This window comes from Mesocricetus auratus, unplaced genomic scaffold, assembly GCF_017639785.1.
Source record: "Mesocricetus auratus isolate SY011 unplaced genomic scaffold, BCM_Maur_2.0 Super-Scaffold_100676, whole genome shotgun sequence".
Lineage (NCBI taxonomy): Eukaryota > Metazoa > Chordata > Mammalia > Rodentia > Cricetidae > Mesocricetus > Mesocricetus auratus.
Window position 1 is genome coordinate 32,269,976 of NW_024429266.1, and position 288,358 is coordinate 32,558,333.

Genomic DNA, 288,358 nt, shown 5'->3' on the forward strand with positions numbered 1-288,358 from the left:
AGTAATTACAAGGATCAAAATATGATTAATTCAAAATTTCACTAATAACACTTACCTTGGGATACTAACCTTTAAACATAATAGACACTTGCTTTTGTTTATCCGTTGATACTAGACCAAGAGAGACCTCCTGTCTCATTCTAAACCTAGTGGCATAGGTCTGTCTGCTGCAGCTTCTGTTCCCCTATTAATTGAATGTGTTTCTCTGCTATAGCATTTTTCTATTCAGACAGTATTTTGTGTGCCAATTTTATAGCTTGATGGTGCAGAGACCCACAGCCAGACATTGTGTGGAGAAGATAGTCTAAACTGGAGGTCTCTATCAGGTCCCTCCCCTCAGAGCTTGGGGAACCCCATGGAAGAGAGGGAGGAAAGGAGGACACCAGTAGAACATAGCCCACTGAATCAACTAAACAGGGTTCATAGAGGCTCACAGAGAGTGGAGCGGTAAGTATGAGCCTGCATGTGTCTGCTCCAGATCCTCTGTATATATGTTGTGGTTGTTAGCTTGGTGTTTTTTTGGGACTCCTAACAGTCACAGTAGGCATACTTCTGACTTCTTTGCCTGCTCTTGAGACATTTTTACTCTATTGGGTTGTCTTGTCCAGACTTAATATGAGGGCGTTTGTCTTGTCTTAATGTATTTTGTTTTGTTGTGTTTGGTTGTTGTCTCTTGGAGGTCTGCTCCATTTATGAAGGAAAATGGACAGGGAGTAGATCTGGGGGAAAGAGAGGTAGGGAGTTCTGGGAGGAGGGGAAACTGTGGTTGGGATGTAGTGTAAAAGAGAAGAATACATTTTCAATAAAATTTACTTAAAGAAATTTATAGCTTGAGTACCTCGACACAAGTTATTTTTACTTTGTTGCCATCAAATGTATTAGTATAAAAGGTCTCATTTGAACTCTGTTGAAATCAGAGTTGGCCTTGCAGGTCCAGATAGAGGCCACATTGCCAGGGCCATTTCTAGCTTTGTGGCTGTGGGAACCACCACAAGGAGAGGGGAAACAGAAAGAAAGAGAAGTGTACCAAACCAGCTTCCCCTCAATATGATCCTTAAGATAACTGGAGTAAGTACTGTTGTGCTAGGATGGATCAGGCAGCCATGAGAACAATGACACACTTCTGTTTCTTTCTAGTTTGGTTTGATGCCAGTTAGTCACTTTGGAAACTTAAGTTTTGAGTCCTTTGTGAGAACCATAGTCTAGTCCTCCTGTGATATTAGCTTGGCATGGAAACCATGACTCCAATTACCTGTCTTTGCCTCTGATAGCCATGAAGGTCTGCAGCCCTTGAAAGGGTCCCTCTCAGCAAGGTGACAGTTCTCTTTTCTCGGTAACACATTCATGTAGGCAAAGTCTCCCTATGGCCAGGCACAGCTGGCTTCCTCTGGCCATCCTTTCAGACCTTTATAAAGTATGGATTTAACACTCAGACCTCCTAATGGAAAAGAGCCTTTCAAGTACTGAAGAAAATAAGAGAAGATTCAGTTATGTCTGACACAAGCTATGGTTGCATCCAAATTCATAGGTCTGCCAAATATAAGTTCCAAAGAAAAGAATCCAGGTGCTTGCAGGGCTCGTCCTAATTCTATTTATTTATTTGTTTGTTTATTTATTTATTTGAGTGCCAAGGATCAAACCCAGGCACGAAGCAAATACTTTAAGCCTTGATACATCCCTAGTCCTCATTCTAATTTTTAATAAGTACACTGGTTAAACACTTGTCCAGTTTATGTTTCTGTTTGTTTATGTTATTCACTTTCTCCATTTTGATTCATTTGTTCTACTTGTCCAAAAGATTGAGTTTGTGTACCAATATTTTCAGAAATTCTAAACAATGGGCAGAGATAAAATAATGTGCCCAGTGGGAACTGTGTACAGGGCAAGAACATTCTCCATTGCTGAGCTCCAGCTCCTGAAAGGGAACATCTTCTGGTTGCACAGATGTCACACACACACAGTCCTCACTTTTCTTCTGCAGACATTCCTTCTTTGAAACCAAATGCCACGGGTCCCTGGCAAGCTATTAGAGAGAGCTTCCTAGCTGACCTTGAAGTAGCCTGCAGAGGATTCTGCTAACAGACTCCATCTGCTGTTATTTTCTTAAATAATCTTATCTTTCTGTAACTATAAGAAGAGTTTAATGTCTTTAAAAGTTCCTTTTTATTTAGGCAATTTTGTCAGTGACACAATACTAATCAAGAAAGTGCATAGGGGTTCTTTTGCCAAATAACTTCCATAGTCTAGTCAAATTTCTTTTAGCTCACTTTATAATTATTCAGCCTCCTTCCTTCCTTCCTTCCCTCCCTCCCTCTCTCCCTCCCTCCCTCCCTCCCTCCCTCTCTCAAGTGCTGGGGTCACAGGTATACACTACTATACTTGCCTTTGTTCTATTGCTTGTACAAGGCATGTTTTTGCAAATGACCAAATGCTTTAATTAAAATACAGCTTTCGAGTTTGGAGACTGCTACATTTTTGTGGCAGCTTTTGTAGCAATGCCAGCGAAATGGATTAGTGGTATCTGACCAGGTAGTTCAAGGACCCTAAAGGACTCTAACTCTATCAATTTAATAGGAGGCTTTAGAATTCTTGTCTACCAGCTCTTTTTCAAATAAAAAAATTGCTCTGTTGTATGACAAACACCAAACACAAATGTGCAATCGATATACATAGTTCAGAATGAGGAACCACATCTCTAGGCGCCAGTGCCTATTTGTGCCAATTTAATTCTGGTTAAAGAACAAGTCTATACAATGTTAAAAGTCATCATATCAGAGGAAGCCTTGAGTTGTCCACTGCTGTCGTGGGTGCGTAACCCATCTGGTGGGAGCCCGGTATCTTCTATTACCATTGTACAACCATGAGCATCTGTTTAATGAGGCTTGGGAGCTTGTACCATAAGTAGGATATTAAGACTGAATAACAACGTGTGTTGATAGTTAGTTCAACACCGGACTGAGAAACAGTGGGTTATGTATTTGTCAGACTGCTGGCATTGCAGATGAAGTATGTCAATAAGTGTCTGAAAATAAGAGTAGGGGCCTTTTTGATAAGATGCCATCTCTGGACCACAGGGATGGACAGTGGCATCCCCAGCACCCAGTACTGTGGTATTTAAAACTGAAAAACCAACCGTTGGTCTGTAATCCAGTGCCAACTTTCAAGTCAACATGCCATTAGCAGCACCTTTGTTTTCATGACAAAAGAAGTGGAAAGGCTTTCAAAATGCCCACAGCTGAAGGAGACACTATTTAATTGTATCAAATCCTAAGGACCAGAGCAGAAGGTCTTCAAAGTTACACAGTAGCTTGTCAGAGATCACTGGAGGTTCTGCACACTGAGCAACAGTTCAGATTCATTGTCAATACCATCTAATCCCCGATTGCCTGGGTTGTAAGGTTAGTTTGTTTGTTTACTTTAGTTGGTCATTTATGTGCAGAATCAGCTGACTCCTGGATTGCAGCATTTTATAGCCTCCAGATAACAGTAGATGCCCTAACATTTTATTTCAGCTTGGCGATACCGCAATTTATCTAATGAGGCATTACAACCGAGCAAAACAAGGAATCATAACAAGGCCAGAACATCAATTTTTGCATTGCTTTTGTGTCTGAGACTCCCAGTAAATTGTCATTCATATTGTATGACCATACATTCCTCTAGTGGAACAAATTTCCTATTAATGACTAGAGAAAGTAGTAGGCACATCTGGAAACTCTCAAGTTCTTTGCTACAAACATTGACCTCTTTCATAAGTAAAAATAAATGAAAATTCAGACTCAGCTACTAGAGGGATAGGACTAAAAAGTAGAAGACTGACTTTCAGAGAAATCTCAGATGGCTGTGTCAGACTGTTGACGGGTTAGTGAATACAGTACTTGATAGGATAATAAAAATGTCTATTTCTCCAATATCTTATGCAAATTTATGTCTTTCTTCTTTACTGAAAGTGGTTTAGTATTACAGAGCAATATTAAACATCCATTTTCTACATTATCCCTTGCCTTACCAAACTTTATTAAGACTATAAACAAGACTGGGGTACATTTTCTTAACTGACAATATGGGAGTGTCTTGCCCAATGTGGGTGGTGTTACCCTGGGCTGATGGTCCTGGGTTCTATAAAGCAATCTGAGCAAGCCATGAGAGCAAGCCAGTAAGTAGTTCTCCTCCATGGTCTCTGCATCAGCTCCTGACTCCAGGTTCCTGCCTTGAGCTCCTGCCCTCACTTCCGTGGATGATGGATTACAAACTGTGAGTTGAAATGAATCCGTTGTTTTCTGTTGCTCTTGGTCATGGTATTTTATCACAGCAATAGAAGTCCTAACACAACGAATAAAGTCATTTCATAGACTGATTCAAACTTCTAGAATAGCTGCTCTAACTTTCGATTCTCCACTTTTAAAAAGTAGCTTTATACTTTATTCTTCATAAGAACCAACTGAAGTGGTTAAAGTTTTTGATACACTGCCCATTGTTCATGGAGTGCTTTTCAATTTTCAAAACTGCTGGTAGCCTTCCCAGAGAAGACACATTAATGACTGCACAGAAAGTGCTAAGGTCCAATAGCACACAAGCAGCACAACCTGTGCTAAGAATAGAAGGCTGCCTTTTTCCTGGGAGCCACAGAGCTCGGAGGCCTCTCCTGGGACTGGCCCATGCAGAATTAGGAAGTGCAAGTGATGATTTTAGAAAAAAAGCATACATGTTCACCAAAGTCTCGACTCCCTATATGAAAAATTTAGGAAAAGTGGGCTAATTTAACAGCGGTTAATTTAGGGGAAAGTAAGTTGTGTTGATTCAAAATTTCACTGGGTAAAATTAGACAGCATTTTAAACGCTGGCATAAATGTGAGTGAATCATTTATAAGGTTCAGTCATAGCAAGAGAACATTAGGTTTCAAGTCTTTAAGTGCTAAGAGCTCAAGAAACATTTTATGCTCAGAAAAGGAATTTCAAGACTAGAGTAAAAGAGAAAAAAGGGGGTGGGGTAGGCAGTCAGCCTTGAAAAATGTCCTGCTTCCACACATTCAACGGGAGCCTCACCTTATGTAGGAACCCTTTAGTGAATATTATCTCAGCCCCTGAACTCTGAGGTCTGCTAGTGGGCATAGCCTTCAAAGAACACCCACCTAACAAAATACCTCACTGCCTACCAAACTTCAGCAGGAAGTTTCCATTGGTTCTCTAGAAGTACACATCAACAATGGATACCAACACTATACATGTGCACTTCTGTGGAAACTAAGCATCAAACTCACTTTTAGCTGGGTGATGTTTCCCATGAAGGCTTTCTGGCTTTCCTATGGTAGAGATGCTCCATTATGGAAAGTGTCGTTTTATGGAAATATTTTTGCGCTCCCCCCAAATAAAGAGATGTCCACTGGAGATTACATTTTCCTGTACTGCTCTGTAGTCAGCATCTAGAACAGGGGTCAGTCAGCAAGCTATAGCATGAAATGCAAATGAAGTTTATAGCTTTTTGTATGGATGAATCATAAGTAAGTTTTTTTTTTTGTTTTTTTGTTTTTGTTTTTCGAGATAGGGTTTCTCTGTGGCTTTGGAGCCTGTCCAGGAACTAGCTCTTGTAGACCAGGCTGGTCTCGAACTCACAGAGACCCACCTGCCTCTGCCTCCCAAGTGCTGGAATTAAATGTGTGTGCCACCACTGCCTGTCTTAGTTTTATATATTTTAATGTTTGATAAGTACAAATTCTGTGATCCATTATAACAAAATGAATTCTAGTCTGATTTTATTGGAGCAAAACCAAATTCGTATGCTTTGACCAGGGATAGTTTTCCATGCTACAACAGCAACACCAAGCAGACTTTGGAGCCCACAAAGTCTAAAGTAGTTGGCCATTTACGGAGCTTGACGACTCCTGGCACAGAACAGACTATATCAAACAGTAGGCACTAAAGTCTTTATTGAATGAAGGAACCCACCAGAACCACCAGCAACATGGCTGTATCTTGTTTTGTAAGCAACTGCCATGCCCATTACAGACTTCTAGTTGAGGTGCCACTCAAAGGAGAATTAAGGATAGGCAGAAAATAAATATGACCCCTATCCTCTGGCAGCCCACTGTCCAGAAGACATAAATTTTACATGCACATCCAGAAACAAACCAACCACCTAGCCTGATGGGACATACTGGGTATGAGTAGACATGAATAAAAGAAGCTGAATTTTACCTCACTCTTATGTTTCTGGAATAAAATGTTCTTTATGTTGTATAAAACCAAGTATTTAATATTTACATTTTGAGTATACAAGACTGTTTTTGCTTAGCTTCTTTTAAGTCTTGGGGCCGAAACAACTGATTAGCAGTTGAGAGCACTGGTTGCTCTACTGGAGGACCCACTTTCGATTCCCAGCATCCACATGGAGGGTCACAACTGTCACTCCAGTTCTAGAGTATTTAATGCCTTCTTCTGGCCTCCACAGATATGTATGCAGACAATCACCCATGCAGATAAAATTTAATAAACTTTAAAAATTGAAGTCCTGTGTTTCTACAAACAAACAAAACTCCTAAGACTGCAGAGTAGACACTGACAGTAGTAGAGCAAAAGTCATTTCATATGGGGAAACATTGAATGTGTATCAGGTCAAATCTGGGAGCCCAAACTTTGATTTCGTGGGCCCTCCTCCTCACCTCCAACTCCAGAGCTTTCAGTTTGAGGGAATACAAAGTTTGATTCTAAAACTAAAATACAAATGACACAGAGAAGTGACAAGCCAAAGACATACACAAATTGAAAGGGTCTCTCGATTCTCTAGTTGAGGAGATAATGACTAAAGGTAAAATACTGTCATTCATATCTGAATTGTTAAAACTTAAGGATGACAGTGGACTTTCTATATTATAATCTTGCTAAGACTGCTTTTTCTTAAAATGCAAGTTTCACTCCCAGGAAGAATATGCAGATATTCTTTGTGCTTCTTTTCAAAGTCACAGATGGACAGCTGCTATGGTTTCATCTGCAGTTCATTTGTGCATGTAGCTGTAACTCCCATTGCTCTGTTGCATTCTGCTTTGTCTATACTTATCTTCATACTTAAAAATAAATGCCTTTAAATTCTGTTTTGTTTTGGATGTGGTGTGTTTGTATGCATGTGGATGTGTACAGAAACACATGTGTATGCATGTGTGTATATCTAGAAAACCTAACTTACCTAACTATAAGTTCTGACTATTATAAGTAATTATCCATAATCTGTATTTAATTATGCATTACATTTTAAAAGATCATTATAAACAAAATACTTAAACAAGAGGAGAAATATACACATCACAAAATTGACCCTGAAGTTGTACCAATAAATGAAAAATCATACCAATACAAAGTATTCATTTCTATACTATAAGGCCCCTTTTACCTTTAAAAAGAGATTGGTTGTGATCATTAACCAATTATAAGCAACCCTATTCAAATGAAAACAACGATTTACAAACATATGGGAATTTGGACATTGCTCATTCCAAACTGCTTCCTGATGATAGGGGATGCTGTCAATACCATGGGGATCATGACAAAACTCAAAAACCTGGCTAAGTCCTTTTGTTGTAGTCTCAGCTGTCTTAGATGTTGGAACACCTGGCCCACTGCTTCCAGGGGTCTTGGTTCATCAAACCACTGAAGCCTGGAAGGAATCCACAGCTTTCCATTTTCTGTGGCAACAGAAATAAAATATCTTTTCCGAAGTAACAGATCCTTATACTTAAATTTTGAAGTCAAGGCATTTTCAAAAGATGTTTAATTAATTCAGTAGCATTTATAATCGTGTACTTTAGCAGTTGTTCCTTTAGCAATCAAAAAACTGAAAAACACAATAGTATAAAGTATCCACTCTATGTGTATTTTCCATCTTTACGTGGCTTATATTACTCTATTTCTTTTACATTTATTTATTTTTCTCTGAAACAGGCTATTTCTTTGGAAGTCTAACTGCCTCTGCCTCTGGAGTGCTGGGATTAAAGGCATGTGTTACTACACCCAGCTACTCTGTTTATGTTTTCCTCCCTAGGGCTGGGATTAAAGGCGTGTGCCACCACACCCAGCTACTTTTTATTTTTTCCAATATCTTGTTTCTTTTACTCTCCCAAGTCTACCTATATTTTTCTTCATCTGAATTTGGCTTTAGTGTAAAACTTTGTTTTTCTGGCCACGTGTCTTATATAGACTAAAGAACATTGCTAAAATTAAAGTGGAAACAGCCGCTGGCTTTCCAACATAGCGGGCTCACTGCCTCAGTTTATGTTGACATCCAGCAGCATGGTGCCGGTTTGGAGATGTGGTCACTGCCACTGCCAGATGCTCGTGCACACCATTCAATTGTTAGCAGAGCCTCTTAAAAGAACCTTGCTGGTTTTTTTTTTTTCTCCTTATGCTGAGTCAGGAAGACTCCCTTAAGTGAGCCGAGTGAGTCTCTGCTTGTTTCTAGCGAAACAGAGCCCATCTGAGAAAATGCTGCTACCAAGAAGCCGTGCTTCTCTGTTCTTTTGTTTCTAAAATCCCTTTTAAGCTTTTGTCATTCTATGTGGAAATTCATATCCCACATGCTGACACCATTATGTATAGGGCCATTCGCCTGGGCCCTGCCACAGTTGCATATGGTATGGAAATGAATACTTTGTATTGGTATGGTTTTTCATTTATTGATACAAATTCAAGGTCAATTTTGTGATATGTGTATTTCTCCTCTTGTTTATACTGATCTTTTAAAACGTAATGTCTGCTCCTGGCATCACCAATTAAAACTGAGAGGAAGATGGGCATCAAAGAAACTTGTTATACAGTTTGATTTCAACATGGCAAGATTAGCCTTTTGGGCAAGAAACTGCTCTTGCCTGACAGCTTCACTGTTTCTGTATAAACTGGATATACAGGACCCACAGGAAAGTGACTGCTGAACTCAACAGTCCTTCAGGGTTCCTGCTTCATGGAAGAATCTATCAGACTTTGTGCAGGACACAGAAAAATGACTGACAGACTGCCAGTGCAGATGGACAGTTTGAAATTTCCTGTTTTGCTGAGAAGCCTTCTGGACACATTATGGCCTATGGGCTGAAGATGCCCCAACATTACAGAGGGCTTTGGGTGACTGTCCAGGCAGCGAGATGTCTCTGTCAATTCTAGTGTTTATATATTATCCTTCTGGGATCTTTGATGGAGTTGAAGACAGATAGATACAATTATAGTTTTCCTTAGTTATGATAAAAGATAAGCTACATATAAGACTTTAGACTCACGGATAGGATAGACGCTATTTTCTTTGAATCTTACTAAATGTTAATGAACAAAATATTGTAACTATAGTTCTTATTTGATAACTGTTCTGTTATATATAATTTGACTATGTTAAAGTTTAAACATTTCTTATTTTAGACAGAAAAGAGGAGACATTGGGAGATGTCATTCTGTAAATATGTGTCTGATTGCTTTGAATAAAGCAGTGTTGGCCTATATGGAAGCAAGATAGGTGGGACTATGAGTTGAGGAGGATTCTGGGAAAGAGAGACATAGCCAGTCACAATAGGCCACCAGAGGAATAAGAGGTCCAGACCCTTTTCTCTGGTAAGAGAAATACTTAGATTAACAATTATGGGTTAAATAAAATCAGAGCTAGTCAGTAAGAAACCAAGCAAACGGCCAACAGCTTATAATTGATATAGTGTCCTGTGTGTTATTTGGGGGCTAAAGCAGCAATGGAACCCAGGCAGGATCCCTTAACACAAGTGTGTATAAGCATGCAGATGGGTGGATGTCAGGGGATGCTGTGCACATTCCTTAATTGTTCCTCACCTTCTTTACTTAGGTAGGGTCTTGCCAAACCCAGAGCTTGCCATAGCTAGTCAGGTATCCCAGGGGAACCTGTGTCTGCCTACTAATTTGGGGTCCCAGCCTGGGTGCTAAACTGACTCAGTTGTTGGTGGATTCTGAGGATTGAAACTTTGGTTTTCATATTTGTGAGGTTAAGTGTTTTTGTTTTTTTTTTAACAAGCCAATTCCCCAATCTAAAACTCTAAACATTGACTTAAAAACAACTTCAGCCAGGCGGTGATAACACATGCCTTTAATCCCAGCACTTGGAAGGCAGAGGCAGGCGGATCTCTGTGAATTTGAGACCAGCCTGATCTATCAGAGCTAGTACCAGGATAGCCTCCAGATAGTAGTAGCCTTTTCTCTCTGAGTTGGGGTTAAACATTTAACAGGTTTTAAAATTTAGAATGTAAGAAGCAATTTTCCTGAAGTCATAAAATCTAATAAATTTCACCTGTTTGAGGAAGTCATTTGAAGATACTCTTGCCTAGACTACTGTAAGATTCTTTTTCCTCCTTACTAACCAATCTTATATAATGTGAACATGCATGCTCTGCTGCAAAACTGTGTGCTGGACCATGGAATACTGCTTTAGTTCTATTGGGGTTGCTATTTGATATAGTTACATGTGTCCTGTGAATTTTCTGATATTCAAAGATTCTAAATTCTAAGAGGCACTTGGATTCAGGAATTTCAGAGAAAAAGTGTAAGCTTACTTAGGTCTCGGTAACCTTTAGCTGAGGGATCTACTGGGATAGTATATTCTTCATGCATATCTGTATCCAACAAGCCTTTCTGTGTTTTATGAAATGTGTGGACAATTTTGCCTGAACCATTTTTACTGAAAAGTTTTCTGACTTTAGGTAGTTCTCCATGTTACTTTTGCTTGACCAAATGCTCTGAGATGTGAAAATGATTTATAAATGATCTAGACAATGTAAGAGGTCCCGTGGTTTAGAAACTGGGAGTGCCAGAGCATACAAGTTTAATTCTAAGTCAGGGGCTTGCAGATAATGAGCTGCAGGCAGAGACTGGAACTTCACCTATTTTCCAGCCATGCTCATTTGTCCACATATCTGTAGCTACTTTCCTGCTGCTCTGGTGGAGCTCAGTAGTTATAACAGAGACCACATGCCCAGCAAAGCTGAAAGTATTTCCTATCTGTCCCGTTACAGAAAAGATCAGCTGACCTTGCTCCAAGTCACTGATCAGACTTGGTCAGTATAATCTGACAGGTCTGGTTAAAACAAAAGCTTACGTGCTTTATCTCATGCTTACTGGTGACAAAGAGAACTGGCAGTTATAAGAACTTCCCTTTTACTAGATCTCAGTAAGTCAAACTCTTAGATCTTTGACCAGATATGGAGGGGCCCAAAGATCTGATGATGATAATCTCAGCAGGGTGTATAGAAAGGAATTCTTAATCTTTTCTTATTGTAAATATAAAGCTCACTGGAAGGAATTCATACATTTTACCTTTTGTTCTTGTTGATATGAGCAATTTCAAAGGGGTTGGGAAAAAAAGCAACTTTAAAACTACTCACCAGTACATTTTTTCCTCTTTTAAAATAAGATTTATTTTCATTTTAATTCAAAGCATTCTGCCTGGATGTGTGCGCACCGCATGCATACCTGGTGCTCCATCCAGGAGGCAAGAAGAGGACGTCAGATCTCCCACTGGAGTTACAGGTAGCTGCGAGGTGTTGGGAACTATCTTTTGTAGGTGCAGCCAGTGCTCTTGTTCACTGAGCCTCTTTCCTACTCCAGCCAGAACATTCTCTACAGCCCTTATGTGCTACTTCTTCAAAAGACTCTCACCACCCCTGACAAAGGCATTCCCAGCTCAGTTGTGGCTCAATAAACTTTTATTATTTTTTATTTATTTTTATTTAAAAGAATTTGTTTCCCTATCACAAAAAATTAGCCACACAGCCAACAGCAAAGTTCATAGTTACACTGATGGCGAAGAATTCTCTGGGTAGTCCCAATGTCCCAATGGCGTAAAAGGAGGAAAAGGTACTCAGAACAAATCCAAAACCCAGGGTGACTTTGGAAAGACATCACGTGCCATTTCTTTTCTTTTGTCATCATCAGCTGTAGGTGGTTTTCAGGAGGAGCAAACACGATTTAAGTTCAGGAAACCCTTTACACCAATTCTAGCACCTAATAGGCGAAACACAAGAAGAGTTTTAAGAGCAGTTTTAAAAACATAAAGAATTTAATGACACTTTACTGTATGCACTACTGGAAAACCAAATAAAAATACCTACTAATTGGTATAATGCCAAAGAACTGAAGGAACCAGATGTTCATTCCTTCTTTCAATTCAAGCACTGTATGAAAAATTTCAAATTAGTTATTGTACCAATAGGGAGCCTTTAAGGTAAGAAACTGATGGATACCAATGGGCTGAGGTGAAGCATGCACAGAATATCTTTGGAGTATCTGTTGGTATCTTAATACATTCTTAAGGAAAAAGTATTGTTAAGGATTTTAAGACTTTCTTTTAATAAGTACTAGGTCGACAATACTAAGGCAACACTAGTGATCAAGATTTTAGAGAATATTAATATTGCATTTCCTGTTTTTCTTTCAGCATCAAAGCTAACCATCTGGTATGAAAACACTTGGCTAGTGTTTTAGTGTTTAGTGTTAAGTTATTATCATGCTATAAAAGTAAGCTGTGATGGCGTTAAAATTAAACATGAGAAAACAAGGAAGGAAATGGCTAAGAAAGGACAGAGACCATGAGGGTGGCTGTGGGACTGTCAAGGACTGTTCCACGGACACTTTAATTTCAGGTGATAAAGACCTGAACCCTTCACTTTCTGCTTGAACTTCACAATACTTTTTGTCCTCTAGACATGACAGGCCAATGCTGAAAAATCTTTGGTTCTGAGAGTCTATGAACTCCACTGTAGCCTTGGAGTTACTATAGGGGTGTTAATATTTCCGTTTGCTCTGTATGTCTGGGCTGCTGATTAAGGTGTTTCATGTTCAATCTATGCCTTGTCAAGAGAATGTGAAACTGAGATACTAGCTACTTCAATCAAATTCCAAGACCTAACTAACTATCTTACTTGAGGCCTCCAGAAAAGAACTAATGTTCATCGGTACAAAGGCCTAGTTTTCATTAAAGTTGTGGTCCCTCTTTAGAAAAGATATTACAAACAGACTACCTGCCTGAAAAGGTGACTGTAATATGAATCAGCCTGACTAGCTACTGATGTAATTCTGCTGTGAGTTTTTGTGTTACATCTCCACAGAATATACTTAGTTTGGATTTGTTCCTTTGATGCTTCGGGCAACGGTGCATTTATGAATTAAAGGAAGTTGTGGCAAAATAAATGTCAATACAGACACATCATAAAAAACACTTTCTGAAATTTTCAGAACATTATATAGAAGGAAGATGTTCTCTTAAGGGTATGTGTTAGCTAAACATAAGTACTTAGAAACCTCCATCTAAACAAAATGTTGTTTAGCAAAAGTTCACTGCTTAGCTCAGCATTTATTTACATAAGAAATACATTATGCCCAAAGGCTAAATGCTAAGTCATAATTAATGGAAGTTGGATTTCCTTGAACCGTTAATTAAAAATGAAAGCACATGAGAAACTGTAAGTCTGTGTCTTAGACTATGCTCTCAGGTTCATATAGATTTTCAGTTACAGAACACTAAAATTTCCTCTCTATCTTGACTACCTACCACCTTAGAAGGGAGGGATAAAAAAACCTTGTTTATCAAAGAGAAGAAAGAGAAAAACGAGGAAGAAAAGTAGAGGTGAAGGCAGCAAATACATAAGCACTCATGTCCTGCCACAGAGGGTCCACTAAATGCCCTGTGTATGGCTGTGCTGGTCCAATCTGACCATGTAGCAACCCATCTAGCCCTTAACTCCAAACAAGCATGATCATCTTCATAAATGCGAGCTATCTATTTCTTTCAATGTCAACTAATTTGAAATGACAGTGAAGGCTCATATTTCCAAGAGCCTGCTGCAGTTTAAAAAATGGATCTGAGTTTAAAATGGGGGATGTGTAAAATGGCTTACCTTAATTGTACCTTGGCTGTTAGCAGCAATCAGTACATTGGACTCCTAGGGAAAAAAACAAAAACAAAAACAAGAGCTTTAGAACAGCAGGAATTTCTGGAGGGCAGGTGAAGAGAATAATTTCTTCTTCACTCTTCTTCCTCTACTTCACCCTAACATACCAAGAGAATTTAAAGTGCTTTTAGCGTATGTAAAGGTAACCTGAGAAAAAGTGAACATCCTGTTTTTCTAAAACAGTCTCTATTATTGAGTCTTTACCACAAAATACACAGAACTGACATGTCAATATCCAGTACAAATATCCATTGGTAGGTATCTACAACCAGGAAAGTAAGGACACAGAAATATTCATCTTACAGAAGGAAAGCTGGTTTCATTTTCTTCCAGTAAGATAGTCCACTAGTCAACCTGTGTGTTAGTAACAGTCTTATAATAACCTCAGTGAAAATTTATTTCACAAAGTACTTTCATGTTTTAAGCTTTAGGGAGGAAAACCCCATTTTGTTTGGGAAGCATGAAAGGGTAGAAAGAAAAATTGCAATTTTAGGACTAGCATTTATAGATGACGTAACTGTTGTTAACCAGAGGTTAATCCTAACACCTCTGTCTGTGGAGACAGATAAATACACAACCTATTAAAAAGTTAATGCATGAACTGAGCAGCTCAAATAGTCTTTCAGGATTGACATACACATAGTACAGTTTCCCAAGAATTCTTATACACAATCAAACTAAGTAGAAAACAATGAAATAAAAAAAAAGCAACCATTCCATCATAGTATACTGTTCCTTTAAAGACCACACAAAGGAGTGATTTACTACTAGTTTTTTTTTTCAATCTATCAGAAAAATAAAACCAGAAACTTTACTTCTGTTATTAGATGTTACTGCTTAAAACCTTTGAATAAGGAAGTCATATTTGCAGTTTGGACGACTGTTATTTGCTCGCTGTAATTGTACTATTGCTAGGTGGAACTTTTTACTTGTTAAAAATGACAGAAATTCTCATCATCTTTTTTTTTATGAGTAGTTTACTGAAAAACGCTCCTCAAAGATAGCTAATACACTGTGTCTACTTTTTTTTCCATCTGAAGATTAAGAAAAGAACATGGAAAACTTAGCAGGACTTTTTATAAAGACAGAAATTATATATACCAAATTCATCATGTTGCCAATGCAGTATTTTCTCTATAATAGTATTTAACAAAACCATTAGGTTAAAATCCTGAGTAATCTGAGAAAGAATATGTATTCACTTAGTTTAAGTTTGAGAATTTATTCCTAAAAAGATATAATTATTTAAAATGTGAATACATTTGATTATGTAATAGGCACACATGGAAGCACACATACACACTATATCCATAAACAATTATTATTTCTGGCCAGGATACAATAAACAAGTAGGATTTGTTCTCCTACTATGAACAACTAGAAGAGTGAACAAAATATATATGATACAATTGGAATATAGACAATATAGCACTCTAATCCCTGAGAAAAGAAACCAATGCAGTGAGTTTCCTAAATATCCTGGGGCTTTCTGCTAAAGAGGAATCTAAATATAGCACAGAGAAATCTAAGGAGAAGATGCGGGCCTCACTGAATTGAGAAGGCAAAGAATGATGTTCAAGGCATTGAGAGGATGAGATGACCCACGGATGGAGAGCAATTTGTATGCAAAATACAGCAAAGGAGGAAACTGTAAAGCAATGCTTCAGGAACTTGCTTCAGTGTTGGTTCCTCTTGATTCTATGACTGAATAATAAACTTTTACTTTTATATGGTGAAACAACACAGTGTCAGGAAAATAACTGTAATTTTTAAAAAAGCAAGACTACTGTTAATCCGTATTATCAAATTCCAGAGTTCACAAAGTTAAGGTTTTGAACAGCATGCAGAAAAAAGACAGTTCACTGAACAATCCCACTTGTCTGTGTTTAAGTTTAACTAGAGCACAGCTATGCTTATTTATTCACATTTGTCTCTGGCTTCCCTTGAATGTAGTGGCAGGGTCCTGGCCTACAAAATCTGAAACATTTGCTCTCCAGTTGTTTATAGCAAGTTGTTAACAGTCTCTTTAGATTTACTCCAATAAAGCTTAAAGAAAAAGAAAAGATCAAGAGAATCAAGTTCACCTGAAAAAAATTTAACTTTGAAATAAAATAACTTTCTAACAGAACAAATTTCAACACTTAAAAGAACTTAACAAAAACATGCATTATATACAACAGAAGAAAAGTATAAAAACAAATAGACCCAGTAATGACTAGGGCAGTGAAAATGGGAACATTAAAAGTTGGGTATTGCTGGGCGATGGTGGTGCACGCCTTTAATCCCAGCAGTATGGAGACAGAGGCAGGAGGATCTCTGTGAGTTCGAGGCCGGCCTGGTCTACAGAGTGAGTTCCAGGACAGCTTCCAAAACCATACAGAGAAACCCTGTCTCGAAAAAACAAAAAGAAAAAGTTGGGTATCATAATTACAATCAAGCAGACAAAGGAAACACTGAAGACTAAGAACCAAAAAGAAACATAAAGTATTGGAAATGGGAAAACTACTGGAAGAATACAACCGTGAAGACAAGATAAGGCAAAGGAGAAGGAGCACTAACCCTGGAAAGACAGAAACAAACAAATATAACCAAGTCAAGGGGAAAGCTGGTGAAAATCCAGAAATCAGCACTTCATTGATTAACAGGGTAATACACAGGAATTGTGCACATGTATAATTGGAATCCCAAGTGCAAAAGAGGAGCATATGAAGATGTGTGACAAGAATTTTGCATTATCTAAAAATAAAGATAAAAGGTAAGCTAATATCAGGAATGAAGGAAGATATATAACTAGATATCCCAGGCATTACAATAAATCTAGTCTTTTAACAAACTTAACAAATATTGTTGATCAAAGGGACTTTAAGTTTCAATTGACTTACTGTGCCTTCAACTCTGTGGATTAGGGGTAGAATGGGGAGTTGGCCAGAGGTTTTATTTAGGCCATTTCTCAGTAAACCTGGAACTTGACATTTCGGTTAGACTGCTTTGCCAGTAAGCCTTTGGGATCTGGGTTGTAGGCACATGATGACATGTTCAACTATGTACCCAACTTGGGTACTCGTGCTTGTGTAGGAAGCACTTTACCCAATGAGTCATCTTTTTAGCTCAAACTGAGACTTTTCTGAATCAGCAATGACTAATATTAAATATGTATGAAAATCAGCATCAAAAACTGGCATGAGTGGTTATCCCTGGGAAAATGATTATTTAACACACAGAGATTAATCTAGGAATAATTTATATTTTTATAGGACTTCTTCTAAGATGTTTTAACACTCTGAAAAAAAATTCTATTTCAAAAACGAATTCAATCAGTTCAAAATAGCCAGAACTTGCATGACTGTTATGTTAGTGCATTTCCCTGCCTCTGTCCTGGGAATTGAACTCCGGGCCTTGTGTGTGCTAGGTAAATTCTATCACTGGGCTCAGTCACATGTTATTTTTAAACATATGAATTCAGTCAGATGAATATAAACATAAATTATCAGAGAAAGAAAAGAAGTATCTATCCAAAAGCAGGAACCTACATTGGAATCAACAGATTCTCTCTCCTTCCCTTTCTGTCCTCCATTTACCCCTGTTTTAACCTTTAGATTTGGGTCCTCAAAGATCCTCATGTTCACAATAAGAGTGTTACTAATAAGCTGTTTTGGTCAGTGGCTCAGGCTTATTGGTTAGCTGTCTTTTAATTATTAACCCGTTTCTATTAAACTATACAGGCTGTGGCTTACCCATAATGCTCCAGCATGTTACTCCTTCAATGGCTACATGGCCTCTGGTGGCTCCTCCCTGCCTTCCACTTCCCAGAATTCTCCTAGTCTGGTAGCCCCACCTGTACTTCCAGTCAGTATTTATTCACCAACCAGTAAGAGAAACAATATTCACAGCATTCAGAAGGACATCCCTGTCAGACTATGGATTCCTAACAGGCCTAGAAAAATCAGCAAATTGTTTCAACAAATGCCTCATGAAAGCTTTGCTCAAAGAAACAAATATGGGAAGTTCAGAACCACAAACAAAGATCTTTCCACAATTAATTACAAATAAGACCAACTGGGGTTGCTCACAGAACACTCTGATGCCACATAATATCTGCTGGGCTTCTTTCCTCCTGCCCTTCTCCCAAACAACCAAGACTTCAAACTTAGTACTAAGAAACAAGAACTATCTTTGGAAATTGTCATTTCCAAACTTTGTTTATAGATTCAAAGAGTATATAACTATATTTTGCTTTTTTATTCAACATAGGGACTCACTCTAGTCCAGGCTGACCTTGGACTAATGGCAATTCTCCTGCTGTGACTTCTCAAATGCTTGGATTACTGATTCATCATGTGTACCAATTTTTAATAAAAAGAACTTCACGAAAGCTACTTTCAATAGCTCCTTTGCATATAAATTGTTGACTAACTGATAACTTTGGATTAATCGATCCAAACCAATCCCTAGAACAATAGCAATTCCACATACATTGTACATCCTACTTGTAGGTTCTTCAAATAAATAGGCCAACTGTAATGTCTATTTTCAAAAACCATAAACTAACCTGTAATTCCTGTGCTTGAATAATAGAGGCAGGAGTTCAAGGCTAGTGTGGGTGACAAGAGACCTTGTTTCAAAGAGAATTTAAAAAGTGGAGGGGGGAAATGGGAGAATGTCCAAACAAACTTCATAATATTCCTCAAAATGGTTAAACTAGTTTTACTTTGTTTTCTTTTTTGTTTGCTTCTATAATCTAGTATACGCAACCAGCTGAAGGGTCCAGGAATAGAACATACAGATGTAGGTTTCAAAAATAGAAATACAAATTTGTAAGCCTAAAGGAAATGGGAGCTGACAGTCACCTGCCCTATCAGCAAAGGGATTAACTTTTGACAATGCATTTCTTTGCTTTATAACTGACAGCTCTGTCTACCACCAGAGGTTACTTTCACACACCCCCACACCATCATCACCACTGCAGTGAACTAAGTTAACTTTTAATACCAGTGCAAACATGAATTTCGGTTTTGTATTATTCTGTAATCTTCTCAGCTACGGGAAACCAGCAGTATTAGGAAAGTGCAGAATTTCTGTAAACACCATTAGAAATGCAAGGAAGCAGCAGCAAACTAATACAAATACTAATTTAGCCAAAAACCTTGTTAGTGGGAATTGTAAAAAGCAATTTATATCTAAGCCTTACCTCTAGATCACAAAAATTCTTTTGTCCATGCCTAACACTCATTTCTTACTATAAAAGAGAAGCTCAGAAACTGCCCCAATTGATTGCCAGTTTTAGAAGCTTGAACTCTGACTGTGGTTCCAAATGGTAAGCTTTTGTGCCCCTTGGTGATTTTCTTTTAATTTTGATTTTGGAATAAAGGTTGCTTCTGGCTTCATAGACTAAGGTGGTCTGTCCCCATTTTTGTACACTCTTGGTCCCAACAAGCAGAGATGTAGAACAAAATAATAAGCAAAACAATATTGAGAGTGGTAGTTTAGAAAGTTGTATGGAGGGGAACGATCAGACTTAGCCAGCTGTCCTAAGTCAGAGAGAGACCTCCATGTTCATGTAGGATTGCTGCCTTCTGCAGACAAAAGATACTTTCTCATTTGCCTACATGGTTGACTCTGCAGCTTCCACTTTTATAACTGCTTTCTCATTTAGATATACCTTTAATATATTGAAACAAGCCAAATTGAAAAAAAAAATCAGATCTCAAAAAGAGCCATTAAAAAGGCATATTTAACAAACAAAGGCAAAGTGGTTTCTAGTCAAGGAGAAAAATCCTTAAAAGTACATACAAGCAAGGAGGATGGAGATACAGATACATATACTCACCCACCTCAGTCACTCCAATGTCAAATAGCCCACATCACTTTGCTACTCAAGGTATCTACTGACACCTTCAAGTTCATTACATGCCAAAAATCTCATACTTGCTTGACAATATCCTGAATAAGCTTGAGAATACTGCATTCACAGTAATACTTATGACAATGAAAATGATTCTGTACTGCTGATGAATTTTAAAAACTTCTGGGAGAACTGCACTTTCATTCTTTAAAAATGATCTATTTATTTATATGCATGTGTATTTTGCCTAAGTGTGTTTATGTGCACCATGTGCCTGCAGAAGCCAGAAGAACATGTTGGTTCCCCTGGAATACGATGTACAGGCAGTTGTAAGCTGCTATGTGGATATTGGAAACTGAACCTGGTCCCCTGCAAGAACTGTGTTTTTACCTGCTGTTCCTGGATAAAAATGTTTTACTTTTGAATTTTGTCGAAGGCTTTTTCAGCATCTAGTGACATGATCATGTGGTTTTTCTTTGTTTATATAGTGGATTACACTGATGGATTTTTGTATGTTGAACCATCCCTGCATCCCTGGGATGAAGCCTACTTGATCGTGGTGCATCATTTTTCTGATGTGTTCTTGGATTCCATTTGCCAGTATTTTATTGAGTATTTTTGCACCAATGGTCATGAGGGAGATTGGTCTGTAGTTCTCTTACTCGTATCTTTGTGTGGTTTGGGTACCAAGGTAATTGTAGCCTCATAAAAGGAGTTTGACAACGAACCTTTGGCTTCTATTGTGTGGAACACTTTGAGGAGTACTGGTATTAGCTCTTCTTTGGATTTCTGGTAGAATTCTGCAATGGAATCATCATCTAGTCCTGGGCGGTTTTTGGTTGGGAGACTTTTGATGATTGCTTCTATTTCATTAGGGGTAATAGGTCTATTTAAATTGCTTCGTCTGTTCTTGATTTAATTTTGGTAAGTGATAATTATGCAGAAAATTGTCCATTTCCATTAAATTTTCAAATTTTGTGGGGTGTATGTTTTCAAAGTATGACCTGATAATTGTCTGGATTTCTCCAGTGTCTGTTGTTATGCCCCTTTTCATTTTTGATTTTGTTAATTTGCATGTTCTCTATCTGCCTTTTGGTTAGGATGGATAAAGGTTTGTCTATCTCACTGATTTTCACAAAGAACCAACTCTGTGTTTCACTGATTCTTTGTATTGTTCTTTCCTTCTACTTTATTGATTTCATCTCTCAATTTGATTTCCTGGTGTCTAAGGTACTCCATTCTCTCCACATCTCTTCAATATTGTACTTGAAGTTCTCACTAGAGCAATAAGACAACAAAAGGAGATCAAGGGGGATACAAATTGGAAAGGAAGAAGTAAAACTTTCACTATTTGCAGAGGATATGATAGTTTACATAAGTGACCCGAAGAATTCTACCAGAGAACTCCTACAGTTGATAAACACCTTCAGCAAACTGGTAGGATATAAGATTAACTCAAAAAAAAAAAAAAAAGGAATCAGTAGCCCTATTATATACAGATAATAAATGGGCTGAGAAAGAAATCAGAGAAACATCATCCTTTACAATAGCCACAAACAACATAAAATATCTTAGGGTAACTCTACCCAAACAGGTGAAAGACCTGTATGACAAGAACTTTGAGTCATTAAAAAAAGAAATTAAAGAAGATACCAGAAAATGGGAAGATCTCCAATGCTCTTGGATAGGTAGAATCAACATAGCAAAAATGGCAATCTTGCCAAAAGCAAACTACAGATTCAATGCAATTCCTATCAAAATCCCAGCACAGCTGGGCGTTGGTGGCACACGCCTGTAATCCCAGCACCAAGGAGGCAGAGGCAGGCGGATCTCTGTGAGTTCGAGACCAGCCTGGTCTACCGAGCGAGTTCCAGGACATGGCCCAAAACAATACAGAGAAACCCTGTCTCAAAAAAAAAAAAAAAAAAAAATCCCAGCACAATTCTTCACAGACCTTGAAAAGGCAATATTCGATTTTATATGGAAAAACACAAGACCCAGGATAGCCACAACAACTCTGTACAACAAAGGAACTTCAGGAGGCATCACCTTCCCTGACTTCAAACTCTACTATAGAGCTACATTCCTGAAAACAGCTTGGTACTGGCACAAAAACAGACAGGTAGACCAATGGAATCAAATTGAAGACCCCATATTAACCCCACACCTATGAACACCTGATTTTTGACACAGAAGCTAAAACTATACAATGGGATAAAGAAAGCAACTTCAACAAATGGTGCTGGCATAACTGGATGAAGACATGCAGAAGATTGAAGATAGATCCATACCTATCGCCATGCACAAAATTAGAGTACAAATGAATCAAAGACCTTAAATTAAATCTAGCCACACTAAACCTCTTAGTAGAGAGAGGGGGAGGTACCCTTAAATGAATAGGCACAAGAGACCACTTCCTGAACATAACACCAGTAACACAGACACTGAGATTGACAATTAATAAATGGGACCTCCTGAAACTGAGACGTTTCTGTAAGGCAAAAGACACAGTCAACAAAATAAAATGGCAACCCACAGAATGAGAAAAAGATCTTCACCAAGCCCACATTAGACAGAGGGCTGATTTCTAAAAGAACTCAAGAAGCTAGTCACCAGAACACCAAACAATTCAACTAAAAAGTGGGGTACAGAACTAAACAGATAATTCACAATATAGGAATCTAAAATAGCTGAAAGAAACTTAAGAAATTGCTCAACATCCTTAGCCATCAGGGAAATGCATATCAAAAACCACTCTGAGATGTCATCTAACACCTGTCAGAATGGCTAAAATTAAAACCACCAATGACAGTTTATGCTGGAGAGGATGTGGAGAAAGGGGAGCACTTCTCCACTGCTGGTCAGAGTTCAAACTTGTACAATCATTTTGAAAATCAGTATGGTGGTTTCTCTGGAAAATGGGAACCAGCCTACATCAAGATTTAGCAATTCCACTCTTAGGCATATACCCAAAGGATGCACATTCATACAACAAGAACATCTGTTCAACTATGTTCATAGCGGCATTATTTGTAATAGCCAGAACCTGGAAGCAACCTAGATGCCCCTCAACCAAAGAATGGATACAGAAAATATGGTATATTTACACAATGGAGTACTATTCAGTGGAAAAAAACAATGGAATCTTGAAATTTGGAGGCAAATGTATAAAACTAGAAGAAACCACCCTATGTGAGGTAACCCAGTCACAGAAAGACAAGCATGGTATATACTCATTCATATATGGATATTAGACATAGAGAAAAGAATTATCAGCCTAGAATGCACACCTCCAGAGAAGCTAGGAAACAAGGTGGACAGTAAGAGATATACAAAGGGTCCCCCAGTGAAGCCGAAAGGGACAAGAGCCCCTGAACAAATGCAGAGCATGGGCGGAAGAGGTGGGGGAGGTAGAAGAAACAGGAGGGGAGAAGAGAAGAGGGGAACATGAGTATCAGGAAAGATTGAGTGGGGAGAGGAATAGGTTTAAAGAGAAATCTGGCGCTAGGGAATTGTACAGTGATCCACAAGGATGACTCCAACTAGGACCCTAAGCAATAGTGGAGGCTATTTTATATGCCCCTCCCCTATAATGAGAATGATGACTACCTTTTAAATGCCATCCTAGAGCCTTCATCCAGTAGCTGATGAAAGGAGAAGCAGAGACCACAGCTAAGCACTGAGTCAAACTCCTAAAATCCAGGTGCAGAGAGGGAGGAGTGATGAACAAAGGAGTCAAGATCACGCTGGGAAAACCCACAGAAACAGCTGACCCGAGGAAGTGGGAACTCTTGGACCCCAGTCTGACAGCTGGGGAACCAACATAGGACCAAAAAAGGCCCCCTAAATGTGGGTGTCAGATAGGAGCACTGGGCAGTCTATGGGGCCTCTGACAGTGGAACCAGGATGTATATCCTTAGTGCACAAATGGACTTTGGGAGCCCATTTCCCACGGAGGGATAATCTCTCAGCCTAGATACACAGGGGAGGGTCTAGGCCCTGACCCAAATGACTTGATAGATTTTGATGATCCTTCAATGGAAGGCCTCACCCTCCCTGGGGAGTGGATGGTGGAGGGTAGGGTGGGTGCTGGGCATGGGAGGATGGGAGGGAGAGGGATCTGGGATTGATATGTAAGATAAGATTGTTTCTCATTTAAATAAAATAAAATCTCAGCCTCTGGCTAAGTTTGTACTAACTAAAACTTTCACTAGAAATTCAATTTCATATAAAACTAAATAGGTTATTACTCCTATGAATTAAGAAGCTGTGGTGAGCAAAAGGGTCAAGAACAGGCTGGTGAAACCCACAGAAACAGCTGACCTGAAAAAGTCTTAGACCCCAGACTGATGGCTAAGAGGCCAGCATGGGACTTATCAGACCCCCTAAATCTGGGTGCCAGTGAGGAGGCCTCAGCAATCTATGGGGCCTTGGATAGATCAGTATTCATCCCTGGCATTCAAATGGACTTTGGGAGCCCATTCTACATGGAGGGATGCTCTCTCAGCCTGAACATATTGGGGAGGGGCCTAGGCCCTGCCCAGTATGATATGACAGATTTTGGATATGCCCCATAGAGAGCCTAACACTCCCTGGGGAGCAGAGTGGGGATTGGTAAGGAGTGAGGGAGGAGAAGAGGGAGAGGGAGCTGGGATTGACATGTGAAGCAAGCTTGTTTCTAATCTAAATAAAAAGAGACAGAAAAAAAAACTTAAGGAGCATAAAAATTATCAATGATCAAGACAAATCAGCTTATCATATTCTTTAAATAAAAGTGCAAGTATTTTGTAATAAAATATTGAAAGTTTAAATTAAGACAGGATCAGTATAAGCAGTTGTCATTACTATTACACAAGCATAAAACAAAAAAAAAAGCTAAATCATTCTTTGTGAATGAAGATATGGAATGAGAAATAGAATACAAATAGCAAAATTAGGAAGTTGCATCAGGAGACAGAGTTTAAGACACAGCAGCATGTTAATAGGCAGAAACATCTAAGAGACACCTTCAATTTTTCTAATATATATTTTAGCATAAATAGTATAAAAAGTGTCTTAAAGCTCTTAATAGTCAATCTGTGATGAATGTTAAAAATCAGAAGGCTGTGCAAAGAGATCAAGACAGCCAGAAAGGTCATGTTTCTATTGTATACCAAAAAAAAAAGTTACAGATAGCTGTAAATTAATGACATTATGTAAGCATTTCTGTAAGCATTTTAGAGAACAGAATTCACAGGCAAACTGGAGAGCTGGGTGCCTGTGAGGACAGATTTGAAGCATTTGCTTACTAGCATGGAAACAGCTAAATATGACAGTATGCTTTAGGAAACATTAATGATAGCATGTGGAAACTTACTTTTGCTTCATGGCATGCATATGTGGCAGTTGACTCAGTACTACATTTTGAAGAAAGTCATCAACAGTTGAGATGTCCAGGAAACTGAAGTCTAAGCACATCAAATCATCTAGCTTTGTGTTTTTACCAGTTAAGAGACACATGTTCCTAGTAGCTCTGCTACAGCAACCACCTTTGAAAATGGGACACTTATATTTCACAGTCGTTTAAAAACAAACAGGCCACTTTTGTCTCTTATGAACTGAGTGAAACTACCCCCCCCCCTTCACTTGGGTCTGGGGAAATGTCTAATGGGAGACCTTCTGACACCAGAACACTGAAAAGTCTGCATTCAGATCATGCTAACAAAGCCATTTTTTGAATGTATGTCTATGGAAAAGGCAGGTCATTTAACTATGTGTACACAGATTATGGATTGCTTCACTTGAAAAATCCAAGCAATCAACCAATTCACATTTTTCCTCAAATCACCTACCTACTTCTTAAATACCCAAGGCCTATCACCCTTAGTGAGGCAGAGTTGAGATCAGAACATCTCCATCTCCTCATGCTTGGTTGCCTCATGAAAACATTTGATGTCTGATACCCTCTGTCAGGAAAATCAGGCCTGGCTCTGTAATATGGATATCCCCTATAGCTAGGCTCACAGAACTTGACTTAGACTAAGAGAGACTTAAAAGACGAATGTTCTTCCTCCTCTTTCAGCTGTGGCATACACCAGCATAGGGAATAAAATACAGAAAGAGGCTGTAGTTCAGGACTCCTTCAAAGAACAAATTCTTTGGGGGAAGCAGTACAAAGAAAGACTGAAGACCAATCAAATGTTTTAATACACTGAGAAAAATCTACCAAGTTAATAGACACTAACTACAAAGGTCAGGACTAGTTTTTGGCACATACTACAGTTGAAGAATTGTAAGTCAAACCACCATACATTTAAGTATTTGGAATTTATATTATGGAGTTAAAAAAAAATCCCAAAGTAATATGTGAAAAGCTAGGTTGAAAAGATGCCACAAACATTGTTTTCTTTTTAATATAAAAATGAAGACTAGGAGAACACCAAAAATTAACTGTTCTGCTCAAGTAATAAAATTACATATATTTTTCTTTATTCTTAATTTTCTGAAAGTTCTCTGTTACTAAAAGAAAACTGAACATTCCAAAACATAAATGATGTAGGAATAAGGAATCATCTCTCGATTAAGTTAGCTGCATTTACAGTGTTCAAATTCTGACTATAAAACTTCTGCTTGGCCAGGCACAGCTTTATAAAATACAGTATGATTAGAATTGTTTGTCATTATTTTATAACATATATCTTAACTGGCATAAAACAGGTAACTCTGTAATTAAAATGTAAATATTAATAAAACCAATCAAAATATCATGTTTATTTAAAAAATACTGTTTAACAATAAGAAACACAGCACTAAAGGGATGAGGAAGCTGATGACCTAGGACTTATTTATATCTGACCCAATAGTTTCACTCATAGCATCCCAGACTGACTTCACATCGATACTGGTGCCAGGAGTACAGGGCTTTACATGAGACTGTACATGGAAATTATTTTCCCCAAACAGAATAAAGGTTAAAACAAGCAGGAAATAATTCTCCTAGAGTTGTTACCCATAATGCAAGCAACTCCTTCTTTTTTTGAGGGGGGGCAGCTCTGCTAGTTCTGCATCAAGTATTTACTAAATGCATTTTTATTCAACTATAAAATATGTTCTTTTCATTATTTACATTTCAGTATCTGTAAGTAGCATTCATTAAACTTCTAAGTAAAAGGAAGTGACATTCATTATCCAATTTTCCTGCTTTCACTAGAAATAAGGAAACTTGGTATGACAGATACACCTTCAGAATCTAAACTCACATCCCTCTGAGTATTTTGGAGACCTTTAAGCATAGTGGAAGTCGTGATAAGATCCACCATCAACATCCAGCACAGGGGTACAGTGGGGTGGGGCATTAGCTGAGGAGCTACTAATAGTTGATGACTTCTGGAGGAGGGAGAGCCAATTTTCTTTACATGTGTAGACCTTGGTAGGTCAACTCTCTAATGGATGATCTCACACCCATGAGCATATGGCTAACACAAACTAGAGCGGAGAAGTATCTTTTTTAACAAGGATATCAAATTTAGAGAGCATGAGATGGGGGGCAGGGGTCTAGGAACAGTCAGGGGGAAGGAGGGGAACTATGATTAAAATATATAAACGTATGATATTCTCAAAGAATAAAAATAGTATTTAGTAAAACTTCATGTTAGGTCAAGGTTATTTATAATGCTTTCTTAAATAATATTTATTTTTCCTTAGAAAAGGCAAAATTCAAAACAACAAAGCAATAGTTAAAGATCCATGTTAATTCTATTAGTTAAAATTGGCATATATAAAACAAGAAAAAATTGAGTTATTTTATTATGTCAAATTCTATTACAGTAAACATAAAATGTCAATAATGAAATACTTTAAATGTCAAGCAATAGACTCCATAAAGTTTATCTGTTGATTTTCTTACCACACTCACTACAAAATCTAAAGCAACAAATATTTTTTGCTCAGTTTGTCCATATAATGCTGGCCAGTAAACTAAGGAAAATCGATACCTCAAACAATTTACTCTGAGAAAAAAACTAAGGCAATGAATGCTGTTAGTTTTTTTCTGTCTGTTTTGAATGCTTCTGCCTTTCTATATTCTGGGTACTGGAGAAGAAGAAACTTAGGAGGAGATGGAAGCACATTCCGGGAAGTCAGGGTCCACACTCACAATCTTCTTCCACTCTCAACACAAAGGCTGTCAGCACAATTTTCTAAAGTGTTACAATCATCCAACTAAAGGAAAGAAAGGAAGACAAAAGGATGAAAAGAAATAGCTGAGAAAGTGGGGAAGAAGCTCCTCTTCTATATATTCACTGAAGAAATCTGAAAAGCAGTGTGTGGGAAGTCTTCTGTCACGTGATTATATACACACATATATAAGATTTATAGGCATATATGGTCTGTGTATCCCAGCCTTGAGGTACCTCCCCCCTAAATTTATGCTGTGAGGTCTCTTAATCCTGCTACTTCAGTGCTAGAGTTAAAGATGTGGGCTACCAAGCCTGGTGAATATATTTCTAAGATGATTTTTTTTTAATTGAAGAAAAAGACAACACACCTGTTCCTGTTTTGCTTCTCTCTAAACTAAGTGAAGGAGTAGCAAAACCTAAGACATTAGACATTCATGATCATAATCATTCCCTCTAACAAGTGCTTAAGAATCACTTAGTTATCTTGGATGACCTGTGTAACATGGTGCTTTCTCAGAGCTAGTATGATTTGTTTCCCAGCTTGACTGTTCATATATTATTTCCCATGAAACCTTGGGGAACTTTGCAGAATGTAGATCTCTACCTTTGCTTTTTGTTCCTGAATTATGTATTAGGAGTCTAAAACTGGAATTATTTTGTTCCTGATTGAGAGATTTACAAATAATTCCAATAATCAGCCAGAATTGAGAAGCATTCATTCATTATATTGTGTCAAATAGTAAAAACCACACCAGTAGCAAGGGTTAGAAGATGAGACAACTGGTTTTAACCTGGCAAAAATTAGTAAAACTGTACAGAACGATATAGCATAGGGAATCAGTCCCCACAAATCTTTAAACTCAGTAGGATGAGCAACCAACCACTCACAGGCAGGGTTCATAGACTTCTCCCTTGACTTTCATAGGTGTATACATAGTTAACCAGAGACAGTTGAGATTCATATGGTTTACCGCAACACAATGACATGGCTTGGTTTCAATCACTCTTACACTGTTCAATATACATAGAGGCAAGGTCAGCATGCCAATTTATGGTTCTCCCTGTCCAATGATCGTGTTTTATAATAAAACATAAGAGCTGATTTGAAACTAGGATACAAAGTTTTATATTTGTCTTAATGTATTCCAATGAAACATGCTATGAGAAGACAACTTAAGATAGGTCCTGGGATATTCACATCTCCACTCTCTGAGCTTCCAAGACTCAACAAATATTTATCTTGATGTCTTTTACCAACTTCCTAAGTTTCTCAAAAATAATTCCTTCTAATTCTTGCTCATGTAAAATTATTTGTTTTCTCACATTTTAAAGTTTATTCTTGAATATAGTAAATAATATTCTTCATCCTTTTCTTCTTTTAATTTTCCCATCATTTTTGTACCCCTGTGCTTTGGGAGAGGAGTATATGGAGAACAAGGGCTAACATCTGGTGTCTTCTTCAGTCATTTCACCTTATTTTTCTGAGACTCAGTAGCCAGAAAACTCCAGGGATCCTACTATTCTGCCTCCATAGTACTGGGATTATGAGGATGGTACATTGTGTTTAGCTTTTCATGTAGGTACTAGAGATCTAACTTAGTTCTTCATGTTTGAACAGCAAGTATTTTACTAATTGAGGCATATCTCATGCTCCTTTATGAATTCCTCTGTTTATTTCTTCCTAACGTATGCACTGGCTAATCGTCATTGTCATCGTCATCATCATCTTTAGCTTTTATTTAACTCATGCAATGAATTCATTGTGTTTTTATTGTAAAACTTGTTTCCAATTCCCAAGATAAATTGTCAATCCTGTCTTTAATTTTGTAAGCATGGATACTCATAAGTCAGGTGAGATAATTACAATCCAGAACTACTGTGATGCTGTTTCTATTGTGTGTTACTATGCTGAACTTTTGTTTCTGTTGTCTTGTATTTTCCTATGCCTTTTTAGTTGCTACTTTGCCCTACTTACTATATTCCCAAAAGCAGAAAAAAATGAGAAAATAAACTATATTAATCTTCTTTTGTAGATAATTTAGGTCTATGTTCTGTGGATACCAGTAATCCAGGACCCCCCTCAATTCAATTTCAGGAATTGATAGGATTTGAAGCTGCTTTTCAATGTCACAGTTTATCTTCCACCATTTCACCCTAGATTATAATTCTTTTGTGTCCTAAAACACTGTGAGTCACTCATAGGATGTAGCTTAGGAACAGTAGATCCCAATTTCCCTTAAGAATCTCCTCTGAGTGTAGTCCATTCCTAGTCTGGTAATTCTTCTGTTGTCTTTCAAGGTAGGCATGAATATGCTAAAAAACATGTTTTTAGATGATTTTGTGGTTATGGGAACATCACAGCATTTACTGACAAAAAGCTAGATGGTTCAGCCCAGCACCTCTCCGTTATATATATACAGTCTATTGCTCTTAAGTTACAACTTGTACTGTATTTACTGTATTAACACTAAATACTATGGGAGATTGGTGATATATATTTGGTGCTGAGCATTTATATATCTAAACACAGACATAAAATGCCATGCTCAAAATCTGTACAGAGGATATACAACATGGTATATTTATATCTGGCAATGGCAATGAAAGAACCTGCAGAACTGAAAGCTGCTTTGAATGAGGCAGTACGCCATATGAATGTGAAGGGCTAGAATAATCCACTGCTGTTAAGCTTATAAATACTGTATACTTAGGTCACACTAACTATACACACCAACTCTGCCTCCCCTAGACATTGTGATGCTTGTCTATGATCTCAGAATTTTGTAGATGAAAGGTGGAGGATTGAAGAGTTCCAGGAAAGCCTATACTACACAGCTAGACCTTATCTACAAACACCAAAAAACAAAACAAAACACCAACTCACTAATCACAAAACAATATTGGTACAGAAGCTGGTACTGGGGACTTGAGGAGGTATTGCTGTGATAGGCCTGAACATAATTTTGTTTGGAGGAATGTGAACTTTGGGTTAGAACAGCAGCTGAATGGGATACCACACACAGTACGAACATTGAAGACAGTGGTGCTGAGGGTGGATTTGAACTGTGGGGGCCTGGCTCAAGGGGTTTCAGAGAAGAATGTTAATATGCGGCCTAGTGACTATTATGACATTTTGGTTGAAGAATATGGCTGCTTTTTGCTATGGGCTAAATTGAAGAGTTTTGGATTAACTGCTCTGGCAGAGGAAATCGAAAAATAGCATAGTATAGACTTTTTCATGTGGTTATTAGTGTTCATTCTTATGCAGATCTATAATGATAAGGAGCAAGCAGAGCAGGTAAAAAATGCAAAATGTACAGACTGAGGACAAAAGGGCCATTAGGAAGGAAAATGGAGCTAAATATTCTATTCAAGGAGATAAACAGATTAAGGAATGGAATAAAGGGAGTGGTGACCTCAGGGAAAGATCCCACCCTGCTAAACTTCCAACCTGTAAAAAGGAATTAGAAAACAACCTGGCTTTCAACCCCAGCACTCACAAGGCAGAGGTGGGTAGATCTCTGAGGAGACCAGGCTGCTCTAGAGAGTTTCAGGACGGCCAAGCTTAGGCAGTAAAGGAAACCATTGAAAACAGAAAGTTGGTGAAGATGTACATTGAAAGAAGGAGCCATGTTCCAGCTCCAGCAAGCAGCATCTTTGGCCACATGGTTCTGGCTTTAGAATCAAGGATAGAAGAAAGGGGTTATAGAATCTCCCTCCTACACCAAGGAAAACCACCAAGAACAGACATGAGTCAGGGATCTCCCTGAATGGAGGCCTACATAGTCCACTGTGTGAAGCTGTGAAGGCAGGCGAGTGTGATCAAGTTGGGGAACAAACAAGCTAGGCAGACAGAGCTTAGTGAGAAGTTTTATTAGAAAATGGAGGGGAGGAGGGAAAGAGAAAAGAGACACAGAGACAGAGAGGGCAGAAGAGAAGGGGAAGACAGGAAAAGTCCTGTCTGCCCCAGGGGAGCAGCACAGCTGGAAAGAGAGGAAAAGAATAGTGAAGAGCCTAAGTGGGGGAGGGGTGTCCTTTGCACCTTCATAGCCACGGAACCCTGGGCTGACCAGATCACTGCCTGACTGCATTCTGCGAGGTGACAGGGGCAAGCCAGCATAATGCCTGAATCCTTACAGCCTATTCACAGCAATAAAATCCTAAGACAACTACCAAAATGTTAAAAAACAAAATTTCTCTAATAATTTACAAGTTTAATTTAAAAAAACTGTGATATAATACTGAGCTTAAACCAATACAGATCATTTTCTCCTCCTATTCTTATTCCACAAATCTGTTTTTTTTTTGTTACTAAATTCACTTCTTTATACTTGGTAAAGTTTCTCGTTCAAAACTTAAGACATATACTTCAGCTTAGGCCTACACATTTACATTAATATTTTTCTGTTCCCTTTCCATGTTTGGCACTCTAGAAAGGCCTTCTAGGGTAACAACATATAGAAAGTTGTTTCCAATAACATGCCCACCATCTAGAATCATTATTAAAGATGTATTTGAGACTCACAAGGACCTTTCAGAAATGTGAACAGGTGGTGTACAAATGATGAATTTGCTTCTTTGTTCATCACATATTTTCTTGCACACAGATGACTCACTTGTGATAATTTTGTGCTATTAAGGAAAACCTTCTGACGTTGGTTTTCAACTTTTTAAGGACCTTATTGCAGACTGCAAAGGGTTCTGCTGTTCACTAAAAACATTCAGGGTTCTTCTTTGTTCTGAAATTTCCTGTTTTTGATGCCTCTTTTCAGTCATGTTTAACAGATGACATCAATTTTTGAAATCTAGGATAAACTAAGATTACTGCAATACGTAGAGCTTGCACCGACAAACACATACTCACGTAATGTGTAATAGTGCATGTACTTTATCCTAATTCTACATAGTAAGAAGACTTCTGGAACACCAATACTTTATGTGTCAGGCTAGAATTTTCTGTGTTGAAAATAAAATTAGGGGCTATAAGTTAGTGAAAGAATTCATTTTTAACATGTATAAAAGCCCACTTTACAGACCCTAAACACAACCTAAAACAACAAAATACTCCTCCTCCCTAATCAAGCACCTAAAAAACTTAAAAAAAAAGACACTAACAACTGCTTAGGCATAAACCCACATAGTAAAAATAATTTTTTCCACATGTAATTCATGGAAAAGCCTTTATTCTAAAATGTATAAGGAAGTGAAAAATTTGAGGGTATGATTTTCTTTATAACCCAACAGTGGAACGTTCTTGTAAATAAATTCTATAGAGTAATTCTACCCTGAAATAGTATTTAATTAGGAATACATCAGTTGAGGCCTTTTTTTGAACAGATACTCAATGTGATCACTAAGAAGAATAAGACAGATGGTACTCTGGAGGAATTTCTAGTCTTTATAAAAGAGATAACTGAAGTCTGTACATGTGACCTAGGTATATGAGAGATTCATCACCAAGAGATTGCTTTACTGGTAATGTTTCAATTAGTATCTAAAACACCCATTTTCTCTGTTGATAATATGCCAGACCAAAAAAAAAAAAAAAAAAAAAAAAAAAGGACAAAACACCTATTTTACCTAACTATACCTTAAAATCTAAAATAAAAACAACAAAACAATCAATGCTATGTATTCATTAACAGTATGAAGTGCCATGGTTAAAAATATACATGAAAACTTACCCCGTCTGATAGTGCTCGCCAACACACAGCACTGACAAATTCATTTGTATCATCTTCTTTCCGGTCTTTGTCCAGAACGCTCTTGACTGTATCAAACTTAAAAGTCAGCAAAGTCTTAGAAAGTCCTTTATAGTACAGGTAGAGGGAGTTGTTCTCACTTCCTGAAAAGAAAAAATAAATGCACTTTTTAGAATGGGAGAACCTGAAATTAGAATACATACATACACACACACATAAACACACACACACACTCAACACTCACTCACTCACTCGGGGGCAGTCCTTAAACTCACAACTGCCTTCCTCTGCCTCTCAAATGCTGGGATCATAAGTATATGATACTTCAGCCAGCTAGATTACCTTTCTTTCTATAAGCCCTACAAATTGAATCTAAGGCCTTTGGCTATCGTGAACTACATTTCTAGCTCTAGTTCTGGAACACAACATTTAGATAGTAACTATTAATCCAAGTTTTAGCAAAGAGACCAATTACCTTTTATATTCAAATCTGAAAGACAAGATGACAAGACCAATTAAGTGGGAACTATGTGAGAAGGGATTCTTGAACAAAAACTATTGCTAAATGATATGTGTTTATATTCCTAAAACCAAAGTGTTTTTTTTTTTTTGTGTGTGTGGTTTTACGAGACAGGGGTTTCTCTGTATTGGAGGCTGTCGGTCCAGCCTGGCCTCGAATTCACAGAGATCCACCTGCCTCTGCCTCCCAAGTCCTGGGATTAAGGGCGTGCACCACCACCACTCGGCCTAAAATGTTTTAAATTAAAAAATACTCGGCAGAGGTCTGTACATTCAAAAAGCTGTTATAAACAAGAGTCTTAAAGTGCGTTTTGAAAAGATATAGAAAGGAAAATAAAAGTTATGGTATTTAAAAAAAGCCAATTTGAACAGCCTAAACAACTCAATTCTCTGAGAAGTCAAACCGACACATTTCAGGAGCAGCTTATCTACTTTGGTGGTATTCAAACTCATACATTAGGAAGAAACACAATTTAAAAGTGTTAACAAAAGTTTGTTAACAGTATTAGAACATTTCAATAATAGTAAATTGAATTTTTCCACTTCTGATTTAAATTTTCATATAATATCATCCAACCCAAACAAATTGCTTAATGAAAAGGATACTAGGCAGGGTGAAATGAATATCAGGCTTCTGAAAAGATGTCTTCTGAAATACTAGTAGGAGAAATTAATAGTTTCTATAGTCTATATTATACCTACGGAAATTATGGTATGTTTACAATTGCTAGAAAGCAGTTAAAAATTACTATGAATACAGGGCTTGTATGCAGAAAAGAAAAACTAATGCTCTCCAGCATGAAGGAAGGAAAGAATTCAGTCCAAAGCATCAAGTGATGCTACCTTCCAAGAGCACAAATCAGTTTTCTACTGAAAACTACCGTGACATGTCTTTGCAAAGTTTTTTTTTAAAGATATAATTTCACTTACCACAAGCTATATAATCTCCATTGGAAGCAAGTCCTACGAAGTTTTTTTCATTAATATGACCTTTGAAGGAACGCAAACAATATGGTTTCCCCACATTCCACAGTTTTAGTTGGCTGTCTGTTGAGCTGAGATAAACACAAAGAGGAGTAAATTTTAGATTTCTTGGTATGAAACTCATCGCCAAAAGTAATTGTGGTTAAGAATGCAGACTTTGGTGCCTGTGTATTCCCACTGGCTTCAGTGTTTCAACAGTTAAATATGATACATGATAATCTACTGTATAGAATTAAATGGAAAACCAAATTCATTTAACACGCTTTCAATAATGCTTGGGGATATAGGAAGTATAAGCATTAATAGCATCAATAGCACTGTCGCATCATCAATAAATAAGACTTTTTGCACTGAGATATATTTTTCATTTTGAGAAGACACTCATTCTTCTTGTTATTGGCATACTAGATACAAACTATTTTCATGCCATCCCTACATGGGACAGTACACAACATAGTTTATTTTGCTGAAAGAATATATGGATCTCATTTCTTACCCAAAACTTTTTTTTTAATAAAACCCACTGGTAATTTTTAATAGACAATTTTAAGACAGATACAATTTTGCAAGCTGCTTTCCTGTACTGAACTGCTTTCTTTATGTTTTTTGTTAAGGAACTGTGTCTATATTTATACTTAATGAGCAGGACACTGTGATACAGATTTTCCATATATTATTTTATTTAAAGATTTAAAAGCTTAGTGTTGCTATTAGCTCCATTTGGTAAAGAGAAAATTACAGGTTACAGGTTACAACTGTATATAGCCAAGATCCAAACTGTTGGATTTGAGCTCTTTCAGAAATGTGCTTTAATCTATTTTATTCCACAGTATTGCAATGACTGTCCTTTTATGTTTCAGTTTAAAATATATGTCATTTAAGTCATTTCTGCCTATTATAGTTATCCTAAATATGGAATACTCTTTAGTTACCACTTAAATTAAGCTTGTGAATTCATTTCCCAAATAACTCCCTTGGAAAGCTCAGTTATGAATATTTTTTGTCCTCTTTTGCAAGTGAACTAAAATCATCTTGCCAAATCACTAAATTCTTATTTAGAACCACCAGTGTGAAGGTGAGATACAAAATTCAAGGCACTGGCATATGCATTCTTCTGAGAGAGACAAACAACTAAGCAAAAAAAGAAAAAAGCAAGAAATCATTAAGTTTGGGAAGACACACATGCATGCATGTGCATAGAAATTAAGAATGGATATTTGTGGCCGGGCGGTGGTGGTGCACGCCTTTAATCCCAGCACACGGGAGGCAGAGGCAGGCGGATCTCTGTGAGTTCGAGGCCGGGCTGGTCCGACAGCCTCCAAAACAATACAGAGAAACCCTGTCTTGTAAAAAAAAAGAATGGACATTTGCTAGATAGTTAAAGAACTATGAGATGAAGAACCAAAATATGGAAGTATGCATGTTATTAGAAGTTCTGTACTTTCACAATGGAGTTTACTTTATTTGACTGAGATTTTATTACCTTCAAAAAAGTAACTAAAAGATTTTACAAAGGACATTTGCTTGTTATAAACAGACACACTTAAATAGTTATCTTTAAAACAGATTTTACTGTGAAACTGATATAGGGTAGTATAAAAAAATCAACCAATTACTTAAAATAAAAAATAATTCTACTACTATGTTGAAAGCTGACCCAACAACATAATGGTTGACTTTAAAAATATCACTTTTAAGAGGGCCTATCAGAAAGTAATACATTTATTCACAAGTAAAATGAACAATGAAGGTAAGATTCATGCATTTTAATGGAAGATATGGAAATCTGCTATTTCAGAAAGAAAATATGAATCAAGGTCATTCTTTGCATATGCCTACAACATCAACGATGAGACTTCTACTAAGCTCACCCTCCAAGGGGAGTAATACTCACGCAGAGACAATTTCATCACCACTAACAAACTTGGCATAAGAGACTGCTTTTCTGTGTCCCTTGAATACCATTATTGGCTGCTTAGTGTTACGGAGATCGTAGTAGTGAACACAGTGATCTAAAATAAAACAAAGAGATAACTGTAGTAAATGAAGAAAAGGGAGGCAAAAAACTGAACTGGATTTGGTGTTTCCATCACAGCAAAGTGGTGGCTGAGTAAGAGCGATCATCTAACATACTAACATTATTCTCAAGGTCTGTTTATGAAAACTACCCTCACAAGAGGTAAAGTATCCAGGAGAGAGATCTCAGCATCTTGTTTAAGCCTAACAGAATTAGACTATAAAATACAAAGGACAACAACAAAAAGAAAAGAGCTGTGCACAAACCTCTCCCTAACTCCAAGTAACATAGCATAAAAGAAGCCACTAGCTAATGGGGGGAAAAAAAAGAAACTAGCTTTAGGCCTTAAATTTAGAGCCTAGTATCAGAACACAAAGATTCAATCCAGTGTGACAGAGCCCTAAGCTTAAGGTTGATTCCCCACTCCAGTGTTCATGCACCAAAACTTTGGGTGAAGCTGGCCTGCTACCAACAAGCTGCCTTTACCACCTCTTCCCTGAGTGTGGATAGTGCAACGCTCCATCCCTTGGGGCTAGGGGAAACCACACAACATTGCTAGGCCACTGAGACAAGCATTTTGCCTTAAAGCAAAACAAAACAAAAACAAAAACAATCAACATCTGAACTCACCTTGGTACTAGGCAGGAAGGGACCTGTGACCACAGAAAAACTAATCTGTATTCTTATTCTGACCAACATCTGTGTTTCACTTAGCTACCTGAGGTTCTAAGTATATCAGAGCAGCAGATAGGCACAACACCAGGGTCCTCTGTCCAGTCTGTGCTGTGCTGGTCTTAGCAGATTGTGGATTTTGAGGATGTCTCTATACCGAGTGTCATCCTGAATCCAGTGCCCAACAGAACATGAACAGAGTCATTATAATTTGGGATTAAAGTAGTTGCCAACTCATTGCCTAAGAACATAAGGTCTAGTTTGTCTATGAAAAGATTGGTTTCTTCACAGAGGCTGTAGGGTGAGAACAAACTGCAACGAACCTTTGCTGTTGTCTTCAATAGCACATATACAGGTGAGGGAAAGAGAAAAATCTCTGTTTTGGGGGACTCTTTCTAGTAGTGAAATAGCAGCACTGAATGTACTTAGAAAAATAATAGCTTATTTAAAATATCTGGGAGGATACCCACAATGCCAGATCATAAATGCTCAATTCTTTTATGTACAGACATTACTGGGTGTGAATATGCACCAACAACATTCATGGAACTGTCAAAGAGAGAAAATAGTTAATAGATATGGATACTCAGATGATCTTGGCTGTATGCAGGTAATTAATGGACAGAACCAACCAAAACAATAATGATATAACTACATTCTACTTACCTGAGGCTTTCTACAACTCAAAAGTTAAGCACAGTTTAAAGCAGAAAAAAAAAATAGCAAGATATCCCATGCAAATGGAATTTTCAAAAAAAAAGTAATAACCACATTTACATAAGAGACTCAAAGCATTAAAAAGGACAGGTGGCTCACTATATAAATGGGCCAAATCAGAGGAAGAGGAAATGACTCTTAGCTTGAATGCACCCACTATCAGAACACACAAACAAATAAGGAAAACAGTAGGCTTGAGGAGAGATTTCAATACAGTAATAGAGGAGTTTAATGCTGACTTTCAGTAATAGACAGAAAATCCATAATTAATAATACTCTGGACTAAATGGAACCCTCCATGGGCTCTTTTCGATAACACATGGAGAATTCTCTAAGATAATATGGTTGAACATGGGAAGAAAAAAGTTTTAGTGTATTTTAAAATATTGAAATATCCATTATGGTTTTCAACTGAGAGTTGAATAAAACAAGAAATCAGTAACAAAAATTTAGACATTATATATAATTACAGCTAGTTAAGAACTTTGAACAACCAATGTAGTAAAGAAATTCAAAGAAAAATTTAAATTTCTCAAAATAATTAAAAATAAAAATACAATATGCCTATACTGACAGAATACAGTAGAAATAGTAGAAAGGGAATTTATGGCAATAAATGCACACTTCAAAAAAGCAGAACCAATGAGTGCTGCTCTTCCAGAGGACCTGAGTTTGTTTCTCAGTACCCACATCACATGGTTCACGGCCACCGGTAACCCCAGCTCCAAGAGATCTGATGCTCTCTTCTGGCCTCAGTGAACTCACATATATACAACATATATTCACAAAGTTACAGAAGTAAAAATAAAATAAAACAAAAAGACAAACAAACAAGCAACAACAACAGAAACCCCCAAAATGGGGACTGGCAAGATAGCTCAGTTTGGGTAAAGTAACTTGCCACCAAACCTGACAACATGGCTTTGGACTCTAAAATTCAGGAGGTGGAGAGAATTGATTGGGGCAAGCAGTCCTCTGACTTCTACTTGTGTATCCCACATTACAGATACACACGTGTATACAAACTAAATAAGTAAACAAAAAAAGGCAGAAAGGTCTCAGAAAACAACTTATCACTACACTTCAAAAAATTAGAAGAACAAATTAAGTCAATTTTTGCAATTAGAAGAAACAATAAGAGATCAGAACACAAACAAATGGGAGAAATAGCAATGTGTGTGTGTGTGTGTAATACATGAAACAAGTAGGTCACTTTTCAAAAAAGCTATAGAAAAATCAATAACTAGTTAAACTAAGAAAAAAAGAGAAGACTCAAAATAGAAAGGAGAAAATGAAATATCAGCAACATCACAAGAGTAGATGCCCACAGACCAATAATTTTAATGACCTAGATGCAATGTACAAATTTCTGGACACATGAATATTACCAAGACTGAATTATGAGTAGAAAACTAACAGATTGTGGTGATATCTTGCTGTACAAATAAAGCTTGTCTGAAGATCAGAGGATAGAGCTTGCCACTAGCTAACCATAGAGGTCAGAAGGTCTGTACAGACAGACAGGGAGTGGCATGGCTAAGCAGGGACAGGATATAAGCAGGAAGAAATAGGATCTTGCTCTCTTTTCCACTGGGAGGCTAATGAAGTAAAGGTGGCTTTGGCTTCCTCCTCATTCTCTCTGATCTCTCAGCATTTTTCTCTATATTTGACTCTGGGTTTTTATTATTCCATTTACAAATAACAAAAAAAAATCAGAAATAAGGTCTCCTATAAAAGTTCAGCTTCACTGCTGAATTCAATTCAACATTTAAAGGATATTAGTTTCAAAATTTTAAAGAAGCAACTCTTCCAAACTAATTCCATAAGATTAGCATTATTCTCACAAAAATCAGACAAGACAACAAAGAACCAAAACCTCAGATCAAGCAAATTTAAAAGCACATTAAGAACGTTATTCACTATCATTAGTCATCATCACCCGGAAACTCTATCAATAAAGTGAAGTACAAAAACCTTGGTTGTAGATAAAATATTGATAAAATTCAACAGGTCTTTAAGATAAAAATAAACACAATTCAACATAATAAATGCCATAAATAAAAAACCAACAGCAGGCACCAGTAGGATCAGTACAAGAGAATACATCTATATACAGAATACTCAGGGAAGCCTTATTCATAGTGTACCCAGATCCCACCAAAATGATGGGCAAGTCACAGAGGCAGGAACTAGAGGGAGCTGCTCAAATTGCATTCATATCCAAGAAGCAAAGAGTCAACAACAAACATGCTAGTGTGCACTTTCTCCAGGTATATTCACACAACCCAGGATCCTGTCTAGGGAGTAGTTTTTCCCATAGTCAAGATGGGTCTTCTCACTTCCATTAATGCAATAGGCAATCTTACACAGGCATGCCCAGAGGTTCAGCTCCTAGATGACCACATCAGTTGGATAAGAAGGGCAAGAAATTATTTGAATTTTCAGCTATACAGCAATACGTCTAGTCTAGAATACTAGGTTCTGTCTAAAAAGAAGAATGGGGGTTATATGTAATCAAAATATGACCCTACAGCAAGTGCAGGTAACTAGTTCTTTATATATATTTTTATTTTTACTTTGTTGTGCATTGGTGTTTTGCCTGGATGTACGTTTGTGTGGAGGTGTCAGGATACCTAGAACTGGAGTTACAAATAGTTGTAAGCCACCAAGTGGGTGCAGGGAATCAATTTCTCTGGTACAGTAAGTATCACTATTCATTAATATAGCATACATTTCCATTACATTATTAGTGTTGCGGTGGTAATGAGCCCTGAACAAAAGCAGAGTTTGGATGTTGTAAATCCAGAGACAAATTTTCACAGGTTATTTTTAGCCCCCTTAATAGCCAATCCATGCTCACTTGTGTCTGACCAAACAAACCTAAACTACCAAATAAAATACCCTGGGATGTATTAACAGACCACTACATCCCACCAATACTAAAGATCAAAATGTCATCAGACAGTATCTGAATCCAATAGCAGCTATTAACCCATTTGATTGTAACTCTCCTGGACTGATGTTTTCACCAATGTAGTTGAAAAAGACCTTAATATATGATTTTTTCTGTTGTTATATGTTTATAAAAATGCCACAAAACTGCAACTATATTGGAACTTGGTATTTGGGGCAAACAAACTCAATATGTGTGCCAGGACCATGGTAACTATTAGTGGGCTTCAGAGATTCACACTGTCTTTTTCCTTTTAATGTTTTTTTTTTTGTTGTTGTTGTTGTTTTTTGGTTATTTCATTTATAAAAAGTATTTTGACTAAGTATCTAATTATGGGATAACATACTTTTCCTAAGTTTTAAGTACTTATTTTTATGGTGATTCTACTGATTTCTTGGTCTCATGTACTTGTTGACACTAAGAACTGTTAAGTTTTACTTGTTCTGGACGTATTTTTGTCAGCATCAAAGTTTTTGCTTTCAATAGTAAGCATTATACCAAACTGTAAATGAATGATACTGACAATATTGTAAATGATAATTTTTTTCTATTTTTCAGTATGAGTCTATTCAACACTATACTGTATCTTCTAGCAAATTAAACAATGCAAAAAAGTAATTCACAATTTGTTTTAGTTTGAATAAAATACAATCCTATACAAAGATTATCCCAAGGAATATATAATAAAACTACAATTGTGGAAATTAGAAGGAACAAACGTAAAATTTATTTATGAAATTTATCTGTATTTCTATATACTAACAGTACAAACACCCAAACATAAAATAGTTATAGTCACAGGAGAACTAAAGAAAAATGACTTACATTTAAAAATATAAAACATTAAGAAGATAGTAAGCATGACTAAATAGTCAAAAGGAGAGGAACAATATTAAAGAAATACAGTTAGAGGATATGACTGCAATACTAGGAATAATTCTTTCATTGGAAAAATTCTATCTATTAAGCTCAAGCCAAGGTTATTGAAGAAAGACAAATAATTCTGAATGAGAAAATGAATAAGCATAACTCGCGATGCTAACAGATCTTAGTGAAATGATTCTGAAAGGCACTGAATAAAATATTGGATGTGTATTAAAAAACAGTAGTAAAATTAAAATATTTGATTTCAATAGACTAGTATATAAAAATAGATGTTCTAAGTACCAAAACAACTACAGTCCACTCAACTAAAAGAAATGGACAGGGCCCATAGTCACTAGTAATCACAGCACTGTCCTTGGTTTTGTACTGAGGTAGAGACTGCAATGAATCACTGCAAAAGAAGTGTACCTAACATTTTTGGCTGATGTAAACTGAAAAACTACAAAAAGAGTTACTATATTTACAAAGAAAAATAATTATCATGTCTATTGGCAAGGCATATATAGCATCAGTTTCTGTCCATATTTCTAAAAAGTAATACAATAGAGAACAGAACTACTATTTTACTTAAAATCACAATATTATACATAGAAAAGAAAGCTGACCAGAAAAATTCCAGACCCTACAGGATACAAACTATAAAATTTCACTTAAAAAAGTCAATCCAAATCAAACATTGCACAGAATTGTATGGGGAAATATACAGTGTCAATAACAATTCTCTCAAAACTATCAAATATTTGTAATTATAATTATTGTTAATTATTTTTATAATAATTTTGCTGGAAAAATATGAACATTAAAGCTTACATGGAAAAGTAAACAAAAAAATTAGGCAAGAAAAACAATGAGAATTTATACCAGAGAAAAAATCTTGGAAGATGTGTATATCTATCATGTACACATTAAGCATCAATAAGAGAATCTATTGATAAGTAACAGCCAATGGCTAAAGATATCTTGGGAGACAAGTTAGTCAACTTGCTCAAGATAACATTTCTGGCTAGTGGAAAAAAGAGTAAATAAGCAGGGAAGTGAGAGATTTATAGAAACAAATATCACTAGTAATGACAAGTTTTAAAACATGTTATCTTTTCTTAAATGTTATTGTTCTCATTACATTGTTCCAGCTTATCTTTTTAAAAAATTAGGAAAAATATGAAGGAATTTTCACATGTTAAATTATAGGTATTTAGTTTTTAAGTAAGCAATCAAGAGAGAAAAAAGGTAGGATGAGCATATGACTTATTCTGCAATTCATGGTCCTCTCAAATTGAAAACAGCTACTACTAGTAATGTGACAGTACAAGGTAAAATAGGACTACAAAATACTTCAAATGATTTGTTGCTATGACCAGAGTATCTACCTTAAAAAAGGAAGGAAGGAAGGAAGGAAGGAAGGAAGGAAGGAAGGAAGGAAGGAAGGAAGGAAGGAAAGAAGGAAGGAAGGAAGACTACATCTCATGTACTTCATGATAAGTGATTGGCATGTTCATTCCCCTTAGGTGAATGCTTTATGCAAGAATTTAATAAAGTCAGAGGAATTAATAGGCTTCTTAAAAACTTCCTGATACTCTACGGTACAGTTGTTTATTAATCACTATTCTGCTACACTCTAAGGAAAATATACATAAACATTTAGCAGTCAACAAAAGTCCACATGCCCATCTCTATTATTAAAGATGGATGACAGAATAACACAATTAGGTATATCAATGAGTAGTTATGATATACTGCTCACAAAACCTAACAGTAAAAAAGAAAATTTAAGATTACAAAGGTAATTACAATTCATTTTCAAATGTACTTCTAGGCACAAGAATAAAAACTGAAAGAAGATGAATTTACTTTTATTTCTTACCTGCACAGCCAAAAGCCAAATGGTATCTGGAGGAGGGGCTGAATTTCACACAGCACACATTAGCCTTCGCTTCGATGCTTGCCACGGAATTGTCTAAATTGGTAGACCACAGCTTCACTAAGGTAATGAGAATGAAAATAAAAAGAAACAATATACTGAGCAAATGTTTCTGTAACTTGACAAGTGTTATAAGCTCTGTTTTAACATGAAACATTTTATTTAAAAAATTTAAGCTGAATAATCATGCAACAGAACAATTCTTAAATCTGAGAGCTTACTTTGAATGTTAAAAATCAATAGATATGAACAGTGATTTCACAAATATAGGTAACAAAACAAGCATTCTGGAGCTAGATGGTGGGTCCATTATATGTGAATTAATTTCAATATTCTATAGTGAAAGTAAGAACACACATTTTGATAAAATTGCACATTTCCATATGAATGAGATATGTTAAGATAAAATCATCTCCTAAAACACTTGAGAACCCCCAATATAAATAGATCTGGGCTGCTGTCAATTTCTGTCAAAGAAGCAACTTCTTTACATTGGAAAGTAGTCAAGGGAGAGGTACATAACTGGTCAGACACTGAGAATAAGAGACTCAGGACTCAGCAGTAAGTGGGACATTTATATTACCCTCACTCCCAACGTAAACACTACAACCAAGGCTTAGGGAACACCCTGGAAGAGGAAAGAACATAAGTCCCAAAAGATGGGGAGGAGTGCTGTGAAATGTTGACACACAAAACAAAAACACATAAACTTTGAAACTAACATCAAATGTCAATAGATGAAATTTTAGGATGAGCTACCACAGTATTTGTAAGAAAGTATATGAAGAAAACAAAGATTAGAAGAGAAGGTCTCAAGTCAGAGACATGAACTAAAATATGATGAAAATAATTACAAAGGAATATAAAAATAGTAACAAACAAACCTCAAAGAAGTCTGAACAGCTTCCCTATGAACACCAATGAAGTGTTTTGAAGAAATAAAATAAAATGTAAACAGACTGTCAATGGACCTCAAACAGTCAAAATGATCTTGAAAAGGATCAAAGATGGAAGATTCATATTTTTTGATTTCAAAATACCACTATGATCACTAAAACAATGTAGTACAGAAATAAAAATATACATAAAAACCAATGGCATACTATAAAAAGACAAAGGCTAAGCGCATGAATGTATAGTGTACTTGTTTTCATTAAGTTTTCCAAGACAGTACAAGGAGGAAAGAATAATCTTTTCAGTAAGAGACATTAGAAATTCAGGATATTTGTGTGTAAAAACAAAGCTGTACTTTTAAACCGTGTGCAAATTAAAATGGATCAAAGACATAATTTTTAAATAGACTAGAAAACTCATGGAAGAAAATAAAGGAAGAAAGTGTCACAGCAATTAATTTGGTAGTGATTTCTCTAATATGCTAAAGGCATATACAAGTAAAGAAAAAATTAAACAAACTAGACTTTGTAACAATAACAAAAACAATGTACCAAATTCTTTTTTTTTTTTTTTCCTAAAACAGGATTTCTTTATATTGTTTTGGAGGCTATCCTAGAACTTGCTCTGTAGACCAGGACTGCCTCCCGAGTGCTGGGGCTACAGGCTACAGGCTTGTGCCACCAATGCCCAGCTCAATGTACCAAATTCTATCAACACTGTAAAAAGGCAACCCAAAGGTGGAGTACAAACCGCACACCTGGTTACCCAGAACATAAAGATAACTCCCATTTCAAGAAAAAACAGAAAGAAAAATGACAATTTTGACTGGGGGGGGTGTGATTTTAGACATATACTTCAACAAATAGCTCAACAGGTAACACACACATATAAAAAAGATGTTTAACATTACTGAACAGTAGAGAAACTAAAACTATAGAAAATTAGTCCCTTATACCCACTTACAGATCTCAATTATCTATACCTTTTAAAACAAAACAAAAACCAAAGGCAAAAAGGCACGAAGGCAGGCAGGTAAGCAAAGAAGGGAGTGAGTGATTGAAAGAAGGGAAAAACAAAGAGTGTGGGAAATAAAAGAATATGGAGAGGGATGTAGTCAGTTGGGCAGGTAGACAGGCAAATCAAGACTAAAAGGCTAAGGAAATACAAGTGTTGACAAGGATGTGGAGAAATCGTAACACTTAACCATTATATATTGAATCTTAAATGGTAAAGATAACATGGTGAGTGTTCACAAAAAAAAGTAACCACAGATTACCATATGATAGAGCAATTTCACTTCTGAGGACAACTAGAAGAAATTAAATGAATATATGTTTGTCATATACTAATATAGACAGTAACATTGTCCACAAGGGGGTCTTTATATATAAAAAGACAGAAGAAAAAGCATAATATATGAAATAAAGATTTCAATGCTAGGGTTACTATTATTTAGCCAATAATCTGGAAGCTACAAAGAAAGAAATGAAAAAAAAGGAAAGAAAATTAAGGCTATAATTCATTTTTTAAAGATTTATATTATTTTCACTTATACGACTGTGTTTGTATGTATACATCATGTGTGTGCAGATGCCTGTGGAGGCTTGAAGAGGAAATCAGGCCTTCTGGAGTTGGGAATAAAGTGTAGACAGACTTGTGTGGACACCATAAGAGGTTACCAATTTTCCAACTGAGAAGTATCACAGACATACAGAGATTTGTTCAATTATAACATAAAAACTATTTAGGATGAAAACTGAATGTCAGAATATATTCCTTTGCTTATTTTGTTACACAAACATTAAAATAATGTAGCGTAAAAAGTGTAATTCAGAAACTGGAATACATTTATTTTCTAACCTTATGTTTCACAAATAATTCTGTTAAAAGAATACATACTATCATCTTTCAATATAGCCACTATCGAATCAGTTAACAATTTTCATGTTTTGGGACATGGACCCCTTTAAATTTGTGTACAAAGCTAAGTTTACTGGCATTTATTATCAGAGGTCACAAAAACACATCCAAAAAGCCTTGGTATACTTGATTTAAAAGTAAGCTAAACTGTTCACATCTCTATAGCAGAAAGGAAAAAATAATAAAGACAGACAAAGAAAAGCAGAAAAGGCCAATCAAGCTAGCAAAAGAGATATATACAAACTTGCTTGGAAATATTACAACACCACATGACTTCAGAATATATTGAACATTTAATATAAATTTGAATGTAGAAATTTCTAAATGCTTCAAGGAATGAAGTTTACTAGATGATATATGTAAAAAACTTAGTTAAAAGATGAGAGTAGGGGTTGGACACATGACTCAGTGGTTAACAGCACTTGCTATGTAATCATGAAAAGTAAAGTTTTGATCCAAGCACCTACAAATACATAAAGAAAATAAGTATATTTAGGAAGTTGCCAGCAATTCACATGTATTTGTGTGGCACAAAACCAAAAACATTATTATGAAGATATACAGCAATCATTTTTCCTTCACTCAGAAGGAAAAACTGATTTCTCACTCAAATTATTTTCAATTCACAAAGAACTGGGCATGAGTTTCAATAAATAATTTGCATAGCTGTGCACAAAAGGAGTTTTGGGGAGTGGGGACTTATGAGGGGAAATAGGAATAGTACCTTTTGCATCATCAGAACCTGAAGCCAAAAGTTTAGGATCCATCAAATTAAAGTCAACACTCCAGCACCTCTTTTCATGTTCCTTGATATAGAAGAGAAAAAAAATAATTTATTGATATGGGGTAGTGGCACAGACTGAAATCAAATGAAAAGCAAAGACATTGGTGGAAAGCCTCACACTTACTAAAATTAATGCTTCAGTAAATGTATTTGATACTTTCTAAAAATAAAGTAGGAGGTATCTCTTATTTGGTATTACCACAGTTATTATGTAATTAGGAAAATACTAAATAATGATTGAAGTTTTTAAATTATAAAGCACATGAATATTTTTGTTATAAAAACAAAAAAATTGTTTTAACATACAGTCAGTTTCCATATTTACCTGATAGACCTTTGACCTTTGTCCTGTGAATCCATCCCATAGTATAACAGTGCCTTCATAATCACTGCTGGCTAGCAGATTCTTATGGTAACTACTCCAACTGATACAGCTGAACGAAAGAAAAAGCTAAAATTTTAAGATGTAAATAAGTAACAATGGAGCATAATGAATTCTTGTGTGTTCAGGAAGATGAATACTCTTTGAAATGGTTTGCATCACTTCACTATCATTCAGAAAGAGATGTTAGTAATACTACATTTTTTAATTGACAGTAAACTATCCAATGCTGAAATTTCCCACTTTTTACTCTAATCATAAAGTGTATGATAGATATGAGCCAAGAGCTGTTACTGATCATCTTTGCTACATGTGACAAGCACAGCAATAAATGACAATGATAAATGCCCAAGTGGCTCTGAGAATGCTACAGCAGAATGACAGGTAAGACAGATTTTTTTTTTTTATTGGTTTTTCGAGACAGGGTTTCTCTGTGGCTTTGTAGGCTGTCCTGGAACTCGCTCTGTAGACCAGGCTGGCCTCGAACTCACAGAGATCCGCCTGCCTCTGCCTCCCGAGTGCTGTGATTAAAGGCGTGTGCCACCAACGCCCGGCTCGTAAGACAGATTTTTGAGCCAAACCATATTAAGCTAATAAATGAGTTTGAATTGAATTTCTGTATTTACATTCAAAAGGTCTTAAGCAATAAAACTTATGATTGAAATTCCAATTAAAATCACCCAATAGATTCAAAGTTTTAACATTAATCATTTTAGCTATTTTCTAAAAGTTTGCATCTAGAGTAGTAAGCTATTGTTGAGACATACACATGTTTAAACTGGACAATAAAATGTGTACATTAGTGAACAAGGTACTAAGAAAAGCAGGTAACATCTAAGAATGTATTTTGTTCTCTATTGTATTTATTGCAAATTTTAGGGGTTGGGAGGAGATCATTTGTATTTTAAAATATACTGTTGCCATTATAGATTCAGACAGAACTTTTCTCCAATTCCAGATCTGCCATTTAATAGCTGCAGTTCTGGTTAACTTAGTGTATTTCATAACTGGTAAAAACAAATTGGACAACTCTGTTATTTGTACTTATGTACTGATCCTTTCAGATCCTTAGGTTTTGGCCTTGAGCAATTTCAGCTATTTACTGTACTATGCCATGACAGAGGAGGTAGTAGCACACTTAAACTCTATGTTTTCCTCAAGGGAACAATGACTATGAATACTTCTCATGAGCCAAGTATTCTGCTGAGTTTATTACTGTGACGTTTTAAAGTACTTTTTTTTTTCCTTTTTCTTTTTCCAGACAGGGTTTCTCTGTATTGTTTTCGAGGCTGTCCTGGAACTCACTCTGTAGACCAGGCTGACCTCGAATTCACAGAGATCCGCCTGTCTCTGCCTCCTGAGTAATGGGACTAAAGGCATGCGCCACCAATGCCCAGCTTAAAGTACAATTTTATACAAGTGATATTACTATAATGGCCACATGTTATAAGTAAATATAAAGGGGTTAAAAGCACAGACTCTAAAATTAATATTCCCTTGATCTTCACTTCACTACATATTCGCTAGATCATTCCAGGAAAGCTATTTACCTTTGGTCTTAGCATCCTTCAGGTATAAATGGGGCAATAATGGTAACCATCTCAGACAACTGTTAAAGCACACAAGGCAATGCCTAGCACACGAGCATTTAATAAATTCATTTTTGCAATATATTCTTTACTTAGAAGACAGAGTATAATAGATTCTCAATTATGGGTGCCACTGATAAATGGGCAGGTTCACAAACTATTGTGGATAATTAGAAAACAAAAAGAACATAATACTAGTTTATTACTAACATCATTAAAATCACATATAAACACATATACATTGGATTCAACATCTTTAACCTAAAATGACCCAGAACCCAAAACATTTAGAGCACCAAATCTACTGCCTAAATATACACACACCCAGTTTCATACCAACGTATATGAAGACACACATCCAGGGTAAGTGAAGTCTGTGTTTAGATACACATCTTATCTCCAAGATGTCTCACAATGTACATGGATGAAAAACTAAATCAGAAACATTCTGGTCCCAACATTTCAGATAAAGGATACTTAAAAACAGTGTGTATGTACTCATCAATGTAAGAAAGGTACATGGATTTCTTTTTGAGTCTACACCATCAATCAGGTGCTCTTAAGAACTGCTAGGGAAATCTATTTCTTCTACGAGAGTAAGAAAGAGAAAGGAAAAAAAAGAAAAAAAAGAAAAAAGGAAAAAGCAAGAAAGGAAAAAGCTGGTTCCAGAATTTCTGACATTTCTAGGAAACATGTCAGTGAAACACTATGAATTACAATCTTTAATAAATTAAAATACTATTCTTTCAAAGAAAAGCAAAATAGTTGTGTGAAAAAACTTAAATTAGAAACAACTATAGTATTTAGAGAGATATGTACATATTATGGGGATTATTTGTGATGTTCAGATACTGTTCATAGGTAAAAGTAAATGATAATTCCCACAAAAAGAAAGCAAACATCAACTGGAAAGATATTATTTTGCTTTAAAAAAAAAAGCATCTCTATATATACAATCACAGAATGCACTGAATGAGTAAGCAGTCTCATGATAAAGGGAAAATATTTCATACTTATCACTAATATGAATAGCAGTTATATACATACTACTTTGTGGTAACAGAAAACATAAATACCTGATTTTGGAATTGCAGGTCATTTCATTCTCAGGGTAATGAATATCCACTGCATCTTGGATGACTGTACCATATTCATAGACTTTAATTTTCTTTGTAACCCCAGCAATTGCAAAATAGTCACAATCCCGGTCAAATTCAATACTAAACGGGAGGAGAAAACACATCTCATCTGTGAGACCATGTAGCCAACCTTGTGATGTTAAATGTAGCAACATTTCAGGATCTTAAGTTTTTTTCTTCTTCTTTTTAAATTCACCCAGTGAAGGAACTTGAACTCCGGGCATAAATGACAGTAGGCAAGGCATATATGCATAGTAGGCAAGCACAATACCACTGAGCTACATCCTCAGCCGGAATCTTCTATTTCTAAGAACTTTTATTTTCATAGGTAAGACAGTTTCTTGAAATATCTTCAAGTTTCACTAGGCCACATGTCCAGAATAAATCATCAGGACATCAAATTAGAAGACTTGGGGAACTATAAAGACATGTAACTGTCAAGATGACTTTCTGTTTCTAGACATCTGGTGTATTTTCCAGTTTACCATTAATAACCATATTACATCTTAGTATGGAAACCTTTAATGATTTGAAATACTACAAATGTCAAAAGAAAATTACCAGTTAGCTTTTTTTCTTAAATTATTATTATTACTCTTTCAGGATATGTGATATTTTAACAAATAAATCTATACAAGCAGAAAGGGACAGAATATTAATAAAAACAGTAACTAAATTATCATTACTTCTCCCCAAGTTCATTCTTTATTTTCAAAACAAATACTATCTCTCTGAGTTACAAAATGTCAATGCACATTCCTTATTGTACAATAGGAAAAACTCTTAATAATAATAATAATAAACCTCTCTGTTTCTTTTAGAGAATTTAGGGAATCTATTCCTCTCTTGTAACTTCTCCTAAATACAAATTCCAAAATAAACTACTTCAATGCAAAATACAAGATCTTATTCACTCCTATCATACAAGCTAGAAATCTAATTTGCCCTGATGCAGATAAAAATTTAAATGAACCACCAAATTCAATACTTCTCAATATGAATTAAGTGTCCTTCCTAGAGGTGTAGCTGTAATTCCAGAGATTACAGAAGAAGTCTCACTGATCTATTACTAATTCTCCTAACAACTATATGAGTAATATATTACTATTATCACCATTTTAGAATACTGAGAATAAGAGTAAAGTACTCTGCTCAAAGTAAGCTGGCTTTTAAGTGGTTTGAGACGATATTCAGTTATCAGGTAATCCAGCTTCAGAGTTGAGGCTACTAATTACTAGGCTAAATCCCAAATCAAACCTCTTATATACAAGTCAAACTATAAAGTAAAGGTTCAAGACACAAATTCTAATAAATTTGCTATGTGTTTTTTATACCTATATATCTCTTACCACCAATAAGTATCATAAATATACTAGGCACTCATTAAATGCATATAAATACAACTGCATGATATACGTGTATAAATACTTATGTAGGGGGTACTTAGGGGTGCTAGCTAGATAACATTTTAATGGATTACTTGTGCAATACTCATGTAGAATTAACTAAGTTACTAGTTAATAAATAATAGGAAGCTTACTGAGCTAATGATTAAGAAAGAACTATACATTAAAAATCTCTTCAAGACACATTGAAACACTTCTAATTATAGTTAAGTCATTCCTTAATTTCTAAATTTGACAAAAATTTTCAGTTAAGTGTCAGCAACTATAGCACAATTTAGTCAATAACTCTCCCAAAAATATACAACGAAACATTTATTGGTAGAATATTATTAACTGAACCTCTGCCTCAGCTATCATTTCCTGAATTATAAATTCTAACACCATACTTATATGGATGACAACTTTCAATCTACACACACACACATACTCTACTTAAGAAACGCTACTTGTGCTGCTTAGTTTTATGTCAACTTAACTCAAGCCTTAGCTATTTTGAAAAAGTATCAATTGATAAAATGACTCTATAATATTGGCCTGTAGGTAAGCCTGTAGTAACTTCCTTAGTGATTGAAGTAGGAGACCTTAACCCATTGTGGATAGTTCCACCCTGGGCTGTTGGTCCTGAGTGCACTAAGAATGCAGGCTGAGGAAATCACAGAGAGCAAGTCATCAAAGAGCATTCATTCTTGTACCCATCTTCCCCAGCTAAGGCCTATATATATTACACGTGACCTGGAGCCAACTACCTTTCCACTAGGCCTACCTACAGTTCCCAGGAATTTTGTTTCAGGAAGCTAACCCACAGGGCCTCCTACTCCCCTTCTTCTTCTGAAGCCCAAGTACTCCACTATAAAACTTCCCTGAACCAGGCACCCAGAGGAGGACAGTTATCTCCATCACATTGTAACTTAGTCCTCTCCTGAACACTGTAAATATGCAAGGAGGCAACTAGAATCAAACAAACTGAACTAACAAATGTGCAAGTCTTAAAAGAGAAACAAAATGAAAAAACCCAGACATATCAAAAAAAATTCAATAATATTGGCACCTACTGAAATTGTCATAGAATTGAAAGAATGAAGACATGAATATAGTTCAAGAGAACAAAAACAAAGAGAAATCAATCTAAGACATGAAAATAGACGGAGAAAGAATTGCTAGACAAACTCCAAAATGAGATAATACTGAGGACGAAAAACCTAATAAACCAAGTGAAAAATCTCACTAATAAAATGTTCATACAACACAGAAACCAGGGCTAGAAAACGAGGTAAAGGAACTGTATCAGTTTGTAAAGGTCAGTGATAAATTTTTAAAAAATGAATGATAGACAGTAATGAGATGACATGAAAAGACCTAACAATAATATAGTAAAGCATAGAGAATATTTTCAGTAAAATCAGAAAATTTCCCTAACTCAGAGAAAGAGATGCCCACCCAGGTTAAAGAGGCTTACAGGACTCCCAAATAGACACACCCGGGGTTGGAGGGGTGGGGGTGGACCACAACTCCCCATAACCCAACATAAACATTAAAAATATAAAATAAAAAAAATGTTCCAAGAAAGATCAAGACACTTACAAAGTCAAGTCATTAGACTAACATTTGAATATTCAACTGAAAAATTAAAAGGCAGTAGACCTGAAAAGATGTATTGTAAGTTCTGAAAGATAATTACTGTCAACCTAGAATATTATACTTAGCAAAACCACATATTAAAAACAAAATAAAGAACTTATGAGCAGTACTCCAACTCTATCAGGTGATTCTGGAAGGGAATACTTCAATCTGAAGAAAGGGACAAACCGAAGAGATCACAAAGAATAAGCAACTCCAGAAAAATTAATGAAAAAAAGAGGTCAGAAAAACCACAAAACAAAACACACATCTTTCAATAAATTTTAACACTAGCCAGAGTTACCTGGGAAGAGGGACTCTCAATCTATATAATGTCTTCTTCAGACTAGTGTGTAGGCAAGCCTGTGAAGCATCTTCTTGTGTGCGGTTGGGTGGGGAGCTCAGGCCATGGTAGAGAATGCCACCCATGGTTGGGTAGTCCTCGGTTGAACAAGAAAGCAGGCTGAGAAGGCCAGTAAGCAGCGTTCCTCTAGGGTCCTGCTGCAGTTCCTATTCTGCTTAAGTTCCTCCTGCCCTGACATCCATCTCTCAATGAAGGACTGTGATGACAATGTATATGCTTTGACTTATATGAAAATCCTTTCACCCCATATTGCTGTTGGTTGTGGCGTTTATCACAGCAACAGAAAGCAAACTAAAACAGCAAGTAAATGGAACTAAGAAACAAGTAGGTGTTAATTAACCTAGTATCTGACAAAACAGTCAGAAGAGATAAGGAAAGCCACTTCATACACAGTAAGAAAACAATCTAGAAATAATCATTGTGAATAAAGTTTGGACTCAAAAAGACAAATGTTACATGCTGTCTCTCTAATGTAGAGCTAGCTTTGAATCTTTATATGCATGTATTTAAATTGGAATACCCACAGAAGTGAAGAAACTAGTAAGGGATCATGGAGGATTCAAATGAAGGAGAATAGAATGCAGGTGGTATAATGCGGGGAAGATTAACGAAACAGAAAATGTTTAATGATATGGGATAGGAGGTCAGGGTAGAGGATGGAGTATGAGAGAGAGAATCGTGGTGGTTTAAAAAGGGAATGCAACCCCTCAGGAGGATTGGGTATTTAAACAGTTGGTCTCCAGTTAGTGGTGCTAGGAGTACATCACTTGGGACAGATTTCGAATTTTCATAACCTTTCTCTACTTCCAGTTTGCTCTCTGTGTCTCCCCTAACCATGACAGATTCTTACCATTCTGGAAGTGTAAGCCAAAAAGAAGTCTTCTTTTTGTAAGTTGTCATGGTCATAGTACTTTACTATAGCAAAAGAAAAGTAACTGAAATATAATGACTAACATTGAAAACAGTTGACAAAACCATGTGGAAACCTACCTGCACACACATATATAAAAATTTAATTGAAATTTCCTTGTAAGAAGAGGTAGGAAAAATGCTGTTTCCAGACACCATAGATTCAAATAAGCCCAGTGTCCTGTATGGATTACCTCTTTTCAAGCTTTTGGTCACATGGGTCCTACAGAACAACCCTTACCCCAAAACATTACAAACTATTTCAAATGCTCTTGGTTACCTTCCAGAACTTGTAAACTTCCACTAGTAAATACTAAAGATACTACATACTGGAGTAAATGGACATGGAGAAAGCAAACCAGATATTGATGCTTCACCCCTATGGCTAGCTATCATAGTAGTGCAAGAAGAACAAGAAATCAACAATCTTACTCAGCTGTGAACTTGGCCAGCTTCAATGATGATTGGCCTGACAAGAATATCCTAACTGGAGCAATAGAGGTCAATGACTTTCTCAGTAGAGTTAAAGCTCCAAACCTGTGATGGGCTAGGTCACAGACCTGAGGGGAAAATCCAATACTAAGTCCTTATCTTTCTATCCATAGAGTAGCATACCTCTCAATGCTCATCAAAGTTTGTTTAGTCACTCCTCTGCTTCCCCAAATAAATGTTAATACAAAATTCACAACTTGTCAACCTGAAGAACATAAGAGACTGGAGTGTTCAATCTATATCAGAATTCCTCCTCTACAGGGCTCAGGGATCAGCATGGATGAGGGTCAGAAACACTGTAAGAGCCAGGGGATATCTACAGCAAAACAGTATTTGCCAGACCCAACAGTGCATTGCACACACATATAGCAGTGGTAACTAAATGCATAACATCTACACAAGATCAAGACAACTCCTGAGGAGAATTTTTTTTCCTTCAGGGATCTATCATTTGAGAGACTACCTATGCTTCAGTGGATAGCTCTGCAAACATGTACATGCACATATATGCAGCACTAAGTGGACTCGGTTTGCTTTGAAAAGTAAAACAACAACAACAAAAACACATAAGGTTTGGAAGGGAAAGTGGTGAGAAGGAACAGGGGAGGGATTTCAGGAGGATGGGATGGGATGGAAGGTGAATCTGATTAAAAACAAATTATATGTGTGAATGAAATTGTCATTAATAAAAAAACTCAATTTCAACAGATTTGTTATTTATTTTCAAACATACTTCTTTCCTTTGAAAAATAGTATTACTGGAGATGTATTTAAAACATGGAATTAAATTGCATTTTCTTTCATATTTTGCAATTTTCAATTGTTTAAAAATGTGATTTATTTCAAGTTGAAAACTATAATTACACTATAAGAAACTGACATATCCTTTGTCAAAAGAGCCGTTAGTCAAGTGATTAAGTAGCAAGGCAATAGAGCATAAAGCACAGTTGATTAATGCATCTTTCCAATACAATGTGGCATAAGCAATGCAAAGTTGTATGTGTCCAAACAGTTAATTCTGTCACTGAGTCTCACAGTCTGTTATATCTTTATGCAATTATAAGACAAGTATTAACAAACAAGATAGATTAATATCCCCAAACACTCAAACCCAATTTATCAGAAGAAAACACAGTAAGAGGTGTGGTAAAAGGTAAAAATCTCATTTACCAGAATAATGTGCCTCAAGAGTCACAAGGAGCTATAATTTCAAACAAATAGATCACAGACTTAGAAAGTGATTATTATAATGAAAAAGACATTGCTAGATCTTTAGAGGACAAGCACAGGCAAGAATCAATTAAAACTGGTGTTGCTCAATGGACTTTCTCCTAAAGCCGTAAGTGAAAGTTCCTATAATACTTATTACACTGAGTGTTAAGCATTAAACACTATAGTTAAACTCCAAATGTCTACTATGTAGATATTAAGTAATTTGGTATAGGTTATATCAAGTAATTAAAATTCTAGAGGCCCAATTTCAGTCTACACTTTCAGTCATCATTCAAAACTACCATTTTAATGAAAATAAATGGGCTATTTTTCAAAAAACATGTCCTTAGGCAAAAACATACTACAAAATAACAACCTATGCTAGTTTACATATAATAATAAAAAATTAAACTTAGAAAATAAATTAGAGGAGGGAAAAGAATGAGATAGCCTTACAGGATTTTCAATTAATAGGAAAGATTACACAATATAAGTGAATGACAAACAGACACAGTGATTCAAAAGTCAATGAAAACTCAGGCTCACCAGAAAAGCAGAATGATTCATGAATATTCTCAGCTATCAAGTATCTAAATGGCTGTTTTCTGCTAGCTGAGAGAAAATCTAGACACAACGTTATAGAAAACTACAGAAATAAGTACTGGATGTGCACTAATGCTAACTCAGGCTACTATAATAGCTCCTTATCAAATGTAATCCTATTTTTACCTTTTCTAATCATATATATATACATATATATAAAGAAATATAATCCTATATGTAAATATATATTTTAATTATGGTATGCATGTGTATGTGTGTGGTGTCTGTGTGTGTGTGCATGTGTATGTTATGTGTGCTGTATGTGTACCACGAGCATTCAGTTGCCAAACAAAGCATTTGCTCTCTGAAACTAGTTACAGGTGGCTATGAGCCACCAGATATAGGTGACAGAAACTGAACCCGGGACCTCTGTTCAAGCAGCAAGTGCTCTTAACAGCTGAACCATGTCTTCAGTTCCTCTATACATTAAAAAAAAAAAAGAAGAATACATTTCTCAAACCAGATTGACATACTCGCTTACTATAATTTTAATACAATAAGACCATTACAATGAAGCTTGAATGTTCTCTTAAAATTTATTTTTTTAAATGATTTTTTTAAAAATACCCCTCAATGTATACAAGAAAGGGGGAAAAAAAAACAAGTTTCCATTAAAGTCTTGCCAAATATGTAATCAACTGCCCTACCCACAAGCAGTGGGTTAGGTTCAATTTGTATGAATACTATCTGAGGTTTCCTAAACATAAATATGTAAGAATGTGTACTCTTTAATATCAAGTACATGAGATGAGATAATGCCAATTTACACCATGGTATCTAGTAGTATTTCTTGGCAATCATTCTGCATGTATATATTTTACAGCCACCTTATTTCATTGTGGTGGTTGTACAAACTTCCACTTTAAGAAGGTATTTCATATCACTAAAAACCATTTAAGTTTGATTCTTTTGTCATAGTTTGAGACGGGGTCTCATGTAGCACTGTCTGGTCTATTAAGTGAAGATGATCTTGAACTCTTGATTTTTCTGCTGTACCTTAATTTTGTTGAACTTTGTCAGAGACTAAAAACTAACCTGATTCTGTGTCTCAAACAGTTAAATGTTTATTATTTATTTTCTCTTACAGCTTTTTACGAATAAAAATACTTACAACTAAAGCCCCATTCTATCAGTTATTTTTCTATTGCTGTGATGAAAAGCCATGAACAAGGTAACTTAGGAAAGCACACATTCACCTTACAGTTCCAGATGTCTAAGAGTCTTCTCCACAGCTTGCTGCTGTAGCTAGATGAGGAGAACTTATATTTTGAACCTCAAGATGAAGAAGGAGAGAATGAGCTGGGGATGACATAACGTTTTGAAACGTCAAAGCCTGCCTCCAGTGACAACTTTCCCCTAGCAAGGCCACACCCCCTCAGCCCTCTCAAACAGTGCCACCAACGGGGGCCAAGCATTCAACTACCTAAGACTTTGGAGGATATCTCATTGAAATCACCACACTCACTATGGACTATACCTTCATGATGTGTGTGGGGTGAGGTTGTAACATAAGTGATTGAAGTATAATGCTTTTCAGATTGAAATAAACTTTTATTTCCAGTTTTTAAAGTTATAAATTTTAAAAAGCCCCAGCCAGAGATTTGTTTGGATATACTATGAAAATATTTTCCTTTAGGTTTCACCTATTTATGATTATCAATCATAGTTTTCTTTTATACCTGTCATTTTATGATATATACTGTTTAAATTACATTTTAAACATATAATATCTTTGGCCACCTCATTTCTTTCATTGTTCTCATAAATGAGCATTACATTTCTTTCTTGTAACCAAAAACATTCTTTTTTTTTTTTTTTGGTTTTTACAAGACAGGGTTTCTCTGTATTGTTTTGGAGGCTGTCAGTCCAGCCTGGCCTCGAACTCACAGAGATCCGCCTGCCTCTGCTTCCCAAGTGCTGGGATTAAAGGCATGCGCCACCACCACCCAGCACCAAAAATATTCTTAATGACTTACTATAGTCTTTAATCTGAGCACGGTATACTTATTTTTATCTACACACTTTCCTCTTTGACCTCTATTGATCACAACTATTGTACTTTATAGTACTTTAATACTTCCATACATTATTTATAGTTCTTTCTATCCTGTGCCAGTGAAAAGATATAAACAAAGATCTGCGCATAGAACAAACTTGACACTTGCAGACAAACTACTCTAGCATTTCCAATATGGAACATTTTGACCTTATTCACTGTAAGTAAATGTAAAGATCTAATTAATCCAGTGGTTTTTTTTCTTTCTTTTTTTTTAAGCCTAACACACGTGTACTTGTTATGAAACTCAGAAAAGATTCCAAATACATACTTGCTGGGTAAATGACCTATTTTTTTTTAATATTTAAGAACTTCAAGTATACTTGATTCCCCCTTTAAAATGTGACAAATAACAAGCCTCATACATAAGAACTTTGAGCTAATGTCCATCCTTCCATCCTTTCAGGAACATGGCATCGCTTCTTATCAGACCCCATATGTGATTTTTAGTAACATCTGTAAAGGGAGGCTTTTTCCTTGAGAGAAGCCTTCCCGCCAGCCTGGTTCTAGAGCTGCATCAGTCCCAAATAAACACACAGGAGGCTATATTAATTATGAAGCTGTTGGCCTTTGCTTGTTTCTTACTGGCTGGCTCTGACTTAAGTAATTACCCCATAATTGTTAATCTAAGTATGTCTCTTACCGGAGAAGTTTCCGGGCTTACTACCCCATGGCGTTACATCTCCACTCTCTTTTGTTTCTCCTTCCCAGAGTCCTCCTGGACTCCTAGTCCCACCTATCTAAATTCCTATTGGCTCAACAGTGCTTTATTGGCATAAGACTTCCCCAACAAACATCAATTATTGGAATTCAAATGCTTACAAACCTAAGAATATGACAGACATAGCAAAAGCATAAGCTATGGCAGGATTTATTTTGCTAGCTGCTTCTCCAAAGAATAACAAACAGCTCAGGCTACTATAGGCTGTGGAGCTTTGAATCCTAATTTACCAAAACAGCCACTGCCTTTGTGCTTAAGAGGACTTTACATGTAGTCATGAACTTTTGTCGTTTTGACCATTCTAAGAAACAGCTCAGTTTGCTTTATTCTTTAAGCAAACTACTTTTCACAGAGGCCTTCACCAGATTTTTACAATTTTGAAAAGCATTCACTAAATGTTCACTTGTTTCATCTCTTTAAAGTGCATTTCCCACAACATTCATTCATAGATTCTACCTTGTCTTTCTTTTTCTTTTCTTTTCTTTTTTTTTAAGATAGGGTTTACCCTCTGTATTGCTTTGGATTCTGTCCTGGAACACACAGACATTCACAGAGATCCACCTGCCTCTGCCTCCCGAGTGCTGGGATTAAAGGCATGCATTACCAACACCGGACCAGATTCTACCTTTTTTTATCATAAACCTGAGAAAAATATTTTTTTTCATGTGATGATGAGTCATGTGATTATAATATATCTAAATCACATCACTATAATTGCTATTAAGTATGTTTGGGGTGCATAATATGAATTCATTTTATTTCAGCAGCATTGGTGTAGTAAGACTTCCCTTATGCAGACCTAGGCAAATAGCTCAGTTAGCACAGTGCCTTCCTAGGCATGCAGGAATTCCTGCCAGGAATGAATAAAAATGGGTAGTAGTACATGCCTGTAATTCTAGCATTCAAAATGGAGGCTTCAGGGTCTGAAGTAAAAAGGTCATCCTTGGCCACACAGCAAGTTTGAGAACCTACCTTATCTCAAAACAATAAAAAGCTCCATGATGAACATTTATGGAAACTGAAATTGAAATTTCATATAAATCTCACACCACAAAATAGTACTCATCTTATTTTCAACATTTTCAAGTGTAAAAACTATTTTTGCTTGTGCACTACCTAAGATCAGGCAATGGGTTGGAACTGTCTAGCAGGTATTTGCTGACCAATACTCTGGCTTTATGAATATACTTACTACACTGGAGAGGTACTACATTGAAACTACATTTTAAAGTCCCCATATATTTTCATCTGATTATTTTATCAGTTGGTTCTTTTTGCCTTTAGTTTCACAAATCCACAAAATCTTTTTTTTTTAAAACAATTACTTTCTACAACATTTACTCTGACATTCCCTCTGGCTATCAGCAAATAGCTGGAACAAATACATGACCTGACAGACTATAATGAAACACTACTATGAATGTCAAGTGCTTAGTGTGGTAAAATGTCTTTCTCCTTGTGGCAATTAAAACTCAAGCTGCACCCTGAAACCCTTAAAGATCAATGCAGTGATAATCAACTCTGATTCAGCAAAGCTTATATGAAGTCATAAATTATATTCATTTAAATCAGTGGTTCTCAAGACCCCTTTGAGGGTTGAACGACCCTTTGAGAGGAATTGCCTGAGATCATTGGAAAAGATAGATATTTACATTAAGAGTCGTAACAGTAGCAAGCTTACATTTATGAAGTAGCAACAAAAATAATTTTGTGGTTGGGGGTGACCTCAACATGAGGATCTATATTAAAGAGTCACAGTATTAGGAAGGTGGAGAACGACTAGTTTAAATCAAGTGAGTGGTAAACTCACCTGTCCTAAACTACCTCTTCTATGCACAGTAAAATGTGTTGTGCTTTGACAGAAATCTTTCATAAAATGACAACAATTTTTGAAATTAAAAAGTTAATAAAATCTACCAAAGCAGAAAAAAGCCAAAATATATTTTGTGTCCCCCAAATATTATGATCTTTTATCCAACTGGAACTGCATGTGTAGTAAGATTGGGATTAAATAGAGAGCAACGATGAAGCAAAAATTTCAATTCTATACTTCAGAAACTGAAATAGAAAATATTTCTCAGTAGTGTCAAATATTAAATACAAATGTCATGCCATAATGCTTCACACAGTACAACTATGATATAAAGAGTCTTTCATACAACTGATGACTAAATCTAAAGCAAATAATTACCTCCTAGAAATATTTCTTCATGAATATAAAAAGTTGTGTCTCCCAAATATTAGTTAATAAGGCAGGTATAACAATATGCTGGGTAGGGGAGATAGCTATGACATTCTTGTGTATATGCATGAGACCCCAACACAAACACACACACACAGAGACAACACACATATGCACAAAGAGAAACAATAAACCCATTTCATATTCCCCATTAGGAGGAGATAATGCACTAAAGAAAAACATAAGAAAAACAAACTTGCCGGCTATATGCCGTTACACAATCAACGGGAGGAAATTTAAATGAAAATAGCTCTTATTCTAAAACTTAAATAGAAATGTAAAGGGAAGTTTTCAATAAAAAACATAAGACAGAGAGTGGGGCTAAAGCTCAGTGTTATAATAACTGACTACCATGCACTATGTTTTAGATTCTATTCATAGCACCAGAATAAAAAATGACTAAAACATTTAAAACTTCTATTACCTGACTTCATACTTCACTTTCTGAATTATAGTAACGAAGACAGAGCAATACTGGCCTATGAACAAAGTCGTGGGCCCCATAAAAATCTCTGGGTCAATAATAGACTATTTTGATTATAAAGACTACAAACATCAGTTGCCTTAAACTCTATGACACTTATCCAAGAATGGAATGTCTTTTGCAGATCATTGAGTATAGTAGACTAGGCTTATATAACAAAACAAACGAGTTAAGAAGATGACTACAGCTGATTGGTTAATTATATACAAGGATCTCAAACAAAAAGATTATTTTGAACAAAAGACACTTGAAACAAGCATCCATACTGAGAGGAAAATATGGACCTCAGCAAGTAAAACTTAACTTGAAACTATTTTAGGCCAACATATAAAAGGTAAAAACTAGCTGAGCAGGGGGGTATACATATACTAGTATATGTATTGGCATATACACGCACTTTTAGTACTCAAGAAGACAGCTTAGTCAGGAAGTTCAAGGCCAGCCTGGTTTACAAAGAAACCATCTCAAACTACCATCACCACCACAACCCTAAACAGACACTGAAAAAGATAAATTAATTGAAATCAGAAAAGAAAATACATAAATAAAAAGTTCATAACTCTAGGGCTGGGCGTTGGTGGCACACGCCTTTAATCCCAGCACTTGGGAGGCAGAGGTAGGCGGATCTTTGTGAGTTTGAAGCCAGCCTGGTCTACATACAGATCGAGCTCCAGGACAGGCTCCAAAGCAATACAGAGAAACACTGTCTCAACCCCCCCCCGCAAAAATTCATAACTCTAACAGGCACTGTTTACATAAGAATTCATCAAAATTACCTGTATTCTTTGAAAGACACTATTAAGACAATAAGAAAGTCTTGAATAATGCTAGTAATACACTGTTTGAAAAAGGGTAATTTCCTTTACAACTGAAGCTCACTGGCTATATAAAGACAGCTAAATCACCTAACTCAACTTTTTGTCCAATGTAAGAGCATGTTTTAGTTTTACTTGTCAAGTGGAAAAGGATACAAAAATAAAAAAAAAACCTCTTTACCTAAAATTTGTTTGTTATGAATATATGATACATAGGTAACATTCAATCAATGATGAGGCACCTAACATACAAAAGGCCACATGATAGATTATTACTTCTATGTAATTAGTAATGTAAGGACATGGAAACCTGAATTTCCTAAGGTTTTAATGCTATTATATAAGCCATATATTAGTATATCATGACAGTATTTCAAATTTTTTCAACCAATTAAATATGAAACCATTCTTAAGCAACAAACTACTCAAAATAAAGTGATGGTCTTAGGGCTTGGTGTGGTGGTGTCAAGTAAAGGACAATGGCACTCTGTAAACTCAAGGTCAACCTGGTCTAGAGACTGAGTTCTAGGCAACTGAGGGCTATACAGTGAGACTCAGCCTCAGAAAATAAAATAATGTGATATATATATATGGGACATAGCTACTGATTCCTGTGTTAGGCAAAATGTCAATACTTTGACCACTCAAACTTATTAATAAAAATTAAAACAATGCATTTTATGAAAACTAACTATACTTGGTGATTAAAGTTATTATAAATAACTATTTTCATATTTCTTTTACTTTAACAGGTATATATTCTAAAAGCTTTTGCCTCCATTTTACAATAGCATTTTCAGGACCTGTGTACTCCTCTAAGAAACAGCAAATGCTCAGAAATATGAGTTAAGTCAATTTAATTTAAAAAATTTTATTTTGGTGGTGCTAAAGATACAATTCAAGGCCTCATCACACAATGTGTCTTCTGATAGAATAAAAGTTTCTCCTAAGGACCCAGACCTAGAGATCAATAATCATCATAAACTCCCTGTGTTTATATATTAAAGAACTCTGTTATTCAATGTGGCCCATGATACCCTAAGCCATCACTCTGAAAATGGGTGTAGGAATGGGTTTTATAAACCCTGTAGCAGATTATCAATCACTGTTCTAAGGACTGTATTTGTTATGAAAAGACAGAATACTATTAACAGTTAATTAGCAATTTAGTATTTATGAGACAAAAGTGCTAGAATAATTCCAAGATCTCATTTCATCTCAATTAAATAAGAGTAACTGAATTTATTTCTGGTTAGGCTAGACAATTAGGAGAAAGCGCCTTACCAAAAACAAACACACACCCTCAATGACAGGAAAACGTTACTCATTCAAAGCGGTCCTCTTTCCCACATCAGATTAGGAGTTACACTCAAACCTTCTCCTATAGAGACCATATGCACAATGGAATATATGTAATTTTTTTTACTTAATTTCTCTTCTATGTTTTTATCTGGAGAAAGCAAAATTAAATTTTACCTTCTTCTAAACTTGTTATGTATAAACATGCTAGCCTTCAACAATAATTTCAACAACACTGCAAATTTTTTAAAGAAATTACTTTTTGATTTAGTGGGAATTTTTTCTTTTGCTGTTGTTGTTTTTAAGTCTCACTCTAGAAAAAACTTAAAAGCCACAGTAGGAAGCAGCCAAGTTATCAATAACCAAAAGAATTCTCCTTGAAACAGTCAGTGATGTTTCTGTAGTCAGACATTCACTCAGCAAATACTTGTCACTAAGTACCTACCATGGGTCAGAGCTAGGAATATAGCAGGAAATCAGATAGGTAAGAGCCCTTTTTTTTTTTTTTTTTTTTTTTTTTTTTTGGTTTTACGAGAGAGGGTTTCTCTATATTGTTTTGGAGGCTGTCGGTCCAGCCTGGCCTCGAACTCACAGAGATCTGCCTGCCTCTGCCTCCCGAGTGCTGGGATTAAAGGCGTGCACCACCACCGCCCGGCGGTAAGAGCCCTTTCTAATAAAGCTTTTGGCATAAAATATAGTTTTAATACACTGCTTTTGAACTTTGGCTCTAGGGAAGATTTTTGAAGGAAATGCTATCCTCTGCATTCCTATTCATCTCATTTCACCCAACCCTACAGAGCTAATGATTGCCTTAATAACAGAAATATACTCGATCAAAACAGAAAAAAACATTGGTAATAACTCCTTAAAATTTATCTCTTCAGAAAGATTTCCTGGAGATCTACTTAATAAAATTAAAACTCACAAAAATTCTATAAACAGACCATTAAAATTACCCTAACTGTGGAACAACACTGGCTGTCATCATAAATTGATGTTTACTAAAAGCGGTATTTGTAAACATCTACTTTAAAACAAAGTTTAATTCTAGTAGTTTCAGTGACCAGTAGAACACCACAGTATAAACCTACACTGTGTCCATTCTGAACAAGTCACATTTTTCCTAAATTCAGCTTCCTCCCTATAATATACCGAAGCTTACTCTAAGGGGGTGTGTTAAAAGTGCAAGTAAAATAGTTACAACTGTCTTAAAAATACTGTACTGTTTAATTATTTGCAGTAATTAAAACCAGTAAATGATTTAAAACCAGTAAATGATTAATTTACAAGTGACTGATTTTATATCAATTATTCATACAAATATAACCATTTACTTCTCAAGAGTTCAAAAGTGCTGAATACAACACATTTTAACTTGAGAAAACATAAGCCAAATGATAAAGCCAATTAAATAATATAAAGCAGTTAATAGTTTCACATATACTCTAGTCCTGGTTCTTAACTTGTATGTCACAATACTTTGGGTTTGGGGGTGGGTGGGTAAAATGACCCTTTCACAGAGGTGGCCTAAGACCATCAGAAAGCACAGATACATATATTAACAATTTATAACAGAGGCAAAATTATAGTTAAAAACAGCAGTGAAAATAATTTTATGAATGGGGTCACCACAACATAAGGAACAGTATTAAAGGAAGTTTAAAAACCTCTGTACTATAAGAATGTGAAATTCAAAACAGAAATCCAGGATGCAACTAGCACTACTACTATATGCTGAATTATTTTAAAAGATACAATTTCAAGCCAATCCTCTCTTGTGGTCATAGAAGACCGAATATAAAATATGATATAACTGCTACATTTAAAGAAAAAGTAGGAAGCATTTTTCCATCACTTGTTGTTATAAATTCAGGGCCATATAATAAACAAGATAATGAACTTGTATAAGCAACCAATTTCTAACTTAGTCAATTATGTAACAGCTGAGACAGTGTAAACAAATGCTGCCACCTTGTGGACTAGTGGAGCTGGTATCAAAACAAACAAGCAAAGGAGGACGAAGAGGATCTATCTGGTTTAGTGCTTTTCTTCTCAGTTAAGTATCAGTGCAAGAAGGTGATCAGTGTGACACAGATCCTACATAATTTTGGTAAGAATAACATTTTGTTCTAGCTAACACTGTTTTTGTGGTTTTTAACCCTCTTTCTGAAATTTATTAACTTTACTAACTAAAAGGAATCAAAGCTTTCAATAAATTTATTACCAAGATAAGTCACCAAAATTATAAAAGTTTCAAAGCACCTTCATTTTGGATTGCGTCATCCTTTCTTGCTTCCTATTATTTTTCATCTGTCCTGTTTGCATAACAAACCTCCAATTTTGGAAATTTTTCATTAAGAAATATTAATTCAATATAATTGAGAAAATAATAAAGGCTAACCATGCCAAATTAACAACCACATCTACTTATATTTGCAAAATTCTAATTTAAAATATGTAAATGTACCTGGCCTCACTTTGAATGTCAGTATGTCTAGCTGAAATTCTGTCTAATTTTAAGCTTCTTCTGTTTAGAATATAAAATGCTTTGATATGAATGTCTTGATATGGTAAAATTATATAACTACCTTTGTTAAATTTGGGAATTTATTAAATTGAACAAAACTAGGTTTTAAAAATGTTAAGGATATATTCCTCTTGAAATGGACTGTTAGTCTTATATCCCTCAATTAAAGAGATTCTGCTTTTGCAATGTGTTGTTTAAAAGAAATTTTTTCACTGAAAAGGAAAATACCATACAGGATAAATTAACAATGGTAAGGGACATTAACTGGAATCACAACAGGGCCCAAATATTTTAGCTTGTCATATCGAGTCAGTATTAGAAAATATTTTTTTAAGACAGACAAGGGGGGGTTGAAACAGAAAGAGAGAGAGAGAGAGAGAGAGAGAGAGAGAGAGGGAGGGAGGGAGGGAGGGAGGGAGGGAGAGAGAGAGGGAGAGAGAGCGTGCACATGTAATTCTAGTGGCTGGGCTGAAATCTCTATAGAAACAAGTTAGCCTCAAGCTCATACAGATCTGCCTGCCTCTGCCTCCAGAATGCTGGGATTTAAGACATGTGCCAGGTCAGCAGGTCCTCCTTTCATAGTTTTCAATTTTGCACTCGAACTACATTTCTGAAGCATTTAGCAGCCTATGTCATATATTTTTGTCCGTAGTTAAGAATTTATGTAATAATGTTAACCTGTTGCTATAGGATATATTGTTTTATAAACTACTTCATTATATCATAAAGACATAAAAGTAAGATTGTGAGGTCTCCTGAATATAATCATCTATATATATAGCCTCTTTGTGAGTATACATTTAGTTAGGTGATAGCAGGTAAACAATGAAATTTTGTTAGATGATTATGCAATTAAATGAAATTCAAATTCCACTGCAGCTTCAAATTCTACTCACCCAAGAAAAAAAAAATTCCCAAATAAATCAATGTATGTTTTTTTTTTTCTTGTTTACAAGCAGCCAGAAAGTTCTGGAAAACTTCTTGCAATTGTGTCTTTAATGGCTCAGAGTTTAAGATTAATCTTCATACATGTAAATAAAAGTTCCAGTCTTCCACATGAAAAGCATGCAAAGTTTTAGTAATATTCACAAGTTAAAATTTGACTAGCTTACGGGCGTTGGTGGCGCACGTCTTTAATCCCAGCACTCAGGAGGCAGAGGCAGGCGGATCTCTGTGAGTTCGAGGCCAGCCTGGTCTACAGAGTGAGTTCCAGGACAGCCTCCAAAACAATACAGAGAAACCCTGTCTCGAAAAACCAAAAAAAAAAAAAAAAAAAAAAAAACAAAAAAAAAAACTCATTAAAAAAAATTTGACTAGCTTAATGGTAGAATCAGCAACAAACAATAAGTCAACAGATGAAATTGTTCATCTGTTTAAAATGTCTTTAAAGTCTATTTATTCTAGTAAGTTTGAACATAGACAGCAATGTGTAGATGCCAAGGGATTACTGAAAATGAGCTAACTGTTATACAAACTGGTGGTTTTTGAATGCCCATTGTTTTAAGAAATGGAAAACTGTATACAGTAGTGAAAGGAGGACATAAGGAGTACCTTCAGTCATTACACCCAGAAAACAACATGAAGAGAAGTTGCCTTCTGTCAAATGGGTACTACTGAGCATTCTAAATTGCTAAATTCTAGTAAAGGGAAGGCAATCTAGCTCACAGATTCAGAGATGTTATAGCTGCTTCTCAAATTATTAAGTTTTCGTATATTTGAACAAAAGAACACAGTAAGAAGTGGGTCAAACACTTACCTAGAAACTATGCTGGAACCATTATAGAGATCACTAGCATATGACAATGTGGCCAACGGTCTTACAGAGTTGTATCGAGTAAACTTGGACAGACATTCCTGAAATTCATCTAACTGGCTTGCAGTTCTACTGTCATCTGTATCAAAAAAAACAAACAAACAAACAAAAACCAAAAACGATATTAAGTAAATGAAAAGAATAAAAGAAGTAAAGAACAACATCCTCATATTAAAGATTACCTTTAAAATAACAAATATTTCTGAAGATTCTAAAGACTACCTGAAAGTTCAAATTAACTAGGTGATCTTACAACTTTAATCAAAGTGGTCTAGGGAGTCACTAAAATGCCTTTCTAATGCCAGTGACAATGTAAAGGTAATCCCTGCTACTTTGGTTTTAGCACTGATTTTAAGACTTTCTAGTGAACAGAAATGAAATCACTCATTAAAATCAAATTCCTATTATCAATGCTGACAGTAAAGGCTGGAGGAAGATCTACATGAGAATGGGTATTTGTTAGTTTAAAAATATTGTTTACAGGGTTGTACATTTATCGCACATTTATGGACAAAGAAAAACTATTAATACATATCAAGAAAAAGATGTGACATTAAAATGTGCTGAGATAACAAGTGTTTTAAGTCCTATTCTCAGAAGTATAGAAGGGCAATGTATAAATTACTGATTCTCAAAGATAACATAATAACATCCAATAGAATATCAGACAAAGCCACCTTTAGGTAATCTATTCAAAGCTAAGCCATTTGAAATTTAAATCTGAACATTACAAAATAGATCACAACTATTCTCTAATAAAAAGGTATGCTTTCAGTAAAACAGATAAAATACTTAGTTTTTCAAGGCTGTTGGAAACCTGTATTTATAAACTTTCAGCCCCAAAACTGAAAACACAAAACAAAACAAACAAAAATTAGAACACACGGTTATTATATTAGCTCCCTAAACACCAAAATTTAAAATGAATTATTTTAATGCTATCTCTCAAAACTTCTCTTTTTCTCAACCACATACATGCACAGAGCATTGTCAACATAAACTTCATGATTACACTTATTACAAACTATCTGAAGTAACAACAGGTATAATGAAATTAAGATTCAAAAAGTACCACACAACAAAAACAATGTTTTAAAAAATTATCTTGAAAACTTAAACAATATGATGAAATGTATCTAATACTTAAAATAAAACCAAAGTTATTTGAAGAAATTAAACTCCATCACCAATGTTTCATAAATGTCAAAGATTTAGGCAGTTAGTAAAAATAATCTAGACTAAAAGGGTCCAAGTTAGTAGTGTTTTTATTCTAAAACCAGTATAAGAATGACCTAATTAGCATGTGATATCACAAATGAGATAAATATGCTATTTCACAAAAATTACAGTGGCAAAATTCAACAGAAAACATGGGTTACGAAGCTGGCAGCCACCAAAATCAGCTACTATAGAATGCTATGGATATGATAACAATATTTTTATTTGTAACCCTGTTATTGTGAGCTAAGTACTTACAAAACAAGTTCTTTATTCATTCAGAAAACTTTTAATGTTAATCTTCCTTCACATTTTGCCTTCAATTCCTGCTAAGTACATAATCAAAGGCATTCAAGAATGTATCCTCTGTTAAAGACCACAATTTGTTTCTAGTGTACATGTACTCCTAGTTATCAGTCAAGCTAATTAATATAAACATACAACATTTTATAAGAAAAGGGGGGGAGGCCCTAGAGAGATGGCTCAGTATTAAAAGCACTTGCTGGACATGACCTGGGTTTGGTTCCTAGCATCCACATGATGGTTTATAACCATTTATAATTCTAGTTAGAGAGGATCTGAAGTCTTCTTTTGACCTCCACAGGCACCAGGCACACAAGTGGTATACAGACATACATTCAATCAAAACATTCACATATGTAAAACAAAACAAATAAATCTACAAAAAGGAAGTTGTTATCTCAGTATCTAAGCATATACCAATTATTTTTCACATATCTGGTTATAAGGTTTGGATTTTGCCTGGTTGGCTGTTTTATGATCAACATTAACAGATATACATATGTCAGCATATCACCTCTCCATCTTATAGTTTAGAGAAGTGTTTTCAAATGTCTCGCTTCCTCTTAATGACTTTTCATTTATATCCGTTTTTAAGTGTAATTAAGAGGTCATGACATTAGTGTTCTAATAATTACCTGCCATTTTCAGAGCTGCAAAAAAGATAGAGGTAGAAAATAGTACGTTCAGTCAACATTTTATGAACTACACTGGGTGCAAGTGAAGGTTTCCTCCTTACTGTCAAATAAACCTCATTTTCAGTAGTATAGTTATGGGTAGTCAATGTGTAAATCCAACATAATTTAAGATTTCTAAAAACCAGAGACAGCATGCTTTAAGTATGACACAGACATTAATAAAATATCTAAGTTTGCCTTCTGGTGTGAACTTAGTTTCCTCTACTATAAATCTACATCTTCTAGAACAAATTACCTAGCTATCACTTTTACTATTTATAGCAAGCATATCTGTGTAAATTCTATATCAAGCTCTTTATCATCTTCACTTCAAAGAAATTATCTCAGTATCCACTCTAGGTCTACCATTCTCGGTATCAAAATGTTTAAAGAATTAACAGGAATTCACTGCCTATCAAGATATAGGTATGAGACTATTAATTCGAACCATTTCTTATTGTAGTATATATTCATATACTATTATAGACACTTGTTTGATATAAGATATACTCCTTTGGCAGTGAACGCAACATTTTCATCCATTAAAAAAGTTCATCATTAATCTCAAATGAAATATGGTTAAGGACAAATTTTAGCATTTCTCTAGATGTGTATCCGTGTACATATAGGGTGTTTATAGCGTGGACTGCCTCTAACTCTCAAACTAGGACTGCAGGCAAGCACACCATGTTTATTTTTACTTTTTAAATACAGTACTGGGGATCTCCTACATGCCAGGCAAGCATTCTACCAACTGAGCCACAAACTCAGCTTACAAGAATTAGTATCTTTTCTCCATCACCAATTATAAGGCAAATTTATCACAAAGACCCAGGGTGCAAACTGTTCATATAAAATATTGTAATAAAAATATTTATATTGTAACATAAATCAAGACTCAGTTTTTAATAACCAATATACTACCCGATAATTTTCCCCTTGATGTTTTCATTTACTAAAGGTATACTACCAATGGAATCAATTAGCTGGGCATTTTCACTTTAGCTTAGAATTTCCCACTCAGTTTTATCAATGGACACTGCACAATAGCACACTGAACACATGGAATTATTAACTACCTGTTGCTTTTGCCTACAGATTTATAACATCCCACTTTATGATAAATGTAATCAATTCTTTCATTTTTTTATCCTCAGTACAAACAATAGTGCTTAAAATGTTGAATAGGAGCTAATTACATATAACTTGTTTTTTCATGGTTATTTTTTTCAAACTTTATATAGCTTGCTCTAGAAAGATTAAACATTCCTGAATGAGAAATAGACATTACCAGTAGAAAACAGCATTCTTCAAGATCTCGAAGATCCCTCACACTACAGATACTGTCAAAACACATAATTTGAATTGGCATTAGAACTTTCCATAAACCTAGCATTTGAACCTGGAAATATATCTGAAGGATGATTTTTCAGACATTTTAAAAGAAATCCTGAACATGTACCTGAGATACGAGACATCCTTGTAGAAAAATAACACTGCTCTAAGTCTTCAAAATGAGCAGTGAGTCGCTTTCGTCTGGATGCTAATGTGCTGTTATACCAAGGTTGTTTCTTTGTCTAAAGTGATAAGAAAAGACACTTACAACTCCATACAACCCATATTCTTACATAGAATAGCCGAATGCTTATTTATGGACTTTCAAATGTGCATTATAATAAAGTGGCCACAAATGGTGAAAAGCTGTAATTCCCAGATCACTCTTACAATTTTTCTTTTCAAGTAAATACAGAGGAAACAATCCACTCACAAGATGATTAGAAAACAAAAGTGAAACATCCTTTATAAAACAGTGATGTGAAGGTGATGCAGGCCGGCTAGACGAGGGCTTGGCTGGCATGCACAAAGCCCTGGTTTCCACTCCCAGTACCATATAAAACTGACAGTGATGACAAAAGGCCTATACATTCAGGACTTAAGAAGGCAAAGGCACCAGTAGTTTCAAATTAACCTTGGCTACAAAGCAAGTTTAAGGATCAGCCTGGGCTACAGGAGACCTTGTCTCCAAAATGCTTAAAAAACAAAAAAACAAAAAACCTATAACGTGTGTGTGTGTGTGTGTGTGTGTACACACGAACGAGATAAAGGAAAAAATAAACGAACAGTAATGACAACAGAAAAAAAAATCTTGAAGTAACCTAAATTTAGTTACAAGGGCTGGAGGATGGAAAGAATGGGAGAGATTCATCTGCTAAATGAGCAACAATTAAAAAAGATTAAATATATTTTCCTACCACTCAACATGCTTCAAAAACATTTAATTCAAATCCCTATAGTGATTTTGTAGGCACCACATCTGCAACATATCCAGAAATAATTATATCTTCTATGAACTACTCTTCTATATAAAAGCTTTCTGGATTCTCCTCTCTGGCTCTCAAGAAGATCATAAAAACTAACCTTTCTTCATTCTGGACCCTTGCATATACTCTATTTTCCTATTCTGTGATGAAGCAGGAAATAAGTATGAAACACTCTTGAGCAGTCAAGGACGAAATCCAGGGTCTCAAAGCAGAAACTCTAACAGTAAACAATATCCCATACTCCACCTCATCCCCCTTCAAGACTTCTTCAAGAGGCTAAATAGGGTGATACTAAAGCTCACAAGCTAAAATGAATTGGAAAATTTCACAAAAGACCTAAGAACAAAGAGTACTGTGGTCTAGAACCAGGAGGAAGCTGAAGGTATAGCCTATGAGACATTAAAACTTAGCTTAAAAAGATACCCTAAGAAATAAATTACACTTTTCAAAAGGCCAGTGTCATGAGGAGCTGTAACAGTTCACAGGAAATGGAACGTCACACAACAAGCACAACTTACACATCCTAACAGTGATTCTAAGCCAGTTTGGAACCATTAGGTAGTTTTTTTGTTTTTTTCGTTTCTTATAAAGGTCATTATTACCAGGAACAGTGGCTCATGCTTGTAATCCCAGCATTTAGGAAGCTGAAGCTGGAGAAGCCCTCTGAATCTGAGGCCAGAATGAGCTATGCCAGTGAGGTTCGGGACAGCCTGAATGACAGTTCTAAGACAGACAGACAGACAGACAGACAGACGCACGCACGCGCGTGTGCACACACACACCCCAGTATTAAGAAAATGGCTACTGAAACTTTTAAAATATTAAGTCCCTCTAATTTTTAATGGTAATTTCATATTGCTCATAATACAAAAACTATACAAAAACTCTAAAGCAAAAACAACAGATAATTATAGAATAAAATACCTCTACTATATAAAGGTCATATATTTCTGGCTTTTGTTAATCATGTTGTCAGCATTTTAAAATGTTATTACATCTATTATATTGTTTTTAAAAGTGTAATTCACTCTATACTTGCAGAACATTTTTAATTAGCATGTTTATGTTCCAGAATTTACTAGACCACAACCCCGTTTTAAGAAGTTTATCTTTTTATGATATATGTGCCTGTGGGAGCATATGCTACATGTGGGCCACTGTCTATGGAGGCCAGAGAAGGGCACTGGAATCCATACAACTGGAGTGACAAGTAGCTGTGAGCCACCTGACATGTGCTGGAAATTGAAATCAGGTCATCTGAAGAGCAGCAAGTGTTCCTAATTGCTGAGCCATCTCTATGCCCCTATTGTATCATCTTTAAGTAGTACTTCAAATCATTTATTAGAAAGGATTTCCATGTGTATAATTATTAAATCAAATGTTTCTAGCAATTGCCACATGTATATAGAAGACTACCAACTCAACTCCATTTTCTTCTCTATTTCTCCTATACACACATGCATGCATGAATAGGAGCACAAATGCAGCTATGCAAAAATAAGAACAGTCATGTGATACTTAATGTTTTGATCCATAATAGACTGGTTCCATAATGCTAGCAGCAGAAGAGCTTCTATTGTCATAATACTGTAACATACAACTCCCGTGTTTGAGCACTGCAGATTATTAACAAACCTCTTGTGCTGCCAGTTGTGTAAGTATATACCAGGTAATTATATATAGTACATAACATTAAATAATGATAGTATAAAATAGCATTTCCAGGAGTAATATTACACTTATTTTAAAGACTAATTAGAATCTTGTGACAGTAAAAAGTTGAAATTTGGTAAATTTGGAGTCAAAATTATCTTGGACTATTTTTATTTATTCCCTTTATTTATTTATACAGCCACCTACTGTATCTTGTTTATTTAGTGCTCACCTACTATATCTTGCTTAGAACACTCTCTATCACCAGGCATACCTTTAGAATGCATAAGCTTAGCAGATGGCTAATTTTCCCCAAGTCCAAAGCTAAGAATGTCACCACACAGCATCTGAAAGCTATTAGCAGAGGTTTTCTAGATATGGTACCATAACTGATCTAATGTCCCTATTTATGTTATTTAGTATGTTTGATTTATGACATTTTTTGTTCTGTGACATAAAAATCTTGTGTAACTGCTTCCTCAGAGGAACATCTTTGTCCACAAGGCATGATCATTCATTCATATATGGCACAGAATAAATTCTCCTATTCCCTCTGCTATAAGAACTGTCTCATAGTCAAGCATGCATGGTGGCTTATGCCTTTAATCCCAGCACTTAGAAGGCAGAGGCAAGTGGGTCTTTGTGAGTTTTGAAGTCTATGTACTGAGTTATGTATAGAGACCCTGTCTCAAAACCAATTGATGATGATGATGATAATAACAATATTGTTTCATGGTGACAGCATTAAACAACTCTGTTCCTAGATCAGGTACTTTGTCTACCATATATTTTTGATAGTTTGGAATGCCGTCTTATTTGTACACACTAAGTTTATTATAAAATTGTTTGCTGGAAAACAGACTCGCCTATCCTGTCTTTATTGGCAATTGGCTGCATTCGTTAAAGTGTAGTGACTGACCTACAACACTGAAGTTTTTATAAGTACATTATATGATTCTCATACAGAAACAATCAATGATGTGATTATCAGAATGTACCCTCATCTTAAATGATTCCTGATTATGTTTCTCATTCTGAGTTCTCTGATGCCAGTAAGAATCACCAGAAGACTTCTTTGGTACCATGTATTAACCTCTTATTAGGAAATTCAGAATCATGTCAGATGACATGAACATGGGCATTTTTATATCTTTAATTATATCTTTTAGCAACATGTTTAACCCTATTTAGAGTTTGCATTAAAAATTTGTCAGCATCACAGTAGTTTCTTTTCATTCTTAACATTTTATAGCAAGTAAGATTTTTTATACATTATTATGAAGATGTTTCCCAGCATGGTTCTAGATTTTTTTTTTGTGGCCCTTAGAAGTATGCTGACTAATTTCATCACTTCTATTTAATCAATTATGTATTTGATCTGGACTCTTTTATCAAGTACATACAAGTAAATACAATATACTTAATCTTTCTTTGCACTACTTCATAAACTCCTTTAGCATAGGTTATTAATGATATTCTCATCAGATTGTTAATTTTTATTTTGCTTTTAGTTACAGTATTCTTTTATGTTGATTGGGTAAGTATTCTCTTCATATTAACCTCCAAATCATTCATTTCATCAGAAATTTTTAAGGCAATTGATCACATTCTCTGTATACTTAAAAATATTACTAGTGGAAATTTGTTAGCACAAACAAATTAAATTAATAATTGAGTCATTAGTCTATCTAAATTGCCTTATGAATGCTTTATTTTATTGTATGTATTTTTAAACTTATACGGTTAAGACTGCTACTCTTATTAATCTGTATTAACTTCACTTATCCTATATTGTGAGGATAACTAACTTCAATTTGTCATGTGTGTGTCCTTCTATGAAAATCTCGTTTTCATATTTAATATTGTAGACTCCTTCAGTAAATGCTTACTTTTTTAACCTATCAGTAAAAACATTGACTGCTTTTTTGGTATTTATATCTGAAACTATTTAATGATTCAGAGTATTCACAGAAATCTAGTTTGTCTTCCAAATTCTAAGATTCTAATCATAGAGTACAGATGGCATGACATACCTTGTTTTAGAATCAATTCAATTTGCTAAGCTTCCAAAAGATAAAATGAAATATCTTTTTAATGAGGAACACTAAGAACTCAAAAGAAAACTCAAAGCCTTCACACTTATAAAACCAGAGGAAGCCATGTCCACAGTACTCTGTGATACACACATTTCTGACTTCATTCTCCACTTTTCTCTCTTTTGTTCACTTTTCTCCAATCATGGTTCTATCAAATGGCTTATTTATCTACTGTTCCTGCAGTTAGAGCTTATACCCAAATAAAATCAGATAACTCACTCTCACTTTTCACTCAGAAGTCATCTTTGTTTATTTTACTAGTGTCTTTCCAACTAGATTACAAGACTGCTTAATATAGAAATGTTTGTGTTTTGATTTTGTTCAATGATGTGTCTTCAGATCCTCTAATAGGGCTCTGTAAATATCAGCTCTCTCTTCTTACTAGCTACACTTTCTTGGTCAGTCTGTTTAGATGCTCTATGTACCAGCTTTCTTCTTAAAAAATGCAAGGTAGTATTTTCAATTACAGTATTAATAGCTGGGAAGTAGCCATGAAAAGTAATTAGAAAGTAAATCTTACCTAATTATTTCCTTTAGTTTCTAACAGCTTTTGCCCCTCACATACATTCTAATTCTTTATAACACTGCACAAGGTATAATTGGCCCTTCACATTAGTAAGTTCTGCACCTAGAGATAAAAACTATCTTGAAAAAAAGAAAATCTGTACTGAACATGTACAGACCATTTTTTAAAAAAAGAATTATTCCCTAAACAACACAGTGAGTAACTAATAACATTTTTACATTGTATTAACTATTACAAGTAATCTAAAGATGGCCCAAAGTACATGGGATTATATATATATATATAGATATAAACACATATTACTCCACTTTAGAAAATGGACTTGGGTATGTATATTTTTGCTACCACAGGAAGAAAGTATGTATATGGAAAGCCTGGGATGACTGACCTTGTATAAAAGTGAAAACAGTATCTATCGCTTAGATTTCTCCCTGAGCTTATGCTCATCTATGATTTTTGATCCTTTTGTATCAACTTATTTTTGTTTTTTCTCATATACTGTTATAACTGAAGAGAAAGGCCAGGAGTGGTTCAAACCTGTAATTCTAAAACTCAGAAGACTGAGAAAATTATTCTGAGTGTGAAAACAGAGGAGATCCATGAAAGATCATGCCTCAAACACCAATAACAATAAAGAGAAAGGTGAAAATTGAGAATTCATTAACTCCAGTCTATGAAACTCTAGTAGGATTTATTATCCAATAGTACCCTGCCTTCTAACAGGATGGATTCTCTGGGAAGTGCAGAATGTTTGAACATTCATTTACTCTACCCACAGAAATTCAGAAATTAGGCATCTTTTTTCAATCCTTTTAAATCATTTGCAGAAACAGACTGATGACAGCAAAGCTGTAGGGGTAGAGCCATCTAAGCCTTTTGAAACCAAAGCGCCAGATACTGACATGAAGTTGTAAGATCTGGTATTAGTCCTGTTGGGTTTCAGTCTTGCTTTATTCCATTCTTTCCTTGGTATGTCTTTATCCTTCCCTAATCCAATGGGAATGTATACTCTGAACCATTGTATGTGCAATGCAAGTAATTTGTGGGTTTTGTTTTAATTTTACAAGGGGTCACAATTGAAGAGATCCTATCAGCTGAAGAGATAAGAAGATACTTCAGTTTTCTGAACAACATTGAAACAAAGACTATGGTGAGAGGAAGACTATGGATGTCTGAAGAAGTATCTCCTACAGCCTCACAGATCTGAACACGTGGGTCCCCAGTTGGTGGTGTTGTTTAGGAAGGTTTGGAACCTTTAGGAGGTGTTGCTCTGTTGGAACAAGGATACCCCTGGTGGTGTGTTTTACAGCTTGGGCCCACTTCTTCGTGACAGATGAAACATAATCTGTTACCTGACTGGTATGTTACCTCCACCATAATGAACTCTATCCCCTAGAACTGAAAGCTAAAATAAATCCTGTTCTCCTCAAATTTGCTTTTAGTCATGTTTTTTTAAAAAAATTTCAAAACAGAAAAAGAAAACAAAAAGCAGTATTATCAACAGGACATTTTGTGGATGAAAACTAGAAAGATACTAATATAATGCCCCAGGGCACTAGAAGTCTTTTGACTCATACAAATAAATGATATATAAAATGAATAAAGTCATAAAAATTCTCAACTTATGAAAGGGTTTATATTCTGATAAATTATAAACTCAAAATATTATTAACAAAAATGCTTTTAGCAGTTCTAGCCTACTAAACAGTCAAGTTTAATAAAACAATTCATTAGAGTAATTGCTGTTTACCCCCCCTGACTGCCTGAAAGGGAACTATGGTCTGCTGTACTGGCCCAGCACCACTGTTGACTACTGTATACTATATATGGCTTGCCAAGAAAGGATCACAGCTCAGGATTCAAAACATGGTTTTACCTGATTGTGCATTCTTTTTATACCATCGTAACAGATTTAAAAATGGCAACCATCAAAATTGGAGAACAGCTACTTTTACTCATTTTCTTTTTCTACTAGATTCTATTTTATCTTTTTCCTAGTTCCTGGAATTTGACAGAAAATCCAAAACAATGTTATACAGACAGGATAATGAAAACCTTTTCTTTGTCCTCCATCTAAACTTTCCACATCCCTCCAGTCACAGACATGTGTAATTACACTGCCAAAACAAAGCAAGAGTTGGCTTAGTAAGAGTATCAAAAACAATCTATAGGATTAAGATTTAAATAAAAAAAAATAGGTGCATCAGAGCAAAACTGTTATGTAGAATAAATTCTCTCATAATAAACCTTATTTATACCCCAGTAAGTGGTAAAGTGCTTGCTTAAGTAGGCATGTAAGATGCACTGGCTTCAAGCTCCAGTACCACAAGCAAGCAAGCAAATGAACAAAAAGCCAGAAGAGTGCAGTGAGGTGTATTGGGTAGAGGCAGCAGTCATTCATATTACATGGGATATGGTGTGCTTGTTATTTCCTGTGGTCTGCAAAGCAACCTTGGCTTCTTACGAGCTTGAAAAATTATGGAACAATGTATATTATTTACCTGACTTTATCAAAGTCATAGGATGACCTTGTCTGACTTAGACTGTGAAATTACATTAAAAAGGAAAGCATGAAGGCCTTGTTGCAAACACTAAACTAGCTAGTTCCCAGATTCAGGAAGTCTTTGAGGCTTTAAAATTTCTATTGACATATCTGATAATATAAGAAACACCTGAATCAGATGTTTCAATAGGTATAGAGATACAAGCCTCTCTATGAACGTTACTATAATAAAAAGTTGTAGCACTACAAATTTTTTTAAAAAGCTAAGGTGGTAGAAGAGTTTAGCAGTACAACACATGCCTAACAGGCACAATGTCCTGGATGCAATCTTGGTAATGTCAAAAACAACAAAAAAGGGTTTAACAAAACAGGTCAACACAAGCATGCTAATTAAGATAACAATGTAACAAGTAGGTTCAAAACTATGAAACAGGTAGTCATCCAAGTACCTTCGAGGAGAATGAACTGGAAAGCTCTAAGTTCCCAGAGCTTTTCATTTACTAAAGATAGCCTTTCTACGTAAATACATGAGCATTAAAATTACTTCATTTGTGTTTTTAAAAAATACTTTCTCTACAGATACTGAGCATAATGCTCACTTCCTGAATTTTACAGTTACGTTGGTGATTACAAAAGACAGCATCTTTGTTTTTAAAGAAACAGACACTTAAGAATCATGGGTAAAGAATATATATCGCCCAGCGTTGATGGCACATGCCTTTAATCCCATCTACTCCGGAGGCAGAGGCAGGCAGGTCTCTGTGAGTTCAAGGCCAGCCTCCAACACCCCCCCAAAAGAATATAACAACCCAGAGGAAAAAACTGTAAAATATAACTAAAATATACTTTAAAAAAGGAAAAGCAGCATATATAGGTAAAAAGGGAAATGTCTGAAAATGTGATAAAATTTTTAGTAGTTGGACAAACTATTTGAATTAAATAAATGAATTTTTTTAGCAGTCTTACTACTTTTCCTTGAATCTGAAATTATTTTAATATAAAGGGTTTTTTGCTGTATTTTTTTAAATACATAGCAGAACTCAAAAAATAAGATTAGCAAATATCATCAATCCCCTAGTCAAAGATTGAAAGAATAAAAGTTAAAAGAATCATACAATTAATTGGGAGAGGCGAGGTTAGTGTTTACTTTATTGAAGCCTCTAATCCATATAAGAACTGCTTAATGCTTTACATAACGATATGCAATGAATCAATAAATACACGTTTCATATCTCTGAGACAAACAATACCTGACACTATTTTCTTCGTCTTAAGGTCTGATATTAACCACTATGCTAAAAACACTTTTTAAAAATTCTTAACAGAGAAAAGCAAATAAACAGTGATTCTGTTATTTTACCATGTAGATAATTTTACTCATAGCAACCACCAAAACATACTGCTATGTGTATAACTTACCTGAGAAGTCCCACTGAAACCTGAAGGTTGGCTGTATTCTGTAGAATCGATAATACTACTGCAAAATGAAGAAAGAAGAATTTAACTTCAGTTATTACATTATTTTAGTAACAGGAAAAGTTGATCTAAAAATATGCCATTTATAAACCCAATATTTATAATTTTACATAAACATGTACTGTCAACCATCTAATTAGACATTAAAGGGCCCATAAACATAACTCCTTCCAGCTCTTAAACATATATATCAAGAAAGGTTATTAAATGGGAAAAATCCTAGGGCCAGCGTGCAAATAGATTTATTTCCATTTCCAAATAGGTTAGTAAGGTTTGGAACTTTAAGGAAAAGAGGATTTAAAATACTGGAGAAAACATTAGGATGCACTTGATAGGCTACAGTTAAGAGACCCTGTTATGGTACTCAGTAGCCATGTGCTCTTGGACAATTACCTTCCAATCACTCAGTTTCCTCATTACCAAATGAGGTGAATGAGGACATTCTATCTCTAGATAAGTTCCTAGTCCCCAGGTGGCATGGCAAAACCTGGCAAAAGAAAACTATCAAAAGGATAGAATAAATGCAAAGTGACAAAAGTCTTCTCTTATAATTCAAACCCATATGATATTAGTTTCCTCTGCCCTGGTGAAATAAAGTTTTCTATGTTGTTTTTCATTTGGTTATATATTCTCCTATTTAAGACAACTTTCAGAAACTCTTTATTTCATTCATCACTATTGTTCTCTACCCTCTTTAAACAAAATAGGTTACAAAAACAATCAACAATTCAAAGGCACTAAAGCACTACAGCTAATAAAGGCCTTTAGTGAAAGTTGAGTATGAAGCCAGGCTGTCTTAAAAAAAGGCCTTTCTTCCAAACAATAGTAATAACAAAAGAAAAAAAGTTAAAAATATACAATCAGAAATACAACTACGCCGGGCATTGGTGGCGCATGCCTTTAATCCCAGCACTCGGGAGGCAGAGGCAGGCAGATCTCTGTGAGTTTGAGGCCAGCCTGGTCTACAGAGTGAGTTCCAGGACAGCCTCCAAAACAATACAGAGAAACCCTGTCTCGAAAAACCAAAAAAAAAAAAAAAAATACAACTACTAGCAACTAAAAACTATAAAATATACTTAACCTGATAATTAGCTATTCACAATCTGTCTCTATTTCTATAATAAGCATGATTATATTATTTTTACCCTAATAAAATCAGCCATTGAGGATATTAATTAAATAATGAAATATGCTGAAGGTACTTTAAAAACTTCAACACTGGGTATTTGACAGCTACTTTAAAAATTTTTTATTTATTTAAATTAGAAACAAGCTTACACCACACATGTCAATCCCAGCTCCCCCCGCAGCTCCCAAGCCATTCCCCATTTGACTCTCCAAGGTGGGTGAGGCCCTTCATAGGAGATCTCCAAAGTCTGTCATATCATCCGGGGCAGGGTCTAGGCCCTCCCCCATGTGTCCAGGCTGAGAATGCACCCCTCCATGTGGAATGGGCACCCAAAGTCCATTTGAATGCATACTGATCTAGAATCCGAGGCCCCAAAGATTGCTGAGGCCTCTTCACTGCCACCCACATTCGGGGGTTCTGGATCAGCATCATGCTGGCCTCTCAGCCATCAGTCTGGGGTCCATGAGCTCCCCCTTGTTCAGGTTAGCTGTTTCTGTGGGTTTCACCCTCTCAGTCATGACCCCTTTACTCATTACTCCTCTCTCTCTGCACAACAAATCTGCAATCCAGACATGTATTGTCATCTAAAATAATGCTTGTTTTATTTTCTAAAGTGCTGTCCCTACCATCCCACTTCCTGTTTTTTAGGCCTGTTTTTTAGTCTTTAGGATCTCTTTCAGATATAATGAATTGTACTAGATAATAGGTGTTTAAAATCTTGTATTTCAAACATGGGTCTTGCCTGTCACTAACAAGGACTAAAATAAGGACTCTTCACATCTCCAGATTTCAGAAATTTAATGGACAGTGACAACGTTCATAAAAAATATTAAAGTGCTTTATAAAGCCAGGAAGCAACTGCTCAATATATATGAGTAAGAGCTCTTGCAGTACAAGTACAAGAATGTGTTTGGATTCCCAGAGTCCACATAAAAAAGTTAGGGGTGGCCATATACACTTACACTCCCAGTGCTGGGAAAGATCAGGGAAATGGTGGCACACTCTAGATACAGTGAAAGATGCTGTCTCAAGAGAATAAGGTTGAATGTGATTGAACGGGCCACCCAATATCCTCATCTGGTTTCCATGCAAGGCACTCGCATCCATGCACATATAAGCATATCACACATAACTTCTGAAATGACTATAAATAAAAAATATTATTATCATTTCAGAGGTAAATGAGTTTTGATGGATTTAAATTCTTGAGGCCAAAAATTCTACTCATTCTGTACTTTAAGCAGAAGGATTAATTTACTGGACAAATTATTTCCCATACCAAGACAGCATAATCATGGGAGTGAGTTTTGAGGGTCTGGCATAGTTATAATTGTATCACAGTGTCTTTTTGTCTGATACAATCCAAATTTGGGATAAATAACTTAAAATCTTCAAGTATTCTAAATGAAGGAAATTAGAGTTTTAAGAATGATTTTAATAACCTATATTTTTATTACCTACCAATGTTATTAATGAGTAATAAAGAGGTAATTGAAAAGTATTCTCTATACTCATTTAAAATTGAATGTCTTCTCATGACTACGACATCAAATTCAACCTCTGTAAGGCATAAGGTAAAGCAAGTCAACTCTAATGCTCTTTATAATATCCCCAGGTATTTCTGAGATGATTTTTTGTTGTTGTTGTTCAAACTCTGCTAGTTCACTCTATTTTGTTGTTTACTTGTTTATTCTGCTGCTGTTATTTTGGGTGTTTTGTTGTTTTTGAGAGAGGTTCTCAGTATGAAGTCCCAGCTAGCATTGAGATCACAGAGATCCACCTGTCTCTGCTCCCTCAGTACCATGAGTAAATTGTTTATCACAATGATTAGCTTATGAAACACCTTTTTCACCTTCACAAATAAAGTCAAAACCCAAGCCCTCACTCATGTTTTAGTTTTCTAGCTTTCCTCCATGTTTCCAATGGTATAAAGTCAGGAATGACATAAGATATCCTCTCTCCCCCATGGAAATTGAAAACATCTAAAATCTAAACAAAATACAGTGATTTTTTCCAGCTTCACTCCATTAGTTGTCATCTCTTTGGAGAAGCCCAACTACCTAAAATGGAATATTCATGCAAACATCTACCCTGCTTAAATGATCTTCTGAAGGCACAATATTTATATTATGTACTCCTAAGATGGTTCTACATTTGCCTGTGTAGTATCTCTCCTAGCCTCCATATACACATCCCAAAAGGTAAGCTCCATAAAGGCATGAACTTTGTCAGAAAAATTCAACATAGACACACACAAAAAAGGCTGACCTATTAGGGGCATTCAGCAAATAAATGTAATTTTCAGATTCATAAAATCTAACAGACTGAATATTAATAGTTAAGAAATGCTTTCTGTCTAATTGAGTGACATGACAATGGAAATGAACTGCCAATTTATTACTGAAATTGCTGTGGTATGGATAATTATTGATTCCCTATATTCAGCCAGTGTCTGTCTGTCTATCTCTCACACACATGCACATACACAATAACACACACACACGAAAAACAGCCTATTATCAAAGACATTATATATTAGAAAGTGAATGATAGGCTTAATGATAACAATATCTCACAGGCCTAATCATTAGGATTGTTGTAAAGAAAACTGGTTGAAAAAAGGTGAATTACAAGGTGGCCATTGCTCTTATTTGAACATTTTAAACATAAAACTCTAAAGTCCAATATTTAGATAGCACATATTTCATGAAATAAATTTTACTTTATACTACAAAGAGTCAAATAAAGCTAAATGTTATTCTAAAATCTAGGGAGTTAAGACAAGAGATATATAATTACATATAATCCCTAGTGTAACAAAGCATATAGATGGTAAGATTCAATAATTTGTAAAATGGAGTTTATTTTGTGTTTTGAAGGATGGTCTCATGTAACTTAGCTTGTCCTTGAATTACCTATGAAACGAGGGGTATTTTTGAACTCCTAATCTTTAAGCTTCCATCTCCCATGCTAACAAGAATAAAAATACAAAGACAGGTATGGTAATAAGTGTCCAAAATCCCAGATACTTTGGAGGCTGAAATGAAAGGACCCTGAGTCTGAAACTAGTCACTAACACACTTACCCACACCACCAAGAAAAAGATAGGCCAAGTATGGAGGTACACAACTTGTAATCCTAGCACTATAAATTTGGGAAGAAAGTTGAGCCATAGTAGAAAGATTCTGAGTTCAAAGCCAGCCCATGATATATGAGAATCAAACAAACAAACAACAACAAAAACAGGAAGACTTAAACTAACACATCTTTCTAATGCCTTCATTTTAAAACTGGGGAGAGTAACTAATGCCCATAAAATTTTATTTCATTATCATTATCATTACAAGACAAGTTCTTACTTTGTATCCTTAGCTAGCCTGGAACTTGCTACATAGACCTGCCTGGTCTCAACCGCACAGAGAATGCCCTACCTTTGCTTTCTGGGTATTGGGTTTAAATGAAAGGTGCCAGGGCCATTTTTTTTGTTTAGTTTCACTTCCTCTAATATTACTATATTATGTTTCCCAATTTTGATTTGCAACATGACATTAATTTATAAGACATCAAAAAATTCAAACTTTGTATCCATCTAGAAACTTTAAATACTGCTAATATCTAATCACTAACTTAATCAAAAGGATCAAGAAAAATGATTAGATATCTGCATTTCATTTCTCAATGGCTCCATAAGTCTGCATTAAAAAGGCTCCTGAGAACTAGAGTACCATAAACACATAATACAAAATCCCAAACAATTACTGATGTGAAGCTTGTACCTGTGTGATGGAGAAGGAGCTTCAAACTGAGGTACTGTGCTATCTTCGCTAACAGGAGAGTACAAGCCACTCATTTCCTGAAATTGTAATTATTTAAGTTATCATACAAACTCCATAGAAAATGTATAAATCAAAAAAGCATACACATTATATTCTGTTCTAGCACCATGCTCTCATCAGTCCATTTCTGTCTTCAAACCCAATCTTCTCCAGGATTTCTTTCCATAGAGTAAAACAGCAAAGTTAATCTGAAATTAAGAAGGAAGCTTTTCCTAGTGTTAAAGGTCTATAAAGCTATTAAATACTGTCTAACTAATGAAAGCAACAAATACAGAAAAGGCTAAAAGGAAGTATACCAAAGAGGAGACACAGCATATTTTGTGCACAGTGAATTGACTATTCATGCACGTGATGCTCTATTAATGTATATTAGGATAAATAAAATGAATGGCATGGTGACTGGATTATAACTTTCAAATCTTCAAAGTAAATGAAAGAAACTGGACTATATCTGTCACTCTCTAAGAGTAATCTACGAATACTAAAAGTAACACTTCTTGAATCAAATACTAAGTTTAACAATGACATAAATTATAATTTTTGTTTATTACGAACCCATAGGAAAGGGGCTGGCCATAGATGATCACATAAATTACATTTCTGTATCTCACTGACTGGCCTCCCTTTTATTTATGTGCAATATTTTGATTCATGGAAAAACAGCAAATTTGAAAATACAACTATAGCACATAATCAGGTAAAATTATTTCTGGCTTAGCTCAAAAATAGCTAAACAGGTAATATAAATAATACAAATTTGAAATATAAGGATACTGAATTCCCATTAAATACTACAATGCTCATTATCCTTTGAAATGTTTTATGTCATCAAAAGGAAATCATATGTATGAATAATTAAAGCACACACTAAATTTAAGTGTAGACAAATATAGTAACTTCAACTCACAATAGCCTATGAATCTCCCAATGAATTACTAAGTAATTTGCATTTTATTATGAATTTCAGCAATACTGCCAATGGATTTACATCACTTTTAATTGGCATCAGTATTCAGTAAGCAACACATGTAGATAATAAGAGAATGAAATACGTAATTTTAAGAAAATAATGAAGGGTTAGTAGGAAATGACTGCAAATAGAAACTTAAGCAAATTTGTTTCATTTAAGAATTACAACAACAAAAAAAGTCAATATAAACTTAGATTACAATTACTTACCTTCAAAAAAGTATTCAGCTGTTGTTCCCCTGCCCCAGCTGAACTGTCAATTAAGATTAAGGTAAAACTATGAAAAATGTGAGAATTTCTTGATTTCTTACCTCCACTCTTTTAATATCCTCTTCCAAAACACTTAGTTCCTTCTGGATCTGTTCCAATTGCTGTAGATTAAAAAAAGGGAGGAAAAAATTCTAATCTAAATCACATTTTCAGCATCATGACAAAAAATGAGCCTTAGATTTCGTTAAAAGAAAAAAGGATACTAAGCTGACCACTAAGAGTAAAAATAAGGGGGACTGAAAGAAATCAGAAGTAAATCTGAACGTTAACATTCAAATAAAGGCACTTGTTTATGTGGCAACAAAAAGTTATGTTTATTTACGATAACACTGACTTACTTTACAATAAAAATATGAAAATGAACAAAAATAATAAAGTAATTAAAAATAGAAGATATTCAAAAAGCGTTCACATTTCCTCATTTAGTTGACTTCTTTTAAGGCACATGTTGTAACCCACTTTATTAGTCTAACAGTGGTTGAACCACTGTAATTTTAGGAAGAACTGTAGTTTGACATTGAAATTTATATTTCATGACTTTAAGTATTGTGCTTTTCATATTGTTGCCATTGCATCATAACCATCTGTATGTCATTAAAATGTAAGCATTACAATCATAGGATAATAGTTAACTATATATTGAAACATTCCTTTCTTACCAGAGATTTAAGACATTTGCAACTATCATAAACCTAGAACACACCAGTGTCGTAAATATTATCATTTTCATTGAATTAAAAGGTTATTTCATATTTTATTAAGAGATAATTAAAATGCAAATTAATCAACAGAAATGGCTATAAAATTTTCATTATGCACCAAGTTGTTTTCCAGAAACTCTGTTTTATCCTGAGTAAGCATAACTGTAACTCAAATATATTGAACCACTTAAAACTATGAAACAGTAACAGATAATTGGATAATACTGATTGCCAGATTTGAAGCAGATACTACATCTATTAGGCAAATGAGCCACAGAAAGGCTAGGTAATTTGTTGAAGACCATTCAGTGAGTGGTGAGTGGAAGAACTGAAATTAGAATCAAAGCAGCTTTCTTGCTCTAGGAAGCAAGCTGTCAACCATGGCAGCACTTTCTCAAGACAACAGTACTTTATAGCTAGCTTACTCCTTAATGCTGGTACAAGAGCATATTTATGGTCTGTATAAGTAACATCTAATGCTGCAAAATAAGCACAGTGAGTACTAAGTGATGAACTTATTGATTCAAGTGTTAGTCACCTTAGCATTCTGCTAAGTGTGAAGAATAATACAATGGAGGCAATGTTCACAAGCAGGATCCAAGTGAAATTAGATCTTAAAGATGGAGCCTTAAAAGACTTAATTATAAAAATTTTACCATAGGTAAACCCAAAATAGAAAACAAATAATAACAAATGCTAAGGCTATGAAGAACAGAAATAATAAAAGGAGCTATGGTAATCAATGTATTTGCCCAATATCAATCTAATCTCACCACTGCTGACGTGTTTTGTTTTACAGACATTTAAAATTCCAGTGATTTTGGCTTCTAAATCATCAAAGCATTCTCTTAAAGTATTCTAATTTAGTTATTTTGAAATGCATCACTCCTAAATATCTTAATTAAAATTATTTTATTCTGAGGGTTCTTATTAAAATGAATGTTAAAACAGTTAAAATAAAAACATAGATAATCTAGAGAGATGGCTCAGTAGCTAAAGCACTTGCTGCTCTTCCGATTACCTGGTTTGGATTACTAGCACCTACATAGCAGTTTACAAACATCTGTTAACTTCAGTTCCAGGGAACCCCTTTGCCTTCTTCTAGCCTCCACAAGAACCAGGCGTAATACATGCATGCATACACACAGTCAAAATATCCATGCACATAAAATGAAAAAAAATTTTAAAAAATCATTGTGCATGGTGGTGCATGCCTTTAATCCCAGCACTTGGGAAGCACAGGCTGAGGCAGCAGATCTCTGTGAGTTCGAAGCCAGCCTGGTCTACAGAAGGAGTTCCAGGACAGCTAGGGCTGTTACACAGAGAAATGTTGTCTTCAAAAAGAAAAACTCAAGCATTTCACATGGATCTACTTCTAAATGGAACAACTAACCAAGTTACAAGGCTATCCTACTGTCTATAAAAATGGTATTAAAAGTTATTTTAGATGTCAGGCAAGAAATTAAAATGGAATAGAAGTTTGAAGGAAAGAAAATGCTTAGAAATTACATATTAGATTCAGGGCATTTCCATCTGAAGATAATAATACAAGATATTTTAGTACTAGTACACAGAAGACAAAGAATAAACATCTGAAAGAAGAATTATGCTAAATTTAGCATAAAGGCATCACAACTCCTAGAATAAGACAGACAAAAGCCCAAATTTGTAAATAAGTCCATGAAAGTGATATTCCTATAAATGAAAATCAGTCACAACTTGAGAATGATAAATTCAATCAAATTTGACTTAATGAAAGCACAGAATTTGGAGCTACTAAAATAGTAAATGACAATGGTAATTCAGAGTATGTTCCTAACACATCAGTAGCAAGTACTTTCTGAACAGTGTGAAAAATCAAAGACAAAATACTTAAAAACTTAAAAAGAAAAAAAAGTGTCTCAAAATCATTATAAAAACAAAGAGTTTGCTGAGCACATCTTTAGACCCAGCAATCGGGAGGCAGAGGCTGGCAGATTTCTGTGAGTTTGAGGCTAACCTGGTGTACAGAATTGAGTTCCAGGGCAGCTAAGACTGTCACACAGAGAAACCCTGTCTCAAAAAACAAAAAACAAAACAAAACAAAAAAAGTTTGAAATTGAAGACTATTACTGACAAAAGTTTTGGAACAGGCAAGAATCTTTTGTATTTACTTGACTGAACTTTTACTACTGGTTTAATAAAGTGAATATATGTGAATACTAAGCTCACTATGTGAATTCAATAATATAACAATATTACTTAGAATACATTACACATAAGTAATCTAAAACAAAAGAATATACGATTAGAGAAAAGGCTGGTAATCAAAAGAAAATAGAAAAGCTCAGTGTATACCTATTCTAAAAGAGAAACTACCAAGAGCAAAACATTTAACCAAAGTATAAAGAAAGCCAAAACCCTATTGCTCCATAATAGTAATAAAAATACATACTTTATATCTAATGGCAAGCTTAACATTAAGACTTCATTCAGACCTCCCACAGGTTTTTTTTTAAAGCAAGAAACAAACAAAACAAAAAATAGACAAATGAGTAAATGAACAAACTAGGGGAAACAAGATGGCTTACTTAAAAGAAAATGTAAATGAAGGTAACACCAGTCCACGACATTAAGATAGAAATTGTTAGGGGCTGGAGAGGTGGCTCAGTAGGTAAAGTTGCTTGCTATGAGATCAGAATTCTAGTACCTACTAAAACGAAGGGACAGACATGGCAGGTTGTCTATAATCCCAGAATGTTGGAGACAAATCCAGGGGGAGCCCTGAGCAAGCCAGCTAGGCAGATGAGCTGAATTAGTGACTTCAGTTTCATATCAAGGACCCTATCTCACAGCGAGCAACCCAGGAAGACACTTGACAATAATATCTAACTTCTAAATTGTATGCATGTATGTGTACACACACACACACAAGCGCCCGCATGTCAATAACCCACAAACTGGTTTGTACATGCATACTCAAAAAGACACAAATTATTATAAATTAGTACAACCATGGGGAGGGGGGAGATTTACAAAAACAGATGTACTAAAAACAGACAAACATTCAAATGGCTAAGTACATTCCTATAATCCCAGCACTAAGAAGATGGAAGCTAGAGAATCAGTTTAAGGTCATCCTTGGCTTGTTGAAGGCCAGCCTAAACCACATACAGTTTAAAACTCACCTCCCCCAAAACAAAACAAACAAAACTGGTACAGATAAATCAAAAGAGGACTCTTGAAAAACTAGTGAAGAAATCATGTGGAGAAAAATATATTAACAGGACAATGAGAGAGTCCAGTGGGGAAAAAATACTTGCTAAAGTAGCTGAGTTCAATCTTTGGAACCCAAAGTGGAAGCAGAGAACACACTCCTAGAAATTGTCCTCTTACCTTCACACCCATGAAAGTAGTCATGTAACATCCTCCTACACACACAACTGTAATAGGAAGAAATTTTTAAATATAATAAAAAAATTTTAAGAGGATAAGCACAAAACAATAAAGTAGCAAGCCTAATTGGTGTTTAAAATAGATCCATACTAGGTCTAAATACAACAGAGAAAGACAAAGTATATTTTTAAAACTGGGGATTAGTTGACAAATGTATACCTTAGCAATAGCACAAGGACCTGTGTTTAAACACTAGAATTTATATTAAAAAGCAGGGTGTGGTGGCCCATGAATATAATCCCAGCACTGGGGAAGCTGAGGCAGCCTGGCCAGTCAGCTTAGTCTACTTGGCAGGTTCTAAGTCAGTGTGGTTGTCATCTGGCTTCCAGACACATGTACAAATGTGCACCTGCATGCCCATGAAAACATACTGCAGCTATATACACCCAAGAGATAAAATCACCTCAAACAGTTCTAGAATCGATGACAGAATGACAACGATTCAGTAAAAAAAAGAAAAAAAAAGTCAACACACTTTAACAAGTTCACAATGCACTATACTTGATATGTTCAGAGCTTACAATCAGATGGCAAGAATTATATGCAAAGAAATGAAATCATTTTCAAGGAATGAACCTAAAAAAGCAAAAAATATCTATAAGAAAAGTTATGAAACAATGAAGAAAGAAACTGAAGGAGACACAAAGAGGGTAGAAGTATGTCTCACATTCAGGGATCAGCAAAATTAATATTGTAAACATGATAGTATCAAGAACAAAATTTACAGATTCAATGTAATCTCCAACAAAATTCCAATGATACTTTTACAGAAATAGAAAAATAAAATCCTAAAATTCAGAAAAAAACCACAAAGACCTCAAATAGCTGATACAACCTGACCTAAAGAAACAAGTCAGAAATACCATAATACATACATAATTTCAAACTATACAACAGTGCAACAATGATGAAAACAAAATGGCTACCACACGAAAGAAGGCAAGACTAGAATAGAGGATCCAAAAATGTCTCAAGTAACTACATCCAGAATTCTTAACAATGGGCACAAAACACACCTTGGGAAAAATAGTCTCCCTGGAAAATGATTGCATAAAAACTGGACACCCACAAGTAAAAGAATGGAAATAGATTTCCACTACTTGCCCAGTATTTCAAAACAAACAAACAAACAAAACCAATGCAAATACATTCTTGTAAGACCTGAAATTGCCAGGTGGTGGTGGTACACACCTTTAATCCCAGCACTTGGGAGTTAGAGATAGGGTGATCTCTGTGAGTTCAAGGTCAACCTGGTCTACTATGAGAGTTCCAGGACAGGCTCCAAAGCCACAGAGAAACCCTTTATCAACACCTGGGTGAGGGGAGGGAAGGGGGATTTGAAAAAATAAAGAAGAGCATAAAGAACTAGTATAGACAAGGGCTTTAGGAATAGTGCTCCAATATGAACCAAATTAAAAAGCTTCAGCACAAATTAAAGGCATGCCTAAGGCTACAGAGTGACTTCAAGGGCAACCTGGCAAAGAAAAGGAGAGGAGAGGAGAGGGGGAGGGGAGGGGAGGAAAAAGGGAAAAAGGATGAAAGTCAGCCAGCTAGCCTGGAAAATTATCTCTCAGTAGTATCAGTATTAGACCTCTTTTCAGCCTAGCATGCATTAAGTTCCTGAGTTTAATCTTCAGTATCAAAAAAAAAAAAATCCCTTAAGACTACTAGGGAGCTATCCCAAACAGAAGGGTAATGGAACATAAACACAAAGTATATAACATGCATACTTGAAGATGTCACAATAAAACTTTGGTAGGGCATGCCTTTAATTCCAGTTCTCGGGAGGCAGAGGCAAGGCAGTCAGGTCTCTGTGAATTTGAGGCCAGTCTGGTGCCAGGATAGGCCTGTGTCGAAAAAACAAAAACAAAAACAAAAACACCTCAAAAGCCTTATTAGTTTGTGGAGTTAACATATACTAATATAGTATAGAGTATAAACCTGATATCCCAGTATTCTAAAGGCTCGGGCAGAAAAATTAAGAATTCAAGGTCAGCCCGAGCTACAGCTGGGCTGTACAGCAAGACCCTCTCTCAAAAAAGAAGGAATTAAAATTAAAACATTAAAAAGTCAGAGTGGTTTTTTGGGTAATATTAAACCATCAGAAAGAACTGAAAATCTTCATATTCAAGTAATGCTTATTATGTCTAAGTATTAAAAACAGTTCATACATAAAGTACAGTTCAAAAACGTTTGATGTAACAAAATAAAAAAAAAATACAACCACAAGCTCCTGTATAACGAAGTCTATATAACACAGAGCAATATATGAAAAACAAACAGGCAAGTAGCAAGGGAGTGATAATAAAGAATAGAAACAAACAAAACAGAACACAGGATAAAGTCGAAAGCTGATTCCTAGAATTAAATTGATATACTCCTGTGAAGAACCAATCAAGGAGAAAAGAAGAACAATAATGCTATGGGTGATATTAGAAATGAAAGTTTTGGTAACAAAAAATTGAGAACAAACTTACATCAAAAGTTCATGGATGAAAACTTCTCAGAAATATAAAAAGCAACCAACAAACATTTGTTTCAGCACGTAACTGTGTAACCAAACCAATAATCTGCAATCTATTAAAAATAAATCCAACCTAGAGGACTTTTCTAGCTAGTAGATTCTAAACACAGGGAAAAAAGACATGCATCATAGACTGCAATAATTCTGCTTCCCTCAAAACAAAAGATAACCAGAAGAATGTATACCTCCCAAGTCATCTGTTAAAGTTAACAATCTTTACAGCAAAGCTGCACAAGACCTGTGTAACAAAAACAGAACGTGACTATCTCACCAATGAACATCGACACAAAAACTTTATAAACAAAACACTAACAATCCAAACCACACATAAGAATACACAAATCATACAGTTTGCTTTACACAGAGCTGAATTAAAGTAAAGGGATAAACTATGTGGTGGAGTATCCTAGAATGTAAAACATTCTATAAAAGATGACAATGAGACAATTTTGATGGCTGGTCACTACCGGTACATAGCTGACTGACTTTCCAATGTTAAACCTATTATTTATCCAGATTAACAGAATGCAAAAAGATAAATCCTACAATTATCTCAGGTGCACAAAAATCCTAAAGAAAACTCAATCCCATTCATAACTGAAGAAAAGAAAAGTCCTCTAACTCAGGGAACAGAAATTTATTTCCTTGGATGATTAAAAGTAAACCAAAACCCTAAGGGGGGAAAAAACCTACAGAAAACTCCATACCTAATGGTGACACGTCGAATGATTTCACTTTGAGATCAGCATCAAGACTAGGATGCTCAGCTATCACCACTTCTATTCATCACTGTTACCGGACGTCCTAGCCAGCAGAGTAAGACAAGAAAAATAAATAAAAGATATAAGGATCATAGAGAAAGACATTGAATTGTTATTTGCAGATTATGATGTGTACATAGAAAACATAAAAGAATATACGAATAAGAATTAATGAAAGTCTAACAAGGTTTCTGGGGACTAAGAATATGTAAGGCAGCTGAATTTCTATGTATCAGCAATAATAAGAAAATAAAATTAAAGACCTATCTGTATTTGGACTGAAATCATGAAATCTAAACAAAAAATGAAAGACTGGTAGCTTCTGAAAGTATCAAAAAGTTTAAAAATGGTTTAAAACCTAAAGTATGAAGAAACACCATGTTCATGGGTTCAAACGCACAATGCTATAAAGATATGTTCCTAATTTTCTACAAAAATCAATGTAATCCCCCATAAAAAATCTCAGCAGGCTTAACATGGAAATGTATTAGCTGATTCAAACACATGTAAGAAAATGAAAAGTCATAAACACACAAGAGTTTCTTGATGAAAAGCAGTCACTTAAGGTTCTATTATATATTAAGGTATTTCCCAAAGCATAGACAAGTCAAGTATGGGAAGCAGAGAAGGTAGCCCAGAGGCATATATATGTATATATGGACACAAAGTGAATGATGGTGACTAACTTCAGAGTAATGGGGGAAAGGATGTACTTTTAATAAAAAATGTTTGGGCAGCTGGGGACCCATATAAAAAGATTTCTAAACACCACATTATACATAAAAATCTCCAAGTAAAGCAAAACTCAAAATGTGAAAGATAATAAAGCAAAGTTTCAAATGAAAGACAGTACAGGAAAATATTTGCATAACCACAGGTAATGATTCTTTATCTAGCACACACACACACACACACACACACACACACACACACACAAAAGCACTTTAAAAATGATAATTTTGATAGTATTAAAGTTAGAAACTTCTATCCATCACACAGCACAATAAGACAACTTGGATAGATTATCTTAAGGTGTGTGACTTTCGTTTATGCTGCAGTTGTTTAACTCAGGGAAGCTATCATTCTTTGCCTGTCTAAAACACCTGGTGGTCCTAATAAAGAGCTGAATGGCCAATAACAATGCAGGAGCAAGGATAGGTAGGGCTGGCAGGCAGGGTATAACTAGGAGGAACAAAGAGAGAACTTGGAGAGGAGGACATCAGGGGCCAGCCACCCAGCATCTAACCACCCAAGGAGTTAAGAGTGAAAGCAAGATATACAGAAATAAGAAAAGGAAAAAGTCCAGAGAAAAAAGGTAGACGGGATAATTATAATAAGCCAAGTTAGGCTGGGCATTCATAAGTCATAATAAGCCTCCATGGGTGATTTATTTGGGAGCTGGGTAGTGGGCACCTCAAAAAGACAAGAGAAAAAACAACCGACAACAGAAAAAAAGCATCCAAAATAGAAGGAAACAGAAGCTTTGTATGAGACAGATCAATATGACAAAGATTTTATATTAAAACAATGTATAAATATTAAGTCACAAAAAAAAGAAAACGGAAAGGTTACAGCAAATCTTATATAAGCAGTACTTCAAACACACATAAAAAATTAATTCCCAGAACCAGTAAACATAAATACCATGTGCACAATCTGTTAAGTCATCAAGGGAAACGCAAATTCAAACTCCAAGGAGACAGTAATGCATATCTGGAGGACAAGTTTTTTAGTTTCTAAACTAGGAAAAGTCACTGATAACTTCTGGCAAGAATAACATACAATATAAACACCCATACAGGTCTGTAAAAGGAATATGCAATCCAAGGAGTACTGCTTAGAAAACATTTTAGCATTGTCTCTTTAATGTGAAGAAATACATATCCTATGACTTATTGATTCCTTTCACACATTTATCTCATACAAGTAAATATTGCAATATACAAATATGTATATTAGAATATACAAATATGTATTGTTTATGAACAGTCCCAAGTGAAAAGAACACAAATGTCCACCAATAATTATTTTTATGAAAATAATATATACTTTTTCAATGAACACTATGAAATAAAATCAATTAATGACCTGGTTAGTTTGTTCTCAACCTGACAAGCTAGAATCATTTGGGAAGAGAGACTCTCAATTGTGAAAATTTCCCCACGAGATTAGCCTGTGGGGGTATTTTCTTGATTAATGATGGTTATGGCAGGGCCCAGCTCACAGTACTACCCTTGGGCAGGTGGTTCTAAGTCATATACAAAAGCAAGCTGAGAAAACCTTGGGAAACAAGCCAGTAAGAGCACTCCTTCATAGCCTTTGCTTCAGTTCCTGACATGAGCTCCTGCCCTTATTTCCCTTAGTGATAGAAGGTGACTTGAGACTTGTTAACTGAAAAAAAATTTTTTCCTACCCTAGTTGCTTTTGATCATAGTGGTTTTTTATCACAAGCAATAGAAACTAATTCAGACAGTCAACTAGTGAATCTTAACACTGAGCCATAAAAGGCAGGAGAAGATTACATACTGCACAAACACATCTACACAAAGCTCAAAAATAGAGACCTATAAATGCTCAAGCAGCAAAAACATTCAAGAAAGGCAAGAGAAGTCATACAATACATATCATAATGTCAGCAAGCAGGAAAGAGAGAAAAAAATCTGAAAAGGTAGCCAGGAAGCTTCTGAAATCCCAGCAATGCTTCTATGCTTTGTTGTATAATCAAGAAGTTGTCAACATGCTATTCTATTCTAAAGAATAAAACTTTACTGATACAGTTTTCCATGTTTCATTTCATATAAAATGATTAAAACTCAATTCATTTAAATTCCAACTGAAATAAACTATTTAATAAAGAGGGTCCAAAAATTGCCAGACAGTCTACCTCAAAAATAAATCAAGTGACATATTAAACAATGACTCAAACACACTACAGACTTGAATGATTACACTTGCTTTACCTGGAACTCAAATTCTTCTACCGCTCTAACTATGAAAAAGACTAACATAGTTATCTAAATACAGGTATTAAATGCTATGATAGGCAGGCTCTAACACAGCTGCTAAAGATTCTCTCCTCTCAATATACTTATTTATATAGGGAATTCTCTCTTAACTTTAGAACAAACAATGCTTTTTGTTTGTTTTGTTTAGATAGGGTTTCTCTGTGTTGCTTTAGAGTCTACCCTACCCTGGAACTCTCTCTGTAGATCAGGCTGGCCTCGAACTCACACAGAGATCTGCCTGCCTCTGCCTCTGGTGATGAAAAATGAAGTATCAGACCTGTGAGATGGCTCAAGGGGTAAAGGTTTGATCTCTAGAACACAGATTAGCACAGAACATTCCCTCATGCTGTCTTTTGACCCGTGTAAGCTACCCCTTCTTAACCTAGCTGCACAAAATAAAAATATAGTAATTTTTTTAGACTTTAATAAATTAGCTCTTCAGTCATTTGTAAAAGCTAAAATTAAAATAACCAAATCCAATCACAGATACATGAAAAAAAAAAAATGTCCTAACACCTGTATACATACTGCTTACTACAGGCTCCAATATCCAGAAGTACTTGAAATTACTATTTTTTAACTAAGTTACCTACAAAATATATAGTACTAGAGGACATCAATCTCAAGGATATTAGACTCAAGCTAAAGGGCCCCAGCAAAATTCCCCAAGAAGCGTAATGACAAAAATAGAAAACCAGTACACAAAGCTGTATGATTCAATGAAATAACAAAGATTTTATTACTAGAAAACACCAGCAAACAGAGATAAGACCTATTAGACTCATTAGAAGAGTTAATGTTAGGAAAAAATTATCTTTTCCACTCATCAATACAATTTTTACACTTTATGATAGTTTCTGTTCAAAATTTTTTGTAGACAAACATTCATACAAACATAGATATATTTTCTGACTAATATGATCAAAACACTGTCTCTCTACAGAACAAAGACTGGACAGATTGAGATTTCCCTTAGTTGTAACACAAATCCATTAGATGTACCATTCTAAGTGGGCCCACCTCCACACTGCCCTTGTAGGATCTGAGCATCAGAGCAGTCTCATTCAAAGATAAAGTAACGGTAATGAAGTCTTTCATCTATTAAACTGTGGTGGTGCTAACTTCTTAGTTTGCTTGTGAGAGTAAAAGTCTCAAACCTTTCTGGGTTTTATAGCTATAAAAGCTTAACCCAGTCACAAAAAGAGAAACATGGCATGTACTCTCTCATATATGGATTTTAGACATAGATCTGGGGAGTGCCAGCCTACAATCCTATAGCCAGAGAGTCTGGGAAACAGAAACTTCATTTAGTGGCTGATCGAAGAAGAGGCAGACTCCCTTGGTTAAGTACTGAGCTGAACTCAAGAAAGCCAGTAACAGAGAGGGAGGACTGATGATCAAAGGGATTAAGACTGGGCTGGTTTAACCCCCAGAAACAGCTGACCAGACAAAGGTTAACTCTTGAATCCCAGGCATCAGCCTGGGAATCCAGCATGGGACTGATCAAGACCCCCTGAATCTGGGTGTCAGTGAGGAGGCCTAGGGAATCTATTGAGTCTTGGGCAGCAGATCAGTACCCATCCCAAGTATACACACGGACTTTGGACTCCCATAGAATAATGGGAGGTGCACTCTCACCCTGAACTCTTGGGGAAGGGTCTAGGCCCTGCCCTATATGAAATGACAGACTATGGACACCCCCATGGAGGGCCTCACCCTCCCTGGGGGAATGAGGGGATAACAGGGGGGGTTGGGGGAGGGCACGGGAGGAGGGGAGGGAATGGGAGAGGGACCTGGAACTGACTTGTGAAGCAACCTTGTTTCTTATCTAAATTTAAACTGGAAAATTTAAAAAAAGCTTTAATTTTTAATATTTGAAACTATACTAAAAAAGGAACTCAATAACAAATGAAAACCTTAAATATTTCAATATATAGAAAATTATCATACATTTCATTTAACTCTCATCCTGATGGCTGGCTTATTCATTGTATTGATGAATTTATTCATCAATGACTTTACAATGAACCAAATATCACAAGAAATTATAAGTTTAAGACAAAAAATATAAAATGACTGCAACATACTTTCACTCATTCTGTTTAATAAATAAGGTAGTTAAAGAATATGAAAATTAGTAAGTTTAATACAGAATTTTCCACCACAGGAACGGGGGGGGGGGAGTGGTGTCCCTCACAATATACACAATGCATTTTAAAAATTCACATATTGAACACTTTCAGTTTCGTTACTTGTAGTGATCCAAGGATAGGGCCTTCAACATCATCTGGGACTTGCTAGAAATGCATTGTCAGGGTCCAAAGACTCCCTTTAGTTTAAAAAAAAAAAAAGACTATATTTTGACAAGCTCCTAAGGTAATTCCATGAACTCAATAGCTTAAGTACTGTGTAGGGCTACAGAGATGGTTGTTAAGAGCACTTGCCCCTCTTGCAAAGGACCTGGGTTCAGTTTCTAGCATCCAAGTGGCTCACAGCTATCTGTGAATTCCGTTCCAGTAAGGTTCATCCTCCTCTTTTGACTTCCTCAGACACAAGGCACACTAGTGGCACACTCACATACACATACATGCAGACAAACACAAATAAAATAACTGTAAAGAAGTACTGTGCTATAAAATAATTGACCATTACCTTCTCTCCCACCCAAATGACCAATAGACAAGTGAATCTTAAACATGTAATAAAGATACTGTTTCTGATAACATACAAAATAAAATTCCAGAAAAGTCAGGATAAAAAAAATATAGTCGCAAACCATATAAAGAGCATTTAGCTATCAAACCAGCATATTCCAAATCTTAACAAAGCCAGAAGTTAGTAACAAGACAAGATGAATAGCCAAAATGGAAACTATTAAGATAATATAAAATTCTAGAATTGTATAGTTTTATCACAATAAAAACATTACTAATCATTTTTATTTTCAAGTTAATAGCCTAGAACATAGTATTGAGTACAGTACATATTTTACTTTAATACATAAAGGTACCTTATTAAGACAGCTCTTAAATGTGAAAATATTAGAAATTTGAAAAAATATTGTTTCAGAGTTATTTTTTATATGCTTCCAAGAGCACAGAATTGATCTTTACATATTATCTGTTTGTGAAATGACTGAGGAAATGTATACACTAAAATAGAACATTCTGGTTATAAATCAGTGAATACAAAACTGTCTTTTAGGTATCCTTCATGACTTAAGACATTGCAAATAGGTTTTAATTATTTTTTCACATGCATTTTTTTCATAGCAAAAAACTTCAACTTTTCAAGTTTTATTTAAAATTTAAAATTTTCTGATGAAAATTCATGATGGGTCTATTTTCTACTTTTTAAAACAAAGTTGGCAATGCTGTAAGCTAGAGCTTCACCTTGTATTTTGTATAGCAGACAAAAAACTGTACCACTAAACTATATTCCTAGCCATTAAAGTTAAGATCCACTGAAAACTGTGTTGCAATACCTCCCAAAAGGGATCTTGAAAATACTGAATTGTGCTGGACATGGTGGCATACACCTTTAATTCCAGCACTCAGGATACTAAGGCAAGCAGATCTCTATGGGTCCAAGGCCAGTCTGGTCTAGATTCCAGACCGGCCAGGGCTACATAGTGAGACCTTGCCTAAAAAACAAAACAAAATAAAAAAGAAACCAAAAAACAATACAACAACAACAGAAGAAATTGTAAGATTTTTTTTTAAAATAACAAGGCTAAAGAAAACTTCCCCCAAATTAAATTCTTTTAAATTATTTAAACGTCTCACCCTGAAATACTCCTATGTAATAGGAACAAGGAATAACAGAAACTAAACATAAAGTAAACATGAAACAACATACCTCTCTTTTATTTCTCCTTGCAACCTTGAGGAATTCCATAAGGATCTGAAGCTGAGCTGCATGTGATTCCTAGAATACAAAGTTTTAATTTTCCTTAACAAATATAACGAGCTTACAGTTTTCATTAACAAACTGTATAACCAGTATTACAGATTTACTTAAGCTAATTTACTAGTTCTGTCCATTCAGTTTTCCCATCTGCTAATTGCAATTTCAAAAACCAACCTACTTTTTATAAAAAAATAAGTAACAAAAGCTGGTGCTCTACATGTTTTAAAAACAAAACAAAAAACCCCACATGTACTTAATGGCTTCTTTTCCTCAACCAAACTCAACATCAAGGCAAAAATAACAATGAACCTAATATAGTTACTATACATGAAAATGATTCCTGATAGAATCTCATTTGCTATGATGATCATTAATAAACAGAAAGCTATTTATACCTTTCATAAATATAGGCTCTCACAGGATTAGGCCTACTACCATTGGGGGGTGGGGGAGATGGGGTTAAGCAGCAGAGGGTCTGAAGCCTCTGTCCTGTCACAAAGAAGAGGCTCTGTCAATAGAGCAGCTGCCCTTGAGAATCCCTCTAAGCAACCCTTATTTTCTTTAATATGAAGCTACCCTCTGGGCCAAACAGGAATACACAGGATTACACGGCTAGGAAAAGTCATGCAATACCTACTCACACAGACATGAGAAGTAATATAAATATAGTTTGTCGAAGTTTGATTAAAAAAAAAAATCAAACCTTTGAAAACACACACACACAAATAAAAAATATAAAGAAGGATAGCAAGTACCCCAAACTAGTAACTGAAATGAAAAATGTATTGATAAATGATCATTATAACCATGACATTTGGTGGGTATTCTAAAATCCACCAAATGAACTAACGAATTTCAGATGAGTAGAATAAATACATGTCAACACCTAAAAACAGTTTAAAAAAAATACAATTCTAACATTTTCTTATAGGTTTGAAAGGGAAAATAATTAACAAAATCTTTATTTACCTGACTAAGCAATAGAATTATTTGAACTTTTTTTTTGAGACAGGGTTTCTCTGCAGCTTTGGAGCCTGTCCTGGAACTTGTCTGTAGACCAGGCTGGTCTCAGCACTACGGAGATCTGCCTGCCTCTGCCTCCCGAGTGCTGGGATTAAAGGCATTCGCCGCCACCATCACCACCACCAGGCTATTTGAAGACTCTTGATCTGATCTAAAAATTCTGATACTGCTTTTTACAAAATTTCTGAGAAAAAGAGTGCTATGAAACACCATCATCTTCCTTGGGACAAGACACAGATGCTACACAATAAACTCACAGCAGCAGTGGCTACCAGACAAGATCTCCAGAAAACTGGGCTAATCAGCAATCATCATAGGTAGGGGTGGAACTCATGAGGCACCACCCTCTTGGGGAGACAAAGGTTGCTAGAGGGAGATTCATATTTGACAGTAGAGTAGACCCTGGTAAATTCCCCTGCTCAAGTAAATATTCCCTCACCCCTATACTCCTATTTAAATGCTGTGGACCCCTTGAAACACACACAAAAAGACATCAAAGCAAGAGGAGATTTATTAGGAAAGCGGGGGTTTGGTAGGAGAGGAAAGAAGAGAGGATATTGGGGTAGAAAATGAGCAAAGTACATTATACACATGCACACACACATGTATGTATGAAGGAAATTATGAAAATGTAGTTTTAAAAAAGAACAAAACCAAAGAAAGAAAAAGCAATGACCTAGATACATAAAAATGAGATACTGCTACAGGAGGGAGATCTAATTTTCTCCTGAAGTGGAGAAGGAAGACCCAGCTGAGCTAAGTAGAAGGAATCACTAACTCCACCTGCTCCTTCATCTTAATAATTACTAGTATGTGCGAGTGGGTGTGGGTGTGTGTTGTATACCTGCATGTGTGGAGGCCAAAGGACAAGCTTTTACAGTCAATTCTCTCCTTCCACTATGGGATCCAGAGACAGAAGAATTCAGGTCATCAGGTTTGCATGGCATGAGCTTTTTACTCTCTGAGCTACCTTGCCAATCCCCCACCTGCTTCATAAGCAGTATATTAATCTTATGCCCAGCCCGTTTTAACCCTGACACCTGATACTCCCAACCCCAGAGCCTCTGCCTCACAATACATACAATGTAAGTTCTTAGCTTTACATCACTGTTGGTTCAGTGTACATTTTTGCAAATTTGAAAATCAATTACCCTATCTTCATCTGCTTTAGGACTTACAATACGGGGGCTGGAGCAATAACTTTTCAAATGTGTTTAGTCGGGGGGGGGGAATGGGTTATTGACAATGCTCTATTATTTCCAAACCTTTCTAGGTATTTATCATTGCATAACAAATCATGGTTTAAAACACGGTATCTTTTTAATATCTTTTAAGTTTAGGGTGCACTTACTGCTTCCAGTTGTTTCTTCTTTTGTACTAGTAATTCCAACATAAGGTTGACATTGGCCAAATCAAGGTTATCCTGATCAGTTCCTAGCAAATCTTGAAATATTTGCCACCTATGCCCATTCTAAAATTAAAAAGAACATTCTAAAATTAATTAACAACACTGTTTTAGATTTTAAATCAGACATTTAAGAAGTACTTTCTAAAGTGTTTTGTTACGTCAAAATAAATTGCACTTCCATTCTAACTAACTTCTCCACAATTAGCAGAGCTACAATTTAAGTACTAGCTCTACTTGGAATGAATATAGCTAACAAGTATAGAAGGCATATGAAAAATAAATATTAAGTTGATATCTCCAAGTATAATAAATCAAAACACCTGGATTTTCAGGCTTGCACTTGGTAAAATATTAGCTTCGGCTCAGCTGTCTCAATAATGTGGGGCTAATCCACTATGAGAAGCTTATTCAAAATACCTTGACATATGACCCATCACATGTTAAGATACGAGTAATCCCTATGTAAGGTGATACCACCAGGCCCTTCAAATTATGGTCAGTCTATCAAAGTATTACAGATAATAAAGTTATGAAAGTTATTTATTTATTTATTTGAATAAGTACAAAAGTAAAGCACAAATAAGCTTGTTGTAAGAAAAGTTAATTCTTTACTAGGTATTAATATCTACAATCAAATAAAATGAATTTAGTAGAAATAGGAAGGGGGGATAAGAATACTTAGTTCATAGGGCACTTTTCTACTACATACAAAGCTCTGGACCCAGTCACTGCTATTATAAAACAAACAAAAAGAGAAAAAGTAATAAGATCTGAAACATACGGTGCTACTCACTGAGTGGTCCAATTTGAACCTCTTTTCCTCAAATCTTTGCTTCTGTTTGAGAATGAGCTCATTCACTGAAAACAAAAATAAAAAAGCACACACAATTTGTACTCTTGTTATATTTGTCTTTGACTTGTTCAGAGTCTGAATTTTAAAGAAATATGAAGGAAAAATGTGTTCGCTTTCTATTCTATTTTGAATTAGGATTTTTTTCTGTACTTGTTTCAGGAAATTCTTTATAAGTAATTCTATTGCTTTAGGAATTTCATTATAGTATATACTCCATTTTCATGTTTCTTAATAATACTATTGGTATCTTGAGAGACATTATTTTTCAGTGTTAAAATACTTAAGTGCATTCTATGAGACAAACAGTCAAGATTTTTGCTTTGTTGTAACTTTTTTATAAACACCTTGGAAGATGTTGATAATTATATACTTAAAACCATTCTTAGTAACACGATTATCTTTCCAAATCTCAGACTGTCATATAACTTTTAGAGATGCCAAATCTCATCTCAACCATGGTGTGACTAATCTAAGCCAAACTAATCACTTGTTCTCGGCCAAATCACAGTTTGATTTTGGCTCCCCCCACCCTTTTTTCTCTGTATTGCTTTGGAGGCTGTCCTGGAACTTACTCTGTAGACTAGGATAGCCTGGAACTCACAAAGATCTGCTTGTCTCTGCCTCCCGAGTACTGGGATTAAAGGCATGCGCCACCAATGCCCGGCTGATTTTGGCTTTTGCAACAAGGTCTTACTAAGTACCAAGCCTGACTGAGATTCCTAATGCTCCTACCTCAGCCAGGGTTGTAGGGATGTCACACATAGCCTGGAGACATACACATTACTAATCAATGAGAAATGTGCTCTCTTTTCGTTGGGAGAAAAAAAAATTCTCTCCCTGTCTCCAGAAGGAAATGGTATCTGAACCTTCTTAAAGTCATTTTGAAGTTCTGAGTTCTGTGGTAGCTATGCAAAGAACTAAGACATATCTTCATGAAAGAAAAAAAAACTTAATATTATCAATGAAGTACTGAATTATTAGCTCTGGAAATTCTCTGTAAACAAATGCAATTTAAACAACTGGGACTTCTAATTTGCATCTGGGGGGGTGTTTTGTTGTTGATGTCATTTGCTCTTACAAAAATACTAGTAACAAAAGAGCAGAGAATCTGGGCTGTGGTGGTGCTCACCTTTAATCCCAACACTCAGGAGGCAGAGGGAAGTGGATCTCTGTGAGTTCGAGATCAGCGTGGTCTACAAGAGTTCCAGGACAGGCTCCAAAGCCACAAAGAAACACTGTCTCGAAAAGGAGCAGAGAAATGGTGCTAGAATTATTTGGGTGACAAATGGAACATGATAGAGTTGGTATCCAAGATGAAATGCTGAATATGGTCCACTATACAAATAAATCAAAATAGATACCAAACCCACCTTAGCTTTGAAGCTTCAAAACTGAATGAAATGATCTATAGCCTCAAATAACTTAAACTAGCAAAAGAGATACATAATAAAATGGGATAATCAATAAATACTATCATTGATACAGACTTACAAAGTGCACAGTCATATAAAGTTCAAATAAGAACAGAGCCAAAATATGCACAGACTTTCTAGATAGAAAGATAAATGAAAAAATACAGATAAAAATGTATATGTGTATGTGTCTGACCAACTCATGAAACATCAGAATATGGTTTTGGGAAGATTAACAGGGTTAAGAATTAGAAGCAGAATATTAGTACATCAGTCTGATTCTAAAAAAGTAGTCAGCAAGATTATTGAGATTGAGAATTTGCACTAACACAATGGAGAATGAAAAAATTAAAGTACACTAGAACGGGTCTGGAGGCACCGGTGATTAATGGACTTTGCCTCACTTACAGAAGACCAGCTTCAGTCCCTAGCATCCACATAGCAACTTAGGACCACCAATACCTTTGTATGGTCTCCTTGACACAAACTTGGTACACATAAATATATGGAAACAAGAAGCTCATATGAATATAATAAAAATAAGTCCATCTTTTAAAAAGAATATGCCAGAGTATGTTTCAGTTATATTAAGTTATTAGCATTTGAGTAGGAACTGTGACTTGACAGTTACAATTTCGCATGCTACTACATATCTTAGTGTCACATACCACTTTGAATCTTACCAACACTATTATGTCAAGTTTTTAAAGGTTACAAATTGCAAAATAGTTATAGAAAATAAAGGTTAAAATGAAAAAGAAAATAACATTAATTGGTATGAAGTAGTATATCATACAATATTATAGAAAAATTATATTTCAAGTAAAAAAAAGGAAAAACGGGCATGGTGGCATAGGTTTATAAACACAGTAATATTTGGGAGGATGGCATGGCAAAATTACAAGTTTAAGGGCAAAGACGTGTCTCAAACATATTAATGTAGGTAAGCAAAATAATCTTTAAACACTGACTCAGAATTTTTGTTTCTGAGTGCTCTGCATGTATACCTGCACACCAGAAGAGGGCATCAGATCTCATTACAGATGGTTCCAAACCACCATGTAGGAACTGAACTTGGGACCTTTGGAAGAGTGGTCAAGTTCTCTTAACCACTGAGCCATTCTCTCAGCCCAGAATTTTTGTAAAGATATTGAAAACACTGATTATTTTACCCCTATACTTCAAAGAAGGTGGTATGCACAATACTAGTGCAGGAAAGAAACCATCAATCTTATGCCTGTGTGAGCCACATGATCTATATGAATAGCCTGTCTGGCAAGATGGAACTGACTGGTACAACAGTGGAATAGCCCTGATGGCAGTGACCAGTCACTTTCTGATTGGGTTTAATGCCCAATCTACAGAAGAAAACCATATCTAGCACCACTGTAAGGCCTAAAGCCTGTGACTGGACAGATCATAAGCCCTAAAGGAAATCTACTAGTATTATTCTCCTAAAAGGACACAGTATTAAACTTAATTGTCAACTAGTAGAAGGATATACATCTAAAAATAAATGGCCAGCACAAACTGGACTAGATGGGTATAAAAGAAAGAGGACACAAGGCTAGGTTGACAGGGAAATGGGGGGTAGATTTGAAAGGAAATGGAAAAAAGGTGAACATGTTCAAAATAAAGTATGAAATCTTCAAAGAACTAATAACTTTTTAAATTATGCCTTTAAATAAACAGTAGTTTGACTGTAAAATAAAAATTGATCATTTTTTTTCTTATGTATACTTCTTATACCATTTCTTAAAAAATTTAGTATTCACTTTAAAAAGTCTGTATTATTTTACCCAAGTTACTCAATGTCATCATCTAAAGAATAATCATAATACTGTAACTCAAGAATGCCATAAAATTAATTAAGCCATATCCATAAAGTATATAATAGAGTGCCTAACAGGCGTTCTGACTGCCTAAGTGTGAGTGTATGTATGGGAGAGACTTACTAGATAAATGGGAGGAGATGGAGGGGGTAGCGAGAGAGAAAAGGAGAGGATAAGGAGCAGGAGAAAGAGGGAAGATGAGGGGGGAAAAGAGGAGAGACAGAGACAAAGAGACAAACTTGCAGAGTCTCCCTGTGTAGCATAGAACCAAACTAAAAAAACCCTACTTCATCCTCTGAAATGCTGGGAGATTACAGGTGTTCAGCACTATACAAGTCTAAAGATAAGATTTCAAGTTTGCAAATAGGAGATACATTCATAACAAATCTAAGAAAAGTTAAATTATAAATTTTATAAACACAGAAATACACACATATGGGGGAGGCAGGGTAGAAAGTAGGAATAAAATAAAGACTAAGCCCTGAAAGTGGGGGTTGTACCTGAAGACTTAGGGAAGGGAAAAAAAGAAACTCTGGGTGTACTGGGGGTGTTTTAGGTTGTTCAAACATTATACACACAGCTTCTCCGTATCTTTGCAATCCTTACTAGCAGCCCACTTAATGAGTATATACATTATCTGTGTTTTTTGACTTCTCTTTTTCATATTCTTTAGGTTGTGTTTTACTTTTGCTGATTCACTACAAAGGATATCTTAAAGGACAGAAATAAAGAGCCAGGCCTAGAAGGCCACAGGGTCAGGTAGGTTGGGAAGGACATGGTTGCCTACTCTTTCCAGGCATGCCACTCTTCTAGTACCTCCACATGTTCAGCAACATGCACATCTCTGCACTAGACATCTTTTGGTTTCTTACAGAGGCTTCATTAAGTTGAAGGCACTGATTAAATCAATGGTCATTGGGTACCAACTCACCCTTCAGTACCTCTCATCTCCCTGCTGATGAAGGTGGGCTTGAAGTTACAAACCTCTACAAAGTAGTTAGTTCACTGAGCAACTTGGAATCTCCCAGACATCAGACACCTCGTTTTACTACTTGTTTTTCATAGGAAGTAGAATATTCTACTTGGAACTAGTCATCCTCATGAATTATTTATGTATATTATGGGCATATAAGATTAGTCTTAGTATTTCTGCCATGTTCTAATAGTCCTTATTTCCTTAATTTTTAATTTTATGTTAAGAAATTCAGTGTGTAAAACTAATAGTGACTTATTTTAAGAAAGAGTGTGCCTGAACCACATACAATCTTTCTGTGTTAGCCTCCCAAGTGCTGGATATGAACACATGCCACCACATCCAACTAAAACCATTCATCTTTAAATTCACAATTAGCACCTGACTATATTAGTTCCAAGTTTTTACCATTTATAGCTAAAGTTATACTACAGTTCTCACATTTCCACATCAAATTCTGTATTTATATCCTCTTCTTCCAACTGAGAGACCTTTCCAGTTCATACATTTATTACCCAGGAATTCCCATATTCAATTTTTCTCTTCTCCAATCAGTCAACACTGATCAAGAATATGTTCTCCCTCCCCATCAAACCTTTCCTTTGTTTCTTATCACTGCTAACATGTCAGAAGAAACATAGAAACATAATAAATTCTACAAAGACAAAAAGGGGTTCTAGACCTCAGACAACTTCTGGAAACCTTACATTCTGTCCAAACATGTGCACAAAATTCTCAAAGGCATGTTGGGTTTTGTTTTTATGAAACTGAAAAATAACAAGAAACGGTACTAACCATGTATAGAGTCTATGCCATAGCCCAAGAAGATGAAAGCACCCTGGTGAGTAACAGAGAAAAACTTGCTTACTTCTGAGTTGGGATTTCTGAATAAACTATTGTTACCATATATTTTGTGGAAAGAGTATAATAAAAACAATGTCAAAGACTCACCCAAGAAATTAGGATAGAGATGGTCAATATTGTCCACAACATAATTACACTTGGGACATCTATTATTATTGTCCTCCAAACTCTGATGAATACACTTGTAGCTATTAGCATGGGGGGAGAAAAAAACAAAAACTTAATTAAAACAATGAAGAAATTAACAAACTGGTCACAAAACACTGTCTATTAGTGTTCTCACTTAAAACATAACAATATAGCCAATTTATTCCCACTTATATCCTTGTATAGCAAACGAAATACATAAAGCACCTATTGACAGAGCAACATATAAACTATTTCAGTTATAAACAATATATAAACTATTCCTAAATAAACTCAAAAAATTCTGCATGTAACATCAAATGTAAATGAGGACTAAGTAAGTTTTAGGTTATGCATTTATATTATATCCTAGGAAAGCAAATGCCTATGGTCTAATTAGTCTTGGGAGTACTAATATCTTTGTATCACGGAAAGAGTTCAAACAAACAAAAACTCTAAGTACTCAAGCAAAGACAAAAATCAAGTCGAGGAGAATGAGAAAATCATCACCTTTACTATAGCGATTCAAAATTATGTATTAATTTTTACTAAGAGGAATGGAAAAATAAAATATTTCTATACTCCAGAAGACATAACTGTAAATAACTGAAGGAAATGCAACCAGTACAACTTTCCTAAAAGGTATATGCAAGAAAAATCATAAGGTTTTATATTCCTTTTAATATGGTAAATTTTATTTATAGGAGCTTAATATAGGGGAAAATATATGCTATAATGCAGAGTTATCTAACAGCAACATAATAGCAAACTTTAAGAGGAACAACCTAAACTACACATACAAATTGACTAAATCTGTAATTATCAATTCAGTACAATGGTATGCTGGCAATGAAAATCTTATTTTACCTATGTATATATCATATTTTATTTATTAATAAATTATTATAAAATGTATTGACATATAATATGTATTTCGCATATACTATAGGAAATGCTTTTTCTTATATTTTTGTGGTACACTACTTTTTAAAAATGCTAATTTTTCTTAGTACTCTGACAGTCAGAGGCATATGCAATGGATCAGAGGACAACTTTGTGGAGTAGATTCATTCCTTCCACCTTTACATGACTTCTGGAGATCAAACTAAGATTGATAGCTTACATAACAAAACAATTTGCACACTGAGCCATCTTGCTGTTCGAATAATGGACCTTTTATAACTATGTATTACCTTGCAAAAATAAATAAATAAATAAATAAATAAATAAATAAATAAATAAATACTCTAAGTATTGTTCAACCTTACCTAAAAATATCAAACTGACATGGGGAAAACATCATTACATCATACATACACACACACACACAAATTTTAAATAAACTAAAAACACATTTACAATGTTAGTTAACAGTATTTCTGTCTGTAGGTAAGACATACTTTGTAGATATTAACTCAAATTTCTATTGTAAGCGTATATTACTTTGACAATCAGAAAAAAATTTCTAAGAAATCAGAAAGGTAAAAAATCATTTCTAACACAAAGAAAACATACCTTTTCTGTCCAGATTATTATTTACTTCACCTTTAAACTGAAGCTGATTTTTTTTTTTATCTAGCTACCCTTCCATCCATGAAGTTTCACTGTTCTATTTTTCTACTACCTTCATTTCACATGTGTTAATTTCAGGACAAGCAAGAAGAGGAACTCTTTTTGGCATAGTACAGTGGCCTAAAATTTGGAGTAATTGTCTATCCATAATACAGACTCTAGTATCTACTAAACAAATGATAATGAACACTGTTCTAGAAATACTATCATCACTTCCTGCAACAACAGCAAGACTATGATTAGCATATTACCACCAGATATACTCCAAATCTGACTAGACACTTCCTATATGGACATATCAATAAAGGAAATAACATTAAATGTTTTTGTTTTCATTTTCATTAAGGACACATGAGGAGGAATACAAATACAGCAGACAAAGAATTCAATGTGGAAAAGGTTTTCTTAAAGAAAAAGGAAATGAATGACTGTCATCAGGAAATAAACATAAAAATGTTAGACTTTTATCAATAAATTTAAATAAAGCCAGTTATGAAGGAGGAACCTGGGGGAGGGTATAAAAATGAGAGATATTGACAGATAAAATGAGAATGCTTTGGATGTTAATAATAAGCTTCCAGTTTTTAAAAAATGAACCAATAAGCAACAAAAAGCTAGAGCAATAGTTCTCAACTGAGGGACCACAACCCCCTGGGGTCACACATCAGAGATCCTGAATATCAGATATTACAATTCATAAAGTAGTCAAATTAGTTATGAAGTAGCAGTGAGATAATTTTATGGTGTGGTCACTACAACACGAGGAGCTGTATTAAAAGGGTTGCAGCATTAGGAAGGTTGAGAACCACTGTTCTAAAGGCTGATGACATAGTTAATAGTAGAATGCTTGTGTAACACTAGTAGAATATTTGTGTAACACTCGCAAGGCCTGGGTGAACAAACTCCAACAACACAAAAATAAATAAAAATATAAATGAAACAGAACAAGTTGTAAAATCAGAAATCTTGTCAACATATTCAAATTTATAATATTATATGTTAAAAAAACAACTCAAGTTCTGTGACATCCACTATATTCCATATAAATAAGCTGATTTCCATACTTTCCCTTCAAGAAATTAAAAAAAAAAAGCTCTGGGATAGAGCCAAAAAGAATTGTCCTTGCTAATGAACGTGCAACTGACTTTTCATACTGAACTTGAAACTATCACTCTATACTAAAAAAAAGTTAAGGTGCAGCAACTTACATACAACTATATAAAACTAGGTGACAATCAACCCTTTCTCTCATTAAAGGCAAATATTTGTTTTGCTTTTCTGGGTGCCATTAGAGTCTAGTATGATACCCTGAGTGGGAAATCAATAAATATTGAATGCATGAAGGAAGAGATGTAACGAAAATGTAGCATACATTCTGCTGCTTACCATGCTATATAAAAACATCATCTATAAAAGTCATATGGAAATATACTAATCTGCTAGCTAATAAAAATCACAGTTTAATTTTTAAAAATCTGAAACTAACAGAACAGATAATTCTTTTGGGTGATATTTGAACACACTGTGAACCCCAAGTTAACATTTGCATTAATTAAATAAAATTAACCTTGGGTCAGGAGGCTGAGTTAGCAACTAGTTGACAGAAAGTAATCACAGAGCATCAGAGGGCATCTGGAAGAGATGGAGAGATGCACAGAAGTATTAGGGAAGGATTTTGAGTGGTGCAGCTTTGTTTGTTTTGGCAGAGTGGAAGAATGTGCTTTTTGGGAGATACCAGCAAAGACAGAAGGTTAGCTAGTCTATTTGACCTCTCTGAGCTAGCAGGTTTTCACCCCAGCCTTTAAATCTCAAATCTTATTTATCTATAGAATGATAGAGATTTAGTTAAAGCTACCTTAAGTAGAAAGGACAGAGCCAGTGCCTGCAGGAACAAAATTCCCACCAGGCCTGGCAACGCTGCCAGAGAAGCAGGTCAGTAACTGCAGAGCTGCAATGGCTGGCTGAAATAACAGCCACTGTGCTTAAGATAAAATAATATAATACGGCTCTCAGAGGCCATAAGTTATTAAACAAAAGTCTGACTGCCACCTCTATGTGAGTAATTAGTCAGAAAGGTCCCTAAGGCCCCCAAGACAATGCAGGCTGACACCCCTGCTCTTCATTGCCTACCAGACTAGATGATAAGACCCTAATGCTGAAAAATACCACACACAGGTCAAAGGACAAAGAAATCAAACTGGAATTGTGACATAAGTTTTTCTTCCTTCTCACTAACATTTATAGTAGTAGAAGGCATTACACAGATTCCTGGGGTAGAAAAGTAACGAAAACTCTTATCCAGCTGTGAAACTTTTGAGCTACAATAACAAGATGTGCCTGCATGTGCCAATAGTAGCATATCTGCTATGGGGGTAATTGTTTTCTTTGGGTTTCATGCCTGCTGCACAGTATGAATTCATGCAGGGCATTATATATCTGGTCAAAAGCCCATACATTGGGGTGGGAGGGAGTAACTGGACCTAGGAGGAAACCTACTATTGTTGTTTTGCTATATGGACATGATGTCAAAATGATTTCTAAATAATTGTTTATGCCCATGTAGTAGTGCTTCTCTCAGCTTTGGTCAAAGATGCTTCTCTTTGTAGTGGGTTACAGTTAACTAAAGACTTGTAGCTGGTTAAACTGCTAAAAATAAGTAATTTTTAAATGATCAACCATAAAAATGACATGTTTAATCCTCCCCACCCGAATCTTAAAGAACGTGGAAAAAGAGACAGTGACAGGAAAGAAAGAGTACTGTGAAATGCTGTCTTTTGGACATGACACAACTTATGTACCCCAGATCTTATAACAGCAGTGGCCACATACACAAAACCTCTAAAAGACTGGAGCAGATGGGGAACCGACACGTAACTTCCTAAGTTTTTTTCCAGGAATTGTAGGCGATGAAGGATAGGAGGTACATACAGATCACAGTCACTGAAGTTGTAACCACGAGTAAGCTGCCCTTGCTTAAGTAAATAACTGCCTGCCCATGTTCATTCAGGCACCCCTTATTAAATGCAGCGGGGCCACAAAGGAAAGAAGATGTGAGCCTGAGAAAAGGACTAGCAGGGATGTGGAGAGTTGTTGAGGACAGGAGGGAGGTAAAAGGAGAATGCAATCATAATATATACATGAATAAAATTTTCAGATAACCAAACTAATCGATAAAAAATGAGAAATAAGACATGCAAGTAGGAGGAGGACTTTCTGGTAGAAGAGATCTGGTAGGAAAGAAGGGATAAGAGTGTACAATGGGGAGCATATTATTTGTGTATGAACTGTGAAAGAATAAATAAAATTTCAAAGAAAATTGAAAAATAACATGGCAAAGTATTTTGGAAAAAAAAATGTAATCCTTAACAGTGAAATATTCTGAAAATGTAGAAAAAAACGACTGAGAGAGACATTTACAGTCTGTAGCCCATCATTCTATGATAAAAGTTGCTGTTCTAAATCAAGAATATATATATACATATATAGTGCTATAATTTTATGTTTATGGAGGACATAAATAATACAAATTAAGAAAGCTAACTAACTCAACTAACCCTGAAACATCATACTCCAGATCAAAGGCCTCACCTACTGGTAACTCAAGGATATCTACCTGTCAAATGTCATGCTCACTCATTTTCAACATAAATTACAGGCACAACATTCAATATAGACTGAAGAAATATTAAGGTTAATCTTACATGTTAACAGGATGCACAAATAATTCATGAACATGGTTGATTCAAAGTAGAATGTGCTACTTCTAAAGGAAAAAACAAACAAACAAACGAACAACAAAAAAAAGGTGTCTGATGTCTGGGAGATTCCAAGTTGCTCAGTGAACTAACTACTTTGTAGAGGTTTGTAACTTCAAGCCCACCTTCATCAGCAGGGAGATGAGAGGAACTGAAGGGTGAGTTGGTACCCAATGACCATTGATTTAATCAGTGCCTTCAACTTAATGAAGCCTCTGTAAGAAACCAAAAGATGTCTAGTGCAGAGATGTGCATGTTGCTGAACATGTGGAGGTACTAGAAGAGTGGCATGCCTGGAAAGAGTAGGCAACCATGTCCTTCCCAACCTACCTGACCCTGTGGCCTTCTAGGCCTGGCTCTTTATTTCTGTCCTTTAAGATATCCTTTGCAGTGAATCAGCAAAAGTAAAACAACCAAGAAAAGATGAATACCAAAAAGAACTGGAAGCAGAGTCCTGCAGAAGTTTTTATACATGCATACTGTAGCATTGTGAAACAGAGTTCTCCTCATAGGTTCATATATTTGGCATTGTTTGGGGAAGTAGAGAGGTCCATCTTTGCCAAGAAAAATTCTATCATTGGTGGAGGGCTTTTAGTGTTAATAATCTCTCCCTATTTACTGTTCCCTCTCTCTGTTTTGAGTTTGCATTTGAAAATATGAGCTCTCAGTTTCCTGATCCTGCCACCATGCCTACTGCTTGCTGTCATGCATCCCCAACACAAAGTACTCCCATCCCTCTGGATTGGGAAACTCTTGACTTTTCTATCATAAGCTGCCTCTGGTCATGGTGTTTTATCACAGCAACAGAAAAGTAATTAATACACACATTCTTGGCAGCATTATTAACAGGAACCAGGAGGTTGAATCAACCTAATCTTCATAGATGGTTGAATGGATAAACAAAATGTCACCTGTACATACAACAGAATACTATTTAACTTAAAAGATAATTTGTCACAATAGAACACAGAAGAATGCAAAGGACATTATGTGAAGTAATTCACACATAGAAAGACACATATGATCTGTGGTGGTTTAAAAGGGAGTGGCCCTAAAAGGAGGTGTGGCTTTATTAGAGTGGGCAAGTCCTTGTTAGAGGAAGTGTGTCATCGTGGCGATGGGCTTTGAAGTTTCCTATGCTCAGGACACAGCCAGTATCTCAGTTGACTTCCTGTTGCCTGCAAGACATAGGGGTCTTAGCAGTCCACCTACATGCTGCCATGCCCCCACCCTAAGGATAATTGGTTGAACCTCTAAAACTGCAAGCCAGCCACCCCAATTAAATGTTTTTCCTTTATAAGAGTTGCCATGGCCATGGTGTCTCTTCACAGCAATAAAATCCCCAACTAACACATGATCTAAGTACACATATATGGGGGGGTATCTAGAACTGGCAAACTCACACACACAGAAAGTGGAATAGTGGCTTTTGGGAATTGCAGAGATGAAAAGTGAAGCATTATTTTAAAAGGTATACAGTTTCAGTTTTAACAAAAGAACAAGTCCTAGAGACTACACAACAATGAACATAGAATAGATAGCACAATGTAACTTTATATATCAAGATGGGTAAGACCGTAAATTCTATGTTATTTTACAATTGAAATTTTAAATATATCAGTGTAACACAATATAGCCTAAAGACAATCTATAAAGTGTTAACAAAGAGAGAACAGGACTTTTTAATTCACTCCACCTTTTTTCTGTTTGTGCCCACCTGTTTTATGGATCTCCGCGCCATACTCCTGAGTAACTAGTATCTCATGCTTAATAATTGGTTACCCACCTTGATTTTCTAAAACACCATCATTTCTGCTAACATAATAAACACAAGATTTTCAAGCCTATATTTCATAGATGTCATCTATTAAACACATTTTATATCTTGAACTGTCAAACCTGTAAAGACCTATCAGTTGAAGAAACAATCTAAAATTAAACAATCTAAAGTTAAAGAACATAACATCTTGTCAGTTGCACTTATATTGAATGAAGATCATCTTACCAAAAGCTGTGGCCGCATTTTGTCATGTACGCCTCCTCAATCATATCAAAGCAGATGGGGCTACAAAGAAAAGAGAAAAATCAATCACCACTAAATGTTCGTTAAGGCAGAGTACTACATGTTGGAAAGGGCTAGTGACAGAGTTAATCAAATCAAATTTAATGTATAGCTAGGAGTTAAGTAGTCTAATTTTCTCAACAGAAATTTACAGGACTATTAGTGAAAAGTAAAATATTCAAGCTGACCCAGAAAGCAATAAATTCTAAAGTAAATGCAGTGAATACACTTAAATTATTCAAACATTAACCTAGCCTATATATGAGGTCCCGATGTGAGATAAATTTTGATTCCAATTCTCCTCTTCCTATAGAGGATCAAAATAATACTCAAAATTCCAGCATTCTTTGCAGGTAAGATTGGCCATAAAGAGTATGATTAATGGATATAGGGTTATAGGTAGAACAAGTAACTTATATAGTCTATATCATAACATGATAAGTATAGTTAACAAAAGAAACTAATGCCAGGCATTGGTGGTGCACACCTTTAATCCCAGCACTCGGGAGGCAGAGGCAGTCGGATCTCTGTGAGCTCGAGGCCAGCCTGGTCTACAGAGTTCCAGGACAGCCTCCAAACAATACAGAGAAACCCATCTCAAAAACCAAAAAAAAAAAAAAAAAGAAAGAAAGAAAGAAAGAAAGAAAGAAAGAAAGAAAGGAAGAAAGGAAAAGAAACTAAACATTTTTAATTGGCAAGACAGAACACTCTGAACGTTCCTACCACAAAGAAATGATAAACACCCAAGGTGACAGACATACTAAATTGTCATTACATATACACATGTACTGAAAAACTGCACTCTAAGTATACAAAATAACTATGTGTCAACTAAAATAAAACATAAAGGGTGTTAGGGTAGCTCAGTAGGGAAAACATCTGCTTTACAAGTAAGAGGACCTGAGTTCCATTCTCAAAGTCATGTAAATGTGTGTGATTTGTAATACTGAGCCAGGGAGGCAGAAATAGAATATCTGGGGCTCCCTGGATGGCTGGTCTAGTCTAATTGGTGAACTCCCAGCAAGAAGACTGTTTCAAATAAGGTAATCAACAATCCTAAAGATGATATTCAGTTCTCTGGTGTGAACACACACACACACACACACACACACACACACACACACACACACCTTTAGAAAGGTCCCTAGGCAAAATATATTTTCAATTGTTATCTTCTTTGTGTACATGTGTCTACCCACATTAATTTTGGATATGTCGCCAGCCAAAACAAAATGCTATACTTCTCTCTCTAAACTAACACATATTTTGCCTTATATCATGCACATGAATTATACCTAAAAATCAGACCAGTGGCTCTTATAAATGCTTATATTTTAGTATTTAACTTTGTTGATTTAAATTGCCACAGTCCAACTGCACAAGATCAGGAATAAAATGATGAGGGAGCTATTATTTAAACCCTAGGTATTCAACAGAGATCCTAGAAGGGTTAGTAGGAGTACAGCCTATCGGGCTTTAATAAAGAATTAGTTACTGAAACCTGCCTTCAAAGTGTTGCTTAATTTTAATTAAAAAAAAAAACCAAAAAAACAGAAAGACCAAACTGGTCTTCAAGTTAGCAATGTCTGCCACCAAAGTAAGAGTGAATGTGCAAGTGTGTGTGTGTGTGTGTGTGTTCACACCAGAGAACTGAATATCATCTTTAGGATGGCTTCATGCTAGGCACCCAAATGAAAATATAACCTATGAACAGGAGGAAAAACAGACAATAAAGAAGAGAGATTGATTACAAAGAAATGTCTTAACAAATATTTCTAAAACTGCCAGTGGCTACAGGGAACCATAACACAATATTGCCACTAGCAGTCTGCATTCCACCCGCAGGGAGCTCCACTTAGATAAAGGCTGATCCTTGGCTCTGCAGCTACAAAAACTTCAAGATGAACTAGGGTTAAGCAAAGTTAGTGGGTTTACTAAATAATTGCTTAGAGAGCCATATAGGAAAAGGACAATATACAATCCTATACCATGGGTGCAGGTTTCTCCAGAGAATTCTGCTTGAGAATATGCCATTACAGCAGCTATATATGTGATCCTGTAGCTTTCTAAGTTACATTCTTCAAAGGATGTAATTTATAAGTTTTAAAGGTTAGGTAAGACTTAAATTTTAAGTTTAAAAATTAAGAAAAAATTATGAACTACTTTATATTTCTTTTGTTTTGTTTGTTTTTCAAGACATAGTTTCTCTGTATTATTTTGGAGCCTGTTCTGCAACTCACTCTGTAGATCAGGTTGGCCTCGAATTCACAGAGATCCGCCAGCCTCTGGCTCCTGAGTGATGGGATTAAAGGTGTGTACCATCAAAGCCTGGCTACTTTATATTTCTTTACATACTTCTAAAGAACTTCATTTTGGTTTTATGAGATCATCATTTAGATTTAGATTAGATATGGTAAAACCCTAGGCTGCATGTAAACACAGTTTATTTGTATAGTTTAACATCCTTGCATGAGATGTCTGTAGGAAAACACACTATCTTTCTATGCAATTTTGACACTGTAAGTTGTTGAAGTTTCTTGGCTTTCAGTCAGCAAGAAAGGCATACAGATTCTAGGGTTAATGGGACTTCTCATGTCACCTTAATTGTCCCTGCCATTTTATCCTGTGAAAATTACCCACAACTTAATGCTGTCAATCTATTGTAAGATATATAAGACTACAAGCTATAAATATCTAAAATGTCAATCAATCCTACAATTAAATGTAAACTTTTTTTCAAATATGAAATTGGGTATGTGACTTTATTTAAATAACTGTCTCAAGAAGGCTTGTAGAGGGGAGCATGTCCTCATCTTCTGCCTCCCACCCAAGCCTCCCATTGTGATTTGTCTTAGAATGGGGACAGCAGGGGGAGAAGTGGCTAAGGAGGAAAAACATTATGAAGGAAAACAGCTTCTTACCTCTAATCAAGCCCATTTAAGAACCACTGGAGAGTATGCCAGAACTCACAAGAGCTCAAGCTTTCGTACCACATAAAGGGAAGTACTGACCTGAGACTCCAGATCTCATTTTGTCCATTAGCTATCCCACTTAAACAGCAGGTAAAAATCATTGTACTGGTGTTATATCTCCTTACAACTACTGTAAGAATAAAATGAAATGTGAAATATCTTTACAAAGGTGCTATCAATGAGTAAAAACTTTTTTGAACTTAAACCTCATTTTGATATAAAAGACTACAGTAATTTGAATTGGTTCACAGTCTGACACAGTATAGAAAAAGACAAAAACACCCAGAGACCAATTAGGAAAGAAAAGGGGATTGCTAAGACTACCTAATACATATCCTACTCCAAGAGTCTGAAAAAATTTAAACATAGTTTAGCAAGTGCAAAATACATTCACTGATTAACTCTTTGAATAGCCAATCTCACCAGAAAGAAAAATGGGAGATTCTTAGTGAAAATATTAGTAATTTTAACTAAAAACATTCATTGGGCCGGGTGGTGGTGGTGGTGGTGGCGCACGCCTTTAATCCCTGCACTCGGGAGGCAGAGGCAGGCGGATCTCTGTGAGTTCAAGGCTGGGCTGGACCGACAGCCTCCAAAACAATACAGAGAAACCCTGTCTCGTAAAAACCAAAAAGAAAAATAACAACAACAACAAAAAAACATTCATTGGATATTTTCACACTAGAATATAAAATGTAATACCTATACAACATAGGATAAGGGAGTAGGATGAATTCTTTTTATTTATTTTATGGGTTTGTATGGGTACTTTGCCTACAAGTACGTCTATGTACCACCACCAACATGCCTGGTGCCTATGGGGCCTAGAGAAGGGATTAGATCCCCTGGAAATGGAGTTACAAACGGTTGTGAGCTGCCGTGGAATCAGACCCCAGCCTTTTGGGAGAGCAAGTGCTCTTAACCACTCAAGTCTCCTCTCAAGCTCCTAGACTTAATGACCTTTTTATACAGTCAGGTGATGAACTGTATAAAAAAATCATTAGTTTCACTCCTTAGCTGACTAGCTTTAACTGTCAACACAATCTAGAAACCCCTGGAAAGTATCAACCAAGGGACTGTCTAGATCAGGCTGACCATAGCATGCCTGTAGGTTTTCTCCATTCTTAACTGGTGTTAAGACGACCCAAGCCCACTGTGGGCAGCAGTATCAGGTTTGGAGTCCTGAACTGTACAGGAGTGGAGAAAGCCAGCTGAGTCACAGGCAAGAAAGCTAGCAGCATGGAACATTCCTCCCTCTGCTTGACTGTGGATGCGACTCTCTTAAGCTCCTGCATTGATCTCTCCACAATAATGAACTGTAACTGAAATTGTGAGCCAAATAAATCTTTTCTTCACTAAGCTGCTTGTAGTCAAGGTATTTGTCACAGCAACAAAAATGAAACTAGGACACACCTAAGAACAAAAGCAAGTGCCAGCTGCTTCGATTCACCACCAGTTCCCTACAGCCTAGCCTGTTTACTCTCAGAGGGTTCAAAGTCAATGTCTAAATTATATGTTGAATAACTGACTTCTCACTTTTTACACCTTATAAATGACCTAAGGATGCTGGCATGTTTGTTTTCTTTTACTTTTTTGAAAACTGAAACCCAAATAATTGCTAAAAATTAAATTCTACAAGCTGCCTATTTGTTTTACTAGTTTCTGCCTTATCATGTGACAGTACTGACTGGACATGAATGCAAACACCTCAGCTAGGCAGGCAGTGGTAGGTAGCACAGCTTTAATCCCAGCGCTTGGGAGGCAGAGACAGGCAGATCTCTGAGTTCAAAGCCAGCCTGGTCTACAGAGTGAGTTCCAAAACAGCCAGGGCAACACAGAGAACCCTGTCTCAAAAACAAACAAGCAAACAAGAATGCAAACATCTCTTAGATCCAACCATATACTGTTTAAATTGTATATAAATAATCACAACCATTTGTGTTTCAACAAGTGTTACTTTTGAATCTAAACAAAAGCAGAAATACAAGTTGTATTTCTGAACAAGCAATATCCAATATCTCTCTCAATGGTTACAATCTCTAGCCCTATAATACTTAATAATACCATACAAGGCCAACTCTAAAGTGAACCAACTTCCCCAAGAATAGTGTTCAAGCCAGCTTTCTACATCATAAATATTAAGTTAATCAACAAGTCCCTTCACAGGAAATGCCCAGCCAGGATTCTACTAGTTTTTGAGCAGGAATGGTTAATTAAGCTCTCTTTATCCTACAACTAGTAATTAAAACTCAAAAAAAATTCAAGACAATCAGATTCATATTTTGCTTAAAGCCCCTCTTAGATGCCAAATAACTGAATCCTACTGTGTCTTTCAAGGTGGCAGATGTGCTGTAATGACTATACAAGTTGTTTCTCAAGTCAGAAGTTCCAGTATATATACACGGCGCTGTAGTAGTGCCGTGCAACACTGAACATTTTTTAATAAATGTGTTTCCCTCATTACTATAGTTGAAACGTGGAAATGGTCGTTGAACGAATTTTGACTACATTATTACCAACGATAGAATTACAAGTGTCCTGCCCATTCAAATAGGAAACATTTACACATATCCACACCCAATGGGTACTTAAAAAGATTAATCTGTGGGTGTAAAACACCCACAACCGTATTTCGAGCATCATCTACTGTATTTAGAATAGAGTCTAGCCAGCAATTCCATCCCTCAGAATTCCAGACAGTAGTCGTCTACCTCTTAAAACCTAATTCGCATGAACTACTCCAGACTTGATGCCTAATCCACTAAATGGCCAATAAATAAATAAATAAATAAATAAATAAATAAATACATTCAAGATCCAAACTACTGGCCCAAATATTTCCTATACTACATAGCCACTTATTGGCTATCCTTAGGCAGTCCCTTACATGCCTTCAGTTCCTGGACACCAGCACCCACATCAGCGTAACCCCATTTTATCACTCTGCCTCGTGATCCCAGTCCACCTCCACCTCCCAACCACACTCAACTCGAACCCCAGCACCACCAAGCTCGGCTCTCCAACAGGCCTCCCCACACCGGACCCTGCCAGCTTGAGCATCACACACTCGTGGTCGAGCGTGCAGGGGCAGCTCTGCGAACCCACCAGACGAAGTCGTTGCTTTTGTCCTCGTAGGAGTTGTGGATCCCGTTGCAGAGCGGGGCAAGCAGAGGTCGCTTTCTACTGCTGCTGCTGCCCAGGCTGGAGCTGCTCCCTCCAACACCGGCGCTGGGCCTGGCCGCGCAGCTGAGCCGGGAGAGGCCCGCGGACACCGCCCCGCCGCCGCTCGCGCTGCCGCTGCCGGACACCGCGGCCGCCACTAGCACAGGCCGCCCCGGGCCGCCGAGGCCGCCCGAGCCCGCGGCCGGAGCCGCCCCGCCAGACACCAGCGTCGCCGCCGAGGCCGCCGCAGAAGGCGGCGACGGAGACGAGGATAACGACGAGGAGGCGGAAGTCACCGAAGAGGCCGCCGAGGAACCGGGGCTCGTCCCAGCGGAACCCGAGCCGGCCTGGCGGCTACCTGACATCGTGCCTCCCTCCTCCCTCCCTCCCTCGGCCCTGCGCTCTGAGGCGAGGGCCGGGACTGACCGCGACCCTCCGCCGCCCCCGGCGCTCAGCCCCCGAGCATCCTGAGGACGCGCCGGGAGGTGGGCCGGGGGAACAATAAAGTTGGGCTCTCCACCGCCGCCCCACCGCCGCGTCCTACGCGAGGGGGCGGGGGAAACTATCACATCAGAGGAGCCATTACTGCCGAGGAAGCCGCCGGGCTAGCCAACCCGGGCGCGCCGAGGCGGCCGTGCTTGCGCACGAGCGGCGGAAGGGGCGGGGCACCCGGGGCAGCTGCGCACGCAGCGCTGAGCTGTACGGGGAGGCCTAGTGTCTGCTCCTGCGTGTGGAGAGCTGAGCCCGTTCCTGACGCAGTACAGGGGTGGCCGTTTTAATGGTCAAAGGGTGGAAGGGAGTGAAGTGACGGGAGAAGTAGCCGGCTTGGTCTGGAGGACCAGGAACGCTCGAAAAGCAACTGCTTACGCGTCCCCCGGCGTGGACGCTGGCGGATTGCTCTACTAAACCTGAGGCGGGCGGGGCGGTGCAGTAAGGTCTGCGCATGCGAGCGAGTGGGCGCGCTTGCGGATCTAGACTGAGAACTACTGAGATTGCTCCTCGAAGTCTCTCTCCTGAGGTTTCGCGTTGTTGCTCAATGGTGTGGCAGGTGGCAGGAATATAATTTGTGTTTCTGCCCTTGTTTAGCTTCAGAAGTCCTAAAAAAAAAAAGTAGGGGCCCAACCAGGTCAGTGAAAAGGGTTATGGGGTTTCAAACATTTTATGATACCAGAAATTATTTGACTCATGTTCCCCTTGTCACTTATCTAAATTATCTCTAATGTTTGGTAAAATCTCTTTAACAACTCCTGATTTGTTTTCATAGAAGCCACAAACCTAGTTCCGAACAAAGCCCTCACCAGAAATTGCAAACTAAGCCTAAACCTTGCTGGTTTGGGGCGGGGGGAGGGGGGGAGGAGGACTTATTTTGCTAGAGACACCTTCTGGACATGGACATATGAAGGGAAAACTCACGGTGTCTAATGTCGCATCTGTCTGATGACTTATTTGTTGTCCCATTTTTCCTCAGATTACGGACTGCTGTCTTGAGATAGGTACTGGCATTGCCTTTGCCTTTCAGTGTCTCGGTTATTGTAAACCTTTGGGCCACCTCGCTGAGTTGAGGGTCATCAACCCTGCAAATCCCTCTCGCTTTTGAAGTTTTGGAGGGTTTTTTTTTTTCTGTGTGTGTGTGAATTTTCAGTGCTGAGTAGCAAAAGCCAAATGTAATGCCCTAACATTTTTCCGAAGTCATTGGGTCAAAAGAGGGTGTAAGTTGTGAAACTTTTTTCTTATGTAATCTCTCAAAAAATGCCCCGGGACTTTTTAACCCTGAAAAACCTCCATGGTCTTACACAAATTAGTGATTTTTTGAGCGGCACCCCAAATTTCAGTATTAACGTACAGGTAAAAATGTTTAGGGCCTGGAAACCTGTGTATACAATGGGGTCCCAATCAGGGTGCTTGGATAAAGCTGCCTCTAAAACAAGACCAAAAAGACCTTCCCTGCCTCCACCCAATATCTTCTCTTTCATCTGAAGTAAAGAGTCAGAGGGAGTTGCTGGCAATCTTCCCAGGTGGCAAGCACAGATCCCAGAAGGGCAGTTAGGGCTTGGGCTTATCAGAAAAATGTGGGTCTGGGTCTTCCAGTTACAAAGATTTGAAGCAGAGAAAGAAACAGAAAAGGATGACACCCTACCCCTAAGTCAGCAATTCTCAACCTGTGGGTCTCAGACACCTGGGAGGGCCAAAATTTCCTGACCCAGGTGCCAGGGACCACTTCACATGACAGGAAGACAAATGGCTAACAACAGCACACAGAAGGAGTCACCTACCAGCAGAATCCTGAGAAACTGGTAGAATTTTAATCAATGAAGTTAACTAGAGTGAGTACAGGCCTTTTTGGGAGATGAGACAAAACAACAGAAACAAAATCAAGAAAGCAGAAAACTTTCTGGGTCAAACTTCCCCCTCATTCATAGCCATTCATACAGTTGGCCAGCCATTTTTTTCAAGCAAAATCGAAACCATATGTCTCGTTCAGTACAGAACCCGGATACAGGAATTCCGTTATTGGCCTCCAAACTTAGTGTGGGAGGACTGTGTTGAGTGTAGGATAAGAAAACATTCAAGTAAGCATAACCACGCAATGATTGAAAACACAGTCTAAGATCAACACATGAGAAATATTTGGAAATTAGTAAGAGGATACTACAGCAATCCTAAGTAGTTCTAAAGGCTGATTGCTTGATAAACTATGTTATATTGTTATAGCAAAATATCCAATGTGGGCTGTTTGTTGAAAAGATTTATTCATAGTTTGAGAGACTGAAATTCCAAGATTGGGTAGCAATATCTGACTCACTTCTAGTGGCTATGTCACAATCTGACCGAAGGCCGAGAGGGAAATAGTCTGATGCAAAGGAGCCCAACAAACATTTGTGGTGGGCTTGCTTTATAACCATCTGCTCTTGAGAGGATGGCTTGTTCTCCCTAAGACCACCATCGATCCCTCTCCAGCCAGTACCTACATGTTATTCACTATCCCCTCCCTCTCAAAGGTTCTGTCACCCCAACACAACCCGGGACTAGTCTCTCTTTTGTAAAATCACTCAAACCATACTAAAGCCATAGTTAGAAAATTTGCTGTGACCATGATTCTCTAACACTGGTGTAGAGAAGAAACATCCATATGGCTTACTTTAAAACTATAAATTCCTGAATTCTACCACAAAGATTCTAACTCTGGTGTAGAGCCTGTGACTATGCATTCCCCAATATCCAAATGAGCTAATGCAGGTAACACTGTGCGTTAAGAGTCTCTTTAGCTACATGATGAGAATCTGTTTTCAAACAAAACAAAAATGAAAAGAAGTGTAAAACTCTGGTTAATAATGTAGGGAATATAAGAGAAATGAAGTAATCTCTTCCAGGGGTGTATTCCAAGGGGGAGAGGTAATACAATACAACATGTCTCCTAGGCACAAATCAAGAGGACTTGAAGCCTATCTTCAGTAAAATCTGAAGTTACAAAAGGAAGCTTGGTAAGTATGATGCAATTTCCCTTCATACTAGATAAATAAGTAAAAGTACACAATAATTTCTGTTGGTAAGACCTGTTGGGAAAGCAGAAAAGAGGAAGCATAGTGCATGAAAATGCATGAATCACATAACACAAGGAAGCAAGACAACACAGGAGAAACAACAAATAGAATAGTTGAAAAAGTAACCATACTAAGCCCAAATATTTATTAGAATACCATAATGCTAACTATTTAGTCCATGAACTGTAAAAAAAATACAGAGTAAAGACAAAATCCAAAATCTAGCAAAAGGAATGAAGGTAGAATGGAATGATTGACAAGAGATTTGAACATTCTGAATGTGTTCCTGAGATAAAATACGAAATACACTATTTTAACGAGACAAGAGTGCTGGTTTCAATCTGCGGCAGGTTCTGTCCTTTGCAAACAACCTCTGTCTATATCCAGAAGGTCTCCACAAAGTTTCATCTGCCAGACCCACCTAGAAGAACTGGGGCCTGATTGCCCTGAGACTGTTAATCAGGTCTATCAGAGAACAACAGCTTCCCCATGATTTCTTGCGTTGATGTGGTATACTTGACATGCATTGATGTTGTGAAAAAGACATAGGATTAAAATGATAAATTGAGAACCATAAATTGGTACCTACCTATAACCTGAGGAGCTATGTGAGACAACTGAGGCAGGAAGATTGCAAGTGCAAACCCTACCTAATCTACAGAGCAAGTTCAGGGTTGTGCAAGTCACTAAGTGAGAGCTGCTTCTCAAAAATAAGAGAAGTTTAAAAGAGCTGGGATGTAGCTGATTGGCTCAACCCTTAGTGCCAAACACAAACAAACTAATACTAAACTCCAAAGAAAAACAAGGAATGTTTTTTTGTTGTTGTTCATTGTCAAAATGAGAAACAGGGAAATCTTTATGAACCCAATAACATAAGATGCACCTATTCAGGAATAATTCACTAAAACCAGAAGTGGAACGAAGATCACACAGAGAACTAGGATTTCCTTGACATTATTTGAAGGCATGTATTTCTCCAAAAATATCTAACCCACTGTTTTCATTGCATGAAATTTTACCATTATCTTGGCTTTCAAAATTGTAAACATTTATTAGAGGAGCTACACTAGCAGCACCAAAACCCTCACAAGTAAATCATATTGTTTTAAAGTTAATTTTTTATTTAAGCATTTCTGATACAGGGTACTGCTTCTAATTTTGGCTGAGGTGTTAAGAGAAGCTTTTTCCTTGCTTGCCGATTTGGTATATCCCCCGCCAATCGCCTGGGCTCTGCCGCGCCAGCCTGGTTCTAGATCCGCATGAGTCCCAAATAAACACACAGGAGGCTATATTCATTATGAAGCTGTTGGCCTTGTTTGTCCCTTACTGGCTAGCTCTGCCTTAAGTAATTACCCCATAATTGTTAATCTAAGTATGTTTCTTACCGGAGAATAGTTCCCGGTGTCCTACTCCCATGGCGTCACATGTTGACTCTCCTGTGTTTCTCCTACCCAGAATCCTCCTGGATTCCTAGCCCCACCTATCTAGATTCCTATTGGCCAGACAGTGCTTTATTAGCATAAGACTTCCCCAACACTGAGGTATTACAAACTATGGCCTGAACCTATCAGAAGTATTGTAACAATAAAAAAATGATAGGAAGAACTGTATTAATGTGCATATGAGTTACTTAAGACTAGTAATCTTTAGAAAGATTCTCCAGATGGAAAAAAGCAACAGTTATTGAAAAAATTAATTTATGTACACTTTCCACAAAGATATTGGAATGTTTGGTTTCACTGAGTATCATAAGCCAAATCAGAAGGAAGTGTAATATGTTCCACGAAAACAACATAATTGGTATCATTTGATTTTTTTCATTACCTTGTATTTAAACTAAATAAGGTAATATTACTGGTCTTTTCTCCTTGAGTTTCAATGCCCAAACCTAACTAAGTGATATGAACAAACCATAAAGTTAGACTCAAGAAATATTTAAAACAGTCCTCTGTCATTTACAACTTGTATTAAACCAGTCTCGTAAGTTAGGAGTGATGTTTTCTTTCACCTAGTATCCCAAATATTCTTCGGAAATTCACATCATAACATCTCCAGTTCCCATTCCTGTCTTAGTAAAGATTATTTTATACTATGTATTATATTTTAACATAAAATATAGTCAAGAAAAGACAACTGAATTATGACACTAAATATAGGTTTATTCCTATGTAGGGGAAAAAAAGACAAAGGGGGAATTTTCCTTGGGAAAAAGAGATTGCAAAATAACTTTAGTGCTTAGAATAAATCCTTTGCCTCTTTGCCCTTACTCTTTATTCATATGCTCATGTCTAGTACCTCCGTATGACTTGGTATTCCTTTTTTTTGATTCTCACTTCGTGGGAGTTGGTATTCTCCTGACTTGTGTTTCTGTGATCAAGTTTCATGCTATCAAGTTTCATGAGGAGACTCTGATTGATGCAGAGAGAGATGATGTATAAAATTAAAGAAAAGGCATGGTAATTAGAAAAAGAAGGATGAGTTTGTGTGTGAGTACAGAAGAGAAGGCTGTAACATAAATAGTATTTATTGTTGGATTATGTAATAAATTAATGATGTTAACATAGTGATAAGTTATGAGCCTATATAAGCAACCTGGAATGAAAAACATTAGGTATCTGAACATAAAAATTCTAGTTCTATTTATATTTGCTTGGATGAGAAATTTGCATAGGCACCCATTTAACCTTTTAAGATGATATGAACTTAAAGTAAACATTCTCTCTATTCACAGCATCAGTGTAACAGGTTTTTTGTTGTTGTTTGGGTTGGGTTTGGTTTTCTTTTTTTCCATATTTTTAGACAGGGTTTCTTTGTGTAGTCCTGGCTGTCCTGGAATGCACTCTGTAGACAAGACTGACCGCTAACTCAGAGAGATCTGCCTGCCTCTGCCTCTGCAATACTGGCATTAAAGGTGTGTGCCACCACCCAGCAATGTAATAGTTCTTATATTCTTACTCTGAGTTGGCAGATACAGCAGGTGTTTCTTTTCTCACATATGAATCCTCCCACACTATACCTTGGGCATCTATCATTGAACCATTTCATCAACTACATTTGCACTTACCAACTTGAAATAAGATAGCAGAAACTAATAGTGTCACATCTTCATTTTGGAAAAATTAGGTCAAAACAGGGATCATATTGGGCAAAATTTTGACACCCCACCTTATATTCAGTGACTGAACATTGCTGACTGAGCAGAAGAATCTGTGTTTGACCTTACCTCAACTGATACAAGAAAAAAATCTTGGATTTTAATTGCTTGAACCAGTCACTAAGATTGTTATATACCAACTATTCTTTCTTGTATGATATCATGTTACTCTCAGGCACTTGGTGTTTGCCAAGATATAACTAGATGTTGGTAAGGAATGTGAGGAAATTACAAATGGAATCCTGTATTGAAGATCCAATTAAGTATTCCCATCCAGGGTAACCACAGCAAATCACCACAAGTTTAACTTCATAAAACAAGGAAGTCTTGCTTCAGCTGGATTATTTATAAGAGTCTCACAAGAAATATAAAAAAGCTAACATGGCAATGTAACCCACTAGAACTTTGGGATACTCTGCCTCTAGACTCAAACAAATTATTGGTTGATTCAAGTTAATAGAACAGAAGTTACCATTTTGCTGTTGGTAGACAGTATACGGGACATCCTCAGGGGACTTTTATATCATCTACTACACTGAGATCCGTAGTATCTATGAAAGTTTCCTTCCTCGTTGCCTATCTTTCAATGAGTTTGTCAATCATTCTAGTTAGGTAGCTATATGCTATGAAACAAAGATAAGTGATAGACATTGTATTTTGATTAAATTAGTCAAACCCATTTCTAAGACTGGTATTCCAAATTAGAAAATGAAGATAAGAAGAAGGCCAAGAGAGGAGGTAGAGACTATCATAACATATGAAAAAGCCCAGTAAGAGTAATATCCAAGCTTGAATATCCAAGTAATTTCAAAGCTTGAAAGCTAGTGTGCAACAGCAGAATGCCAGAGGGAAGAGAGAGAAAGGAAAGTAGATAAGAAAGCCAATGTAGTGAATTGTGTTCTGCAGTTTCATCCACTGAATCCTAGAACAGAAGACTAACTGTTTGGGGGATAGGGCTTGTGATGGTTAATTATGACTGGTCAAGTTGACTAGATTTAGAATCACATCCTTGAATAAAGATCTCTGAAGACATTTCTAGAAAGGTACAACTGAAGTGAAAAGACCTTCTGTGAATGTGAGCAATATCATCCTACAGGCTAGGATCTCAGGCTATAGACAAATAAAACAGGAGAAAGTAGGCTGAACACAACTGACTTTCATCTCTCTGTACTTCTTGACTGTGGATGCAATGGAACCTCACTTTCCTGTGATAGACTGTATGCCCCAAACAATGAGCCCAAATAAACCCTTTCTCTTCTTGTAGTTGGTCACAACAAACAAGAAGTAATCAATATAGGACATTTAATGATAAGTAAATTATAATGAAGCTATTAAGGTGGATTCTAACCAACTTTAACTGATGTCTGTTTAAGAAAGAATTTGGACATACAAAAAATCCTTGGGTAGATAAATATAAAATGACCATGGGGGTCACAAAGGGAAAGCTGCCACCTGCAAGCTAAGAACAACCACAAGGGAAACTAAATCTGTCAATACTTCGATCATTGACTTCTAGCTTCAGGTACTAAGAAAATAAATGTCTTTTGTTCATGAAGGCAGTGATGTTTTGTTATGGCAACCTTGCCAACTAACATAGATAAACAGGAGCCACTGAACAGAGATCTTTATTCACAGAAGCTGGAATCATGTGTTCCATTTGCTTTACTAATGTAAAATGTTTCTTTCTCATAAAGATGCAGAACTTGGTGGGGTTTGCTGAGAACAAAAAAATAACAGTTTTTTTCCCATGAAAGGAGAAATAATAATCAATGGCATGGAGATGATTATAGGGAATTTAGCTGAAGGCCCTGAATTAATCATTAAGAAAAATAAGGCATAGTAAGCAACATGAAAAGCTATAAAAATAAAACTCCCACATATGAGGGACAAAGGTATAATGAGTCCTCTGTCCTGTCAGGCAGCTCCCATATGATGATATAGAGACTTATTAATTACGAAGACTCAGCTTGTAGCTTAGACTTGTTCCTAACTATCTCTGATAACTTAAATTAACCCATTTATATCAATCTATATTCTATCACATGATATTAGCTCTCTTCCATCTTGCACTTCCTGTACCTTCTGTCTCCTGGCTTCTCCTGCTTGCCTACACTCTGACTCCTCGTCCTTTCTATCCCTGGAAACCCCACCTAGCTATTGGTCATTCAGCTTGTTATTACACCAATCACAGCAATACACCTTCACACAGTATACAAATACCCCACAACACAAAGGCCAGTGCAGAGGCATCAAACTCTGCATAAGACTTTGGACTGATGGAGAATGACAAACCTAAGGTCCTGCGTAGTTACAGAGTCCTGGGCCTGAATCCTATCATCCATTTACCCTACTTCTGGTGATATTGAGCTGAGGCCTTTCTTATTTTTCAGTTCAGCTATACTAGATTAAGTCAAACTCTCAAGAACTTGGTGTACTGGCAGGATTTGTGTCAACTTGACACAAACTAGAGTCATCAGAGAAGACAGAGTTGTCTTCTCAGTTGATGAAATGCTTCCAAATGAGGTCAAGCTGTAAGGCATTTTCTCAATTAGTGATCAATGTGGAAGGGCCCATACTATTGTGGGTGGTGCCATCCATGAGCTGGTGGTCCTGGGTTCCATAAGAAAGCAGGCTGAGCAAACCATGTGAAGCAAGTCAATAAACCAGTTTTCTTTCATGGCCTCTGCATCAGCTCTTACCCCGGGTTCCTGCCCTGTTTGAGTTCCTATCCTGACTTCCTTCAAGGAACAACACTGAGGAAATATAAGCCAAAAAATGCCTTCCATCCCCAAGTTATTTTATGGTCGTGACATTTTGTCACAGCAATAGAAACCTTAACTAAGACACCTGGGAAGTTTCATATACAACCCAGTCTTCAGTTGATTAGTGAATTTCATTCTGAGTACTTCTGCCAAAGAATGGTTCAAAGATGGGAAAATGGCCAAGAAAGGGAAGCTTCTGCTGGAAGAGCTAAGAAAGGAAATCTGGTTTTGCCATTAATTCAGAAACATGAAGTATTAGATAGGGACTGAAGCTGGTACTGCCACCACCATTGCATCAATCATCCAGCTACCATGTAAACCTAAGAATAAGCATGCATAGATAAAGCAGTTAGGCAATGAGTGGACATGAAATTCTGACTACATAATTTTAGCCCTGAAGTTAGCCAGGCTTGATAACAGTACTAGCCTAAAATCTATAGTTAGGTAGGCAGTAAACACCCTTACTGACATCCTTGTACTTAGCATTGTAATTGCTAGTATTTTTCAATGAGGCTGTCAGACTCATGAATGCAATGACTGTCTTTTCAGTTCTAGTCTCAGTATCTGGTAAAGTACCTGACTCATAGAGGATATTGCCAACATATGTTTCCTGAATGGATTCTAAAGTAATATATTTTTCTGTTTAAGTGTTTTAGAGACTAATCAACTTTCTGTGTATTTCCAGCTTTACAACTTCACAAATATATTTGAAGTATAAAGTGAATACATGACTCAGAGAACTCATATTATCCTCTAAATATCATGACTTGTATTTTTTTTTGGTGGATGATGACATTTAATACACTCTGTATCACCTCTGCAAAAATCTACCCAAAAGATATATTTTTCCACTTGTCTGTTCACATCCTGTCTGTCACCTCAGACCAGACCTAGTAGCACTCTGATTTGGAATCCTCCCATAGACCCTTATTTGCCTTTCTTCGTGGAAGCCCTTCATGCCTTCTTCAGGATGTTACTTGTTCATCTGTTAATTCTCTCCAGAACTCATGGTTTAAGTTTGTGACTCACTGGTTTATTGCGTCTGACAATGTTGGGTCTACAGACTTAAACAGCATCTTACTTGGTTCAAGACTGTGAAGTCTGGCTGTTTCTACTGAGCTTAGCTGAGAGTCCCTTCAGATTTTGGACTCTCTTAAGTACCTGCACTCAGCAGTTGGGCTAATTGGCTGGTGGTTATCTGGTCTTTGGTGACCTTGGTTAGAACAGCAACAATTTTGGTATGTTATGTCTTATGTCTTGGGGGAGAGAAGTAATCATGATAGTTGCTGACTTATGAAGAGCTCATTCTCATTAGAGAATGAAACGTATGCAATTATACTATCTCCTTAAGTATGGGGGGAAACAGGTCTATGTGAAAATCACTGCATTCCATAACATCGCCACTACTAACTTCAGGGAAGGTGCTTCTGATGTTTCTTTCCTTATACTGTACATGCTTTTTTTGTCGTTTGCAAAAATTTTTGAATAAATTAAGGATGTTCCTTTATTTCCCAGATGCTGGAGAGTCTATTGAGGTAAGAACTCCACTGTGCCAAGTGATTCTTCTGGATATAGTTGGTCATATGCCATCTACAATAATTTGGTAATGTCATTTTCCCACATGAAAAAAAATCTTCCTGGTCATTATAATTGTTGAAGTATGCTAATAACTCAATTTCTTGTATTTTATGACTTTGGTACCTATATTTGCAAGTGAACTGGGTTGTAGTTTTCTACTTTTGTGCTTTTCCTGATCAGTTTATATATCTAGCTTTTATTACCTTTGTAAAATTAGTTGAATAACTCTTTTCCTCCACACTTGTCTCTGGAACCTTGAATAAGAAATACTTTTAAAAAATTGGGATAAATAATTTCAACCTTTAAGTTATTTTGATAATTTGATGTTTTAATTCTAGAAAATGATTATTCTGGTTTTTAAATTTTATTATTTATTTTCATGAATTTACTTATGTTTTTATTTCTTATTTTTTAAATCTTTCTTTATTCTTCTCTCACATATTACATCCTGACCAAAGTTTTCCCTTTCTCTTCCACTCCCAGTCCCTTCCCCCTTCCACAGGATTGCCCTGAGAACTGCCTAATGTTTGGCTGTGAGTCTCTGTATCTGTTCCCATTACTTGTAGGATGAAGCCTCTGTGATGATTATGCTAAGCTCCTGTTTCCAAGTATAGCAGAGTGTCATTAGAAATCATTCCACTGACTTTATCTATCTATCTATCTATCTATCTATCTATCTATCTATCTATCTATCTGGCTGATCATGTTTGAGTCTATCTTAGGTCTCTGGGTTATCCACACTCTGATTCCAGGCCCTCCAGGTAGTATCAGAGGTGGGTTCCCTCTCATGGCACCAGTCCCAAGATACACCATTCGTTGATTGGCTACTTCCATAATTTCTTCACCATCTTTACCCCCAGCACATCTTGCAGGCAGGAGAAATCGTAGATCTAAGGTTTTGTTGCTGGGTTGTTGTCCTAATCCCTTCATTGGAAATCTTGCCAGGTTATAGGAGATGACCAGTTCAGGCTCCACATGCCCCATTACTAGACATCTTAGCTAGGGTCACCTTAATAGATTTGTGGGAGTTTCCAGTGCATTTGGGTTTCTATCTCATCCCCCAAATGCCCTCCCATTGCAGTAATCTCTCCCAGTACTCACTCCCTCTATCCTTCCCCCATCCCCCATGATACCTGCTGTTCCCATCCCCACCTGCTTCCACTCCACCCAAGATATTCATTCTAATTCCCCTTCCCAGGGAGGTCCATGCTTGCCCCTACCCCTTGAGCTCTCCTTGTTACTTAGCCTCTCTGGGCCTGTGAATTGTAACATGATTACCCTTTACTTTACAGCTAATATCTACTTATAAGTGATAGTGTACCATATTTGGATCCTGTTTTTTTATCCATTCTGTTAGCCTGTATCTTTTTATTGGGAAAAGAGTCCATTGATATTGAGAGGTATTAACAACCAATAATTGCTAATTCCTGTTATTTTGTTGTCAGTGGTGGTGGGGTATGTGTGTGTATGCACAGACATACAAGCTCCCTTATTTTGGTTTGGCTGGTGTGAAGTTGTTTATTTCCGTTATTTTCTTAGGTGTAGTTAACCTCCTTGGTTTGGAGTTTTCCTTCTAGTACCTTCTGCAGAACTGGAATTGTGCATAGATATGTTTAAATTTAACTTTGTTGTGTTACATTTTGTTTTCTCTATCAATGACGATTGAAAGTTATGCTGGGAATAGAAGTCTAGGCCCGCATTTGTGGTCTCCTATAGTCTGCAAGATATTTGTTCTGGCTTTTACTGTCTCCACTGAGATGTCTGCTGTATTTCCAGTAGGTCTGTCTTCATGTGTTACTTGGCCTTTTCCCTTTGCAGCTTTTAATATTTTTTCTTTGGTCTGTATGTTTAGTGTTTTCATTGTTATGTGGCAGGGAGCTGGTCTAATATTTTCGGCGTCATATAAGTTTCTTGTACTATAGGCATGGCCTTCTTAAGGTTGGGAATATTTTTTCCTGCAATTTTGTTAAAAATATTTTCTGTGCCTTTGAGCTGGAATTCTTCTTCTATTCCTGCTATTCTTAGGTTTGGTCTTTTCATAGTGGCCCAGATTTCCTGGATGGTTTGTGTCAGGAGTTTTTATATTTAGCATTTTCTCTGACTGATGTATTAATTTATTTTATCATATCTTCTATGCCTGAAATTCTCTCTTCTATCTCTTGTTGGTGATGCTTGCATCTTAGTTCCTGTTTGCTTACCTTGATTTTCCATCTCCATGATTCCTTATATTTTCTTTATTGCTTCCATTTCCATTTTCAGGTCTTGGGCAGTTTTATTTATTTACCTCGCTTTGTTTTTTTTTCTTGGCTTTAAAAAAGAGATTTATTCATTTCCTCTTTAAGGGTCCCAATCGTCTTCATAAAATTTGTTTTAAGGTCATTTTCTTGTGCTTCAGCTGTGTTAGAATATCCAGGGCTTGCCAAGGTAGGCTAGCTGGGCTCTGGTGGTACCATGTTGCTCTGGCTGTTGTTGATTGTGTTCTTATGCTGGCCTCTAGGCATCTGGATTTGGGGTAATTATAGGTTTGGGTGCCAATTTATGAGTTTATCTTTATTTAGTGGATATTCTTTGACCTTGGTTTCTGTTTCCTTTCTCATCTTCTAGCCTGAGTGACCAGTGGTTTTGGGACTGCTGAGCCCTCAGGTCTATCAGGGTATCTCTACTGAGGTTTTGGTGGCCTGTGTGACCTCTGGGGTTTTGGGTGCTAATGTTGCCTCTGGGCTCAGGGGTTCTGGGGTTCTTGGAGCTGGCATGGCTTCTGTGGTTCTGGGTATTGGCATGACCTCTGATAGAGGGGATGGAGGTTCTGGAGTTCTGGGTAGCAGCTTGGTCCCTGGGGTTCTGGATACCAGTGTAGTCTCTGGTAGAGGAGGGGGCTTATGTTGGTGGGGTATTGTTTATGTTTTTTTCAAACCTCCACTAATTCTCTATTTTATTGTAAGCTTTTCACAAACATTTTAGTACTATAATAGTTATTTTACCTACAATGTTTGATAACATTGATAAATAATGAATTTTATTTACGAGAAGAAACAAGGCAATTAATATACGGCAATTTGGGGGCATAAAACTCTTCTCCACAGTAGTGGTTTAAATGAGAATGGTCCCCATAGGCTAATATATTTGAATGCTTGGTTCCTTGTTGGTGGACTGTTTTGGAAGGATTAAAGGGGTGTGACTTTTTGAAGGGAGTGTGTCACGAGGAGTAGACTTGGAGTTTCAAAAGCCAAAGGCAGGATCAGTCTCTTTTCTCTCTGCCTCCTGCTTGTGGATCAGTGTAAATACTCAGCTACTGCTCCAGGACCATGCCTGCCTGCCTGATGGTTGCCATACTTCCTGCCATGATGGTCATGGACTCACCCTCTATAATTATAACCAAACCCCCAATTAAAAACATTCTTTTGTAGGTTGCCTTGGTTATGGTGTCTCTTCATGGCAATACAAAAATAACTAGGGTAATGCTAAAGAATTTTTAAAAACCCACTTATCCTAAGTGGGTCATTTTGACAAATGTATTCAGTGACTAATGATAATTTATGTATCCTAAACAGCTGTTTCCTTTTCTAATTTCCATGTATGCAGTTATTGCCCATGCATTTTCTTCTCCCTTTTCCTTGTTTACTTGTCCTCCATTCCTTTTTCTGTCCCCTCTTCCTCAGGGTTCGTTGAGTCCCGAGAGAAGGGATTTAATAGAGTCATCTCTTTTAGGACTGAGTGTTTCAAGATCTGTTGCTCTGTGCAATTTGTCTGGTTGTGTGAATCTTTTTTTCCATCTGCTGTAGGAGGAAATTTCTCTGAAACTGGCTGAGGAAGACACTGATCTATTAGTATAGCATAATGTCATTAGGAGTCATTTTATTGCTCTGTTTGGGGCTAGAGAGATGGCTAGCTCAATGGTTAAGAGGATTTGCTGCTCTTGAAAAGGACTGGGGATCAATATCTAGTACTCCCTATGGTGACACACAACCACCTGTAACTCCAGTTCCAGGCTCTATAGGAACCAGCTACACACACACACACACACACACACACACACACACACACACACACACACACACACACACGAGAGTGCTAGGATTAAAGGCATGTGCCACCAACGGTTTTTCTTATCTTATACACAGTTTCATTATTATGATTTCTTCTTGGTAGATATTATTTCTTTGATAAAAAATGTTGTATTCTCTTTTGGCTTTTTGTTACTACTAATAGTTTTTTCCCAGGTTTTGTTTTTGTTTTTGTTTTTTTGAAGAGGGAGGTTTTGCTTGTATGTATTTTGAAATAGGACATCACTATTTAGCCCAATCCTAGTGCCTCTGCCTCTTAAGCACAGGGCTTCTAGCTGTGTACCATTACAGAGAACTGGAATGCTAGAGATCAAGAGCCAAAATTATCTTGGACTGTCTTTAGTCGTCTTTTAAATGTTTATTAACTTTACTTGTGTGTATGCATGCCACAGTGCATGTTTGTAGGTCAAGTTGTGGGAATCCATTCTCTGTTTCCAACATGTGGGATTCAGGGATCAAACTCAATGCTTTGACCTGCTGGCCTTCAGTCTCTTTAGTAGGCATATATTAGTATCTCTGAGATTTGGCCAAACTAACACATTTGTAGCTCTTGGGTAAAACTTTTAGGATATATTCATTTACCTTCTATCAACACAACGGTTATCAATCCTGTAACCTTCCTGCCTGAGGTCCTCACCAACATATTTAATAAATTCATGGACTTCTGGCACTTTTTTGTTATTCTGTAATTATAAAAATTCCTCCATGATATAACATGTTATTTTTGACAACCTAAGTCCATGTTGCTGGACTATGGTTGTTCATATTTGGTTCAGAAAAAACTACATTTTATCCATTCACTTAATCAAGAAGCATGAAGATTATTTCATGGTTTTCAGAGGAAATAGAGCAGGAAAGTCAACCTCATTGATTTACAGACAGGAACTGGAGAATTTTCGGTTGCTAGAAAGGAATAATTTATAAATGTGGACATCGTGATATAGTAGATGGAGGAGAAAATGAACTAAAATGTTCTAATAATACCAAAGGAACACGTGGGTGTCTGTGGCACTGTATGCCAAAGACTTAAATGACTGCTAACATAGGAATGAGGACAATACTGTGAGTTAAGAACAACTGAGGGCCTTGATCACAATGCTCTGAAGGATACCTTGACCCCAAAGCCCTGAGAAAGACCCAGGCTCATAGCTGATGCCCAGATCACCCCCACTTAATCAAGCACTCAGTTCTCAGAACAGGAGTCAATCTTGCCACTGTCCTCAACCCCATCCCAAACCCTTGGTTCAGATACTTTGTCTAGGGGAGAAGAGTCCTCCATAACAGACAATACCTAATCTAATCCCAAAGAAACTGACTTCCCAATGCTAACTCTAAGTACATAAAAAAGGAAAGGTGGTATGGAGAAGGGAAATAGTCAATAGAGTCATGAATTTGATGAAAACATAGACTGGATTATAATCTAGTTGGCTTGTAAAATAAAGCTAGGGGCTAAAAACACAGAAGTCTTCTGAAGCTCAACGTTATCAAACACTGACCTCATAAACAGTTCCATAAAACAAGTTAAATTTGATTAAATTCTTAAAGAGCAGTGCAGGCTCTTGGGTGTCATGTCTGCTGCGCGGCCTGTGTCCGAGAACGTGCGGAGGGTGTCGGGTATTGAAAACACAGAGACTCGTTCAATGATATAAAGAGAACTTTAAACAGGCTCCAAAAAGGTTCAAGAAAAACTTCCTAAGAAAGGCTCCCACCAGAGAAGCTTCTGCTCTCTCCTCTACCCTGGCTGGTTCTGCTCTGACACCAGAGGTGGATGTGTGTGGGTTTTTGAAGGTGCGGTTAGTCTTTGGACAAGGTCGAGGTCAGGGCGGTTTCTGTGGGAAGGCCTTTCCCAGGAACTTATTGTATCATTTTTAGTAAACATGTTTTTACTAAACATTGTCTTACAGCTGCCAACTCCCAGGCAGAAGGGGAAGTGGCCAGGAACTTATTGTATTGTTTTTAGTAAACATGTTTTTACTAAACATTGTCTTACAGCTGCCTACTCCCAGGCAGAAGGGGAAGTGGGTCTCTGCTCAAGGTCTGGTGTTCCCACAATTCACCCCTTTTTATTTTCAAATGAGGCACTCCTGGCTTAGGTCAAGTAGGGTCACCCTCCCTTTCCCGTCTTTGGGGGACCTTGAACCCCTGTTTTAGGTGGGAGGGGTCTTCCCCACAGGTTGCCCGTCATCGGAGATACCCCAACCTTAAATCATCTGTAACCAACCTTCATGGCTATCGGGATTGCCATGGGCTAAGCTAAGCAATACTTGGTTACGGATCTCTTGTCTCTGGAACAAGGCACGTTTGAGCTCGGCATAAAGCCAGAATGCCTACCGCCACTGCCACCATTTCCAGGACCCCCATTGACATAGTGCCTCTCCATTACCATACCCATCACCAGATCTGGGCCATAACATTCTACCAGCCTTCGTCTGTTACAAGGGTAACCCGCATGTGATTTACATTTACAATTTGATAAAGTTTCCAATCGTTTTAAGATCTACTCAGGAAAGCATTTAGAAAGTGCACTTGCACAGATACATTAGGTACAATCATTGATGTTACACATGTAGCATTATGAAAAATATGAACAATAGTTGTCGCATTAGGACAAGTTGCATTTCTCCAGAAAAATACACTGGCCTAGTCGTGATTCCAGAAATAGGAACCATCAAGTGACCATGTCCTGTTCAAATACTGAAAAGAGGCTTTTGCCACTCATCATAGTCCATACCAATGTCCAAATGCTTTAAATGGGTCCTTTTTTCTCTGTTAGCTTCATGATGAAAACTCATGGGTCCGGAAGGTTGATGCAGCAGGTCTGTTGAGAAACTGGAAATCTCGAACCGACTGTTTTCTTTCTTTCTTGGGCTGTAGATTCGATGACATCAATGGTCAGGAACATTGATTTAGGAGATCTCACTCAAACTGGCTTAGGTAGGCTCCCATGGTCTCAGGTCCAGTTTTTCTCTGCTCCATGCATCTCACTAAATGGTCTGACAGTTGCCGAAGCTTTATTCTTTTCCTGCAAGAAAACACAAACATGCCCTCGACCCCAAATTAGGGTCTTCTCCACTGTCTAGTGTATGGATGTCTCCATTTGACCTGAGCAATGGTTGCTCAAGTTCCATCATGCCAGAATCTGTCTGAAGCTCACTGGCATTCACATTATAAAATTTTTAAATGAGGAGTGTATTATTTGATGAGTCATGTGGGGACTGGGGGCATTATTCCCCTTTTTTATTTTCTAAAAAAGTTTTCTTTTTGAACTGTTGAAGCTGGACCATAACAGTAGAAGGATTTGTCTACCCTCCTTGGTTAACTATCTAGGTAAATTGGGCTTACTAAATAACTTTCGAAAATTATTTGAAGTCTGTGAGCAGTCTTTCCCAATCTAACCTGTAGAACTCTCACTAGCTGACAAGGCCTCATTTGTATCTTAAATTTTTCTGTTAAAACATTAACAGACTGGCTGGATGTTCCTTTTGGCTATATTTAACGCAATCTAGGTAGCTTCTTAACTATTTTTGAAGGGATTTAAGTATCCTTTTAATCATATAAGCAGTTCACACTCACACATTCGCAATCACATTTCATACATACCGGTGTGGCCACACCATACATTCAGAACATACATGCATTTTTCAGTCATCCTTTTTCCCTAGGTCATGATTAGTCTGTTGCAATGAAGCTTCCTTAATTGAAATCTATGTAAAAGAACAACTCCAGCCAATCCTTGAACTAAAAAGGTTAAAAAGTCCTATATGTTTTTATCATTCCTCCATTTGAGCTACAGTCATGGGGTACAGCCGTACCTACTCCTTGTAACTCTGTAGATGCAAGGTAGAGAGGCCAGGCTTTTGGCCAAAAGTTTTTAGAGATGACTCACAAAATAGAACTTAAATGTAAACAAAATTTTCCATTCCATATACCTTTGTATTTGTCTTTTTCTTTAATTAATACCAGTACCAATTTTTTTTTGAGTCAGGTTTCTCTGTATTGTTTGGAGGCTGTCCTGGGACTTGCATAAAGGTGTGTTGGGATTAAAAGCGTATGCCGCTGGGAATCTCTTGGATTCCCCTACTTCCTGACCCTGGTATCAGGCTTAGGAGGGGGGAAACTCAGAATGTCTAGTTTCTGACTTTTTAATCTCATTGGCAGCAGCTGCTCCCAATGTATTATTGGTGTTATAAAAATTGATGAACAGGGAGCTGGAATGACTAACTGGCATTAACATGGGGGGGGAATCCTCACCAACGCCCATATTTCCCTTACCTGAGTGTTCAGCAATGGTTGGATCTTTATCATGGTGAGCATTCCTAGTATCCGGAGTAGTATTGGGGTCGACATGCCTGATGTACCGTTCGGGGACCCAAATGGGCTTCTCACTTCCTGGAGGGAAAACACAAACAGCCCCTCAGACCCTAGCTAGTAGGGGAGTGGGTGGCTGCCATTTTCCTGTAATCAAATCCTTCCATCTGACCCATCCCAAGGACTGGGAGGGTTTGTTCCAATGTCTCTCCATAGCAGACAAATTATTACGGTCTACGGTCAAAAAATTTAAAATGTAAAGTATGGTGGATAACTGAATATTGGGGGAGGTAACATACTCCCCTTTTTTATTTTCTTAAAATACTGTTTGAGAGTGGCATGGGTGCGCTCCACAATAGCCTGTCCCGTGGGGTTGTGAGGAATACCAAAAGAATGGACAATGTGATGTTCCCTGCAAAAGGCAGCAAAGCGATTGCTGGCATAGGCAGGGCCATTGTCCGTTTTTAGGGCATCGGGTACGCCCATGTAGGCAAAGGCCTGCAGGCAATGAGAAATAACATCTTTAATCTTCTCTCCTGAGTGGAGAGAGGCAAAAATCAGTTTAGAATACGTATCCACCGAGACATGCATGTATTTTAATTTCCCTGCCTGTGGCAGGTGAGTGACATCCATTTGCCAGAGATGGTTGGCCCTGAGGCCCCGGGATTTACCCCTCATTGGGAGAATTATGATAAGGGGCACAATCAGGGCACTGAGAGGTAATCTGTGTAGCTATGGATAAGGGGCACCCAGTGTGAAATTTAATGGAGCGGGCATTTAGATGATACCTCTCATGGAGCTGGTGGGCCAGCTGCTCCTGAGTAAATAAGACCCTAGGACGGGTCAAGGAGTCAGCAATTTCATTGCCCTGGGCAAGGGGTCCTGGAAGGTTAGTATGTGCACGAATAAATCCCACATAAGCAGGGTGGATGCGCTGCCAAATAAGATGTTGGAACTGAACTAATAAGGAACGAACCTGGGAGGTTGGAAGAACATATGGAGAAGTTTCTAAAGGTCTAACAATGTTGGCAACATAAACACTATCAGTATATAAATTAAAGGGCTCTCCCTCAAACATTTGGAAAGCCATCAAGCATGCAAACAACTCGGCAGCTTGTGCTGACATCTGCCCTATGGGTACCCTCTTCTGCACCTGAGAAGAAACCACCACTGCGAAACCCTTGGAGGAGCCGTCTGTAAAGACTGAGCGAGCTCCAACTAGAGGGTTCTCCTTTAAAATCTTGGGAAAGATCACAGGGTGTTGTTTGAAAAAAGACATCAAGGGGCTGTTGGGATATTGGTTATCAAACTGTGTGCCTGTAGATGTAATAAACAGGGTCCACCCATCATGGAAGATCTGTAGATGTTCCACCTCCTCCTTACCATAAGGAAGGATAATTTTATCAGGACTCTTTCCAAAGGTTTGAATGCTAAACTTGTGTGCCTTCCACAGCAATTGTAAAATGAGATCATAGTAAGGGGTCACTACCTTCTTAGGGGAAGCTGACAAATGTATCCAATAAATAGGACCAGTCTGCCAAAACACAGCAGTGGGCGAAAAGCTAGATGAAAGTACAACCAGAACAAGGGGCTGCCCATAATCTATACGCCAAAGGTGGGCTTGCTCTATACTTCTTAACAACAATTGTAGGGCTTCCCTGGCCTCTGGGGTAATCTGTCTAGGGGAAGTTGGAGCAGGGTCCCCAGGAAGAATATCATAAAGCGCTTTAAGAGCCCCTGTTTTAATAGAAAGAGAAGGGCGAAACCATTGCACCTCTCCCAAGAATCTCTGCCAATCATAAAGTGTTTTTAAATTTGAACAATCGATTTGGAGTCTTTGTGGCCGGAGGCCAGTTTGTTGAATTTGATGACCCAAATAAGTATAAGGGGGTCTCTTTTGGATCTTTTCAGGAGCCAAAATAAATCCTCGGGCCTCCAGAAGCTCCTGTAGCTCTGCAAAGGCTATGTAACATTGTCTTTCTTCGGCCGCGGCCAAAAGAATATCATCCATGTAGTGGATAATGTAAAGATCAGGGAACTTATGTCTGAGGGGATCTAAACAGGCAGCTACATAAATCTGGCATATAGTTGGACTATTAGCTATCCCTTGGGGGAGCACCACCCATTGGAAGCGAAGGGCAGGCTCCCTAAAGTTAATCGCAGGAAGGCTAAATGCAAACCGAGGACTATCTTGAGAATGCAAGGGAATAGAAAAGAAGCAATCCTTCAAGTCAATGACAATCAAATGCCAGTCTTTAGGAATGGCCACAGGCACGGGCAAGCCAGGCTGCAGAGCCCCCATAGGCTGCATGGTCGCATTCACGGCCCTCAAGTCTTGTAGTAACCTCCATTTCCCTGAAGATTTTTTTATTACAAATATAGGGGTATTCCAAGGGGACGTGGAAGGAACCAAATGACCTGCCTCCAATTGTTCTTGAACTAGCTGGTGAGCCGCCCTTAGTTTCTCCGCTGGTAAGGGCCACTGTTCCACCCATACCGGATCATCTGATAGCCATGTGATGGGTATGGGGGCTGGCGGCGCAACAGTGACCCTCATCAAAAATGGCCAAAACCCTTCCTATCCCCTGGGGCCCTGGTCTCCAAAGGGAGGGATGCCACAGGGCAAACCTCTCCCTGTTCTAGTTTACCTAGTTCTCTCCCTGGGCTCCAGCCCTTCCCTTGTGTCATCTGGGGGCCCCTGCTTTTGGACTTGGGTGCCTGAGTGGTGAGGACCACTCCCATTTCTTGCATGAGGTCCCGTCCCCAGAGATTAATAGGGAGGCCAGGCAAAACATATGGCTGGAAAAGCCCTGTGTGGCCTTCAGAGTCTTGCCACTTTAAGATTCTGAGGCTTTTTTGGGGCACAGCCTGTCCTATTCCCTGGAGGGTCACTGTCCCTTCCTCTTTCGGCCAGGCGGGGGGCCAGAATTTATCTGAGAGGACAGAGAAATCTGCCCCAGAATCTAAGACACCCCTTAAAGACTTGCCTTCTATCTTTAATGTAAGCTGGGGGCGGTTCTCCATAGTGGCTACCCAAAATGCTGCCGGGCCGGTACTTCCAAAACCTTGGTTGCCCCTTTTCTCTTTAATTTTTCTAGCCTCACAAGGAGCTGTAGGGAGAAGGAGTAACTGAGCAATCCGTTCTCCTGCAGGGATGGCAACAACCCCACTGCCCACTGATGTCATTATTTTAATCTCCCCCTCACTATCCTGGTCTATAACACCGGGGTGTACCTGGATGCCTCGAAGAATAGTACTGGACCATCCCAAGAGTAGTCCGACCGTGCCTGGAGGCAATGGCCCATGCACCCCAGTAGGGAGGGCCTGGATCCCCATTTCCGGTGTTAGGATTGCCCGGGCAGAGGGAGTGAGGTCCAATCCTGCACTCCCTGAGGTGGCTCTAAGGAGGTCTGAGATATGAAGGGGTTGCTCTGGGGGAGAAAATGAGTCCTGCCACTGCCCAGAGCAGGGGTCATTGCCCCGTACACATTGGTTTTGGGGCCCTGGGGCGGGGCCCTCCTCCCGTTTCCCTGATTATTATTAGCAGGAAGGAAATTTCCCTCCCGGTCAGTTTTAGAGTAGCAGTTATTGGCCCAATGATATCCCCTTCGACAACGGGGGCATAAACCAGGTCTCTTGAGACCCGCAGTACTATTTTGAGGGCACTCTCTACGGAAGTGTCCCTCCCTACCGCAGCTAAAACATGTTTTTCTCCCTCCCAGAGTAGGTCTTTCTTTCCCCACTTGGGGCCGAATAGCAGCAGCTAACACTTGGCCCTGGATGAAGTTCCCATCAATGTCCCTACAGATCCGGATATAGTCATTTAGACTTTTATTGCGATAGGGGTGAAGGGCTTCCTTACAATACTTATTTGCGTTTTCAAATGCCATCTGCTTGATGACTGGCATCGCAGGCCCAATGCCCCCAAATATTCTTTCTGCTACCTGACTGAGACAGTCTACGAAGTCTTGAAAAGGTTCGGAAGGTCCTTGAAGGATTTTGGACAGATGATCCCCTCCTTCCTTGGAAGGCAATGCTTTCCAAGCCCCTTGGGCCGCTGCTGCCACTTGGGCATAGACTGCGATGTCATATTGCATTTGTTGCTGAATGGTGGCGTATTGACCACTCCCGGTAAGCATCTCCACATTTCTCTGGGGTTGTCCAGCCTGTGCATTCCTTTGGGCTGTCTGGCTGCATCTTTCCTGAAACTCACCTCTCCAAATCAAATAATCTCCCCCCGACAGAGCTGCTCTGCAAAGCTGCTGCCAATCGCCAGGTGTCAAATTAAGAGACTCAAAAGATTCCATTAAGGAAAGTGTAAAGGGAGCCTGTGCTCCATAATTTAAAGTTGCCTCTTTAAGTTGTTTTATATCCTTAAAATTTAAAGGGTTATGATGCCGAATGACCTGTCCAGAATTGTTCGGATCTGGAACTTCCATTACTGGGGCCACCACTGGGCAGCATTGGACCCCTCCTCTGGGTCTTCCCTCCAGGTCTGAGAAGGACTGGGTTATCTCATAGGAGGAGTCCCTTTTTTCAGAGTATGGGGAAGGGTTTCTCTCCCTGTCCTGTCTTTCCTTAATTAGAATCTTTTTTAGTTCTTTTTTAAGGGCCGCGATCTCAGCAAGTAACCGTTCCTTTTCAGACTGTGACGAGTCTGAGTCTGAGCTACTTCCATTTTCTAGGTCTGACAGAGAAGGATATAACCGATTCTGACCGGAGTCCTTCTTTTTGGGTCGCGCCCGGAGATGTCTACCCGTTTTTTTGTTGTTACTAAGAGACTCCTCCTCATCCTCACTAACAATGGAGCCTCTAGTTTCAGTCACGGTCTCTTCATCATCACTCTCTGCCCCTGAACTCAAGGAGGCTTGAGTCTCAGTCTCTTGTAACTCTAAAAAAGCCTCTTTTGTGTCCTGAACTACCTGGCGGTGACGAACCTTATCTGTCAAAAGTGCTCCTCTCACTAATCTCTATTAGGAGAATGTCGTAGGGGGCAAGGACTCAGATCCCTCTTTTTGTAAAAGTCTATGAAGATCACGGCGAACCTCCTCCCAATCTGGAATATTTAAGCTTCCCCCAGTAATGAACCATGGACTGGCTCGTTCGATGGATTTTAGAAAGCCTTCTAGGGTTTTAGACTTGACTGCAGTCCCATGTTCTTTAAGTAACTTTTTTAGTTGATACTGTAATGATTCTAGCTTCCCAGAACTATTCCCCATAGTTTCTTAACCCCGTCCACTTACCTCGCTTTCACGATCTCAGTGGGACCTCCAATTGTCATGTCTGCTGCGCGGCCTGTGTCCGAGAACGCGCGGAGGGTGTCGGGTATTGAAAACACAGAGACTCGTTCAATGATATAAAGAGAACTTTAAACAGGCTCCAAAAAGGTTCAAGAAAAACTTCCTAAGAAAGGCTCCCACCAGAGAAGCTTCTGCTCTCTCCTCTACCCTGGCTGGTTCTGCTCTGACACCAGAGGTGGATGTGTGTGGGTTTTTGAAGGTGCGGTTAGTCTTTGGACAAGGTCGAGGTCAGGGCGGTTTCTGTGGGAAGGCCTTTCCCAGGAACTTATTGTATCATTTTTAGTAAACATGTTTTTACTAAACATTGTCTTACAGCTGCCTACTCCCAGGCAGAAGGGGAAGTGGCCAGGAACTTATTGTATTGTTTTTAGTAAACATGTTTTTACTAAACATTGTCTTACAGCTGCCTACTCCCAGGCAGAAGGGGAAGTGGGTCTCTGCTCAAGGTCTGGTGTTCCCACACTTGGGAGTTGTTTAAAACAAGGGGTTGGAACTTCAATCATCAGGTTCATACAGCCAGTATCTTTAGTTACTGAACCATCTCATTGGAATTATGTTTTGTTTTTATAGTAATTTTAAGTATAGTTACTTACTTGGTTTCTTTTTGGATAATTGGTATGAATGCACAGAAATATTTTTGAGTTTGGATGTTGATTTTTGTCCTTTGGTGGTTTCTCCAGAGTTTTTACATGTTAGGATGTGTCATACTTACTTCCTTCTTTCTCATTTAGACTGCCTTTACTTCTTTCTTTGTATGATTGCTTTGGCTACAATTTTTGATGCTCTACTGACAAAAGAGAACAAGTGGTAAAGCTGGATGGTGATGGGGGTGCACACCTTTAATTCAAGCACTTGGGAGGTAGAATCTCTGTGAGTTCAACGCCACACTGTTCTACAAAGACTTACAGGTCAGCCAGGACTGTTATATAGAGAAATATTTTTAAAAAAGTGATGAAAGAGGGTATGTGCTCTTCTTCTCTCTTCACTGCTGAGATGCTGAACAGTCTAGATGTAGGACGCCAGAGGAATAAGAGGTCCCTTGACCTTTCTTAGTGACTATGCAATGTAGAGAAACATCCTTTCCCTTCTTAGAACCTTGATGACCCATTGGTTTGCAAAGTGGTGGTCTAAGGCAAGAACCATCATGCCACTGGACATCTGAACTTTCAAGACCATTGGATATACTGAAACCAGAATTACCAAAGTTTAGAGTTGTGATCTGCCATATGGGTGCTCTTGTGTTCAAACTCTGTATCTCTGGAATAGCAAAAAGTGCTTTTAAACACTGGATATCCCTCCATCCCTGGACCATAGCTTTTTACCTGGAATATGGAAATCAAACTCAGTTCCTCACTTGTACAGAAAAGAGCTTTACCGATGAAGTCATCGTTGCAGTCCCACACAGCCCATTTTAGTTGTGTTCTTTTAGAGTTTGCATATTGGGTACTCTACAGATACTAAAATCATGGCCTTATGGCCTTATGGAATTCAATTGTTTTCAAGATCAGTAAATCAAGCTGACATCATCATTTGCATAGGGTAAGAGAAAAAAATCAGAGGGTATGCTTGCCCTTTTCCAGAACTTAGAAAGCTTTGAGATTTTCCTCAGTTTGATGTTAGACATGGGCCTACAGGAGATGGTACTTATTAGGTTGTGCAGAGCTTTATGGAAGATGTTATAGAGTATCGTCTTAGATAGGGTTTCTATTGTTGTGACCAAACAGCATGAACAAAAAGCAAGTTGGGGAGGAACATGTGAAATATTCCTTTACACTCTGTGAATAAATGTCTCTGTGATTGTTTTAATAAAGAAGCTGACTGTTCAATAGTTGAACAGGATAAAGTTAGGTGGGAGAGCTAAACTGAGAATGACGGGAGGAAGAAGGGTAGAGCAGGTGAGTCATCTGGAGATGCAGAGAGAAGCAAGATGGGCATGCTGTACTGATAAAAGGTACCAAGCCACATTGCAAAGCATAGATAAGAAATACCGAGTTAATTTAAATGTAAGAGTTAGCTAGTAACAAGCCTGAGCTATTGGCGGAGCATTTATAATTCATATGAGGTATGTTTACTTGGGAGTTGTTGGTGGGACAGAAACTTCAGCCTACAGGAAAGGGTTTATTTGCTTCCACTTCAGCATTGCTGTTCATTACTGAAGGAAGTTAGGACAACAACTCAAATAGGTCAGGATCCTGGAGGCAGTAGCTGATGCAGAGGCCAAGGAGGGAAACTGCTTTCTTAACCTTCTTTCTTATAGAACCCAGGTCAGCAGCCCAGAGATAGCACCACCCAGCATGGGCTGGGCCCTTCCCCATTGATCACTAAATGAAAAAAATGCCTTACAGTTGGATCTCACCAAGGAATTTCATCAACTGAGGCTCCTTCTTCTCTGATGACTCTCACTTTGACACACAAAACCAGTCAGTGCAGGTGTCTACCAAAGAAGACTGCTTGGACATCGATTTTAGCCAACAGAAAGTCTTTATTAGCCATCCAGCGACTATACTGTGTATTCAGAATCCCAGAGTAGCACTGGTTCTTTCTCAGTGTGAGCTTTTAAGCACAAAAGCCCATATTCTGGGTTGACATACTTCAGTTAACAAGAACAGTTAGCCAGAAGTAGAACTACAGAAGCTAAAAAGCTAAATTAGTAAACTATGAGACATACCTAGATCTATGGACTTTGATGGATTAGCTTTTGGCAGGTGGTGCTATGTGCTGAGTTTTACAGCCTGAATGGTACTTCCATTGTGGTGTCAGTTGTGCTAAGGTCTCTGGGCCTATTAAGGTCTGGGGTCCTGCTACAGAGAGTATGTATGGAATCTATTTTATGCATCTGCTGAGGTCTTCATGTTGTTTTGTCCTAAATTCTGATGATAAGGTAGATAGCAAATATTTGTACATGTTGAACCATTCTTGAATCCCTGAATGGAACCTGTTTATTCATGTTGATAATATTTTAAGGTGCTTTTAAAAATTTTTTTTCTTTCTTTTTTTTTTATTTAAGTTAGAAACAAGTTTGTTTCACATGTCAATCCCAGCTCCCTCTCCATCCCCTCATCCCCATCCCTCCCCACCAGGTCCCCAAGTGCCCCACCCAAACTCCACTCCGATCCCCAGGAAGGGTAAGGCCCTCCATGGTGGATCTCCAGAGTCTGTCATGTCATCCAGGGTAGGGTCTAGGCCCTCCTTCAAGAGTCCAGGCTGAGAGAGTATCTCTCATTGTGGGATAGGCACTCAAAGTCTATTTGTACGCCAGGGATAATACTACCCAAGGCACCATAGATTACCTAGGCCTCCTCACTGACACCCACATTCAGGTCTGGGTCAGTCACAGCCATTAATCTGGGGTCCAAGAGCTCCTGCTTGTTAAGGTCAACTATTTCTGTGGGTTAAACCAACCCAGTCTTAACTCCTTTGCCAATCAGTTCTCCCTTTCTGACACTGGATTCCAGGAGTTTAGTTCAGTGTTTATCTGTGGGTATCTGCCTTTACTTTCATCAGAATTCTGTTTCCCAGACTCTCTGGCAGTGGGCTTGTATGCTGGCACTCCCCTGATTCATGTCTAAAATCCATATATGAATAAGTACATACCATGTTTCTCTTTTTGTCACTTCTTACCTCACTCAGGATGGTTTCTTCTAGTGCCATCCATTTGCCTGCAAATTTCAAGATTCCATTGTTTTTTTTTTTCCACTGAATAGTACTCCATTGTGTAAATGTACCACATTTTCTCTATTCACTCTTCAGTTGATGGGCATCTAGGTTGCTTCTAGGTTCTGGCTATTACAAATAATGCTGCTATGAACATAGTGTAACAGATGTCCTTGTTGTACGAATGTGCATCTTTTGGGTATATACCTAAGAGTAGAATTGCTGGGTCTTGTGGTAGACTGATTCCAATTTTTCTGAGGAATTTCCATACTGATTTCCAGAGTGGCTGCAAATGTTGGCATTCCCACCAGCAGTGAAGGAGTGTTCCCCTTTCTCCACATCCTCTCCAGCATAAATTGTCATTGGAGTTTCTGATTTTAGCCATTCTGACAGGAGTAAGATGGTATCTCAGAGTTGTTTTGATTTGCATTTCCTAGATGGCTAGGGATGTTGAGCACTTTCTTTTGTGTCTCTCAGCCATTTGAGACTTCTCTACTGAGAATTCTCTGTTTAGCTCTGTACCTCACTTTTTGATTGGATCCTTTGGTGTTTTGGAGACTTCTTGAGTTCTTTGTAAATTTTAAGGTCAGCCCTCTATCAGATGTGGGGTTAGTGAATATCTTTTCCCAATCTGTGAGTTGCCTTTTTGTCTTGCTGACTGTGTCCTTTAAGGTGCTTTTATAGTGTATTTGCAATGTTTTGTCGAGAAAATTTGTGTCTTTGATCATCAGAAATATTAGTCTGTACCTTCTGTGTGTGTGTGTGTGTGTGTGTGCATGTTTGTACCTTATTATCCTTGGTTTTGATATTTATGTAACCTCAGAGAACAAACTTAGGATAATTTTCTCTTAATATTTTTGAGAAACATTCTTACTCATTTTTTTTCTAAATGTTTGATAGAAGTCAGCAACAAATATACCAAGTTCTTGTCTTTTCTGTGATGGAAGGCGCTGGGTTGTTTTTTGTTGTTTGTTTTTGTTTTGTTTTGTTTTCTGACTCAGTATAATTTCTTACTAGTGATGTGCTTGAGTTTTATATTTCTTTGTGATTCAATACTGGTAAAGTTATATGTGTCCAAGGACTTGTCTATATCCTCAAGGCTGTCAAATTTGTTTACATACAGATTTTTATAATACTTTCCAATATGCCTTTTAATTTCTGTGGTATCTCTTCAATTATTTTCTTTTCTTTGTTTTGTGATAGTTTTAATATAATTGGCCACTATAACCTCATAGGGAGTAGCACAGGAGTTGTGACTCTGGCGTAGGTGTGGCCTTGGTGGAGGGAGTACATCACTGTAGAGGCAGGCTTTGAGGTCTCATATATACTCCAGCTATGCCCAGTATCTCAGATCACTCAATGTGCTATGTATTAACTCTCATGTAAATGCATTAACTCTCAGCTCCTTATCCAGCACTATGCATGTATGCTACCATATCCTGCCATGATGATAATGGACTAAACTTTTGATATTGCGAGCCACCCAATTAAATGTTTTCCTTTATATAAGTTTTTATGGTGATGGTGTTTCTTCACAGCACTTGAAACCCTAAGACAGTTATTTGTTTAATTATTCTTCATTTTATTATTTCTTCATTCCTTACCTGATAGGTGTAGACAGAATTTTCTTTTTGGGCTGCCAGCTCACAAAAAATGACACGGAGATTTATTATTAATTGTGAAACCCTGGCCTTAGTTTATGCTTGTTTTTCACTAGCTCTTATAACTTAAATTAACCCATATTTTTAAGTCTGTGTTCTTTCATGCACTTGTTACCTCATCTTCATTATGCCCATCCTGGCTATCTCACACCCGGCTGGCGACTCTGCCTTTCTTCTTTGCAGCATCCTGTTAGAAAGAAGGCATGTGTTTGACTCTATCCTGCTTATAATGTTTTAGGAGTTGCTACCAAAATTGAGATAATTTAAATTGAGTCCAGCTGGCTAATTCTAAATACATATTTTTCTCAGCACCAAAATGAAATGACAGTAGTTTAACAAAGAGGGGAAATAAAGAAAGAGGAAAATACTATTTAAAACCTCCACCATTTCACTGCATTCTTCCCCACATTTTAAATATTATGTTCCATTTTTACATCTTTTTGTCTACTTGACATATTAATGAGATTGCTATTTTAAATTATTTCATTTTTGTTCTCAACACAAAAAATATAAAGCTTATACCCTGTTTACAATACTAGAACATTCTGAATTTACCTGTATAGTCTTTCTGGTGATTATTATACAATCCAGTCTTCCTTTTAAATATCCTTCTTGAAGGATATCTCTTAATATTTCTTGTAGAACAGGTTTGGTGGTTGTGCATTCTCTCTGCATTTGTTGGAGCCTGCCTTTATCTCTCTTGCAGCTCTGATGGACAGCTTTGCTGTGGCTTTGTGTTCTTTTGAAAACAGAATGTTTTACTTTGTTTTTGCTTTTATCACTAGGACAGTACAATTCCAAATTGTCCTTTAAACACCCATTTGGTGAAGGTTTTTGATAATTTTTTCAGATAGTCTGTATGCTTACAGATTTTTGTCAGTTTAATAAAATAAAATGAATCTTTCTACTTCTGATTGTAGATTTGCCTACTAATCTCTTTAACACAAAATTTTCTTTATCAGTTTTAAAGCCCAGTATTAGGTTCCTATACTTTACAATTACTATGCCATCTTTATAAATAGATTCATTTACCATTATAAATGTCTGTGTGTGTCTCCTCCTCCTCTTCTTCTTCCTCCTCCCCTTCTTCCTTCTCCTTCTGCTCTTTCTCCCGTCCCCTCTTTTATATTTTTTGTTTTTTCCAGACAGGGTTTCACTATGTAGCCTTGGTTGTTCTAGAACTCACTCTGTAAATCAGGCTGATCTGGAACTCAGAGATCTTCCTGACACTGCCTCCCAAGTACTGGGATTAAAAGTGAATCACCACTGCCTATCTTCCTCTTCTTCTTTTTAAGGATTATCTTGATGTGTGTGAATATCTGCCTGCATGCATGTATTCATACTATGTGCAGGCATTATGCCTATGAAGGTCAGAATAGGGCATAAGATTCTGTGGAACTAAAGTTACTTATAGATAACTTTGAGCTACCATGTGGGTGGTGGGAATTGAACTCAGGTTGTCTGCAAAGGCAGCAAGTGTTCTTAACTACTGAGCCATGCCTCCATCCTCTGCCCTTATTCTTCTTATACTAAAGAGTAGTGTGTGTGTGTGTGTTTGTGTGTGTGTGTGATTTTTAGAATGTGGTAGCTCAAATGCAATGTGGTATCTTGGGTTGCATTCTGGAATAGAAAAAGTATATTAGTATATTAGTTGAGAAACTAGTGAAAATCCAAGTAAGGTTTGCAAGTTTATTTAATAGTAATATACCAGTGCACATGGGATGGCATTTAAGAAACAGATACATATGAAAACACCATAGTGAAATCCATTACTCTGTGTACTAAATTTAAGGATATACATATTGATAAAGATATGTGACACATGTAAAAATGGAATTTTATTCAACTGTAAGAAGAATATCAGGTGGAACTGAAAATTTATGTTAAATGAAAAAGTAGACTTGGGAAGACAAATATAATGCTGTTTTTCTTATGCATAATCTAGATAGATAGATAGATATAGATAGACAGATCATATCAAAGTAGAAAGAAAGAATGAGAGGGAAGGGAGAGGTCCAAAGAGAGAAGGGAGGATAGAACAAGGGAGGGTAATAGAATGTATATGTCATAAAATTGCAAGAGGAAGTTTGAGAGAATAAAAGGAGGCAGGAAGAGGGATGGAGGAAGATAGTAAGAGCAGTTAATCAGAATGAATTATAATTATGTGTGTATAGAAATATAGTAAAACCACTTGCTTTGTATATTAACAAGAATATTAATAAAAAGAAAAGGCAAATATTAAATTTGTAAGAAAAAACAAGATCCCCTGAATTGAATTGCAGCAGGACTTTGAGGTTAAGGGAGTGGGAGGCCACTGGCTTTCAGTGAGGAAGTGATATAACATGATTTGCATTTTCAGAAGGTTTGAAATTCATACATGATGACTCATGCATGAAAATATAACTTTCTATAATGTAGTTCGACTAGCTTAAAATTCCTTACTTCCTCCTACTAATAAAAATAACTTGAAGACATATTTTTAAGGGTACTAGTCATTCTAGAAAAAAATCTACTTCTCCATCCAGTTTCCCTTGGGATAAATATCTAATGTTTATTTCTTCTCTTCCTTTTCTGTTCCTATTCCTTGGTGTAATGGTTAATGTTTGCTTGTCAACTTGGCACCATCTAAAATCACCTATATGAAACTAACCTCTGGGCACATGTGGATTGGATCAAATAAAGTGGAATGGCAAACCCTCAATGTGGACAGCACCTTCCCAGGGTCTTGGATCGAATTGTTTCTCTATGCTTCCTGTGGACACAGAGTGACTTGATGTGTCCTAGTACTACTGTCTCATTTTTCCCATAATGACACAATGTGTCTGTAAACTTTGAACCAGAACAAACACATTTTTCATTAATTTATTTTTGTCAAGTATTTTGTCACAGCAGGGAGAAAAGTGACCAATTACTTGTTAGCTGAGGACTAACTGTTAGGTGGCTTCTGCAATGATGATCAGCGTTGGGAACTAATGTATTATGTAGGTGTCTCCCTAGTCATGGTCCTTAAACATTATATACTATCATGCCTGGACTTAAGCATCATAAAGCAACATCTTCAAGTACTAATATATGTGCCACATAATCTTTATCAATAGGGATATTCTTAATTATTTTTTAAAGTTAGTACACGGACTGATGGATTTTGTTATGGTGTTTTCATACATATATGTTTCATAAGTCCTCCTCTATCCCTCATGCCCCTAATTTTCTGATCTCCCTCCTCTCCCCAAATATTCTCTGATTTCTTTTTCTTTCATTCTGTCTTCTTTTTTAAGATAGAGTACTAGGCCCTCTGATATTAGTCTATTTTTATTCTACAGGTGGATATCCACTTTCCCCAGCACTATTTACTGAAGAGGCTGTCCTTTTTATCTGATGTAAACTTTGACACCTTTGATGAAAATGTGGCTTTATTTTTTTTTGACTTTTACACAGATTGCCTTGAAATTTTGCAGAATTTCATTATTTTCTGACAATGAAGTCTGTTTACAATGGAATTTACCCTTCCTGAAAGCTATGTGCTTTTTTGGCCATGTAGCATTTAAAACAGAAGAACTCAATAAGCAACCAGAAAAAATGATGAGGGTGTGGAGCAAATTCTGTGTCTTCAAATGGGCAAAGCATATGGATAGCCATAATTACCCCATAGCCCCATGAAAACACATTCAAAACCTTTAGCTATTAAAAATACTGAATTAAATTTAATTTAAGTAACAAAGGTGTCTTAGGGTTATTATTATTGTGATGAAATACTATGACCAAAACAATGTGGGGAAGAAAGGGTTTGTTTGGCTTATACTTCCATATCACTGTTTATTATTGAAGGAAATCAGGACAGGGACTCAAACAGGCTAGGAACCTAGAGGCAAAAGCTGATGCAGAGGCCATGGAAAGGTGTTGCTTACTGGCTTGCTCCTTCCTGCTTGCTCACCTTGCTTTCTTATTGAAAATAGGACCATCAGCCCAGGGATGGCACCATCCACAATGGGTTGGAAACTCTCCCATTGATCACTAATTTAGAAAATGCCTTATAGGTTTGCTTACAGCCTGATATTGTGGAGGCATTTTCTTAATTGAGTTTCCCTCCTCTCCCATGTCTTTAGCTTGTGTCAAGTTGACATAAAATTATACAAAAGACATCCTGCATATCTGCCTGAAAAGCTACAACATTAAATAGTGACAGCGCCCACTGTTATGGAGGTTGTGTAAAAACCAGGTCCCTCATTTACCAGTGTAAAGAGTACAAAGTGGTAAACCACCTGGAAAATAGCTGGTTTCGTATAAAAGTAAGCAAACAAGAAAGATTCTATGGTGTCCATTGGAGCCTAGCTATTCCCACCCTTCTACTGCATAAAGAGCCTAAGCATAGCAAGGACAGTCACATTCATAGTGTAAATGTGCTTCCTATTTCTATACAATACTATATTGTTACTTGTTCCAGAGTGTGATATTTCTCTCACAGAATAGCATGTGCAACGCCTCTCACATCCTGCTGTGCTTATTCAGGCCTTCCTTGAGTTTGGCACACCCTTCCCTACCTCTTTTCACACCACTTACAATGTTTGCCCATTAATTCATTCATGAGGCAAGCCCTTGGGCATGACTGTTCTTAAGCTTCTTAGGATGCTCTGTGGAAACTCATATTAACTACAAATATCACATTACTACATATTTCTCAGACTGGAGCAGGTGCAGCCCTAATTCTATTCGTAGAGGATGGAAAAGATCAAAATATATGGAATATCTGTCTTTATTATCTATTTTACAGCAAAATGAGGGGGGAGAAACATGAGTGATTTTCAAAAATCACTCCCCTTCCAACCACTATAAAAGGAAACGACAGAAAGGGCAGGCAGAAGAAAGCTCCCTACCAAAAAAACTCATATGCTTTGCCATTTATACCTGGCAGTAGAGTCTCCAGATGTGGCTTATTGGCTTGACCTCTGCTCCCCTAGATGGCCTTGGGCTATACCTTAAAATAAGCCCACCAGTTATTTTGTCTATAAGGCTATTCTATGACATGGAGGTGCTGGATAACCTTTCGACTTGAAATCCATACACAGAGCACCCTAACAGTTTGCAAAACTTTATCTCCCTCTACATACTATTCTCTGGGCTGGGTGTGTCACGCATATACAGGTGCCAGCTAAGCTATTATGCCTTCCACCAGGTTACCTTCCATACATGTCATCTTCTGTATCATTTGTAGGACTCCATGGAGTACAGGATCTTCTTCTTCAATGTAAAATGTATGAAGTATGACTTGACCTTTCCATATTCTTGTTTTGTATTCTTGAGTCTGCTCCACACACAGGATGTTTGATAAGTTCCACTGTGTTATGAGTTATATGTCCATTTTTTTCTGATTAACTAGACACAAAGTTGTCCTAAGGTAAAATGACTAGACACTTGGTATGCTTTTACAAGTTCTAGATTTTGCCACAGAAAGAGACAGGAGTCACATGAGCTATCTGATGAGGAAAAGACTCCTTTTACTGAGATAGCCTGGGGACTGTGAACTTCATCTGAGGATCTCCTTCAATTGATGATTCTGTGGGTACAGGAAGAGGCCACAGGCTCTGCTGGGGGTTGTACTATGGTTGATCATCCTCATCTGTAGGGTTGGTAGGGAACTGGCAAGCACATTGGCCATCCTAATAGTGTTTGACCCTGATTCTTAGTGTTTCTCAGGCTCCTGATTTTCTGTGTTAGACAGCAGGGTAAAATTAGATTCAACTTGATGATATAGATGAATTTGTGTTATTGAGATTTCCCTGAAGACAATGAATTCATGGTAGAATTATCTACCTATGCACCCTTGTAGCCTCATATAAAGTCAGTAGACATGGCTTTACTTCTGGAGCTAGATCCTCCATATAGTGTCTCCCAGATCTACTTCCCCTGTGATCTAAGATAACATTATGTTTGGTTTTTGTGGACTCTTGCTTAGTTATTGGTGCTAGCTCATATGTATACAGGGATGCCTCAATGACTTTTCTTTAAGGTGTCTTTTTTCACTGTATTTGAAGATTAACAATTTCTTTTAGGGTCTCAGACTTCAGGACATGAAGAAATGAATGTTACATATGCTACCAAGTACTCATTATCACAGCTTCTTGAATTTTTTTCTCACAAAAGGAAGGTATCATAGTATGGAAGATGACACTAGGCATCACATATTCATTACAGGGCCATTGTACTGTGGTCCCTAAATAATTCTGGACAGAAAAAAGGAACTGCTATACAGGTGTCCAGCTTAGGGCCAGCAGCGAACCTGTTATTAAAGTCAAAGCCAGACAGTTGTAGAGGGTCAACATCTAAAGACATGTCTCTGGCTTTAGGTCACTTTGGACAATACTTCCTGGAGCTAATGCTGCATAAGAGACAAGAAATTTTCCTTAGGTCTCTCTCACTGCCCAGGAAACAATTGAATCCTACCCCTTCATTAGCAAATTCCATGATTACTTGTTTTCTGTGTCTCAATGACTGCAAATAGCTTAATGATGTAATTAATTAAATAACTATTTGAAATACTTAGTGTGGTTTATGATATCTAATAAGCATTAAAATATTATCACTAAGTTTGATAAGCTCGATGCTTAGAGCCATGTTACACACTATGATTTGTAGCAGTTCTTTTATTTCATATGATTTTAAAATAGTAAATTGTTAGTATTTCAGCATTAATTGTGATGTCTACCAGAGACACATTTACCTGTACAGAAAATTCAGATTCCATCATGTTACACATGTCTTCAAAGACTCTGGACAATTTGTTCACATGAGCATACTTTTTTTTAATTTGCAAGAGTAAGCAATTTGAACACCACTGGATAAGATCACCAATGGCTTCCCTGGTATATTTTCACTGCTCTCATTTGATCTTAGAATTTCAATAGTACTAACCTGGTACAGTGATGTATTCCTAGAATCCAAGCTATATTATCAGGTAAGGCAGGAGAATCCATGATTTAGACCCAGGCTAGGTAGCACAGTGAATTCAAGGAAGTTGGGGCACTAGATAGATTCTGTCTTGCCAGATGTGGTCCTGCACACATATAATCCCAGCATTGGGTGATGGTGAAGCCAGAAAGATCAGGAGTCCAAGATTATCCTGGGCTACTTAGGAAGCTTGAAGCTAGCCTAAGTTATGAGTCACTGTATAAAAATTGAGAGGGGGTAGAAGGGAAGAAGGGAGGGAGGGAGGGAGAGGAACAACTCAAAGTTTACTGTTATGTCAATTTTCTATTGTTGGGTAAAAATACTAAAATAACAATAATCAACCCATCAGAGTTCTGTGGGTGCGCAATGTTGCTGGCCTTTTCTACTGGCTGTTTCTGCTGTCCTTTCCTAGGACATATGCATGAGGAAGCTAGGAGTTGATGTTGGTTGTTTTCCTGGATCACTTTCCACTTTACTGAAGCAGGGTCTCTCACTGAACTCAGAACCTGTTGATTCAGGCTGGTCTAGCTAGCCAGCTTCTCCTTGGAACCCTTCCACCTGCATCTCTGGCTACTGAGTGCTGGGATTCAAAGTGGCTGCCATTACCTGAATTTTATGTGGACTCTGGAGACCAGAATTCTGGATCTGGCACTTACATCACAAGTTCTTTATCCACTGATTCAGAGTGTTTTATTTTTAGTTTAAATTTTGTTTATTTTTTGAGTGTGCGTGTGCATGCACACATGTGCATATGTACATGTATACACATATTATGGAACATATGTGTGGAAGTCAGAGGTAGCTTTCAAGAGTTATTTGTTTCCTTTTCTATCACTTGAAGGCCATGGATGGAACTTAGGTCATCAGGTTTGGCAGCAAACATTTTACCCATTAAGCCATCTTGCTAGCCACCAAATGTTGGGCTTTACTAAATGTTTTTGAATGCTTCTAGTGAGATGGTCATTGTTTCTTATTTTGTCTACTAATATAATAATTAAAGTATCATTTAAATATTGGAATAATTTTGAATTTCCAAGATGAACTCTCCCATTGTGTTGGTAAATTTTATGTTTTGTTTGTTTTTGTTTGCTTGTTTGTTTTTGTTTTTCAATACAGAGTTTCTCTGTGTAATAGTCCTGGCTGTCCTCGAACATTCTTTGTAGACCAGGTTGACCTCAAACTCACAGAGATCTGCCTGCCTCGGCCTCCCAAGTGATGGGATTAAAAGTGTGTGCCACCACATCTGGCCTTTTAAAAAAATATTCCTAGATTAAATTTCAGTTTTCTTTAGTCTCTGTATTTTTAATCACTATCATAAATAATGATTTGCATTTGAGATTTTCTTACATTTCTTTTACTTCAGCTTTTCCCTTCATTTCAATGTATGTGACTTCATCTGCTTTATAAAGGCTCCATCATTTACTTTGCCTTAGAATGTAAGTAGTCACCTGGCGTTGGTGGCGCACGCCTTTAATCCCAGCACTTGGGAGGCAGAGACAGGCGGATCACTGTGAGTTCGAGACCAGCCTGGTCTACCGAGTGAGTTCCAGGACAGGCTCCAAAACAATACAGAGAAACCCTGTCTCGAAAAACCAAAAAAAAAAAAAAAAAAAAGAAAAAGAATGTAAGTAGTCAGTTCACTTGTTGTGCCCAAATTCTGAACCCCAAAATCACCGAGGCCCATTTTGATGCAAAAGCAAAGAATCTTTTATTGAAGTTATTTAACAAGCTAAACCTATTAACTCGGGCCCTTCATCCCTCCACCATGGTAGATGGCTGGAGAAAGACCCCGAACAACCTTGAGTCAGGGATCTTAAAGGGCAGCGTAAGAGGAGTGTCTAGGGGTGTGAAACAATCTCAGGATTGGTGCTCTTCCAGGCTTGGACGACCTGCCCTTTGTTGATTGGTCAACTGGTTGTTATGGCCCATAGGCCCTCCCAGGGCGGTTGCTATGCTCTGAATGTCACTGTTGTGCACTGTCCATAAAGCACTTCCAGAGCCATAAAAGCACAGCCTGGCCAGCTAACTTCTGATTGGCTCCTTGCCACAAGGAAGACATCTGATCTCCTAGTGACCAGGACAGATGCGGTAAGGTCATGCAAGCACATGGTAGCCTGTCATGGCTGCTAAAACAGGGAGGCTGGTCACTACATTCCCCTGACCAAGTCCCCTGGGCAACTCAATCCCCTGATTGAGTCCTCTTCCTTGGGTTCCCTTCCTATAGAATGCCCTGAATGAGGCATTGGGGCATCCCCCTTAATCCTCTGTTCCCCAAATCCTGTAGGCCTAATTGCACATCTCTGTCCAATTCATACCTGGCTCCCTGGACAGAAGGCAAATGTACACTTCTAGCCCAAACTGTAGTTTTTGCTAGGATTCAAAAATACAGTATGGATTTCAGTACAGATTGATAATGCTGATGTGTCTATAACCTTTATGTCCTTTTATATAATAAAATTTACACAGGCTTTAGAAGATCAAAAGTCATACAGCTTGGATCCACTTCTCATAGGTCTAAAGGACTCCAGATAAGTACATCCTATGTTATCCCACTTGTCTGTTCCTGAGGATGGGATTTTCTACCCTGGTCTTGGGACTCCCACCCTTCCTGATCACTAAAACTATGGGTCTAAAGAGTTTCAATTAAATACATAAGTGTTAACTTCTGTTCCCAATTTAAACATGTCTTAAACAGGTTTCTGCTTCTGGCAGACACATCTGAGCATCAGTTGCTGACTACAGCCTGCTCCTAAAGACTGGGAGCCCTGGACTTGCTGTGGATGTAAACCAGTCCAGCCGATGTGGACAACCCCTGTCTCTTCAACAGAGTCTGACAATCAGCTGCTCCTGGATAGATACCCCATTGCCTGAATTCCCTTTTAACTTTTGACTAGCATTTCAGTCTTCTTGGGTGCCTAACTGTGTCCCAAAGTCAGCAGGAAGTAGCATGGAAAAGAATACATCGCCCTTTTACCTGGTTGAGATGCTAAGTCAAAAGAAAACTCCCTTACATAGGTGGCAATATGATAGATAACAGATGCAAATGTCATTCCCTTAAAAAAAATTGTCGGCTAATGACAGGGCCTGTTAACACCCCTTTGAGCCCCTAAAAGGCAGGACTCAGGATTGAGTCCTGTCATGGGTACTTCGAGAAGTGGGGAATGTAGTGATCAGCCCCCCATTTTAGCAGCCATGATAGGCTACCATGTGCTTGCATAGAAACCACCCTGGACCACAACAACCAGATGACCAATCAACACAGGGCAGGTCATCCAAGCCTGGAAAAAGCACCAATCCTGAGACTGTTTCATACCCCTAGACACTCCCCTTACGTTGCCCTTTAAGATCCCTGCCTTGAGGTTGCTGGGGTATTTCTCCAGCCATCCGCCATGGTGGAAGAATGAAGTTAAACCCGAGCTAATGGGTTTAGCTTGTTAAATAACTTCAACAAAAGACTCTTTTCTTATGCATCGAAATGGGCCTCTTGGTGATTTTGGGGTTCAGAATTTGGGCACAACACACTCTTCTAAAAGAGAACTTTATTTATTACAAAGGGGCTGCTAGCATTTCATCGGAATATATTTATTGTATGCTGGTTTGCTGGATTGTTGTGAGGTTTTTTGTTTTTTGTTTTTTGTTTTGTTTTGTTTTGCTGATTAACTAGAACACATAATGTTTTTGGTTCGGTTTGGTTTGGTTTGGGTTTTGGTATGGTGTAATATGAACACTTGTACTCTCTTATGCGCTAACTCTATGCCTTTTCTCTAATTCTATTTCTCACAGTTGTTGTTGCTTTGTTTTTAACCTGGACATCCTTAAGCAGCTATGAATAACTGGATGCACCATCTCTAAATATGCTGTCTGCTTTCTAGGTGCATAAACCTAGGACAGGGCAGAGAAAGTAGAATTCATGGGACCCAAGTAAATTTCTTCATATAAAGACAACACAGTGTGATTTGATTTCTGTAGCTAGACTCAAAAGAGACGGAAAGGGAGTACAGGATAGCACTGACTCTAAAACTGTTTTGATCTGTGGCCAAGGGGGAAACCACAAGGACCTAAGTCACAGGTAGAGAAGAAACAACCAAGTAAAAGAATCAAAACACTGTTGGTTATGATTCTGGTTTCAGCTGATAGTTGGAAAACAGTAGCTTGATTGATTATTGTAGTCCCTGTCTCAAGAGTTGAAGACAGATAATGAGGGGAGTCAAGGGCTTTTCCTCCCTTGAGGGAGACAGGACTTTTTATGGTGTTTTAATCAGATTGTGAAAGATGTGATTTATAGTTCAAAAATGTTCCCTCATCCATGTTGACTGACACTGTAGCTAAACTGGAGTTCCCCTCTGACTTGCAATTTGTTTTCATTTGGTAACTTACAGTATGTTTTAAGTGTTTGTCTTTCTCTTGTTTCTGTGCAGCTGTGGAGTTTTAGTGGTAAGTTGAGTGTGAAAAGTGACAGCAAACAAGGCTGGTATGTTGACATACAAACATCATGAAAACATCCTGGGGCTGGAGGATTGGCTGGGCTCTGTTATAAAGAGTGCTGGCTACTCCTGCAGAGGATCTGGGTTTGATTCCCAACACCCACATGGCAGCTCATAGCAACTGCCTATAACCCCAGATTTAGGGGATCTGACACTCTCTTCTGGCCTCTGCAACCACCAGGCATGCATGTAGTATGCATTCATATATGCAGACAAAACATTCATACACATAAAACTCATTAGGTTTGTAGAATAATTAATATAAAGTCATATATTAAATTTGTATTAAACTTGTTCTTGTTTAGTGTCCAATGTTCAGAGATCACAAAGAAATTTAAAAAATAAATCAGTACAGTGCAGCAATAAAAAGTGTTGTATAGACGCACAGATTTAGTTAATCTGTAGGTAAGACAATGTTCTATAATAAATCCCAGCCACTTGAAGCTGTGTTAATGTGTAAGGTGAAGTAGTAGTTGTCACCAGGGGATCTACACACAAGTATTCAGCTGGGTGACTAGCTAGGTGTTAAAGCCAATAGACAGATTAGTCCATGGATTTCAGGCATCAGAAATAGTAGCATGACCAGTTAAGTATGGCAATAAGAGTGGTAAAAGACTGTCATGAGTTGATGGAAATTTGGAACAAAACACATTCATAATTTAATCTCTTCCTGTTGTCCAATTACTTAAGGAAAAAGACTGACTTCCTGTTGTGGAGAAGATGGAATGGTTGTATTATCACAGCAAAGACATGTTTTAGTTAGGAGAACATTTGTGGAAAGTTTTGAAACTCTGTAAGACAGCCTGTCTCTCTCTTGTGTAATTCCCTTGATGCCCCTTAGGTTCCTGTGCTTCCCTTTTGTCCCCAGGTCAAAACACTTTTGGAGTCACTGGGATCCTGTACTCCATTCCTGTCCTCTTGTGAGTCCAGCTACAGGGATTAAATCTGTTTTCTTTGTATGAAAAAATTGACTTGGGTCCCATGAGTTCTATTTTGTCTACCCAGTTGGTTTGCTTTTGTTTTTAGTTCCCCTGAGCTTTTCTAATTTTTCCCTGGAGCCACACCCCAAGCTTTTCATTGATTTACAAAGCCATTTGTAGTATGCTCTCTTCACTTGCAGAATGAATTGTATCCTTCCATTTTTCAACAGTTTTTGATAGAAAATTGTAGGCTTCAATGGACGCTGTAACGATACACGACACACAATTACTGAAAGTAAAGCTAAGTATTTAATGTAGAAATTACTCACAAGATACCAAACCCAGAGGAGCCAAGCAGTTTTCAGCGGCCGAACCGGAAGCCGAACTCCAGGAAAAGAGACCGAGACTTCCTGTGTGCTGTCTTTTATGCCTTCCCCCGTAACCCCCCCTAGCCATGCCCACTTTTGGGCGTAGTTCCGCCTACGTACGTATATGTCTTTACATCCAGCCGTATACGTCTTTAGTCCTGCCTAAAGTGGGTGTGGTTAGCGGTGTGGTAAACCGCCCTTTTATTACCTCATCTGTATGCGCCTCTAGTAAGTCACATGTTTAATGGCGGCATGCAGACTTCCTCCTACAGAAAATGTCTTCTCATCCTTTTCTTTTGTTACTGTTGCCATATGTTTAGGACTCAAGCATCCTTCAGGAAAGGAATTGGGGAATAAATGCTGCTGTTCTGCTTTCTAGTAAGTGGAGAATGCACTAGACACTCAAAGCTTTGTTTATTTATGAGCTGAGTATGTTCTTCAAGGCTAGGATTAAAGTCTGTTTTCTTCCCTTTGCATCAAGAATGTCTGGCAGGCTGTCATGTCACACCTTACACATGTCTGACTTACTAATTCTCACAAAGCTCCACTGACTTTTCATGCGCTAGATTGCTAATGAAATGATGAGCATGTTTGTTAAGATGACCCAGCTATCATTTTGAAGTTATGCCTTCGTTTTCCTTTCAAATGGTAGGGCCTGTCAGTGTCATTCTTCATAGCTGTCCTTCATGAGTTCAGAAAGTTTGTCTCGATGGTAAGTGCAAGACCTGTCCCCAAGTCTGTGCTGTAGGTGCATGCTGATCTAAAATACCAATTATATTTAATGTGTGACTCATCTCTTAATTTTCATGATCTTGGAATCTGAGTACACAGATGGTAGAAACTTCATTTGATCACCGTTGAACCTTTATACAAGCTTTCTCTCCAAACTCAGCTGTAGAAAAAAAGTGAAAAGAATTATTCACCTGAGATCTTTGTCTTCTCTGCTTACAGCTTCCTCATTCTGAGGCTAGATGGTAGGAATAACTAGAACTATTTAAAAATCCTAGAAACGAGACCTGCTAAAAGTGAATATATACTTTTTTCTATGTACCTCTAATCTTTTATTCCACAAATTCTTTAGAAATTGCCTAAGGAAGTATAATTTTACATTTTATATTGAAAATCTCCAGTTTTCCTGTGTGTTTCTTTCTCCTTTTTACAAGATGGATTTACTTAAGAGGCTTACTGAAAGTATCTAGGAAAAGCAGGAAGCACAATAACTTTCGTGTGTGTGTGTGTGTGTATGTGTGTGTGTGTGTGTGTGTGTGTGTGTGTGTGTGTGTGTGTGTGTTAGGGGGCATTGCACCCAGACCTTCAAGTATACTAGGAAAAGCTCTACTACAGAGCTATATCTACAGCCCACAAATTATTTCTTGTTCTTGCTAGCCCCTATGATGAGACTCCAGCCATGTTCCAAGAATATTTTTGTCCCATTAAATAATTAAAAAGACAGTATAGACATAAACCAAAATTCCAAAATTTTGTTCAGTTTAAAAATTTTCCCCTTAGGCTCAGGAAAGTTGAGAGGTGAAATAGGGTGGGTGTCTGCAGATATGAAATTTTCTGGCTTATTTCATTTTCAACCGAATATTTGCTGTTGCAGGCCCTTTAATATTAACCCACAAGAGGGAAGCAACCAAAGGAAAACCTACTTTGTTGTTGTAAGCAAGGATGGTGCTGCATGGCTATGGAGGTGTGTAAGGCTCTGTGTAAAAATTCTTCAATGTAGAAACTGTCTCCCTGAGAACTTGACCTGTGGTTTCTGACAGAGTCCTGCTGCTTCCATGTGGCACCCTTCTGCTCCACTTGATTATCTATAACTTTAAACCCCTGGGGATTGAGAGGACATCATTTGTGGCAGGGGCTTTTGATGAATGACCAATGAAACAACACACTCATCAACCTTCACCATTCCACAGAGCTAGTGTCTGATCCCTGGAAGAGAGACTTTGCTATCTCTCTTTGCTATGTTAAATTTACGTCTGACAAACACTTTTTGTTCTCTAGGCAGATCAAGCTACACTTTCCTTGCTTTGTTATTCAGTGATGGGAAACTCTATGCCTCAAAAATCCCAGAGAATGCACACTAGCTTTCAAGAGTTCAGCAATTGCTTTCAATGGGCTTGAGGCAAGAGGGAAGCTTCCCTCCCATATCATGGGTTAGCGAATGAACTTAGAATGGTCTGCAATAAAAAATGTCAACTCCTGCACTTCAGTGTATATTCTTGCCCATGTCTTAGGAATGACTAGAGAGCCGAGTTCTCAGTGTTTTCAGTTGTCCGTTAGAAATAAAACAGCAATAGAGAAAGAGATTTTGTTTGTGGAATTTACTGCTATGCTATGCATGTGTACTTTACATGTAGTTTTAGAAGAATGCCTGACACATAGGAGGCACTCCATAGGTGTGTGTTGGACATGATAATAAATGAAATAACTATGTAGCCTGTTGTTTCAGTGTGTGCCTATGACCTCTGTGGTATGCTCTAAGACTTTGGGGGTGTCTGTTGAAGCTAAAAGCAAACAAAAGCACCTCTCGTAAATGAAACAAGTTGGAAAAATAGATCTCAGGTTTAGTGTTTTTAAATATTGATTTTAATGTTATTTTTTGTATTGTGTGAGCTTTAGTATATTAATGTGTACTGTGTGTGTGATGTGTTTCAAGAGGCCAGAAGAAAGCACTGGATCCCCTGAAACTAGAGTTAGTGGATGCTGAGATCTGAATCAGGGACCTCTGGAAGAAGAGTAATTGCTTTTAATCATTGAGCCTTCTCAACAGGCTCCAGATACAACTTTCCACTGCATTTGTTTTAAAATTATCTATGATAAGAGAATAGATACAAAATTAGTTGATTATTTTCATTGGTAGTGTTGAAATACATATGATTTTTTTTCAGAAAGCAATGCTATAAACCCCAAGCCAGGGTTTAGCTAATTTTAGGCAGTACCAAATAAATAGGAAGTCTGAGACTTGTTCTATTCATCTGCAGATTATAAATTCTTGCTAGAACCTTAAATATATATGAAGGTTTTGCAGAAGTTGAGGCTGCCATCAGTAGAAGTGTTCCTCTCTTGAATTTCACTGAGTCATGTCTATACTTTAGCAGTGACAGTTTTGAAATTTGTCCCACTGTGGATCATGTTGGAAATCAAGGTTATCCATCAGTTTTTACTTTGGAGTGTCTAAATATTAGCAAAGATGATTCACTAGGTTTGTCGCTGGGAAGATCTCACTAAAATCAACTCGAGGAGTGACTGTTTGAAGTTATGAGGGATCTCACAAGTAAATTAATTTTTTATGCAGGAATCACAATTGGAAAGCCAAGCAGTGGTGGCACACACCTTTAATTCCAGCACTCATGAGGCAGAGGCAGGCAGATCTCTGTGAGTTTGAGGCCAGCCTGGTCTACAAGAGCTAGTTCCAGAACAGCCTCCAAAGCCACAGAGAAACCCTGTCTTGACACCCCCCCAAAAGAATCATAAATGGAGACACAGTATGAAAAATAATTTTCTTGCCATGGCTCAGCTTTGATTGATTGGTAATGGTGTCTGAAAAACTGGGGTGAGGAAGATTTTGAGACTAAATCTAGTTCCTGTGCTGAACAGTTCATCAGAAGCAGTCCATGGCATTGGGGAGAAAGAACACTTGAAATCTTATCATGCTCAGTTATGGCTAGATTATGTGAAGTGTCAGAGACAAATCAATGTGGTTAAAGATGATAAATGTAATTTTACCTTTTTCTCATGGCTGAAATCAATTTTAACATAAAGCTTAAAATACTAGAAAATATATTCTAAGAATTGCTCTAATATGTGTGTGTATGTGTGTGTGTGCGTGTGAATGTTAGAAAGTGAATAAAATTTAAGTTTTTCAAACAGCAAAGCTCATATTTGAAGGGCTTTAACATACTTTGTTTGAGACTGTGGTCTTACCATGTAGTCTAGGGTGACCTTGAACTTACACTCTTCTTGCTTCAGCTTCTTGAGTATTGGGGATTGCAGGTGTTCACAATCATGGTCAGCTTGAATAACACCCTTAACAGAAATTACAAAGTCAAGAAAAATAGACAGACTTATGAAGGAAATGAAACTTTATCCTATTTTCATAGAATTTCAGAGGAGGGGAGATGAAAGAAAGGATTTGAAAACAAAGCCACCATTTCATGAAGAAGGGGATATGCTATGACCTGGTAAAGGAGTGAAAGCAAGTGGTATTTCACTTTTTATTTGCTGATCATAGAGATGAATTAGCAAATGACTTTGTCTATATGAATAGCATACCATTTATATGGAATATACCACACTACAACGTAGAGATGCTTTGTAGAATTCCCAGGTGGAAATTCTTAAATAACAAACCTTTGGTCGTGGAAATTGCTTGATATTCCTACACACATTGGTGACCTTTTCAGCAAATTAAGGCCCTGTAAAAAATTATTTTAAAAGGCCCAAGAACTTATTACAACAAGTACTAAGGCTGCCAATGGGTACTTGTCAGAAGTTATACTAAGCAAGTGTTTAGCATTTCACATAAAAACAGCCATGGGTGTCTTTAAAATTTCACATGGTAAAATAAGGAAATCTGAAGAAATACCAGGCTTAAAAATAATTTAAGAAAATATAAAGCCGGGTGTTGGTGGTGCATGCCTTTAATCCCAGCACTCGGGAGGCAGAGGCAGGCAGATCTCTGTGAGTTCGAGGCTAGCCTGGTCTACAGAGCGAGTTCCTGGACAGCTTCCAGAGAAACCCTGTCTTGAAAAAAACAAACTAAAAAAATTTTAAGAAAACATAAAGAGATTAAAAAGTGAACTGGAAACATGTAGGAAAGAAATGGAAAGAAAAAATATTTTGAGAGTATAAGTAGCAGGAAAAACAATGGGGTCTATAGAAGACAACTTTGAGGAAAAATTGCAAAACAATTAACTTTAAAGTTAGTGAAAAATAGAGTTAGAAACTGTTAAAGAAAATATGTATACAAGGTGGGTCAGAGCTGGTCAGAGTCGAACCATGAGGCATAAACTAGACAGTAGTTGGATCTAGGGACATTTAAAGGTTTTAACTACAGAAACTGGTTAGATTCATCAAGGATTATACAACATACTAGTTTAGTTTTCTAGCTGTGCTACATTATAAGGTTACTACAAATTGGAATATTTACATAAAATAAAATTAATTTTTCACACTTCTGTAAGCTACAAGGCCAAGACAGTTGTTGGCAGTATAACCTTCTTCCAAGGCTCTTCTCTTTGGCTCCTACCTGTCTGTCTTCCCTTTGGTGTTTTGATGGGGGAAGTCCTTCTGTGTATATGTTTGTCTGATTGGTTGATAAATAAAGCACTGTTGGCCAATAAGGAAGGAAGATAGGTGGGATTAGGAGTCGAGGAGGATTCTGGAAATGTAGTCAAGAGGAGAGGGTCACCATGTGATCCTGGGAGGAGAGGACTCGTCAGGAGGTCGTCCTCAGATAAGTCCTTATAAAAATATATATTAGTAATTATGGGTTAATAATTAAGTCATAGCTAGCCATTAAGAAACCATAGAAACAGTCAACAGCTTCATATTTAATATAGTATCTTGTGTGTTATTTGGGGGCTGAGACAGAGGCGGGACCTAGGCAACTGACGGGGGGGGAGGTCAGGGACCAGACTGGCAGGAAGAATGCAGGTTATATATGGCATCCAATGTGGGACATGTATTTCCACATAGAATGACAAAAGCTTAAAAGGGATTTTAGAAATAGGAGAACAGAAAGAAGCACAGCTTCTTGGCAGCAGCATTTTTCTGGGGTGGGTTCTGTTTTACTAGAGACAAGCAGAGACTTGTGTGGTAAACTTATGTCCACCATGTTGGAAAACCAGTGGCTAAAACAGTAACCACTTTAATTTTAGCAGTGTTGTTTAGCAGATAACAGACACATGGCCAGAAAAACATAAAGACTTACAATAACGTCAGATTCAATTGACATACAAACCTCTAAAAGTTTTATAGTGTATTTAAAAATATATGTAGGCTTGGGAGAGAAAAAGAAACAGGATAGTGGTATAAGAAATAGAGAAGCTGGGCTGTGGTGGCACACACCTTTAATCCCAACTCTCCAGTTGCAAAGGCAGGAAGATTTCCACAGAAAAACCCTGTCTCAGAGAAAAAAATAAATAAAAGTAAAAGAAATAATAGTAATAGATAAATAAAAAAGCCATGCAAAGATGGAAAATACACAGAGAGTCTGGATACTGTATGCTATTGTGTTGTCTTTCAGTTGTTCAGTTGGTAAAGAAGGAACAACAACTGCTAAATTAATCCAACTTATATATATTTAAAAATGCTTTGACTTCTAAATTTAAACATAAGGACAGATTACTTGGGGAAAGAGTTTTTGCTTGTGTTTCCACAGAAAGTATAAAGCAATGGATTTCTTCCATACTTGTGTGGTTTGATGAAGCAAGACTCCCTGAAATTGTGTTCCAGGTGATCCAACATCTAATACAGTTGAGATGATACAGCAGTGCAGACTACAAAAACAAGAATTTAGCCATGTTTCTGTGTTTTGTCATGATCTCCATGGTATGGAAAGCGCCCCCAACCAGCAGGAATCAGTTTGGAATGAACAATGCCCAAATTCCCAAATATTGTTTATAAATTTTTGTTTTCATTTAAATGTGGTTGGTAATAAATGTTAATGATCACAGTCAATCTCTTTCTAAAGGAAAAAAAGGGAATATGATATAGAAATGAATACTTTGTATTGGTATGGATTTTCATTTATTGATACAAATTTAAGGTCAGTTTTGTGATATGTATATTTCTCCTCTTGTTTAGGTATTGTGTTTGTATAACAGATTTTAGATAGTTACCTATAATAGTCAGAACTTATAGTTAGGTTAGTTAGGTTTTCTAGATATACAGAGATCTATCTAAGATGTATAGCTATTTTTCAAATCTTTCAAAGACCTACAGAATATATGGCTTTTAAATGGTTTAGGGTTTTTCTTGACAATGAGAAATGTCTGCTCCTGGCAGCAACAATCTACATCAGAGAAGATGAAGGGCATCAAAGAAACTCGTTATGGAGTTTGCTTTCAACATGGCAAGATTAGCCATTTGGGCAAGAAACTGCTCTTGCATGTAATGTTTGACTGTTCCTGTATAAACTGGACATGCAGGACCCACAGGAAACTGACTGCTAAACTTTCAGAACAAGATGGATAGTCCTACAGGGTTCATGCTTCATGGAATTCTGCCAGACATTCTGTAAGACACAGAAAAATGACTGATAAGCTGCCAATACAGGTGGACAGTTTAAAATTTCCTGCTTTGTTGAGAAGTCTGCCAGATGCACTGTGGCTTATGGGCTGAAGATGGATACCCCAATGTTACAGACGAACTTTGGGTGACTGTCCAGGTAGCAAGATGTCTCTGTCAATTCTAGTGTTTTCATATTATCCTTCTGTGGTCTTTGATGGAGTTGAAGACAGATAGTTATAATTTTCCTTACTTATGATAAAAATAAGTTACGAATAAGACTTTAGATTCACAAAGATAGGATAGATGATATTTTCTTTAAATCTCGCTAAATGCTAATAGAGTAAATATTGCATTTATAGTTCTTGCTTAATAACTGCCTTGTTATATATTTTACTATGTTTAAGTTAAAACCTTTCTTTTCATTTAGACAGAAAGAGGAGATGATGGGGGAAGTCCTTCTGTGTATATGGGTATCTAAGTGGTTGATAAAGCACTGTTGGTCCATAGGAAAACAAGATAGGTGGGAGTAGGAGTCAAGGAGAGTTTTGAAATATAGTCAAAAGGAGAGGTTTGCCATGTGATCCTGGGAAGAGAGGATGTGTTAGGATTGTGTCCTTGGAAAGGTAAGTCCTTAGAAAATATATATTAGTAACTATGGGTTAATAATTAAGTCAGAGGTAGCCATTAATAAACCATAGCAAATAGCCAACAACTTCATAATTAATATAGCGTCCTGCATGTTCATTTGGGACTGATGCAGCTCAGGGACCAGGCTGGCAGGAAGAATGCACATTACAGTGTTTCTGTATTGTTTTCTTTCTGTGTCTTCATATGGTTTTCCTTCTATCTGTGTTTATATTCCAATTTGTTCTTTTAAGAACAAGGAAGCACATTAATAGCTTCATTTAATTTTTCAAATGTCCCACTTCCCCCAAATAGTCACCTTCTGAAATACTTAGGGTTGGTTGGAACTCCAAAATGTGAATTTAGAGAGATCAAAATGCAGCTCTTAATAGCTGTAAGGAATAAAAAGGACTCAAAATACAAAAATAGTAGTTTAGGTAGATAACCACTATTATATATGAGGTTGATGACTAAAGGACACAGATTACACAAGTCCTGGGAAACCTCCCTTTTCTTTTGTTATAGTCTGGGTGAATAATATTCCTCCAAAGCCCGTGTAAGTAAAGAGTTTATCCCCACAGTGGTGCTATTTGGATTTCTGGTAGAGCCTGTAGAGGCATTGAGTGAGAGGTTCTCAAGTCCTTGGAGCTTAGCCCTGGAAAGGAATTACATGATTTTAGTGGCTCAGTCTTTTTTCTTTCTGATTTCACACAAGAGCATTTGGTCTAATAAGTGTCCTGGACATTATCCCAAATTAACAGATAGACTTGATCTTGGACTTGACACTTCAGAACCATGAGCCAATATAGAAACCTTTTTTACTTCATAAGTAGTCTCTGTCCAATATTTCATTACAATGACGCAAACCTGACTCACATATTATTCCTTGTGTCCATAATTTAGACATTCTAGAAATAATGCATGTGGCTTTCTGGAAGGCAAAATTTGCTAAGACTATGAAGCTGTCTAGGAGGAGATGCTGAGCCACACAAGAACACTCTAGGGAGGCATTGCTTGGGGAGATTCCATGTGTTTGCAGTACAAGGGAGTTTGTCTGTACTCTGGTTACCAGAAACCTAGCGCTGTAGAAGCATGTGTGCTTCTGAGTCAGGTTACTGCAGAATTGCATGTGTGACAGAGTCCACCTACAGAAGCAGAGAAAGAGAATGTCCTTTCTCCTTTGGTGTCTCTCTAGTGCCCTCCATTGACATTATGCTAATTGACAACAAAAATTATGTATATGATTTAACTTCTTTATCACAGAACATGAATGGAGGTGGATTTTGTGTGTAAAGGCAATAGGTTAATAGCTGGAACACAAAATAAAGTATGAAGGGTTGCTCAGGACCAAAAACCCTATAAGGGTAGTCTTTCAAGGTCATCAACTAGTTACATAGTATGTTATTTATGTTTAACCTTTTGAATTAAATTCTTTAAATTCATACGAATTCCACAAAATTACATGTGTTCTTGTTTCAGAAAATACCATTTTTTGCTTTACATGCCAGGTAGAGGAAAAGGTGACTGAAGAAATCAAGAGATGGGATTTAGACTTAGTAAGTCTGGTGTTAGGTCATGTGTCTTTGGGATATGAAGAGATAACACAGTGCAACCTCAAGCAACATCCAGACCTGCCTGTCTCTCTTGACTTATGTTAAAATTGTTTCATGAATATCCTACCGTAAATATATATCATTGTCTGTATCTATGTTTATATATGAGACTGATTTTTATTGTTTTAGGTACATTTCTCATGTTTAGATATTAGTTATTAACATGATGTAAAATACTTGGACATATATTTGTAAAGGAGGAAAGATTTATTTTGGCTCCTGGCTTCAGAGGTCTCAGTTCATGGTTGTCCAACTTCATTTCAGTAGGTCTGTGGTGAGGCAGAGCATCTCAGCAGTGGCAGCTTATAGAGGAGAACTCTTCTTACCTCATGGTTGCCAGGAAACAGAGACAAACAGAAGAGCTCAGGGCCAAGATTTACTTTCAAAGGTGTGCCCCTAGTCACTAATTTTCTCCAGTTAGGTCAACTTTTTACGAATTCTACAAACCAACAATTAGTTCAGTTTGTTATGATTTCATTGTTGGATCTATTCACTGACTAGCTCACTGTTCTTCTTATGTAACAATTTCCCAAATGCCATATCACTGAAAATCACTTTAAAGAATAAGCTTTAACACACCAGCCATTTGGGATGTTCTTCATATTAAAAGCACAACAAAATCTGTCCTTCACTGTATTATTTCACTCAAAACATTATTTGCTAAATTCTCAAGAAATATTCGTTGACTAAGATACTGACAAATCATAGGAGACAAAAGGGAATTCAGAGAAAACTTCTGGAGTTTTGCTTGGTTGTTTCCATTCAATAATAATGTTGAGTCTTTGTCCACCAACAGTTGCTAATAGATTTTTTGGAGACTCTAATTTTAGCTTACAAATTATATAACTGCACATGTAACTTCAATGTCCACAAGAACAAAACTATCACCATGGCCACAGAGGAAATTAAAGCAATTATCATTGACTAGTCAACACTCAAGAAATGCATTCAAAAGTAGAGTTGAAATTGATGGCTTTGTAGGGAAATAATAGTGATCAAAACTGATGATAAAAATATGTAAAATGTAAGCAGACATAGTTTATTATCAGAAAGTTGTCCAAGCCTGGGAGCTGAAGAGATGGACCAGCAGTTACAATCACTGGTTCCCAGAACCCACAGGGTGGTTTTCAACTGTCCATCTTTAACTCTAGTTCTAGGGGATACCTTGCCCTCCTGGTGTCTCCTTAGACACCAGACATGCAAGTGTTGCATAGACATATGTATAGGAGAAACACATTTTAAAAGAAAGAATATCAAGCCCATGGAGGAAAGATACATAGCATGGATCATTGCCTTCCATATACATACACATGTATGTATACTTGTTGTGTGACACTATTCCTGGGGAGACGTGAATAAATATCTACTCACCCAAGATATGGAACTGATGGCAGACTAAAATATGGATGTCACCAAATCTCAACTTGATGAATCGACAAGTCTTATTAGGGTCAACCAATAAGTTTTATTGGAGTTATTTGAAGAAATATGGGTAAGGGTTTACTTACAGGAGCAGAAATGACTTAAAGACATCTACATTACCAAAGTTTACGACAGCATGAATGACAGAACACAAAAGCTGGAAACATGGACTACACAGCACAGCCTACAAGCAGTTCAACAGGTTGGAGAATGATCTTTACAGGTGAACCAGGTGATTCTGTTGGTCTGTGCCTTTTCCAGGGAACTGAGCTTATTTGAGAGTTTTCTGGGCAGCTTGGCTGGTCTCTCCTTCTTCCATGCAGCTGGGCTTCTCTGAGAGTGACTCTCAACAGTTCACTCTTGTGGAGGGAGAGGCCTAGTGAGTCTTGTCACTTTTGGGGAGTTCCTGAAGCTATTTTGAATTGTTTCCTTCCTGTCTTAAAAAGCTTTCCTTGTGGGTGGATATTTCACCTCTTAGAAGTTTCTCTTCAAAACAGGTTTTCATCTTGGAAGAAACTGCTACGCTAAAGTGCTTCCCCACCCACACATGTGTACACACCCAGACTAACAAGTACATACAACACATATACATAGCATAGGACAACACAGCATATCACCCACAATTAAGAAACAAGAAATACCAAGCTCAGGGGTATTCACAGCTGACATTACTCAAACCTCCGGAGAATAATCCCAGTGCTATATCAACTGTTAAGAGTTCGCAGTGAATAAAAGCTTTTAAATGCTCTGTATGCTGCCAGAAAGCAACTCTCCCACAGAATATTAAATGTAGTTTGGAACATGAAAATCATTGGCAAGTGTGACTTGTGAGTTTCAATGTGAAGCTGTTAAGTCATTAGTTAGCAGCAGCTATTAGTAATTTAAAGGAATGGTATGAACCAAGTACCTATCAGTAATGGACAAATAGTTAAATATTAAGAAACCTTATTTAATCAATACAGTAATAATCTAAAGGTTTTGATACCGGGGCTATCATTTTAGCTGCTGAAAAGGCACTTGATCTAATTCAGTATCTACCCATTGAAAAGCAACATTAAGTAAACAACAGTAACAGCAGCATGCTTCAATTTCATTTAAAACAAAGGAACATAGGGTTGATAATTCACCATGTTTACACATTCTATTTGAATCCAGATAGCCTTTTGATTAGAGGTGCCTTAGTCCTACACCTTTGGGACCAATACTAGTGTAGTTGGTTCTTTTCTCTTTGGGGGCCAGCCTCCCAGCTTTCAAATAAATGATCTTACTAATGAATGCCCTGCCTTAGCCTGGCTTGTTTTGAGACAGTTTCTTTCTAAAGTAAATTATCCCATTTATCTGTAACTAGTTTTTGCCTCTGGGCTTTTTACCTTTCTTTATTCTATATATCTTTCTTTCCTTCTTACTCTGTTGATGGTTATGTGGCTGGGTGGCTGGTCCCTGGCATCGTCCTCTCCTCTTTTTCTTGCTCCTTGCTCTCTTCCCTAGATATATTTATTCTCTCTGCCCACCAGCCACACCTATTTCTCTCTCCTGCCTAGCTGCTGACCATTCAGCTCTTGATTAGACCAAGCAGGTGTTTTAGGCAGGCAAAGTAACAGTTTTACAGAGATAAACAAATGCAACACATCGTCACATCATCAAACAAATGTTCTACAGCATAAATGAATGTAACACATCATAAACTAATATTCCACAACACTAGTGCTTTCCAACCTTCTTCATGCTGTGGCATCCAGAAAGTGCTAACACTTTTATCACTTGCTGAAATGGATAAACCAAGGCTGCTAGCAGAGACAATGAACCTATGTCTTGGGCTGCTTCAGGCCCATCCGGTTAAGCTGATGCAGGGGTTTCCCTAATTTTTCCCTAATTCCCAATATTTTTGACACATCTTAACTTTTGGAAGTTTTCATATCCATAATGCCTCTAGAACATGTATGCCCCATCCCACTTCTGACACCAAATGAAGATGGAACTGATCCACACAATGAATATTGGGAAAGGGGTGTCTAAGTTATTTATTTAGAGAGCAATCACTTATATTAGAAATAGAATACTCAGTGCTCTATGGTCTCGAGCCTCAGCCAGGTTCTAAGAGGGAGCAAGTGTCCCCTCCTCTACCATCTCTTATCCCTGAATTCTCCCACCTACCCTTGGGGCGTGGTCAGCTTAAGGTACATGACCTCTACCTACACATATATACACAGATACATATGTATGAAATAACACCAGAGTTTTCAAATACATCAAATCAGTAAGAAATAGACTATTTGGGAGTGAGACGGCTGAATTTACATTTAGGGAAATTACAGCTGAATCTATGAACTTCTGAAATTTCAGAAATGATTTAAAAGAATGAATAATTCATGAAAAACGTGTAAATAAAAAATAACAATTTGGGTATAAGTAAGACTTTTCTAAATAAGATCTTAAGAATATCAAAGTAGAAAGAAAACGTACATATGATGCTGTAACGATAAACGGCACACTTACTGAGAGTAAAACTAAGTATTTGTTGTGCAAATTACTCACAAGATACCAAACAAGTAACCCAGATGAGCCGAGTAGTTTTCCACCACCGAACTGGAAGCCGAAAGCCGGAAAAAGAGACCAAGACTTCCGTTGTTCAGTCTTTTATACCTTCCCCCATAATGCCCCTAGCCATGCCCAAAAGTGGGCCTGGCTAGTGACGTAGTTCACCGCCTACGTCCGTATACGTCTTTATGTCTGTCCGTATATGTCTTTAGTCATACCTAAAGTGGGTGTGGTTAGCTGTGTGGTAAACTGCTCTTTTATTACCTCATCTGTGTGTGCCTCTAGTAAGTCACATGGTTAATGGTGGCATTGTTTTCCTCCTACAATTCCCCTTTTAGTCTAAAAAGGATATTTAAACTTAAACCAACTAACTTGTGTCAAATGATCAAAATGTATCAAACATCTATCCCATCTAAACCTAAACTTCTCTGAAAGAAACACCCAAGTCTGAACACCTCCTTCCAATCCCAACTCTAAAATAATTGAAAACTAACACTAACAGGTGTAAACTATCCTATAATATCAATAGTAGGGAGAGGGGGCGTGGAATTCTCAAAACTACTTCCTGCTGAGATGGGACGATGATAATCTCATGGGGACCTATGAGAAGAAAAATGTTAGTGTAACAAAATCTTCAGTAGATCAGACAGTCTCTGTTTGGCAGGAGATGCTTGATTGAATTTCCTGACTGGGGTTCTATAGTGTTGATTGAAGCTGTCGTCTGAAGCTCGGGTCAGATTGTAGAAGATGTGCTGTTTCAGTTCCTTGGTCTGGAGTTGTGTCGAGTGATGTAGTTTCAAGCCAATATCGTGCTTATCAGGAGGAGTCAATGATGTGGGGCAGTTCAGATGCTTCCAGTCGAATCAGGTGGAGTCAAGGAAGTGGATCCTCATTCTCTTTCGGAAGCAGTTGAAGATTGCTGTCAGGAAATCCCTTGTTCTCTGGAAAACTCAAACATTAATGTTAACAAAGAAATATTTTAACTTTTATATGTATGCATACTGGAAGAGGTGACAATAGGGAAGATGGTAAACATGAAGGAAATTAGACTTTTCAGAAAAAGAAATCCACAGATAACAATCCCTAATTTTATTTTCTTCTGTCTTATATCAACGTCTCTTTGATATAATACAGAAATTCTAAATTTTATTTACATAATATGCTTGAATTTAGAGTAGAAGGGCCAATCCAACTCCAAAGCCAGCTTCAGTTAAATGAATGAGGACTGAAGTGTGTGAAGAAACAAAGATAAAAGGGTACTATGAAAAACAATATAGAGAGATTTAGACTTTGATACCACACAGTGAGTTATTGTTTGTTTGATGGTCCTCAGGGTAGCTATTCATTCTTCTTCAAGAATCTATATGTCCTGTATTCTTTGCTGAGTTTACCTGTGAAGACAAAAAACAAAACACTTCTATTTCCTTTTAGGAGGTCACTTTACCCATGGTAGAATATGAATTTGTAGATGAGCTGTTATCTTCCTCCTCCTGAGATGTCTTCTGTTCTGATCGAATCTTAATTAATTTTGATGGAACCCAAAATTTTTCTTCTCCTGTGGAAACAAAAGCATAACCCCTTCCCCAACATAACACATATCCTGGTTTCCAGACTGAGGTCATAACATCCTTAAAATACACTGGATGGTTCAGTTCAGAAGTCTTCTCTGTAGTCCAGTGTCTTTCTGCTGCAGTTTGTCCTTTTTCATCAGCATTAAGAAAATTCAATGTTAGTAAAGCATTATGTAACCTGTGTTTAAGGGTCTTTGTTCTCCCTGGCTGTTTATGAAGCATTTCTTTTAAGGTTCGGTTAGATCTTTCAATCACTGCTTGTCCTGTGGGATTGTAAGGTATACCAGTTACATGTTTTATATTATAATATTTGAAAAATTGTTCCAATTTATTGGAGACATATGCTGGAGCATTGTCAGTTTTTATTGTTTTAGGTATACCCATAACAGCCATCACCACTAAGAGGTTTGTAATAACAGAATCAGCTTTCTCAGAACTGAGGGCAGTAGCCCATTGGAAGCCTGTGACCATCTCTATGGTATGGTGTACATATTACAAAATGCCAAATTCTGGGAAGTGAAATACATCCATTTGCAAAAGTTCATTTCTGTGAATACCTTTAGGATTACAACCTGCTGGTAATGGAGTTTGATAGTAGAATGAGCAACTGGGGCAATTTCTTACTATTTCTTTGGCTTGTTGCCAGGTGATAGAAAAATCCTTCTTTAAGCCTTTGCTGTTAACATGGTGTTTTTTATGAAATTCTGAAGCTTCTAACACATTACCTACTAATAAACGATCAATTTCATCATTGCCTTGTGCCAGAGGACCTGGCAGACCTGTATGGGATCTGATGTGTGATATATATATATATATATATATATATATATATATATATATATGATGAGTCCTGTTTCTGATGGTTTACTCTAATTGTAAAAACAATGAGGTTAATTCTGTACTATCAGGAACAAATTCTGCAGTCTCAATGTGCAAGACAACTCTTTCTGCATACTGAGAATCCGTGACTATATTGAGAGGCTCTGTAAAGTCTTTAAGTACCATGAGAATGGTATATAACTCTGCCTTTTGTACGGAGTTGTAAGGGCTTTGAACTACTTTACTTATATTTCCTGATTTATACCCTGCCTTACCTGATTCGTTTGCATCCATGTAGAAGGTAAGAACTCCAGAAATAGGTGTTTGCCTCACCATACGTGGAAGAATCAAAATTGTTTTCTTTATGAATTTGATTCTCTCTGTTTTGGGATAGTTATTACTAATAGTTCCCAAAAATTCACTGCATGCTATTTGCCAATACTCATTATCCTTCCATAAGGAGGAAATTTCCTCATTAGTTAAAGGTACAATAATTTCAGCTGGGTCTTTCCCAGTCAGTTGACGAAGCCTTAACTTACCTTTTAATATCAAATCGGAGATCTTTTCTATATATGTTTTCAATTTTTTATTCTGTTTATGTGGCAGAAATACCCATTCTAGTATGATGTCTTTCCTCTGCATTAATATTCCTGAGGGGTATTCTTTAGATGGTAAAATAACCAGAATACAGTCCGGCTTTGGATCCACACGGGCCACATGTGCTTCTAATATTCTCTTTTCTACACATTCTAATTCTTTTTCAGCCTCAGCTGATAGTACTCATGGGCTGTTTAGGTCTTTATCTCCTTTTAAAGCCATTTTTAGGTGTTTTAAACCATGCCCTTCTACACCAATAATCGTCTGTAATTGAGAGATTTCTCCTAATAGTTTTTGAAAATCATTAAGAGTCCGGTAACAATCTCTTCTGATCTGTACTTCCTGCGGTCTAATTTTCTGAGCGTCTATTTTATAACCTAAATAGTTAATAGATTCTCTTCTTTGTACTTTTTCTGGGGCAATTTGTAATCCCCAGTGAAGCAAAGTTTCCTTTATTGCTTCAAGCATCTTTTCCAAAATATCCTTATTTGAATCAGATGGTAATATGTCATCCATATAATGATATATTAACGAATGTGGAAATTTTTTACAAATTATTTCTAGAGGTTTATTCACAAAATATTGACACAAAGTTGGGCTATTTAACATTCCTTGAGGTAGTACCTTCCACTGGAATCTCTGTACCAGTCGGGAATTATTATAGGTAGGTACCGTGAAGGCAAACTTTTCTCTGTCGTTTTCTTGTAACGGTATGGTGAAGAAGCAATCTTTCAAGTCTATAACTATAATTGGCCAATCCTTAGGAATTACAGAAGGTAATGACACCCCAGTTTGTAGAGACCCTATAAGCTGAATTACCTTGTTGATGGCTCTAAGATCAGTAACCATTCTCCACTTACCAGACTTCTTCTTGACAACAAAAACAGGTGAATTCCATGCACTAGTTGATTCCTTAATATGTCCAGCATCTAGCTGTTCCTGAACTAACTTCTCCAAAGCCTCTAACTGCTCAGATGTCATAGGCCATTGACCCACCCAGACGGGTTCATCTATCAGCCATTTTAAGGGTAGAGCTTTTGGTTGCTCTGTAGGTTTGGCACTAGCATCCTGCTTCTGTACAGCCTGTACATTTGGCATCGGTTTTCTGTACTGCCTTACTATATTCTTTCTACCACCAAGAGCTTGTCTATAATTCCTAGCTGATACATGAGGAATGTTAATCTGCGTATTTCATTGCTATAATAGATCACGACCCCAGAGGTTTATAGCAATATCTGCAACATATGGCTTTAACCTTCCTCTCTGTCCTTCTGGCCCAATAAAGTCAATCCATCTAACGCTCTGTTTAACTTCAGATAGGGTTCCAATTCCTAAGAATTGAACGTTAACCTCTTTTAAAGCCCAATTTGGCGGCCAGGAGCTCTGATTAATGGTGATGACATCACTTCCGGTGTCTAAAATGCCATTAATCACCATATTATTTACTTTAACTGATAACTTGGGTCTATGATATTGTGTAGAAGTTTTCCAAAATATACGTTTTGTACTTCCTCCTGATATAATTGATTCATCCTCTGGAGCTAATGTATTATCCAGTGCCGTATTATTTACAATGGGCAGTAGATCTTCTAATTGTCCTGGGAGAGGCTGTCCTCCACTGTCACTGGGAATGACCAGATAATCTTTCTTTCTGGGGCCTGCTTGAGGCCCCGATTCCCATTTCCCGGCTGTAAAGATCTACCTTGTCTATCTGTAGTTGACCAGCATTCGTTGGTCCAATGTTTTTCCTTTCCACACCTCCTGCAGAGACCAGGAGGCTGAGGCCTTCTGTTTGATGCATTCCTGGTAAAAGCATTATTTCTAGGAATTCATTGTCTAAAGTTCCTACTCAGATGTCCTATTTTACCACAGTTAAAGCACGTGGCATCTTTATGTCTGTTAAAATTCTTGGAGATTGCCTTCCCTACCCAGGCCTCTATATTATCATGGGTAGGGTATTTGGCATCTTGGTGCCTCCTCAGGCCTGTAGAAATAGCTTTGCCTACCCAAGCTCCTGTATATAGAACGCATTCCTCCAATGGCGCTGATCTTATTTTTAATGGACAAAGTACCTGCCTGCATTGTGGATTTGCATTCTCATGTGCCAAAGATTCTATAAGGAGTCGCCTAGATTCTGGATTTGCTACCTGTACTTCTATTGCTCTGGATAATCTCTCTAAAAATTCAGTGAACCTTTCCCTTGGACCCTGTACTACCTTGGTATAGGGTTGCATTATCTCTCCTGTTTCACAAACCTTATCCAAGGCATTTATTTATTTTTGTTAATTTTTTTTAAATTTATTTTTCAGTTTAAATTTAAATAAGACTCAAGGTTGCTTCACAAGTCAGTTCCAGGTCCCTCTCCCTTTCCCTCCCCTCCTCCCGTGCCCTCCCCCCAACCCCCCATTATCCCCTCATTTCCCCAGGAAGGGTGAGGCCCTCCATGGGGGTGTCCATATTCTGTCATTTCATATAGGGCAGGGCCTAGACCCTTCCCCAAGAGTTCAGGGTGAGAGTGCACCTCACATTGTTGGATGGGAGTCCAAAGTCCGTGTGTATACTCGGGATGGGTAATGATCTGCTGCCCAAGGCTCAATAGATTACCTAGGCCTCCTCACTGACACTCACATTCAGGGGGTCTTGATCAGTCCCATGCTGGATTCCCAGGCTAATGCCTGGGATTCAAGAATTAACCTTTGTCAGGTCAGCTGTATGGCATTTAAAGCAGCTGTACAGCATAAAGACAACATGTACTCATCATATGCAGACTGAACCTGCGTGTCAGCATAAGTCTTGGGGTACTTCATGACCATTCTTTAATTCCTGAATCTCCAAGGCTTTCGCCTCTTGCTTCCATAAAGCTCTCCATTGAATTTGACAAGAATTTTCGAGCACTGCCGAGGCTAATTGGCCCAGTCTTTTGGGGTTACTTTATTTACAGTGGCCCATGAGGTTAGGAGCTCTCTGACATAGGGAGAATGAAGACCATATGAATCAATGGCCTCCTTGATTTCCTTTAGGTCCTTCATCTGTATAGGATCCCATTGATAAGCAATGGGACCATTTGAGTGCTTTTTTGTTGCTGGTTTTTTGGTTACAGATACTGGGAAAACCATAGGTGAACACATAGCAACCTTAGGGAGATCTTTCTGGCATTTGAGAGGTGTTGGGAAACTCCTGTCCTGACCCGTTTTAATGGGGAGACGTTTTATGTAAAGCAATAAATACTCTAAGCAAAATTTTAAAAAACTAGAAAATTGCAAACATATTTTTTCATGAAATACACTGATCTTAATACAGAAAAATTAAAATCATTAATAAAAAGACATACTACAAAGTGAAAATTACTCAATAGTATAAATAGGTTCCTTTCAGACAAAAAAGTTAACTGGATTATACATATATGACCTTATGTTCACTTTTATTCATTTATTAAAGAAATGCATATGATATCAAAGGACCCATACAAAGGACAAATCATTTCTCATACATCAGATTGTTGCAAAGGATCAAGATGTTACATAATACAATATTGTTAATGGGGAAAGGCAGAATTTCATTCCCAGCCTTTATGAATTGGTTTTCATAATCCTGTGGAAAGCAGTTTAATGAAATCCACCAAATTAACCATTCATAACACTTCTCATCCAGGGATTCAGATTTCAAGAAGTCAGTGATATACATCCACAAAATTGAAGACAAGTATTCACAAAAAGTCATAGCATCATTTGGTATGGAAAGATAGACAACCAAAATGGTCAGTAATAGGGAAGCAAGCACATGTTTTAAAAATAAAGTAGATATATTATCCAGGAAAAAGAGCAAGTCATATTCCTACATTTGTAATGCAAAAGATCCAGGCAAATAACTTTAAAATGCGTGTGCATACAGATGAGTGTGTGTGCACAAACATCTGAAATAATAGGGGGGAAATGCTGAGAGATGAAATTGAGCTGCATAAGTGGCCAGGGATCTGGAGTATGAATGCGGTCCCTGTTATGTCCTAGTTGAAGTTTTTCTCTCCTGTACATATGCTGTTTATTTTCATTTTAAAATAGAAATAACAAATTGCTTTTAATAGTACTGATCATTTTCAGGTGTCAAGGATGGGACTTATCACCCTGACCTTTCCCGGAATGACCACCCTGCTAAATAAAGCCCTTCATAAGTATCTCAAAATGCTGAGGAGTTTGTGGTTGCAGCCATGCCTTTATGGTTCCTGTTCTAGTTGGCTGAAGATGCATTCATGGTGGTAAGAAATAGATTCAGGGGGTTATGGGATTTAATTTTAACCGAACCTTATTTGTTTCCCAGTCTTGTATAATACATTTACCTTTGATATTGGTCTCCAGAGGGAAAAATTTCCAGACAAGGTGTGAGTGGGGTGGAGGGCTGGAAGTACACATAAAAGTAGAGAAAGGGGTGAAGTTGGCTTTTAAATGTCTTTATGTGGCTATTTTGCCATTAGGCAGCTCCTGCTGTGGGTCATGTTTTCCTGTACAAACTACCTCACGTTTCAAAACCTTTACTTAGAAATACAGAGTGCAGGTAATTGGTAACTCTAAGCTCCACTAGAGTTACTCTTGCTCCACTAGAAGTTTTATGGTAAAATGTTTGGAAAGTTCTAATTGCTAGTAGCTTAATTTTAATAGTATACAATGAATCTGATGTGGATCCATTTCTATAACCTCTATATTCTCTTTATTAAAAAATAAATCCTTATATACTGTGTCTGCAAAATAATTTTGTAATTATTATTTCATGAAGCCACATTTTAAATCACTCAGAAAAAAAAGGCATTTCCAATAATGGTATAACAATACTGGCTTACATATTGCCTATGTAAGTTTAGGCTTAGCACTGTTCTTTGGAGGTATAACTCTCACTTACTCTATAATATCATTTTATTTCAGGCTTAAGGACTCCATTTAGAATCATTTAGAATCTATTTTATAACAGGTAGGTTCTATCTAAACACCTTCAACTTTTGTTTATGTGGGGATGTCTTGATTGAACCATATTATGCATATTTTTGTATAAGTTACAATACAATCATATCAGTCCCTCCTTCCCTTTACTCTCTCCAACCCCCCAAATTCCCTCATTCCAGTCCTCCCTTGATACCCCATTCCCTCTCAAATTCATGTCCCCTTTAACTTTGATTGTTATTCATACACACACAAATACAACTTGATGAATCTGAAAGAAAAAAATTACTGTCATTCTTGAAAAGTTTCTACACCCATATAAGCTTCTCCGCCGATATAGCAATCCAAATCAGACCAAAACAAGCCTCTGCTTATTGGATACAGTGCTTCCGGGTGGCCTTCCAGCACCCCCAGAGAGGAGGTGGTAAAGGGAGAGCAGAAAAACCTCGAGTCTGTTCCCTGGGGGACAGTTTAAATAACCTGTGGGAGTGGTCTTGTGCATCTCTGGGCCAGGGTCCATGATTTGTCAGGCTTTCTGAGATGCAGCAGGGTTTGGAGGGAGATAGGGACTTAGGTGTAATCTTAACCATAACATTCCCAGACTCTTTGGGTATATGGATGCCAGGGGCTGGGGTGAAATTTCCACCTTGACATACCAGACTGTTTTGGTATATATGGATGCCATGGGCTGGGGTAAAGCTTCCACCTTAACAATTCTTATATATAAAATTGTTTGCAACAAAATAAGACATAATACAATAAATTCCAAAGATAAATTGTGTTCTAAGAACAAACTAGCTGTGTTCTTTGGGGAAAAGGATTCAATGACATCAACTTTATGAATTTAAAAAATATATTACCTACTTATGTTTTAGCCATTGAACTCTTAAAAAGAATAACCCCAAGGCACCTATATTAATGAAACTGTAAAACTTACGCTTGAAATTACAATTTAAGGGTTGAAGAGATTCAATGAATCTGTGTTTAGTAAGACTGTAGGTTTTAAAAATTAATCAGTCAGAGATCTTACATATTACCAAAATAATAAATGGATAGTTTTAAACATTTTCAAAGTTCATTTGGTATTTTGTGTTTCATTTTTAGAAAATAAACTTGGCATGAATCTCTGTCAGATGATTGTGTTTGAAATTACAGCAAAAAATTTCAGGTGTAACAAATGCAGCATTAAAATGATTCTATGACACAGATCTTGAAACAAATTGTAGCATTAGTCATCCTTAAACATCAATAAAGAGTCTATTTCCATATATAATTATGTTTAATGGTTTGGAAACTATTTTCTCCTTATATTAAAGAATATTACTTTTATTAAAAATCTCTTAGGGTAGGGTGACATTTTACTGATTGAGTTTGAAAGCAAAGAACAAAGAGATGTTCCTTCTTATATACTGCATATGTGGGTTTTAAAGTTAGGAAGATCTGGATTTGATTCTCAGGTCTGCAAGTAAACTGATAGTGTGAGCATAGGAAAGATGCTTAATTGCCCTGGACTGAGGGCACTGACTTCAAATGGTAATGTGGATAATAATGATAATGTGTCTTGGGCATTTACCACTGTCTCTGGCGCATGATGATCTCAATGAAAGATAAATGTCCTTACCTGTTACTGTAAGTTGAAGAATATTCCCTACTTTCTTCTCAGGCAGATTAAAAGTTACATTGATTCATTTGGAGTAGAATTTTGTGTGAAGTGAGAGATAAGGATCTAGTTTCTTTTACATTTAGCTATCCGGTTTTCTGAGATTATTTCTTGAAGATGCTTTCTTTACTCCAATTTATATATTTGGACTCTTTTTAAAAATTCAGGTGGCTATAGGAATATGGGATTATATATGGAGCTTTAATTCTATTCAATTGATTACTGTCTGTTTTTGTACCAGAACTATGCTGTGGCTTAGTAGTAAAACTTGACACAAGGATGATGATTCATCCAGTGGTGTTTTCATTATTTAGTATTATTTTGGCTATCCTTTTTGTGCTTCCATATAAATTTTAAGATTGTATTTTTCTATTTCTGTGAGGAATTGTGTTGGGATTTTCAGAAATTGCAGTTCATCTATAGGTTGCTTTTGATAGGATGACCATTTCTGAAATATTAATCATACCAAACCATGGGTTATCTTACTTTGAGTTATTGATCAGTGCAGTTCAATGGACCCCCAAAACAATACATTGCTCTTGCTTATTCCCCAGAACTTGACTATAAGATCATACTCCTGAAAACACTACATGTTTGAATCATAGGGCAATTGCTAAATCAAGTTTTTATTGATATACAATCTTCTTTCTTAATGGCTAGCTTTAATAGTGCTAGAAACTTCTGTATGACCTTTTTTAAGAGAAAAGTAATCAAAAGTCTTATCAAGCTATGAACCCTTTAACATAAAATAACATTTGGCCTGGCACAATATGACCATAGGTGAGATGGAGACAAGAATGTTTTTGGGGTAACCAATTGCATTCTGACCAGATATAAGGCCTGTTCCACAAGATAAAACTCATGCCTGATATTGTTAACTTGGCCAATAACCTATGGATTGGTAGGTCCTAGGTCTTAGGGGAGAGCCTGCCACTACTATTTTGCCAAACAGACATAGTATTACACTACTTCCTATGTAATTATCTTGTGCCCATAAATAAGTGTATTTCTCAACCATCATCAGAGAATCTTCTTTTTGCAGTCGACACTAATTAATACAAAGATGCACAACTAGCCCAAGTACAGAGATTAAGAGTCTTGCTCAGACCTAAATAGGACATCTGTATCACTTCTTTTCTCCCAAGGGTCAGGGAGCATCACAGAAGAAGAAGCTGATTTCAAGAGCCAGAGGCTGCTGAGGACTTCTGGGAAGCAATGTTTCTCAATGACAAGGTTATTGCACATAAGAACTCACAGTGGTTGTGACTGCATGAATAAGACTACATAGCCAAAATGTCAGTATTGATGTGGGAGGTACTCATGAAGTCACACCCTTAGCTGAGGAACTATTGACAATTGATGGCTGCTGGGGAAGAGCCAATTTTTTTCAGGTGCCTGTGCTCTAGTAGATGGTCCAATACTCTTTCACTTACTGGCAACATTGAATGAATTCAACAGGATTAAAAAAGAACACATGAAGTCTATTCTCTAATAGATTCTATTATTGTATATAGTTTGTGCATGTTTATGAATAAAATATGGTATGTGATATTTGGTGCTTGATTTACTTTACTTAACATATTTTCAAATTTCATATGTATCATATCATAGCATGTATTAGTAATTCATTCCATTTTATGGGTGAATAACAATTATATAGCTTTACCATATTTTTCTTTTTAAAAAATTATTTTAATTATGTGTGTGTATTTGTGGGGGGTATGTCCAAGTGATTGCAGGGGCCTACATAAGTCAGGGGTGCTAGTTCTCTCTGGAGCTGGGGTTACAAGTGGTTATAAACTGCCTAACATTGGTGTTGAGAACTGATCTCAGACCTGCCCGAAGAGTGATATGCACTTTTAATCATTGAGCCTTCTCTCCAGCCCTTACCACATTTTCTTTATCAATTTATGGACATTTAGATTATTTCCACATTTATTGGCTAGTTGTGTTTTCTAAGCATTCATGTACTGTTAAACACAGCCTGTTGTGCTAGTGCAAGGAAGAAGAGAGACAACACTTAATAGGTTCCAAAAACTTTATTAAATCATTACATAAGTGCATCACTGATTCATCGGAACTCCATGACAAGGACTCAGGAGCCTTGTTCACTCTGTTCACCCTGAATAGGGACAGAAGTGGGGTTTATAAGCACAAAAGTCACAAATATTTGTTGCCAACTAACAGCTACATTTTTCACCAATCAGGAGTCAAAGATTGGGACTTTCCTTGTGTGTTCCATCGTTATCAGTTGACACAGTGTAAGCCTTTCAGATTCATTTGTTCTTTCTGTTGTTAGGAGCGGCCATTATGTCTTATAGAACTGAGGGGTGTAACAGGATTTCTATTGTCTAAGGAGGGGGTTGGTCAGCTGTTGGAAAGTTCTCACTTCCCCTAGGACTTGGGAACCTGAACTTGGTAAAATGGAGTCTTGAGTCAAAAATTACAGTACTTAGGACAAGGTGCCTGCTCTTTTCAGAATAATGTTCTTATCTGTAGACAAAATGTGTAGGGGAAATAGAGGTTTGTCATCAATGTCAAATGACAGAGTGGTCAAGTAGCATAACTGGCATGTATCCATTAAATTGTATATAAGGTGTTTGGTGTATCTAAAGAGAACAGCTTCAGCTTACTCTCACTGCTAGCTGGTTACAGACCTGAGATCAGAAATCAGATCTGTATGACTTTAAATCCCACTTATACTGTGCATGAGAGGAAACAACAGCTCATCATACTTGACTTTCAAACAGAATTGACAAATGTCATCAGATTTCCAAGAGATTTTTAATGAAAATAATATTCTTTAAAATGAAGATGAAAATAGTTTCTAAGCCAGTAAATGTCATTATGTCTGGAAATAGAATCTTTATTCATGTGCAAGGATGAGTAATGCTACAATTTCCTTCAGGATCTGTGTCAATGGAGGCATCTTAATGCTGAACTGATCACCTATGAATTTATTTGTTATTTCAAGCATGGTGGCCTTAAGCAGAGTCACACAATAGTCTGCTGGAGCAGGGAAGAGTGGAGAGTGATAGAGGGCTGCACTGGCAGGGGAAATGATGTCAGAACAGAGCCTCGAGTTAGAGAGGAACAAATTTAGACACATATTCAGGGCAAGGCACTCCTGTGGACAGAACAGCAGCTGCAAGTCCTGAGGTGGAAAGGGCGAATCATGTAGAAGACAAAGCAAGAAGGCTTAAGAGCCTTAGGCCTAATTCATTAGTGGAACTCTTCAAAAGTCTCAAAGAATGCAGTTTCTAGGCTCCTTTACGTCCCATTTTCAAATTTCCTTTAAAACAGAAATATTTTGCTAAAAGAAAAAGCGAAAGTGCAGCACACTCCCTCTTCGATAATCAATGCTGTAAATAGAGATAAATTCCAAGGACAATATTTTGAATGAAGTTTCTATGGTATTTTTTCATTTAAAACACACACACACACACACACGAAAGCTAACCATGTTTACTATGATTATGATAAACAATGTCAATGCCTGTGATGTTAGTCAGGAGTTTCTAGAGTAACAGAATTTAGAGAATAAATCTCTCAATATACATAGAAAGGGAATTTACTAGAATGACTTAAAGGCTGCAATCTAACTAATCCAACAATAGCTGGCTGTGAGCAGAAAGTCCAATAATCCAGCAGTTGCTCAGTCCACAAGGCTGGATATATTAGCTGGTTTACAATACACACAAGAATCCCAATGGAGTCTCTAATGCCAGTGAAGGAATGGACTTGCTGACAAGGCAAGAACAAGCAGGCAAAGAACAAAGGCTTCCTTCTTCCATATCCTTATATAGGGGTCCAACAGAAGCTATGGCCCGGATTAAAAGCTTGTGCCTTCCTACCTCAAAGACCTAGATTAGAAATGGATCTTCCTATTTCAAATTAAGCAAAAATCCTCACAGATGGGCCCTCTGTTTTTTTATTTCAGTTAATTCCAGATGTAGTCAAGTTAACAACTAAGAATAGCCATCATGTCTGTTCTAACTGTATAGAAGTTTATGGAGTTGTATAGACGTTGGGTCAGGCTAATTTTGTGGTATGATGTTTTTATTTATTTGCAAGTTTTTAATAATAAAGTTTATAAAGTTTAAAACACAATATACTAATACTTATTAAAAGTTGGCATCATAACAGATGATGTGGTATTTATAAATAATAAATGTTTATTGAGTGAACAAAGGATTGTGTGAATGAAATACATGTATATTCTCCAGAATATTTTATGCCATCACACACTTAATTCAAGTAATTTCTGATGTATGTATGCTGTTTTTTTGTAACATCATATAACTCACCATTGTTACGACTTAAAATTATTTTATAAACAAATATATGATAGTACATTATTTTATTTGATTACTTTTATAATTGTATTTGTCTATATAATATAGAGCAAGCATGATAATAATGCTAATGCACTATTGTTGGTGAAGCTTTATGTTAAAAAATAAAAAAGCCTTAAATGTAATTTTTGGGGCTGGAGAGATGGCTCAGCCGTTAAAGGATAGGCTCACAACCAAAAATATAAATGTAATTTTTTTTAGTAATTGATGTGTCATTGATGGTATTTGAAGATGTGGTTAGATATTTTACATATCTCCAATTAAAGCATCCTAATATTGCTTCAAGATGATTCAATGTGTGATTATATTTTTGGTGCTCATTTGCATGCTTTATTTAGTTTTTAATTTTGGATTCTTTTTCCTGTTTTAAAATAAATCAGTCCTAATGAAATTATGGTTCTAATGTGAAAAACAAGACTTTGGATTAAGGCTATATATTATCACTTATGTGAAATCCCAAGTAACTGAAAAGATGAGAAATGTGCTTATCATGTGATTATCTCATTGATTGTAATGTTAAATTTATATAAGGCCCGCAGTTCCTTTCATTTATTATCTTGATTGTTAATATAAGCATTTGTTACTTCTTATTTGCCATTAATTATTTTCAGTGAAAATTATAGTGATAGCTGTGACCTTTTCTGTTGCTGAAATAGTTGAAATTTATTTATTTAATAATATTCACTTTTGTGGCCTTATTAAGCTCAAAGCATTGGTTTTCAAGTCAGAATCTCCTAGAATTGATTTCTTGAAATCTCCATAATGTTGGCTGATTCTCCTAAGTGAATAACAACACAGGGTGAGATTCACTAATCTAGGTCATGACTACCTAATACAACCATGTTTTATATACTGTCCATTATTATCACATACATTGCTACAATGGGGAAAAAGAAGTGAAAATGAATAATGGGGAAAAAGAAGTAAAAATGAATAAAAATGAAATAACTCAATTAAAAAAAGAAAAGAAAAACAGTGGTTCTTAACCTGTGGGTTGAGATCCCTTTGGGAGTTTAATAACCCTTTCCTAGGAGTCACATATCGAATATCATGCATATCAGATATTTACATTATGATTCATAACAGTAGCAAAATTACAGTTATGAAGTAGCTATGAAATAATTTATGGTTGGGAGTCACCACAACATGAAAAACTGTATTGATGGGGTTCAGTGAGGATGAGAAGTACTGGAGAAAAGGTTTAGTGGTAGAGATCCACTCTGCCATTTACACATTACAGCACCTTACAGTGTCTGAGGGGTTTTATTCTGACCATGAATATAGGCATTATTCCTAAGAGATGAGTGGCCTTGGATGAACAATGCTTTCTTCAGAGCACCTCTGGCACTTCTGCAATTGCTGCAGCGTTAGTTCAGTGATGTCTAATTGCAATGCTTCTTGTTTCACATCCTCCTAGTTGCCTGCCACTATCTTTTGCCTGGGAAATGCATGCTTAGCTGCCTCTTAAATACAACTAAAGGAAACCCACAATTGTAGTATTTACTAGGCATCTAGGAATTTGATCTGTCTACTCTGATGTATAACTTTTTCTGGATTATTTTTAGTGACATCCTATGTTGGGGTCATGGAATGACTTCTTTAAGTGACAGTTCAGGTACCATTCTCAGCTGGCTAAAGCAGTCTGTGCTGATGTACAGCACAGTACCTGTCAGGTCCTACAGGTTGTTTTGGCAGCAACCTCTTGGATTAGCAAGATTTCCCCATGTGTGCCTTCCACTTCGTGCTTCTGTAAATTTAAACGACACCTATGTAAAAAGGATTTTCAATAATTCCTGACACACAGTAAGTGCTAATGAAATACTAATTAACAAGGGCTAAATATTATTAAATATAAATAATTCACATTAAATATTTGTGTTGAATTCACTAGTACCAGGCAAAATACTTTCCACCTGTGTTTTTGAGTGGCAATTCCTTGTGTTCTCCACTTGTTTTTAACTTCTGTTCCATTTGGATAGGGTGTTCTAAACAGTATTTGGAGGTAGCCATACTCAGCACCCACAGAAAATAATTGTGTCAGTGTGCAAGCCTGTCTCCCTTCTGACTACAGAGTAACTCTTACAGAGGGATCTTGTGGGATAATCTTTTTGTACACTGTGAAGATGTGTCTCTACCAAGGCACATTCTGATTAGTTTAATAAGAAGCTGAATGGCCAATAGCTAGGCAGGAGAGGATAGATGGGACTTCCAAGGAGAGAGAGAAACTCTGGGAAGAACCTGAGACTCAAAGGAGTTCACCAGCATGACTCAGAGCAAGTCAGATGTACACTATGGAGGAGATGTGATAAGCCACATGGCAGAATGCAGGTTAATTTAAGTTATAAGTTCAAGTTGGGAACCAGCATAAACTAAGGCCAAGCTTTAATAATTAATAAGGAGCCCCCATGTCATTATTTGGGAACTGGCAGTCCCAAAGAAAGTCCAGTTGCAGAGGGGGAAAGTCCAAGATTAAATGCTAATGCTTTTGTAATACAATTTGTTGTCATTACAAGTCAAGAGAATCTTAGAATGTATGCATTACTGAATAGTGATTTTGTGCAGAGATTGTACTGAGAAAAGGGAATTTGGTGGTTGGGGGAAAATAGAGTGACTGACCTGTACCCTTCAGCTGAAGAACTGCACAAAAGCATCTTTCCTCCTGCCCCCACAAATTGTGTTTGGCATAAAGTCAGAGGCAGAAGGCTACTGAAAATGTTAATGGAAGACTGGGAAGACTCTGGCTTTTTGTTCTGTCCTCCTTTTCCAAATTCTCTCAGAAATATCTCGTGGAGTCCTAGATAAGTCCTAGAAACTATTAAAGTAGACTTAATATGATGAAACAAATCTCATCTTATGCTCTAACAAGTTAGTACTAGCTAACAATCGGAATATGCACCAAAGATTCTGCAATTCTACAACTCTAACTACTTCTGTGTGTACTGAACACTGGTAATTTATGCATTTCTCCTGCTATTCCATGCCACTAGCCAAATAATAGACAATCCTTCCTTGTTAAAATATAGATGGAGTAAAACTGCTTATCGAACTTGAATGGTGCATTGGTCACATTTATGAAATTAATAGATATTCATTAAGTGGTGTGTGTGTGTGTGTGTGTGTGTGTGTGTGTATCTGTCTATCTGTCTGTCTGTCAACACACTAACTGGTGAGTTTGTCCTTAAGGATCTTCCTGTGTATGAGGTATGAGGGGAGCTTAAGTGTTGTACTGATAACTCAACTAAGGCCATAATGGCAAAACATTGTAGCTGAACCATTAAAACGCCAAGTTAGGGAGAGTGAAGGTATTTTAAGTGGAGGAAACTTCAAAGGCCATTCCATAGAGGCAATAAAGCTTAGCAATTTATGTGAAACAGTTCATTCATTTTATAAATATTTATGAAACACCTGGTATTTGACAAACACTGTACTAGACCCTGGAGCTCTGCACTATAAAAAGAAAAAAAAGTTTGTTCTTGTGGGATCTACACTCTGAGAGGCAAAGGACAAATGGTAGACAGACCAATTATATAATGTCAGGTAGTGATAAGTACAGTGGAGCACATAGACCAAGTTTCTTTAGGATTTTTGTAGCTGTGATAAAATATCTAGAAAAAAATAACTTAGGACAGGAAGGATTCATTTGGTTTATATTTCACTATCACAGTTGATCACTGAGAGAAATCAAGGCAGGAACTCAAATTCTCAGCTCCTCATGGATTACAGAGGGCCACATCTTGGCTCACGTTTTCTTTCCTTGGGCTGTGCATATGTGCGTGTGTGCATGAGCCTGTGTGTGTGTGTGTGTGTGTGTGTGTCTGTCTGTGTGTGTGTGTGTGTGTGTGTGTGTCTGTGTGTTCTGAGTAGCAGATGCCTACAGGCCTTTCTGAGGACTCGAAGGAAAGAAAGATAAAAAGAGACAGCTCAATTGAGCCAGATAGATTATGGTTACCTTGGGAGAGACATTGAAAGGTGTGTACATACAGCTGGAAGTAACAGTGACCACATCTTCAAGCCGGCAGCTTTTGCTGGATGTCAGCATAGACTGAGGTGATGGGCTGGAGTCAAACTTAAGCCCGCCATCTTGGAAAAACTGCAGTTTAAACAGCCATGGTTTTTAGCAGATAAGACACGTGGCCAGAAAAACATAAAGAATTACAGTAAAGTCAGATTCAGATGAAGAAAAACCTCTAAAGGTTTACAGTGTGTTTAAAAATATACATAGGATTGGGAGAGAAAAAGAAACAGCATAGTGGTAAATAAACCAGCTGTGGTAGGATTTGCTCCAGAGGCAGAGGCAGGCGGATTTCCAGAGAAACCCTGTCTCAGAGAAATAAATAAATAAATAAATAAATAAATAAATAAATGTAAAAGAAATAGAGTAATATAAGCCACATAAAGATGGAAAATACACAGAAAGTCTGGATACTGTATACTATTGGGTTTTTCAGTTTTTTAATTGCTAAAGAAGAAAAGACTGCTAAAGGATTCTTGATTATAAATGCTGCTAAATTAATCCAATTTATATATTTCAAAAATGCTTTGACCTCCAACTTTAAATATAAGAACCAGTTACTTGGGAAAAGAGTTTTTATTTATGTTTTCACAGAAAATGGAAAGCTGTGGATTCCTTCCAGGCTTCTGTGGTTTGATGACCCCCGGAAACAATGACCCAGGTGATCCAGCATCTGAAACAGCTGAGATGATTCAACCTTAAGGACTAAAAAAAACAAGGACTTGGCCAAGGTTTCTGAGTTTTGTCATGATCCCCATGGTATAAACAGTGCCCCCATCCAGCAGGAAGCAGTTTGGAATGAGTGACGTCCAAATTCCCATATTTTATATAAATCTTTGTTTTCATTTACATGGGTTGCTTATAATTGATTAATGATCATAACCAATCTCTTTTTAATGGTAAGAGGGAAATTATGGTATGGAAATGAATACTTGGTGTGGGTATGGTTTTTCATTTGTTGATACAAATTCAAGGTCAATTTTGTGATGTGTATGTTTCTCCTCTTGATTAAGTATTGTGTTTATACTAATCTTTTAAAACATAGTGCATAGTTAAATACAGGTTATAGATAGTTACTATAGTTAGAACTTATAGTTAGGTAGGTTAGGTTTTCTAGATATACAGAGATGTATTTGAGATAGATAGTAGTCTTCAAACCTTTCAAAGACCTTCAGAAAATGGCATTTAAAATAGCTTAGGGTTGTCAGGTAGTGGTGGTGCATGCCTTTAATCCCAGCACTTGGGAGGCAGAGGCAGGTGGATCTCTGTGAGTTTGAGGTCAGCCTGGTCTACAGAGCGAGTTCCAGGACAGCTTCCAAACAATACAGAGAACCCCTGTCTCGAAAAACCAAAAAAAAAAATAGTTTAGGGTTTTTCTTGATAATGAGAAAATGTCTGCTCCTGGCACATCAATTACGTCTGAGAGGAAGATTGGTATTGAAGAAACTCGTTATGGAGTTTACTTTCAACATGGCAAGATTAGTCATTTGGGCAAGAAACTACTCTTGCATGTAATGTTTGGGACTGATGCAGCTCTGGAACCAGGCTGGTGGGAAGGCTTTACCCAACAAAGAAACAGTGACAACTCTTAAACTCTGTCTATATTTGGTTGATTTTTCACTCTTAGTTCTTTTACTCTTTGGAGGCCCACCACCCAACTCCTGAATAAATCACACGGAGGCTTATGCTTGGCCTTAGCTTGGTTTGTTTCTAGACAGCTTTTCTTAACTTAAATTCTCTCATCTACCTTTTGGCGCTGGGCTTTTGTCTTTATACCTTTCTTACTTCTTACCCTGTGGCTTGCTGTGTGTCTGGGTGGATGGCCCCTGATATCCTCCACTCCTCCTTTTCTTGTCCTTCATCCTCTCCCCCCAGATTTCTCCTCCTATTTATTCTCTCTGCCTACTAGCTAGCCCTGCCTATTCTTTTTCCTGCCTTGGTATTGGTCATTCAGCTCTTTATTAGACCAATCAGGTCTCTTAGACAGGCAAAGTAACCGAGCTTCACTGAATTGAACAAATACAACATAAAATAATGCAACACACTTTGCATCATTAAACAAGTATTTCACAGCATAAACAAATGCAGCACATTTTCAACTAATATTTCACAACATATCCCCATAGTGGCAATTCTCAAACTCTCTATTCAGTTTCTTTTGTAACTGGGCATGGAAATCCATGCCTGATTCAAGTTAGCAACTCTTTGACAAAACAAATTTGTTAATTGTTTTGTATTTAATTGGGTTAAAATTGTTTTACTCTCAAAACCACCAGTCTGTGAGACAACTGGAGGCAGGTTTATTGGACACAAGCTAAGGTTGGCATTTTTATTTTGGATGCTGTGGGTTATTCAGTAAATGTATAGAGTGCAGAGGGTTACACAACCAGTTGAAAGGATGACTTCCAGAGTCAATTAATGCTAAGTTCTAAGTGGTTTGCATCATTCTTCAATTCTGTATAGCTTGTCTAAAGCTTTCCTTGAATTCAACTTGGTTCTGAAATCTATGTTGCTATCCAAAAATTATCTAAAGGAAAAATAATTCTGAGTCATTGGTATCCTTTCATTTAATCAAACTTATTGAATATTTTCTACTGAGACGATATTTTTAAGCCCCAGGAAGGGGAGCTGGGAAACAACCCATTGATAAAGTTCTTGCTTGTGTAAGCATGAGGACTTGAGTTCAGTACTCACAACACATGTATAAACCAAGGCATGGTGGTGTGTGTTTGTTATTCCAGGACTGTGGGAGACACAGCTGGATCTCTGGGGCTTTCTGGTCAACCAGCCTAGTCTAAATGGTAAGCCTCAAGGCAGTGAGAGACCTTGTTTTTAAATATATATATGAATTGATGACTTGGTAGAACATTTTTTAATCCCAGCACTTGGCAGGTAGAGGCAGATGGATCTCTGAGTTTGAGGCAAGCCTGGTCTATATAGCAATTTTCAGGCCAGCCAAAGTTATGTAGTGAGACCCTGTCTGTCTCAAACCGGTCAACCAAACAAACAAAACCCAAAGGTAAATTGTGTTTGAAGGATAACCAAGTTGACTTGTTGCTTACACACACACACACACACACACACACACACACACACACACACACACACACACAGAGAGAGAGAGAGAGAGAGAGAGAGAGAGAGAGAGAGAGAGAGAGAGAGAACAGCTCTAGATAAAATAGTCATGATGGGGATCTCAATTGTTAATTTGATATGTTGATATGATGTATAATTGTCAGATCTTTGGGCAAGTCTGTGGTAGATAATCTTAATAAGGTTAACTGAAGTGAGAAGATTTGTTCACTGTGGATGGCACTGTAACCTAAGGTTTCTCTCTCTGCCTGTCCCATAGCCACTTTCAAATAATCACTCAGACTTAATATTACTCACAAATCCTCCACTGACAGCTCAGGGTTGTTACTAGCTAACTCTTACATTAAAATTAATCCATATTTCTATTTATGCTTTTACACGTGGCTTATTACCTTTGCTCAGTATGGCGTGCTCATCTTGCTCTCTCTGTGTCTGCTGGCAACTCTCTGACTCTACCCTTCCTCTTCCCAGAATTCTCCTAGCCTGGCTTTCATGATCAAGCTCTTCCTGCCCAGCATTGGTTAATCAGTTTTTTATTAGCAAGTAAGAGTAATACGTATTCATAGTATAGAAAAAGATTGTTCCACAGCATGGCACCATTCTCTGGGCTAGGATCTTGGACTATTTAAAAATAAGGAATTAAACTGCAGAAGCAGTCATCACTCTTGTTTCTGAGTGCAGATGCAATGCGACCAACTACTGTAAGTGCCTGCTTTCTTGACTCCCCTGCTACTGTGGAATGTACCTCCAACTGCAGCCAAAATAAACCCTTTCTTCTTTATTTTTCTTTTGTCAGCACAGGAAAAGTAGTTTTAAAAGTTGTCTTTTGGAACCTTTATGACAGCAGAAAGAAGTTTATATGTGATGGCTACTAGCTGTGTTTCTAGAACACTTAGAAAGGTCACCTTTCCTAGATGTGGCCAGATAGATTTGTTTCAGAAGAAAAAATCCCAGGAGCTGAAGGTTCATTAAGTTCAGACAAAAATTCTAAAGATTGCTGCATGCACAGGAGCAGATAATTCAAGGCAGACTGTCAATAACTCAAAGAGGGACATATACTAGAGTGAAGCTGGGAAAGAGTGAGTGTAGTATGAGGCAAGAGGTATGACCAGAAGAGAATTTAGAATAGCATTCTAATTTGACACCTTTCCATAAAATCTCTTGAAATAGTTTTGAAAGGATTTAAGCAGTGGATTGGCATGATCACATCTGGTTTTAAATGACAGTACCAGTAGGAAAGTAGTAAATGTACTCAGGATGTGATGTGACAATTGAGGCTCAGGATAGTTAGGAACTGTTGCAGTGATCTGGGCAAGCAGTGATGAGGTTGTGAACTGGACTATTAACTGCTTCTCAAAGACATTAAAGCAAATCTCTCACACAGTCTTGAGCCAGATGCTCTGTGAGTTATTTCCAAGAGCAATTAATATCTGCATGCAGGCAGAGCTATTTGATTTCTTTTATAAAAACAAAACTCAAACAAACCTGTCGGTGCTATCTCAAAGCTATGTGATATTTTAGATCTCTTTAACAAGAAAACAACAGTTGAGCAGACATCCAGTCCTCTATGCTTAAAGTAAGTCTTCCCTTTTCCAGAAAACTTGTGTAGATTAATCAGAACTGAATATATAAATCTTAATCAAGGCATATGTCCTGTCATTTACCAGTGTATTTCCAAGTCTGTGCAGGTGACCTTATGCCATGATGAACAAATGAACTGGAAAGATCAACGTTATTTCATCTGGTCCTGTGATTTATAATTTCCAAATCAATGTGAGGAGAAAATAGCAGGCATCAAACATCCATCTATGCTTGTACCAGGTCATACACTGTAATTCTATCCAAGCACAAGTTTCCATGGTAAACAGGGCAAGACTTGCCAATATTTCACAGGTTTCCAAAAGGCAGCAATGTCCCTCTTGGGAGAACTTTGTAACTGGAAAAGAAAATCTTCACAGATGAAATCTCCAGCAAAGTAAAGTCACAGACTATATTTCTACAAACAGGCTTTTTGCCAACTATCTCATCAACAAGTATGCCTGGCAGTGACCCATCCTACTGCAGAGGTGGCAAAATGCTCCTGCCAATACTTGTTTTCTTTGCTCTCAACTTCCTAGAAAAAAAAAAAACAAAACTTATTTTGAGTTGAAATTTTCCATGTTTCATCCTAGTCCAAAGGTGACTTAAAAAGATTTTTTTTGAAAGTTGAATCAAATTCAAGTGTCATTTGTAAAGTTTAGTCACTTGGGAAGTTACATGTACACAAAGATCTCACTGGGTAACACCAAAAAATTACATTTTCCCATTTTTTTTGACTTGTGGAAAACTAATCATTTTTGGCTCTTTCTCTTGAATAGGTTTAGCTCTGCTAGGATCAAGAAGTCCATCCTTTTAAAAATCCTTGATTAAAACAAAACTTTGCCTATGAATAACATAAAATATAAGACTTTATATATGAATTTACTAAGTCTTCTTTAAAATTGGGATACATGACATATGTGTAACAGAAAAAATCCTTTTACAGATAAGAGTTTAGATGAAGAGACATCCTGGCCCCAGCAGCTCTTATAAAGGAAAACATTTCATTGGGACTGGCTTACAGCTCACAGGTATAGTTCATTATCATCATGGCAGATCATGACAGGACACGTGGTGGCATGCAGGCAGACATGGTGCTATAGGAGGAGCTGAGATTTCCACATCTGGATCAACAGGCAACAGGAAGACAGTGAAACAGTGGGCTTGACTTTAGCTTCTGAAACCTGAAAGTCCACCTACATTTCCTCCAAGGCCGCACCTACTCCAACAAGACCATGCCTCCTAATGCTACTCTCTTTACATTCAAATATGAGTCTGTGGGGGGCCATTCTTATTCAAACCACCACAGATATGTAAAGCTACTCTTAAATACTACATTGTTTGGTAGTAAAGAATAATAGGATAATTAAAACGTTATGTACTAGAGATGAAGACTAAAGGTGACTTGAGAATGCAGAATTGGGAGAAATTAATATTGACAGGACAGATGTTGTTTATTCTGTTTTGAGAGATTGAGGGCAGAAGGGATTGGTGATTTGGGAATGTCACTTTAGCTCAGAGTTTAGGGTGGGGGTTAGAAATGAGACTAGCTAGAGTAGCTGGTGTGCTGCATGGGAGAGGAAGGAATACAAACCCAAGTGGAAAATGTAAGCTATTTCCTAATTGGAATGCTATTGATACTTTGGATGGGTAGATTTTTGTTCATTTTTGTTTCCTTGGCTTCAGCCTTTTAAAAGCCAGTACTGCTCTTTGTCACGGGGATCACTAAGAATTATCCATCAACATTTTCTCACACTTTCTGGTAGGAAGTGTCATCTGCAAAATCGATTGAATGAGTGCTGGATATCAAGGGCAGGACTGAGTTTCGAGCAGGGAAAAAGCATGATCAGACAACTTATGAGTGTGAGCAGTTGTTCTGGAGACTGGTTCTGAGGAAGGAAACACGGGGAAGCTGAAGAATCAATTCAGTCCATTGCAATCAGCTGGGCAAGAGTTAATGTGCACTTGAGCTAAACAATTTCCTCACTTTCATGATTGAAAACATTCACAGACTTTTCTTAAAGCTATTCTTGCTTCTAAAGTTCCGTAGCACTGCACTGCAGAGCTCTGTGTGCTGTAGCTGCCTTCCTGTTTTCTTCTTTCCCCAAATTAATATCATATGTTATATTCAGAATTACAAAAACAAGATTCTTAAGGGTGGTTGTAGCGCCCTCTCTACAACACATGTTCTAATTATAGCATCAACACACGGGCATGGAAAGCTCTGTTTAAAAAACAAGCCTGTTTCTGTTTCCTCATAGATAGAATTTGGTTTCTTTCACTTTTTGACTCATTCTGTCTCTTTAAACGAATACTCTGTTGACAGTACACTGATTGCTTGGGAATCCCAAATGTTAGAGCAATGACAAGTTAAAGTGGAGAGTCATATGGAGCCTGTCAGAAGCACCGTGAGTGGCCAAAACAGGAGACAGTGCCCAAGGCAAGGGAGGCAGAGAGATGTTTCCTCTGCTCTGCTGTGTACAGGAAATTCAGGAGACTGGTGGTGACAGCCAGAGGGGCATGGCTGCCTGGCAAGCATCAGTCTGTGTGTAACAAAAGGGTGTCCCAACTGAACACAGCTGTGACTTCATCTTGTAATGCGTCCTCTCCCTGCTGCTGAAATCTTGCTGCCTTCTGATTTTCTGGAAGAATTTGAGGAGCTGTGTCTATGGCATAGAAAACACAGGCATTTTATGCTTATATTTTCTCTGAAAATCCATTTCAGGTGTTTTTGTTGTTTGTCTGAAACAAAACAGGATTTCAGCATATCCCACTGATGACGCTTTCACATTTATGTAGATGTCCTGGGGTTTACCATCTCAAGTTTGAGTCTTATTCTATGCATTAAACAAGCTTTTATTCTCCTTTTAAATATTTCCCAAACTGGCTTGTGTTCACATCCAGATTTTGGGGGGCTATATTCCTGTCAGATTTCCTTATGGAAATTCATTAATGCTTCTATTTATGGAGAGATGTCTAGAAAGAGGTGATGACATCATTTTTAATTTCTCTGGTGTTTTATATGGTATAAAAATTTTTCACATGTTCACTCATTAAATCATCCAAATCCCAAAGAATTGAAAATATCAATCTAAAGTCATAGCATTAAAATCCATAGCTAAAGTCTAAATCCTCTACTACAAACTCATGTGGTTCTGTTCTTGATAGTGTCATTTTCAGTATTTTAATGCCTTGAGTTAACGATAAAGAGGGATATATTTCTGAGTAATAAGCTTATCCAGTTAGTACATAGAATTTGCAGCCTTGAATAGTAAACCAATATCAGTTCCATGGGAAGTTCTTAGCACTGCCTTCTAGAAGTTCTGGCATCAGAGCTTGGGATAGAAGCCCAGTGGTAGAGTGTTTACAGGTGGGGGTGGGGGCAGAGAAGGAGGAGGAGGAAGAGGAAGAAGAACAACTTGTTTTGGTACTAACTTCTGAAGACCATAGACTTCAGTGATGGGGGACACTGGTACCCCCAGCTTCTGGTAGCATTTTTTCTGTATTTTTTGTGTGTGATGACTCACTGCAGTGTTTTCATGGCTGTAGTAACACCCTGCTGTTGCTGTCAACAGTTCTCTGAAGGCCTTCTGGGTCACTCTAATCTTTTACTTCCTAGAATAGCTCTTTGGCAGGCAGACAGCTCAGCATCACCTCTGTGACAGATCACATTCCTTGAGGGCTTATCAAAGTTTCTTCAGATCGACCCCCAAAGTGAACTGGGGGATCAAGACTGAAGGGCCTGAAACTTTCCACTACTTTTGGGAACTCCTGAGCTATGAGGTAGCTTTGATTCTTTCCTTAGAACTTCCATGAAAAGTCTATGACATTTTGTTCTACAAGTTCATTCTTCCCTTGCTGTATATTCATATGAGGCAAATCCCAGAGTCTGTCTTAGGCATCTTCTAGTTCTCAAAAACTTTATGGTTTTCTAGCAGTGATCCTGTGATGCATAGAACTCAAATCAGTTCCCATGGCCACTTACCAATAGCAATAAGATAAAGTCTGAAGGTTTGCGCCTTGCCCAAATTGAATTGTTAATGCTTTGGCTGCAAAAACTCCTTACAATAATCACAATTGAATCATATTGTATGCATGTATGAAATACTTAAAGGATAAAGAAATATATTTTTAAAAATCTCTATAAAACACTCACAAGAAAGTCTCATTTTAAAAAACTTGGCTACCATATTTAAATTTTTTTCTTTTTGAGATTATAATATAATTACATCAATCTCCTCCCTCCAAACTCTCCCTTATACCCCTTTTTGCCCTCTTTCAAACTCATGGCCTCTTTTTTTCATTAATCGTTATATACATATAAGTCCAGGTATGTACATGTATGTTCCTAAATATGATCTGCTCAGTCTGTATAATGTTACTTGTATGTGTTTTCAGGGCCGACCATTTGGTGTCAGACAGCCAATTGATATGCTCTTGGAAGAGCACATTTTATAGATTTATAAAGTTAAGAAAAAAGTACTAAGGAGTAGTGGATGGGTCATTTGACTTTTGGTGGCATCTGGATTCCAAAAATTTCTAGTGGATATGAAATATATATCACATCAAAAACTTTGAGGGTAATATTTATTGTCATGAAAGAATGCCACATTCTTTCTGAGCATAAACTTCTTAAGCCTCTTATCTGGTCAGAACTTTTGTAGTAAAAACTTCTTTTATTCAATAACCAGCACTTACCCTCCTTTGAGAAAGCCCTTGCTTTTCCAAGTGGCCATGCTCTTGGCCTTATTCATGTAACCAGAGCAATCCTGTTCTGCTCTGTGTTTTTGGCTATAACTGAATTTGGAGGTCTCTGGCAAAGTTCAAGACAATGTGGCCTTCACTGAGTGCAAACAGAACCATGAGAGGGAAGAGTCCCTTCTCCTTCTTCCTCCTGCCTTGAATAATGCTGAATAAAGAAGTGGTTTCTGGGGTAGGGAACATCTAGCTATTAGATTACAAGCTAAGGATGGAAACATATCTTGTAGACTGTACAGTGGAGCAATAAAAAATAGTCTTGATCTTTGTTAACCAACTGGACCTCATATTAGTCTTACAGCTGCATCTGGGCTTCTGTAAAGTAAATTAATGTACCTGTATTTATACCAGTCTTGTTAAAACTAAAACAAAAACAAACTCAAGGAAGTGTGATAATCATCCACAGTGTGTTGAAGCAACAGAAAAGGGATTCAGAATAAGAGACACTGCCATAGCAACTTACGTGTAAAGCCTAAGCCAGTGTTTAGTGACTTCTATCAATGAATAAGGGACTCTTCTTTACAGAATGGATTGGAAATGAAAGTAGCAATGACAACAATAACAACGGGTGTTTTCTTATGACCAGTTAGGGGTTATTTTTCTTTTCCTTTTCTTTCTTTCTTTCTTTCTTCCTTCCTTCCTTCCTTCCTTCCTTCCTTCCTTCCTTCCTTCCTTCCTTCCTTCTTTCCTTCCTTCCTTCAATCTTTCTTTTTTTGTTTACTTATTTGTTTGTTTGCTTGTTGAAACATGGTATCTCTATGTAGTCCTGGCTGTCCTGGAGCTTGCTATGTACACCAGGCTTGCCTTGAACTGACAGAGATCTGAAGGGCCCTAGCACACCTGGGTCTGGAAAATATGGCGCTGACAGGTCTTGCTCTTCTTCCTTCCCTTTCCCTTGTAAACACAGATCCTATCTCTAAATATAGCCACCACAGTTTATTCAGTCATTTGGACACTTTCTTATGCTAAACTCATTTCTGAGGTTTCCCACTAAAGTCCAGCAATCAAAAGCCCCTTTGGTTTACCTAATTGACATGCCCAATCAAAATATACCACTGCATCCTAGCCTAATTCTAACATAAACCTCCCCTTTTTCTTTTATTAAAAATAACACCTACAAAGTCATTTGCTGTTATCTTTCTGCCTGAGTCAGAAAGTAACCACTTTAACTTTTCTTCCCCCCTTAATAAAGAATCTTTTCTTAATAAAGGATCTCCTTCAAGATCCACCTGCCTCTGCCTCCCAAGTGCTGGGATAAAAGGCATGGACCACCATGCTTCTCAGGAAAATCATGCCCATATGATTGTCATGCTTTCAAACAGCTTTATGATGCCAAGTAGTAGAGATAAAGCTATAACAGGCCTTATGCTTAAGCTGCCTTAATAAAGGACATAAAGTGTGTTATCCCATTTAACTGATCCTTCTCTATGTGTTCACTTTAGGGTAGAGCCAGGTCACTCAAAGTGACTCAAAGGGAGCTATAGCAGAGAGCTCCCTTAGTAAATATTGTGGATGTGTAAAGCTGCAACATGCAACCTAGTGCTGTCTTCTCTTCAGCAGCCCCTTCTAGCCAGCTAGCCTTCTTTACTCCCTCCTATCCCTGCTTCTTCCTTTTGACCTCAGTCTGATACCATATATTCTGTAATTGATTTTAGTAGACATAAAGCTTAAAGCTGTTGGGTTTCTGAAGAATCATTGACCTCCAGGAATCTCTGTTTCTCATGTGTAAAAAGATGACAATGTGATATTCATTGCATAACTAGTAACTCCTACTGGAACTGTCTGCTTTCTCTAGGCTGGGTACAATTGTAAGCCCTTTATCACTATAACAACATTTAACTCTAATTCTCTTAACCTTTTGATGTATAGTGATACAACTTTATCTAGATTATATAAATGAGGACTATGTCTCGTGGTTACACAGCTATTAAACAAAACCTGATTTGAACTTGTAATACCACCATTGAGGAAACTTAGTTCATTAGCTACTAGATGACAATTCTTTATTGTCAGTATAAGAAGATAGTATTGTGTGGTGGAAAATGATGTATCAAAAATGGCTCATAGGCTGGGTATAGTGGTGCATTCTTTTGATTCCAGCACTTAGACAAAAACACTAGGATCTCTATGAGTTTGAGGTCTGCTTGGTCTGCAAGTTCTAGGCAAGCCAGAGTTACATAGTGAGACCCTGATCCTTATCCAACCCCCGAAAAAAGAGGCTCATCTAGTGATTTATCTGTGTAAACCACCCATTCATATAACTTTGTATTAATATTATATGTGTAGTTGGTATGGTTTGAATATTTATGTCTCCAGGAATTCATGTGTTGGAACATCAGTCCTTACTGAAACAGTATCCAAAGGCAATGGGAACTGTAAGAGCTGGCTGGGGCTTTATGAAGGATTCATCTTGTTCTTTTTTTAAACATAGGAAGGGAGTTTATTGGGAGAAGGGAGGAGAGTGAGGGGAGAGAAAAGAGAGAAAGAGTGAGAGACTGAGACCTTGGATTCGTCTTGTTCTTAAGGGACCAGATGAGTTTCTATGGAGCAGGTTGTTTCAGTGCAAGGACAAATCCTTGTGTTTCTCCTCTTTAGCATAAGCCCATGTGCCCTTGTCCCTTTCTGTCATCTTCTGGATTGCTATCCAAGTGGCATCTTAAGCTCAGACTTCCAGCCTCTGGACTTCCACCTCTAGCCAAAGAAAATGTCTTTTCTTTTGTATTTTATAAACTTTATTATCCCTTTTCGGCTGCAGAAAATGGAGGTGTAATGAGCTATTTCAGGGGGTCCAAGAGGAGAGGAGGGGGGAGGAGGAGAGAGATGGGGGAATTATTTTGGTGGCTGATTGCTTGCTTAGGAATTTCCTAAAAGTAAACATAGTTATTGTGTTAATATTAGTTTAGAACATGTGGCTATGTGGCTAGCTGGGAGGACATTGTCAACTGGATTAACCCTTTCCATACTGATCATCACACAGCCAGAGACTGTGAGAAGATATACTTCTCTGCTTCATTTCTTGGTAATTAGACTCTTTAACAGGAGGCAGGACTGAGTCCGGAAATCAGTGAAACTCGTGATTAGGGATGACTCTTTTACAACCTCACTAACTGACACTGAGCAAGTCATTTATTCCTTCCAAGTGTCAGCTTTCTGTGCTGTGAGGCTCAGAAATAACAGGGGTATAAATTATTTGTAGACCCTAGCACTTGTGGAAATATAGCTGTTACTTTATATTTTCATTCATATGACTGTTGAACCCCTGATGCTGACACTGTGGCATGTTTGGATAGTATAGTACGCTTTCACAAAATTTTTTTTGTCTTACCCCTGAACCCATCTCATCTGTCTTCAGCCTGCTGTAGCGATGTTTTCTTACCTGGAAGTTGATAGGTATGTGGAGAGAGGATTTCTAAATGGTGCTTTAGATCCTGCATTGTTTGATGATTAGAAATGTTGTGATGCCTTCCATCACTTATTTCCAAACAGGTGCTGTTGGTGTCACTTCCACAGTGTTCTTCTAATAGGTAAAGAGCAGACTGCACTGTCACAGTTCAACATGGTCATAACCTGGGCCCTATCCAGATGTCTGTCCCAGGAAGGAGCTCACCTGTGTGTGTAAAGAGCACTGCAGGTACTTCACTGGACTGGATACCATGTAAGCACAACATAGTGATAGTACTTTAAAATCCCAGAATACAACTGATATCTGGAGTGCCATATTAGCATATTAGAGCTTCAGAGGTTGCTTTGGAAGTGAAGACACAGAGGTTCAGATACAACACAAGAATTTCCTGAGGCAGCTCAGTCCATCAGCAGTCTGCAGGCTGGAACTTGAATCACTTGATTCTCAGACTGGGTTCCTTGCAATGTCCAGCACAACTCTATTTACACAGGTGACATTAATAGAATCTCCCTGAGCAACTGTTCAAAGAAATAGTAAAAAAAAATACCAAAAGAACATAACCTCTGAAATTCTTACATGACATATAGTTTTTATATTGTTTGAAGATACATAGGTAACATCTTAAATGATGTAAAATTATGCATACTTAATTTAGTAGTGTTTATTGTATTATTTCTGTGACTGATGCATAAACACAAAGATAGTATTATTAATCAAAGTAGTGAAAATTTATATTAAGATGTTCATACTATCCAAAGTAATATGCTTCACAGATATATTAGGCAGGTATTTGAAAGATATCTTTTACTTGTATGAGGTACAATGTAAACATTTATTCCAGACCAACCAGAAGATAAAGCAGTGATGGAAAAAGAATTGGAAGATGCATGGCTTGCTAGACATAGCAAAAAGTGAAGGTCATGGTGGACTAGCCAAATGTGAGTTTATAATGGATTATAGGAAAAACAAATATTATGTTTGGAATTTCAAATGGAGTAAGATGATTTCCAGCCAGAATTGCAGTAATTTTCCTATTATTTTTAGTATTTGTCAGTCTCTTAAGATAGCATTGAGCTTATTTCCGTAGATTTCCTCAAGTAAGTTGGTTAAATGGCTAAAGAGCTGCAGATAAGGAAACACCCAGTTCATTCCCTTGAAGAAAAAACTAGTTCCCAATCATGCAAAGATGTTATAAGATAGATGGTTTAGCTGCATGAATGGGTGAGTTAGAGGAGATACAGAAAGTATACCTGGATATAATATTCATCGAAAATTAGATGGCAAGGTAATAGGTTATTTGGGGACAATGTATTATGACAAATGTTGTTAGGGAATGATCCTATTTATGCTCACAAATCTATGTGGCTCAATTGTAATTATTTGTATGTATTAGATAAAGAAACTGTTGAAAGAGAATCATCTCTATGAGCTCTCACTGCTAGAACTATAAGATAATGTTCACCAATCCAACAGTTACTCTTCCCCCCTACAAGAAGAACCTTACAGTTTTGTACTATTGGGGGATCAAGTTTCCTTCCTGTAAGAGCTGGTGACTTCTAGTTTGTCTGATTCAAACTTGGTGATATCTATTCTTTTACCAAGTAATTGGTTGTGTGCTCTGAGACACAGGATAGCTATTTGTTTGCACTTTTTATTTTGAGACAGGGTCTTGCTAAGCTTGACCAGGCTGACCTTGAACTTGTGATTTTTCTATCTCTGCCATTTAAATAGCAAAGATTATAGACTTGTATTTCTAGGCCTGACTTGAAAGCTTATTCTTATTTTGTTTTGTTTTAAAATTCACTTGCAGGACTCCTCCCTCCATTAGCTTACAGAGATTAGTGGTTTCTACAAAGCTTTTTCATATATCTTTAGTTTTAGTTTTAGTTAATTGGCATTTATTCACTTTTTCCCCAACCCCTACCCAATGCCACCTCACCCTGTAATCCTCAGTACTGCCCATCTTTACTTTCATGTCAGATGTATTTACTCAACATCACCAACCCTCCTTTCCCCTTCTCAGGGGCCCAGTGTCTGGGAGGAGCAGCACTCTTTCTGTAGTTTGAACAACTTGGTTTGGCCATGTAGAGCTGATTCCAGAGGGCTTGCAGCTGGGACTTGGATGCTGGGCTCTCCTGCCAACTTTCTTGCAGATATTCCCAGGGTTTACTAATTTCCTTGACAGATCTTGTCTCTAGCAGCAGAAGAGTTCATTACGTTTTATCCTGTCAGTGTTCTTTCTTGGAGTCATGAGATTCCTAACCCACCATCTTCCTTGCTATTATTAGGGAAATGTCTTAAGACAACACTTTTTTCTCTTGTTTTGGGCTGCTGTATCATGAAGTTGTGCTGTGTGAAGCAGGAAGACACCAGGCAAAAGAGAAAGGGACAAACAATGAACAGAGCTGACCTTCCAATGACAGGAGAATAGACAGAGGGGAAGACTTCACTGAATTAGTCATTCATCTCAAGACTTCTGTGGGAAAGAATAAACACTCTTAACACTGAAGCCACTTTTATTTGCTTTTCAGCTATGTGTTACTGAATGTATTCTTGCTGTCAAAGTGAAAACATTAAGGTCTAATTCTATGTTTCTAAAGTGCTAGCATCTGTTTTTAGTCACTAAAAAGTTCAAGGGAGACAAATCAAAATTGTGTTTGTAAGAGCAAAGGGATACACAGGAACAAGTGGCAGATAATTGAAGGAGATCATTATGATTAACAAGGAAATTTTAGTAGTATTGGTTCTTTTTAGAATTTTTTATATTTATTTATGTTCTTTTCAATTTATTTCCTCAGTGTTTTTGTTTTCTACCATATAGGTCCTTCACCTCTTTTTTTTGTTAATTTTCTTATTTCTAAGACTCTTAATTATTGTAGGTTTTACAAGTAGATTGTCTTCATGGTTTACCTTTTTGGGGCTTGTTAATGTATAGAAATATTGATTTTTTCATTTTGATTTTGTATTCTACACCTTTACTGATTTCATTTATTATTTCTAAAATTTGTGATGTGTCTGTGAACAGGACATTTACCTTGTTTCCCATTTGGATGCTTTTAATTTTGATTTTCTTACTTAATTGTTCTTCTAGTCTTATGATGACTAGAAGTAGTGTGAGTGGGCATTTTTGTCTTGGTCTTAAAGAAGAAGCTTTCAACTTTTCATAGCTGAGTACAGTGTTAGCTGTTGATGTGTCATATGTGGCTTTTATTTTGTGGTACATTCCTTCTATGATAAATTTGTTTAGAAATTTTATCATAAGAATTTACAGAATGTTGCCATGTGCTATGAGATGGTTAAATTTCTGTCCTTCATTCTGTTAATGTGGTTTATCAAAGTTTTAGATTTGTTTATGTTGAGCCATCATGCCTTCATAGGAGAAATCTCAGTTGACCTTTTTGATGTGTTGTTGAGTCTGGTTTGCTAGTATTTTATGGAGGACTTCTTCATCTATGCAAGAGGAATATTGATCTGTGCTTTAAAATATTTTTAAAATTATCTGTGTCTGAATTTAGCATTAAGGTAATGCTGGCCTGGTAAAATGAGTTTAGAAGTATTTTCTCTTTGTTTCTTGGATGAGTTTTAGAAGGATTAGTAGTAGTTTTCTAATTTTAATTAGTAGTCATTTTTTAATTCCATAGGGAAGTAATCTGATTCTGAATGGAAAAAATTTTATATTGACTGTATATCATTTCTATTTCTTCATGACTCAGTCTTGATATGATGTAGATGTCTAGAATTTATCCATTTCTTTTATGTTATTCAGTTTGTTGGTGTATAATTATTTATCATATCTCCTTAAATTCCTTGTATTTTTATGGTGTCAATTATAATGTCACTTATTTCATTTGTGATGATTAAGGCAGATTCCTTTTCAACAATTTAAATATTTATTTTGTATGGTTAATAGAAATTTATTTGCTTCCTTTGATTGTATTTTCTCTTGCTTCTTCATGTTCCCATAGAACTTACCTGTTTTCTGCAAGAAAAGACAGTCACTGCTGTATAGTTTTTATAGTCTTATTTTGAAAGGGAAAGAGCATTTTTGTTTAGCAGTGTTTAATTGAGGAAAAGAGAATCCAATCCTTTGAAGAGGACAAAAATGTTATAAAAATAAATGACTAGTTGGAAAATATTAGAGTGAGAAGATAGTGTGCAAGTGACATAAGGTCTTACAACTCAAGAATAAAATGCAAAACTTCTACCAAAGACATAAAAGATTTCCATGGATCAAGATTAAAGTAAGCAAAAGCTCACACTGAAAAATTGTAAAACACTAGAGAAACAATTTATTATAACAGCATATCAATTAATAAAACTATCAAATGAGGACTATCATATATATTCATTTGTGCATATGCTTAAAATTACATGAAAGAAGGAATAAAATCATGATACTTAAGATTCTGAAAATCAATATACTATTTTAAAGTAATTAACTAGAAGCCAAATGAGACTTCTGGTACCAGAAGTGGGTTACAACTAATTAACTTGGTGATCAAAAGGGTCCCATGGGAACTCCTAAACAACCTACACTATTTCCAAGACTATTGTTTGCTCTCCACAAACTGATCATACCTACAATACCTACATAACTCATTAAACGTAGAAAAGTCAAACTGGTGCCTATCTAGAGTCTCCATGAAATGGAACCATAGCCAACTCTGAATAGCCAAGAACTTGAAGTGAGGTAAACCAGAGGCTTAGGGGAAAACCAAATGCTTCTATTCTGCTAAAGGAACATCAGAATAAAATAACTCCAATGACATTCTGCTATACTCACAGATTAGTGCCTTACTCAGCCATCACCAGAGAAGTTTCCTCCTGCGGCAGATAGTAACAAGTACAGAGACACACAGACAGACAACATGCAGAGATTGAAAGACCTTGGATTGCTCAGTCCTAAATAGGATGCCACTATCAAATCCCCCCTGTAGTCTCAGGGAATTCTGCAGAAGAGTGTAAGAGCCAGAGAGGATAGAGGACACAAAAGAAATAGAACCTTCTTAAACACAGCAGTACTGATGTGCATATAAACTCACAGACTGTGGCAACTTTACAGGTTCTACCCGGGGTTTACACCAGATGAGGTCCAAGTACTGAGAGGGGAAGTCAACACAAGCCCCCATCCTTAACCCAGAAGCTCCAGTGATAACCACTTACAAATGAAATATCAGTTTTCTCCAAAGGAGTCTGACTGGGTAAGCAAACCACTCTTAAGGGTAGGCTCCATGCCCAGCATTCTGTGTCTGGTTTAACTGGCTGAGACATCAAGATGTTTTAGAATTTGAGATGGGGTCTCACTGTATAGTTCTGGCTGGCCTGGAACCCAATACAACAGAAGTTAGCCTCAAAATCATAGCAGTCCATTTGCGTCTGCCTCCTGAGAGTTTGGATTAAAGGTGTGCACCAGTAGACTCTGCTGGTTGAAGACCTTTGAAGAGACAATAATAGATGTTCAGAGGCAGGCTGGTCAAATTCTACAAGGAAGTCACTATCAAGCTAACTCCTATAGCCAGATAAACTCTCTCAGCAACAATTCACACTTCAAAGCAAAAACAAAGTAAGACACATTCAGACAAAATAATAGAAAGAAATCAGAACAATAGAAACTTGCTGAAAAAAATACAGAAGGATATGATTCAGAAAAAAGAAAACTGAACAGAAGAAGAAAGCTGTGAAAAGGAATGGTGAGCAAACAAGTTCTTGCATTTTCCTTTTTGCTTCTGGAGGTTCAATGTCTTCCTTAAGGATGTAGGCAGGGTCATAGTATGGAGAGCAAGTAGGAAGACATGTTTATATTCTTACACACTTACCCATGTGGTAGTGCTAGAAATAGTGGATTGGGTTCCCTTGCTGGCATTCAAAGCTTACTGAACTTAGATTTTATGAACATATGAAATTATCTGATAAGCAAGGGTAAAAAACTTTGGCCCTTAAAGAATTATAAGCAAGCCATGCAGTGGTGGTTCATGCCTTTAATCCCAGCACTTGGGAGGCAGAGGCAGGGGGATCTCTGTGAGTTCGAGGTCAACCTGGTCTACAGAGAGAGTTCCAGGACAGCCAAAGTTACATAGAGAAAACCTGTCTCAAAAAACCTCAAAGAAAGCAAGAGATTTCTAACCCAGTGGTGGTCTCAGCAACAATGGCTGAGGGTTGGAAATAAGAAGTTGAGCATCACATTCTCAAGGGAAACGTTTCCTCCTGGCTCAGGAGAAAGGTTCACCAAGATTCTAATTAGATTTTTGCATTTTGTTCAATGATTTCTAAAAATGTCAATAAATAATAACTCTGGATGAAAAAAATATGATATAGAAAAGGAATATAAGTGCTAAGCAGCCTTCGGAGTTCATAGAAAGGACCATTTTAGCGGATGTTTCCTTAGCCTATCAGCCCAGTTGAGCTGCTGCAACACACTTTAGTGCCCAGCTGTTTTTCTGGAAACAAACTCACTGGCAGACTGTAGATGGGGTGATTTTTCAGGCACAGAAAGCCTGAAAACTTTTTGAACCGGCAAGAAATGCCCAAGTCCAGCAGGGAGTGGGCACTGAATGTCAGGAGAAGGTCACAGAAACAACAGATGCTCTGGTTTATTCCAGTAGGCTGTGACTGGCTGGCTCATAAACATTCACAAGCCTGACCCATGCCAGGATGGGGTTTAGTGTCAGGAAAGGTGTAGTGTAAAAGGAATTCCCAGAGTAGCTGAAAATGGACAATTTCTAGGAAAAGGAGCCAGATAAATAGGAAAACTTAGTTACCCTTTACCTAACTCCATGTTTAAATAGAGATGATGAAGCATGTAGGGTCAAGAGGGGTGTTAATGCTTGAGCATCACCTGTTTTGTAGGAGAGGAAAGGAATTGCCTAAAGCATGCAGAACCAATAACTACCATGTCGATGCAGTCTTCCTGCAAGCTTTTAATCACAGTCCTTTAGATGACATAAGGGTAGACAACTTCTGTTCAGATTAAAGGTGTTATTTTGTGTGATGTAGTTAAATGAAGTGAGAGATCAAGAAGTCCTTAAAATATACTCCTTTTCCAAAAGGGCTTCAATTTAATAAAGCCTCACTTCTTAAAGAATAAAATAGTTAATATTCTGGGAAGATGCTGACAAGATTAATTAGCTTTTAATTGGGGAATAGGGATGTCATAATTAAGGAACTTGGCAGAATAGGAGCGGAAGAGTTGGCTTGAAGGGTTATGTTAATTGGAAAAGTAATTTATGCTGCATGGTAATCTTACCTCCTGAGCTCCCCTCCCCCATTTCTTTGTATTATTATTATTATTATTATTATTATTATTATTATTATTATTATTATTCAGCAATGTGGACAGTGGAAAGCTATCTAACCTCCTCTTGTTTCCATAGCAATGACACTGCTACTATACCACAAGAAGACAGTTTTATTGTTTTCCCCTATAAGGCTTTTATCCTACCAAGGGTTGCATTATAAAAAAAGCGGAGAGATATACCAATACGCACTGGAAGTTTATTGTGTCAAGTGATACACCAAGCATGCAGCTGTCAAGATGTGTGAAAGAGGCATACAGACGAAGTGATCACTTCAGTATTATGAACTGGAGGGTAAGGACCTGGCAAGACTTTATGTAACCTGAGGTTATTAACAGGATCCTGGTCCTTCGGACACGATTTCAAAAGACTGACAAGAATTACCTAAGGATATTCAAAATATGTTTCCCATGCCTTGTTCCCTAGATTCTGAATTGTTTTAGTGAAGCTCAAGCCTAGTTCTTTCTCAGCTCTCAATGTAGCACCCATTTGCTTAACAATGGATCATTCTCTTCCAAAATGTGGTTTCAGCTCTAACCTATCAGGTTTTAATTTTCTCCTTGCTAAATAGGAATAATGTTGATATTTCCCTGGAAGAGATATTCCCTGGCCGCTTGCTTTCCACTGAGAGCTCCTATTGTGCCTGCAAGTCTGCCAGTCCCCTACCTACCTGCCTATGGGGAGAAGGAATGAATCATGGCTCATGCCTAGCCCTCAGAGTATATTGCCTGACTGTGCTGTATAGAACATAGTACGTCTACTAAGAACCCTTCTGTAATCAGGGAAAGGCAAGAGGAAGAGCAAGAAAAACAAGCAGAGACAAGAGAACAGTGGGGCATGTTTCATTCGACCTATCATGGGAAGCATGTAGAGGTGAAGCCTCCAGTAGTTCAGCTCCCTACGTATGCCAAGAGTGGCTGTCTGAGTGCAGCCAACAGCTAGAGAAAAAAAGAGCTGAGAAATGAAAACAAAGACAGCATCCTGGTAATATCATTTGATCCCATGGATGGTACCTTTTCTGAAGCCAGGAATATCTACTCCAGGGCCTTTCAGTTTTGTGACATAATTCTCCTTGTTGCTAAGCTATTTTGAGTTGGTTTTGTTGTATTTGTTACCAATGGTTCTGTCTAATAATAAAAAAAATAGCTTGAGGTTTCTGCTAGGGTAAAATGAAATAATGCAGATAAGACACAATTCCTGGAATATTGTAGACATGATAGATGCTTGCCGTTGATGTCATAACCATTCCTCTTTGAACTCTCTTTCCCCCTCAGGGCTCTCTCTTCTTAACTGGCCTATCAAATGGAATGCAGTTTTCAATATTCTCTCCTCCTTTCTATAATGCTTATCAGAAATAGCTAGAAGTATTTTTATCTTTTCCATAGTTTGTTTTTATTTTTAGCCATGATTCTCTTTTCCATGAAGATATGACCGTAGATTTTATGCTGAAGAAGGCAGAAAAAGAGGTATCCCTTTCAGAACTTTTTTGCTATCTGTGTTCTTACCATTAGTTGAAAAATAAGTCTATTGACTACTCTGTGGTTCCCTGAAGTTTCTGCTGTCCAGTTCTACCTCTAACTTACACGGTTGCTCTTATTTGCCTCTGTGTCTTTCCTTGACCCCACCATAACCTGTCCAGCTAAGGCTGGTTTCCTTTCAAAACTCAAATATATTTTTGTTTTCTTAACAGTCAGAACTGACTTGCCTTTTCTGAAACTCCATTTATATCCTATTATTATTTGTTATTTTAAAAATGAAATTATCTTCAAAAATATACCTTATTATCACAGAAAGCAAGAAAAGCTTATGTGCCTCTCTGAATCATTTTACCTGTGCCAGATTCTCTGAGAATATTTGCTTTAAAACTACCATTCAAACGAGGCAACTTTCTTAGAGGCAGATGCTAAAGTGCTATTGGTTCTAGAATGCTGTGTGGTAAACTTGACTTTAAAAAGCTAGGTGCAGTTTTTGCTATTCATGACTCCACCTCAGAGAATTCTAGGCACAATTTTTTTTTGCCTCTGTAGTTTGAGGTAGAGTCACATCCATCCCTTTCCCTTGTTCATGACTCTCTACTTCCACCACCAGACAACTTAGAGATTAGTGTACATGGGTAAGTAATGTTTAGTTAGACATGTACTCTTGCTTATTCCACTGTCTTCATTACTTTTCTGTTTCTGTAATAAATATAGTTCTTCAAAAAAAGCAACTTAAAGGAGAAGCTTATTCAGTTTACAGTTCTAGGGTATAGTCTATCATCACAGGAAAAAGACAGTGCCAGGAATTTGAAACAGCTAATCCCATTGCATACATAGTAAGAAGAGACCAATGAATATACAGTTCACTTTATCCATTCTTATATGGTCTAGGATCCTCTGTCTAGGGAACATTGTCATCCATAGTAGGCAAATATTCTTACCTCAATTAATGTAATCAAGACAATCCCCCAACATAGATGCCCAGAAGCCAATTTCCTGGGTGATTCTAGGATTTGTCGAGTTGATAATGCTAGCACAACCATAATATGAGCTTGTTCTAGGAGTCTATGTTACAGTGGGAGCTCACTGACTCTGGACTGATAGCTGGGGAACCTTCTAGGACCAATCTAGACCCTCTGGATTAGAATAACAGTTCTGTGGCTTGGGAAGACTATGTGGCCACTGACAGTGGGACCAGGATTTACCCCTAGTGTATGAACTGACTTTTTGGAGCCCATTCCCTATGGAGTAATACCTTGCTCAGCCCCAATACATGGGGTAATGGTTTTGTCCTTCCTCAACTTTACATGCCAGACTTTGTTGATTCAGCTGTATTTGTGGGTTCCCCATCATGGTCTTGACCTCTTTGCTCATATAGTTCCTCTTCTTTCTCTTTGACTGGACTCCTGGAACTTTGCCCAGTGCTTAGCAGTGCTTAACTGTGGATCTCTGCATCTACTTCCATCAGTCATTGGATGAAGGGTCTATGATGACAATTAGGATGGTCATCAGTCTAATTATAGGGAAAGTCAGTCCAAGAACCCTGTCTACTATTGCTGGAAGTCTTAGCTGGGATCATCCTTGTGAATTCCTGGGAGCTTCCCTAGCACTAGATTTCTCCCTAACCCCATAATGGCTCCCTCTATCAAGATTTCTCTCTCTTTGTTCTAACTTTCTTTCCCTACCCCAACTCAGTCATTCCTTTCCCTCATGTTCTCCTCCCTTCTCTCCTTCACCCACCCCTAACTCCCAATTTACTCAGGGGATCGTATCTATTTCCTCTTCCAAGAGACACCCATGCATGTCTCTCTTAGGATCCTCCTTGTTTCCTAGCTTCTCTGGGGTTGTGGATTGTAGCCTGGTTATCCTGTGCTTTACATCTAATATCCACATACCATGTTTGTCTTTCTGGGTCTGGGTAACCTCACTCGGGTTTTTTTTTTCTAGTTTCATCCATTTGCCTGCAAATGTCAAGATGTCATTTTTAAAATTTATTTATTTCTAGCCAGTGAGTAATATTCCATTGTGCAAATATACTACATTATCTTAATTAATTCCTCAGTTGAGGGACAGCTAGGTTGTTTCCGGAATCTGGCTATTATGAATAATTCTGTTATGAGCATAGCTGAGCAAATGTCCTTATGATGTGAATGTGTATCCTTTGGGCATAGGCCTAAGAGTGGTATTGCTGGGTCTTGAGACAGATTTGATTCCCAGTTTTCTGAGAAACCACCATACTGATTTCCACAACGGCTGTACAAGTTTTCACTCCCACCAGCAGTGGAGGAGTGTTCCACTTACTCCACATCCTCTCCAACATAGGCTGTTGTTCCTTGAGACTTTGCATAATTTATGTAAGTACCAATAATGATAACTCATTTCTCTCGCTAGGAGGATAAGAGCAGCCATGTCTGATAACTAAGTTCTTGTTATCTTTAATAGGTTATGGTTTTGTTACCAACAATTTTTAACTTCTCTGGCTATGAATGTGTCTTTGTTTTCAAAGATAAGGTCCACTTGACTCTCTGTCTTCTAAGGTACCTGGCAGGGCCACTCACTGGTTGGGCTTACCATGACTGTTTTCAGTTTATTCTTTTTCATTTTTACTCTAGCTCAGGTCTTTTTATCTTTTCTCCTCTTTCCTCTTTCTTCTTCTTCCTCCTTTTCATTTCTCCTCTTCCTTTTCATTCCTCCTCACCTTCCTCTTCTCTTCCCCCTCCTTCTTTTTCTTCTTTCTCTCTCCAATCTACCATTCTCCATCATACCTCTTTCTCTTTGCCCCTTTTTTTCAACTGGTACCTGCTGTGTAGCTCAGGCTGACCTTGAATTTATGATCCTTCCACTGAATTCTCCCAATACTGGGATTATAGACATATACCACCACTCCTGGATTTCCTTTTCTTTCTCTAATTTCTTTTTCAAATGAGGTATTTTCTTCTCTTGAAGTTTTATTCATCACCATCTTTTGTAAAGATAGACTCATGGAAGAATAGCCCCAGTCACCTCCTAGAATTTAGATTTCAGGAGCTATGTCAGTGTTGATTAATGGTGACTTGCCATTCCTCCTTCTTTCACTATTCTCCAACTAATACCAGCTCTAGAATCCTGCATACTCAGCAAACACAGTGTGTGCATGTGCACGTGAGTACACACACACACACACACACACACACACACACACACACACAGAGACACGTTAAGTCATGTGCTCAAAAAAAACGGATTGAGGACATACCATACACAAAACTCTGTACTGGGATAGTGATGCCCTATAGTCTAGTTAGGTAAAAAGTAAAACAAGAATTTTTCAGAAAATTAAAATATGGAAACATGAGTGAGTACACAAAACAGGAATTTTTGTATACAGAAGCAAGTTGTGATCAGGGTTCTGAACAGTGTGAGTCACACCTGAAAAGTTCAGACAAGTCAAAATAAAAGTCTGAGAAAGTGGGTTTGTTTTGTTTTTCCACTGTAATGGAAGGAAGAAAAATATATGGAAATGGGCAGGGCTAGGATGAATGGACCATTGTGATATTAAGTGGGAATTAGAGGTCTTGGTAAGTCTGTATGATTGTGTATGGATAAGGTAGTATTTGTTTACATATGTATGTTATCTTACACATATAGTATGTGTTCTAATTCTGCTTACTAGAAGGGAACGGAAACAGCAATTCTCCAACATTCTTTTTCACAGATCTTGATTACTAAATATCAACTTCCTTTTGAAGAAATGATGGATTCTAGGACATTATCAGCAAAAGTGGAAAATGAACCAAGAATTTTTTTAAATTTGTGTGTGTGTGTGTTAGAAAGAAAAATTCTCAAAGAATGACATAGAAATCAGACCAAATCCAGAACAAGTTAGGAGTCAAAATAAACCATAATAGTCAATAATAATATTCTAACCTACTGAATGAATCAGAAATTGTTGAGTCCTTACATACACATACAAAAAAGATAAACAGGGTAAGTAAAGTCTTCCTTGTAGAACCAAGCTGATGAGTAAACATAGAAGGAATGATGGTTTTAACAAATGTAGTTGACATCAATGAAAAGAACAATTAATTTAGACAAAAAAATAATGCTGAAACTAGTGAGTAAAAATGGGTCAAAGGGACTGGAAAGATGGCTCGGTGGTTAAAGTGTTTGCTATATGAGCATGAGAGTTCAGATTCCAAGCAGTGCAACTGGCTATGATCCCAGTGCTTGGAGAAAGATGACTAGATAAACTATCAGATAGTTGCCAAACATGACTAGAAGGTAAGATGAAGACATCAAGCACGTTGATTGCAAAACAGAGAAATCAACGAATGACAAGGAAACTGTCCCAACTGGCTAGTTTCCACAGTGCTGTAAGGTGCGATGGAGGCTGCCTGGAGGTAACATAAATGGTCTTATCTTCATGATACAATACTGACCTACCAGGAAAGAAGTACCAAATGATGCAATAATGGCAAGACTGTTTACAGGCATAACCAACCACTCTCTTGATTGGATTTGAGGCCTGCTCCATAGTAGAAAATTCATGTTTGATGCTGTAAACAGGGTCAAAAACCCTAGTCAGGGAAGTCATAGGCCCTGGAGGAAAACCTATTTGATGTTAATTTTTCTAAATGGTCATGTCATCAAACTTCACTCTCAACATTTATATTAATATCTATAGTTTCATGCTACTTCCAAACTTGGTTAGAGATGCTTCTTATTGCAGTGGTTAACACAGAGAGACATTGCTGTTCAGATTGCTGAGAATAAGTTACTATGAGTGTTCAGCCATCGATGGGGCATCTATACCATTCCCTACCACCATTACAAAGCTCAGAAATGTAACAGACAAGAATGCAGAAAGAATGTAAGATCTGGAAGATAGAGAGGAGTGCTTTGGACATAGCATAGTGGTTTGTATATATGAACTCACACAGTATGATTACTTACACAAGATCTGAATAAAATCAAGCCAGATGCCGGGCGGTGGTGGCGCATGCCTTTAATCCCAGCACTCGGGAGGCAGAGGCAGGCGGATCTCTGTGAGTTCGAGGCCGGGCTGGATGGACAGCCTCCAAAACAATACAGAGAAACCCTGTCTCGTAAAACCAAAAAAAAAAAATCAAGCCAGATAAAACTTTCAGTATGGATTAGGTGGAGCCTCCTGAGCTCCACTCCTACCTGAAGAGCTATTGGCAGTTAATGGCTCTTTGAAAAGGGAGAGTCCCTTTTCTTTAGGAATGTGGTCACTTGTCGCTTCCCCCATGCCCATACAGGTAGCATTAACTGGACAAAGCTGGTTAAATAAATGAGTAAATTTAAAAAGAGGACATTAAATTGCCAGGAAGATGTGGTCTTTGGGGTAGTTCCTGGGGGGGAGTGAAGGGTAGATATTATTTAGATACATTGTGTATGTGTATGGAAAATAACACATTAAAATATAGTTGTGGGGTGAGAAGTTGGATTTTATATAGTCTCTAAACCAAAATATTTATTAATTTCAATATGTCATACAGGCAAACCTGAAGGGTACACCATTGAGTGATCAAAGTGAATACTCACATCTTTTATTATTCATGCCTTTGTAAGGATATTCTGGGTGTTATATAAACAGAAAATGGGAGGGAGAAAGACCAGGATTGAAGACTGACTAGGAGGATATTGTTGGAGATGTGAAAGCAAAAGCAACAGTTGTGGAGGTACAAAGGAGTGGCAAAGATTGTGACATTGGCAAATGGATTTAGCAGGGTGTGGTGGTAGAATTAGAACTTCACTAACAATAAATCAAGCACAAACAAGGATCACCAATCAATGGTCATTAATATCCCTCAATGTCAACGGCCTCAACTTACCTATAAAAAGACACAGACTAGCAGAATGGATACGAAGACAGAACCCTTCCTTCTGCTGCATACAAGAAACACATCTCAACACCAAAGACAGACGTTATCTCAGAGTAAAGGGCTGGGAAAAGATCTTCCAATCAAACGGCCCCAAGAAACAAGCGGGCGTAGCAATCCTAATATCTAACAAACTAGACTTCAAATTAAAATCAATCAAAAGAGATGAAGAAGGGCACTTCATATTCATCAAAGGAAAAATACATCAAGACGAAGTCTCGATTTTAAACATCTACGCCCCAAATACAAAGGCACCTACATTCGTGAAAGAAACATTACTAAAGCTCAAAATGCACATAAAATCTCACACACTAATAGTAGGAGACTTCAACACTCCGCTCTCACCGCTAGACAGGACCTCCAGACAGAAACTTAACAAAGAAACAAAAGAATTAATAGAAGTTATGACCCAACTGGGTTTAACAGACATCTATAGAACACTCCACCCAAATACAAAGGGATATACCTTCTTCTCGGCACCACATGGAACCTTCTCTAAAATTGACCACATAATAGGAAACATAGCAAATCTCCACAGATACAAAAAAATTGGAATAACCCCCTGCATCTTATCAGACCACCATGCATTAACATTAGAATTCAACAATAACACAGATCACAGAAACCCTACAAACTCATGGAGATTGAACAATGCACAATTGCACCATCCCTGGGTAAAGGAACAAATAAAAAAAGAAATTAAAGACTTCCTTGATTTCAATGAGAATGAAGACACAACATACACAAACTTATGGGACACTTTGAAAGCAGTGCTGAGAGGAAAGTTTATAGCACTAAGTGCCCACATGAAAAAACTGGAGAACAGTCATACTAGAGAATTAATAGCACAGCTGAATGTTCTAGAACAAAAAGAAGCAAACTCCCCCAGGAGGAGCAGATGCCAGGAAATAATCAAATTGAGGGCTGAAATCAATCAAGTAGAAACCAGGAAAACACTGAGAAGAATCAATGAAACAAAGAGTTGGTTCTTTGAGAAACTCAACAAAATAGACAAACCTCTGTCCAAACTAACCAAAAGACAGAGAGAGAACATGCTAATTAACAAAATCAGGGATGAAAATGGGGACATAACAACGGACTCTGAGGAAATCAAGAGAATCATCAGGGCATACTTTGAAAATCTGTACTCCACAAAATTTGAAAATTTAAAGGAAATGGACAATTTCCTGGATAGATATCACGTGCCAAAACTAAATCAAGAACAGATAAATAATCTAAACAGACCTATAACCCCTAATGAAATAGAAGCAGTCATCAAAAGTCTCCCAAACAAAAAAAGCCCAGGCCCAGATGGCTTCAGTGCAGAATTCTACCAGAAATTCAAAGAAGAGCTCATTCCAATACTCGTCAAAGTATTCCACACTATAGAAGCAGGAGGCTCACTGCCAAACTCTTTCTACAAGGCTACAATTACCTTGATACCCAAGCCACACAAAGACACAACTAAGAAAGAGAACTATAGACCAATTTCCCTCATGAACATTGATGCAAAAATACTCAATAAAATACTTGCAAACCGGATTCAAGAACACATCAGAAAAATCATCCACCATGATCAAGTAGGCTTCATTCCAGGAATGCAGGGATGGTTCGACATTAGAAAATCTATCAATGTAATCCACCATATTAACAATCTGCGAAAGAAAAACCACATGATCATCTCACTAGATGCTGAAAAAGCCTTTGACAAAATCCAGCACCCCTTCATGATAAAGGTCCTAGAGAGATCAGGGATAACAGGAACATACCTGAATACAATAAAAGCAATATACAGTAAACCAACAGCTAACATCAAACTAAATGGAGAGAAACTCAAAGCAATTCCTCTAAAATCAGGAACAAGACAAGGCTGTCCACACTCTCCAGATCTCTTCAATATTGTACTTGAAGTTCTAGCTACAGCAATAAGACAACAAAAGGAGATAAAGGGGATACAAATAGGAAAAGAAGAAGTCATACTTTCACTATTTGCAGATGATATGATAGTTTACATAAGTGACCCCAAAAACTCCGCAAGGTTACTCCTAGAGCTGATGAACACCTTTAGCAATGTGGCAGGATACAAGGTAAACTCAAAAAAATCAGTGGCCCTATTATATACAGATGATGAAGTGACTGAGAAAGAAATCAGAGAAACATCACCTTTTACAATAGCCAAAAACAGCATCAAATATCTGGGGATAATGTTAACCAAGGAAGTGAAAGACCTGTATATCAAGAACTTTGTGTCTTTGAAGAAAGAAATCAAAGAAGATACCAGAAAATGGAAAGATCTCCCATGCTCTTGGATTGGTAGGATCAACATAATAAAAATGGCAATCTTGCCAAAAGTAGTCTATAGATTCAATGCAATCCCTATCAAAATTCCATCACAATTCTTCAAGGAACTGGAAAGAACATTAATCAACTTTATATGGAAAAACAAAAGGCCCAGGATAGCCAAAACATCCCTATACAATAAAGGAACTTCAGGAGGCATCACCATACTTGACTTCAAGCTCTATTATAGAGCTATAGTCCTGAAAACAGCTTGGTATTGGCACAAAAATAGGCAGGTAGACCAATGGAACCGAATCGAAAGCCCTAATTTTAACCCACACACCTATGAACACCTGATTTTTGACAAAGAAGCTAAAACTGTACAGTGGAAAAAAGAAAGCATCTTCAACAAATGGTGCTGGCATAACTGGGTACTGGTATGCAGAAGACTGCAGATAGATCCATGTTTATCACCTTGTACAACACTTAAGTCCAAATGGATCAAAGATCTCAACATACATCCAGCCACACTGAAACTTTTAGAAGAGAAAGTGGGAGATACTCTTCAACGAGTTGGTACAGGAGACCACTTCCTAAACATAACACCAGTGGCACAGGCACTGAGATCGACAATTAACAAATGGGACCTTCTGAAACTAAAAAGCTTCTGTAAGGCAAAGGACACAGTCAAAAATGGGAAAAGATATTCACTAACCCTACATCTGACAGAGGGCTAATCTCCAAAATTTACAAAGAACTCAAGAAACAAGTTTCCAAATCACCAAAGGATCCACTTGAAAGGTGGGATACAGAGCTAAATAGAGAATTCTCAGTAGAGGAGGCTAAAATGGCCAAGAGACACTTAAGAAAGTGCTTAACATCCTTAGCCATCAGGGAAATGCAAATCAAAACAACTCTGAGATACCATCTTACTCCTATCAGAATGGCTAGAATAAAAAACACCGAAGACAATTTATGCTGGAGAGGATGTGGAGAGAGAGGAACACTCCTCCACTGCTGGTGGGAATGCCGACTCATACAGCCTCTTTGGAAATCAGTATGGAGATTCCTCAGGAAAATGGGAATTAATCTACCACTAGACCCAGCAATTCCACTCTTAGGCATTTATCCAAATAAGGCAGGTTCATACAACAAGGGCATCTGCTCCACTATGTTCATAGCAGCATTGTTTGTAATAGCCAGAACCTGGAAGCAACCTAGATGCCCCTCAACTGAAGAGTGGATAGAGAAAATGTGGTACATTTACACAATGGAGTATTACTCAGCATAGTACCCAAGAGAAGAGGATGGAGACAAGATCCTCTGAATGGATGGGGAACAGGGCGAGGGGTGGGGGGGAGTGGGACCTGGGAAGAATAGAGGGGGTAAAGAGGAAGGGAGTTGGTCATGGGGGAACAGGAAGTCGAGGGGGTGGGGGTAGAATAGGGGGAAGAGGGAATCATAGGATCGAAGACAGATCAGGCACCAGAGTGACCTCGAGTGATCTAAAGGTATAACATCAATTGGCAAGCTAAGCAATAGTGGAGGGACCACCTCGAATGCCCATTCCTGATAATGAACTTGATGTCTATAACCATCCGGGAGCCTTCATCCTGTGACTGATGGAAGCAGAGGCAAACACACAACTAATCACTGAACTGAACCCAAGGAACCCAGTGACAGAGAGAGAGGAGTGATGAGCAAATTGGCAAAGAATGGGCTGGCAAAACCAGCAGAGACAGCTGATCTGAACAGGGGAGTGCTCTTGGACCCCAGACCGACAGTGGGGAGGCCAGCATGGGACTGACCTGGACCCCCCAAATGTGAGTGTCAGTGAGAAGGCCTGGGCAACCTATGGGGCCCTGAGCTGTGGATCAGTGTCTATCCCTGGTATACAAACTGTCTTCATGTGCCTATAGCACAAAGAGAGGTGCTCTCTCAGCCTGGACTCTTAGGGGAGTGCCTTGACCCTACCAAGAGTAAAATGACAGACTCTAGATATCCCCTATGTGGAAGGATTTGGCAATAGGGTGGGAGGGTGGGGGGGAAGGGGAGTGCGGGAAGAGGGGAGGGAGAGGGAACTGGGATTGACATGTAAAACAAGCTGTTTAAAATTAAAATAAAAAAATTAAAAAAAAAGAATTAGAAAATAAAAGAGAAGTCTTGAGGACAATTTGTTGAATTTTACATGAACATTTTGGGTGGGTTTGGAGGCTACTTATTAAAAAATGAAAAGCCAGAAACAAGAGTAAATTGGGAGTGGGAAAATAAAATAAAGGTTACTGATCCACGTGTGCCTTACTTGAGGAGGGGGATGCTATAACAAAATAACTTTGAATATCAATTTATAAACACCATAGATTTCCTTCTCAATGTTCTGGAGATTGAGAAATCCAAGATGAAGGGCCAAATGCCAGATAACTTCAAGGCTTGCCCTCTACTTCAGAGATGTCACTCTCTGCATCTTCACATGATGGAAGGGGGAAGATACTTGTTTATTCATTATTTGTCTATTTATTTATTTTGGTTTTTCGAGACAGGGTTTTCTGTGTAGACCTAACTGTCCTGGAACTAGCTCTTGTAGCCTGGGCTGGCCTTGAACTCACAGAGATACACATAACTCTGCCTCCCGAGTGGTGGGATTAAAGGTGTGAGTCACTACCACCCGGCTATTTTCATTTTTATTATTTAGGGCACTAACATCCTTCATGAGAGCAGAGCCCTGATGACTTCATCACTCTGCAGAAGATCAAATTCCTCATATAATCACTTTGGACATTAAGTTCCAATACATGGATTTTAACTGGACAGTATCATTTAGACAATAATATGTGAAACAATATTTCAGTTATCTATTATGTAAGCCTAGGATTTGGAGAAAAATAAGAACTAGGAATATGCAGAAAGGAATGAATCATTAACATATTGGTGACATTTAAATCCACAAGACTAAGGAAGGTAACAGCTGACTAGTGCTACTGAGAAATCAAGAAGGATTAGACCAAAAGGTGACCTTTGAATTTGGTGATGAAAGTCAGTATTTATTTGCTAAGTTATGTCAGTTTCTATTGAATGCCAAGTATTATGTTAAGCAATGGAAGAAGAGATGCAAGTAAAAGGCATTTAGAATATAATGTAATAAATTTTATGATAGTCACAGCCATATAGATTCATGGGGAGAAATATGCTGGCCATATATTAGAGTCTAAGAAAGAGCCATAAGTTTGCTTTGTGCAAAGGCAATCAATATATTGGATATATAGTATAGGATTAAGTAGAAGTGATAGACGGGTACCAGACAATGAAAAACTGAGCAAGTATTACTTCATACATGAAGGAAGTGACACAAAGCTAAGAACCTCTAGTTTACCAGAATGAAAGGACACCAGGTAGTCTCTCCCTATTCTGTGGAAGATATGTTTGTTCATGTCACCTTTGGGTTTGTAGATTCCCAATAAAGGTCATGAGAGATTGTACTTGAGTCCAACACTGGGCAATGGCTATGTGAACAAATGTCTCTGGAAGATGGTTTTTGGGAAAGAGATCACAAGCAGAGAGCTGTGATAGATAACATGGACATGGAGTCATAGATAACTATTTAAGTTCAAAGACAGACATCTGCCCCCAAAGATTTGCTATAGATTTTAAAGTTTGCATTAACAGGCTGCCAGGAATATAATGCAGCACAGTATAGCATAATATATATAAAATGAAAAAATGTATGTGACTGGCAAATCACAATGGAATATCTCCCTTTAATACATGTATTCCTTTACTCAATAGCAGATATTTTCATTTGATCCCAAATTTGGCCATGTTTTCCTATTTTAAGTAAAATGGTTCAGAAAGATTATTAGGTCAAATTCACTCATGGGTTAATAGCAGAACAAAGATTTGAACTCAGGCCTTATAAACTGGAGTTCAGTGGATCATTTTGATACCAAGAGAGATCCTGAAATAGGTTCCACCTGTGAAGATTGGGGATGGAGCTGTGAGAGCCCAGTGTATACATCTACCACCAGAGGGTGCTCTTACCTCAAGAGAAATTTGATAATCCTTTTCCCAAGTGAAGGTGCTGCTGAAGGGTGTCTTTCCCGAGATTCTTTTCTCTGAGGCAGGAGGCCACAGGCACTGTTAAGACTGTGCTGTCTTAAACTAATGTCTCCAAAGCACGGTGACGACATAGTTCCATATAGCTGCGTCAGAGAGGTAGATCTGAAATAATCTCAGTTTATACAGGATGTGGGAAGAAAGAAAGAGATCCAAACAGCTCAGAAATAAGTTCCTTCTGATGTTTGGAGGTAGAAGAAGGTTTTCCTGTGATTTTAATGAAGGCTGCCTTTCATAAACTATAGGGATTGCCCAGGAATGATTCTTGGTTGTTTTGTTAGTGCTACTCTGAAGGTGTGTGTGTGTGTGTGTGTGTGTGTGTGTGTGTGTGTGTGTGTGTGTATTTCGCCTTGATAGATCATAGGTTGGTTTTTTTCACATTTATTAGCATCACTTTTCTTTTGCTGAACATGTTCATTCATTTCTACTCTCTCACTTGTTTTGTGCCTTCTTTCCAGGCTTTCTTCTATTACCAAAGTTATTTCCACAAAGGACAGGACCTCATTCACCTTGTGATTAAAGTAGCTCATATTGACCAGTGTTTAGAAACTAAAACAGTATTATCGAAGTGTTCTAAAATAAAGAGTTTCTGGAGGGAGAAAAAGAGCTGGAGACATATAGACAGGTGATCATCAACATATTAGAGACTGTCTTAGTTAGGGTTTCTATTGCTGTGATGAACACCATGACCAAAGCAACTTGTGGAGGAAAGGGTTTATTTGGCTTACACTTCCATATTGCTGTTTACCACCAAAGGAAGTGAGGACTGGCACTCAAGCAAGGGCAGAAACATGGAGGCAGGAGCTGATGCAGAGGCCATGGAGGAGTGCTGCTTACTGGCTTGCTCCTTCTTGGTTTCTCAGCCTGCTTTCTTATAGAATCCAGTACGACAGCCCAGGGATGGAACCACTCATAATAGGCTGGGTGCTTCCCATCAATCAATAATTAGAAAATGCCTTCTGACCGGATCTTATGGAGGTATTTTCTCAGTTGAGGTTCCCTCCTTTCAGATAACTCTAGTTTGTATATCAAGTTGACATAAGATTGGGTAGCACAGTGACATTAAAATTCACAATACTAGCACAGATCATCTAGGGACAGTATAAATCCAAGAAGAAAAACTCAAGTCAGAGTCCCAGGTTTGCACCTGCACTAAAACAAGATTTTAGATCTGAAGCTGAGGGGCTAGGATTCTTTCAAAAATAATTTTATTAATTCTTGGAGAATTTAAGAATGTATTTTGATCATGACTTCCCTCCCCAGGCCAACTCCTGGCATATCTATCCTTTCCCCTACTCACCCTCACCCACTCAGCTTTGAGTTTTCTTTCTTTTGTTCTTTCTTTCTTTGTTTCTTTCTTTCTTCCTCCTCCTCTACCTCCTCCTGCTACGTATCAAGTTTGTGTTGTCCAACTATTTTTGGGAATGGAGTTTGCCCTGGTCAATCTACCAGGGAATCACATTATTAAAAAAAGGAGGTTGTTCCTCTTTCAGCAGATATAAAATGCCAATGACTCTTCAGATACTGGTGGGATTTTTGTATCTACCTCCCTTGATCCATGCTGGGGTTTGTCTATTTAGCTTGCACACATCTTGTGTAATTCAGTTGTCAAAAATGCTGTGAGTTCCTATGTGCAACTAACCCATTGTGTTTAGAAAACATTGTTTTCTTGAAGTCAGATTTCAACTCTGTCTCTTACAATCTTTCTGCCCTCTCCTCTGTGAAGTTCCTGCAGTATTGAAAGGAACAGGTGTAATACTTATGTCCTATTTAGATCAGAGTACTTCACAGTCTCTTATGCTTTACACATTGACCAGTTGAAAATCTCTGTATTAGCTGTCATCTACTACAAGATGCTTGTGAGTTGAGAAATGCACTGCACTGCAGCTTCAATCTTGTGTCCATTTAACAGAATAGTAGTATTAGATTTTCCTCTGGGGCTAATGACCTATCTAGATTCATATTCTTGACTGTTAGGTTAACTCATATGTTAACATATGTGTTAATAGTGCCAGGTATGGGTTCAATCTCATAAGTAGGTCTTAGATCCAATTAGAAAGTGATTGGTTACTCACATAATGTTTGTGCCACCATTGCACTACTGGGCATATCCTGTGAGGTCAGTCATTAATTAGTTTGTGGCATTTACAGCTGGGTAAGAATGTAATAGTTTGAATATCATCTTCCAGCATGGTGAAAGCTTGCTCTTGGGGATGAAGTGAATACCAGCTTGATTTCTCTGTGTTCTGTAAGTACAGTGTGTGCTACCCTTGGAAATGGGATCTTACCATCAAATTCCATAGGAAACTAAATGTATTGACAATAGCCTATAATGCTTTGAGGACAAACAGATCCCATTGACCATTAACACACAAAGAGTCAACCCATTCCTGATACTGGCTTATTTGAAAACTTTTGGTATCTAGTTGTGTTTGGGGGAACATCCAAGGTCTTGGATACTGGGGAACATATAGAGACCAGGATTTTTTACCTGTGGTTTTGTAGAGTTATTTTCTTATAATCGGTCTTCTTCTATTTGACCTCTAACTTAAAGTTATCACTGGAAACCTCCTTTCAGTATCATCTGTTGTTTTTTGGAAAATGTGATTTGACCCAGAAATTTTGAAAACAAAAATATCCCTTACTATTGTTTTTCTTCACAGCTTTATAGTCAGCTTTGAATATTATAGAGGGTAGGAGAATCATCTAGGGCCTGAATAACTAAGACAACTTGTAGCAGGCTTTCTCTGTCCTGCCAGCTAGCTCCCAGATAAAGACACAGAAATTAATTATGAATGGTTGGCCTTAGTTTAGGATTTTCCCACTAGCGCTTATAACTTATATTAACCTATTCCTCTTCATCTATATTTTGGCTCAGATTTTTTTTACCTTTCTTTCATTCTGAATATCCTACTTTCCTACTTCCTTTGTGTCTGACTAGCTGAGAGCTGTGTGGCTGACTGCCCCCTGGCATCTCCCTTTCTTTCTCTCTTATTCTTCCTCTAGCCTAGATTCATCCTCCTACTTATTTTCTCTGGCCTCCAACCCTGTCAATCCCTCCTCTGCCTAGCTATTAGCAATTCAGATTTTCATTAGACCAATCAGCTACCTTAGGCAGGCAAGGTGACAGCTACACACCTTTACCTAGTTAAACAAATGGAGCATTAACAAAAGCAACACACCTTTAATAGTTAAACAATTATCCTGCAATACAAACAAATATAACACATCTTTACTTAGTTAAACAAATATTCTATTCCAAAGCAACAATTCTCTATTCTACCTATCTCTGATGCTCTATATAGCTATTCTACCTTTGTATCTTCTTACTCTTTCTTCAGTTTTCAGGAACCATGTGCAGTAGTTCTAAGACATGTCCTACAAAGTCCCTTAGTTTATAGTTCATAATTTAGTAGGATAAAGTCAGCAAAGTTTTTCTTTAGAGGATCTTCAGATATTACTTTACATATGAAGAAACTAAGGACAAAATTACAAAAACCAACTTAAGCAAAATGTCTGGGGAAAAAAAAAGAACCAGAACTACATTCGATCCCTTTAATTTGCAGACTTTCTTTTGTGTTATCTACAAATGTGATTATTTTGGGTGTGAAACTGAGAGAGGGAAAGGTCATAAAAGAAGAAATGAACACTTATGAAAGAGGTAGATTAGCTATGCAACCTTTGTTCAGAAAATCTGTACTGAAACTACTACTCTAGGCACTGAGGTAGATACTGCAAATATTAAAGACAAATGCAACAGTGTGTTCACTTTATAATAACTGTCATCAAGTACTTCACATAAACAAAGGAGGAAGGATTTATTTGTGTTCATAGCTTTACAAGTTTAGTTGCTTTACCTTGTGTGTTTGGGAAGAACATCATGAAAATGAGTCTGCATAGAGGTGGAAGACACTCAGCTCATGAAGGACAGGAAGCAGAGTAGGGGAGAAAGAGAAATATACAAAAGAGCCAGAACAAGGTATAGTCTCAGTGACATAACCCCAAATGACCTACTTCTTCTAACTAGGCCCCACATCAAAAATTTTTCCATTTCATCCCAAAATAGCACCAGTAGCTGGGGACCAACATGTGCCCATGGTAGACATTGCATGTTCATGACACATAGTCACTATTCTAAGCTCACAGTCTAGGGGTTGTAACAACAAATCAACAATTAGAGTGTGATGATAGAAATGAGAGCCATGGGATGCTTAGGGAGGAAGGTCTACTGTCAGGATTCCCTTGATTTCAAACGACAGAAGATTTAACTCAAACCATGTCACTCATAAGAGAGGATTTATTGATCAATATGACTCAACTTGGAAGTCATTTCTGGTTTTTAAGCAGAGCAGTATTTAGAGTTTCAACAAGTTTCTCAATGGACTGATACTTTTCAGCTTTTCTTCCTGTGTGTTGATGGCCTGTCTTCAACATAATTCTAAGGCAAAATCAAGCACCTGTGATTTTCACCTTATCAGTTTAACAATCCTAATATAAAAAGGGTTGTTTGTTTTGTCAGCTGATCTCACTGGATTGACTAGAATCATTTGCCTAATCCTAAAGTGGTCAGAAGAGATAGACTGGAAATGGCCAGGATGGGGTCAAATGCTGACTCTGCAATTGAAGGAAAGGAGAAGTTAGTCACACTCACATAGCATTGTCTAATTATTGAGGAGGATTCTTGTGGCAAAAATAACATGGAGAATTTTATACCAACTGTATGAGAGGTAGATAACAGGAGTAGGGGCTGTTTTAGTTTGAAGTCCATCTAGTGATGAGACTCATAAAGTGAATGATTAATCTTTTGAAAATATTTTTATTAATTTTTTGAGAATTCCATGTAATGTATTTTGATTGTATATACACCCTCTGATCCTCACAGACCCCCATATCTCATTTCTTACCCTTCCCAACGTCATGCCTTTAAAAAGACAACTCACTGGTATGAATTGTGCTGTCCATATAACCTAGGTGTGAGCCCATCTCCTGGAGTATGGTCAAAGTACCGTCAACTATTAGGAGCCACACTCTTAAAGAAAACTGACTCTCCCTATCCCAGAAACTATCAACTGTCAATAGTGCCTCAGTTAGGGGTTGGGACTCATGAACCCCTTCCCACTCTATAATGTAATGTTGACTGGCTGGATCTTGTGCAGGTCTTATGTAGGTAACTATAGTTGCTGTATGTTCATGAGTGAAGTGGTTCTGTTATGTCCAGAAGACACTGCTTTGCCCCAGTCCTCTTAGACTTTTGATTCTTACTTTTTGTTTTTTGTTGTTGTTGTTGTTGTTACAGAGTTCTCTAAGTCTTGGGGAGCGGTATTATATAGATGTCTCATTTGTGGATAAACACTCCTCTGGCACTTATTCTCTGTCCTTTAGTTGTGAGAGTTATGTTAACTGCCATCCACTGCACAAAGAAACTCCTCTGATGAAGTCTGAGAGCTGCACTAATTTATTAGTAGTCAGATACAAATTTAGAGGGCAATTTGATACTATGTCCATGTAGTAAAATGAGTAGTAGGTTTACCCTTGGGCCTGGAAGTTTTCCAGCAAGAATTAATCTCCATGAAATTGTTCTTTCCTCAGATTTAGCTGTATTCTGTGGGTCCCCATGTCATCTGTGCATCCATCCACCTATCTATAAATTTGGTGTTCTCTACAATCCATTGAGTTTGATTTTACTGAAACCACTTGTAGAATTTATCAAAGTACTTTATTTAGAATACTGTATTATTATAGAGGGTGGCAGCTTGGGATGAACATTGGGTACAAGTACAGGACTTTGATATCTGTTTCTGGTGGACTCAGTGTATATTACCCTTCCAGAACATTGTAATGGTAATCTTGATTGACAACATGAAGGGACTTAGAATTACTCTAGAACACATTTCTGGCAGTGTCTTTGTATGATAAGCAAGGCTAGGTTAATTGAGATAGAAAGAACCTATCCTAAATTTAGGAAGCATCATTTCATGGGCTAGATCCCAGACTGAATTAAAGAAGAAAGCAAACTAAGCACATGCATTGACTGATCTCTGCTTTTTGGCCATGGATACAATATGACTATGAGCCTCCTCCTGCTGTGGTAATTTTCCTACCAGGATTGATTTTATCCTTTAGAACTGTGAGCCAAAATGAAACTTTCCTTCCTTAAGTTGTTTTTGTTAAATACTTTGTTTCAGCAACTAGACAACTAATAGATACTTTAATGAATGCAGTAACCAGGAGCTCTATGAACATCCCTGTCCAGAGGTTTTTTGTTGTTTCCGTTTTGTTTTAGATAATTAAATTTGTTCTTTGGCAATTCTATTATTGTATACAATTCATTCTAATTACTATCACCACTCACCCTCTTTTATCCCCATCTCTGCTTATCTCCTCCTCACTCCTCTTATTTCCCCCTCCTCCTTATAATTTTTCTTCACATTCATGTCATGTCCATTTTTTTTTGCTTGTGATTCACTGAGTTTAACAATGACTATCTTCATTTTCATATTTTCATGAAGTACACTGGAGCTTGCTCAGGTCACAACTGAAGAAAATGACTTTCTGTCAGTAGCTAATAGTTTTTTTAATGAGACTTTGCAGACATTACTCATTAAATCATTGGTGATATGACTGAGCTTCAACCCCAGTTCTGTTCTCCTCTTTGGAAAGCCCAGTGAATAAAAACCCCAACTCCCTTCTGCTTGCTGGCCTTCCTCATCAAGTAGAGATCAACTATGTGTCCTATCATTAGTATAACAAAGGCTTTCTTGTGAGAAGTTCAACACCTGACAACATTTCCCTTATAATGTCAGGGAAAGGAGGCTTCTTATGGAGGTGGTATTTAGGTGGAAGCTCTACATGGACCACAATCGCATTGTTTTGTGAAATCACCAATGAACTTTTAAAAAGGGTAGTTTTAAGAGATAGTAAGTACAACGAGTGATATAGGAGAGGAAGTTATAAAGGGTGTGTCCACAGCTGGCAATGCTTCACAGGTCCGCTTCCAGCTTGAACAAACTTTGGGCAGCCATTGAAGCACCAGAACTGTAGCTTGAGTCTTTGGTAGAGGTGTGGAGAATGATAGGCATGTAAGCAATGTAGAATGAGGTGAGAACAGTAAGGAGACATCGTTGAGGTTCCAAAGTCCAGCAGTGCCCCTTCATTTTTCTGCCAAGGACATACCTTTTCTCTCTGTATTACTGTCCTGGGGTAGCTGAAACAGATTGCCATAACCAGCGTTTTAACAGCCTAACAGATTTGAAGGCCAAAAGCTGGAAGTCAAGGTGTTGGACAGACTGGTTCTTCTTGAAAGAGTATGTGTTCCAAGCCGGTCTCCCAGCTCCTCTGGTTGCCAGTAATTCTTGGCATTCCTTGGCTTTCAGATGCATCATTCTAATCTCAGTGTTTGTCATCACACAATGTTCTTGCGTGACTCTGTCTAAATTTCCTCTTCTTATAAGGACAGCAGTTACTGGATCAGGGCCCATGTTAATCCAGAATGTCTTCATCTTAATTTGGTTACATCTATGAAGGTACTATTTTCAAGTGAGGTCATCAGGTCCTGGGGGTTAAGATTTAACATTTTATTGGGGACACAATTCAACTTGAGTCACATGCCTTCCTGAACCCAGAAAACAACATGATGGGTTATCTGCAGTCTCATCACCTCGCAGCTGTTCTCTTGGCCTCCTGTACATGAAGAACATATGCTCCAGCAGCACCTTGGGTGGAGTGCTTTTGGCTTTGGTGGCTGGACTGAACTGAATTGTGTGACAAGTACTGCCTTTGCTACTTTGAAGAAGGAGATGACTGCTGCTTCTTTCTTCCATTCTTATTTAATGTGGGGGGAGGGTGAAATTTGAGAACAGCCCCTCTCCCTTCCCTGCACTAACCTGTAATTCTTGTAGCATGCCACATATCTTTCTTTCTCTTGAGAGAGAATAAATAATGGATGGCTTAAAACCCAATGACTGCTCATCTGTTACTGGAAGAGGAATGACTGCATGAATAATTATAACTATAGTGTCCTTTCTTGACTTTCCTCACTTCCTTCTCAATTGATACATTGGATTGTGTCTTCACTGTGTTGAGATTGCAGTCCTCATAATAAAAGTGTTTTACTGATCATATCTTGTTCTAAACATGTAGCTGTCTACTGGGAGTTGTAAAATTGCTTGTTCAGTATGGATTGAAGCTATTTCCAGTGTGTAAGCTATGTCCTGGGAATCACTTAGACACATTTAGGGAAGCAATTTGTTAAATGGCATGCCATTGCCTCGAAGAAACAGGGGCCTCTAGGCAGAAGCTAAGCAGTTGAGGTCATGAATGATCAGGTGTTTAGTCAAAGGGGCTTACATTTCCTGTCTCTCTGGAGTCTGTTCTGAGGTCAGACACCGTTGACATCACTGTAGTTTTTGAAAAAAGACTTGGTGCATATCCTATTGATTATGGATTAAGGCAAGAGAGTTAAGACTATTAACAAATTATTTTATAGTTGGGACACATGAAGTATATTTAGATAAAGTAAATTTCCCATATTCATATCATGAAGTAGTTTGTCCTGGACTTTCCTAGGTTTCAAATTAAGAATCCTAGCTCTTGAGGGTCCTTTAGACACCATATACTTTAAATAGGAACACAGGCAAAGATTCCACCATGTGTTTTTCATATTTACCATCTTGTTTCTTTTCTTTATTATAATATCCAGGATAAAATTTAGCATATATCTTTCATTAAAAAGAATACCAATTAAAAAGCCATGTTGGAAAGCAGTAGAGGAAGTTCACCTAGCTTGTGGTATTTAACTTTGTTTCATTAACATCCTGAGAGGTACAGAGACCAAGGTCAGTAGGAAAAGCACAATGGAGATATAGAGTGTGAGCTCAAAATGCTAATTATACTTTTAGAGGAGTCTTCTGGTTCATGGCTTTTCTCCAAAAATTAAACAGCTCCCAAATTCCAGAGGAAGCCCTGAGAAAGTAACTTTTTCAGGAGTAATTGCCATGTAAATTTCCCTAATGAGATCAAAGCAAATATCCCTTGGTGATGTCCTGTTCCATTTCCTTTCACTCCTGGGGATCATCCCACTGATGCAATTTACGGACTGTGATCAACCAAATAGTTGTCATAATTTAATAGTCAAAGTGTATTTATATGCTTGTTGTTATGGTGACCATCAATAATATTAATAAAAGTCTGTCTAGTTGAAACAGATGAATGGAACATGTAAACACAGACAAGAATAATTACCTCAGAAGTCAACATAGAAAAACATAAACATAATAGTCTGTATGCTAGTTTTCACCTTCTACTATATCCAGGCAGCCGCATCTCTGTCCTGTTCTTGTCTGAAACACACATTGACTTCTCTAGTGGCTGTGCAAATAAGTAGAGAATGGGGAGAGGTTTCTTTTACATCTGAAATGAAGAAATGAAGACCAAGAAGGAGAAGGAGAAGGAGAAGGAAAAGAAGAAGAGGAAGAAGGAGGAGGAGGAGGAGGAGGAGGAGGAGAAGGAGAAGAAAACTTACCACAAGTCTAGTATTTGCAAAAACAGGGATACCCTGCATGATATTTGTACATTGTTTACCAATTATGGTCATCATAAGATGCATTGTCTACAAAGCTTGTTCTTATTAAACATTCATTTTGCACATGTTGATGACTTAAATAGTGCTTGATTTCAGCTGCAGGGTAAATGGACACAATAGCCTAGTGATCACTGTATTCAATCAGATTCCTTTGTAAAATAGAAACCTACCTTAGGGACTGTCCTGGCAATCTAATGAGATAATGTAAACAAAGCCATTAGTATAGTGGTATCAATTCTTAGCAAAAGAAATTCCATCAAAGTCTTTCTCACAATGTGGTCATGGACTTTGAAGTTAGCTGAAAGTCCATTGCTTTCATCTTCCAGCTATGCTTCCTTGGGCAAGTTTTGTAAATATTTCTCAGCCTCAAATGAGTTTCCTCATCTGCAGGCTAAAGAGTGTCCATGTTATAGGATGATTGTGAGGATTAAGTGATGCTGTGTACTAACAATGCTTATTCATATAAGCTTCAGAGGATGGAAAAAGTCATAAAACTTGGATTCACTTCACACAGGTCAAAAGGACTGCACATACAGTACAGCCTAAGTTTTCCCCACCTGTCAGTTCCTGAGGATGATACTTTTCTCTCTCCTGGTGTTGGGACTTCTCTCTCCCCTTCCTATTTACTAGGACTATGGGCCTAAGTAAGTTCATACATTTTAACTTCTGTTCCTAGGTTAAACTTGTCTCAACAGGTTTCCATTTGACTGACAGACACATCCAAGCATCAGTTGCTGACTACAACCTGTTCCAAACAATGACTGGCTCTGGACTTTCTCAAGCTGATGTGTACCGGTCCAGCCAATGTGATTGTTCCCTGTCTCTACAGCTGGGCCAGGTAACTACATCCTTCTGACAAATGCCCCATTGGCCAACCTTTCAGGCATCTTGGGCTCTGACAGCAATGCCCCAGTGTCAGCTGGAAATAGTTACAGAAGAGAATACATCTTTTTGTGCTCCCTGCCTGGAATAGATTGAAATGCTGAGTCAAAAGGAAACTCCCTGGCATAGATAAAAATGGCTACCTATAATGCCCATTGATATACCAGAAAAAAAGGGCCCATAGTTGTCAATTAATGAATTTATTAGCTAAAATAGTTCTGCAATAAGATAAGACAGAACCAATGAGATATTATATGACTTTAATAAACTATTATTTCTATATAAATTATTCAGAATTATAATCTGGTTGTACTCAAAGATCAGAACTACAGGGCCTTAAGAATGACAATAGATGCAAATGTCACTGCCCTAAAAGCTAATAGTACTTAGGTCCCAACACCACCGCCTTGAGTCCCTAGGCCAGCAGGGTCCATGACTAGGTCTTGTCATCAGTACTTGTGAAAGGGGGGGTGGGGAGGGGGGGTGGGGGAGTGGCGGGGTGGGGGGAGGGGGGGTGGGGAGTTGGGGGGGTGGGAATGTATGACCCAGAACAGCTTGGTCACAATGCTGCCATGACAGGCTTGATAAAAACCAGTCAAGAGAGTAGGCCTGAGTTCCAATTAGCTGGATCCAGGAAAAGACATAAACTGACACCAGCCAGGTATAAACCATCATCTAAGGCAAAGTACCTGACATTCCAAACATTAGATAAGGTCACCAGATGCCCCTGAGCCCAGCACATACCTATTGCCTTTCACTAAGATACACCTAGCCCATGACCCTGAATGTGGGTGTCAGTGAGGAAACCTAGGCAATCTATGGGGTCTTGGGTAGTAGATCAGTATTTATTCCTAGCATACAAATGGACTTTGGGTGCCTATCCCACAATAAGGGATGCTCTTTCAGCCTGGACTTTTAGGGGAGGGCCTAGGCCCTGCCCTGAACGAAATGACAGACTCTGGAGATCCCCCATGAAGGGCCTCACCCTCCCTGGGGAACAGAGTGGGGAACTGGGGGATCTGGTGAGGTGCAGGGGAGGAGGGGAAGGAGAGGGAGCTGGGATTGACATGTGAAGCAAATTTGTTTCTAATTTAAGTAAAAAAAACTTAAAAAAAGATACACCTAACCAAATGTCAACCAATTAGGGTTCCTGAACCTTGGAGATCCCCTCCCCCAACTTCTGCTATGATAAAAAACTCTACCCCAACTAAGCTCCAGGCTCTCTGCTCTTACTGCTGTGTCAGACAGATAGAGAGCCCAAACTGGAGCTTGAATAAAGACTCCTTGGTTTTGCATATGGATTTGGTCTCCATGGCTGCATTTAATCAGATTCCTTTTCAAAATGGAAAACCTACCTTAAGGACTGTCCTGGCAATCTAATGAGATAATATAATAAAGCCATTTGTACAGTGGTATCAGTTCTTAGCAAAAGAAATCCCATCAAAGTCTTTCTTATGATGTGGTCATAGACTTCAAAATTAGCTGAAAGTCCATTGCTTTCATCTTCCAGCTATGCTTCCGTGGGCAAGTTTGGTAAATATTTCTCAGCCTCATCTGCAAGCTAAAGAGATTAATAGCATCCATGTTGTATGATGATTGTGAGGATTAAGTGATGCCCCGTACCAGTGGTGCTTGTCTCAGGCTTGACTAGACCTTCTCTAGGATACAGTAAGCAATAGCTGTTGCTGGTGTTGCTTGTGATAGAGGGTTATACTATTTGGGGTGCCCAGGGGATGAGAAAATAGGGCTACAGCAAAGCATTGGGTGATGCTTTAGTGACATGTTTCAATGTTGAACAGGGTTATGCAACTACTATATGAAGTATGTGCAGCTTTCCCCCTATTCAGCCTTGGTCTGCTGTGGTGTCGCAAAACCAGGATAACCTCAGGAGATTCTCAGTTTGCTTCAGTGACTGTCTGTAAGCACTATTCTTGGAGGGTCTCTCTGGTTTTTAAATCTCACTCTCAAAACCCCAGGTATAAATAAATGAGTGCTATAAATAATCAGATTATCTTATTTGTTTATTTACTGTGCTTTAATGAAGGCATTGCATGTATGGAGGTCAGGAAAATTTTGGGGAGTTGCTTCTCTCCTTCCATCTTGTTTCTGACTGACTGTCCTGTTCTCCCATCTTGCTGCAGGGGGACTAGGATTACAGCTGTCCACCATTGCATCTGGCTTTTTATGTAGGCTCTGGAAATCAAGATCAAGTCATCAGGCTTGCACTGCAAATGCTGTTGACCACTGAGCCATCTCCTCAAACCTATCTAGTTCTTTGTGAATGAAGTTTCTTCTAAAACATCTCTAGTTTTTATCACCTCTTTTTTACCACAGCTTTGCATTGTCTGCCATCACCTTGCTATTTTACTTTACATATGTCACTCACTAGAGCCATTGTTCTAGTTGTATGTACAGTTTACTAGTCAGAAAACTAACAAGGAGGAGAATGAGATACTATTAACCTGACAATGTTAAACCATAGTGTTCTGTGGTATGGAAACCTTGATGCTTAACCACTCTTTCTTCTAACACCCTTTCTTCAGCTCAAGTAAGAAAACACATAGGTTTTAAAGATAACCCGCTGTTCCTAACTTCCTTTTTTAAACCTTCACCAGGAGATTTATCCAAATCCAGATTTCTCCTAAAAATACACTAAGAACAATTTAGGCTTTCTCTCATAGTCTTCTGACCTCTTTTGATCTCTATTCACTACCCTGTTCCAAAGCCACTCTCATGTCCTAGGTATTTATAATAGTTAGCTGTATTAGTTGTCTGCAGATATAATTATCCCAGAACTTAATGATTTTTAATAACAAACACTACCATAATTTTTGTGGGTACAGGATCTGAGTGTTGCTTAGTTAGCTATCTCTGTTTCAAGGTCTCTCTCAAGCCTGCCAACACATTTTTGGCTAGTGCCTCATCTCATCAGAAAGCTTGGTTGAGGCATGATCCATTGTCAAGCTCACTGCCCTTGTTGACAGATTCAGTTTTTCATGGGCTACTGAACCGAAGGCTTCAGTTCCTCACCAGTGGTTGCTTAGAGGCCTACATCTGTTTCTTGCTGTATAATGTTTCCAATGGTTCAAATCAGCATGGACACTATGAGTTAGGTAGAGGGAAGGAATAGGGTCTACAGACATCTAGAGATGAGTCAACAATGTGCCTTGATTCTTTGATATCTCTCCAGAACCTAATTGTGAGAATCAAATGTATTGCTGGCCTCCAGCTTCCATGATATTCTTTTACAATCTATGTAACAAATTACCATTGTTTTCCTTAAGAGATCTGAGTGATTTATGTTTCTTGCCACTGGAAAAGCCTTGACTGAGGCAGGAAGATGCCTCATCAACACAAATCTAGGTCTGTATTAGAGTCTCAGTTATGGTTGAACTAATTAAAACTTTTTTTCTAGGAAATTCTTAAGAAAATATGGACGGTATTACCTTAAAAATAAATGAACACCATCAGGAATAATTTCTGTGTCAATGTTTGGTATCAAACATAGAGTCAATGCAGACCTGGCATGGTCATGTGAATTCCTTATTGTTTCTGTTTCTGTTTAGTTTTCCAGTATTTGTGTGAGGGGAGACTCACGGCTGTGAGCCTCCACATTCCGTGCATAGACAATAGTGCTGGGGGAGATGCTGAGGCTGTAATAACGGGGAAGAGAGAACTGAAAGCTGCCCACAAAGCATTCCTTGCCCCAAATAGTCTGAGGCTGAGGCAGGGGCCTTTATCATTGGTCTCAGTTTGGTCCAATGTGTTTGAGAGTTTCATTCTTTTACTTTTCACCACCACTCCTTTGCTAGGGTCTGGCTCTGTGGTAACGTGGACTGACTATGCAATATTCAAACATTTCATGTTTTTGGCAAAATGAGGAAATTCTTTTGAACACCACTGCGGCTCATTGTCAAAGATAATCCTTTCAGGAATTCCATGCCTGGCAAGCATGGTCTTCAATGTTGGACTCTTGTGGTAAATTGGTATTGTTAAGGCATTCCAGGCCTGAGATTTTTATTGCAGTTATTCTCTCTAATGATATAGTCTCCATTACGCTTTCTACTAGATAAACATACTGGTGCCAGTGTTCTGTAGTAGTCTGGTTCTAGAGTTTGGGGATGTAATTCATTAATATATGTATTATATTATACATCTTTCCAGTGAAGTTAGAAATTTGCTGATGCATTGGTCTATTTACTAATCAAACCACTGAAATAAAAAAGCGACTCATTGGTGGTAGCTTACATCCTTACTTGAACTGTGGCAGAGCTGGAACACTCCTAGAGAACCTAGGGATTACACAATTCAGTAGTGCTCAGGTCAGTCAGATTTAACTGATCCAATGCTTGGACAGGATTCCTGGTCCTCTACCACACTATTTTTAACTTCAGCTAGTATCCTATTGTTAAGCTATATACAGCCAAAAGAAATGGGACTTAACTTTTCAATGAGTATACAAGTAATCTCTTATTTCAACTAATATTCCATTTCCAAAAAAACCCCAAACAAAACAAAAAACAAACAAACCTCCAAAGATATTAAATTCACATTTCCTTAGAAGCCAAATGTAACATAATGTTCCCCAGTTCTCCAGACTAACCAATCTTGGCATTTCTTTAACATTTGAATGACAATGATTGGATTCCCTCGAGTTATGTGGCTGTAGGAAGTTCAATTCTTTAAATATTTCTGAGAATGTTTAGATTGCAACCAGGAATGACTGGCTATCACATAGTTACTCATTTGCTCTATCCCATAACACAGACATGCCAGCCAGAACAATCCCACCAACCTTTCCACCAACAGTGTGATTTGCATTCTATTTCTGAAGCTGCTTTGGTCCTCCTCTCCGTGTGGTTATGTGACTAGCTAGATACATATTTAGGTTTTTAATTTCATTTTCTTTTAACATTTTTGGAAACGAGCTTTTGAAATTTCTTGCAACTATGTGCATGATCCCAAAGTTAAATCCATAAAATAAGACATATTTAGAGAAGTCCTGAATATCCCCATTCCACAACATTCTTCCATGTAATTAATTCTGAAAACTATGATTTATCTCTCCATTTTTCTGCTTGCTTGACAAATCTACTGCATGAATCTATTTTGCCACGTATTTTTTAATGTTAGAATATTATTATTGGTGAATAAATTCATTTTTCATTTTTCCTTCCTAATGTGGACATGCTTTATTGTTTTCTTGTCTAATTGAAATGTCCCAGGAATTCTAATATAATATTGCATTAAGTGGTGAGTGTTAAGTTTCAGATGAAGAGCTGAGGTACCTATTTAACATATCAAAGCAGACCTGGCAGCCAGATTCTCCTAGGATCCCTAGTTTTTACCTTACTGATACAGGGTATGGATAGCAGCAGCATACCCTGCCCTCTATACTGAACTCTCTAGCCCAGGGACTGAGATGCCTTTCCCTAGAGACTCTTCTCTATATAATCCAGACCTTTTTGGTTTTACACACACACACACATATACCTTTGGCCTCCTGGCCTCCTGGGTGCTGCATCTGGTTCCCCTTTCCCCTCTCTCTCTTCTCTCTTCCCTCCTTTCCCCTCTCCCACATAGCCCAGCTCAGCCTGCTCATGTCCACTCTGGACTTTGCGATATCCCTGTCTCTGATTATACTCTCCCACACATCTACAATAAACTTTCTCCTCCACCACACCATGTCCTTTCCTTTCCTTTTCTTTCCATTTCTTTTTCTTTTTTTTTTCAGTTAGTGAGAATCCACATCCTTGCTTCATTCCTAATTTTAAGGGAGAATGCCTTCATACCCTCCCTTTGGAGGAGTATGGTGGCCTAGGGTTTTCAGATACATACTCTCATTTTGAAGAAAGTTCTTTCTGTTTCTCATTTACTAATCATTTTATCAAGAACAATTTTTGAATTTCATCAGATACCTTTTCTGCCTCTTGAAATACACACAGTTTTTCTGTTAGTTTGTTAGCATGGTAAGTTACATTGATTGGTTTTCAAACCCTAAGTCAACCTTGCATTTGGGGTCATGTGATGTTCTTTTTATTTTGTGAGATTCAATTTGATAAATATTTGTGCAGGTGTGTTCTCAATGGATATCTGCATATAATTTACCTTCTAAAAGTGGTTTTGTCTATGTGCAGGATCTGGGTAGACTGGGACTCATTCAATAAAATAGGAATATCTTTCGGTTTCCTGGAGGAGTTTATATAAAATTAGTGGTATATTTTTCTTAAATGTTGATGGGATTTGTTGTTGTGAAATATTGCTATAACTATGCAAAAGATGTGTTACATTTGTTTCACCTTGCCTGCCTAAGGCATGTGATTGGTCTAATAAAAAAATCTGAATGGCCAATAGGTAGGCAGTAGAAGGGTAGGTGGAGCTGGTAGGCAGAGAGAATAAGTAGAAGGAAAAATCTAGGCTTCGGAGAAGAAAATGAGGAAGGAAGACAGGGAGATGTGTTTTTCGATCTGATTTTTTTTATTATTTATTTTTAAATTTAAATTAAAATTAAAAACAAGGTTGCTTCACAAGTCAGTTCCAGGTCCCTCTCCGTTTCTCTCCCCTCCTCCAGTGCCCTCCCCCCAACCCCCCCAATATCCCCTCATTTCCCCAGGGAGGGTGAGGCCCTCCATGGGGGTGTCCATAGTCTGTCATTTCATCCAGGGCAGGGCCTAGACCCTCCCCCGAGAGTTCAAGGTGAGAGTGCATCTCACATTGTTGGATGGGAGTCCAAAGTCCATTTGTATACCCAGGATAAATACTGATCTACTGCCCAAGGCTCAATAGATTACCTAGGCCTCCTCACTGACACCCACATTCAGGGGGTCTTGTTCAGTTCCATGCTGGATTCCCAGGCTGATGCCTGGGATTCAAGAGCTAACCCTTGTCAGGTCAGTTGTTTCTGGGGGTTAAACCAGTCAAGTCTTAATCCCTTTGGTCATCAGTCCTCCCTCTCTGTTACTGGCTTTCTTGAGTTCAGCTCAGTGCTTAGCCGTGGGAGTCTGCCTATTCTTCCATCAGCCACTGAATGAAGGTTCTGTTTCCCAGACTCTCTTGCCATGGTATTGTAGGCTGGCACTCCCCAGATCTACATCTAAAATCCACATATGAGAGAGTACATGCCATGTTTCTCTTTTTGTGACTGGGTTATCTCGCTCAGCATGGTTTCTTCTAGTGCCATCCATTTGCCTGCAAATCTCAGGATGCCATTGTTTTTTTTTTTCTGCTGAATAGTACTCCATTGTGTAAATGTATCACATTTTCTCTATCCACTCTTCGGTTGAGGGGCATCTAGGTTACTTCCAAGTTCTGGCTATCACAAATAATGCTGCTATGTCGATCTGATTTTTGTTTCCTTTTCTGCCATCTTTTGCATTGGTTGTGGTTTATGATTATATTTAATCTTCCTTGATAGTTTCTTATCTATAATCCTGCTTCTCTGTTTCTTTTCTATTGTTTTTTAAACCCTTCTCTGTTTACTTTCCTTTCTTTTTCTTCCTTTGAGACCTGTTTTATATTTACAGGACATGCCTTTAAATTACAACTGTTTGCCTTCAAATGAAGCTGTATTATAATTTACACACTGTAAAAACATAATAACTATATATCTCCATCTCCTTCTAGAGAATTTTGCTATTATTTTTACATATTTTACTTCTGTATATGTTATACATTTTATGACATACTGCTATTTTAAACGAATCTTCAATGACATCTTAAGGGAATTCAAATTAGGTAACCTTTTATATTTACCCAAATGGTTACCTTTTCTAATATTCTTAATTCTTTTAAAAATCATTGTATTTTTATTACATTTACTTATTCATTAATGTATTTTGATTATCATTTTTATTATTGCATTATTATTCTTAGATGTTTTAATTTTTTTTTGGTGAAAAAGTGTATATTTGGAATTAGCCAGCTGGACTCAGTTTAGATGATCCCAATTTTGTTGGCAACATCCAGAGCATCATAATCAGGAACCAAGAAAACATATGCCTTCTTCTCTCCGTCAGGCCTTATGAGGGTGTTGACTTCTTCACAGCCTGTTTGATCTGGTGCTTGTTGGCCTTGATGTCCACAATGAACACAAGCGTGTTGTTGTCTTTTGTCTTCTATCAGTGGTCGGGGAAATTGATGACGGCATAGTGGTCAAGCTTGTTTCTCCTGGGCGCGCTCTTTCGAGGGTATTTGGGCTGTCTCTGGAGCCGCAGGGTCTTGGGTCGTCGGAAGGTGGGTGACATGCGGATCTTCTTTTTGTGGCGTGGACACCTTTCAGCACTGCCTTCTTGGCTTTCGAGGCCTTTGCTTTGGCTTCGGCTTTGGGAGGGGCAGGAGCTTCCTTCTTTGCTTTCGGCGCCATCTTGGTGAAAAGAAGCAGATGTTTTAATTTTTGAACATAGTTAGATCACCTGGTTTTCAAACTATCATTTTACTTTATATGGGATTCTAAATTGAAAGCATTTTCAGTTCTTTAAAAAGGTTGTTGGGCTTTCATCATTTTTAATAGCATTCTGTTCTGCTGTATGCCATTTTTAGGATGACTTAGGGCTTCAACTCTATTTATGGATTTAAATAACTTCTTTATCATATATTTTCTTGTAGTTTTCTTACTTTGTCATGTACTTGGAATCATTGAGGTTCTGTGATCTGTAGTTTTCATTTTAGCAAATCTGGGCAAATTTCTGATGATTGTTCAACAGCTTTTCTTCCCTTTATGTTAATTTTGAAAGTATTTCTTCCTTTTACATTACCTGGGGACTTTAATTATGCACATATTATGAAAACAACTTCCAGATACTGTTTGAAAGTCTCTTTTCTGTGTGCTTTATTGTGGCTAACTTCTAGTTCTTGGTTTTCGAGCTTACTCACCTTTTCTTTAGAATTCATTTTTAAATCCATTTAGTGTAGTCTTTAACTCACATTTCATCTCTAGACACTTTATATGTTAGAGTTTTCAGACTTCCACTTAACACATTCCGGGTTCCCTTTAGTTTCATGGACAAAGAGAATATTCCATTTTTAGTGTGCTAGAAAATGTTTAAGTTCTTCCTCACTGGGAATAAAAAAAATATAGCATTGATTTATCATATTTACTTCAGATGATCCATTGGTACTAACATGCCATCAATAAAAGCATATTGGGAAGAGAGTCACATGGCAGCACATACTATTTTACGGGATTGTTATCTTGTAATAGAATAACCATATATAACCCCACAAACACAGGTTATACTAAAATAATGCAAAAATAAGCAGTAAGTGATGAGTCTTAGTATATAGTACCTTTCCTCTAAATACAAGTTAATAGTATGTTTATTTAATTTTTTAAAAATGGCTATGTCTAGTAATTGGTTTGTAAACTTCTCAATAATTATGTGCACCTAAACAATTGGCTCTATAAGCCTGTATAACATAATTTTGACCCAGCCCTGGATAGTAATTACTTTAGTATCTGTATTATTCTCCATAATTGTTGGGTCAGGTTTGCCTCATTTTCTCCCCTTATCACAGGTTACATTTCTCTCTTATATTTTCCTAGAAAATTTGAATGGATGGCAGATATAGAGTTAATATTACCTTCTTGTATGGTGGGTAATTTTATATAACTGTAAGTAGTATTAGCACTTGTTCTGTGACTCAATTTAGTTTCTTCAGACCATTTTGATCTCATCTCATTTTTATTTAATTACTTTGTCAAAACAGAGCAACATTTATTATAGAGTTGATTGAGAAAAACAATAACAAAAACCTTTTGAGTGCAACACTAAATCTCCGATGTGCTAAGTTCTCCATGTTGGCTGGTGAGAATCAGAACTATGCTCCAGTAGCCCCAAGAATTATTCTCTCAAGAGACCTCTACCCCTCTTGGACAGCCCTTGCTTTGGTTCTGTGATTAATAATCAGATGAGAACTCAAGGGGCACTTTCTGCCCATCTTGAGATGCAGTAGCATTAATTACTGAAATTATAAATTCTTTCTTTTCTAATCCTTTTCTGATTTCTATGTTCTCTTTTTTTAAGGCCAGTAATTATGATATATGCTGTTCTCTTAATGCTGCCATTATTTTCTTAATTGATTTCTAGCTCATTTAGAAATATTAGGTTATAGTTGTCTTGTGTTTTATAGGCATGACCTTTTAGAGAGCTTTTGTTGCTTGGAGGATTTTATTCTACTCTTTACAAAAAAAGTATAACATTTTATGGAATTGGACCACAATCCTAGTTTGTGGCCTATTTGAAAAGAAATGAGTTTTGGGGTATTTTCAGAATGGTGGGCTGGGTTGAGTTGCCTTTTCAAACATTTTGGCTCACAAGCTTCCTGTTGTGTTGTTTTCACAAAGTGACTAATAGATGGCCTTATACTTCCTCCCTTTCAGCTGCACCCCTCTGGCTCCAGTTTCCTTGTCCTGTTCTACTTGAATGGCTCTAGGCGGTGTCTCCTCTTTGTCAGCCATCCAGGTTTAGGAGTCTTTTAGCCTCGTTAAGAACCGGCTCTTTGGTGCCCTGTCCTGTCCTGTCTGTGCCTCCTGAGACATTCTAGTTCTGGCTACTGTTCTCAAGCGGCTCCATTGCTTATTCAGAGAGTTTCTACGATTGAAATTTGTGTGTGAGGGGGGCTCTTTCTGGAGAGTTGTGCTCTTTGCTCTTAGGTGCCCTGCTCTTTTCCTCTGTTTTGCAGTGACTGCTGTTTTAACTGTCTGTCTCTGCTGCGGCCTCATTTTTCTCTAACTTTGTGTCTGTGACTATTTTTTACTCACTTAATTTTATGGTGTATTTGTCCATGAAAATTTGTTTAGAGATGCATAGTAGATAGAATAATGTCCCCATTCCTCAATGTGTTTCCATTCTAATTCCAGGAGTCTAAGCTTATGTTAATGTTTCATGATAAAGTAGACTTTGCAGATGTACTTAAAGGTCTTGATAAGTAGATTACATTGGATTGCAGTCACACTGTAAAGGATAGAGCCCTCTGCTTCCTATCTCCACATGGTATTCCCTCTCATATTGTCTTAGTCCATTTTGTGCTGTGGTTACAGAATGCTACAGATAGGCTAATGCATAGTTAGCAGAAAAATTTATTTCTCATAGTTCTGGATGTTGAAAGTTCAGGATCAAGGCACTAGGATCTGGTGATGGCATTCTTGTTGCATCATGCCATAATGGAAGAGGGAGGGAAGGGGGAGAGGAAGGGGTACAGGGAGGGAAGCAGAGAGAGAGACAGAAAGAGGCAGACCGAAACATACAGACACAGACAGATGGAGAGAGACAGAGAGACATAAAGAGACAGAGATGGAGAGACAGGCAGGTGGAGAGACAGGCAGAGACAGAGAGTGAATACCTGTTGTAATGACCCCTTTAGTGATAATAAACAAACTCCTGCTTGCTGCTGTGGTGGCAATAATCTATTCTCAATCTCATGGCCTAATAGCTTCACAATCTTGTAACACTGAAGATTAAGTTTATAACACGTGCATTTTGAAAAACATATTCAAACAATATCACCCATTATTAACAGTCTCTTTAAAGTTGTACATTTGTTATAATTGATGAACCTATATAGTATTGTATTGTTATCTCAAGTATTAAAATTAAGCCTCACTGATGATGCATTCTATGGGATTGGGCAAGTTTATGATGACATAGATCCATCATGAAAGTATTATGCCACAAAATCTTTTGTGTTCTGGTTACTCATGTTCTTTCTTTTAGCCATGGCAACCATGGATTTGCTCTTGCTGCAATGTTATGTGGCTGCATCCATGCAGTACTTAAAGTCTTTCCAGTGGCTTTCACTCAGTAAAGTGCACTTGAAATTTACCCCATGTCTCTTCATAGCTTCATATTTCTTATCTTTTGAGCACCAAATAATGCTCTCACATGGATATACCACAGTTTATTTACCTATCGTCTCCTGGAGAGCACCTTGTGCTGCAAATTCTTTACAATCTGAGATATCTCTACAGACTCATAATCTTTATTTTTATAAGGAAATGTAAAATACTTACTCCAAGTCTCACTTGTCTTTTCATTTTTTGAAGTATTTTTTTGCAGAGTAAAAGAGTTAATTTTAATAAAATACAGCTTTTACTTCTTTCATTCATTTGTAACTTGTTACCATATCTAAGTGATCTATGTTTCTTTCTATGTCACCTTGTAGTGTTATAGTTTAGTATTTTACATGTAGGTCTGTGGTACCTTTTTGAGTTAATGCTTGTGAAAGGCGTAAGGCTTGTGCTTAGATTCGCTTGTTTAATCTGAGAATTACGTCCTCAAACATCATTTCTTTTAAAGAATTTCTTTTGAAATTTCTTTGTTTGAGATATGTTCTTATTCTGTAACCAAGACAGATATGAGCTTAAACCATCCTTAAAGTGATGTACAATCCTCCTGCCTCAGCTTCCTGGGTGCAGTAATTAGAAGCATGAGCCACTACAACTGGCTAAGATAATCTATTAAAATATAATATTTTAATTATTTATGAATGTTATAAACAAATATTGATTATATTGACCTTTCACACCGTTCTCCATTCCTCCAAAACCTATTCCATGCCTCTACCAATCTTGTGTTTAAACCCACCAAGTCCAATCTGAGTCTTACACACTTGTAAGTGTGGGGCATCTATTGGAGCAAGGTCAACCTACTAGGGACCCTACCCTTAAAGAAATTCACTCTCTTCAAGCCCTAAGTCCATCTACTGAAAGACTATCTTTTTCCTGTCTTCTTGGCCAATTATCAGTTGGCTGTAGTTATGTAGATCTATCTGATTCTTCTTCCACCAGCACCATATTATTTCCATTACTATAGCTTCATGATAAACCTTGAATTGGGTGGTGTCAATCTTCCTTTTACTATTCTGCTGGCTTTTTGGAGCATTTTGCTGCTCCATCTAAATTTAGATCAGTCATCCATACTGCTATCTACAGAATAATTTCCTGTGATTTTGAAGGGAATTGTACTGCACTTTTAAATAAGGTAGAGAAGTGACAACTTGATAATATTGAGCCTTTCTGTCCATAAATGTTCAATATCTTCTTGTGACTTTAGTCTTCCTTAATTGGGATTTCTGTAATGTTTCTCACATCACATATACAGGTATATATGATATGAGAAAAGATACATATCCAAGTATTACATTTTTAGGTGCTGATATAAATTGTAGAGTGTTTTACACTTTAAAGTCCAGTACTAATCATGCAACCTTGCAATAATCACTCACTAGATCCAGCAGCAGCAGCTACTTCTCCTCCTCCTCCTTCTACTTTTTCTCCTTCTTTGTTATTTCTCCTTCTTTCTGATTTCTACATAGACTATAATGTCATTTGCATACAAAGATAGTTTAAGTTTTAAATTACCAATCAATATATATTTAATTTCCTTTAAACATCTTTTTAAATCAGCCAGATCTTCTAGCGTGATGGTAAAAAGCAGAGGTAAGTAGGTACATCTTACCTTGTTTCTAATCTTGTGGAAAAGTTTTGATGTCTTCATCATTAAGTTAGCATCAGCTTTAGTGTCTTTTTTTAAAATAGTTATTCTTAATCACATAGAAAAAATGTTTGCCTCTGTTCTTAATTAGCTAGTGTATGTTTCTTTGGTTCCAACAAGCCACAATTGTTACTTACTTTTCTCATTATTAGAATCAAATACCTGACAAAAGCAATTTAGGAAAGAAAGACTTCATTTGACTTTCCTCTCCAGGGGACAGTCCACAACAGTAGAAGTGGAATGGTAGCTGGAGGAGGCTGGTCACGTTGTGTCCACAGTCAGGAAGCAAAGGAAAGGTGAACACTGATGCTTAGGCTTGCTTTTGCCCTTTGTTTCTCAGCCTGGGATCCCAGCCCAGGAAATAGTACTACTTACTCTTAGGCAGGGCCTTCCCACTTAGGGTATCCATCACAGACATGCCCAGAGATTTGTTTCTGCAGTGTTTCTGAATCCCAGGGAATCAATAAAGACTGGCCGTTACATCATCGATTTCAGCTTCCTAAAGCCCTTGTTTGGGAGAAGGAAAACACCTTCTCATTGTTAAATAATGCTTCTGTGCTATTAGACACTCAGGTTTTGAAAGCCAGGTCCTTCTGTGCAAGTTTGAAATGTGCCTAGTGAGTATTGAAAATTATGCTGAGTATGGTTTTGCATGTTTTTAAGTTCAGCACTATAGCATAGGTTGGGTCCAGGAGGGGGAGGGGGAAGGTATGTCTCAGTGAATCCAGACCAGCTTGGTCTACATAGTGAGTTCCAGAACAGCCAGAGCTGCATCTCAAAAAAGCCAAAAGCTAAAAACAAAGCAAAACAAAACAAAAAACCCCAAAAGATGGTGAACATGTACAATTATTTATACAATTGATTTTATGGGTTGCTTGCAAAACATACTTTCAGATTAATAAAACACTTATCATTTAATTTACTTTAGATCAGGATATAAAAATCAGTATAAAATGTAGCACCTCTATCAAGCATATTTCAACACTTCCCTTCACAGTGTTTCCCTTAGGTGTAAAGAAAATAATTTTAAATCTGGAGATTTTAGAATAAAATATTATGATCTTTTACTTTCTATATGGCTGGGTTCTCATGAAAAATAATCCGGAGTTAATTGAAAGTTTAAAAATTTGGTATTGTACCCAAATTCTAATTTCTGGCAGCTGGTGACAGAATGAGAAACTATTCCCAGGATTTTTGCAAAATGGTTGCAATTGTGGTAATTTAAGAAGCAGGGAAGGTAAGGGGAAAAAAAGATGACAATTTTTAAAGTTTCAGTGCCTTCTTTTGGTTCGATTACTCTCTGGTCTTGGAGTATGGCTTGGGTGTAATCTAATCCAAGGCATAAACTTAAATGCAATGATAACTTTTTTTGGTGGGGACAGTTTCACTGCTGAATAATTTACAGAAGTGGGCCAACTCTAGAGGAAATCAACATTTACAAATAGTGCCTGTTCCTTGTACGAGCTCTATAAATCATTCATAGGACATGTTGGAAGCAAATTAGACCCAGCCTCTAATCTTAGATATGAATAACAGAGATTTGAGGATATAACACTTGTTTGTACTCTCTGGTGGTTTTTATTTATATTAGGCTACCTTTATTTTAAAAAAACAAACACATAATGTTACCATTTTTATGTCCTCATGAATAAAAGTCTCAGAGAAAAGATAAAATGAAACACTAAGCTGGATTTTTAAAAATTGCTTTAAATACTTATTATTCTGTGAGCACTAAATTAATTTAATTTCTGGTAGTCGCATTTTATTTGTGGTCTGTCCTCTAAAACTCAGAGTCTCTGTGTTTAATCTTATGGCTGTTTCCTGAGGACTTGGAAATGTCCCTGTCAGACAGTCACCTGGTACCAGTTTATTAGCTTAGAGCTGCTTTCTTCTTCTTCACCATCTGTTTAGCAACATTTTTGCTTTACTCTGTGGCTTTTGCAAAGATTCCATCCTTCTCCCTATGCAGATTTTTTAAGTCATCAAAAAATCAGCATAACTGACTAGGGCATAAGGGAGCTGGCTCCACCCATCACCTGAAGGGGGCAGTCCCAGTGGCCTGGACTGACCACCTCAACTACCACCCAGGCCCATAGCCCGCCTTGGTTTGTCCCACCCTAACATCTACCCCATTTAGGACCTTCTGGAGCTTGTGAAGGGACTCACTTTGTGGAATGATACCCATAGGATCTCTATGACTCGGAAGACTGTGAGAGATATCTGGAAGGAGTTTTGGGATCCAGAGATGATGGTGTGCCAGAGGCCTTGAACCAGACTATTGAATCACAGCAGTGAACATTTGAAAGTAAAGCTGATTAGATGAAAAGTTGCACTGTGTGACATATCAAGGCTCTAAATGCAATTAGAAAGAATGAAGTAGTGTTGGAGAGGCAGGAGAAATGGAGGAGTGAAGAGGTTTTGGTTTGAAGAGAGGACATTGGGGAACTGGGAAATGAACAGAATTGGGGTCTGTGATGTGAAATCACCAAAGATTAAATAAAGAAATTATGTTTAATAATAATAATACCATCATATAACCAAGGAGTAAAATAAAACAGGTAAAATGAGGACAAAGGAAACATAATGGGGGCAAAAAAGAAAAAAAAACACTAAAAGAGTGTTGAATTGCTTAAACATAAATGAGACAATATTAACAATTTTTGAAATTATTAACAATAATTGTTGATGATCTTAAAGATCTATTTAACTTCTTTCTCACTCTGTTAAAGAAAGGGTTATTAAGAACTTGAAAGTTATCAATGAAATGAAGTGAGCAAAAAAGTGAGCACATAAAGGTAAGGGAGTACCCACTTGCTTTAAAAAATATTTTTAAACCAAAAGGAAATAAAACACGGGTAGTGACAGAATCTAGAAGTATATATATATGTTACTGCTGCTACTAAATATTATTTTTTGAGAAGATAAAAAATGTCTTAGTCCATTTTTATTCTGTAACCCAGTATATGGGATTGAGTAATTTATAATGAACAGAAATTGATTGGCTCATTGTCCTAGAGGCTGAGAAGTCCAAATTCAGGAGTCCACCATCCAGTGAGGGTCTTCTTGATGTGTCATAACATGGCAATATAATATAGCATATGATTTGAGGGAGGAGGAGAAAGAGACTCCACCGTCTTATAGCAAATCCTCTGTGATAATGATAAGAACATATCAATGGAACTGGAGAGATGGCTCACCTGTTGAGAGTACTTCTTGCTCTTCCAAAGGATTTGAGTTCAGTTTCCAGAACGCAAGTCAGGAAGTTCACAACTACTTGTAACTCCAATTCCAGGGAATCTAATTCCTGCTTTTAGCTTCTACAGGCACTCACACATATGTGGCATAAATTCACACAAACACATGCACATAAAAGTGAAAGACAAAACTAAATTAAAAAAAGAATCTGTTTACTTTCCCACATAGCCTAATCATCTGTCATCAGGCCCCACTTGCCAACATCAGTACATTGTGGATCAAGTTTACAACACATGAACTTTGGGGAACACTTTTAAACCATAGCACACAGCCTTGCCAAAACTCAAAGAGGGCAATAGCTTATCTTTCAATGGAAATAGGGATTTCAAAAACTGCATATGAGAAACTCCAATGATGATTCTCATAGCTGACTAGGACAGGTCGTCCATGTCCACGTTAAAACATGAAGGATAATTCAGCTCAACCACATTTCACATAAACAGTTGATTTCCTTTTGCCCACCAGAGAAGATATATCTATAACATTTTAGAATGAATTATTAAACAAATAGCTTTAAGGGTTTCAAAAAGCGTGCTGTGGTGGTTTGAAAGAAAATGCCCCACCACCATAGGCCCATAAGGAGTGGTACTATTAGAAGGTGTGGCCTTTTTGGAGGAGGTGTGTACTAGGGGATGAGCTTTGAGTTCTCTGAAGCTCAAGGCAGTTCACTTCTTGTTGCCTGTGGATCAAGATGTAGAACTCTCAGCTCCTTCTCCAGCACCATGTATACCTGCATGCCAAAAATACTTCCTGAAGTGAAGATAATGGACTAAACTGCTGAAACTATAAGCAAACCTCTAATTAAATACCTTCTTTGATAAATTGCCTTGGTCATGGTATCTTTTCACAGCAAAAGAAGAGTAACTAAGACAGAAGTTGTTATCAGAAATAGGGTATTGCTGTGACAGACCTAACTATACTGTTAGTTGTAGTAATATGGAAGACTTTGAGATGTTGGACTGGAAAAGCAGTTGAACACTTTAAGCAGGACTTACTGGGTCGTCTCAGTAGAATAGAAGACAGTGGCACTGAGGGTAATGTGGACCATAGGAGCCCAGCTCAAGAGGTTTTAGAGGGGAAGAATAACTAAGTAGCCTAGAGATAATGTTTGTGATATTTTGGCAAATAATGTGGCTACTTTTTGCCCTTGTCCTAAAAATTTGCCCTAGGCTAAATTAAAGGGATTTGGATTAATAGTATTGTCAGAGGAGATTTCAAGACAGTTAGTATAGACCGTGTCACATGGCTACTAGTAATTACTCTTATGCGGATCTACAATGAAAAAGAACAGGCAGGGCAAAAAAGAAATACAAAATAAAGTTTGAGAAGAAGAGGAACACTTGGAAATGTAATGTTGGTGGCAAGTTCTGTGCTCAAGGAGACAGAAAGCATAAACAAAGCCCTGATTTGAAATGGGATTAAAGGGACATTAACTTCAGGGCAAGATATCATCCTGCTAATCCTACAAATCTGTGAAAGGCACAGCCTAGGGAATTTTCTCTGTCCAGAAACAATCAAAAAATCAAAGTTTATGAAAATGGAAGTCTTTAAGGTTTTTTTTTGAGGTGGGTGAGGGGAGCAAGTTTCAGCTCAAGCAGGCCAAAGAACTTGGCAGAGTCTGTCATATGGTTCTGAATTTAGAGTGTAGAAGGACACAGAAAAGGAGTTATGGAACCGTTACGTGTAGTTAAGGAAAGCCACTGAGGCCAACCAGTCCCTGCATGGAGGACCAGAGAGGCCATGTGTGAAGCTGGAAAAGAGAAGTCTGGATTGCCTTAAAGATCCCAAGATGTTGGAGATACCAGAGTCATGGGATAGCTGCTAAGTAGCTGCTAACAGCTGTGGGACCAGCCCAAGAGAGAGAAGTGTGTCGCAGTCAACAAAGCTGAAAGGAGTTAGAGATCTGAAGGGCACTTTGACATGGAGATGCAGAATCTGGAGTTTGCCCTGCTGGGTTTTGGACTTGCATTAGTCCAGTTTTCTTCACTATGTTCCCTTTCCTCCCTTTTGGAATGGTAATGTATATTATGTACCATTGTATGTTGGAAGTATGTGATCTGCATTTTGATTTTGATTTTACAGGGATTTCAGTTCAGGGGATTTGAGTCTCAGAAGAAACTTTTGTCTTTGGACTTCTAAACAGTGTTGACATGGTGAAGGACTATGGGGGCTTTTGAAATTGGACTAAATGCAGTTTGCATTATGACATGACTACAATCCTATGTGGTCCAAAGAGTGCATGTGGTGGTTTGAATTAAAATGGCTCCCACAGGCTCATATATTTAGATGCTGAGTCCCCATTTAATGAATTGTTTGGAAAGGATTAGGTGGTGTGGCCTTGATAGAGGAGGTGTGTCACTGGGAGTGGGATTTGAGGTTTTAAGAGACCGTGTCAAACCCAATGTCTCTGTCTATGCCTGCTGCCTGTGGATAGGCTACCTTTCCAACACCAAGTTGCCTAGCTGCCTGCATGCTGTCACACTCCCCACTGTGATGATAATGGGTCAATCCTCTGAAACTGTCAACAAGCTCCTAATTAAATGCTTCCTCTATAAATTGCCTGGTCATGGTATCTCTTCACAGTAATAGAACAGTAACCAAGACAAACAGGCTTCATGGTAAACTGTGTACCTTTCTTCCTGGAAGAAATCTTTTGATTTGATAATCTTAGAAAGAGATTTGATAAGTATATGCTTCTATACACATTTTCAACTCATCTTGATCTGCTTACTTCATTGTGGAAGAGACTAGTCTGATTTCTTAGCATCTGGACCACATTTTCTTATGGATGCATTATCATATGAAGCTCTTCCTTGATCAGATTAATGAGTCATACAGACAGACTTTCCCTTCAGATGGTGTGGGTCCTCCAAGCCCATGGAAGTCCCCAGGCATATATTGCAAAACAAAATAGGGACCCTCAGTTTGTATGGAATATAATTTGTTCTCCAATTTAGCTTACAGAATTTTTACTCTGATCATTCTTGAAAGAAGTTCATTAAGTTCATGAAAAAGCTGTTATGTAGAATAACATTTAACATGACGTTCCATTAGAGAACTAAGATTTGGACCCTAGCAGAATACGCATTTCTTTCATTAGAGATTTGGACCATTATCTCTTGAACCTTATGGAGCCTGGATTCTGATAAACCTCATATATTTCTAGAGTTTGTGATATTATTTGAACAATTTGTCTTCCAGTCTGTTGATAACTAACACTCATTTGTCCAGTGGTTGGACCTCACCCTTATCTTCACCTCTATGGTTTTAGAAAACCTCAGAAAGATATGGTTTCTCACTTATAATTCAGAATGTTGCTCTTCTTTATCTATTTAGCAGATCATGGTACACACTGTGGTATTCTGACTCCATCCTTCTCTGAGAACTAAAACCCTCACTGTTCCTGTTGTTAGGAATTGACTACCAATAGAGTAGTCCTTTTCCAAAGATTCTTCTCTCCTGAATATCATCTCAACCAAACTGACATTTCTTCCCAGATAGAGTCCACATGGTTGCCATAGGAGTGCAAAGCTTATCCTGTTATATTAATATGGGATAGGATAAAGACTTTGATATGACTTGTCATAGACTAATTTCTCTGGTCTGTGTTGTTTACTTTTGCATAAATCTGCATAAGCACGATCTCAAGAGGACTCTCCTGTACATGTTATCTTAAGAAGTCTTGTTTTTACATACCTTACAATGCATGTGTGTACACACACACACACACACACACACACACACACACCACTTTTTTTTCTAGTATAAAGCAAACTGCTTAGTGAATACAATAACACAGTGAGAAAAGAGCCTACAGTGAGTTAGCCTGTGTATTCTAGCTGCTATCCTTTGGTCTATGTTAAAGCATATTGTGCATTCTCAGCTTTTCTTTGCTGTTGGTATCCCAGGGCACTGTTGCATTCTATTGTAGATGTATCTTCTCCTTGTGTATGGCTATAACACTAGTCCCAAAGGCCTTGGCAGAGTGAGTGATCTGTTTTCACCCTCTACTCTGATAGGATTAGTGTTCACAGACATTCTCTATTTCTGCCTATTTTTACTCTCTGAAAGTTTTGCTGGTGGGCAATCATGCTCCCCTTCTCATATCTTATACATCCAGAGGAGTCTCTTAACATAACAGCTTGACTTTCTGGTGGCAAAGTTTTCCCTCGTTACCATCTGGATTTAGTGGGAGGTCATTTTCTCCTTGGGAATGCAGGTATATTTGAGAGATTCATTTCTTTCATGTACTTGTTTTTAAGCAAATCTCTTCTGCCCTGAATATGCAGATGTCCCTGGAGATTGGCTGGGGTAGATTGATAGTGATTTAAAGATAGCCTCATATTATACCGAGAATAACTGCTCACTTTCCTACAATCAGTGCTCAGTTCTAATTCTGTCCTTTCTGACTCCATCCCACTTAGAGCAACTTTTCCTTTGGTGGCTTGGTTGAAGTTTTTTAGAGCATGGCTTCCCCTGAGACTTCCCCAATCTGTCAGAAATGTCTGTATTTGTCTAGACTTCAATTATGGATGCAGTTCAAATCATCTCCCTGGGGGTCTCTGGCCCCATATCACTAAGGGGATGCAGTTAGATTATTATCTAAGTGTCTACAAACATTCCATTGCAGTTACCCTTAATAGCACGGTGCACACAGATGACCTCTGGACAGGAGGGTGCCTAATTCCACATGGAAACATATCTGAGTCTCAGCCAGAAAGCATTTCTGCATACAACTTCCCAGGTCTACGAAGTGATAACATGTAATAAGGAGGTAGATGAACCTGCAGTTAGGAGATCTGGGGACAGTCCCATTAACGCTGAACAAATCTGTAGCTTTAGCTCTTGGACCCCAGTCTCTTCTGCTATAAACAGGAGAGCTAGACTAGATTGGTTCTAACACTTCATGGTTCTTTCTAGCTAGTTATGCTGTCTTTCTACACTCTTTATGACCATGATTTTAATTGGGTTTGGCATGAACTCCTCTGAGGGATGACATTTCTAAAACAGTTTGCTGTTGGAATGTAGATGACTCTTTTTCAGGGTTGAGACATATGCATTTCTTCGTATGACCTCTGAATCCCAGTACAGAATTTTCCATCATAGTCTGCCTTGGATTAATCAAAATACCTCACAAGTGTCCTAGCCAGGATGCCCCCCCAAACAATCTTTGTAGCAATTGTAAGGTTCGCTTTGTGCCCAGATAATATTGGGAGAATATAGTGGCCTGTAAAACTATTTAATAGACTTACTGCCTTGATATACTAAATTTCTTAACTCAGCATGCATCAAAATGCAAAACATGACCATGAGTGTATTGTAAATCCATCATGCATCTCAGAAAGAATTTGGTGGTGGAGTATTTATAAACTGGTTTTACAGGGTTAAATGTTGTCAGGGCATGACATGAGTGCTTAAAAACAGAGTATAAAGCCAAAGATAGAAAGGCTGAAAAAAACTGTAGTGGCATCTGTTTCCCTCCCATATCATCATCATCATCATCATCATCATTTATTGGTAAATGAGTATCAATTAAATTGTCTTTCATGGAAGATGATCAGTGTTACCCATCTATAGTCTTCTGGAGGAAGTACTTTATCTTTTTGCTTATAGTAATTGATCAACTAGAACGTTGCTACCCTGGTCACTATTTAGAGCTGATCTCAGGAAAACAACTAGTACAGTAAAGTTAGCCTTCTTTGGTCTCCACCATCTATGGCTCCAAACAGGTTTTTATTTTTATTTTCCTTAATGTCACTCCAGTGTGTTCCCTTTACATACCTTGTCTGTCTTGGTTTAGAGTGTAAACTTTACACTCTCATCTTTTGTACTCTTCATCACTGAAGTTGTATGTTATTTCAACAAACTTCGGCTTAATAGTGCAAGTGGAAAAATGGGACCCAAAGGAATAAATGATACTTCCAGATTTTTGAAGCACATGACCAAAGTTATTATGTGAGAATGGCACAAATATTAACTAGCAACTGTCCAGTCAACATGTTAAGGGGAGTTAGAGAAATGAAAATTCATACAGTGCTGGACCTGGTAGGACTTAGAACTATGAATGTTAGAACCTGTATTTCTGGAAGTCACATGTAGTTGAGAGGTAGGTGTGACATTACCAGGGGCTTGATGGCTGTGACACAACTTGTTTCTATTTTTTTAATGATAAATCATAAAGGGTTTTATTTAAAAAATTTCTTTGGTATATATGTTGTTCTTTTGTTTCAGTTATGAGCAGAGTAGATGGAACATGAAACCATGCTTCAGGAACCACGAGGCTCTACAAACCCATGTGGAGTTTATTGGAGGAAGTTGTGAGGGGACAAAAGAGAAGGTAGCAGAAGCAGAGAAGGAAGGGAGAGAGAGAGAAGTGAGGGGGCAATAGGGAGGGGAGAGGGAGGAGGGAGAGAGGGGGGGCCTTTGAGCTGCCTAAGTATCTTCCTGAATGCTAATATGCGTGTCCTACCCATTGTCAGGGCACTGGGTCAGCATAATGCCGGGTTCTAACAACACATATAGTTTTTCCATGTGTTAAAGATAAAAGCATATTTGCATAGCTATAATATGTATGTATTAACTTATTTTTATATCCAGGTATATATTTTGGCCATCCAACTTGTTTCTGTTCTAAGGTACCCTTTCTCCTTCTTGCTCTCATCATTTGGTGTGGCCCTGGACTTTGGTTGTACAGTTCTGTCATCTTCCTCCACTGCAGATGTGTAGGTAACTTTCTATTGCTCAGTTTACCCTTTGAACTTACTCTTCTCATTGTTGCCAAAGCAATGTTTTTCTAAACACAAATCATAATATTGTGTACACACGAGTAACTCACAACTACTTTAGGGTTCCATCCAATCTTAGCGTTGGAGCAGATAACAACCTTTGCAATTTACCCATTGTTTACCTCTTCTGTTTCCACTTTGTCCATGCCTTCACATGTGGTGACATCTGGCCACCTATGCTTGCTCACTTATCCAGATCTCCAGTTCCTTTCCTTATTTCTACAGATTTCCACAGACTCTGGAGCGTGCCTCTATCATGACACTCAATGTAATCCATTGCAATCACTTTTTTTTTGATTTTGAAAATACAAGTTTAATTTCTCCAAACTCAGTTTTAAAAATTTGCTGAATTATTTTATACATTTAATAAAACTATTAAATTTTTAGCACAAATTTTTTGTCACCCATTAGAAAATTTTTCTAATTTTGCAAAACTTGTAAATTTCCTGGAAATTTCCTTTTTCCCCAAACATTAATGTGTTTATTACACTGAACATATATCCACATGGGGAGGCCAGCTCCTCCCAGTTTTGAAGGATTCTGGGGAAAAAAGAGAATTTACAGATGAACCCAGTGTTGTGGAGTTCAAGGGACAGCAATAGTCTAAGGTGGCAGGCAGAACAGCCAGAAAGGGAAGTTCTGTCCTATGCAACCTGGATGCCTCATGAAGAGCCTCTGTGTCTGCAGTGGCTCGGCCTGTTCATTTTCCCCAAGCACGGAGAGTCATGGCCTTCCTGCCTTGGGTATGCACACACTCTATGCACACCCAGCTCACTTCTCTTCCTGCTATCCACCTTCCAGTGAAGGATGTAAGTGGAGGCCACTCCCTGAAAACCCATATGCATGGCTGCTCAAAGTGTGGGGGAGTACACTGAGATAATTTTCTCTTTTTAAATATTTATTATTTTTAACCCCTCAAAGCCCACTTCTGTCTTCACAATCACTTTTTATGTCAGTCCTCTCACCTGCCAGGAAGCTTCTTAGGGGTAGAGATCTCTGTTTTATTTCATATTTTCTGCTCCGTAACTCATAGTTATTCAAAGTATCTGATGAAGAATTCAGAGGATTCCCTAACAAGGAAGATCAGATGTTTTTATTTTTTTCAATGAATACAAAATGTAACTAACAATGCTCTTAAATTTACCTTATCAGATAGATTTTTGGTTTTATGCTATATTGGACCTTGAAAGATGAGAGTCTCAGAAAATAGCTGCTTTTATATGACAACACATTTTTATTATTTGGGTGTTACATTTGGTAATTTTGATTCTTCTCATGGTTCAGTACAGATGCGTCATCCTTCCAAGATGTTCTTACAACTCAAACATTTTACTTATCGAGTTATAATTCAGTTCTGTTATCTGTTTAAACAATTTGATCAAAATTATTACTCCTTAAAATTCCCATAGAATCCTAAACTTATTTGTACTGAATTTTTTGTTTTAGGTCTTGCAGAATTAACTATGTGTTAAGAAGATTTGCAATAGATTTAATTCCAAGAATGACCAGATCTCAGGACCAGGGAATGTGAAAGGAGGCGCAGGATTCAGAAAGTCTTTGAACAGTCTGTCGGTGCCATGGGTCTCTACATCACAAGTTATGACAAGTGGGATATATATAGTCAAAAGGGAAGAAATACAGGTAAATCAGATATAACAGGTTAGGCATCACTGAGAGCCTAAAAGCTTGACAGAAATAGGAGACAGAATAGAAGGGGAGTGGGAGGAGAGAGAAGAGAGAAAAAAGAGAAAAGAGAGGGGGGATGTGATAGTGCAATGGTTAATTCTGATATTCAGGTTGACAACCAAAATTGTCTTTTTTTTTTTTTTTGGTTTTACAAGACAAGGTTTCTCTGTATTGTTTTGGAGGCTGTCGGTCCAGCCTGACCTCGAACTCACAGAGATCTGCCTGCCTCTGCCTCCCGAGTGCTGGGATTAAAGGCATGCGCCACCACCGCCCGGCCAAAATTGTCTTAAAAGAATCTCAATGAAGGATTGTCTAGAGCAGGTTGGATTATGGGTATGCCTGTGGGAGACTGTCTTCTTTACTTTAATTGATGTAGTAAGAGCCAGCCTACTCAAGCCAGTCTATTGTGAGTGATATCATTCTCTAAGTACCCTAAAGGCAGGGTACCCTAAAGGGTGTGTAAGTAAAAAATATGCTAGCTGAATACTACGTATGCATGCATTTATTCTCTCTCAGCTGTGCATGTGAGTGTCTTAGGGTTACTGTTGCTGTGGTGAAACACCATGATCAAAGCAAGTTATGGAGGAAAGGATTTGTTTGGCTTACACTTCTATGTCATTGTTCATCATGAAAGGAAGTCAAGACAGGAACTCAAACAGGACAGGAACCTGAAGGCAGGAGCTGATGTTGAGACCCTGGAGGGGTGCTGCTTACTGGCTTGTTTCACATGGCTTGCACAGCTTGCTTTCTTATAGAACCCAGGACCAACATCCCAGGGATAGCACCACTTACAATGAGCTGGGTTCTCCCCATCAATCACTAATTAAGAAATTTCCCTATAGTCTTGCTCACAGTTCCATTTTATGGAGGCATTTTATTAATTGAGATTCCCTTCTTTCAGATGCCTTTAGTTTGTGTCAAGGTGACATGAAATTACTCAGCACAGTGAGTATCTGTTGAAGTTCCTGCACTGACTTCATTATCATGATGGACTAGAAGCTGGACTTTGAGCTAAAATAAACCATTTCTTCCATGCATTACTTTTCACCAAAATATTTCATCACAGAAATGAAATTTAAAAAATATAGCTAAGAAAAAACCAGGCAGAAAATAAGCTAGCCAAAGTATGAGAGGGTAACACATCATAGAAAGAACACCAATTCTCTCAAAGTAGTTTTTAAACAAAGACTTATATTTTATTTTATTTATATAATTTTTTGTCTTTATGTATACATGTGTACCATGTGCATGTCCTGTGCCTGTGGAAGTCAAAAGAGGGCATCAGATCTCTTGGAAAAAAAGTTATAGATCATTGAACCACCATGTGGGTTCTGGGAACTGAACCTGGGTCCTGTGCAAGAGCACCAAGTGCTCTTAACTGCTATGCCATCTCTCTATGCCCAAGAACATTGATTTTTAACTAGAGTCAGACCTCTTAGAGGATTTTGATGTTTTTCAAGCAAGCAGATATTAATGTCACCACTAATTCAGTCAAGACTTAAGAGTGGTATTTTTCACTTGGCTGGAGGCAATCTGATTATAGCAAATAGGAGCAAATGGCTGTTAGAGCACCGTGACATTTCTCACGATGCATTTACATGTTTTATAGTTTCTCCCAAAGCTACCTAAATGTCTCCTATTAAATGGATAAATTCCCTCGAAGGAAGAACCATTTTCTATCTTAAAACTCCCATTTCACTTTGTATATTACTTATCTATCTATATCTAACTGACAATTAAATCGTGAATAATAAATTAAAATAAAACAACAAGATTATGTTCTTTAGATGCAATTGGGAGATTATGTTGATTGGCTAAAAACTTTTCACTTAGGTCATATGTAGATTTGTTTCCTTTTAATGCCAGTTGCTGATTATTTCCTGGATAATTGAATGTTTGAAGCCTGAGTAATCCTGGAAAATCTGACATTCTCTGAGGAGATGCCTTGACATCTCTGATGAACCGAAGAAAAAATGAGTTTTGCTGGGACAAGTCCCTTGCAGAGTTTGCTTATTGGATGAGAATATCACATTGTGTGTTCACAAATGGATCACCACATGACACTAGTGGAGTAACTTTAAGATTCAAATATAAATTCACATATCAGATCTAAAGAATCAAGTGTTGAAAATTGCTGAAGCCCAGTGCCTCCTGTCAGCTTTCCTGGTAAAATGTCATTTTCCCTTTCATTCTGTGCACCTCTGTAGTCAGTTGCATAATCTAAAACAGTGGTTCTCAACCTGTGGGTTATGACCCCTTAGGAAGTTGAATAACCCTTTCACAGCGATCACCTAAGATCATTGGAAAACATATTTATATTACAGTTAATAACAGCAGCAAAAATTCCAGCTATGAAGTAGCAATGAAAATAATTTTGTGCTTGGGGTCACCACAACATGAGGAACTGTATTAAATGTTGCAGCATTAAGAAGGTTGAGAGCCACTGCCTTCTAAGGGATGCTCATTGTTTTATTTTTATGAATCTATTTCCACACAAACTGAAGTTAAAATATTCTTCTATTTGCTTGGTCCTCAATTACTTTTAGTTGTTTTCTCTCCTTGCTAAACCATGAGTAACGAAAATCTACACTTTTCTAGGTTTGAGATGGTATACCTATATGAAGAGTGAGTTTGAAGCAAAGAAATCTATTTCAAAAACAATTTAATTTACTTTTCTTGGGTCTAATGTTCCTGTTTACTCACAAGGGGAATTTAATTGGTAGGCATTGGATTTTGCTGGATAACTTTTGCTATTCCTTTTGCCAGGCATGATTTCAAGTCAATGTGGAGTCTGAAATCATGGACTGGAATTCCTGATGCACCATTCATTAACTAGATGAACATGGCAATCACCAAAGCAAAGGCTTGGTTTTGGTAAAATAAAAATAATACCTGTGCTCCATGGAGATTAGAAGACAGACTGTGAAGAGTGAAATTATCATTACTTGACTTCATTTTTTTTATAAAATTCTTTGAAGTTTGGTGCCCATACCACCTCACCTTTCTATACACAGTCTTGAATGTCAAATGCAATAAACTATAATAAAAACCAATTAGAAAATAAAAATTGTCACCAACATTGTCAACACCACAGTATAAGATATAGGCCAGGCGTTGGTGGCGCACGCCTTTAATTCCAGCACTTGGGAGGCAGAGGCAGGCGGATCTCTGTGAGTTCGAGGTCAGGCTGGACGGACAGCCTCCAAAACAGAGAAACCCTGTCTCGTAAAACCAAAAAAAAAAAAAAAAAAAAAAAGATATGTAGCAGTAGGGCAGTGAGATGGCACAGTGTGTAGAAATACTTAATGCAAAAGCCTGGTGATCTGAGTTTGATCCCCAATACTCACATAAAGGTGGAAAGAGAAAGCTGACTTCACAAAGTTGTTCTTTGACATACATGTGTCATGGATACACCCACTACACATCATACATACAAAACACACACATGGACACACACACACTAACAATAGTAGTAGTGATAATAAATTAAAAATATACATTAGTTAAAAACAGCCTAAGAAGAAGACCCTTTACTGCTTGAAGGAACAAATAAATCAGTGGGCTAAACTGTTACATGTGAACTGGAGTTGATCACTAATTCAATGGAGAAGTGACACGTAAGTATGATTTGAAGGACAACGAATAATATTATTGTCCTAAAATATAATTCTGTTAATGATTTACAGTGGAAAGTAGGAAGACCATGGGCCTGTGGTCTGCCCTCATCTTCTCTATAGGATGGATATGCAACTGCCTTAAGCGGGCATAAAATCGTGTGACTATGGGGCTAGGGAGACTCAGTCAATATAATGCTTGTACCTTCACTTTGATTCCCTAGAGCCCACATTATAAACAAAACAACAACCACAGCAAAAAACTTGGGTTTATTGTCTATCTTTAAATCTCCTTGTGAGAATGTTTGTAATGCCAGTCGAGAGGAAGCAGAGACAAGCAGATCTCTAGGGCTCAGTGGTCCTCCCGCCTAAAAGAATCAACAAGGTTCAGACCAGAGAGAGACCTCGTCTCAAAAAAAAAAAAAAGGTAGATGGTACCTGAGAAATGACATCCTAAGTTGACTTCTGGTCTCCAAATGTATACATGTGAACATGCACCTGTACATAGGAGAAAACACAGACACACACACACAGACACACACACACACAACGGGGGTTGGGAGGAAAGGGAGAATTTAAAAGAAAGAATCTTGGGACAGTGTCAGAGTGTCAGAGGTATTATTGATGGTTTCAATGATTATCAACATCTAAAAATTGTCAAAAAATAATGTTTTAAATTTCTAGGTTGTGTTCTTTTGGCATGCATATGAAGTTGGTGTACCCAAGTGAAAGCTGTGAGAAAACAATGTGTATTCAAAGCATTCTTCTGCATTCATTCCATTGGTTAAGAACTAATTGCTGGTGTGCACTAAAAGATGATGACCAACTGAATGGACTGAGACCTGGATTCTGTCTTTGTGTTACTACTAATAATTTTTTTCTTAACTTTTAGTGCTTAAAAACCAATGGCCTCAGTTTCTATCTTCACAATAAAGGAAATGGATGAATAGAATTTAGTTTTTTTCCCAGAAAATATTATTAAGCTCATGATTCTTGTTTAGTAATTTCTAAGGTCTAGTGTTATTGAATGAGGGAAACAGAGGTTTGATCTTCAACTTGCCAACCAATAGGGCTCACTGGGGAGTAGAGGGGGATGTGTCAGAAAGGAGTGGGGTGTGCAGCTACATGTCTGCCCTTATGTCTTCTAGTTCTAATATTCTCTGTTTTCAATGTCTCTTTAAAAATACCACAAGACCATGGAAGTTAAATTAATAGTAAGGTATAGTTTGACTATCTGGCAATTTTGTCAGATGTCCTGTTTACAGTGACCTTCTTGTGATTGAAAAAGATCACTTGACAAAATTTTCATGGCCTGTTTCTGGCATCTCCCATCATGCAAGAAGCCTGTAACTTCAGAAGGGGTTATTTAACATATTTTATCTAAGCTATTCATATCATTGTATTATCTCATATTTATAAGGTCACAATTAAGTTTTCACCTTTATGTCCTACACTAAAACCATTCTGGAACTCCGCAGATAGATTTAGGATTTTCTTCCCATAATGCTCTTTCATTACCTATTTCTCTCTTATTCTTTTCTTTCCTTAGTCCTTTCCTCTTGTCTTTTTCTCCTTCCCTACAATACTATTAATTTTCTGTTGTCTTATTTTCTTCTACTAGCCAATGAGTTTCTTCAGTGCCCAGGTCTCCTACTTCTGTGAACACCCTGGTACTTCCTGCAGTGTCAGGTGTGAGGAGACATTAAATACATGCTCTTTTATTGAAAGAATAAATTTGATTTTCATTACTATAGCTCTTTGGACAATAGGGTTTTTTAAAGTAATATTTTTTCATGACTATCCAGTCACATTTCTGCCTTTAGGTACTTGAGCTTTCCTATTGTATTGGAGGGCTGGTGAACATTATACATCTGTTTATGTTTAAAGAAAGGGACTCTAGTTGTATGTCATTGTACAGACTTTTAAATCTGGCTTTTCTAAAAAAATTCTTTCTCTACCTATTGTATCCATGACCTGCATTATTCAACTCCCACTTACCCCTTCTCCATAGTTCCCTTTGCTTGTATTTGTGAAATGCAGGGTTTTTTTTCACTTTTTTTGTGGGCAGAATTTTAGCAAGGAGGGGAAACTGGATCCACTTAGGTGACAATGAGGTAAAGCAAGACCTTACTCCTCTTTTGGTTTCTATTTTTCTTTTTTCATTATGACATTCCAAAAGAGCATAAAAGGAGGAATCTGAAGACTGAATTCCACAGTATGGGATAGCCAAGTAGCAGTAGGCAGGAGGAAGGGCTGTGAATATCTACAAGAGTTTTGGGTCTAGACCCAGCTCTCACTCAGCAACTGAGCAAATATTCCTTTGGCTTTCCTAATTTATTCATGAAATTTGTATCGTTAAAAAGGTTATTTTGCATTGGTAGAGGTCTAGGTTACTTTTCTGCTGTGATAAAACACCAGGGCCAAGGTGGGTTATAGAAGAAAGTTTATCGAGGGCTTATGGTTTCAGTGGGTGAGTCCATAATCATAATGGTGGTGAGCATGGCAGCAGGTAGGCTCATGACACTGGAGCCAAAACTGAGAGCTTACATCTCACTCCATAAATACAAGGCAAAGAGCCAACTGGGAAAAACAAAGTTCACTCCCAGAGATACAACTCCTCCAAAAAGGTCATAGTTCTTATCCTTTCCAAATATTTCTATCAACTGGGGATCAAGTATCCAAATATATGAGCCCATGGGGCCATTCTCATTCAAACCACTGCAGTAGAAAATGTGCTTTATTTCACTGAGTTGGGTTTTTAGTGTTTTGTATTCATTTCTTCAATACCCTCACCTTTTCCCATAAGCTGGTGCTTGAAGTATGGAAATATCATGATTTAACTAACAGATTCATAGTTTCCAGAGCTCAGCAGCCTTAGAGTTCCAATCCTTTAGATCACTTGGATGCTTTAACTCTTGTATGGATGAAGAAGCTGTTGTATAAGGTAATTTGTGCAAGATCACATATTAGCAAGTTACAAAGACAGAACATATACCTTGTTCCTTAAGGATGCTGTTTTCCGTAGTATTTCAACCAACATCTGATCCAGGATCAAATTTCTTTGTTTGCTTGCCATAAAAGATGACCTCAGCTATTTACTGTATAATTAATTCTCACACCTTTACATTTTTAAGGAATATAATACTTAACTTTAAGGAATATATAATGATATAATTTCATGTGTCATTACAGGCTTATTTATAACCACACTTGCATATATTTATTTAATTCCCTTTTTAAGAAGTAAGGAAAAATACCAAGTAGGATGCAGAAGCCTAGCATAGTCCACATTAGGATCTGTCTCCTTTCCTCCATTATGAAACAGCCTTAATATTGTTTCTCCACCTCCTTGTGAGGTTTAAGAACTTACATGTTTGGGGGGGGGTGTCTTTGTAAAGCATACATTGCAGTGTATACTATCATATTTTGTGGTAATATGGAATATTCATGGAATGTGCCTATTGCATTAAAGAATTTATGTTGAAAATAAAAAGTCAGCTCAGAATTGTCAGTGACACAAGCTTTCATTCTTTAGGTGACTTGTTGGTCATCTTACTTTACTTGCTTTTGTCATTGTTTACAATAACATGTAAACAATAAACAGCCCTTATGCCTTTAGTGTGAACAAAAAAATGAGCTGGAAAACATCTTTGTGGTAGGCTATGCTATGGGACTACAATGAATCTTTCTAGATTCTTCTTGGTATATACAGCATGATTTTACCACATTTGAGTTTTAAGGAGAAGTTTGTATCATCTTCATGATACTGGGCAATGGGTTTAGTTCCTGTTCTCCAAGAGACTTGGAGGAGACTTAGGACCAAATATTCTGGAGGATGCTTCATGAATGGGCACTATATGCATACAGAAAGTTGACATTTAGGCAATAGACTATTTGATTTTCAGACAAGATATGAGAGAAGATAAAATACATGAGAGAAGATAAATTATCAAAGAGACATGGTACAAATAAAATATATTTAATTCAAGTAGAAGAAGTATTTAGAAGAGGAAATTACAACAAGAAAGGAAATGTTCTTAGGACTGAATGAAGAGTCTTACAGTAAATGAAATCCCTTCTCTACCTGCTACTATAGGGGAGAACCCCTCTCGCCCCATACACAGAAGGATCTTTTCCTATTCATTGTTGGTGTCAAAAACAAACAAAAAACAGGAAGTAAAAACAAAGTGAAGAGTTAATTGATATGATTATTTACTAACCAGGGAATGGAAAAGTGGAGTCTAGGCTTGAGAATCAATGAATCTCCTTGGCTACCTACTGCAGTGACTAAGCTACAAATATAGGAGAAAGAAATGATGGCATCAGGAAGGGATAATGTACTGACAGAGTGAAAAAATAGTCATCTATTTACTAGGGATGCTTAGAGATTTTGTAAGAAATATGGTGCTGTCTCTTTTTGTTCCTTCATAGTCCTTGCTGGTTATAGGTTATGTCATAGCAATTATTAACCGAGGTGTGTGTCACTTAGCATATAAAGGGCATTATAGTGGAATCTGTGGACTATGTGAGGTCATGTAGGTGGCCATTTTGTATTTAACAGGTGTCTTTTGGTCTAGTCACTAAGGTCTGTGAGCTATAAACATTCTGTTCTTAAAGATAAACACAGTTTGGGTGGGGAAGAGTTTAAGCAAGCTCTCTAATTATTGTTCTGGTTAACAACAGGGAAGGCAAGGAGTTTAAATTAGTTTTGGAAGGCATGAGGAGCCAAGAAAGAGCCTAATTGAGTTAGCATAATATTATAATAGAATAATAAGTATTATAAAATGCTACTATGGCGAAGGGTGGAGAGTAGCAAATGTTGAGTCTAGTATATTTCTATAAAGTTTCAATTTGGTGTTACTGTTTTGTGAAAAGGTTATTTTTGTTGTTTGTTTGTTTGTTGTTTTGTTTTTACCTTACTATTTCTCATCTCTGTGAATGAAACTTCTTTCAGAAAATCACTCACAAACATACCAACCTGATGAGTCTTAGGAGAACTGAAAACATGCCCTAGAATAAAAGTCTTGTGTGTGTGTGTGTGTGTGTGTGTGTGTTCATCAGACTAATGCAAAGGAAATGATGGTGTCTTCAGAAGTAGTAGTTTTGATAGGTCAAAGAGTTAACCCCCTGCCACTACCTTTTAATCCCATGTTCATGAGCAAACAAATCAATATTTCAATGTAGGAGCCTTAGGAGGGGTTTAAGCCCAAGACTTCCTACTTCACTGAAGGAAAATTCATTTGTCAAAAAGATCTTTCTTGCATGTCTAAGGAAGTCTTCCCCCTGAGGTTCTATGTATGGATGCTGGTTCCAGGTCAGGGACACCTTGCAGAGCCCACCAGCAGGTACCTTGCAGAGCCTACCAGCAGGCCAAACTGTCCTCTTTCCTGTGTCCATAGGCCCTTTAGAAGAATGCTGAGGGTTGGGGACTCCACCCTGAGGTACCCAAGAGTAACTTCAAGGAACTAACCAGTAAATTACAGTAAAAAAGAATTCATCCCAATGAGCTTGTTAAAAAACTGAACCACAGCTTTGGCAAGGATAGGAACCATTGTCTGGAACTTGTTTGTGGATTTACAAAGTGTTGCAGGATTTCTCCATCTGTCACCCACCCCCTCAGAACAGAGAGATTAGCAACAAAAGATAGATTTTCAAAGTCCAGCAGAGTTGTGATTTACACACTACTTAGAGCTTGTCAAGAAGGCTTCTTGGTAAAATGTAAGGGATGACAGCCAGTTTCTATTCTAATAGGCCTCTTGGGACTTTTGCTTTGGTGTGTGTGCAAAGTGGGTGAGTTCTGATCCAATCTCCATCTCTTGTAATGGACCCTTTGTAGTTGCTTTAGACTTTGCGGTAACAAACTCCTACCAACACTGAAATCTGGTTTGAAGTGCTATCAACCATCTATCCCGGGACTCTGAATTACAGAGTGGAAATGTCCCAAATTTGCTCCTTGAAAAACTTCTCTGGAATGAAGATGATACGTTCAGAGCATCTATAGGAGTGGAAGTACTTCTGGGGACTCCAAGAAGTTAATGTGATTCAGGAACCTGCAGTCAGCAAAGGAGTAGTGTGAGACTAGGTAGTTCTATACAAGCTTCTCTTTAATATGGCCAAGGTTGGAACAAAGGTGCAAGGGGTAGGAATCAGATGGGAAAGTGGTGAGGTGCTTGGACTTATCTACTGCGATGGAATATATGCTCACACTGTGATCCAGCTTGGGTTTATCTACTGCAACAGAATATATGCCCACACCATGACAGAATTCAGGTATATACCTCAAAGAAACACACCAAACACTGGTACAAAAATGTTTCTAGTGAATTTTTTTGTAATAGCCAAATCCTGGAAACAACACTAATGCTCATTGACAGCAGAAAGGATAAATAAATCACGGCATTTTTACACAATGGAATAATATACAACAATTAGAGTAAATGATTTACAACTAAATACAATGACACGGATGAATCTCAACAAATAACGTTGCGCAAATGAAGCCATGCACAAAAGAATTCACACAGTATGAGTCCATTCATTTAAAAGACAAAAACAGGCTAAACTGATCTATGGTGTTAGAAGTCAGTAGAGTTTGACTCTACTGTGTGTGTGTGTGTGTGTGTGTGTGTGTGTGTGTGTGTGTGTGTGCAGTCATTAGACAAGACAACCAGGAAACCTCTTACTCTGGCAATTAGACTCAGTTTGCTTATTTAGCTTGTTAAAATTCCTTAAACTCTATATACTTAGGCACTTTTCTGCCTATATATATATACTGCATAATACTGCATACATATATATTATGTGATTGTTTTTCAAATTCCAACCTCAGAAATGTTACCTAGGGAAAGTATTGCTACTACTTGTTGGAATTGGTGGCTAGCTCACAGTAAACTTATCCACACAAACTAAAGTTAAAGCTCTCCCATTAGTTAGTAACACTGCTGCTCCTAAACTGGGCTGTGCACCTTTGTCCATGCATGAGCAAAAGGCTGGAGTGTTGAGGCCAATAGAAGTGACTCTTCCATCTTGACTTAAGGTCAGATGATCAAGCCTATTATTGCTCCTTCAAGGTTAAATCCACAGTATGTTTGGCCTAAGGTGTGGCTATTGTGTTTTTTGCCTTGACAACAGGATATTTGGTCTAGCATGTAACTAATGGATGCCTTACCTTGACAATAGGATATTTGGTTTAGGATGTGGTTACCTGACATTTTGGGTATGAGAAGGTAATTGTGCTTGCTTCTTCTTTGTACCTTGGTAAGGAAGTCTTTTGTCTTCCCTAAGTTTGATTGGGGGTATTTAGGACCCCTAAAAAAGTAGAGGAGGGGCTGGCTTATGTTCTCTTGGGTTGTAGAGAAAATTGGAAGGGCAGAGACTGCATGTTCGGGAGCAGGAAGACTGTGTTCATTGTTTACTCTTATCTGGGTAAGTGCTTCCCTAATAAATACTTATTTATCATTTATCTTGGGTCTGGTGGACTCATTTAAATCCCGCCTTCAGATCCTAGCATTCACTGGGTACCCTCCCAGCTCTATTTCTTTTCTCCTGTCTAATTCTTTCCTTAATCCACACTCTTCCTTCCAAGAACAGGCAGGTAAGTCTGCTGGACTGGACAGTGGAGGTATGCATTTATGATCCAATAGGAAAGAGGGACAGACAGAAATCTGCTTCATGTTGTCACACAGGAAGAGCCACAGAACCAAATGGATCTCTCTCTCTCTCTCTCTCTCTCTCTCTCTCTCTCTCTCTCTCTCTCTCTCTCTCTCTCTCTCTGTGTGTGTGTGTGTGTGTGTGTGTGTGTGCATGCCACATGTCTGTGGTACTTCTGGAGGTCAGAAAAGGGTATTGGATCCCCTGGAGCTGGGCATGGTGCTAGAAACCGAACTCCAGGCCTCTGAAAGAGCACCTCAATTCCTGAACTATCTCTCCAAACTTGGAACATATATGAGAATAGCAGTAATGCTGTTTTAAGGATTTACTTGTAGGAGACAGTAAGAGTTAGTAAATGGTATTACTAAAAGCATTCTTACAGTAGTAGTCACATTAATAATAGATGACACTTATTAAGAACCACTAACAATTGCTTATTATGAATCTACCATGTTTTCTCAGTTCTAAGGCATATACTACCCAATTGTCTGTCTGAAATTGACTCCTTTTTAAACATGCTTACCTTCAGTTTTGCTAATTCTTATTCATTTGTTTAGTTTTATGTTAAATATTTGCAAATGTTAGGGTGCCTTCCCTGTTCATCATGGACTAGTTAAATGTTGCAATATATGTAACATTCCCTACCTCCTCAATCATGTATTATACTTACCAGGTTTAATGTTTTTGCTTTCCACATAATTCCTATTTCCTGCAAGTTTCTGAGGAACTTGAGAGAAGAACCCTTGCTTGCTTGTTTCTTTTAGAGTCCAAGCACTTTGCCTGGCCCACCACAGAAGACTAATTTGTACCTGCTGCGGCTATCATTTTTCCTGACAGTTGCTGAAGTGTTTGTGTCTGAGACAGTGTTTCACTGTATCGTCCAGACTGACCTCTCTGGCCCCTTTAAATGTGGATGTATGTTATGTGTATGTTTAAATGTGTGTGTGTGTGTGTGTGTGTGTGTGTGTGTGTGTGTATGTGGAAACATAAAGTTAACATCAAAGTTTCTCAATTGCTCTCCACTTTTTTTTTATTGAGGCAGAGTTTCTCACTGTTTGTAAATTCTGCTGGCTGAGGATCTTCTAATCTCCATGTCTAAAGTTCTGAGGTTATAGGCAGCAGATTTTAGGTGGCTTTTATGTAGGTCTCTGGGATCCAAAGTCTAGTCCTCAGGTGTGCAAAACACATGCTTTACCCTCTGAGTCTTCTCTGCAGCCCCTTCTCTCTTCTACTTCATGAAGTCTAGCTCTGTCTGTGAACATTCTTACACCTGTTCCTTAACCACACACAATAAATGTTTCCTGAATGCCCTCTGCCTAGCTGCACTCAATTAGAAATGGGGGTACAGAGGATGAAGAGTAACACCGTCTGTCCTCCTGGAGCTTTTATTCTAGTGGTAGGACCCAGGTGGAAGTAAATAAGTGCAATGGGTTGTCACAGTTGGATAGTTAACTCACTCTGCATTTGTTCTCTCTTCTGGAGATGGCATTCCAAATTTTCTCCATAAGTGATTCTTTGCCTATCAGCCCATGTTGTCAGATGGACTGGATGGTCAAATAGACACAGACCCTACTAGGCAGAACCCTCTATAGGTTGGTCATTTGCATTGTCTCTGGAATAATATGCTTCAGGATAGAACAAGGTAACAAGGTGGGATATGGGTGTTTATCTGGATCCAATACAGGAGAAGCCAGAGACCTGTTCCTGGAGAGCATCTGGGTGAGATGGAGGCTGACCCTAAGAAAGCAGTCCCAAGAAGAGGGCAAGAGTTGATGAACTGATTTGACTTCTTGCTGTTGCAGTAAGAGTATTTACTTACAATGCTTAGACCTGGGCTTTTGATTAAATCAAATACAAAAATAGTTGACTTAAGGGTTAGTGTGAATAAAGGGTTACTTAGGGGCATATGCATGCAGGAGGCAAAGGAATAAAAGTCATGTGGTCTTTCAAGGTCACAGAGCTGTAGAAGTTACCCAGAGGTAATTCTGCAATTTGTAAGGCTAAAAAAAGAAAAAAAAATGAAAAACAAAAGGCTCTTGAACTGCTATGTCAAATTTAAAAAAGACGATGATTCAGGGAGAATCTCACTCTATCAGATAGAAAATCATAACTACAAAACCACAAGCATATACAGTAGTGGAAACTATGTAACATGAGAAGAATAAGAGAATAATTCCATGTAATAGTGTAAAAGAATTAAAAGTAGACTCATTTTTATCTGTAGACCTTGTCTCATACAAGATAGTACTGTGCCACAAATATATGTCAATGGATTATTTGAATGTTGCTTAGGAAAATTGGTATAATATAGAGAAAAAATAGATTCTTAGAAGAAATTAATAACTCCCTGGAAGAATTAAACATAAAAAAGAACATAAAAGCTACTAGAAAAGAACAAATTTGTGTGTTTGGAGTGAGTAAAGCTATTTGAACTATAATTCACACAGCAACCAGCTTAGGTATTTAGTTACAGCCAAATGTAGAATTCCTTTTCAGTGAAAGTAGATCAAGTCAATAGATTGACTGCAAAACAGTAATTAGTGATTGATATCTCAATAAAAAATGACTATGGGTAGGAATAAGAAATTCACGGAGGGATATTGAATGACCAGCAAGTATGTGAAAATTTACTCAAATTAAGAAGTCAAATAAAAATAACAATGAAATATTGTTTGAACCCATTATAAAGTAAAAGTTATAAATAGTAAGAGAAGGGCTGAGGACTTCATTAAGTGGTAAAATGATTGCTTAGCGTGTGCAAGACCCTATGTTTTTCTACTCTAAGACATGCTGGTGAGAACTAGGAGCTACTAGAACTCTTGTACTCTACTGGTGAAACATACCTCAGTGTACCTATTCCAGAGAATAAACTGTCAGTAGCTAGCCAAAGAGATGTCTGTAGTAAGCCCTATGTATAGCCTGGGAGCCCCAAGTACTAGGGCATACCCCAGATATAATCAGAAGCGACACATACATGGGTAATCCCTGGAGCATTGTTCATGGAAGCAAAAAATAGAGTCATGACCACAGAAGGAAAGAGAGAAAAGAGAAGGAAGTACAAGGAAGATCATAATCAATGTCCAGTGCAGCATCATTTCACTACATCGAAGCACCTTGTTACTATTTATAATGATAACTGTATACTCAGACATATATAAATATATCAAACTAATATCAGACACATTAGCTCATGGGATTTAGATAGGAGGAAGAGGGATAGAGATAGAGTAACTAAGAGAAATGGAAATGGGATCAATTCAAAAAGAGAACCCAATACTATGTATAACTGATTCACACCAATAACATGTTTCACTGAGAGAGCCTTATGAAGAATGATAGTGACAATGAGTTGTGAAGCAGAGAGTATAATTAACCCAACTCTATTTCAGTTTAAAAAATTACAATTGAGATTAAACCTGAACAGGTTAACTGTTTCTGTGGATTAGGCCAGCTCAGTCTTAACTCCTTTGCAAATCAATTCTCCCTTTCTGACACTGGATTCCAGGAGTTCAGTTCACTGTTTAGCTGTGGGTGTCTGCCTCTGTTTCCATCAGTCGCTGGATGAAGGTTCTGTTTCCCAGACTCTCTTGCAATGGGATTGTATGCTGGCACTCCCCTGATTCATGTCTAAAATCCATATATGAATGAGTACATATGTTTGTCTTTTTGTGACTGCGTTACCTCACTCAGGATGCTTCTTCTAGTGCCATCCATTTACTTGTAAATTTCGAGATTCCATTGTTTTTTTCCCTCTGAACAGTACTCCATTATGTAAGTGTACCACACTTTCTCTATCCACTCTTTAGCTGAGGGGCATCTAGGTTGCTTCCAGGTTCCTAAGAGTGGAGTTGCTGGGTCTTGTGGTAGAGTGATTCCCATTTTCCTGAGGAATCTCCATACTGATTTCCAAAGTGGCTGCATGAGTCAGTACTCCCACTAGTAGTGAAGGAGTGTTTCCCTTTCTCCACATCCTCTCCAGTATATACTGTCACTGGAGCTTTTGATTTTAGCCACTCTGAAAGGAGTAAGATGGTATCTCAGAGTTGTTTTGATTTGCACTTCCTGGATTGCTAGGGATGTTGAGCACTTTCTCAAGTGTCTCTCAGCCATTTTAGACTCCTCTACTGAGAATTCTCTGTTTAGTTCTGCAACCCACTTTTTTTTATTGAATCCTTTGGTGTTTTGGAGACTTGCTTCTTGACTTCTTTGTATACTTTGGAGAACAGCCCTCTGTCAGATGTGGGGATAGTGAATATCTTTTCCCAATCTGTGGGTTGCCTTTTTGTCTTGCTGACTGTGTCCTTTGCCTTACAGAAGCTTCACAGTTTCAGGAGGTTCCATCTACTAATTGTCGACCTTAGTGTTTGTACTACTGGAGTTACGTTCAGGAAGCAGTCTCCTGTACCAATTTGTTCAAGGGTACCTCCCACTTTCTCTTCTAAGATCTATATTGAGGTATTTGATCCATTTGGAATTAAGTTTTGTGTACAGCAATAGACATGGATCTATCTGCAGTCCTCTACATGTCAGGCTCCAGTTATGACAGCATCATTTGTTGAAGATGCTTTCTTTTTACCATTGTATAATTTTAGCTTCTTTGTCAAAGATCAGGTGTTCATACGTATATGGGTTAATGTTGGGGTGTTCAATTCCATTCCATTGGTCTGTCTGCCTATTTTTGTGCCAACACCAAGCTGTTTTCAGGACTATAGCTCTGTAATTAGAGCTTGAAGTCAGGGATGGAGATGCCTCCAGATGTTGACTTGTTGAACAGGGTTGTTTTGGCTATCCTGGGTCTTTTGTTTTTCCATATAAAGTTGAGAATTGTTCTTTTATGGTCTGTGAAGAATTGTGCTGGGATGTTAATGGGATTGTGTTAAATCTATATATTGCTTTTGGTAAGATTGCCATTTTTACTATGTTGATCCTATCTATCCAAGAGCATGGGAGATCTCTCCATTTTCTGGTTTATTCTTTAATTTCTTTCTTTAAAGACGCAAAGTTTTTTCGATACAGGTCTTTCACCTGTTTGGTTAGCATCACCCCAAGGGATTTTAGGCTGTTTGTGGCTATTGCAAAGGGCGATGTTTCTCTGATTTCTTTCTCAGCCCTTTTATCATCTGTATATAGTAGGGCTATTGATTTTCTTGAGTTGATCTTGTATCCTGCCACATTGCTGAAGGTATTTATCAGATGTAGGAGTTCCCTGGTAACGTTTTTTGTGTCACTAATGTAAACTATCATATCATCTGCAAATAGTGAAAGTTTGACATCTCCCTTTCCAATTTGTATCCCCTTGATCTCCTTTTGTTGTGGTATTGCTCTAGCTAGAACTTCAAGTACAATATTGAAAAGGTATGGAGAGAGTGGACAGCCTTGTCTTGTTCCTGATTTTAGAGGAATCACATTGAGTTTCTGTCAATTTAGTTTGATGTTGGCTGTTGGTTTGCTGTATATAGCTTTTATTATGTTAAGGTAAGTTCCTGCTATCCCGCATCTTTCCAAGACCTTTATCATGAAGGGGTGTTGGATTTTGTCAGTATCTAGTGAGATGATCATGTGATTTTTGGTTTTCAGCTTATTTATATGGTGGATTACATTGATGGATTTTCGTATGTTGAACCATCCCTGCATCTCTGGAATGAAGCCTATTGATTATGGTGGATGAGTTTTCTGATGTGTTCTTGGATCCAGTTTGCCAGTATTTTGTTGAGTATTTTTTGCATCAATGTTTATGAAGTTCTCTGTCTTAGTTGTGTCTTTGTGTGGCTTGGGTATCAAGGTTATTGAAGTCTCATAGAAAGAGTTTGGCAAAGACCCTTCTGTTTCCATTGTGTGGAATACTTTGTAAAGAATTGGTGTAAGCTGTTCTTTGAATTTGGATCTGGGCTTTTTTTGGTTGGGAAACTTTTGATGACTGCTTCTATTTCCGTAGGGGTTATAGGTCTATTTAAATTGCTTATTTGTTCTTGATTTAATTTTGGCAAGTGATATCTATCCAGAAAATTGACCATTTCCTTTAGATTTTCAAATTGTGTGGAGTACAGGTTTTCAAAGTATGACATACTGATTATCTGGATTTCCTCAGTGTCTGTTGTTATGTCCCCCTTTTCATTTCTGATTTTGTTAATTTGCATGTTCACACTGTGCCGTTTGGACAAAGGTTTGTCTATCTTGTTGATTTCTCAAAGAATCAACTCTTTGTTACATTGATTTTTTGTATTGTTTTCCTAGTTTCTACTTTATGGATTTCAGTCCTCAATTTGATTATTTCTTGGTGTCTACTCCTCCTGGGTGATTTTGCTTCTTTGTGTTCTAGAGCTTTCAGTTGTGCTGTTAATTCTCTAGTGTAATTATTCTCCAGTTTCTTCATGTGGGCACTTAGTGCTATGAATTTCCCTCTTGGCACTGCTTTCAAAGTGTCCCATAAGTTTGGGTATGTTGTCTTCATTCTCTTTGAATTCTAGGAAGTCTTTAATTTCTTTTTTTATTTCTTCTTTGACCCAGGAATGGTGCAATTGTGCATTATTCAATTTCCATGAGTTTGTAGGGTTTCTGCAATTTTTGTTGTTGTTGAATTCTAATTTTAATGCATGGTGGTCTGATAAGGTGCGTGGAGTTATTACAATTTTTTTGTACCTGTTGAGGTTTGATATGTTGCCAAGTATGTAGTCAATTTTTGAGAAGGTTCCATGTGGCGCTTAGAAGAAGTTATATTCTTCTTTATTTGGATGGAATGTTCTATAGATGTCTGTTAATCCCAATTGGCTCATAACTTCTATTAGTTCCTTTTTTCTTTGTTAAGTTTCTGTCTGGTAGTCATGTCTAGTGGTGCGAGTGGGGTGTTGAAGTCCCCTACTATAAATGTTTGGGGCTTTATATGTGATTTGGGTTTTTGTAGTGTTTCTTTTATGAACATGAATGCCTTTGTATTTGGGGCATAGATGTTCATAATTGAAACTTCATCTTGATTGATTTCTCCTGTGATGAGTATGAAATGATTCCTTCATCTCTTTTGATTGATTTTATTTTAAAATCTAACTTATTAGATATTAGGATTGCTATCCCCCCTTGTTTCTTGGGTCCATTTGATTGGAAAACCTTTTCCCATCCCTTAACTCTGAGGTAATGTCTGTCTTTGAGGATGAGGTGTTTTTCTTGTATGCAGCAGAAGGATGGGTTCTGTCTTCGAATACATTCTGTCAGCCTGTGTCTTTTTATGGGTGAGTTAAGACCATTAATATTGAGGGATATTAATCACCATTTATTGCTCATTCTTTTTTGTTTTGGAATTATTGATGGTGGTGGAAGTATATGTGGATTTCCACCTCTTTTTCTTTTGGCTGTTGGTAAGGTGGGATTATCTATTGTCTATGTTTTTCTGGTTGTAGTTAACTTCCTTGGGTTGGAGTTTTCCTTTCAGAACTTTCTGTAGGCCTGGGTTAGTGGATACATTTTGTTTAAATTTAGTTTTGTCATGGAATATTGTGTTATCGCCATCTATAGTGATTACAAGCTTTTCTGGGTATAGCAGTCTGGACTGGCATCAGTGGTCTCTTAGTGTTGGTAGAATACCTATCCAGGACCTTCTGGCTTTCAGAGTTTCCATGGATACGTCAGGTGTGTTCTGATAAGTTTACCTTTGTATGTTATTTGTCCCTTTTCCTTTGCTGCTCTTAATATTCTTTCTTTATTCTATATGTTCAGGGTTTTTACTAATATGTGGTGAGAGGACTTCCCTGTGTGGTCCACTCTATTTTGTGTTTTGTAGGTTTCTTGCACCTTCATTCGCATGTCTTTCTTTAGGTTGGGAAAGTTTTCTTCTATGATTTTGTTGAATATGTTTTCTGCCACTTTGAGGTGGTTTTCTTCACCTTCTATACCTATTATTCTTAGGTTTGTTCTTTTCACGGTGTCTCATATTTCCTGGATGTTTTGTGTAAGGGATTTGTTGGACTTAAGATTTTCTTTGATTGATGAGTCTATTTCCCCTAGTGTATCTTCAACACCTCAGATTGTTTCTTCCATCTCTTGTATCCTGTTGGTTATGCTTGCATCTGTAATAACCTGACCTTTTGTCCATCTTTTCTATTTCCAGCATTCCTTCAGACTGTGTTTTTTATTATCAGCTTTCAACCCTTGCACTGTTTGAATTGTTTCTTGTTTTTTTTTTTACTTTGTCTTTTCTTCTCTTTATTGCATTTGTTGGATTTTTTAGTTTGTCTTTTCTTCCAATTCTTGCATTTTTTTTGCATTTTTTGGTTGTTTTTTTCTCCCATTTCCTGCATTTTTGCATGTTTGGTTTGTTTTTTCTTCCATTTCTTTAAGGGATTTCTCATTTCCTCTTTGAGGGTCTCTATCATTTTCATGAAGCTTTTTAAAGGTCTTTCTCATCTGCTTCATCTGCAATGGGCTGTTCAGGTCTTACAGGTATAGTCTCTGGTCTCTGGTGGTGTCATATTGTTTTTCTGTTGCTGGGTGTGTTTTTATATTGTCTCCTTACCATTATTTCTTCCTGTGGGTGCAGAAGG

At 37.5% G+C, this 288,358-nt stretch overlaps 1 protein-coding gene, 2 long non-coding RNA genes, 1 other non-coding gene and 1 pseudogene across 6 annotated transcripts; 2 read left to right on the forward strand and 3 right to left on the reverse strand.

The window, feature by feature from the left end:
* Positions 1 to 11,675: 11,675 nt before the first annotated feature.
* On the reverse strand, positions 11,676 to 125,512 carry Cop1 (COP1 E3 ubiquitin ligase). Of its 3 annotated transcripts, none has more exons than XM_040737265.1 (20): positions 124,837 to 125,512; positions 118,703 to 118,762; positions 111,332 to 111,432; positions 106,104 to 106,168; positions 105,254 to 105,373; positions 102,829 to 102,897; positions 88,586 to 88,645; positions 87,246 to 87,322; positions 82,284 to 82,341; positions 73,228 to 73,342; positions 69,514 to 69,649; positions 50,948 to 51,091; positions 48,226 to 48,334; positions 47,841 to 47,922; positions 44,246 to 44,362; positions 37,035 to 37,152; positions 35,087 to 35,211; positions 33,620 to 33,780; positions 13,884 to 13,928; positions 11,676 to 11,991 (listed from the first exon to the last, which is right to left on the reverse strand). In XM_040737265.1, the coding sequence occupies exons 1-20, from the start codon at positions 125,256 to 125,258 to the stop codon at positions 11,974 to 11,976; spliced, it is 2,202 nt and encodes a 733-aa protein (XP_040593199.1). In that variant the 5' UTR covers positions 125,259 to 125,512; the 3' UTR covers positions 11,676 to 11,973. The 3 variants fall into 3 exon arrangements, with proteins under 3 accessions (XP_040593199.1, XP_040593198.1, XP_040593200.1); XM_040737264.1 differs by having other exon boundaries at positions 106,092 to 106,168; positions 124,837 to 125,511; XM_040737266.1 differs by lacking the exons at positions 105,254 to 105,373; positions 106,104 to 106,168 and having other exon boundaries at positions 124,837 to 124,918.
* LOC121137358 lies at positions 19,428 to 19,567 on the reverse strand. The gene has a single exon (XR_005874611.1).
* A 700-nt stretch (positions 125,513 to 126,212) lies between the features above and the next one.
* LOC121136613 lies at positions 126,213 to 192,191 on the forward strand. Its single transcript, XR_005873649.1, has 4 exons — positions 126,213 to 128,375; positions 188,154 to 188,308; positions 188,970 to 189,015; positions 191,790 to 192,191. It is a non-coding gene; the product is annotated as an uncharacterized LOC121136613 (long non-coding RNA).
* A 59,088-nt stretch (positions 192,192 to 251,279) lies between these two features.
* On the reverse strand, positions 251,280 to 251,709 carry LOC101840540 (annotated as a pseudogene).
* Positions 251,710 to 266,753: 15,044 nt separating this feature from the next.
* Positions 266,754 to 269,589, forward strand: LOC121137112. The gene is made up of 3 exons (XR_005874338.1): positions 266,754 to 266,814; positions 268,324 to 268,518; positions 269,465 to 269,589. It is a non-coding gene; the product is annotated as an uncharacterized LOC121137112 (long non-coding RNA).
* The last annotated feature ends 18,769 nt before the right edge of the window (positions 269,590 to 288,358 follow it).

Excerpts from the sequence above, each read along its gene's own strand:
- Cop1 (XM_040737264.1), bottom strand. The coding sequence starts at position 125,258 with ATGTCAGGTAGCCGCCAGGCCGGCTCGGGTTCCGCTGGGACGAGCCCC. Across the intron at positions 118,763-124,836 it reads AAAAGCAACGACTTCGTCTG|CCCCATCTGCTTTGATATGA; the intron begins GTGGGTTCGCAG and ends TTTTCTTTGTAG. Across the intron at positions 87,323-88,585 it reads AGGATATTAAAAGAGTGGAG|GAAATGAGTGGCTTGTACTC; the intron begins GTAAGAAATCAA and ends TTACAATTTCAG.